Below are 218,457 nucleotides of genomic sequence, written 5' to 3'. Positions count from 1 at the left end.
TATTTTTTCACATTATAGTATTCACAGATTTATATACCGGTAGTTATGTTGTACATACTGTAGCTTTTCACAACGTTTCACTTCATCATTCATGAACTACTATTGTGCAGTACAGTTCTGCTTTTTGCTGATAAGCTGATAAAAACATCCACACAGTAATACACAGCAGCGGAAAAGTCATTTTTGGTATTTCATTTGAAAAATGAAGCCAAATTAATGACTAATGTACGGTCCGATCGTCAGTCACTACACGTGTAAAATAGACAAAAAAACAAAGCCCGTCGGCTCCTGTGGGCGTTCTGTTGACAGTTGTCATCAAAGATTTGTTTGAAAGCTACGAGGCAGGTAAAGTTTGTTTGCTAGCAGAGGTCTGTACGGGTCACAATAATGCCAACAAAGCAGAAACATGCTGCCTTGATCATCTGTGCCATCCTGTTTGTGGAAATGTCTAAAAAGAGGCGCCGCCGTATATGAACTTGCAGTTGGCAAGGTAGACGTGGACAGTATGGCTTGACCATTTTGCAGAGAGAATTGGAGGTAAGTTAGCTATGTTTTACCATCTATTGTACACTGTTATCTTGATAGCTACGCTCTGATTACTGTAAAAAAAAAGTAGAGAAAAAGTACTAACGTTGGGGAATCGGCTTGTGGCTCTGCTTCAACTGTACGAGAGCCTATGGACGGCCGACCAAAATTTCTGACATGTCAGAAATTCATCCGACTGTCCGACGGCCGGTCGGGAGGAGTTAATCGGTCCTCGGTTCCCCCTCCCCGTACACTGCGCGGCACACGACGCCCGACAAAGCTGAAATTCGGTCCGACTCTAAAATGAGTCGTGTGGCTCAAAATTCGGGCCAGAAACGGGCTAAAATCGTATAGTGTATGCCCAGCTATACAGTTTTTATCATCCATGTCTGTCCAAAATGTCATCAATTCATCATTTTATCCTGTTAGACATTTGTGTGAAATTGTCATAATTAGCATATTAATTCTTGAGTTATGGCTAAAAACACAGTGACCTTGACATTTGACCTTTGATCACCCAAATCGAATCAGTTTATCCTTGATTCCAAGTGGACATTAATGCCAAAATTCCCTCCAGGTGTTCTTGAAATATCACGTTCACGGGAACGGACGGACGGACAACCCAAAAACATAATGCCTCCGGCCACGGCTATCGCCGGCGCAGAGGCATAAAATCCTCTTCTTTATCTTGAAGGAATCTATCTGATTAACGAGAAGCTGGCTACTTCTTGGAGCTGCCCCTTGACACAGAAATATGTAAGGGATAATATACAGTGAGCCAGCCATTGTTGTGAAATAAACCCTGAAGCATTTTTGACACAAAACTGGTCCGCCAGAGTCCGACACCACAACTGCGCCCATAGCAACGTTCTGTTATACATAGCAACAGTGTGCTATAAAGAAATAGCAGACCATAAAACGCTGTGATTGACCAATCAGAATTGAGTATTCAACAAAGCCGTGTAATATAATAGACATAAAATAAATGTTGTTAAACTCTCATGTTAGAAATGAAGTGTAGGTTACTTGAGCTAGACATTCAGTTTCAACTTCTCATAAGGTTTTGTCAGAGGTGTCAGAAAAAGAAAGAAATTCTATAAGTGCGACCACACAATCACATATAAACCTGTAGTTGTAGGCTAAGTTGTTACTTTGGCTCATCATGGATTCACTTTAGACGACTTTAATTTTCTATTTCAAAAATCTGACAAACCAGCCAACCCATGTCATTTCCTGGATACTAGCAGGTGCAGAAACTCACATGTGGTGTGTAGATGAAAGAGGAAGTCTTGTCTGCACCACCCATGCCGTAATTCTGGTACTATCTATTCTATCTCACACTCACAGAGAGAAGGACTTATACTAACTGCTTTCCAGAAGACAACGAACAACACATTTTGTCAACAAATCAGCTCTGACTTTTCAAGCAGATTTCTGCCTTTTTACCTCTCATAAGCCAGATCAACCACGTAGGAAAAGAGTTGTACTAACTTCTTTCCAGAAGACAGAATGAACAACTCCTCTTGTCCTCATGTTGACTTTGACTTTACAGCCAGATTTCTGCCTCCTGTTTTCATCTTAGTCTTCATCATTGGTGTGGTAGCTAATGGATGGGGACTGAAGTCTTTGCTCCACAACTGGAAGAAGCTGGGTAACGTCAATGTGTTCATTCTCAACCTTGGACTAACAGATATTCTGTATCTGCTCACGCTCCCATTTTTGATGGTGTACTACTTTAAGGGGAGGAATTGGATCTTTGGAGATACATTCTGCAAAATAACAAGATTCTGCTTCAACCTGAATTTATATGGCAGCATCGGGTTCCTGACTTGTATAAGTGTGTACAGGTACTTGGCCATTGTCCATCCAATGAGAGTGATGGGAAGAATAACTGTCACTCACTCTGTGGGGATCTCAGTCATGGTTTGGCTGTTGGTGAGCGTTCAAAGTCTTCCAGACATGTTCTACAGCAAAACATCTGGAAACAACATTGTGCAATGTTATGATACCACCAGTAACGCCTATGTTGAGGATTACCTGAAATACAGCCTTGGATGGACACTCACTGGGTTTTGTATCCCATTCCTCATCACACTGGGCTGCTATGGACATGTGATTGTCGTTCTCTGCCGCACAAATACCACCGACAAGGTACTGAAACAGAGATGCTTGAAGTTGTTGCTCATCACGATTCTTCTCTTCTCTGTTTGCTACATCCCCTATCATGTACTGAAGAACCTCAACCTCTGGTCAAGAGTTTTGTCTAAACAGAATATATGCCGTGAATGGTCCAATGGAGTCTACATGGCTCAACAGATAAGTCGTGGCCTTGTGTGTCTGAACAGTGCTCTCAACCCTCTGGTTTACCTCCATGGAAGTGAAGATATTCCTGCTCGGCTCAGACGACTACTCCAGCGTGCTCGTCGGATGTTCAGCCATCCGCTTCCAACAAACTCTAGTAGTGTGGCCATGGCTTAGATCACATATGAAGGTGTAACACAAGAAAAATAGTAACATGTTAAACATCATACTGTATATATTAATTGCCCGTCAAGCTGTTTTATGGCTGCCTATCGCCCCTAGTTAAATTCCCCTGTTGTAAATTGTCTGATATGTCAGTGAAATTAAACAATTGTATTGCACCATCTGCCACTGTTACACATTTATTGTACCGGTTCAAGGTTTTATCTATGTGATGGTCATATTACGGTTAACAAGCTCAAAAAAGCTCAGATTAAAAAAGAAAATGCACTTAAACTATTCTGAAAATGTCACTGCTCACTTTCAGAAAGGTTTGCTGAGAGAGCATGACGACATATTGTTGTTGCAGTGGGGAGGCTCCGTGCTATGTATGATCTCTTTGGATCGAAACAGGAAGTTCAAAGTGCGAAGGTGTAAAAATAAAGAGGATGCAAATTGTATGAGCTTCACCGACTGCAACACCCCTGTATCAACTGCACATCAAAGGGATGCACAGGAAGACCATAAAAGAATAACAGCAGATTAATGTATATTGGTACTGGTACTGCATATATATATATACTGTGTCAGCATAGTTGTCCAAAAATCCTTCAACTTTAGTGATTTTACTGTGTGGAAAAATAGTAATAATTTTGATTAAGCATGGGTTGAGGAAAACAGTATTGGACAACATATTAAATGATGGAGATTACAGATCAGAAAAAGATAAAATAGCTCGGACGACTACTTCAGCGAGCTCGTCAGATGTCCAGCCGTCTGTGTATGTCAAACTCTGCTAGTGTGGCCATGGCTCAGATATCAGATGAAGCTTAACACAAGAAAAACGTGTTTAACAGTGATCTGTTAAACATTATACTGTATATGTCATAATATTCTTTTTAATATGCAGTTTAGAAGGGAGAATTACTTTTTTTTTTGTATTATTATTTTTTGGTTATTATTATTGTGTTAATTGTTTCATTTAAGTAAAGGAAACTTTAATTTATCTGACTTCCAGTTCATTATTGGGGGGGTTGTATTTATTACCTAGACATCCATCATCCATCATTTGGTTCAAATAGGCTTTTCAGATTGAATATTTTCCACATTCTTTATGATTACAAAGCTGTTATTGTATTATTAAGGAAAGGGATTTAATCAAATCTGATGCATCCTTAAATGATATTAATCTTTAAAAATAAATCTCTTGCAAAATAACTGAGTACATTTACTCAAGTACTACAGGCTACTTAAGTACAATTTGGACTTTATACTTCTACTTCATTACATCTCAGGGGCAAATATTGTAATTTTTACTGCAATACATTTATTTGGTAATGTAGTGGCTATCTTTAGTCTTCATACTTCTATCTTCGTCTTAACTTACTTTCTGTCAATAACCACACTTCAAGGACGACATCACAATGTTTTACGCGTTGAGTCGGCCCGGTAGCAACGCCAACGGTAAAACAACCGTGGGTGCGTCCCAAAGCTCTTAATTTTCGTTTCCTCGCTCCTCGATCCTCGCTTGAACCGGAAGTTGTTCTGGTGCGCCATTTTGAAGACCGTCCCAAAGCTCTTATTTGTGCATCGAGAAGCGAGGATCGAGGATCGAGGATCGAGGAGGCTTGCCGGAGGAGCTATGAGCGAGGATACACCAGTGTATCCTGCACGGAAGTCTTTTACCGACCGACACGCCCCCTTATTGGATATCGGTCACTGCTTGGACGCTGCTGCCGATCAGACTGATCTGATAACTTTACCTCTCAGCATCACTGGAGATTTATACCGGAGTGAAAACAGATCACAGATTAAACGTTTTATAGTTTCGTTGTCTTCTGATTCACCATCTAGTTAAAATCTGTGTTAACTGAAGCTCTGAGCAGCAGCAGAAGGACCTGCAGTATCTCTGCTTCACACATCGTCAGTGAAGCAGCCTGACAGTCAGAGGGGTTTATAACACCTGATGAACTGATTTAAAGTAACTTTCTGCATTTATTAGAATGATTTGTCTTTTCATGATCTGTTATTTCCTCCGTTCATTTTTGTTAATGAAACTATTTAAGTCAGAGAGAAAAGGAGAGTCTGTCTGTCAGCAACAAACACCTTTTACATCATTTATCCTCATTTCCATTCAGTCACATGAGGCTGATGATTCCTGAACGTCGGGTTTGATATGAGTTACATCATTTACATTTCCCTTTAGCCTAATAAATAATGTCCAGTGTTAAAAAACACCACAGTCATATTCTGGGTTATTAAATAATTAACTCACAATCAGAATATCAATAACTACAGACGCTAATAATGAATAAATAGTATAAAGAGCACTTGTCTTTATTAGTATTAGTACAGTTCAGACACAAACAGCTGTTAAAGCTGACTGACAGCTGATCCAGATGTGATCAGCTGCTGCTGTCATCAGAAACGGACGTCGCTTCACGTGACGCTTCAGAGGAAACGACCGTCTCATGTCGCTTAAATCGTATTTCCTCGTTTCCTCTCTCCTCGCATGGTTTCCTTGCTTCTCTCCATGCTTCCCTGGTGGGAGGGACTAAGACGCAAGGAACAGACGCAAGTGAGGGAAACAGGGATGCAATTAAGAGCTTTGGGATGCAGCCCGTGTTGCTCCGCCGGTAACTCGTTTATTTACAACTGAACCTTTTCACAATAAAAGTCATTTCACAATAAAAGTTCACTTCCTGTCCCTAAGTCACATGTGTACGGAAGCCTCACAGGATGAAACTCAAATTCACAGTGGTAAACATACAGGAAGGAATCACCATATATAGTCATAATATTCTCTCACATTTAACTGAAATATATTTCTCACTGAACTTCAGCAAATAATATTATCAAAACAATAAACATAAACGTGACACTAGTAAATGGCGCTTACAGGTAACTTAAGTTACTTACAGATTATCAATTTATACATTTTGATACATTTTGATATATAGTATATATAATTCTGAAATGAGCCATTCTGCATAATTAACACTTTTACTTTTGGTACTTTAAGAATGTTTTGATGCTAATACTTGTATTTTTAATAAATGTGGGATAACATTTTGAATGCAGGACTTTTACTTGTAACAGAGTATTTCTACACTGTGCGCTTTTACTTAAGTTAAAGATCTCAGTACTTCTTCCACCACTGATTAAAACCAGTTCATGTTAGTAATTTCAAGCAAATGTTCACTGTGAATTTATAGAAAATAGCAGCAAGCACATCTCCATGTCTTGAACAGTATCGCGTGCCAGGTAGTGGTAAGAACAGAAGAAACAAATCACCGGCACTCACAGATAAAGAGTCTTTTTTAGTTTATTTTGGGCAAACAAAGGAATGCGTTTCAGCTATAAGCCGTCATCAGCCACTGTGAATTTATAACAACAGACTGTTAAAATCATAGGCAGTAAGATAAATGTTTACTGTTGTTAAGTTAATTTAAATACAGTTGCTAAGCACATGAAAAGCCTACAAAACAAAACATAACATGGTCTGTCTTGACATTTATTTAATTAAATTGATTTATTTGTATTTATTACTTGTTGTTATAAACTTTCAACCTGATCACCTGTCATTGTAAAGGTCGAGGGGTGCAGGGCCAACTTAAGGCATAGGCCATATAGGCGGTTGCCTAAGGCGCCATCTTCCGGGGGGGCGCTGGTCACCCAGTAAATTTTTTTTATTTATTTATTTATTTTTTAAATGATGGCGGGTGCCCTTCCTCATTTTCTGCATTGAGGTAAGAAATGCGAATTTCACCCCAATTGGTTTGTTTTGCAAGATTTTGCAACTTCCGGGTTTCTGTTCTGTCTTCCATGTAATTATTACACCACCTTCTATTTCAGCTTGGCAGACTTATAGTATCACATCTCACGAAATAAACGACCAACATGTCCTGCAGAAAAGGCCTGTTGGCAGAAACAGAGAGGACAGTTAAATGAAAATGTTGTTTAACTGAGCCACGACCAGGCTACAGAATAAAATGATACTGCTAATTTAGTATTGGAAACATTTAAAAGGTCTGCACATAACAATAACGCCAAACTCATTCTTTGGAGCAGATACATTTTTACTCATCATTACTTGAATGTAGCATCTTGTTGAAATGCTCTTTTATCAGCTCTGTACTTGTGATCATATCACAGTTTGCTGCATATATCCAAAGTCTAGCCCAGTTACCTCATGTTTCAGGGTAGTGGCATGCTCTTAAACATGTCTTGTCTTATCTGCCAACCTCACAGGTCGAGTTGAACAAGTGCTCTTGTCTTTAACAAGAATACACTCAGCTTCACAGAAGGGAAAAAGGCCTCAAATGAAGCATTTTATTTAGTAAATGTATTATATGAAGACAGATGTTCAGTCTTTCTGGATAAACTTATTTCCCATATTCATCATTTAATCATTGTCTGCTACTCCTCAACTTGACAGCTGTCAGAGCATTCCTGGAGTTGTTACTATGCATCTACACTGAAGGTGTATTTGTCGCGTGATAAACATCACAAAATGACTTAACTCTACTGTGTACAAACTCTTACACAGTTGGATGTGAGATTGCGTTGTCAGCACTAATTAACTTGGGCAACTTCCTCATCTGCTGTTGTACTTGACCGATAAAACATTGCAGATTAGGTTTGTAAACTATTATTCCTCATTATTAAGCCCCATATATTTGCAGTTGATGTTTGATGACACAAGGATTGATAAGACTTTTTGGGGGGAATTTTTCATGCTACTAATATCAATACCCAAATGGTCTTGTGTACTTTCTAGTGATAGTCAGCTGACATCCACTTCCTCCTGTCTCATTCTGGTCTGCTCAGCTCTGCTGTGGTTTATGTCATGTTTTATTCAGTCATTTAGACTGATAACCAACAACAACGAGACAGCCTACAGGGAGGAGATCCAACATCTGACACAATGGTGTTCCCATAACAACCTGGATTTAAACACAACAAAAACAAAAGAAATGATAATAGACTTCAGGAGAGCAAGACGGGTGGAGCACTCTGTCCTCTGCGTACGTGGAGAGGAGGTGGAGAAGGTGGACTGCTTCACGTACCTCGGAGTCCACATTTCGTCAGACCTCACCTGGTCCAAAAACATCTCTCATCAGGTGGGGAAGGCCCAGCAGAGACTCTACTTCCTCCGGAAGCTGAAACAGGCTCACCTTCCTCAACACCTGCTGATCAACTTCTATAGGGCAACCATTGGGAGTCTCCTGACCTACTGCTGCACTGTGTGGTTTGCTAGCTGCACAGTGGAGAACAGGGGGGACCTGCAGCGGGTGGTGAGGATGGCGGAAAAAGTGATTGGGACCACATTACCCCCCCTCAGTGACCTATACACTGGTCGGCTCTGTAAAAAAGCCAGCTGTATTTCCAAAGACCCCACCCACCCTGGACATGTACTGTTTGCTCCCCTTCCCTCCCGAAGGAGATACAGGACAATTAAAACACACACAAACAGACTACGAAACAGCTTTTACCCACAGGCTGTCAAGTGTGTAGAACCCCTCCCCCCCCCCCGCAAAGGCTGAGGACACTAGCTGCTGAACCATAATTTGCACTTTATGATGATCCACTTATTTATTGTTCTATTTGTGACTGAATGTTTTAATGTTTGTTTTTCACTGCAAAGAGCTGCTAAACTGTTTTTCGTTGTTTTCAATGACAATGACAATAAAGTATATCTATCTATCTATCTAGTTGCTAAAGAGTTTGCCTTCCACTTTACATCACGTAGAAGGGTTTCTTAACTTTGCATGTACTAGATAATATATCTGAGTAATGAGAGAAATAGAAATAGTGCTAGAAGCATAGGTTACTAAACTAGTGCATGAAATTCAGTTTCCATTTCTCATAAGGTTTGTCAGAGGCGCCAGAAAAAGAGAGAAATTCTACACGAGGCCACACAATCACATATAAACCTGTATTTTACTGTAGTCAAAGCTGTTTCTTGCTCACACACTTTAATCGGCTACTCTATCAAGTAAGCACAACTACAAGCCAAGTATACTTAGACTTTCCTGTATGCTTGTCAGTATGAGCCAAGTAGACTTAGACTTTTTTGTATATTTGTCAGTCTGAGCCAAATATACTTATGTATACTTTTTTTTTAAAGTATATCTCTGATAAGTACATTAAAAGTAAACTGTAAGTATGCGCTCTTATTTAAAGTTTAAAAGAAGTATACTAATAGCACACTTGAATAAACTTCTTTTTGGTAAGGGCTTGGGCTCAGCATGGATTTAATTTAGATTACTTTAATTTTATATTTTACATTTTTTAAATAAAAAAATCTGACAAACCAGCCAATCCATGTTATTTCCTGGGTACCGCCTGGTGTAGGAACTCAAAAGTGGTATGTCTACGCTGTGGCATTAAAAAGGAAGTCTTCTCTGAACCACCCATGCTGTGATTCACTTTCTACATCCTATCTCACACTCACCAAGAGAAGGAACTAACTGCTTTTCAGAAGACAGAATGAATAAATCCTCTTGTACTCGTGTTGACTTTGAATTTGCAGGCAGATTTCTGCCTGCTGTTTACATCTTAGTCTTCATCATTGGTCTGGTAGCCAATGGATGGGGATTGAAGTCTTTGCTGCAAAACTGGAAGAAGCTACAGATCATCAATGTTTTTGTTCTCAACCTTGGACTAGCAGATATTCTGTATCTCTTAACACTCCCATTTTTGATGGTGTACTACTTTAAGGGGAGTAAATGGATCTTTGGAGATACATTCTGCAAGATAACAAGATTCTGCTTCAACCTGAATTTATATGGCAGCATCGGGTTCCTGACTTGTATAAGTGTGTACAGGTACATGGCTATTGTCCATCCAGTGAGAATGATGGGAAGATCAACTCTGACTCACTCTGTGGGGATCTCAGTCATGGTTTGGTTCTTCGTGAGTGTTCAAAGTCTTCCAGACATGTTCTACAGCAAGACATTTGGAAACAAGCCTGGGAAATGTTATGATACCACCAGTAAAATCTATGTTGAGGATTACCTGAAATACTGCCTTGGATGGACACTCACTGGGTTTTGTATCCCATTCTTCATCACACTGGGCTGCTATGGACATGTGACTGTCGTTCTCTGCCGCACAAATACCACCGACAAGGTACTGAAACAGAGAAGCTTGAAGTTGTTGCTCATCACGATTCTTCTCTTCTCTGTTTGCTACATCCCCTATCATGTACTGAAGAACCTCAGCCTGTGGTCAAGAGTTTTGTCTAAACAGAATATATGCCGTGAATGGTTCAATGGAGTCTACATTGCTAAACAGATAAGTCGTGGCCTTGTGTGTCTGAACAGTGCTCTCAACCCTCTGGTTTACCTCCATGGAAGTGAAGATATTCCTGCTCAGCTCGGACAACTACTCCAGCGAGCTCGGCGGATGTCCAGCCGTCTGTTTCCGTCAAGCTCTGCTAGTGTGGCCATGACTCAGATCACAGATGAAGCTTAACACAAGAACAACGTGTGTAACAGTAAAATATTAAACATTATACTGTATAATATCTGTATATGTATAATTGTCTTTCTAATACTAATTGCCAGATCTACAGTATATTAAGTTGCGTTATGCGGTTTCGAAGGAGGAAATACTTCTTGTTTTTGTATAAGGCTATTAGTATTGCTATGTTAATTGTTTTATATAATTGTGTTGCTACCCTTGTCTTTTGTTACAGATGGTTCTGCTTGATCATGAAACTCCATATGGAAATGTGTTTTTTTTCTTTTAGAACTGCATTTAATTGTTTGTTAGACCACCACAGGTCAGTTGTGGGTAATGTTACGTCACCATTTTAGTGTGAGTGCCAACTTTGGGTCAACTTGGGCTACTTCAGTTCTTCCTTTAATCAAAAAAGGAGGAACCACGGAGATATAGAAATATTATGCATCTGCCTGTTGTAGAAAAACACACACAATATTTTGTTAGATTTTTCACTGTGTATGAGATCCTTACTTCCTATAGCTCTTACACTTCAGTGAGTCTAACAACCTGTCTATAATTATGTGTCTTCTGCTGGTACAATCCAGCATTTCTGAAGAATCTTAAGCACTGACGCCAGAAAGTTCAACTTTGGAATTGGTTGTTGACCCTGAAGTTTATCTCTGTTGATGAAAACCCTGTTGGTGGTTGTCAGATGTGTGCGATACGCAAGTAAAACTGAATATAAATTTACTATAACCTGCTTTATATACGGTTATGGTAACTGATGAAAACTTACACAACAGACAACAATTATGAATCATCCAGGAAGAAATACAGTTGATTTTAGGATATAAAGATGCAAGTTAGCTGTGCAGTTACACTGCCATGACCTTTTGGGAATATGATACAAAACAAAAACAACACAAAATATGGTCTTATCATTATTTTATCTATTAAGATTTGCATTACTTTTATAATGAGATGGTGGCCTATATTTTAGCCCAGATACATTTAGGTGCGTAGTAAACTTTGAAGTTCAGTGGACACACCTAATGGCAACAAGTCAAACTATTTGTTGAGATCTGATTTTAAGGGGTAATCTAAACTAATTTAGACCTTTTGGGGAGTATTGTTGCAATGAACAGTGGTGACAGTTGGCCCTGTGTTTCCAGTGTAATGTGTGAAATCAATGATTAACAATTACACTATTAGATTATTATTTGTTATTTCATAAATGCTGTATTACTGCCATTATTTCAATAAATTCAGATCACTTTTATATTTGTATTTAATCATCTTGTCAACATGGGAGTGGGCAAATGTGCCTGCTTTATGCAAACATATATATAATTATTATTGGAAATCAATTTACAACACAAAACAATGACAAATATTGTCCAGAAGAGGTACTGCATTTAGCATAAAAAAATATGCTCAAATCATAACATGGCAAACTCAAGCCAAACAGGCACAACAGCTGTCAGTGTGTCAGTGTGCTGACTTGACTATGACTTGCCCCAAACTGCATGTGATTATCATAAAGTGGGCATGTCTGTAAAGGGGAGACTCGTGGGTACCCATAGAACCCATTTTCATTCACATATCTTGAGTGTGGAGTGAGCGCGCGTTCATGTCTAGAGGTGGAGCGAGCTGAGCCGTCTGAGTGAAGGAGAGCAGGCAGAGGAGGAGGGTACAGCGGCTACACGAGAACGTGCATATGCGAGCGCGCATGTGTGACGACCCGCTACATTTATGCGCGTACAAAGTTACAAATAGTCCCTTTAAACTACAAGATCATCAGCAAGATCATCTTGAACTGTTCTTCAATGCAGTCTGAAGAGCTGGACATGGTACTGTCGGCTTGGACTTCCACATTAGAGGCTGTGTGTACTTACAAGAATCCGTATTTGGATATGCATTGTGGAGATTTTCTTATTATTAGGGTTTATTTACTTCAGGCTGAATATGCCTGGTTTATAGCTTTGCTTATCTGTTCTTTTGTATAGAGCCTTACACTAACCAACAAGTGGAGTGGATTGACTGGTGTGGTGATGGCGTTCATTCGCATATCACATGTTTATAACAATATAATGCCTCGTCTCTGACCAGAAGTCTGTGACTATTCAACATAACGAGCCAAAAAATGCAAATGTTATAGTTAGTTCCTGAGACTGTCCTACAAATATGATTTCATGAATCTTGTGATATCAGTTATTAATACTTTGTATGGTCACACTACTGCTACATTTGAACTATGTGGCCACATACAACCACATTCAACTTCAAGATACCGTTTTATCATTGCATCTACCCACCTTGGGAGATGACATACATTTCCTGTTTAATCTCGTAATGATAAGTTTCTAAAAATAGTATTCAACAGGTAGCGATGTTTAAAGACAAAATTGCCTCATTTACTTCAACCATTCTCGGCACCATAGTAAACTTGCTTCACATTGTTTGCTGCTTTTAGGGAGACAGAATGAAGAACACCTCTTGTCCTCGTGTCAACTTTGACTTTACAGGCAGATTTCTGCCTCCTGTTTACATCTTAGTCTTCATCATCGGTCTGGTAGTTAGTAGATGGGGATTGAAGTCTTTGCTGCACAACTGAAAGAAGCTAAAGATCATCAATGTTTTTTTTACATTAATTTCACCACAACTGCTTAGCATCAAAAACAAACTTCGGACCTTGGCAAAGGTCCTAACAGGTCCTAACAGGTCCTAACAATATGTTGTTGTTGTTTTTTTATAATAAGCATTTCAGCTTCACACAGCAGCTAGTGTGGCTGTAGACCCTTGTCTTTGCAGTTTGCTTATTTAGATCAGAGACTTAATTTAGACTTGCTCTAAATTTAAAAACAGCCTTGCACAATATTGTTAAAAATTCTGTACAAGTCTTCAGCTTCCCAACTCTCCTGCTCTGTTTTTTTTTCTTTTTTTACGTGTATGTATAAATGTTTTTTTGATATTTTTGAAGTTTACATAGTCAATTAGCTTTAATCAATGGTATTAGTTATATTTTCTGTTAATCAATCGGCCACAAAAGACTGTTAAACATGAATAAGGTAACAAAATGATAAAAAGATATGAGTTTGCATGTAAGTATAATTCTGTGTATGTAGAAAATTATTATGGAAAAGAAGTTTACATGATTAAAGTACAATTTCACTGAATCTGTGAGTCTCAGTAATGATTGTTCAAAAAGGCTTAGCAGATCATGTTCACTGCCACATGAAAATTTTATAACAATATCTTCAACACAAAGTCTGCTTTAGACATCACCAGCCCAAGATTCAACATCCACCGTGATATGCCGGAGAGAATTTTATATAGTGCTTTTTCAATGGATAGAATAATGAGCAGTGGTTGTGCACAAGCAAGCAAATGGACACAGCGCACATGTGGAGATCTTGCACATAGATTTTGTCATCTCAAATCTGCGGTTGAGGCAGTGGACATTCAAACAGGAAGTTTGTCAAATACTAGGTCATGTTTTCTTTGACTTCTCATATCCCAGCTCAACCACGGAGAGAAAGAGTTGTACTAACTTCTTTCCAGAAGACAGAATGAATAACTCCTCTTGTCCTCGTGTCAACTTGGACTTTACAAAAAGATAAAATTAGTTAAAGCCATTAATTCATTATTAGAATGTTACATACATTTATATTTCTGTTTAAATTTGCTTCTTTCTTTCTTTATCTTTTAGTCAATAGATATAGATACAGATACAGATAAAGAAAATTTGTTAATGAGATAAAAGCATGGTTGACTTTCTCCAAATCTTTAGATTGAAGATTGGGTCTGATTCGTGTAATGTTCCTTGGTTGAAAAAAGCAGGACTGAACTAGTCATATGAAGGTCAAAATGTAGCAATTAATCCCATGATTCTTTTTACACTGGGTTAATATTTTTGGGCATGAGGACCAATTACATTTGAATAATTCTGCATTGCTGCATCTGGACCTAGAAAAATAATTTCTTGTAATTCAAATACAGTTTGTTTTTCACCTAAAAGACCTAAACTATGGACTGACGCAGTTGGCCATGATGTTGATTTGGTCATAAAAATAGTTTTAATGACATATTTACACTGATAACATAATGTCTTAAAGAGAAAATTTCAATGATTTAGAAATATGTTTGTTTGATAGAATTTATGCCACAGAATGACTCCAACCTTTGTGTTGACAGATATTGTTTTCTGACATGAGCAATGCATCTTTTATCAGTTTTTGTGTGTTTGTAGTCACGTGACATTGCACTTATTTCTTAATTTTTCAGTTTTGTTGTCAATAATTCTGGAGGGATGAAACATGTCTCAATATTTTACATTTGTACTCTCAATGATTTTTGTTTTTGATGTATATATTTTTTCATATTATAGTATTTACAGATTTATATACTGGTAGTTATGTTGTAGATACTGTAGCTTTTCCCAACGTTTCATTTCATCATTCATTAATTACTATTGTGCAGTACAGTTCTGCTTCTTGCTGATAAGCTGTTAAAAACTTCCACACAGTAATACACAGCAGCATAAAAGTCATTTTTGGTATTTCATTTGAAAAATGAAGCCAAATTAATGACTAATGTTACGATTAATGGCTTTTTTTTTGTTGATGTCTTCTTTACAGTTTTGAACATAAGAATGAACTCTATGTCAGTCAGACCAGATGACCTTATTAGACATCCTGACATTTAGTGGACAAAAGAATCTAGTGCTGAGGGCAGTGCAATACATTTCTTTTTAAGATTTTCTTACACTAAGATATTACAGGAGGATTATATTAAACAGTCCCAGTAATATTGCTGATAACATACAATACAGTATCAGAAGATTCCATTAGCTCACTGTTGAGCAGCTGCAACAGAAAGTATGTTACAGGATATGGCAAATGCCACTGTTTCTAACCCTACCAGATAGCAGATACTTTGCCTCACAGTTGTATGCCACCGCCAACCAGTCAAATTAAGTTGGGCATACACTGTATGATTTTTGAAATGTTGTTGTGTAATTCCTACTCCTAGTGTACGAGTACATCGTTTGCGATGTAAAGTCAAAGCTCCTGATTTGTGTTCACACTGTTCGGTCCGATCATCAGCCACTGTATGTGTAAAATAGAAAAAAAAAAAAACAGCCTGTCGTCTCCTGCGGGCGTTCTGTTGACAGTTGTCATTAAAGATTTGTTTGAAAGCTGCGAGGCAGGTAAAGTTTGTTTGCTAGCAGAGGTTTGTGCGGATCACTATAATGCCAACAAGGCAGAAACATGCTGCCTTGGATCATCTGTGCCATCCTGTTTGTGGAAATGTTTAAAAAAAAAAAAGAGGTGCCGGCGTATATGAACTTGCAGGTGGCAAGGTAGACGTGGACAGTATGGCTTGACCATTTTGCAGAGAGAATTGGAGGTAAGTTAGCTATGTTTTACCATCTATTGTACACTGGTATCTTGATAGCTCACTGTGATTACTGTAAAAAATAAAAGAAGTAGATAAAAAGCACTAACGTTAGGGAATGCTTGTGGCTCTGCTTCAACTGTACGAGAGCCTATGGACGGCCGAGCAAAATTTCTGACATGTCAGAAATTCGTCCGACGGCTAGTCAGGAGGAGTTAATCTGTCCTCGGTTCCCCCACTCCCTGTACACTGCGCGGCCAACGACGCCCGACAAAGCTGAAATTCGGTCCGACTCTAAAATGAGTCGTGTGGCTCAAAATTCGAGCCAGAAACGGGCTGAAATCGTATAGTGTATGCCCAGCTTTACAGTTTACATCCATGTCTGTCCAAAATGTCATCACTTCATCATTTTATCCTGTTAGACATTTGTGTGAAATTGTTATAATTAGCATATGAATTCTTGAGTTATGGCTAAAAACACAGTGACCTTGACATTTGACCTTTGATCACCCAAATCGAATCAGTTTATCCTTGATTCCAAGTGGACATTTGTGCAAAAATTCCTTCCAGGTGTTCTTGAAATATCGTATTCACGAGAACGGACGGACATCCCAAAAACACAATGCCTCCAGCCACGGCTATCGCCGGCGCAGACGCATAAAATCCTCTTCTTTATCTTGAAGGAATCTATCTGAATAATGAAAAGCTGGCTACTTCTTGGAGCTGCCCCTTGACACAGAAATATGTAAGGGATAATGTACAGTGAGACAGTCATTGTTGTGAAATAAACCCCGAAGCAATTTTAACACAAAACTGGTCCGCCAGAGTCCGACACCACAACTGCGCCCATAGCAACGTTCTGTTATACATAGCAACAGTGTGCTATAAAGAAATAGCAGACCATAAAACGCCGTGATTGACCAATCAGAATTGAGTATTCAATAAAGCCGTGTAATATAATAGGCATAACATAAATGTTGTTAAACTCTCATGTTAGAAATGAAGCGTAGGTTACTTGAGCTCAACATTCAGTTTCAGCTTCTCATAAGGTTTTGTCAGAGGTGTCAGAAAAAGAAAGAAATTCTACACGTGAGGCCACACAATCACATATAAACCTGTAATTGTAGGCTAAGTTGTTACTTTGGCTCATCATGGGTTCACTTTAGATGACTTTAATTTTCTATTTAAAAAATCAGACAAACCAGCCAACCCATGTCATTTCCTGGATGACATGGGTGACATGGCAGGTGCAGGACCTCATATGTGGTGTGTGGCTAAAAGGGGAAGTCTTGTCTTCACCACCAATTCTGGTACTATCTATTCTATCTCACACTCACAGAGAGAAGGACCTATACTAACTGCTTTCCAGAAGACAACGAACAACACATTTTGTCAAAAAATCAGCTTTGACTTTTCAAGCAGATTTCTGCCTTTTTATCATCCACCGTGATATGCCGTAGAGAATTTTATATAGTGCTTTTCAATGGATAGAATAATGAGCAGTGGTTGTGCACAAGCAAGCAAATGGACACAGCGCACATGTGGAGATCTTGCACATAGATTTTGTCATCTCAAATCTGCGGTTGAGGCAGTGGACATTCAAACAGGAAGTTTGTCAAATACTAGGTCATGTTTTCTTTGACTTCTCATAAGCCAGATCAACCACGGAGGAAAAGAGTTGTACTAACTTCTTTCCAGAAGACAGAATGAATAACTCCTCTTGTCCTCGTGTCAACATTGACTTTACAACAAGATTTCTGCCTCCTGTTTTCATCTTAGTCTTCATCATTGGTCTGGTAGCCAATGGATGTGGATTGAAGTCTTTGCTGCACAACTGGAAGAAGTTAAAGATCGTCAATGTTTTTGTTCTCAACCTTGGACTAGCAGATATTCTGTATCTGCTCACACTCCCATTTTTGATGGTGTACTACTTTAAGACAGAGAATTGGATCTTTGGAGATACATTCTGCAAGATAACAAGATTCTGCTTCAATCTGAATTTATATGGCAGCATCTGGTTCCTGACTTGTATAAGTGTGTGCAGGTACCTGGCTATTGTCCATCCAGTGAGAATGATGGGAAGATTAACTGTCACTCACTCTGTGGGGATCTCAGTCATGGTTTGGCTGTTGGTGAGCATTCAAAGTCTTCCAGACATGTTCTACAGCAAAACATCTGGAAACAACATTGTGCAATGTTATGATACCACTAGTTCCATCTATGTTGAGGATTACCTGAAATACAGCCTTGGATGGACACTCACTGGGTTTTGTATCCCATTCCTCATCACACTGGGCTGCTATGGACATGTGATTGTCGTTATCTGCCGCATAAATTCCATCGACAAGGTACTGAAACAGAGAAGCTTGAAGTTGTTGTTCATCACGATTCTTCTCTTCTCTGTTTGCTACATCCCCTATCATGTATTGAAGAACCTCAGCCTCTGGTCAAGAATTTCAAGGAAACAGAATATATGCCGTGAATGGTTCAATGGAGTCTACATTGCTAAACAGATAAGTCGTGGCCTTGTGTGTCTGAACAGTGCTCTCAACCCTCTGGTTTACCTCCATGGAAGTGAAGATATTCCTGCTCGGCTCAGACGACTACTCCAGCGAGCTACTCAGTTGTTCAGCCATCCACCTCCAACAAACTCTAGTAGTGTGGCCATGGCTCAAATCACATATGAAGGTGTAACACAAGAAAAATAGTAACATGTTAAACATTATACTGTATATATTAATTGCCCGTCAAGCCGTTTTACGGCTGCCTATCGCCCCTAGTTAAATTCCCCTGGCGTAAATTGTCTGATATGCGAGTGAAATTAAACAATTGTATTCCACCATCTGCCACTGTTACACATTTATTGTACCGGCTCAAGGTTTTATCTATGTGATTGTCATATTACTGTTAACAAGCTCAAAAAAACTCAGATTAAAAAAGAAAATTCACTCTCTTCTTTTCTATTCTGAAAATGTCGCTGTTCACTTTCAGAAAGGTTTGCTGAGAGAACATGACGACATATTGTGGTTGCAGTGGGGAGGCTCCGTGCTATGTATGATTTCTTTGGATCGAAACAGGAAGTTCATAGTGCGAAGGTGTAAAAATAAAGAGGATGCAAATTGTATGAGCTTCACCGACTGCAACACCCCTGTATCAACTGCACATCAAAGGGATGCACAGGAAGACCATAAAAGAATAACAGCAGATTAATGTATATTGGTACTGGTACTGCATATATATATATACTGTGTCAGCATAGTTGTCCAAAAATCCTTCAACTTTAGTGATTTTACTGTGTGGAAAAATAGTAATCATTTTGATTAAGCATGGGTTGAGGAAAACAGTATTGGACAACATATTAAATGATGGAGATTACAGATCAGAAAAAGATAAAATAGCTCGGACGACTACTTCAGCGAGCTCGTCAGATGTCCAGCCGTCTGTTTATGTCAAACTCTGCTAGTGTGGCCATGGCTCAGATATCAGATGAAGCTTAACACAAGAAAAACGTGTTTAACAGTGAACTGTTAAACATTATACTGTATATGTCATAATATTCTTTTTAATATGCAGTTTAGAAGGGAGAATTATTTTTTTTTTGTATTATTATTTTTTTGTTATTATTATTGTGTTAATTGTTTCATTTAAGTAAAGGAAACTTTGAATTATCTGACTTCCAGTTCATTATTGGGGGGGGTTGTATTTATTACCTAGACATACATCATCCATCATTTGGTTCAAATAGGCTTTTCAGATTGAATATTTTCCACATTCTTTATGATTACAAAGCTGTTATTGTGTTATTAAGGAAAGGGATTTAATCAAATCTGATGCATCCTTAAATTATATTAATTTTTAAAAATGTTATATTAAAACCATTGGTGCAAAATAACTGAGTACATTTACTCAAGTACTACAGGCTACTTAAGTACAATTTTTGACTTTATACTTCTACTTCATTACATCTCAGTGGCAAATATTGTAATTTTTACTGCAATACATTTATTTGGTAACTTAAGTTACTTACAGATTATCAATTTATACATTTTGATACATTTTGATATATAGTATATATAATTCTGAAATGAGCCATTCTGCATAATTAATACTTTTACTTTTGGTACTTTAAGAATGTTTTGATGCTAATACTTGTATTTTTTATAAATGTCGGATAACATTTGGATTCAGGACTTTTACTTGTAACAGAGTATTTCTACACTGTGGTGTTAGTGCTTTTACTTAAGTTAAAGATCTCAGTACTTCTTCCACCACTGATTAAAACCAGTTCATGTTAGTAATTTCAAGCAAATGTTCACTGTGAATTTATAGAAAATAGCAGTAAGCACATCTCCATGTCTTGAACAGTATCGCGTGCCAGGTAGTGGTAAGAACAGAAGAAACAAATCACCGGCACTCACAGATAAAGAGTCTTTTTTAGTTTATTTTGGGCAAACAAAGGAATGCGTTTCAGCTATAAGCCGTCATCAGCCACTGTGAATTTATAACAACAGACTGTTAAAATCATAGGCAGTAAGATAAATGTTTACTGTTGTTAAGTTAATTTAAATACAGTTGCTAAGCACATGAAAAGCCTACAAAACAAAACATAACATGGTCTGTCTTGACGTTTATTTAATTAAATTGATTTATTTGTATTTATTACTTGTTGTTATAAACTTTCAACCTGATCACCTGTCATTGTAAAGGTCGAGGGGCGCAGGGCCAACTTAAGGCATAGGCCATATAGGCGGTTGCCTAAGGCGCCATCTTCCGGGGGGCGCTGGTCACCCAGTAAATTTTTTTTATTTATTTATTTATTTTTTAAATGATGGCGGGTGCCCTTCCTCATTTTCTGCATTGAGGTAAGAAATGCGAATTTCACCCCAATTGGTTTGTTTTGCAAGATTTTGCAACTTCCGGGTTTCTGTTCTGTCTTCCATGTAATTATTACACCACCTTCTATTTCAGCTTGGCAGACTTATAGTATCACATCTCACGAAATAAACGACCAACATGTCCTGCAGAAAAGGCCTGTTGGCAGAAACAGAGAGGACAGTTAAATGAAAATGTTGTTTAACTGAGCCACGACCAGGCTACAGAATAAAATGATACTGCTAATTTAGTATTGGAAACATTTAAAAGGTCTGCACATAACAATAACGCCAAACTCATTCTTTGGAGCAGATACATTTTTACTCATCATTACTTGAATGTAGCATCTTGTTGAAATGCTCTTTTATCAGCTCTGTACTTGTGATCATATCACAGTTTGCTGCATATATCCAAAGTCTAGCCCAGTTACCTCATGTTTCAGGGTAGTGGCGTGCCCTTAAACATGTCTTGTCTTATCTGCCAACCTCACAGGTCGAGTTGAACAAGTGCTCTTGTCTTTAACAAGAATACACTCAGCTTTACAGAAGGGAAAAAGGCCTCAAATGAAGCATTTTATTTAGTAAATGTATTATATGAAGACAGATGTTCAGTCTTTCTGGATAAACTTATTTCCCATATTCATCATTTAATCATTGTCTGCTACTCCTCAACTTGGCAGCTGTCAGAGCATTCCTGGAGTTGTTACTATGCATCTACACTGAAGGTGTATTTGTCGCGTGATAAACATCACAAAATGACTTAACTCTACTGTGTACAAACTCTTACACAGTTGGATGTGAGATTGCGTTGTCAGCACTAATTAACTTGGGCAACTTCCTCATCTGCTGTTATACTTGACCGATAAAACATTGCAGATTAGGTTTGTAAACTATTATTCCTCATTATTAAGCCCCATATATTTGCAGTTGATGTTTGATGACACAAGGATTGATAAGACTTTTTGGGGGGAATTTTTCATGCTACTAATATCAATACCCAAATGGTCTTGTGTACTTTCTAGTGATAGTCAGCTGACATCCACTTCCTCCTGTCTCATTCCGGTCTGCTCAGCTCTGCTGTGGTTTATGTCATGTTGTATCCAGTCATTTAGTTGCTAAAGAGTTTGCCTTCCACTTTACATCATGTAGAAGGGTTTCTTAACTTTGCATGTACTAGATAATATATCTGAGTAATGAGAAGCTGTCTAATTCTTGAGGCTACATGACACAGAAATATAATAGGCATAACTTAAACTTTAAAAACTCTCATGTTAGAAATAGTGCTAGAAGCATAGGTTACTAAACTAGTGCATGAAATTCAGTTTCCATTTCTCATAAATGTTGCTCATAAAGGTTTGTCAGAGGCGCCAGAAAAAGAGAGAAATTCTACGCGAGGCCACACAATCACATATAAACCTGTATTTTACTGTAGTCGAAGCTGTTACTTGATCACACACTTTAATCGGCTACTCTATCAAGTAAGCACAACTACAAGCCAAGTATACCTTTCTGTAGGCCTACAAGGCAAGAATACTTAATTATATTTTTCTTAAGTATATCTTGATCAAAAGATTAAGTTAAAATGGGCCTATAATCCAAGTATACTTAGACTTTTTTGTATATTTGTCAGTGTGAGCCAAATATACTTATGTATACTTTTTTTTTAAAGTATATCTCTGATAAGTACATTAAAAGTAAACTGTAAGTATGCTCTCTTATTTAAAGTTTAAAAGAAGTATACTAATAGCACACTTGAATAAACTTCTTTTTGGTAAGGGCTTGGGCTCAGCATGGATTTAATTTAGATTACTTTAATTTTATATTTTACATTTTTTAAATAAAAAACATCTTTCTACATCCTATCTCATACTCACCAAGAGAAGGAACTAACTGCTTTCCAGAAGACAGAATGAATAAATCCTCTTGTCCTCGTGTTGACTTTGACTTTGCAGGCAGATTTCTGCCTCCTGTTTTCATTTTAGTCTTCATCATTGGTCTGGTAGCCAATGGATGGGGATTGAAGTCTTTGCTGCAAAACTGGAAGAAGCTAAAGATCATCAATGTTTTTGTTCTCAACCTTGGACTAGCAGATATTCTGTATCTCTTAACACTCCCATTTTTGATGGTGTACTACATTAAGACAGAGAATTGGATCTTTGGAGATACATTCTGCAAGATAACAAGATTCTGCTTCAATCTGAATTTATATGGCAGCATCGGGTTCCTGACTTGTATAAGTGTGTACAGGTACATGGCTATTGTCCATCCAGTGAGAATGATGGGAAGATCAACTCTGACTCACTCTGTGGGGATCTCAGTCATGGTTTGGTTCTTTGTGAGTGTTCAAAGTCTTCCAGACATGTTCTACAGCAAGACATTTGGAAACAAGCCTGGGAAATGTTATGATACCACCAGTAAAATCTATGTTGAGGATTACCTGAAATACAGCCTTGGATGGACACTCACTGGGTTTTGCATCCCATTCCTCATCACACTGGGCTGCTATGGACATGTGATTGTCGTTCTCTGCCGCACAAATGCCACTGACACGGTACTGAAACAGAGAAGCTTGAAGTTGTTGCTCATCTTGATTCTTCTCTTCTCTGTTTGCTACATCCCCTATCATGTACTGAAGAACCTCAATCTCTGGTCAAGAGTTCTGTCCAAACAGATGATATGCCTTGAATGGTCCAATGGAGTCTACATTGCTAAACAGATAAGTCGTGGCCTTGTGTGTCTGAACAGTGCTCTCAACCCTCTGGTTTACCTCCATGGAAGTGAAGATATTCCTGCTCAGCTCGGACTACTACTCCAGCGAGCTCGTCGGATGTCCAGCCGTCTGTCTCCGTCAAGCTCTGCTAGTGTGGCCATGGCTCAGATCACAGATGAAGCTTAACACAAGAACAACGTGTGTAACAGTAAAATATTAAACATTATACTGTATAATATCTGTATATGTATAATTGTCTTTCTAATACTAATTGCCAGATCTACAGTATATTAAGTTGCGTTATGCGGTTTCGAAGGAGGAAATACTTCTTGTTTTTGAATAAGGCTATTAGTATCGCTATGTTAATTGTTTTATATAATTGTGTTGCTACCCTTGTCTTTTGTTACAGATGGTTCTGCTTGATCATGAAACTCCATATGGAAATGTGTTATTTGTTTTTTAGAACTGCATTTAATTGTTTGTTAGACCACCACAGGTCAGTCGTGGGTAATGTGACGTCATCATTTTAGTGTGACCGCCAACTTTGGGTCAACTTGGGCTACTTCAGTTCTTCCTTTAATCAAAAAAGGAGGAACCACGGAGATATAGAAATATTATGCATCTGCCTGTTGTATAAAAAAACACACAATATTTTGTTAGATTTTTCACTGTGTATGAGATCCTTACTTCCTATAGCTCTTACACTTCAGTGAGTCTAACAACCTGTCTATAATTATGTGTCTTCTGCTGGTACAATCCAGCGTTTCTGAAGAATCTTAAGCACTGACGCCAGAAAGTTCAACTTTGGAATTGGTTGTTGACCCTGAAGTTTATCTCTGTTGATGAAAACCCTGTTGGTGGTTGTCAGATGTGTGTGATACGCAAGTAAAACTGAATATAAATTTACTATAACCTGCTTTATAGATGGTTATGGTAACTGATGAAAACTTACACAACAGCCAAAAATGATGAATCATCCAGGAAGAAATACAGTTGATTTTAGGATATAAAGATGCAAGTTAGCTGTGCAGTTACACTGCCATGACCTTTTGGGAATATGATACAAAACAAAAACAACACAAAATATGGTCTTATCATTATTTTATTTATTAAGATTTGTATTACTTTAATAATGAAATGGTGGCCTATATTTTAGCCCAGATAAATTTAGGTGCGTAGTAAACTTTGAAGTTCAGTGGACACACCTAATGGCAACAAGTCAAACTATTTGTTGAGATCTGATTTTGAGGGGTAATCTAAACTAATTTAGACCTTTTGGGGAGTATTGTTGCAATGAACAGTGGTGACAGTTGGCCCTGTGTTTCCAGTGTAATGTGTGAAATCAATGATTAACAATTACACTATTAGATTATTATTTGTTATTTCATAAATGCTGTATTACTGCCATTATTTCAATAAATTCAGATCACTTTTATTAATCTTTATTGTTACCTTTATTTTGTTATTTAGGCTACTACTATTTGCCTGTTATTACAATATCGATAAGGTGCCTGAAAAGTAACGTAATAGTAGACTAATTACAGTAGCAGCGTTGGGGTACTGATTGAAAACCTGATCGCTATATGGAGGAAGACATTTCATGTAAACTATATTATATTTATAGGGACAAGTAGCAGCTCTTAACAAAGTAAAATAAGCCAAAGTAATTATGGCAAATTACTTATTTATATTTCTCACAACATAGCTAAGTAATACAGTTCATGTAATGTGAGGTCTATTGATACTAGCATCTAGCAGCGATTGTAGGCTAGTATTGAGATTTTAAGTAACTGGAGACAAAACCTTTTTTTTTCCTACTCCACCTAGATCATAAACTCTTGAATCTAAAAACGACTCATTAAAATCGGTTGAGAAATGTATATGTTATAGTGCTTTTTGGCTGGACCGCAGAGGGCCAGCCCTACAAACGCAAAAGTCTGTCACTGAGTGACTGACTGAGTGATGAAGTTACAGGATTGGTCGGCCGACTCATTGGTCGTTGCTCTTTCAGAATGAAAAGGCGGGGAACAGTTCTGTGTTTATGTTTTCTGAGGAGCGTGTCAGCGGTTCAATGTATCATTACATAGTGCTGTTGTTGTACATGTGCTATTGTTTATGTTCGTTTAAGTTACGTTATGTTGTGCTTCGTATTGTTTTACCGTGCATTCACTCCAAGCGTGAAGGAAATTTTCGCCTGTCTTTCCTCCTGACTGTATCTAGCAAGCCACACATCGCTACTAAAGTAATAATAATGATAATAATAATAATAATAATAATACAATAAACGGATCAAAATATGCCGAAATAACGACATTATGATGTCGATTTGTAAAAAGACAGAATTAATGCTTTGTCAAGTCTGTCCGCAACACAGCAAGCAAACAAGTTTTAAAATGCTTGTTTTCTGAACGGAGTTCGGATCGATCAATGCCAGGCTAGGCTAACATTGTAGCAGCTCCATCAACACTCAACATAACGTCATCTAGGCATAAATACGGCAGCGACGTTGTTTTAAATGGATCAAAAGTGTGCCGAAATAACTACATAATGATGCTGATTAGTAAAAAGTCTGAATTCATGCTTTGTCAGGTCTGTCCGCAAGACGACAAGCAAACAACTTTTAAAATGCTTGTTTTCTGAATGGAGTTCGGATCGATCAGTGCCAGGCTATGCAGCTGCTCAATCAACACTCCATCTAGGAATAAATACGACAGCAACGACGTCAGTGATGACAGCGGGAGAATCTCAACGCTGAGAAACTTTATGAAGTATGTATATATTGTTAAATAACACTTATATGATGAACACTTTTCATACACATGCTTTAATAAAAAACTGAAATACTTTTAACCTTGCATACTGTATGTCATGCTAATACCTTTTCACCTTGTATAAAATGTATAATAACTAGTAAATGTTACCATTTACTATGACTGAATGTCATTTGCTTCATTATAAGTTGTCCTTCAATCAAACATAAGTCGAAAAAACTGTTCACAAAACATAATAGACATGACCACTGACTATTTGTGTAACAATTTAGCCGCAACTTCACATACTGACCATATACGTCCAGGCATATACTCGGTTTTGACCGAGTCTTTTTATCTAGAAAAACGGCAGCTCTCCCATTCACTTGTATTTGTTTACCGGCCAGTCCTGCCTTCCCCAATATGGCGGCGACGCTGACGTATCATAGCAACAGGCTGAAGCCGTTCTCTTAAGCGGCCTACAATGGGGTATGTTTACTGTTGTTTTAATAAAGTTAATTTAAACACAAACAGACATTAAATTAATTTAATTTAATTTGATTAATGAATATTTATTATTTGTTGTTATAAACTTTCAGCCTAAACCCTTGTCGTCATGGTAACGGTGGAGGGCGGGTTGTAGTGGTGAGAGGCTGCAGGGTGAAGCTGACAGCTAATCACATGCAGCCATGGAAACAAAGCTAACAAAGCTCATGTCAGCCAACTGTGTATGTCGCTAACTTCGGTCAACGCAGAGTTAAACCACCTGGCTGGGGACTAGTTGCACCGTACAGAAGGTAAATAACGTTAAGTGTGTGTGTTTTTTAATACTGTACCAATTCAATGCGGTTTGAAAAGAATTATGCTAATCTAGCGACATTAGCATAGTTGTCAGTGTGGCAGCAGCGTGTGTTACTGATGTGTGTGTGTTAGCCTGTGGTGGAAAAAATACTCTGTTACAAGTAAAAGTACTGCATTCAATATGTTACTTAAGTAAAGCTACAGTATTAAAGTATTTTCATCAAAATGCACCAAAATAGAAAAGTGCTCATTATGTAGAATTTCTCATTTCAGAATCACATATTACTGGATTATAATTATGGATGCATTAATGTCTTCATCACTTTAATGTTGCAGCTGGTAAACGTGAGGCTGATTTTTATTGTTTTATCTACTGCTTGGTAGCTTAATTTATTCTAATCAAAATGTATAAGTGATTTATGTTGTATTAATCCTCTCGTTTCAATCACACATCAAATCCGTCACTAAATCTGCATTCTACCACCTCAAAAACATTTCCCGACTCTGGCTATCACTCTCCGACTCCATGGCAGAGACCCTCATTCACGCCTTCATCACCTCCCGTCTGGACTACTGTAATGGAGTCCTGTCCGGGGTACCCAGCAAAGCCCTGGACAGGCTCCAGTATGTCTATAACTCAGCTGCCAGGGTTCTCACCCGCACTAGGCCCTGGCAGCACATCACCCCCACACTCATCCACCTTCACTGGCTTCCAATCAAGTCCTGCATCACCTATAAACTCCTCCTTCTCACATACAAATCCCTCCATGCCCCTCAGTACCTAACCGACCTTCTCCACCCCTACACTCCATCCCGGAAACTACGATCCTCCGACACTGGTCTGCTCTCCACCCACCCACACCCGGCTGATGTTGGATTTATTATGTACAAAAGTGCTTACAATGACCTGCAATAACCTGATTGTTGGATTTGTTGTGTGTGAAGTGTTTGCGAGGACAGGGAGGATGGCATGCTCTGTTCTTTTTTCAAGGCCAAAGGGAGGAAGGAGTCAGAAAGAGATAACCAAGAAGAAGACATGCAGCAGAAACATCACGTGCCATAAGCTCATGAATATTAATATTGTGTAAACCATGAATAGGCTGGATCAGGGATAGCTCGGGGTTCAGACTTCACGAACTGACCCATGCACTGTATGTTGTCAGGGACATGTAGGTTGGATCCAGATATCTGTAAACTCTTTTATTTTACTTATGCAACATTAAGTGTTCGGAATAAATTGTATTATTATGCTTTAACCCGTCTGTTTGGAAATTCTCTTTGTCACACAAGATTAACCAGCACGTAACTGGGCCTTGACCTCTCGGAGGTAGAAGGCCAGTTCCTTCAATTGGTGACCCCGACGTGATCTTCGGCATTGAGAAGCGTGTCCAAAGGACGGACAGACCGGCGAGAGAGAGAAAGGGATCCCTGAAATCTTAAAGGTGAGCAGAACCTGTTTTATCGAACTCTGCATATTGGCTTACTCTAAATTATCTCTCTTGTTGTGCTGAATCTCCTTTGTAGTGATAAATGTTGCAGAAGTAAAGACTTTCTCAATTAAAGCTGCCCTTTTGGTAAATCCAAGAGGAGGAAAGCTGAATTAAAGCTGCCCTTTTGGTAAATCCAAGAGGAGGAAAGCTGAATTAAAGCTGCCCTTTTGGTAAATCCAAGAGGAGGAAAGCTGAATTAAAGCTGCCCTTTTGGTAAATCCAAGAGGAGGAAAGCTGAATTAAAGCTGCCCTTTTGGTAAATCCAAGAGGAGGAAAGCTGAATTAAAGCTGCCCTTTTGGTAAATCCAAAAGGAGGAAAGCTGAATTAAAGCTGCCCTTTTAGTAAAGCTAAAAGGAGGAAAGCTGAATTAAAGCTGCCCTTTTAGTAAAGCTAAAAGGAGGAAAGCTGAATTAAAGCTGCCCTTTTAGTAGAACTAAAAGGAGGAAAGCTGAATTAATTTAGGGGAGCAAGCTGCCCTTTTGGTAAAGACTAAGAGGAGGAAAGCTGCCCGTTTAGTAATAAAAACTGTATGAGTGTACATTAATAACTAGTATTCAGAGGAAAATTAAAACTTACTGTTGATACTGGGCCAACATCGCTGGAACATCAAAGTGTCCAGTAGAAGCTTATGTTGGTAGGATCACAGCGAGGGGCATAGCGACCCATTTACTCTGAATCTAGTTACTGTCATAAACTGAATAAACCTGTGTGAAATAGTACTGGACAGAATGGACGGAGAATTTGACAAAGACTGTGAGGAACGGGGTGGCTGTGGGCCTCCCCGTTTATCATTTGGACAGCAATGGGCTAAAGTCAGGACCAATGTAATCTGTACATTTGATCCCAAGACTAGAAATAAAGAGACTGAAGACCTAGATGAGTGGTATAACATGACAGTGAAGGAAGGGCATTTTCCAGCCACGGGAAGTGAAGCCAAATTTATGCCAGTAATGAGAGCATTAATACAGGTGGTTCATAGAAAGCTGCTGCAAGCAAGAGAAGACAAAGAAAAGGGAAATATGTTTGTAAGGAGGAAATTGAGGAAGGAAGAAGACGAGTTGGCAAGTATATTGGTAAAATATAATGTGATACAGATGGCTGCACTATCAGCCTTAGGCAGCCAGACGAAAGCCACCCACGCAAAAACCGCTGAAGCAAAACCACTAGTGAAACCCTCACCCAGTCCTAGCGCACCCCCACCACCAAACCCACATACTAGCCAGCCGCCACATTACATGTCCCTCCATCAGCAGTACCCACCTGGCCCACATCCCAACCCCCCTCCTTATCCTCCTCCTACCCCTAGTCCGGTACCAACCCCACAGGACAGTGATTATACAAACGAAGTTATGGCACCATTGTTTCAAGTGTTAGGTGGTACTTTGGAACTTTAACCCCTACGCTACCTCCTTCGGTAATGCTATTAGACAAAAGTATCCCATACCAGCGGGCAAGCTCCACAGCTTGGTGTTTAAGATTAAGAACGGGGAGAGTGGACGCACGTTCATAGAAAGAGCAAAGACAGAGTGGGCGGGGGCTACGGGGGTGAACCCAGATAAAGAATCACAGCAGCCTCTGTTCAGAATAGCTCTGTTAAAACATGCTCCGGAAGGAGTTAAGAGAAAGATGGAAGAGAATCCAGATATGGCAGGGGCAAAATCATCAAGATGGGAAACACATTTCTGTCATCATCAGGATGCAGAAACCAAGGAGGAGGAAGAGGAAAGTGAGTCATTAAAAGAGATGGTAGCTCAGTTGACTAAATTACAGTTGGCAGACGCACGGACTCGTGCGACAGATAAAAAAAAGGGAGGGAAAGAAAAAGATACCCAGATGGCTCAAAATGTAGCACCAGCTCCAGCCCCGCCACAGAATCCTTATCCACTGCAGGGCCAGTCACAGGCTATGTATCAACCCCAGTATCATGTTCCTTACCAAGCTGCCCCATATCAGCAGCCCCCTTATCATGAAGGCCGGAATAGAGGCAGAGGGAGAGGAGGAGGCAGGGGGAGAGGGTATGCCCAACCAAGAGGAGGCAGTTGTTACATCTGCGAAAGCCCGGATCACTGGGCACGTGACTGTCCTCAGAAACAACAACAGCAGATGAGAGGGCCTCCACAGCAGTCATATCAGCCAACAATACAGACTCCACCAAACCAACAGCTAGCTCCAATGCAGGCATACAGCGGGTACTCTGCGCAGGGACCTCCACCTGGTCCATATACACCAGGAATGTTCCCATAGGGGTGCCCGACGGAGATGGAGGGGTAGGGGCTGGCAGAGCCCTGTCTCCAGTTGACAGTGAACGGAAAGCGAAGATGGTTCATGGTGGATACGGGAGCACGTTACTCCACCTTAGCTGAACCTATGTGTTCCCTTTCCTCTCACTATGTTTCCGTTTTGGGATTTTCCGGCACTGAACAAAGACTGCCTTTTACTGTTCCCCTTCCTGTCCGGCTTGGGAGACAGGTGATGGAGCACCCCTTTTTGTATGCACCTGATTGTCCACGTGATCTCCTGGGAAGAGATGTTTTGGCAGCACTGGGGGCTTCTGTACATTGTTCACCAGAAGCTGTGATAGTGAGTTTCCCCGGAGGAGAAGAAATGGTGTGCTCCTCGCCCTCCAGTGCTGATCGCATGTGCATGTTGAGTCCTGATACCTCACCTGATGCCCCACCACCCTGTGCAGACATATATTGGGCCCTGCTAGCCGACAGAAACCCTCTGATTGACTTTTACAACATGTGGCAACCATGGATTAGGGCTCTACACCCTTACCTCCCTGTTCCCGATCCTCTCCACTGCACTCTGAATTATGACAGAAATAATGATCTTATGTATCAAGATGAGTTCCAACAGAACCTGTTAGATACAACCTGGGGGATAGGAGTAAGAGATGTTTATATAGCACCAGCAGGAGTAGCAGCCGCAGTAAAATTAACCCCAGCACAAGAACAATGGTATCGCATGTCAGAAGAAGCTGTTCCCCATGTGTCCCTAGCCATAGCTCCAAAACATCAGGCTAAAGACTTAGGCCCCATGGTTAAAGCAGCAGTCACTCTGACAGACTGGGTTCCCACTTCCCTTTTGGGGGTTTCAATCTCACCATCCTCTAACATATATAGACTCTCTTTTTACAATGCAGTGTCAGGTCTTTGCAAACATGAGTTACTAACACGCCACCACGGTAGGGAGATGTTAGATGGTGAAGGAGCCACTTCCATGTTGGCAACTCTCCCTTCCTCACTGTGGTCTACGGGCCCCTTTGATGTTGGCAGGTGCAGCATGGAACCGGTAACTTTCGAGATGAAGACTTACTGCCCTATCTGGAGACCTCAGTATAAGCATAAAGTGGAAGCAGCCCAGGGTATCTCTCCTACGATTGAAGGACTGATAAAGGCGGGAGTATTAAGAAAATCTTACTCTCAGTGGAACACTCCCATTTTGCCAGTAATCAAACCCTCCGGCTCATACAGAATGGCTCATGATTTAAGAGCCATCAATGACCTGGTTTTGACTCCTGTTACACCAGTACCGAACCCCCACTCTGCTCTCTCGATGCTCACCCCAGCCCATACATCTTTCACATGTATAGATTTGGCTAACGCCTTCTTTTGCCTGCCCTTAGCAGATCATTTACAGGACATTTTCTCATTTACATATGAAGGCCAAAGGCTGACATATAATGTGTTACCTCTTGATGGGAAACAATCTGCTCAGGCAGCAGAACTTACGGCTGTAGTTTGTGCTCTGCGGTTAGCGGAAGGGAAGGCAGTGAATATTTTCACAGACTCTGCGTATGTGTGCAATGCAATTCACAGAGATATGTCTGGCTGGGTGCAAGCGGGTTTTAAGACTAGTCAGAATAAACCTATGGCTCATGAGGAGTTGATGAAAGAGTTGTTGGAAGCAATCCAGTTACCACAGAGGGTAGCTGTGATCAAAGTGAAAGGACACAGTCAGGGCACTGATTTAGAGAGTATAGGAAACGAAGCAGCTGATGCAGCCGCTAAAAAGGCGGCAGGGTATTTACCTACTATGATGGTCATGACCACAGCAGATCTCGGTTCTGAGATAACTGATTTCTCCATCATACAAGCTCAGGAATCTGCCACAGCAGCAGAACGAACCATCTGGGAAGATAAGGGAGCTATAGAACAGTTTGATGGTATATGGTATAACGGAGATCAAATAGTTATGCCCCCCTGTTGGATGTCCTCAATACTGACTCAGACTCATGGACTTGACCATAAAAGCCACAAACAGATGTTACGAGATCTCCGCCACTGGTGGATTCCCCGGAAACATGCTACTATAACTGACTTCTTGAATAAGTGTGACGTATGTAGTACATGTAACATCAGACCGACCATCACTCCTAGGGCAGGAAAACATCCTTCTCCCACTGCCCCGGGACAGGAAATCTTTATGGATTTCACAGATATGGGAGTAAGGGCTGGGGGGAAAAGATTCCTCCTAGTAATTGTGGACGCATTTTCACGTTGGGTTGAGGCCTACCCTACGGGAAAAGAGGACGCAAAATCAGTCATTAAATATCTGGTGAATGAGTACATTCCGAAACATGGGTTTCCTAAATTGATCAGGTCAGATAATGGTTCACATTTCAAAAATAAAGACCTGCAATCTGTTGAAAAGGCTCTGGGACTACACCACAAATTTGGCACTGTGTATCATCCACAATAACAGGACTCACACCATTTGAGCTTACGTGTGGCCGACCTTTCCCAGGGCCGTCCCAAAATCCCTCTCCCCTTCCTGACCTCGGTTACCGACCATACTATTTGAAGGTTAATGCTCTTGTGTCAGCTCTCTCCTATACAGGTGACAAACCTGTCACCCCTGTCACAGAGGACGTTCCAGGACCTGACTCCGGACCCCCAGAACACCTTTGGTTGAAGGTGTTAAAGAGGAAGTGGTCGGAGCCACGTTGGACAGGTCCACACAAGGTTCTGGCCAGAACTGCAACAGCTGTGCAGCTTGCAGGAAAAGGACTCAACTGGTGGCACCTAACACAGTGCTCCAGCAGCAGGACAGGACCTGAAGCAGAGGAGGCAGCCCCACAAGGAGCCCAGGCTACGTGAAAAGAGGGTCACGTATAATTTTTTATTTTTCATATACTGTATAAACTGTGACTGTGATGAGATACACATAAGGGAAAGAAGGTTACAAGGTCTTGCCTGTATTTACAGTTAAATCAGGCTAACATGGTTGTTTAGGTGGACTCATCTAGGTGGTTTTTGAAAAACATTATATATCACATTGTATTAAAAATTGTTGCTTAGAATAAATGCTAAAATAGACAAAAATAGACAAAAATAGATAAAAATAGATAAAAAAGAGAAACCAGGGGTGGGGAGAATCCACCAGAGAGAAATTTCACTTCCTTTCCCAAACCAGTATAAAATAGGATCACCCAGATAAAAGTTTTTCAGTTGCGCGCAGGAAAACAAACTAGAAGCATCATGCAGTACGACAAACTGCTAGTAGCGTTTGCTGTAGCATTTGTGTTTACCTCTCTTGTCCTCGTTCATTTCATATTACTATCTTAATGCAATTCATGTATTTTCGTGTTTTCAGTTACCATTTTAGTTATTCATGATAAAAGGATAAAGAATAACCTGGGAAAGCACAGACTGTACTAGTTTAGATACATTACTTATCATCCTCGCCTCTGCACTCTGCTAAAACTGGCTAATCACAAGTAACTCTTTAACAATAGACAATGCTTTCACTCAGAAGCAGGGTGGAAGGTGTGGGCTACAAGGGGGGGAAGGCTAAACCAAGATTATAAAGAATGATGTAGTGAGGTAGCTCCCCTAATGAATATAAACTAGCTGACCAAATAGCTGCAGGTTTTGAAAACATACCTATAATAAGTGCTCTGATCCCTATCACTCCTAACAAAAATGTTGACCGCATTAACTACATCCACTATAATGTTCTCCGTTTGACTAATCTAACCCGTGATGCAATTGCCGGACTAGCTGAACAAATGGCTCCTACGTCACTGATGGTGATCCAAAATAGAATGGCATTAGATATGCTGCTGGCAGAGAAAGGCGGTGTATGCTCAATGTTCCAAGACTCATGTTGTATTTTCATCCCTAACAATACAGCGCCGGACGGGACTGTAACTAAGGCGCTAGAGGGGCTCCGGACGCTGTCTGAATCCATGCACGATGACTCAGGTATCAACAGCCCCATTAACGACTGGTTAGACCGTACCTTTGGGAAATGGAAGTCCATGGTGGTATCTCTATTCTCCTCAATCCTTGCTGTGTGTGGATGCTTAGTACTATGTGGTTGTTGTTGTATTCCATGCATTCGCCACCTCACTGAGCGTGTGATCATTTCAGCTGTGCAACGAAAGCATCCGGATGCACCTCCTTCTTATCAGATGGCCATGTTCCAAGCGGAGAGACAGGGTCTCCTGGAAATGGTGGGGGATAGTGAAGATGTTGATCCTGAAGAGGTTGTGTGATGATGCTTATAATTAATACATCTGTACATAACATTATCTATGCTTATAATAAATATATCTGTATGTAACATTATCTGTAGGTGAACTTAGTTAAGTTCAAAAGAGGGTCTGTTGGATTTATTATGTACAAAAGTGCTTACAATGACCTGCAATAACCTGATTGTTGGATTTGTTGTGTGTGAAGTGTTTGCGAGGACAGGGAGGATGGCATGCTCTGTTCTTTTTTCAAGGCCAAAGGGAGGAAGGAGTCAGAAAGAGATAACCAAGAAGAAGACATGCAGCAGAAACATCACGTGCCATAAGCTCATGAATATTAATATTGTGTAAACCATGAATAGGCTGGATCAGGGATAGCTCGGGGTTCAGACTTCACGAACTGACCCATGCACTGTATGTTGTCAGGGACATGTAGGTTGGATCCAGATATCTGTAAACTCTTTTATTTTACTTATGCAACATTAAGTGTTCGGAATAAATTGTATTATTATGCTTTAACCCGTCTGTTTGGAAATTCTCTTTGTCACACAAGATTAACCAGCACGTAACTGGGCCTTGACCTCTCGGAGGTAGAAGGCCAGTTCCTTCACTGAGAACATTTGGCGACAGAGCCTTCAGCGTCGCGGCCCCCGCCCTCTGGAACTCTCTCCCTCCTGAAATAAGAAATGCTTCATCTCTGGACACTTTCAAAAAACACCTCAAGCACCACCTGTTCATCAAGGCCTATGATCTCAGCTGACTCTTCCTACACATCACTCTTTTAATTACTTAGCTATAGTTTCTCCTCTGTGTTATTTATTAGTATGATTTTGTGTGCCCCCTTTGTAAAGCGTCCTTGGGTTTCTGAAATGCACTATATAAGTCCAATTTATTATAATTATTATTATTAATCTAAATCTGCAAAGTACCTAAAGCTTTAATGTAGTTGGTAAGAAGTACAATATTTGCCACCAAAATGTAGTGAAGTAGAAGTATTGTTGTATAAAATGGAATTACTCAAGTAAAGAACAGTACTTGAGTAAATGTAGTTAGTTGCATTTCACCACTGGTGTTAGCTTGTGTAGATAAACCTAAAACTATCTCTGTGGTAGCAATGGTAACTGAGGAGACATTTTCATTAGACAGAAAGGACCAGGAAACTCTCCTGTCTGTGAGGAGTAGATGTCTCCCGCCTGCTGCAGCTTCGGTCTGAACTGTTGCCGCCATCCTCTCCAGCTCTGCATCTTTCCTCTGCCCATGCTTCAGGTGGCATGCAATGGATTTGTGAGTACCAACCAATATTGAATGTGTTTTATTTCGGTAGCGTGCACTAGCATGTGAAGCAGCCACTTGTCTTCAGCCCCCACGCTCCCAAGCCACGACTCAGGCCTGCAATGTATCATTTATTTTGAAGGACATTATTGTTGAGTTGCAGAGTAAGTGTGTGAGTGCGGGGCCCTTAGTTCAATAGTGACATTCGGTAAATGAGGTATTGAAAGTTATTGATTCAGAAGGAAATTTACAGGGCTGTCCCTGAATCAGGATTTTCAGAGTCGTCAGGGTCGTCTTCTGTATACTGTTCACCTACTCACTATGTAAAGGTGTTTCGACCAAAGGCAGCAGTATCCTGCAGCAGTATCCTGTAGAAGACCACCACCTAGTGGCGGCAGTTCAAGGTTAGGCATTAATGGACCTTATCAACTAAAATGTTTGCAATGCTGCCAAAGCGTTCTTCCCCACTAGACTCAACAAGAAGGCATGTAATTTATGTTAACAATTAACTTAAGGGGGTGATGTTTGATCATAAAATCTAATAATGCATATGACCCTTTGTTCCTGTCAACCAGCATATTACTCACTCTAAAAAGGAGTTGTTTGACCCATCAGGGAGATCAAGAGATCTATATCAACATTTATACAATGGTTTGGGTTTCATTTCTATTAACTCGGGCTGTCAACTGATTAAAATTATTTAATCGAGGTTAATCGCATGATTTTCCATAGTTAATCGTGATTAATAGCAAATGAATCACATATTTGTATCTGTTTGAAATGTACCTTAAAGGGAGATTTGTAGTTAATCATCTTGTCAACATGGGAGTGGGCAAATATGCTTGCTTTATGCAAACATATATATAATTATTATTGGAAATCAATTAACAACACAAAACAATGACAAATATTGTCCAGAAGAGGTACTGCATTTAGCATAAAAAAATATGCTCAAATCATAACATGGCAAACTCAAGCCAAACAGGCAACAACAGCTATCAGTGTGTCAGTGTGCTGACTTGACTATGACTTGCCCCAAACTGCATGTGATTATCACAAAGTGGGCATGTCTGTAAAGGGGAGACTCGTGGGTACCCATAGAACCCATTTTCATTCACATATTTTGAGGTCAGAGGTCAAGGGACCCCTTTGAAAATGGCCATGCCAGCTTTTCCTCGCCAAAATTTAGTGTTAGTTTGGAGCGTTATTTAACCATCCTGACGAGAAGCTGACATGGTTATATATGACATGGTTGGTACCAATGGATTCCTCAGGTTTTTCTAGTTTCATATGATAGCAGTATCTTCCCTCTAGCTTTAAAACTGAGCCCGCTACTACATCCGAAAGATCGATTGCGTTAATGCCTAAAAGAAATCAGTGGCATTAAACCGAATTTGCGTTAATGCGTTATTATCTCATTAACTTTGACAGCCCTACTTTTAATCAATTTGGAAAATATGAGAACTTTGATGACTGGGATGCAGCTGAAGAAAGAGAAATTGAAAGGAAAAGAGAGAAACGGCACAAGGAGTTAACACCAGGAAAATTAAATCAAATAGAAGATGAAAAAGATGAGATCAACGCAAAGAAAACAACGAAATGGGCAGTTAATACACTGAGAGACTTCCTTGCACAAAAACAAATGGACTCCAACTTTGAAAACTACATCGCCGATGCTTTGAATGACGGCCTGCAGGATTTTTATGCCGCTGTCCACCAAGCCTAAAGGGTCTCAGGGCCGGTATTAACCGGCATTAAACAGAATTTTCAATGTCATGACCGACTCAAGATTCAAGACCAGCAATGCTGTTTTTAAAGCCATACTGAAATGTTTCAGGAAAAGCGGCAAAGATACCAGCGTCCACCATCCCCGTATCTCTGAGTCGGACGTAATTAGAAATTCCACGGCACTGTCTCCCGATACGCCCCTCAGCCTGGTCAGAAAAGTCTGGTTTGACATCCAACTACTGTGTGTCTGGCTCACCGTGGCAGGGAGGGCAACCGGTAGCTATCCATGGTGTTTTTCATTCTCCAGAGAGACAGCGATGGGGTCAAATATGTCAGCGTGGCTCACCATCAACAAACAAAGAATCCTAAAGACCCAAATGACCCAGATAAGGAAAACCTATGAAGTTTTATGTTTGCCAGGACCAGGGATCAGCTGTGTCCGGTCGCAAGTTTCAAGAAATATATTTCTAAATGTCCATCAGATGCCACTTCTTTCTACCTGCACCCGAAGCGGGCCATGACCTCTGACGTGTGGTACAGCCGGGAGCCGATGGGTGTCCACTACCTCGGGAACATGCTGAAAAAGATCAGCAGTCTTTGTCGGGTTTACACAAACCACAGCCTCCGAAGCACCGCTGTAGGTTGGCTCTCGGACGCCGGCCTCGAGAGCCTTCAAATAATGTCAGTGGTTCTGGCCTCCACGTCATCCATTAATTCCTGATAATGGACACCTCGTTGGGCATTATCCATTACCTCTTTGACAGCAAGATCATGATTATGCAAGATATGGTTCAAGGAGAATGTGAGAGCAGTAGCCTATACAAAGCATCGTATTAGTATAGTCCCATGTTTTGTCTTTCAGAAGAGATGCTAAAGCAAAAAAAAGAGTATATCACTTCAATTGTAACCCTTAAATTCTAAATACTCAATTTGAAAATTGTTATTTTCAATATTATGCCGCTTTTTGAATAGGAAGATCATTCATATGCTGCAGATCGTGTGGAGTATTTGAAACGCAAGTGGTTTGACACACAGGCCCAAGGTGATAACCTTGGAAAAAAACTACAAAATACAAAAAGGAGGGAGAACAGGCTCAGAGTCTCTTTTAAATAGTGTCAAATAAGAGCTTCAAACAAAGAACCTCATCTTTCAAGGATTAATACATCAACTGGGATCATACTTTGGTACTATGTGCTGCTGATGGAAAAATGTAGCTTCAATGAACTTCCTTTACATTAATTTTCTGTTTTATCTGTTGATCATATTTCTATACCAGATCTTCCACTGGACCTGTTATACAAAAACACACAGGACTATACAGATGAGCAAAAATATTTTGCCTACAAATATGATTTCATGAATCTTGTGATATCAGTTATTAATACTTTGTATGATCACACTACTGCTACATTTGAACTATGTGGCCACATACAAGCACATTCAACTTCAAGATACCGTTTTATCATTGCATCTACCCACCTTGGGAGATGACATACATTTCCTGTTTAATCTCGTAATGATAAGTTTCTAAAAATAGTATTCAACAGGAAGCGATGTTTAAAGACAAAATTGCCTCATTTACTTCAACCATTCTCGGCACCATAGCAAACTTGCTTCACATTGTTTGCTGCTTTTAGGGAGACAGAATGAAGAACACCTCTTGTCCTCGTGTCAACTTTGACTTTACAGGCAGATTTCTGCCTCCTGTTTACATCTTAGTCTTCATCATCGGTCTGGTAGTTAGTAGATGGGGATTGAAGTCTTTGCTGCACAACTGAAAGAACCTAAAGATCATCAATGTTTTTTTTACATTAATTTCACCACAACTGCTAAGCATAAAAAATAAACTTGGGACCTTGGCAAAGGTCCTAACAGGTCCTAACAATATGTTGTTGTTGTTTTTTTATAATAAGCATTACAGCTTCACACAGCAGCTAGTGTGGCTGTAGACCCTTGTCTTTGTAGTTTGCTTATTTAGTTCAGAGACTTAATTTAGACTTGCTCTAAATTTAAAAACAGCCTTGCACAATATTGTTAAAAATTCTGTACAAGTCTTCAGCTTCCCAACTCTCCTGCTGTTTTTTTTTTCTTTTTTTACGTGTATTTATAACTGTTTTTTTGATATTTTTGAAGTTTACATAGTCAATTAGCTTTAATCAATGGTATTAGTTATACTTTCTGTTAATCAATGGGCCACAAAAGACTGTTAAACATGAATAAGGTAACAAAATGATAAAAATATATGAGTTTGCATGTAAGTATAATTCTGTGTATGTAGAAAATTGTTATGGAAAAGAAGTTTACATGATTAAAGTACAATTTCACTGAATCTGTGAGTCTCAGTAATGATTGTTCAAAAAGGCTTAGCAGATCATGTTCACTGCCACATGAACATTTTATAACAATATCTTCAACACAAAGTCTGCTTTAGACATCACCAGCCCAAGATTCAACATCCACCGTGATATGCCGTAGAGAATTTTATATAGTGCTTTTCAGTGGATAGAATAATGAGCAGTGGTTGTGCACAAGCAAGCAAATGGACACAGCGCACATGTGGAGATCTTGCACATAGATTTTGTCATCTCAAATCTGCGGTTGAGGCAGTGGACATTCAAACAGGAAGTTTGTCAAATACTAGGTCATGTTTTCTTTGACTTCTCATAAGCCAGATCAACCACGGAGGAAAACAGTTGTACTAACTTCTTTCCAGAAGACAGAATGAATAACTCCTCTTGTCCTCTTGTCAACTTTGACTTTACAAAAAGATTTCTGCCTCCTGCTTACATCTTAGTCTTCATCATTGGTCTGGTAGCTAATGGATGGGGATTGAAGTCTTTGCTGCACAACTGGAAGAAGTTAAATATCGTCAATGTTTTTGTTCTCAACCTTGGACTAGCAGATATTCTGTATCTGCTCACACTCCCATTTTTGATGGTGTACTACATTAAGACAGAGAATTGGATCTTTGGAGATACATTCTGCAAGATAACAAGATTCTGCTTCAATCTGAATTTATATGGCAGCATCGGGTTCCTGACTTGTATAAGTGTGTACAGGTACCTGGCTATTGTCCATCCAGTGAGAATGATGGGACGATCAACTCTGACTCACTCTGTGGGGATCTCAGTCATGGTTTGGCTGTTGGTGAGCATTCAAAGTCTTCCAGACATGTTCTACAGCAAAACATCTAGAAACAACATTGTGCAATGTTATGATACCACCAGTTCCATCTATGTTGAGGATTACCTGAAATACAGCCTTGGATGGACACTCACTGGGTTTTGTATCCCATTCCTCATCACACTGGGCTGCTACGGACATGTGATTGTCGTTCTCTGCCGCACAAATAACACCGACAAGGTACTGAAACGGAGAAGCTTGAAGTTGTTGCTCATCTTGATCCTTCTCTTCTCTGTTTGCTACATCCCCTATCATGTACTGAAGAACCTCAACCTCTGGTCAAGAATTTCAAGGAAACAGAATATATGCCGTGAATGGTCCAATGGAGTCTACATTGCTCATCAGATAAGTCGTGGCCTTGTGTGTCTGAACAGTGCTCTCAACCCTCTGGTTTACCTCCATGGAAGTGAAGATATTCCTGCTCGGCTCAGGCGACTACTCCAGCGAACTTGTCGGATGTTCAGCCATCAACCTCCAACAAACTCTAATAGTGTGGCCATGGCTCAGATCACATATGAAGGTGAAACACAAGAATAATAGTAACATGTTAAACATTATACTGTATATATTAATTGCCCTTCAAGCCGTTTTACGGCTGCCTATCGCCCCTAGTTAAATTCCCCTGGCGTAAATTGTCTGATATGCGAGTGAAATTAAACAATTGTATTCCACCATCTGCCACTGTTACACATTTATTGTACCGGCTCAAGGTTTTATCTATGTGATGGTCATATTACTGTTAACAAGCTCAAAAAAGCTCAGATTAAAAAAGAAAATTCACTCTCTTCTTTTCTATTCTGAAAATGTCGCTGTTCACTTTCAGAAAGGTTTGCTGAGAGAACATGACGACATATTGTGGTTGCAGTGGGGAGGCTCCGTGCTATGTATGATTTCTTTGGATCGAAACAGGAAGTTCATAGTGCGAAGGTGTAAAAATAAAGAGGATGCAAATTGTATGAGCTTCACCGACTGCAACACCCCTGTATCAACTGCACATTAAAGGGATGCACAGGAAGACCATAAAAGAATAACAGCAGATTAATGTATATTGGTACTGGTACTGCACATATATATATATACTGTGTCAGCATAGTTGTCCAAAAATCCTTCAACTTTAGTGATTTTACTGTGTGGAAAAATAGTAATCATTTTGATTAAGCATGGGTTGAGGAAAACAGTATTGGACAACATATTAAATGATGGAGATTACAGATCAGAAAAAGATAAAATAGCTCGGACGACTACTTCAGCGAGCTCGTCAGATGTCCAGCCGTCTGTTTATGTCAAACTCTGCTAGTGTGGCCATGGCTCAGATATCAGATGAAGCTTAACACAAGAAAAACGTGTTTAACAGTGAACTGTTAAACATTATACTGTATATGTCATAATATTCTTTTTAATATGCAGTTTAGAAGGGAGAATTACTTTTTTTTTTGTATTATTATTTTTTTGTTATTATTATTGTGTTAATTGTTTCATTTAAGTAAAGGAAACTTTGAATTATCTGACTTCCAGTTCATTATTGGGGGGGGGTTGTATTTATTACCTAGACATACATCATCCATCATTTGGTTCAAATAGGCTTTTCAGATTGAATATTTTCCACATTCTTTATGATTACAAAGCTGTTATTGTGTTATTAAGGAAAGGGATTTAATCAAATCTGATGCATCCTTAAATGATATTAATTTTTAAAAATGTTATATTAAAACCATTGGTGCAAAATAACTGAGTACATTTACTCAAGTACTACAGGCTACTTAAGTACAATTTTTGACTTTATACTTCTACTTCATTACATCTCAGGGGCAAATATTGTAATTTTTAATGCAATACATTTATTTGGTAACTTAAGTTACTTACAGATTATCAATTTATACATTTTGATACATTTTGATATATAGTATATATAATTCTGAAATGAGCCATTCTGCATAATTAACACTTTTACTTTTGGTACTTTAAGAATGTTTTGATGCTAATACTTGTATTTTTTATAAATGTGGGATAACATTTTGAATGCAGGACTTTTACTTGTAACAGAGTATTTCTACACTGTGGTGTTAGTGCTTTTACTTAAGTTAAAGATCTCAGTACTTCTTCCACCACTGATTAAAACCAGTTCATGTTAGTAATTTCAAGCAAATATTCACTGTGAATTTATAGAAAATAGCAGCGAGCACGTCTCCATGTCTTGAACAGTATCGCGTGCCAGGTAGTTGTAAGAACAGAAGAAACAAATCACCGGCACTCACAGATAAAGAGTCTTTTTTAGTTTATTTTGGGCAAACAAAGGAATGCATTTCAGCTATAAGCCGTCATCAGCCACTGTGAATTTATAACAACAGACTGTTAAAATCATAGGCAGTAAGATAAATGTTTACTGTTGTTAAGTTAATTTAAATACAGTTGCTAAGCACATGAAAAGCCTACAAAACAAAACATAACATGGTCTGTCTTGACGTTTATTTAATTAAATTGATTTATTTGTATTTATTACTTGTTGTTATAAACTTTCAACCTGATCACCTGTCATTTTAAAGGTCGAGGGGCGCAGGGCCAACTTAAGGCATAGGCCATATAGGCGGTTGCCTAAGGCGCCATCTTCCGGGGGGCGCTGGTCACCCAGTAAATTTTTTTTATTTATTTATTTATTTTTTAAATGATGGCGGGTGCCCTTCCTCATTTTCTGCATTGAGGTAAGAAATGCGAATTTCACCCCAATTGGTTTGTTTTGCAAGATTTTGCAACTTCCGGGTTTCTGTTCCGTCTTCCATGTAATTATTACACCACCTTCTATTTCAGCTTGGCAGACTTATAGTATCACATCTCACGAAATAAACGACCAACATGTCCTGCAGAAAAGGCCTGTTGGCAGAAACAGAGAGGACAGTTAAATGAAAATGTTGTTTAACTGAGCCACGACCAGGCTACAGAATAAAATGATACTGCTAATTTAGTATTGGAAACATTTAAAAGGTCTGCACATAACAATAACGCCAAACTCATTCTTTGGAGCAGATACATTTTTACTCATCATTACTTGAATGTAGCATCTTGTTGAAATGCTCTTTTATCAGCTCTGTACTTGTGATCATATCACAGTTTGCTGCATATATCCAAAGTCTAGCCCAGTTACCTCATGTTTCAGGGTAGTGGCGTGCTCTTAAACATCCATCCATCCATCCATCTTCAACCGCTTATCCGGGATCGGGTCGCGGGGGCAACAGCTCCAGCAGGGGACCCCAAACTTCCCTTTCCCGGGCCACATTAACCAGCTCTGACTGGGGGATTCCGAGGCGTTCCCAGGCCAGAGTAGAGATATAATCTCTCCACCTAGTCCTGGGTCTTCCCCGTGGTCTCCTCCCAGCTGGTCGTGCCTGGAACACCTCCCAAGGAAGGCGCCCAGGAGGCATCCGTGCTAGATGCCCGAACCACCTCAACTGGCTCCTTTCGACGCAAAGGAGCAAGGACTCTACTCCGAGTCCCTCACGGATGACTGAGCTTCTTACCCTATCTCTAAGGGAGACGCCAGCCACCCTCCTGAGGAAACCCATTTCGGCCGCTTGCACCCGCGACCTCGTTCTTTCGGTCATGACCCAACCCTCATGACCATAGGTGAGAGTAGGAACGAAGATTGAACGGTAGATCGAGAGCTTTGCCTTCTGGCTCAGCTCTCTTTTCGTCACAACGGTGCGGTAAAGCGAATGCAATACCGCCCCTGCTGCTCCGATTCTCCGACCAATCTCACGTTCCATCGTCCCCTCACTCGCGAACAAGACCCCGAGATACTTAAACTCCTTCACTTGGGGTAAGGACTCATTCCCTACCCGGAGTAGGCAATCCACCGGTTTCCTGCTGAGAACCATGGCCTCAGATTTAGAGGTGCTGATTCTCATCCCGACTGCGTCACACTCGGCTGCGAACCGATCCAGTGAGTGCTGGAGGTCGCAGACCGATGATGCCAACAGGACCACATCATCTGCAAAAAGCAGCGATGAGATCCTCAGCACACCGATCTGCAAACCCTCCTCCACCCGACTACGCCTCGATATCCTGTCCATGAATATCACGAACAGGATTGGTGACAAAGCGCAGCCCTGGCGGAGGCCAACCCCCACCGGAAACGAGTCCGACTTACTGCCGAGGATCCGAACACAGCTCTCGCTTTGGGCGTACAGGGATTGGATGGCCCTGAGAAGTGCCCCCCTCACCCCATACTCCCGCAGCACCCCCCACAGTATCTCCCGGGGGACCCGGTCATATGCCTTCTCCAAGTCCACAAAACACATGTAGACTGGATGGGCATACTCCCAGGCCCCCTCCAGGATCCTTGCGAGAGTGAAGAGCTGGTCCGTTGTTCCACGGCCAGGACGGAATCCGCATTGTTCCTCTTCGATCTGAGGTTCGACTATCGGCCGAACCCTCCTTTCCAGCACCTTGGAGTAGACTTTACCAGGGAGGCTGAGCAGTGTGATACCCCTGTAATTGGCACACACTCTCTGGTCCCCCTTTTTGAAAAGGGGAACCACCACCCCGGTCTGCCACTCCTTAGGCACTGTCACCGACTTCCACGCGGTGTTGAAGAGACGTGTCATCCAAGACAGCCCCTCCCCACCCGCTCTTAAACATGTCTTGTCTTATCTGCCAACCTCACAGGTCGAGTTGAACAAGTGCTCTTGTCTTTAACAAGAATACACTCAGCTTTACAGAAGGGAAAAAGGCCTCAAATGAAGCATTTTATTTAGTAAATGTATTATATGAAGACAGATGTTCAGTCTTTCTGGATAAACTTATTTCCCATATTCATCATTTAATCATTGTCTGCTACTCCTCAACTTGGCAGCTGTCAGAGCATTCCTGGAGTTGTTACTATGCATCTACACTGAAGGTGTATTTGTCGCGTGATAAACATCACAAAATGACTTAACTCTACTGTGTACAAACTCTTACACAGTTGGATGTGAGATTGCGTTGTCAGCACTAATTAACTTGGGCAACTTCCTCATCTGCTGTTGTACTTGACCGATAAAACATTGCAGATTAGGTTTGTAAACTATTATTCCTCATTATTAAGCCCCATATATTTGCAGTTGATGTTTGATGACACAAGGATTGATAAGACTTTTTGGGGGGAATTTTTCATGCTACTAATATCAATACCCAAATGGTCTTGTGTACTTTCTAGTGATAGTCAGCTGACATCCACTTCCTCCTGTCTCATTCCGGTCTGCTCAGCTCTGCTGTGGTTTATGTCATGTTGTATCCAGTCATTTAGTTGCTAAAGAGTTTGCCTTCCACTTTACATCATGTAGAAGGGTTTCTTAACTTTGCATGTACTAGATAATATATCTGAGTAATGAGAAGCTGGCTAATTCTTGAGGCTACATGACACAGAAATATAATAGGCATAACTTAAACTTTAAAAACTCTCATGTTAGAAATAGTGCTAGAAGCATAGGTTACTAAACTAGTGCATGAAATTCAGTTTCCATTTCTCATAAGGTTTGTCAGAGGCGCCAGAAAAAGAGAGAAATTCTACGCGAGGCCACACAATCACATATAAACCTGTATTTTACTGTAGTCAAAGCTGTTTCTTGCTCACACACTTTAATCAGCTACTCTATCAAGTAAGCACAACTACAAGCCAAGTATACCTTTCTGTAGGCCTACAAGGCAAGAATACTTAATTATATTTTTCTTGAGTATATCTTGATCAAAAGATTAAGTTAAGGTAGGCCTATAAGCCAAGTATACTTAGACTTTCCTGTATGCTTGTCAGTATGAGCCAAGTAGACTTAGACTTTTTTGTATATTTGTCAGTCTGAGCCAAATATACTTATGTATACTTTTTTTTAAAGTATATCTCTGATAAGTACATTAAAAGTAAACTGTAAGTATGCGCTCTTATTTAAAGTTTAAAAAAAGTATACTAATAGCACACTTGAATAAACTTCTTTTTGGTAAGGGCTTGGGCTCAGCATGGATTTAATTTAGATTACTTTAATTTTATATTTTACATTTTTTAAATAAAAAAATCGGACAAACCAGCCAATCCATGTTATTTCCTGGGTACCGCCTGGTGTAGGAACTCAAAAGTGGTATGTCTACGCTGTGGCATTAAAAAGGAAGTCTTCTTTTAACCACCCATGCTGTGATTCACTTTCTACATCCTATCTCACACTCACCAAGAGAAGGAACTAACTGCTTTTCAGAAGACAAAATGAATAAATCCTCTTGTCCTCGTGTTGACTTTGACTTTGCAGGCAGATTTCTGCCTCCTGTTTACATCTTAGTCTTCATCATTGGTCTGGTAGCCAATGGATGGGGATTGAAGTCTTTGCTGCAAAACTGGAAGAAGCTAAAGATCATCAATGTGTTTGTTCTCAACCTTGGACTAGCAGATATTCTGTATCTCTTAACACTCCCATTTTTGATGGTGTACTACTTTAAGGGGAGTAAATGGATCTTTGGAGATACATTCTGCAAGATAACAAGATTCTGCTTCAACCTGAATTTATATGGCAGCATCGGGTTCCTGACTTGTATAAGTGTGTACAGGTACATGGCTATTGTCCATCCAGTGAGAATGATGGGAAGATCAACTCTGACTCACTCTGTGGGGATCTCAGTCATGGTTTGGTTCTTCGTGAGTGTTCAAAGTCTTCCAGACATGTTCTACAGCAAGACATTTGGAAACAAGCCTGGGAAATGTTATGATACCACCAGTAAAATCTATGTTGAGGATTACCTGAAATACAGTCTTGGATGGACACTCACTGGGTTTTGTATCCCATTCTTCATCACACTGGGCTGCTATGGACATGTGATTGTCGTTCTGTGCCGCACAAATGCCACTGACACGGTACTGAAACAGAGAAGCTTGAAGTTGTTGCTTATCTTGATTCTTCTCTTCTCTGTTTGCTACATCCCCTATCATGTACTGAAGAACCTCAACCTCTGGTCAAGAGTTCTGTCCAAACAGATGATATGCCGTGAATGGTCCAATGGAGTCTACATTGCTCAACAGATAAGTCGTGGCCTTGTGTGTCTGAACAGTGCTCTCAACCCTCTGGTTTACCTCCATGGAAGTGAAGATATTCCTGCTCAGCTCGGACTACTACTCCAGCGAGCTCGGCGGATGTCCAGCCGTCTGTTTCCGTCAAGCTCTGCTAGTGTGGCCATGACTCAGATCACAGATGAAGCTTAACACAAGAACAACGTGTGTAACAGTAAAATATTAAACATTATACTGTATAATATCTGTATATGTATAATTGTCTTTCTAATACTAATTGCCAGATCTACAGTATATTAAGTTATGTTATGCGGTTTCGAAGGAGGAAATACTTCTTGTTTTTGAATAAGGCTATTAGTATCGCTATGTTAATTGTTTTATATAATTGTCTTGCTACCCTTGTCTTTTGTTACAGATGGTTCTGCTTGATCATGAAACTCCATATGGAAATGTGTTATTTGTTTTTTAGAACTGCATTTAATTGTTTGTTAGACCACCACAGGTCAGTCGTGGGTAATGTTATGTCACCATTTTAGTGTGAGCGCCAACTTTGGGCCAACTTGGGCTACTTCAGTTCTTCCATTAATCAAAAAAGGAGGAACCACAGAGATATAGAAATATTATATCTGCCATATTTTGTTAGATTTTTCACTGTGTATGAGATCCTTATTTCCTATAGCTCTTACACTTCAGTGAGTCTAACAACCTGTCTATATTTATGTGTCTTCTGCTGGCACAATCCAGCATTTCTGGAGAATCTTAAGCACTGACGCCAGAAAGTTCAACTTTGGAATTGGTTGTTGACCCTGAAGTTTATCTCTGTTGATGAAAACCCTGTTGGTGGTTGTCAGATGTGTGCGATACGCAAGTAAAACTGAATATAAATTTACTATAACCTGCTTTATAGATGGTTATGGTAACTGATGAAAACTTACACAACAGCCAAAAATGATGAATCATCCAGGAAGAAATACAGTTGATTTTAGGATATAAAGATGCAAGTTAGCTGTGCAGTTACACTGCCATGACCTTTTGGGAATATGATACAAAACAAAAACAACACAAAATATGGTCTTATCATTATTTTATTTATTAAGATTTGCATTACTTTTATAATGAGATGGTGGCCTATATTTTAGCCCAGATAAATTTAGGTGCGTAGTAAACTTTGAAGTTCAGTGGACACACCTAATGGCAACAAGTCAAACTATTTGTTGAGATCTGATTTTGAGGGGTAATCTAAACTAATTTAGACCTTTTGGGGAGTATTGTTGCAATGAACAGTGGTGACAGTTGGCCCTGTGTTTCCAGTGTAATGTGTGAAATCAATGATTAACAATTACACTATTAGATTATTATTTGTTATTTCATAAATGCTGTATTACTGCCATTATTTCAATAAATTCAGATCACTTTTATTAATCTTTATTGTTACCTTTATTTTGTTATTTAGGCTACTACTATTTGCCTGTTATTACAATATCGATAAGGTGCCTGAAAAGTAACGTAATAGTAGACTAATTACAGTAGCAGCGTTGGGGTACTGATTGAAAACCTGATCGCTATATGGAGGAAGACATTTCATGTAAACTATATTATATTTATAGGGACAAGTAGCAGCTCTTAACAAAGTAAAATAAGCCAAAGTAATTATGGCAAATTACTTATTTATATTTCTCACAACATAGCTAAGTAATACAGTTCATGTAATGTGAGGTCTATTGATACTAGCATCTAGCAGCGATTGTAGGCTAGTATTGAGATTTTAAGTAACTGGAGACAAAACCTTTTTTTTTCCTACTCCACCTAGATCATAAACTCTTGAATCTAAAAACGACTCATTAAAATCGGTTGAGAAATGTATATGTTATAGTGCTTTTTGGCTGGACCGCAGAGGGCCAGCCCTACAAACGCAAAAGTCTGTCACTGAGTGACTGACTGAGTGATGAAGTTACAGGATTGGTCGGCCGACTCATTGGTCGTTGCTCTTTCAGAATGAAAAGGCGGGGAACAGTTCTGTGTTTATGTTTTCTGAGGAGCGTGTCAGCGGTTCAATGTATCATTACATAGTGCTGTTGTTGTACATGTGCTATTGTTTATGTTCGTTTAAGTTACGTTATGTTGTGCTCCGTATTGTTTTACCGTGCATTCACTCCAAGCGTGAAGGAAATTTTCGCCTGTCTTTCCTCCTGACTGTATCTAGCAAGCCACACATCGCTACTAAAGTAATAATAATGATAATAATAATAATAATAATAATACAATAAACGGATCAAAATATGCCGAAATAACGACATTATGATGTCGATTTGTAAAAAGACAGAATTAATGCTTTGTCAAGTCTGTCCGCAACACAGCAAGCAAACAAGTTTTAAAATGCTTGTTTTCTGAACGGAGTTCGGATCGATCAATGCCAGGCTAGGCTAACATTGTAGCAGCTCCATCAACACTCAACATAACGTCATCTAGGCATAAATACGGCAGCGACGTTGTTTTAAATGGATCAAAAGTGTGCCGAAATAACTACATAATGATGCTGATTAGTAAAAAGTCTGAATTCATGCTTTGTCAGGTCTGTCCGCAAGACGACAAGCAAACAACTTTTAAAATGCTTGTTTTCTGAATGGAGTTCGGATCGATCAGTGCCAGGCTATGCAGCTGCTCCATCAACACTCCATCTAGGAATAAATACGACAGCAACGACGTCAGTGATGACAGCGGGAGAATCTCAACGCTGAGAAACTTTATGAAGTATGTATATATTGTTAAATAACACTTATATGATGAACACTTTTCATACACATGCTTTAATAAAAAACTGAAATACTTTTAACCTTGCATACTGTATGTCATGCTAATACCTTTTCACCTTGTATAAAATGTATAATAACTAGTAAATGTTACCATTTACTATGACTGAATGTCATTTGCTTCATTATAAGTTGTCCTTCAATCAAACATAAGTCGAAAAAACTGTTCACAAAACATAATAGACATGACCACTGACTATTTGTGTAACAATTTAGCCGCAACTTCACATACTGACCATATACGTCCAGGCATATACTCGGTTTTGACCGAGTCTTTTTATCTAGAAAAACGGCAGCTCTCCCATTCACTTGTATTTGTTTACCGGCCAGTCCTGCCTTCCCCAATATGGCGGCGACGCTGACGTATCATAGCAACAGGCTGAAGCCGTTCTCTTAAGCGGCCTACAATGGGGTATGTTTACTGTTGTTTTAATAAAGTTAATTTAAACACAAACAGACATTAAATTAATTTAATTTAATTTAATTTGATTAATGAATATTTATTATTTGTTGTTATAAACTTTCAGCCTAAACCCTTGTCGTCATGGTAACGGTGAAGGGCGGGTTGTAGTGGTGAGAGGCTGCAGGGTGAAGCTGACAGCTAATCACATGCAGCCATGGAAACAAAGCTAACAAAGCTCATGTCAGCCAACTGTGTATGTCGCTAACTTCGGTCAACGCAGAGTTAAACCACCTGGCTGGGGACTAGTTGCACCGTACAGAAGGTAAATAACTTTAAGTGTGTGTGTTTTTTAATACTGTACCAATTCAATGCGGTTTGAAAAGAATTATGCTAATCTAGCGACATTAGCATAGTTGTCAGTGTGGCAGCAGTGTGTGTTACTGATGTGTGTGTGTTAGCCTGTGGTGGAAAAAATACTCTGTTACAAGTAAAAGTACTGCATTCAATATGTTACTTAAGTAAAGCTACAGTATTAAAGTATTATCATCAAAATGCACCAAAATAGAAAAGTGCTCATTATGTAGAATTTCTCATTTCAGAATCACATATTACTGGATTATAATTATGGATGCATTAATGTCTTCATCACTTTAATGTTGCAGCTGGTAAACGTGAGGCTGATTTTTATTGTTTTATCTACTGCTTGGTAGCTTAATTTATTCTAATCAAAATGTATAAGTGATTTATGTTGTATTAATCCTCTCGTTTCAATCACACATCAAATCCGTCACTAAATCTGCATTCTACCACCTCAAAAACATTTCCCGACTCTGGCCATCACTCTCCGACTCCGTGGCAGAGACCCTCATTCACGCCTTCATCACCTCCCGTCTGGACTACTGTAATGGAGTCCTGTCCGGGGTACCCAGCAAAGCCCTGGACAGGCTCTAGTATGTCTATAACTCAGCTGCCAGGGTTCTCACCCGCACTAGGCCCTGGCAGCACATCACCCCCACACTCATCCACCTTCACTGGCTTCCAATCAAGTCCTGCATCACCTATAAACTCCTCCTTCTCACATACAAATCCCTCCATGCCCCTCAGTACCTAACCGACCTTCTCCACCCCTACACTCCATCCCGGAAACTACGATCCTCCGACACTGGTCTGCTCTCCACCCACCCACACCCGGCTGAGAACATTCGGCGACAGAGCCTTCAGCGTCGCGGCCCCCGCCCTCTGGAACTCTCTCCCTCCTGAAATAAGAAATGCTTCATCTCTGGACACTTTCAAAAAACACCTCAAGCACCACCTGTTCATCAAGGCCTATGATCTCAGCTGACTCTTCCTACACATCACTCTTTTAATTACTTAGCTATAGTTTCTCCTCTGTGTTATTTATTAGTATGATTTTGTGTGCCCCTTTTGTAAAGCGTCCTTGGGTTTCTGAAATGCGCTATATAAGTCCAATTTATTATAATTTTTATTATTAATCTAAATCTGCAAAGTACCTAAAGCTTTAATGTAGTTGGTAAGAAGTACAATATTTGCCACCAAAATGTAGTGAAGTAGAAGTATTGTTGTATAAAATGGAATTACTCAAGTAAAGAACAGTACTTGAGTAAATGTAGTTAGTTGCATTTCACCACTGGTGTTAGCTTGTGTAGATAAACCTAAAACTATCTCTGTGGTAGCAATGGTAACTGAGGAGACATTTTCATTAGACAGAAAGGACCAGGAAACTCTCCTGTCTGTGAGGAGTAGATGTCTCCCGCCTGCTGCAGCTTCGGTCTGAACTGTTGCCGCCATCCTCTCCAGCTCTGCATCTTTCCTCTGCCCATGCTTCAGGTGGCATGCAATGGATTTGTGAGTACCAACCAATATTGAATGTGTTTTATTTCAGTAGCGTGCACTAGCATGTGAAGCAGCCACTTGTCTTCAGCCCCCACGCTCCCAAGCCACGACTCAGGCCTGCAATGTATCATTTATTTTGAAGGACATTATTGTTGAGTTGCAGAGTAAGTGTGTGAGTGCGGGGCCCTTAGTTCAATAGTGACATTCGGTAAATGAGGTATTGAAAGTTATTGATTCAGAAGGAAATTTACAGGGCTGTCCCTGAATCAGGATTTTCAGAGTCGTCAGGGTCGTCTTCTGTGTACTGTTCACCTACTCACTATGTAAAGGTGTTTCGACCAAAGGCAGCAGTATCCTGCAGCAGTATCCTGTAGAAGACCACCACCTAGTGGCGGCAGTTCAAGGTTAGGCATTAATGGACCTTATCAACTAAAATGTTTGCAATGCTGCCAAAGCGTTCTTCCCCACTAGACTCAACAAGAAGGCATGTAATTTATGTTAACAATTAACTTAAGGGGGTGATGTTTGATCATAAAATCTAATAATGCATATGACCCTTTGTTCCTGTCAACCAGCATATTACTCACTCTAAAAAGGAGTTGTTTGACCCATCAGGGAGATCAAGAGATCTATATCAACATTTATACAATGGTTTGGGTTTCATTTCTATTAACTCGGGCTGTCAATTGATTAAAATTATTTAATCGAGGTTAATCGCATGATTTTCCATAGTTAATCGTGATTAATAGCAAATGAATCACATATTTGTATCTGTTTGAAATGTACCTTAAAGGGAGATTTGTAGTTAATCATCTTGTCAACATGGGAGTGGGCAAATATGCTTGCTTTATGCAAACATATATATAATTATTATTGGAAATCAATTAACAACACAAAACAATGACAAATATTGTCCAGAAGAGGTACTGCATTTAGCATAAAAAAATATGCTCAAATCATAACATGGCAAACTCAAGCCAAACAGGCAACAACAGCTATCAGTGTGTCAGTGTGCTGACTTGACTATGACTTGCCCCAAACTGCATGTGATTATCACAAAGTGGGCATGTCTGTAAAGGGGAGACTCGTGGGTACCCATAGAACCCATTTTCATTCACATATTTTGAGGTCAGAGGTCAAGGGACCCCTTTGAAAATGGCCATGCCAGCTTTTCCTCGCCAAAATTTAGTGTAAGTTTGGAGCGTTATTTAACCATCCTGACGAGAAGCTGACATGGTTATATATGACATGGTTGGTACCAATGGATTCCTCAGGTTTTTCTAGTTTCATATGATAGCAGTATCCTCTAGCTTTAAAACTGAGCCCGCTGCTACATCCGAAAGATCGATTGCGTTAATGCCTAAAAGAAATCAGTGGCATTAAACCGAATTTGCGTTAATGCGTTATTATCTCATTAACTTTGACAGCCCTACTTTTAATCAATTTGGAAAATATGAGAACTTTGATGACTGGGATGCAGCTGAAGAAAGAGAAATTGAAAGGAAAAGAGAGAAACGGCACAAGGAGTTAACACCAGGAAAATTAAATCAAATAGAAGATGAAAAAGATGAGATCAACGCAAAGAAAACAACGAAATGGGCAGTTAATACACTGAGAGACTTCCTTGCACAAAAACAAATGGACTCCAACTTTGAAAACTACATCGCCGATGCTTTGAATGACGGCCTGCAGGATTTTTATGCCGCTGTCCACCAAGCCTAAAGGGTCTCAGGGCCGGTATTAACCGGCATTAAACAGAATTTTCAATGTCATGACCGACTCAAGATTCAAGACCAGCAATGCTGTTTTTAAAGCCATACTGAAATGTTTCAGGAAAAGCGGCAAAGATACCAGCGTCCACCATCCCCGTATCTCTGAGTCGGACGTAATTAGAAATTCCACGGCACTGTCTCCCGATACGCCCCTCAGCCTGGTCAGAAAAGTCTGGTTTGACATCCAACTACTGTGTGTCTGGCTCACCGTGGCAGGGAGGGCAACCGGCAGCTATCCATGGTGTTTTTCATTCTCCAGAGAGACAGCGATGGGGTCAAATATGTCAGCGTGGCTCACCATCAACAAACAAAGAATCCTAAAGACCCAAATGACCCAGATAAGGAAAACCTATGAAGTTTTATGTTTGCCAGGACCAGGGATCAGCTGTGTCCGGTCGCAAGTTTCAAGAAATATATTTCTAAATGTCCATCAGATGCCACTTCTTTCTACCTGCACCCGAAGCGGGCCATGACCTCTGACGTGTGGTACAGCCGGGAGCCGATGGGTGTCCACTACCTCGGGAACATGCTGAAAAAGATCAGCAGTCTTTGTCGGGTTTACACAAACCACAGCCTCCGAAGCACCGCTGTAGGTTGGCTCTCGGACGCCGGCCTCGAGAGCCTTCAAATAATGTCAGTGGTTCTGGCCTCCACGTCATCCATTAATTCCTGATAATGGACACCTCGTTGGGCATTATCCATTACCTCTTTGACAGCAAGATCATGATTATGCAAGATATGGTTCAAGGAGAATGTGAGAGCAGTAGCCTATACAAAGCATCGTATTAGTATAGTCCCATGTTTTGTCTTTCAGAAGAGATGCTAAAGCAAAAAAAGAGTATATCACTTCAATTGTAACCCTTAAATTCTAAATACTCAATTTGAAAATTGTTATTTTCAATATTATGCCGCTTTTTGAATAGGAAGATCATTCATATGCTGCAGATCGTGTGGAGTATTTGAAACGCAAGTGGTTTGACACACAGGCCCAAGGTGATAACCTTGGAAAAAAACTACAAAATACAAAAAGGAGGGAGAACAGGCTCAGAGTCTCTTTTAAATAGTGTCAAATAAGAGCTTCAAACAAAGAACCTCATCTTTCAAGGATTAATACATCAACTGGGATCATACTTTGGTACTATGTGCTGCTGATGGAAAAATGTAGCTTCAATGAACTTCCTTTACATTAATTTTCTGTTTTATCTGTTGATCATATTTCTATACCAGATCTTCCACTGGACCTGTTATACAAAAACACACAGGACTATACAGATGAGCAAAAATATTTTGCCCTGACTATGCACCACTACAGCTCAAAAGCTTATGAGTACATCAGGGAGAAGCTGCGTATGTCCAGAAAACACAGGCTTATGTAATCTCCCTCAAGTGTGGAGATAAACCGCTGCATCTCACACAGAGGTAGGAAGTGGTAACTAACGGCAGAGTATTTGCAAATTACCAAAGCTGCAATATCATGTCTTTCCACAGTTTGGGGGTATCTGTTGAGTCTCATCTGCGATTTCCTAACAGACAGCAATCACTAGATGGGTAGTGAGTGAACATGGACTCCCTTCTTGCCCCACTACCTCCTCTCCTGCTAAAACAACAATAAAACTTAAACTTCAAGTTCAGCAAGATCATCTTGAACTGTTCTTCAATGCAGTCTGAAGAGCTGGACATGGTACTGTCGGCTTGGACTTCCACATTAGAGGCTGTGTGTACTTACAAGAATCCGTATTTGGATATGCATTGTGGAGATTTTTTTATTATTAGGGTTTATTTACTTTAGGCTGAATATGCCTGATTTATAGCTTTGCTTATCTGTTCTTTTGTATAGAGCCTTACACTAACCAACAAGTGGAGTGGATTGACTGGTGTTGTGATGGCGTTCATTCACATATCACATGTTTATAACAATATAATGCCTCGTCTCTGACCAGAAGTCTGTGACTATTCAACATAACGAGCCAAAAAATGCAAATGTTATAGTTAGTTCCTGAGACTGTCCTACAAATATGATTTCATGAATCTTGTGATATCAGTTATTAATACTTTGTATGGTCACACTACTGCTACATTTGAACTATGTGGCCACATACAACCACATTCAACTTCAAGATACCGTTTTATCATTGCATCTACCCGCCTTGGGAGATGACATACATTTCCTGTTTAATCTCGTAATGATAAGTTTCTAAAAATAGTATTCAACAGGTAGCAATGTTTAAAGACAAAATTGCCTCATTTACTTCAACCATTCTCGGCACCATAGCAAACTTGCTTCACATTGTTTGCTGCTTTTAGGGAAACAGAATGAAGAACTCCTCTTGTCCTCGTGTCAACTTTGACTTTACAGGCAGATTTCTGCCTCCTGTTTACATGTTAGTCTTCATCATCGGTCTGGTAGTTAGTAGATGGGGATTGAAGTCTTTGCTGCACAACTGAAAGAAGCTAAAGATCATCAATGTTTTTTTTACATTAATTTCACCACAACTGCTAAGCATAAAAAATAAACTTGGGACCTTGGCAAAGGTCCTAACAGGTCCTAACAGGTCCTAACAATATGTTGTTGTTGTTTTTTTTTATAATAAGCATTTCAGCTTCACACAGCAGCTAGTGTGGCTGTAGACCCTTGTCTTTGTAGTTTGCTTATTTAGATCAGAGACTTAATTTAGACTTGCTCTAAATTTAAAAACAGCCTTGCACAATATTGTTAAAAATTCTGTACAAGTCTTCAGCTTCCCAATTCTCCTGCTCTGTTTTTTTTTTCTTTTTTTACGTGTATGTATAAATGTTTTTTTGATATTTTTGAAGTTTACATAGTCAATTAGCTTTAATCAATGGTATTAGTTATATTTTCTGTTAATCAATGGGCCACAAAAGACTGTTAAACATGAATAAGGTAACAAAATGATAAAAAGATATGAGTTTGCATGTAAGTATAATTCTGTGTATGTAGAAAATTATTATGGAAAAGAAGTTTACATGATTAAAGTACAATTTCACTGAATCTGTGAGTCTCAGTAATGATTGTTCAAAAAGGCTTAGCAGATCATGTTCACTGCCACATGAAAATTTTATAACAATATCTTCAACACAAAGTCTGCTTTAGACATCACCAGCCCAAGATTCAACATCCACCGTGATATGCCGGAGAGAATTTTATATAGTGCTTTTTCAATGGATAGAATAATGAGCAGTGGTTGTGCACAAGCAAGCAAATGGACACAGCGCACATGTGGAGATCTTGCACATAGATTTTGTCATCTCAAATCTGCGGTTGAGGCAGTGGACATTCAAACAGGAAGTTTGTCAAATACTAGGTCATGTTTTCTTTGACTTCTCATATCCCAGCTCAACCACGGAGGAAAAGAGTTGTACTAACTTCTTTCCAGAAGACAGAATGAATAACTCCTCTTGTCCTCGTGTCAACTTGGACTTTACAAAAAGATAAAATTAGTTAAAGCCATTAATTCATTATTAGAATGTTACATACATTTATATTTCTGTTTAAATTTGCTTCTTTCTTTCTTTATCTTTTAGTCAATAGATATAGATACAGATACAGATAAAGAAAATTTGTTAATGAGATAAAAGCATGGTTGACTTTCTCCAAATCTTTAGATTGAAGATTGGGTCTGATTCGTGTAATGTTCCTTGGTTGAAAAAAGCAGGACTGAACTAATCATATGAAGGTCAAATGTAGCAATTAATCCCATGATTCTTTTTACACTGGGTTAATATTTTTGGGCATGAGGACCAATTACATTTGAATAATTCTGCATTGCTGCATCTGGACCTAGAAAAATAATTTCTTGTAATTCAAATACAGTTTGTTTTTCACCTAAAAGACCTAAACTATGGACTGACGCAGTTGGCCATGATGTTGATTTGGTCATAAAAATAGTTTTAATGACATATTTACACTGATAACATAATGTCTTAAAGAGAAAATTTCAATGATTTAGAAATATGTTTGTTTGATAGAATTTATGCCACAGAATGACTCCAACCTTTGTGTTGACAGATATTGTTTTCTGACATGAGCAATGTATCTTTTATCAGTTTTTTGTGTGTTTGTAGTCACGTGACATTGCACTTATTTCTTAATTTTTCAGTTTTGTTGTCAATAATTCTGGACAGATGAAACATGTCTCAATATTTTACATTTGTACTCTCAATGATTTTTGTTTTTGATGTATATATTTTTTCATATTATAGTATTTACAGATTTATATACTGGTAGTTATGTTGTAGATACTGTAGCTTTTCCCAACGTTTCATTTCATCATTCATTAATTACTATTGTGCAGTACAGTTCTGCTTCTTGCTGATAAGCTGTTAAAAACTTCCACACAGTAATACACAGCAGCATAAAAGTCATTTTTGGTATTTCATTTGAAAAATGAAGCCAAATTAATGACTAATGTTACGATTAATGGCTTTTTTTTGTTGATGTCTTCTTTACAGTTTTGAACATAAGGATGCACTCGATGTCAGTCAGACCAGATGACCTTATTAGACATCCTGACATCTAGTGGACAAAAGAATCTAGTGCTGAGGGCAGTGCAATACATTTCTTTTTAAGATTTTCTTACACTAAGATATTACAGGAGGATTATATTAAACAGTCCCAGTAATATTGCTGATAACATACAATACAGTATCAGAAGATTCCATCAGCTCACTGTTGAGCAGCTGCAACAGAAAGTATGTTACAGGATATGGCAAATGCCACTGTTCCTAACCCTACCAGATAGCAGATACTTTGCCTCACAGTTGTATGCCACCGCCAACCAGTCAAATTAAGTTGGGCATACACTGTATGATTTTTGAAATGTTGTTGTGTAATTCCTACTCCTAGTGTACGAGTACATCGTTTGCGATGTAAAGTCAAAGCTCCTGATTTGTGTTCACACTGTTCGGTCCGATCATCAGCCACTGTATGTGTAAAATAGAAAAAAAAAAAAACAGCCTGTCGTCTCCTGCGGGCGTTCTGTTGACAGTTGTCATTAAAGATTTGTTTGAAAGCTGCGAGGCAGGTAAAGTTTGTTTGCTAGCAGAGGTTTGTGTGGATCACAATAATGCCAACAAGGCAGAAACATGCTGCCTTGGATCATCTGTGCCATTCTGTTTGTGGAAATGTTTAAAAAAAAAAAAGAGGTGCCGGCGTATATGAACTTGCAGGTGGCAAGGTAGACGTGGACAGTATGGCTTGACCATTTTGCAGAGAGAATTGGAGGTAAGTTAGCTATGTTTTACCATCTATTGTACACTGGTATCTTGACAGCTACGCTCTGATTACTGTAAAAAATAAAAAAAGTAGATAAAAAGCACTAACTTTAGGGAATGCTTGTGGCTCTGCTTCAACTGTACGAGAGCCTATGGACGGCCGAGCAAAATCTCTGACATGTCAGAAATTCGTCCGACGGCTAGTCAGGAGGAGTTAATCTGTCCTCGGTTCCCCCACTCCCTGTACACTGCGCGGCCAACGACGCCCGACAAAGCTGAAATTCGGTCCGACTCTAAAATGAGTCGTGTGGCTCAAAATTCGAGCCAGAAACGGGCTGAAATCGTATAGTGTATGCCAAGCTTTACAGTTTACATCCATGTCTGTCCAAAATGTCATCACTTCATCATTTTATCCTGTTAGACATTTGTGTGAAATTGTTATAATTAGCATATGAATTCTTGAGTTATGGCTAAAAACACAGTGACCTTGACATTTGACCTTTGATCACCCAAATCGAATCAGTTTATCCTTGATTCCAAGTGGACATTTGTGCAAAAATTCCTTCCAGGTGTTCTTGAAATATCGCATTCACGAGAACGGACGGACATCCCAAAAACACAATGCCTCCAGCCACGGCTATCGCCGGCGCAGACGCATAAAATCCTCTTCTTTATCTTGAAGGAATCTATCTGAATAATGAAAAGCTGGCTACTTCTTGGAGCTGCCCCTTGACACAGAAATATGTAAGGGATAATGTACAGTGAGACAGTCATTGTTGTGAAATAAACCCCGAAGCAATTTTAACACAAAACTGGTCCGCCAGAGTCCGACACCACAACTGCGCCCATAGCAACGTTCTGTTATACATAGCAACAGTGTGCTATAAAGAAATAGCAGACCATAAAACGCCGTGATTGACCAATCAGAATTGAGTATTCAATAAAGCCGTGTAATATAATAGGCATAACATAAATGTTGTTAAACTCTCATGTTAGAAATGAAGTGTAGGTTACTTGAGCTAGACATTCAGTTTCAACTTCTCATAAGGTTTTGTCAGAGGTGTCAGAAAAAGAAAGAAATTCTACACGTGAGGCCACACAATCACATATAAACCTGTAATTGTAGGCTAAGTTGTTACTTTGGCTCATCATGGGTTCACTTTAGATGACTTTAATTTTCTATTTAAAAAATCAGACAAACCAGCCAACCCATGTAATTTCCTGGATGACATGGGTGACATGGCAGGTGCAGGACCTCATATGTGGTGTGTGGCTAAAAGGGGAAGTCTTGTCTTCACCACCAATTCTGGTACTATCTATTCTATCTCACACTCACAGAGAGAAGGACCTATACTAACTGCTTTCCAGAAGACAACGAACAACACATTTTGTCAAAAAATCAGCTTTGACTTTTCAAGCAGATTTCTGCCTTTTTACCTCTCATAAGCCAGATCAACCACGGAGGAAAAGAGTTGTACTAACTTCTTTCCAGAAGACAGAATGAATAACTCCTCTTGTCCTCGTGTCAACATTGACTTTACAACAAGATTTCTGCCTCCTGTTTTCATCTTAGTCTTCATCATTGGTCTGGTAGCCAATGGATGTGGATTGAAGTCTTTGCTGCACAACTGGAAGAAGTTAAAGATCGTCAATGTTTTTGTTCTCAACCTTGGACTAGCAGATATTCTGTATCTGCTCACACTCCCATTTTTGATGGTGTACTACTCTAAGGGGGGTAAATGGATCTTTGGAGATACATTCTGCAAGATAACAAGATTTTGCTTCAATCTGAATTTATATGGCAGCATCGGGTTCCTGACTTGTATAAGTGTGTACAGGTACCTGGCTATTGTCCATCCAGTGAGAATGATGGGACGATCAACTCTGACTCACTCTGTGGGGATCTCAGTCATGGTTTGGCTGTTGGTGAGCATTCAAAGTCTTCCAGACATGTTCTACAGCAAAACATCTGGAAACAACACTGAGAAATGTCATGATACCACTAGTAACGTCTATGTTGAGGATTACCTGAAATACAGCCTTGGATGGACACTCACTGGGTTTTGTATCCCATTCCTCATCACACTGGGCTGCTATGGACATGTGATTGTCGTTCTGTGCCGCACAAATACCACCAACAAGGTACTGAAACAGAGAAGTCTGAAGTTGTTGCTCATCACGATTCTTCTCTTCTCTGTTTGCTACATCCCCTATCATGTACTGAAGAACCTCAATCTCTGGTTAAGAGTTCTGTCCAAACAGAAGATATGCCGTGAATGGTTCAATGGAGTCTACATTGCTCAACAGATAAGTCGTGGCCTTGTGTGTCTGAACAGTGCTCTCAACCCTCTGGTTTACCTCCATGGAAGTGAAGATATTCCTGCTCGGCTCAGACGACTACTCCAGCGAGCTTGTCAGATGTTCAGCCATCAACCTCCAATAAACTCTAGTAGTGTGGCCATGGCTCAGATCCAATATGAAGGTGTAACACAAGAATAATAGTAACATGTTAAACATTATACTGTATATGTTAATTGCCACATCTATATTAAGTGTATATTCATTCTATTAGAGGGAAGGAAGAATCACTTATAAAACGTAATAAGAATTAGAAATATAATTTGCATTATCATGTTAATTGTTTTATATAAATGGGTTTAAAAATGTTATGCTCTGTTAAGTAAATTTAGTACAGTTTGAATTATTTCACTTCCAGTTACTTATTGAGGGGGCATTATAATGCTGTGTGGTCATGGAGTTAGATGGGACTAAACTCAATCAAAAGAAGCGAATTAGGAGGGGGGCAGAAATTATTGCTGTGATAGATTGTTGGTATATGATGAATTCAAATGTTATTGCATTGTTAAGGAAAAGGATTTAATCCAATTGGTTCAACATGTAGCCTATACTCTGAACTTTGATTTGTAGACAGAAATACAGGTATATAAGCAAATAAATAGAGATGAATAATCACTCAAATGTTTTAAAGTATTAGCTTTTCACTGTGAATTTCAAACAAGAGACTGATAAAACCATAGGCAGTTAGATAAATGTTTAATATTGTTTAATAAAGTTAAAAATATGAATAGTTTGTTCGCTTTGCATATAAAAAGCAATATGGTTATCTCAATCTTCGGTATATTATTTTGTCATGGTTGATGCTTTTTCTTATCTATGAATATTTTTAATAAACACTCAATATTATTACTGACTTATTTTTTCCAATATGTCTAAACCTACAAATATGAAAACAATTCACTAACTTAATTCACTCCCCTGTCCTGTTAGTGTCAGTTCAGTGCACCTGCAGAGCAGCCACTCCACAGTAACTCATATATCATTCTACATTAGTCCAGTTAATTTTTTCCATTTTTGTTCACCCAAAACTACACATGATGACCTTTTCTGCTTGCACCACCCTCCCAAAGAAATACGATGCTCACTGCCGCACACATCTCTTTTGTTTTTGTGCTCATAACGGGATAAACTTTCTTACATAGGTTAGTTAAAAACCTTGACTTTGACACCACCCTCTGGCCAATTGTTACACTAACTTCACCACAACTGCTAAGCATCAAAAACAAACTTGGGACATTGACTTTTATATATCTAACAATGTGTTTTTTGTTTTATAATGAGCATTACTATGGAGGGCAGAACCTGCCAAAATCAAAAATAAATAAATAAATAGATAAAGGACTCCTTAAATAAATAAATAAATATGTCATTAAATGCAGAAAAAATATATTAAAAATAAACGCCCAAATTAGTTAAAGTCATTAATTAATTATTAGAATGTTACATAAATTGATATTTCTGTTTAAATTTGCTTCTTTATTTATTTATCTTTTAGTCAATAGATATAGATACAGATACAGATACAGATACAGATAAAAAAAATTTGTTAATGAGATAAAAGCATGGTTGACTTTCTCCAAATCTTTAGACTGAAGATGGGGTCTGATTCGTGCAATGTTCCTTAGTTGAAAAAAGCAGGACTGAACTAGTCATATGAAGGTCAAAATGTAGCAATTAATCCCATGATTCTTTTTACACTGGGTTAATATTTTTGGGCATGAGGACCAATTACATTTGAATAATTCTGCATTGCTGCATCTGGACCTAGAAAAATACAGTTTTTTTTTCACCTAAAAGACCTAAACTATGGACTGACGACAGTTGACCATGATGTTGATTTGGTCATAAAGATAGATTTAAAGACATATTTACACTGATAACATAATGTCTTAAACAACAAATTTCAATGATTTAGAAATATGTTTGTTTGATAGAAATTTATGCCACAGAATGACTCCAACCTTTGTTGACAGATATTGTTTTCTGACGTGAGCAATGCAACTTTTATCAGTTTTTTTTGTGTTTGTAGTCACGTGTCTTTGCACTTATTTCTTAATTTTTCTGTTTTTTTAATTCTGGACAGATTAAACATGTCTCAATATTTTACATTTGTACTCTCAATGATTTTTGTTTTTGATGTATATTTTTTCATATTATAGTATTTACAGATTTATATACCGGTAGTTATGTTGTAGATACTGTAGCTTTTCCCAACGTTTCATTTCATCATTCATTAATTACTATTGTGCAGTACAGTTCTGCTTCTTGCTGATAAGCTGTTAAAAACTTCCACACAGTAATACACAGCAGCATAAAAGTCATTTTTGGTATTTCATTTGAAAAATGAAGCCAAATTAATGACTAATGTTACTATTAATGGCTTTTTTTTGTTGATATCTTCTTTACAGTTTTGAACATAAGGATGCACTCGATGTCAGTCAGACCAGATGACCTTATTAGACATCCTGACATTTAGTGGACAAAAGAATCTAGTGCTGAGGGCAGTGCAATACATTTCTTTTTAAGATTTTCTTACACTAAGATATTACAGGAGGATTAAATTAAACAGTCCCAGTAATATTGCTGATAACATACAATACAGTATCAGAAGATTCCATCAGCTCACTGTTGAGCAGCTGCAACAGAAAGTATGTTACAGGATGTGGCAAATGCCACTGTTTCTAACCCTACCAGATAGCAGATACTTTGCCTCACAGTTGTATGCCACCGCCAACCAGTCAAATTAAGTTGGGCATACACTGTATGATTTTTGAAATGTTGTTGTGTAATTCTTACTCCTAGTGTACGAGTACATCGTTTGCGATGTAAAGTCAAAGCTCCTGATTTATGTGTTCACACTGTGCGGTCTGATCGTCAGCCACCGTATGTGTAAAATAGAAAAAAAAAAACAGCCTGTCGTCTCCTGCGGGCCGTTCTGTTGACAGTTGTCATTAAAGATTTGTTTAAAAGCTGCGAGGCAGGTAAAGTTTGTTTGCTAGCAGAGGTCTGTACTGATCACAATAATGCCAACAAGGCAGAAACATGCTGCCTTGGATCATCTGTGCCATTCTGTTTGTGGAAATGTTTAAAAAAAAAAAAAGAGGTGCCGGCGTATATGAACTTGCAGGTGGCAAGGTAGACGTGGACAGTATGGCTTGACCATTTTGCAGAGAGAATTGGAGGTAAGTTAGCTATGTTTTACCATCTATTGTACACTGGTATCTTGATAGCTCACTGTGATTACTGTAAAAAATAAAAGAAGTAGAAAAACAGCACTAACGTTGGGGAATCGGCTTGTGGCTCTGCTTCAACTGTACGAGATTCTATGGACGGCCGAGCAAAATTTCTGACATGTCAGAAATTCGTCCGACGGCCAGTCAGGAGGAGTTAATCGGTCCTCGGTGTCCCCCCCCCCCACCCCACACACTGCGCGGCAAACGACGCCTGACAAAACTGAAATTCGGTCCGACTCTAAAATGAGTCCTGTGGCTCAAAATTCGGGCCAGAAACGGGCTGAAATCGTATAGTGTATGCCCAGCTTTACAGTTTACATCCATGTCTGTCCAAAATGTCATCAATTCATCATTTTATCCTGTTAGACATTTGTGTGAAATTGTTATAATTAGCATATGAATTCTTGAGTTATGGCTAAAAACACAGTGACCTTGACATTTGACCTTTGATCACCCAAATCGAATCAGTTTATCCTTGATTCCAAGTGGACATTTGTGCAAAAATTCCCTCCAGGTGTTCTTGAAATATCGCGTTCACGAGAACGGACGGACAACCCAAAAACATAATGCCTCCAGCCATGGCTATCGCCGGCGCAGACGCATTAAATCCTCTTCTTTATCTTGAAGGACTCTATCTGAATAATGAGAAGCTGGCTACTTTTTGGAGCTGCCCCTTGACACAGAAATATGTAAGGGATAATGTACAGTGAGCCAGTCATTGTTGTGAAATAAACCCTGAAGCGTTTTTAACACAAAACTGGTCCGCCAGAGTCCGACATCACAACTGCGCCCATAGTAACATTCTGTTATACATAGCAATAGTGTGCTATAAAGACATAGCAGACCATAAAACGCTGTGATTGACCAATCAGAATTAAGTATTCAACAAAGCTGTGTAATATAATAATTATAACATAAATGTTGTTAAACTCTCATGTTAGAAATGAAGCGTAGGTGAAGGAACTGGCCTTCTACCTCCAAGAGGTCAAGGCCCAGTTACGTGTTGGTTAATCTTGTGTGACAAAGAGAATTTCCAAACAGATGAGTTAAAGCATAATGATTCAATTTATTCCGAACAATCAATGTTGCATAAGTAAAATAAAAGAGTTTACAGATATCTGGATCCAATCAACGTGTCCCTGACAACATACAGTGCATGGGTCAGTTCACGAAGTCTGAACCCCGAGCTATCCCTGATCCAGCCTATTCATGGTTTACACAATAGTAATATTCATGAGCTTATGGCACGTGATGTTTTTGCTGCATATCTTCTTCTTTGTTATCTCCTTCTGACTCCTTTCTCTTCTTGATCTTGCAAAAAGAACAGCACCTGCCTCCTCCCTTTCCTCGCAATCACTCCATTCACAACAAATCCAACAGTCAGGTTATTTCAGGTCATTGTAAGCACTTTTGTACATAATAAATCCAACAGACCCTCTTTTGAACTTAACTAAGTTCACCTACAGATAATGTTACATACAGATGTATTTATTATAAGCATCATCACACAACCTCTTCAGGGTCGACATCTTCACTATCCTCCGCCATTTCCAGGAGACCCTGTCTCTCAGCTTGGAACATGGCCATCTGATAAGAAGGAGGTGCATCCGGATGCTTTCGTTGTACAGCAGAAATAATCACACGCTCAGTGAGGTGGCGAATACATGGAATACAGCAACAACCGCATAATACTAAGCATGCACACACAGCAAGGATTGAGGAGAATAGAGATACCACCATGGACTTCCATTTCCCAAAGGTACGGTCTAACCAGTCGTTAATGGGGCTGTTGATACCTGAGTCATCGTGCATCGATTCAGACAGCGTCCGGAGCCCCTCTAGCGCCTTAGTTACAGTCCCGTCCGGCGCTGTATTGTTAGGGATGAAAATACAACATGAGTCTTGGAACATTGAGCATACACCGCCTTTCTCTGCCAGCAGCATATCTAATGCCATTCTATTTTGGATCACCATCAGTGACGTAGGAGCCATTTGTTCAGCTAGTCCGGCAATTGCATCACGGGTTAGATTAGTCAAACGGAGAACATTATAGTGGATGTAGTTAATGCGGTCAACATTTTTGTTAGGAGTGATAGGGATCAGAGCACTTATTACAGGTATGTTTTCAAAGCCTGCAGCTATTTGGTCAGCTAGTTTATATTCATTAGGGGAGCTACCTCACTACATCATTCTTTGTAATCTTGGTTTAGCCTTCCCCCCCTTGTAGCCCACACCTTCCACCCTGCTTCTGAGTGAAAGCATTGTCTATTGTTAAAAAGAGTTACTTGTGATTAGCTAGTTTTAGCAGAGTGCAGAGGCGAGGATGATAAGTAATGTATCTAAACTAGTACAGTCTGTGCTTTCCCAGGGTATTCAGATTTATCTGAGTACACAAATTCTACACAAGGGTCATGGTATTTTCTCTCACATTCCCTCCTTTTATCATGAATAACTAAAATGGTAACTGAAAACACGAAAATACATGATGAATTGCATTAAGATAGTAATATGAAATGAAACATTAAACATATATGATATATATAATATTAAAACATTATAGCTGAAAACATTTAAAATACATGACAAATCACATTAAGAAAGTTTGTACAGAAGAACGAGGACAAGAGAGGTAAACACAAATGCTACAGCAAACGCTACTAGCAGTTTGCCGTACTGCATGATGCTTCTAGTTTGTTCTTTTTCTAACTTCGTTCGGTGTTTCACTATGGGAATCGCCTCGGCGTGACCAACTAAGGAAGCTCCAATGACACAACGTCTGTCATTGACAGACAGGTCGACCTGTGTTAGGGCTACGCCCCCTCATATTAACACAGTCGACCGCACCCTTACAAATCATTCTCGCTTTTCTTCCCGTGAAGAAACTATAGCTCCCTCAGCTCATCTAAGCTAGCTTGGTTTTCTGCTTAACAGTTCACAGACGACCCGTCAAGGAACACGTCGCCGAACGCAGTTCCCGGCTTTAGTTTGGTTTTGCTGAGTAAGTACTTCGTGAGAAGTGTACTTTGTGGTGTTACACAGGTTAATTAACCGAGCAGTGTCCGCATTAAGGCGAGCTGTTTTCTCCGGCTAACCTGTATTTGTTTATCGGCGTAGCCGATGACTGTGTAACATTATACCTTACGGCTAGCGCGTCAAGGTGAGCCTACTAGGTTCAGTTAGCATTAGCTTGTTAGGCCGAAACCGAGTACCCGGAGTTCAGCTAACGTGTCACGGCGAGCAAACTCTAACGGTGCGCTGTTAGCTCGGGCTAAACCCCGTTTGCTAACGCTACTAACCGACAGGCTAACGCGTTACGGCGCGCCTGATACGGCTGAATATTTATACTTTTCGCTCCTTTTCCAGTCGCCATGTCTTCGGCTGCTCCCCCCACCAAAGGGTCGGAGCCGAAGGTTAAAGAGGCTGCATCCCGCCTGTGCCCTGCGTCATGCGGGGCTTCCATCTCGGGCAAGGACCCTCATCCTATGTGCATAGCTTGCATGGGCGCTAAACACGCTCAAGCATCGCTGGCTAACCCCCAGTTATGTACCCACTGTGCGTCAATGCCAGAAAAGATCCTGGAAAGGAGGCTGAGAGTGGCAGTGGCCGGTAGTCAGGACCCGTGCCTGTCTGGAGCCATCTCAAAAGCCACAACCAGCACCCATCAGCCGCGAGCCTCAACCGGCTGGGCGGACTCGATGGACGCTGTTTACCCGGACATGCCTCCACTTTTCGAGGAGCTCCTCGAGGTGGAGCCGGGCTATGAGGACGCAGAGGGCGATGCCAGCTCTGACCTCCTCGACATGGACGACATGGAGGATGAGGAGGATGACTCCACATTTCCTCTTCAACAGTCCAGACCCCCCAGCGCTTCTGATGCTGTTCCCACAGTGGACAGCAACTTATACGAGGTCTGCAAACGGGCCGCGTCCAGATTGGGGATTCAATGGCCTGCAGCCCAGGATGCCACAGGGGCGGAGAGAGATCTATATGATGGTAAGAGGCTCCCACCAGCCCAACCACCATCTAAACAACTCCTGCCAGCAGTGCCTGCCTGCATGAAAGAAATGAGCAGGTACTGGTCCAGCCCATTTAAGAGTAAGCTTCCCACCAAGGGCTACTCAAAGCTGGAGATCCACGGAATGGGTGAACTGGGGCTGGCCGAACCCCCAGCGGTGGAGCCTTCAGTGGCTTATCACCTCCACCCAAAACCGTCGCTCTCTCTCAGCTTCCTCCAACATCTCTCTACCTAGTAAAATGGAGCGCCTCACGGCGTCTGTTTTCCAGAGGATGTATAAGTACGCAGCGCAGTGAGTGTGCTCTCTTAATGCAATGACACTGCTATCTGCGTACCTGGCGGAAATCCTGGAGGAGATGGGTGGACAGCTGGACTCAGGTTCACCTAACCCTGCTCTCAGGGATGAGATTTGTGTGGTGAACGACCTCATCCTGCGCTCCTCACGTGGCGCAGTGCAGGGCTGCGGTCATGTAATGGGACTTGCAGTCTCAGGTGAGAGGGCCCTGTGGCTTAATCTCTCAGGCCTGAGTGATGCTCAGAAGGCAGAGGTTATGGATGCGGCATACGACCCCACCAAAGGTCTTTTCGGTCCAGCTCTGGAGAAAATGAGAGAGACCAGCACCCTCAGAAAACAAGAGGGTGAAGCTTTTGACCTCTGCCTACCCCGACGACCCATCTCTCGCCCCCCTCAGGGACCAAGGGCTGGCTTTGCTGCCGCAGCCTCAGCAGTGAGGGAGAGACAGGGGCCGGACCGCAGACCACAGAAACAGGCAGCTGGTCAACAGACTAGCCAGCAGCCCCGGTCAGAAAAAGCTAAGCCATGGGGCAAACACTCTTTCGCTGCAGTTGCAGCAAGAAACCGCCCATCCCACCCCGGGGACGGGAAGAAGAGGCGTGCGACCTAACACCCCATGCTTCTCTCTCCCCCCCTCCCTCAAAGAAAAGAAAGGGAATGGAGGTGGAACAGAGCCCCCAAGCTCAGGCTTCAGAGGCCCTGGTGTGTTCCAGTTTTCCAGAGGTCCTCTCTCAGTTCCTCTCCCCTCAGGTTCAAGGGGAAGAGAACAGGGGGCAGGTAACACAGTGTCACCAAGCACTTGTACCCAGTTCAACACTAAAAGAAATAAAGTGTGTATTTTCACAGCCAGGCCAAGGGCCGAGGGTGAAATGCTCCCCTCAAAACAAAATAAAAACAAAACAAGGTCATGGCCTCATAATCCCAGCAGGTGGAGCTCACGCTCCTCTGAGGGGAGGCCGCTCCCTCCAGGTGATGGAGGTGACGTCACCGCAGGGCGTGCACAGTCCACTCGCTGCGTGGACAGACCAGTGGCGCGCATGCGCAGTTCACCCATGGGTTTTGTCCACTGTTACCCAGGGTTACAGGCTACAGTTCGCTATGAAACCACCCAGATTCAACGGTGTGTTAGTTTCAGTAGCCAGGGGGGATTCAGCACTTGTCCTAGAGGACGAGATAGCATCCCTGCTAAACAAACAGGCGATCAGAGCCGTCCCGAGCGAGGAAGCTCAGCGGGGTTTTTACTCCCGTTACTTCCTCATTCCCAAAAAGGGCGGCTCAGCCTTACGGCCCATTTTAGACCTCCGTATGTTAAACAGACACCTACGAAAGTACACTTTCAGGATGTTAACACACAAAGTGCTCTGTCGATCTATTCGTCCAGGAGATTGGTTTGTAACAATCGATCTCTCGGACGCGTATTTTCACATCGCCATTTATCCCGCACACAGGAAGTTTCTCAGGTTTGCGTATCAAGGCAGAGCCTACGAATACCAAGCCATCCCGTTCGGGCTGTCATTAGCACCGAGGGTGTTCACAAAAGTGTGTGGAGGCAGCTCTGTCTCCGTTACGGAACAGCGGCATCAGGATATTCTCGTACATAGACGACTACCTGATATGCTCCCACTCACGGGAGCAGGCAGTCAGGGATTCCGCTGCGGTGATAAATCACCTCAGGGATCTTGGGTTCAATATAAACTGGGCAAAGAGTCGAGTAGAACCCGCACAATGTACAGAATACTTGGGTCTCAACATAAACTCGCTCTCTTATCGAGTCACGCTTTCGGAGGGGAGAGTAGCGTCCCTCACTCAGTGTCTCTCCCGTTTCCGGGTGGGGACAGCCGTGACGTTCAGGACTCTGTCTGCGCCTACTCGGCCTCATGGCGTCAGTGATTTCTGTCGTACATTTGGGACTCCTATGGATGAGGGATTTTCAGCGCTGGGTCGCGGCGTTGCGCCTGTGCTCACGCCGTCACCTCAGCCGCAGAGTGAAAATAACGCCAGCTTGTGTGCTGGCGCTCCGCCTGTGGGAGGACCGGACGGCTCTCGCGTCAGGTGTCCCGCTAGGGGCGGTGTCATCCAGGGTAACCATGACAACGGACGTGTCCCTGTCAGGTTGGGGAGCGACCATGTTGGGCAGAACAGTGAATGGCACCTGGGACCAGAGACTGGCTCAGGCTCACATAAATCTCTTGGAGCTTTGGGCAGTGTTTTTTGCACTAAAGCATTTTCTGCAATTTCTCCAAGGTCGCCACGTCCTGGTGAAAACAGACAACACCACGGTGGTAGCATACATCAACCGCCAGGGCGGGACTCGCTCACTGCAGTTACACAGGTTAGCTCGGAAGATAATTATGTGGAGCAGCTCGAGGCTAATGTCCCTCCGAGCGACTCATGTGCCGGGCGTTTTGAACAGGGGCGCAGATCTCCTGTCCCGGGGAAACCCCCTGTACGGAGAGTGGACTCTCCACCCGCAGGTGGTGGAGCAGGTGTGGCAGAAATACGGCCGGGCAGCCATAGATCTCTTCGCCTCGCAGGAAAACGCTCACTGTCGACTGTTTTTCTCCCTGTCAGACGTAAATGCACCTCTGGGGGTGGATGCGCTGGCCCACTTATGGCCAAACGTGCTGCTCTATGCATTCCCCCCTCTCAGCCTGATCTCCCCCACTCTAGCCAGGGTGAGAGAGCAGGGCTTGTCGCTAATCCTGATAGCACCGCGGTGGTCGTCCAAGCACTGGGTAGCAGAAATAATTCAGCTTCTAGTGGGCGAACCGTGGCCTCTCCCCATACGCAGGGATCTTCTATCCCAGGCGCGCGGGGAGATCTACCACCCACACCCAGACCGCATGGCGCTCTGGGCTTGGCCCGTGAAAGGTGGAACCTGAACGCGGCAGGCCTGCCCGCACAGGTCATTGACACCATTCAGAGTGCGAGGGCCTCCTCCACTCGCTCTCTTTACAGTTGTAAGTGGCGGGTTTTTGAGGAGTGGTGCGACTCGAGGCACACCATTCCTTTTCAGTGTTCGGTGGTTGACCTGCTATGTTTCCTGCAGGAATTGGTAAATGAAGTTTATTTCACTTAAAACAGTGTTGCTCTTAGCCTTAACCACAGCAAAGCGTGTGAGTGATTTACAGGCTTTATCCATCCGCCCTTCCTGCTTACAGTTTGCCCCAGGGCTCACCAAAGTCTGCCTACGGCCCAATCCAGCTTTTGTGCCTAAGGTGGTGGAGTCAACCTACAGATGTCCCACAGTGGAGCTTTTGGCTTTTCACCCACCTCCATTCTCCTCAGTGGAGGAGCAGAGGCTTAACACATTATGCCCAGTGCGGGCTCTGCATGTGTATGTGAGTAGATCAGCAGGTTTCAGGAAAGGGGATCAGCTGTTTGTGTCCTGGGCCACTCCCCACAAGTGCAAGCCAGTTTCCCGCCAGAGGCTATCCCACTGGATTGTGGAGGCCATATCCCTGGCTTATGGCTATAGAGGTCTGCAACCTCCACAGGGGTTAAAGGCTCATTCCACTAGGAGCATGGCCACTTCATGGGCCCTGTTCAAGGGAGTGTCAGTGCAGGACATTTGTGCTGCGGCGAGCTGGGCTACGCCTCACACTTTTTTAAGGTTCTACAGGCTGGATGTCTCGGGGCCATCCTTGGTACGGGCTGTGCTAGAGGCAAACACGCCAGGGTCGGTGTGATGTTCACTGTCTGGCTTATTGTTTATGGCTTCGGGAAACGTATGCAATACGGGAGTGGTCTATATCTCCCATAGTGAAACACCGAACGAAGTTAGAAAAAGAACTTAAGGTTACTTAACGTAACCCCGGTTCTTTGATAACAGAGTGAGGTGTTTCACCAGCACGTCCCTACATGCATAGACACGGAAAGAAACCGTTCTAGAATGATTTGTAAGGGGCGGTCGACTGTGTTAATATGAGGGGGCGTAGCCCTAACACAGGTCGACCTGTCTGTCAATGACAGACGTTGTGTCATTGGAGCTTCCTTAGTTGGTCACGCCGAGGCGATTCCCATAGTGAAACACCTCACTCTGTTATCAAAGAACCGGGGTTACGTTAAGTAACCTTAAGTTTTCCTGCGCGCAACTGAAAACTTTTATCTGGGTGGTCCTATTTTATACTGGTTTGGGAAAGGAAGTGAAACTTCTCTCTGGTGGATTCTCCCCACCCCTGGTTCCTCTTTTTATCTATTTTAGCATTTATTCTAAGCAACAAGTTTTAATACAATGTGATATATAATGTTTTTTCAAAAACCACCTAGATGAGTCCACCTAAACAACCATGTTAGCCTGATTTAACTGTAAATACAGGCAAGACCTTGTAACCTTCTTTCCCTTATGTGTATCTCATCACAGTCACAGTTTATACAGTATTTGAAAAATAAAAAATTATACGTGACCCTCTTTTCACGTAGCCTGGGCTCCTTGTGGGGCTGCCTCCTCTGCTTCAGGTCCTGTCCTGCTGCTGGAGCACTGTGTTAGGTGCCACCAGTTGAGTCCTTTTCCTGCAAGCTGCACAGCTGTTGCAGTTCTGGCCAGAACCTTGTGTGGGCCTGTCCAACATGGCTCCGACCACTTCCTCTTTAACACCTTCAACCAAAGGTGTTCCGGGGGTCCAGGGTCAGGTCCTGGAACGTCCTCTGTGACAGGGGTGACAGGTTTGTCACCTGTATAGGAGAGAGCTGACACAAGAGCATTAACCTTCAAATAGTATGGTCTGTAACCGAGGTCAGGAAGGGGAGAGGGGTTTTGGGACGGCCCTGGGAAAGGTCGGCCACACGTAAGCTCAAATGGTGTGAACCCTGTGATTGTGGATGATACACAGTGCCAAATTTGTGTTGTAGTCCCAGAGCCTTTTCAACAGATTCCAGGTCTTTATTTTTGAAATGTGAACCATTATCTGACCTGATCAATTTAGGAAACCCATGTTTCGGAATGTACTCATTCACCAGACATTTAATGACTGATTTTGCGTCCTCTTTTCCCGTAGGGTAGGCCTCCACCCAACGTGAAAATGCATCCACAATTACTAGGAGGAATCTTTTCCCCCCAGCCCTTACTCCCATATCTGTGAAATCCATAAAGATTTCCTGTCCCGGGGCAGTGGGAGAAGGATGTTTTTCTGCCCTAGGAGTGATGGTAGGTCTGATGTTACATGTACTACATACTTCACACTTAGTCAAGAAGTCAGTTATAGTAGCATGTTTCCGGGGAATCCACCAGTGGCGGAGATCTCGTAACATCTGTTTGTGGCTTTTATGGTCAAGTCCATGAGTCTGAGTCAATATTGAGGACATCCAACAGGGGGACATAACTATTTGATCTCCGTTATACCATATACCATCAAACTGTTCTATAGCTCCCTTATCTTCCCAGATGGTTCGTTCTGCTGCTATGGCAGATTCCTGAGCTTGTATGATGGAGAAATCAGTTATCTCAGAACCGAGATCTGCTGTGGTCATGACCATCATAGTAGGTAAGTTCTGCTGCCTGAGCAGATTGTTTCCCATCAAGAGGACCGTGATCGAGAGTACATGGTTCCTCTTTTGCTGTATTCATAGACACCACAGCATAACCTGCTTTTAACCCTTCGGTGGGATGACGGAAACAGCAACTATCTGTAAATAAGCTAAGGTCAGTTTCCGTTAAAGGGGAGTTTTCTAAGTCCAGCCTTAGTTTTACAAAGGGCAGCGATTTTTCTGCACAGAAGTGCTTCTCGCCATCAGTCATATTGTCAGCCATATTACAGCCCTCATGTACAAAGGAGATGTGTGGTTTCGAGAGTACTTGTAAGATCTTGGTCTGTCTGAGGGGGGTGAGAGTGAAACAGGAGGATGTGACATATGTTACAGTGCTGTGAGAGGTCAGAATCTGTAGAGGATGGTGCATGACTATATGACCTACTTTGTCTACAATTTTTGCCAGAGCAGCTGCATATCTGACACAGGGGCTGGCTCTCTGTTCTTGTGTGTCTAGCAAAATGCTACAATAGTACAATACGTTCCTATCTCCTCTGTGTTTCTGATATAAGACACCATGGGCTGTACTAAGCTGCTCTGAGACATCCAGATGGAATGGTTGAGAGTAATCTGGGAGAGCGAGTGCTGCGGCCTCTGCCATTTCCTGCTTGAGGTGGATAAACACCTCCTCGGCCTCTGTAGACCATTCTAGCTCAGCGGTGAGGTTCCTCATTCCAGCCATGGTTACCATTTGTCTGAGTAATTGAGTGTCGCCTGCGTAGTTAGGGATGTATTGTCTTGAATACCCAGTCAGCCCTAAGAATGATAACATCTCTTTTACTGTCTGTGGTTTCGGATGGTGGAGTATTGAGTCACGATGAGCTGGAGACATTGCGGTGCCCTTTGGTGACACCATTCTACCTAGGAACGAAACTTGTGTGCGGCAACACTGAAGTTTTTCCTTTGAGACTTTGTAACCGTAGTTATGTAACCTCAATAACAATGCATGAGTTAGTGACAGGCATACCTCAGCCGAGGGTGCGGCCACTAACAAGTCATCTACAATATTGTACAATACAACACCCCTCAGGGAGTTCAAGGCCGGCTAAGTGAGTTCTCAAGGTTTCGTTAAAAATAGAGGGGGAGAGTATAAACCCCTGTGGTAACACATTATATGTCAGCCTTTGGCCTTCATATGTAAATGAGAAAATGTCCTGTAAATGATCTGCTAAGGGGCAGGCAAAAGAAGGCGTTAGCCAAATCTATACATGGAAAGATGTATGGGCTGGGGTGAGCTTTGAGAGAGCAGAGTGGGGGTTCGGTACTGGTGTAACAGGAATCAAAACCAGCTCATTGATGGCTCTTAAATCATGAGCCATTCTGTATGAGCCGGAGGGTTTGATTACTGGCAAAATGGGAGTGTTCCACTGAGAGTAAGATTTTCTTAATACTCCCGCCTTTATCAGTCCTTCAATCGTAGGGGAGATACCCTGGGCTGCTTCCACTTTATGCTTATACTGAGGTCTCCAGATAGGGCAGTAAGTATTCATCTCGAAAGTTACCGGTTCCATGCTGCACCTGCCAACATCAAAGGGGCCCGTAGACCACAGTGAGGAAGGGAGAGCTGCCAACATGGAAGTGGCTCCTTCACCATCTAACATCTCCCTACCGTGGTGGCGTGTTAGTAACTCATGTTTGCAAATACCTGACACTGCATTGTAAAAGGAGAGTCTATATATGTTAGAGGATGGTGAGAGTGAAACCCCCAAAAGGGAAGTGGGAACCCAGTCTGTCAGAGCGGCTGCTGCTTTAACCATGGGGCCTAAGTCTTTAGCCTGATGTTTTGGAGCTATGGCTAGGGACACATGGGGAACAGCTTCTTCTGACATGCGATACCATTGTTCTTGTGCTGGGGTTAGTTTTTACTGCGGCTGCTACTCCTGCTGGTGCTATATAACATCTCTTACTCCTATCCCCCAGGTTGTATGTAACAGGTTCTGTTGGAACTCATCTTGATACGTAAGATCATTATTTCTGTCATAATTCAGAGTGCAGTGGGGAGGATTGGGAACAGGGAGGTAAGGGTGTAGAGCCCTAATCCATGGTTGCCACATGTTGTAAAAGTCAATCAGAGGGTTTCTGTCGGCTAGCAGAGCCCAATATATGTCTGCACAGGGTGGTGGGGCATCAGGTGAGGTATCAGGACAAAACATGCACATGCGATCAGCACTGGAGGGGGAGGAGCACACCATTTCTTCTCCTCTGGGGAAACTCACTATCACAGCTTCTGGTGAACAATGTACAGAAGCCCCCAGTGCTGCCAAAACATCTCTTCCAGGAGGTCACGTGGACAATCAGGTGCATACAAAAAGGGGTGCTCCATCACCTGTCTCCCAAGCCGGACAGGAAGGGGAACAGTAAAAGGCAAGTCTTTGTTCAGTGCCGGAAAATCCCAAAACGGAAACATAGTGAGAGGAAAGGGAACACATAGGTTCAGCTAAGGTGGAGTAACGTGCTCCCGTATCCACCATGAACCATCTTCGTTTTCCGTTCACTGTCAACTGGAGACAGGGCTCTGCCAGCCCCTGCCCCTCCATCTCCGTCGGGCACCCCTATGGGAACATTCCTGGTGTATATGGACCAGGTGGAGGTCCCTGCGCAGAGTACCCGCTGTATGCCTGCATTGGAGCTAGCTGTTGGTTTGGTGGAGTCTGTATTGTTGGCTGATATGACTGCTGTGGAGGCCCTCTCATCTGCTGTTGTTGTTTCTGAGGACAGTCACGTGCCCAGTGATCCGGGCTTTCGCAGATGAAACAACTGCCTCCTCTTGGTTGGGCATACCCCCTCCCCCTGCCTCCTCCTCCTCTCCCCTCTGCCTCTATTCCGGCCTCCATGATAAGGGGGCTGCTGATATGGGGCAAGCTTGGTAAGGAACATGATACTGGGGTTGATACATAGCCTGTGGCGGGCCCTGCAGTGGATAAGGATTCTGTGGCGGGGCTGGAGCTGGTGTTACAATTTGAGCCATCTGGGTATCTTTCTCTTCCCTCCCTTTTTCTTATCTGTCGCACGAGTCCGTGCATCTGCCAACTGTAATTTAGTCAACTGAGCTACCATCTCTTTTAATGACTCATTTTCCTCTTCCTCCTCCATGGTTTCTGCATCCTGATGATGGCAGAAATGTGTTTCCCATCTTGATGATTTTGCCCCTGCCATATCTGGATTCTCTTGCATCTTTCTCTTAACTCCTTCCGGAGCATGTTTTAACAGAGCTATTCTGAACAGAGACTGCTGTGATTCTTTATCTGGGTTCACCCCCGTAGCCCCCGCCCACTCTGTCTTTGCTCTTTCTATGAACGTGCGTCCGCTCTCCCCGTTCTTAATCTTAAACACCAAGCTGTGGAGCTTACCCGCTGGTATGGGATACTTTTGTCTAACAGCATTACCGAAGGAGGTAGCGTAGGGGTTAAGGGGGCTCCTATCTAACACCTGGGCTGTTCCGGCCGCTGCTTCTAATTCTTTCAGTGCCCAGTCCGATACCGAGAAACCCAAAATAGCCCTGAGATCGCCCATAGCTAAAGTCTTCCCTCGGGTCTTGTTATACAGGCTCGTGAGCCACACTCCGCCTCCCTCTTGAATTCCTGGGAGGAGCTCACTCAGTGCTTGAATGTCACCTAAGGTGAACGGCTGATACTCGTCTCTACCGTTGCTTTTGGCCACAATGGGAAACATGCCAACGCACTGACTCCTCTGTTTGTCACCTTGTCTTCGTACTTTCCATAAACTTTATGTGACCTAGTTTTGGGGTGTATATGGTCTCGCCTCTTCGTCCCCACCCTCCCGTCTCCTATGTATCCCTCTTTTGGAGTGCGTTCTCATGGTTCCCTCTATAGTGATAGGAATGTCTTCGTCTTCATCATCATCACCCTCCTCTACTGCTCTACTAGCCTCGTCATCAGCGTCCTCATCTACCTCTCCACTAGTGTGGACATCATGATACTCTGCACGGGATCTCTCTGTGTCTCTCTCAGTTCTCTGCATCCAATCACCTATGTCCGGGACTCTCTGTATGGGTTTAGGGGTAAGATTGAGCTCTCCTTCTTACGCCTTCATTACGCAAGTCTGGTGGTAACATGGCTTGTCCTAACCTGTACTGTTCAGCCTGATCTCTCAGTTCTTCCTTAGCCTGTCTATTTCTCTGGCTACATCAGACATACTACCCATCTCTGAGGCTGAACCTGCTCCTCGTTCTTTTTCTATTTCCTCTTCTAGTTCCAAAGTACCACCTAACACTTGAAACAATGGTGCCATAACTTCGTTTGTATAATCACTGTCCTGTGGGGTTGGTACCGGACTAGGGGTAGGAGGAGGATAAGGAGGGGGGTTGGATGTGGGCCAGGTGGGTACTGCTGATGGAGGGACATGTAATGCGGCGGCTGGCTAGTATGTGGGTTTGGTGGTGGGGGTGCGCTAGGACTGGGTGAGGGTTTCACTAGTGGTTTTGCTTCAGCGGTTTTTGCGTGGGTGGCTTTCGTCTGGCTGCCTAAGGCTGATAGTGCAGCCATCTGTATCACATTATATTTTAACCAATTTACTTGCCAACTCGTCTTCTTTCTTCCTCAATTTCCTCCTTACAAACATATGTCCCTTTTCTTTGTCTTGTCTTGCTTGCAGCAGCTTTCTATGAACCACCTGTATTAATGCTCTCATCACTGGCATGAATTTGGCTTCACTTCCCGTGGCTGGAAAATGCCCTTCCTTCACTGTCATGTTATACCACTCATCTAGGTCTTGAGTCTCTTTATTTCTAGTCTTGGGATCAAATGTACAGATTACATTGGTCCTGACTTTAGCCCATTGCTGTCCAAATGATAAACGGGGAGGCCCACAGCCACCCCGTTCCTCACAGTCTGTCAAATTCTCCGTCCATTCTGTCCAGTACTATTTCACACAGGTTTATTCAGTTTATGACAGTAACTAGATTCAGAGTAAATGGGTCGCTATGCCCCTCGCTGTGATCCTACCAACATAAGCTTCTACTGGACACTTTGATGTTCCAGTGATGTTGGCCCAGTATCAACAGTAAGTTTTAATTTTCCTCTGAATACTAGTTATTAATGTACACTCATACAGGCGCTCCAAGCGCTATTTTTACTAAACTCTAACGTCCCAGACGTTACTAAAACTAGCGCTCCAAGCGCACTACTCTAGCGCTCCAAGCGCAGCGTTCCAAACGCTTTAACAGAAAGTCTTTACTTTTGCAACATTTATCCATACAAAGGAGATTCAGCACAACAAGAGAGATAATTTAGAGTAAGCCAATATGCAGAGTTCGATACAACAGGTTCTGCTTACCTTTAAGATTTCAGGGATCCCTTCTCTCTCTCGCTGGTCTGGCCGTCCTTTGGACACGCTTCTCAATGCCGAAGATCACGTCGGGGTCCCAATTGAAGGAACTGGCCTTCTACCTCCAAGAGGTCAAGGCCCAGTTACGTGTTGGTTAATCTTGTGTGACAAAGAGAATTTCCAAAACAGATGAGTTAAAGCATAATGATTCAATTTATTCCGAACAATCAATGTTGCATAAGTAAAATAAAAGAGTTTACAGATATCTGGATCCAATCAACGTGTCCCTGACAACATACAGTGCATGGGTCAGTTCGCGAAGTCTGAACCCCGAGCTATCCCTGATCCAGCCTATTCATGGTTTACACAATAGTAATATTCATGAGCTTATGGCACGTGATGTTTTTGCTGCATATCTTCTTCTTTGTTATCTCCTTCTGACTCCTTCCTCTTCTTGACCTTGCAAAAAGAACAGCACCTGCCTCCTCCCTTTCCTCGCAATCACTCCATTCACAACAAATCCAACAGTCAGGTTATTTCAGGTCATTGTAAGCACTTTTGTACATAATAAATCCAACATAGGTTACTTGAGCTCAACATTCAGTTTTCAACTTCTCATAAGGTTTTGTCAGAGGTGTCAAAACGGTGAAAAAAGAAAGAAATTCTACACGTGAGGCCACACAATCACATATAAACCTGTAGTTGTAGGCTAAGTTGTTACTTTGGTTCATCATGGGTCACTTTAGACGACTTTAATTTTCTATTTAAAAAATCAGACAACCAGCCCACCCATGTCATTTCCTGGATACTGGCAGGTGCAGGACCTCATATGTGGTGTGTGGAATAAAAGGGGAAGTCTTGTCTGCACCACCCATGCTGTAATTCTGGTACTATCTATTCTATCTCACACTCACAGAGAGAAGGACCTATACTAACTGTTTTCCAGAAGACAACGAACAACACATTTTTGTCAAAAAATCAGCTTTTGACTTTTCAAGCAGATTTCTGCCTTCCTTACCTCTCATAAGCCAGATAAACCACGGAGGAAAAGAGTTGTACTAACTTCTTTCCAGAAGGACAGAATGAATAACTCCTCTTGTTCTTGTATTTACTTTGACTTTACAGCCAGATTTCTGCCTCCTGCTTACATCTTAGTCTTCATCATTGGTCTGGTAGCTAATGGATGTGGATTGAAGTCTTTGCTGTACAACTGGAAGAAGTTAAGATCGTCAATGTTTTTTGTTCTCAACCTTGGACTAGCAGATATTCTGTATCTGCTCACACTCCCATTTTTGATGGGTACTGCTTTATGGAGAATAAATGGATATTTGGAGATACATTCTGCAAGATAACAAGATTCTGCTTCAATCTGAATTTATATGGAAGCATCGGGTTCCTGACTTGTATAAGTGTGTACAGGTAACCTGGCTATTGTCCATCCAGTGAGAATGATGGGACGATCAACTCTGACTCACTCTGTGGGGATCTCAGTCATGGTTTGGCTGTTGGTGAGCATTCAAAGTCTTCCAGACATGTTCTACAGCAAAACATCTGGAAACAACATTGTGCAATGTTATGATACCACCAGTTCCATCTATGTTGAGGATTACCTGAAATACAGCCTTGGATGGACACTCACTGGGTTTTGTATCCCATTCCTCATCACACTGGGCTGCTACGGACATGTGATTGTCGTTCTCTGCCGCACAAATAACACCGACAAGGTACTGAAACGGAGAAGCTTGAAGTTGTTGCTCATCTTCATCCTTCTCTTCTCTGTTTTGCTACATCCCCTATCATGTACTGAAGAACCTCAATCTCTGGTCAAGAGTTTCTGTCCAAACAGATGATATGCCGTGAATGGTCCAATGGAGTCTACATTGCTCAACAGATAAGTCGTAGCCTTGTGTGTCTGAACAGTGCTCTCAACCCTCTGGTTTACCTCCATGGAAGTGAAGATATTCCTGCTCGGCTCAGACGACTACTTCAGCGAGCTTGTCAGATGTTCAGCCATCAACCTCCAACAAACTCTAGTAGTGTGGCCATGGCTCAGATCCAATATGAAGGTGTAACACAAGAATAATAGTAACATGTTAAACATTATACTGTATATGTTAATTGCCACATCTATATTAAGTGTATATTCATTCTATTAGAGGAAGGAAGAATCACTTATAAAACGTAATAAGAATTAGAAATATAATTTGCATTATCATGTTAATTGTTTTATATAAATGGGTTTAAAAATGTTATGCTCTGTTAAGTAAATTTAGTACAGTTTGAATTATTTCACTTCCAGTTACTTATTGAGGGGCATTATAATGCTGTGTGGTCATGGAGTTAGATGGGACTAAACTCAATCAAAAGAAGCGAATTAGGAGGGGGGCAGAAATTATTGCTGTGATAGATTGTTGGTATATGATGAATTCAAATGTTATTGCATTGTTAAGGAAAAGGATTTAATCCAATCAGTTCAACATGTAGCCTATACTCTGAACTTTGATTTGTAGACAGAAATACAGGTATATAAGCAATAAATAGAGATGAATAATCAATCAAATGTTTTAAAGTATTAGCTTTTCACTGTGAATTTCAAAACAGAGACTGATAAAAACCATAGGCAGTTAGATAAATGTTTACTATTGTTTAATAAAGTTAAAAATATGAATAGTTTGTTCGCTTTGCATATAAAAAGCAATATGGTTATCTCAATCTTCGGTATATTATTTTGTCATGGTTGATGCTTTTTCTTATCTATGAATATTTTTAATAAACACTCAATATTATTACTGACTTATTTTTTCCAATATGTCTAAACCTACAAATATGAAAACAATTCACTGACTTAATTCACTCCCCTGTCCTGTTAGTGTCAGTTCAGTGCACCTGCAGAGCAAGCCACTCCACAGTAACTCATATATCATCCTACATTCATTTTTCACATTTTTGCTCACCCAAAACTACACATGATGACCTTTTCTGCTTGCACCACCCTCCCAAAGAAATACGATGCTCACTGCCACACACATCTCTTTTGCTTTTGTGCTCATAAACGTGATAAACTTTCTTATATAGGTTAGTTTAAAAACTTTGACTTTAACACCACCCTCTGGCCAATTTTTACACTAACTTCACCACAACTGCTAAGCATCAAAACAACACTTGGGACCTTGACTTTTATATATCTAACAATGTATTTTTTGTTTTATAATGAGCATTACTAAGGAGGGCAGAACCTGCCAAAATCAAAATAAATAGATAAAGGACTCCTTAAATAAATAATAAATAAGATATGTCATTAAATGTAGAAAAAATATATGAAAAATAAACGCCAAATTAGTTAAAGCCATTAATGAAATTATTAGAATGTTACATAAATTGATATTTCTGTTTAAATTTGCTTCTTATTTATTTATCTTTTAGTCAATAGATATAGATACAGATACAGATAAAGAAAATTTGTTAATGAGATAAAAGCATGGTTGACTTTCTCCAAATCTTTAGACTGAAGATGGGGTCTGATTCGTGCAATTTTCCTTAGTTGAAAAAAGCAGGACTGAACTAGTCATATGAAGGTCAAAATGTAGCAATTAATCCCATGATTCTTTTTACACTGGGTTAATATTTTTGGGCATGAGGACCAATTACATTTGAATAATTCTGCATTGCTGCATCTGGACCTAGAAAAATAATCTTGTAATTCAAATACAGTTATTTTTCACCTAAAAGACCTAAAACTATGGACTGACGACAGTTGACCATGATGTTGATTTGGTCATAAAGATAGTTTTTAAAGACATATTTACACTGATAACATAATGTCTTAAACAACAAATTTCAATGATTTAGAAATATGTTGTTTGATAGAAATTTATGCCACAGAATGACTCAGATATTGTTTTCTGACGTGAGCAATGCAACTTTTATCAGTTTTTTTTTGTTTTTGTAGTCACGTGACTTTGCACTTATTTATAAAAAAAAAAAAGAGGGCGCCGGCGTATATGAACTTGCAGTTGGCAAGGTAGACGTGGACAGTATGGCTCGACCATTTTGCAGAGAGGAATTGGAGGTAAGTTAGCTATGTTTTACTATCTATTGTACACTGTTATCTTGATAGCTACGCTCTGATTACTGTAAAAAAAAAAAAAAAGTAGAAAAACAGCACTAACGTTGGGGAATCGGCTTGTGGCTCTGCTTCAACTGTACGAGAGCCTATGGACGGCCGAGCAAAATTTCTGACATGTCAGAAATTCGTCCGACGGCCAGTCAGGAGGAGTTAATCTGTCCTCGGTCCCCCACACCCCCTGTACACTGCGCGGCAAACGACGCCTGACAAAGCTGAAATTCGGTCCGACTCTAAAATGAGTCATGTGGCTCAAAATTCGGGCCAGAAACGGGCTGAAATCGTATAGTGTATGCCCAGCTTTACAGTTTACATCCATGTCTGTCCAAAATGTCATCACTTAATCATTTTATCCTGTTAGACATTTGTGTGAAATCTTCATAATTAGCATATTAATTCTTGAGTTATGGCTTAAAACACAGTGACCTTGACATTTGACCTTTGATCACCCAAATCGAATCAGTTTATCCTTGATTCCAAGTGGACATTTGTGCCAAAATTCCCTCCAGGTGTTCTTGAAATATCGCGTTCACGAGAACGGACGGACAACCCAAAAACAAAATGCCTCCAGCCACGGCTATCGCCGGCGCAGACGCATACAATCCTCTTCTTTATCTTGAAGGAATCTATCTGAATAATGAGAAGCTGGCTACTTCTTGGAGCTGCCCCTTGACACAGAAATATGTAAGGGATAATGTACAGTGAGCCAGTCATTGTTGTGAAATAAACCCCGAAGCGTTTTTAACACAAAACTGGTCCGCCAGAGTCCGACACCACAACTGCGCCCATAGCAACGTTCTGTTATACATAGCAATAGTGTGCTATAAAGAAATAGCAGACCATAAAACGCTGTGATTGACCAATCAGAATTAAGTATTCAACAAAGCTGTGTAATATAATAATATAACATAAATGTTGTTGAACTCTCATGTTAGAAATGAAGCGTAGGTTACTTGAGCTCAACATTCAGTTTCAACTTCTCATAAGGTTTTGTCAGAGGTGTCAGAAAAATAAAGAAATTCTACACATGAGGCCACACAATCACATATAAACCTGTAATTGTAGGCTAAGTTGTTACTTTGGCTCATCATGGGTTCACTTTAGATGACTTTAATTTTCTATTTAAAAAATCTGACAAACCAGCCAACCCATGTCATTTCTTGGATACTGGCAGGTGCAGGACCTTATATGTGGTGTGTGGATAAAAGGGGAAGTCTTGTCTGCACCACCCATGCTGTAATTCTGGTACTATCTATTCTATCTCACACTCACAGAGAGAAGGACCTATACTAACTGCTTTCCAGAAGACAACGAACAACACATTTTGTCAAAAAATCAGCTTTGACTTTTCAAGCAGATTTCTGCCTTTTTACCTCTCATAATCCAGATCAACCACGGAGGAAAGAGTTGTACAAACTTCTTTCCAGAAGACAGAATGAATAACTCCTCTTGTCCTCTTGTCAACTTTGACTTTACAAAAAGATTTCTGCCTCCTGCTTACATCTTAGTCTTCATCATTGGTCTGGTAGCTAATGGATGGGGATTGAAGTCTTTGCTGCACAACTGGAAGAAGTTAAAGATCGTCAATGTTTTTGTTCTCAACCTTGGACTAGCAGATATTCTGTATCTGCTCACGCTACCATTTTTTGATGGTGTACTACATTTTTGACAGAAAAATGGATCTTTGGAGATACATTCTGCAAGATAACAAGATTCTGCTTCAACCTGAATTTATATGGCAGCATCTGGTTCCTGACTTGTATAAGTGTGTACAGGTACCTGGCTATTGTCCATCCAGTGAGAATGATGGAAGATCAACTCTGACTCACTCTGTGGGGATCTCAGTCATGGTTTGGCTGTTGGGTGAGCATTCAAAGTCTTCCAGACATGTTCTACAGCAAGACATCTGGAAAAAACATTGTGCAATGTTATGATACCACCAGTTCCATCTTTGTTGAGGATTACCTGAAATACAGCCTTGGATGGACACTCACTGGGTTTTGTATCCCATTCCTCATCACACTGGGCTGCTATGGACATGTGATTGTCGTTCTGTGCCGCACAAATACCACCGACAAGGTACTGAAACAGAGAAGTCTGAAGTTGTTGCTCATCTTGATTCTTCTCTTCTCTGTTTGCTACATCCCCTATCATGTACTGAAGAACCTCAACCTCTGGTCAAGAGTTTTGTTGAAACAGAAGATGTGCCGTGAATGGTCCAATGGAGTCTACATGGGCTCATCAGATAAGTCGTGGCCTGTGTGTCTGAACAGTGCTCTCAACCCTCTGGTTTACCTCCATGGAAGTGAAGATATTCCTGCTCGGCTCAGACGACTACTCCAGCGAGCTTGTCGGATGTTCAACCATCAACCTCCAACAAACTCTAGTAGTGTGGCCATGGCTCAGATCACATATGAAGGTGTAACACAAGAATAATAGTAACATGTTAAACATTATACTGTATATGTTAATTGCCACATCTATATTAAGTGTATATTCATTCTATAGAGGGAAGGAAAAATCACTTATAAAACGTAATAAGAATTATAAATATAACTTGTATTATCATGTTAATTGTTTTTAATAAATGGGTTTAAAAATGTTATGCTCTGTTAAGTAAATTAAGTACAGTTTGAATTATTTCACTTCCAGTTACTTATTGAGGGGGCATTATAATGCTGTGTGGTCATGGAGTAAGATGGGACTAAACTCAATCAAAAGAAGTGAATTAGGAGGGGGGCAGAAATTATTGCTGTGATAGATTGTTGGTATATGATGAATTCAAATGTTATTGCATTGTTAAGGAAAAGGATTTAATCCAATCAGTTCAACATGTAGCCTATACTCTGAACTTTGATTTGTAGACAGATATACAGGTATATAAGCAAATAAATAGAGATGAATAATCACTCAAATGTTTTAAAGTATTAGCTTTTCACTGTGAATTTCAAACAAGAGACTGATAAAACCATAGGTAGTTAGATAAATGTTTACTATTGTTTAATAAAGTTAAAAATATGTATAGTTTGTTCGCTTTGCACATAAAAAGCAATATGGTTATCTCTGTCTTCGGTATATTATTTTGTCATGGTTGATGCTTTTTCTTATCTATGAATATTTTTAATAAACACTCAATATTATTACTGACTTATTTTTTTTCAATATGTCTAAAACCTACAAATATGAAAACAATTCACTGACTTAATTCACTCCCCTGTCCTGTTAGTGCCAGTTCAGTGCACCTGCAGAGCAGCCACTCCACAGTAACTCAAATATCATCCTACATTATTCCAGTTAATTTTTTCACATTTTTGCTCACCCAAAACTACACATGATGACCTTTTCTGCTTGCACCACCCTCCCAAAGAAAAACGATGCTCACTGCCACACACATCTCTTTCACTTTTGTACTCATAACGTGATAAACTTTCTTATATAGGTTAGTTAAAAACCTTGACTTTGACACCACCCTCTGGCCAATTGTTACACTAACTTCACCACAACTGCTAAGCATCGAAAACAAACTTGGGACCTTGACTTTTATATATCAAACAATGTGTTTTTTGTTTATAATGAGCATTACTAAGAAGGGCAGAAACCTACCAAAATAAAAATAGATAAAGGACTCCTTAAATAAATAAATAAATAAATGTCATTAAATGCAGCAAAAACATGTTTTTTAAATTAACGGCAAATTAGTTAAAGCCATTAATTAATTGTTAGAATGTTACATACATTTATATTTTCTGTTTAAATTTGCTTCTTTCTTTATTTATCTTTGTATTTAATTCCCTTCTTTATTTATTCTTTTGTTTAATTTCCCCTTTCTTTATATATGCATTTATTTTGAAATCTATATTTATTTTTTATTTATTTTTACATTTTTGCATTTTTTGTAAATTCATTTTTGCATTATTTTTTTTAAATTTTTTTATAAATGTATCTATTTATATATGTATTCATACATTTATTTATTTTGGCATGATTTTCTCTTCGCATTTCATTCCTTATTTATTTCCCCAAACTTTTTTTTATTTCTGTATTCTTTTCTTTACTCATTTCTTTTTACTTTTCTGCTTCATTATGCAAATGATGGGGGCTGTCACCCCAAAGTGTATCATGGTGTCAGAGTGCATAGATTGACTATATGCAAGCCAGCTAGCTGCACTCCAGTCTTCATTTCCTGCTCCGTACAGCAGGTCATCGGCCTGCTGCTGCCCCCTCCCACTGCTGCATCGTACCGGTACAGATGTGCAGATCAAACCGTCTGAAGCAGAACTGTTTCACGGATCCATTGCCAGTCTCCTGGTGGCGTCTCCGATGTCAGGGTGCCATTGTCGCTGCGCTGCGTGTTTCTGGCGGCATCGGCCTGTAGGTTCCCACTCTGAACGAGCTAAACCTCGGGGAGGAGAGTGGCGGTGGCTCCGTGAAACAGTTTAGCTTCAGACGGTCGATCTGCACACCTCTACCAGTACGAGCCGGTAGCAGGCCGCCGACCCTCTGTACAGAGCTGGGAATGAATACTGCAGTTAATGAGCAAAAGCAGACACTGTTAGCTAGCTATAGTGATGCACACTGACCCCATAATGACACATGTTGAGTGACACCCCCTGCATTGCAAATGAGGAGGAAATGCATAAAGAAATATAAAAAGAAATGTGTAAAGAAAAGAATACAGAAACAAATAAGTTTGGGGAAATAAATAAGAGGTGAAATGCAAAGGGAAAGGGAAGGGCATCATATGAAACTAGAAAACCTAAGGAATCCATTGGTACCAACCATGTCATACTGTTGTTTATTGATTTTCAATAAGAAATATAGACATACATTCGCCTAAAGCAAGCATATTTGAGTATGTAATACTTGACAAATCTCCTTTTAAGGTACATTAACTATTTCAATCGATTGACAGCCCTAATGAAAATATAAATAAATAAAAGGGAAAATTAAACAGAAGAATAAATAAATATGGGATCAACACAAAGAAAAAAATAGAAAAACCTTTTAACAGAAATATCAATTTGTCACATTTAACCAAATAAGGAATAGCTACATTTATTTTAAATCTTGTTTTTGCTACATGTATTGACATATTTATTTATTTATCCAGTCATTTGTGGCTATAGATTCTTTTCCTTGCAGTTTGCTTATTTCGACTATTTAGACTTTTTTTGTGTGCATGTATAAAAGTATTTGAGGTATTCTTTTTAAGTTTGCATAGTCACTAAGCTTTTATCAATGGTATTAGTTATACTTTTGTAAATCAGTGAGCCATAAAAGATTCTTAATGAATAAAGTTACAACATCTTGATGAAATACATTTGAATGTAATTATAATTCTGGTTTGTGTTTGTAGAAAATGTTAAAATGTAAAAAATACAGTTTAGATCAATTAAAGTATAATTTCACTGAGTCTGTAAGTCTCAATATGTTATAATGATTGTTCAAAAAGGCTTAGCAGATCATGTTCACTGCCACTTGAGGAAGATTTTAAAACAGTATCTTCAACACAAAGTCTGCTATACCACACCAAGATTTTACATCCACCGTGATATGCCGTAGAGATTTTTATATAGTGCTTTTCAATTGATAAGAATAATGAGCAGTGGTTGTGCACAAGCAAGCAAATGGACACAGCGCACATGTGGAGATCTTGCACATAGATTTTGTCATCTCAAATCTGCGGCTGAGAAAGTGGGCATTCAAACAGGAAGTCTTCTTTGAACAAATACTAGGTCATGTTTTTTTTTCACCTCTCATGAGCCAGATCAACCACGGAGGAAAAGAGTTGTACTAACTTCTTTCCAGAAGACAGAATGAATAACTCCTCTTGTCCTCGTGTCAACTTGGACTTTACAAACCGATTTCTGCCTCCTGTTTACATCTTAGTCTTCATCATTGGTCTGGTAGCTAATGGATGGGGATTGAAGTCCTTGCTGCAGAAATGGAAGAAACTGGGTAACATCAACATTTTTGTTCTCAACCTTGGACTAGCAGATATTCTGTATCTGCTCACAGTTCCATTTTTGATGGTGTACTACATTAAGGGGAGTAAATGGATCTTTGGAGATACATTTTGCAAGGTAACAAGATTCTGCTTCAATCTGAATTTAAATGGCAGCATCGGGTTCCTGACTTGTATAAGTGTGTACAGGTACATGGCTATTGTCCATCCAATGAGAGTGATGGGAAGAATAACTGTCACTCACTCTGTGGGGATCTCAGTCATGGTTTGGCTGTTGGTGAGCGTTCAAAGTCTTCCAGACATGTTCTACAGCAAAACACTTGAAAACAACACTGAGAAATGTCATGATTCCACCAGTGACGTCTATGTTGAGGATTACCTGAAATACAGCCTTGGATGGACACTCACTGGGTTTTGTATCCCATTCCTCATCACACTGGGCTGCTATGGACATGTGATTGTCGTTCTCTGCCGCACAAATGCCACTGACACGGTACTGAAACAGAGAAGCTTGAAGTTGTTGCTCATCTTGATTCTTCTCTTCTCTGTTTGTTACATCCCCTATTATGTACTGAGGAACCTCACCCTCTGGTCAAGAGTTTTGTCCAAACAGAAGATATGCCATGAATGGTTCAATGGAGTCTACATTGCTCAACAGATAAGTCGTGGTCTTGTGTGTCTGAACAGTGCTCTCAACCCTCTGGTTTACCTCCATGGAAATGAAGATATTCCTGCTCAGCTCAGACAGCTTCTCCAGCGAGCTCGTCAGATGTTCAGCCGTTTGTTTATGTCAAACTCCGGCAGTGTGCCTGTGGCACAAACTGCAAATGATGTTTAACAAGTTAAGACTTTAACATTAAGTGTAAAATTACATTTAGCTCAAACGGCATGCAGCCATCCATCACAAGTAGTGGTGTGAATTTACTAAAATGTGAATTCAATTGCTAGTCGTTCTTTTATGTGTTGCTTTCTTTGCTGGAAAAACACGTTTGCTGTAAAATTACATTTTTTTTTATCTTTGTGTTTGTCATGATACCATTACAACATGCTGACTAATTTTGCAAATAAACAGGAAATTAAGATAAACCACAACTCTTGATCCGTCACTGTTTAAGAACAGGTTTTTTCCACTGATAATGATCACACTAATGATATTGGGGGTGGGGAAGTCCAGTACCATGCATGGTCTCTATTGGCTAAAACAGGAACTTGTTAGAGAAATGTAACAAGTCTATATATATAGTAATATTTCTAAAACAATTTCCTGAAACAGCTGGGCACTGTAGTTTTTATCAAATGTTACTCTAACTGGAGTAAATGGTGCATTTGTCAGGGACTTTATTTTGTCGTGGATTAATCCACATTTGGTGCTCTAGTGAGTATTTGTGGCAGCAGGACGATGTATGTGAGATTGAGTCAAAATAAACTAGTGTCTGTGTTCATGGTAATGAAGGAATATGTCATCCAGAGCAACGGTGTGGCTCATTGATGTGTTTTTAATAGTTTTTGAACTACAATGGAGTTCTATGGCACAGAGGAATAAGATATATATATATATATATATATATATATATATTTTTTTAATGGACTAAGTTGGTATTCAAAGACTTAACAGACTTGCATCTTGACTTGTAGTTTTGTAGGATTTGGTTTATTAAGACTTGACTTGCCCCCCAAAAAACTTATAACAGCTTTATAAAATACTGTTGGACGTTTAAACTAAAGCCCTGATGCTGATATGCACCCGCTGGCCTCTCACACAGTTTATTTTGTATCTATTCACACAGGAAAGAAGAAGAGTTAAGTGTCATTATAAACATGAAAACATGATTACATGCATCCTTCGTTGATGCATTTATACTTTGTTTTGTCACACTACTGCATACAGAATGGTAGGGATGATCCTAACGACTAATTTCCCTGACATAAAACTAAAGTTAAACTTAGACTAGTTTTACTAGTCTAAAAGTAATAAAACATTCAGAAAACAGTCAACATTGAGCACAATTTAATCAATATAGTTAAACATTGTGTATATTTTGATTTGTAACATTTGAAATTGTCAACCACATTTTTCAATAACTAAATCGTATTGTAAATGCCGCTGAAATCAATATGTCCTCAGTGTCTGCTCCGGTCGCCCGGGTAGGAGTGCGCCTCACAAACCAGGTGTGTGGTGTAATGTTTGATGAAACGCCAGCAAGGACTGGGGTCTAAGAGGAGTCATGGTTTGGCATCGCTTATAGGATACTATTAGTATCTTAGCGTGCAAGTTTTATTACCTTCCACCTTCTCTTCCCCCCCCCCCCCCCTCTCTCTCTCTCTCTCTCTCTCTCTCTCCTCTCTCTCTCTCTGTCTCTCTCTCTCTCACACACAGCTAGCAATGCTGCACTCAGCCCTCGTCTCTGTAACATTAGTTGTCGCAGTCCTTAGTCCGCATGTGACACAAATTGCAGATGAAGTTTAACACAAATAAATCTGTTTTACAATAATTTCTGTGAAAATAATTCAGTAAATGGCTCCTATAATAATTCCAATTGTGTACCCTGTAAGAATTATGACATAATCTCTCTAAATAGTTACATAATTGTTCCTTATGTTGTAATCATGTATGTTGTGACTTCTTAAGTAATGATAATGAATTACCAGAAAAAACAACATAACATTGTAAAACTAATTCATGATGCACTATAATCACCATACAGTATGTGAAATATGCAAAGATCACCAAAATTATAATTTTTTTTTGTTGCAAAAAAAACAGTTCAGCAGAGAATAGTGCCAATAATTTGAACATTTTAAAACTATTATAAAATTATAACAGTCCTGTGTATTGCTTCCTGTTGTCATTTCATAGTTTCTGTTCAACTGTAAATTACGGATCTGATTTATCTCATTCTTGTCAACAGTCTCCAGCTTGCTTCATCATTAGGTTATCTATTCATTCTTGGACTTGGATGTGGATTTCCGGATCCTTATCAAACGTCCAATGAGACATCTACAGGAAACCCAAACTAATGCAATGATCAGCAAACCAAATGCTACAAAGACTGCAATCACATCTAGACAGTGATAGGCATACCATGGCAACTTATATGACTCAGTGCGCAGATGTGCTGCGCCCTTGTGCCTCATGACATACTCCGTCCAGAAAACGGCACTGTCTATGGGTTTCATTGGTTTGTCACGATGAAGCTCTGACAGTTTGAGCATATTCTGTTTGTACGGCTTTTCTAGGTCTAGAATATTTTTCAGAGCACTTGTCAGAGACTCCACATCCAAGGTCGTCACTTCAACAACCTCAGCTACTCCCTTGGACTTCAGGCGCACCATGTTGTCGTACTGGTCAAAGATGAGAGGAATGCCCAGAACTGGGACACCATGGTAGAGGGCCTCGTAAATTCCATTAGTACCCCCATGTGTGACAAAAACCTTGGTTTTAGGGTGACCTAGTAGATCGTTTTGAGGCAGCCATTCAACCAGCATGGTGTTGTTTCCCAGAGTGACGGGTTTTTTCCCAACGTGTCTCCACACAACCTTCTGAGGGAGGTTGGCAAATGCTGAAGCGATGATCTCTGTTATCTCAGGGCCGAGGTCGCTCAGCAGGGTCCCCAGAGTCATGACAACCAGCCCATGTTCACCAGAACTCTGCACAAATTCCTCTAGATTGATGGAAGTGGTTTGGAGGGCTTACCCTGGAAGCCTCCAATGTAGATGACATTGGGCATGGTGGGACGAGGGAACTCGAATGTAAAATCAACTCGCATTAGCCAGAGATCAGCTCCCTGGATGAGGGACATGACGTTGACATCAGGTCCAAAATAATGATCGCACACAGTCTGGTATGGCGGATTTGAGACATAGTGGTACATGTAAACCAATATGCTATGACAGATTATATTGTAGATTCTTTGGGAAAAAGTCCATCTTGTCAGAGTTGTCGGTGAACAATTGGGGGACGTAGGACAGAGGAGAAGGAGCGATGGCAAAGTGGGGCCTCGCCATTGAAAATCCAGCGCACATTGAAAACCAAGGGAAGCTGGAGATAGTGTGCCAACAGCACTCCACCTGGAAATGCTGGGTCAGTCAGAAAAAGATCATATCCAGTTTCCTTCAGCTCCTTAATCAGTGCCTTGTTCTCAAAGATGCTGACAACCAGTTTTGCAACAACCTTCTGGTTCTCCCCTATCATGTTGAAAAGGTTCCTATAAAATTCGATAAACGCCCATAGCGAGCCTTTATTCCGACGGATCTCTATTGACCTCTTCAAGAAAGATGTCATGAAGTCTTGGCTCTCTAGGTTTTGGGTCTCTTCCTGGGTGATGGTGATGGAGGTGTAATGGGGCGAGGATTTGGAAACGTACCAGCTGGTGGAAGAACGTAGTACCACAATTTCATGGCCCTGAGAATGAAGCGCCTCCACCAGGATTTTCATGTTAAGCCAGTGGCTGCCATCTATGGGGTAAACCAGCACTTTTCCACCATTGCAACTGGAGGACAGAGTAGCTGAAAACAGCAGGGCAAACGCCAGGGCTGGATATGACCCCATTACTGTGGAAGAGACACATAACGTTAGTGAACAAATATTTGCAGTTCATACTTTGTTCAAGCTGCAGAAGAGCTCCGCACATTATCTCCCATATGATCATATTAAAAAGTTTGAATCAACGTGTCGGCAAACAATTGACCATTTATACATCCAGCAGACATGGAGCAACATCAGCATTCATTTGGAATTGTTTCTGGCCATTATAATAATATAATATAGACTCTGTTTAAAAAGCTGCACTCATCTCATTTAAGGTGTGACAGGCTGTATTCTCACATCATTTATTTCCCATAGATCGCAAAGAAAAGACCTGTAGCATACTGCTAACTCTTGCAGAAAGCACCCCCCCGCCACATTTGCATTTGATTGTAAACTGGTCAAACTACAGGCATAAATATAGCATTACAGTTATAGAATCTTGATTCATATTATATATATCTATATATGTATGTATGTATGTATGTGAATATATATACAATATATATATGACACAGAGGCACATGATGAGTCTCATGCACTACTGTCAGGATATAGTGACTGTTTTATAAAAATAACATTTTTTAATCAGATTTGCTCCAATTTTACCTACTGCTGCTTTAATATTCAATTTCTGCCAATATATCCCCCTAAATGGTACACATTGTTCCTTTAGCTGTAACTTACCTAAAATAATAATAATCTTTTTTTTTTTCCAGATTACACTAATTACATAACTAATAATGTTTTGAGGAGAAATAAGTTAATATTTTGCTATGATGGTTGTTGTCTTACAGTAATTTATTCTTGGGGACCCCAGTCAGTAGTCCTTATATGTTAAATATGTTGGTAGGATGAGGGTTAAAACAGCTTCATGCTGCTGCTGGAAACAATCCAGGAAATATGCAGGTTGTAAAAAAAAAAAAAGGCCCTGAGGAGCTGCATGTGTGCGAATGTGTGCTTGTTCAAATGCCTGATGGGGAACATGTTTCATATGTTTTGCTCTGCCAATATCTCATGGCATTCTGAAATGTTTCCAACTTATCTACATCTACAAAAAAAATGACTTAGAATCTAAATTTGGTGTTTATGTTCAGTCTTCATCTGCACAGTATATATTTTCTGAATGAACATCTGCTACATTTTGCTCTTTGTCCAGTGTCTCAGTTTTTTTTTTTTCCTGGAACTGTTAGGTAATGTTCAGCACCAATTAACCAAGTCAAAGTCCTTGTGCCCATGGTACATGAAAGTGTCATGCATCAGTGCCGTGCATCTAAGCATGAAGTCTTGCTGCAAAGTCTTTACAGTGTGCACAGCATGTTATTAATGTAAAATGATTAGACTTAAGTTAAAGCAAACAGGTGTAACATGACAAATATTGCAGTGTCCAGCGTCAAATCTATAATTCATCTGGTCTGAAAGTTTTGTTCGCGTGGTTTGTCTGCAAATAATCACTCGCTTCTTAAACTGTAATTTAGGGCACAACCACACACCGTAGCAAAATACCATACACAGGATATAGAACACTATAGCCTAGATACACTATGACTGTGCTGTACTCTAGACTGTACTCAGATGACATTTAAAGTGAAATGGGCCATGAAAGCTTTGAAAAAAAGTTCCCACTTCTCTTTCTACACAAGTGAGCATTTTCTTAGCAGCAGTAGTATTTAACAGTAAAGATGCAAAGTGTTGTTTAAAGAAACAGGATCTTCTGTGGGCCTGTCTGTGAAATGAGATTAACCGTGGTGTGCTAAAATTCCTCTGCATGATCTTAAGATAAAAAACCACATTGCACACATGCAACAACGCACAGTTTGTTCGTAAAATAACTTCTCACCTCAGGCCTCTGTGATTACTCCCTCAGACCAAGAAGAATCCAGTGTCCGGTCAATGAACAGTCATGCAAAGCTGCTGGTCAAAATGCAAGTGAATGTATAACTCTACATGCCCCTGACCGAACCATTCTGCTGCCTGTTTATCCAAACACATACAACCATGCAGAGGTCCCCTCTAAACCCTCCGCCCATTTTTTTTTTCCCTGTTTTGCTTCTCTGCACCATCTGGATATGATTTCACAAACTTCCGGAATGCAGAATTTCACAGAAATAATAAAGGGGTGCTAACAGGTCTGACGCTCTCAAAGCCAACTACAATGTAGCCTCTGCTCTTCTACAGTACCACTGCACACCAATAGTTTTTTATTCATATATGTCTTTAGTTCAGTTTTTCAGAAAAAAAGTAAAAGATATCCCTCTTCCCACTTCTCCCCTCTACACACATACACAAGGAGTATGAGGATGAGGAATATATATCTTTATATGTAGTTGATTGATTCATACTGCAGTCAAAACAATGATTCTTTATCAAAGAGTACAGAGTTGGTCTTGTAACTTAGTTTCTATAAATCAAGTAATAAATGTAATGTCCTTATGTGTCTGTAGATGACCTTTGAGTACATTAGCTTGCATGACCAGGTAACTTCACTCTATTCTGCTTTGAATCGCATTATACAGAAGTGTGGATGGTTATTGTTAAAGTCGTGTGAAAAAGTGATTCATTCACTGCCATGTTGGTTAATCAGTTGTTTATTCTCTTTCACATGTGCATAGAAGAGAAAAGGAGAAGTGTTAAAAGAGTCTTAAAGGTGCTAAATGTGAGGTGTTGGAGCTTTTTCTATTGCTTCCGCACAGCTCTCAACATGGCGACGGCCGAGCTAGTGGTGCTAACAGCGCTAACGGTGAAAACAACGGCAACAGTGCTGACAGAACTAACAGTGTTTACCTGGGGGGGACCCCAGGGTGGACGCTACGCTTCCGTCACGGCGCCGTCGGTCGGGGCGGTGTTATCAGCTGTAACCGCTGTATGAGAGCGATACAGAGCGGCGGCCGTGAGCGAGCCAGTGGGGCAAGCTCACATGCAGTAACATGCACTAAAAGGCTCGCACGGCCGGCCCGGCGATGTCAACAAAGCACGGAGAAACTGAGATTACAACGCACATAGAGGCTCTCGATATCGTGTAGAGAACCTTTAAGTCTATGGCTAAAATATTTTTTAAAGGGGAACTCCACTGATCCACATCAAAGTCTGTTTATAGGTGTTGTGGAGTATTACTACATATGTGAAGAAAGTTCTAGAAAAGCCTTTTGTGGCTTCAGAGGGAGCTGTGCAAAGTCTAATAAATTACCTCAAGTGACTGACTAATCTAAACATGTTTTTTAGTGTGTCCACACAGGAAAAGTGAGGAACTGAAGTCAGTTTGATGCACACTCTTCTCCCACAGGGCAATGCACTAAAGAAATGGGGGAGTTGTTCACAGCTGGACAAAAGATAAATGAAATTGTGGGTGGTGGTGAGTCAGCTTCTTAAAGAGGAGAATAATCTTGTAAATCTTAGGACAAACATTTTGATGTCTGTTTTAAAAATTAAACCATATTTGGTATGCATGCTGTCTGGTTTGAGTTCACTTTATTTTGTCACAATATTACAAAGTCGTCATTTGATCGACATCCAATGTCATATTATAGTATTAGCAGTATTAAATAGTAAAGTAAAGATTTGTCTTGTATACTAACTGCTTGAACAGTGTACTGTGACAAATAGTATGAAATGTAAATCATTTGTATGTAGTCACACAGTCAGTATATTTATATTAAAGCAACTAAGATGGTTCTGTATTTTGCTATAAAGAATAAATACAGCAGTGCATCACTTCAAAGTTATATCTGAACCTTTGGGATCAAAACTCAAAGTGAAGTTTCAAACTTTGAAGTGATGCACTGCCGTATTTATTCTTTATAGTAACACCCTCCCCATTTGTTGAAGAGTGCTTCAGTGACACCGCACAGCTGACAACAATAGCCTCACTGCTGGTCATTAAAGCTGCAGTTGGTAAATTTGAGCAAATATGATAAAAATAGTTATTTTTATAAAACGGTCACTACAGTGTATCCTGACAGTAGTGCATAAGAAACACAACCAATCAGAGCCGGGGAGTCTCTATAGCAGGTGTCAATCACTGCTCCTGATAAAACTGTCAAACTAGGCAGCGCTGATCAAATATGAATCAATATTCTGTTACCGTAATGCCTATTTCTTACATAAAATGTTTTCAGAAACATCTTGTAGTGTACTGTTTATCTGCAAAAGGAGAAAGTTTGTGACCCGGCAGCCATGTTGAGATCTGCTGAGGAAATACCAAGCACCACCCACCAGCCGGAGAAAATGTTCTCATTTTACTGCTAAACAGTACACTACAAGATGTTTCTGAAATCAAGAAATAAACATTGCGGTAACAGAATCTTTATTCATATCTGATCAGCGCGGCCTAGTTTAGTTTGATTGTTTGATCAGAGTTTGCGAGTTTCCTGAGCAATGGTTGACAGCTGCTTAGAGACTGCTCGGCTCTGAGTTGTTTTGGTTTGGGCACGGTGAAAACTTACAAATACCATTAGGAGTACTAGAAGAAAGCAGGGTAGCATGTTTTTTTTCAGATTGTCTGTGTCTTGCACTAGTCAGGACATAGTAATAGTTTTATAAAAATAACTTTTATCATATTTGCTCCCGACTGCAGCTTTAAACCAGACATGCACGATGAGTGATTGTGGTCTGTAAGCGTAAATGCTTTCTCCCCATGCAACGACAATCACCCTCTTATTGACCTTTGCACATGTTACGACGCACCCTCTTAGTGCAGCTTCTCCCCCGCCATGTGTGTACGTTGTGAACTCTGGCCCTGGCAAACATTAAAGGACAAGCCCAGTCTGCTGCTATCATATGTCACATGTGGCGTGAAAAGAGAGGGCTCGGAGGGGTGGGGGTGGGTTGAGAATACTCTGGCAGAGGGGTTTAGTTTCTTTAAAAAGAGCATCAGTTCCGTCGCCACAGGCTTCATAATCCGGTGTGTCGATTGTGCCAACGGTCTTTAGTTGCTCTGCTGGTTGCTTCATTGGAGTGTAACGCAGAATGGAGCTTCCCCAGCTGGAACATGTGCGGCTCCGCAATTGTGACAGCGCAGGTGAGCTCACAGATGAACTGCCTCTGCAGAGAGCATGCCAAAACAATACACTAGAAGACAGCAAGGTCTCTACTAATACGTTTGTGACATATGCAGGCCATGTTCATACTGAGTGAGTGCAACACGGATATATGAGAGTAAAAATAGACGTGTGTTGTATAATGCTAAGCTTTATGCAGCAATGAAGTAACTTCCTTGTTGAGTGAAGCAGCTGCACAAGTAGCAGGTGCTTATAAATAGTAAGAGACTTGCCGGCTATTTGATGGACTTCATTGTTGCTTTTCTACATTCCTCTCACTTGCTTTGTTTATAGGTAATAAATGCTTTGCACACTGACATGCAGGAGCCATACTGATGTGGAGTTACTTTATGAGACCGTAAAAGAGCCAGGTACTCTAACCCGGTCCTGCAACTCGCCTCAAACAAAAACACATATGAGGATATGATTCTGCAAGCTGATCACCAGAGAAATATGTCACCTCTGAGGGGGCTGCGTGCTTTGAAATATTTGGTGGAATAAGCTCATGTATTGTTTAATTTTCCTTGAAACGCTCCAATCCCCCCGGGGCTGTTGTTTGGGAGGACATGCTGAACTCCTGCCAGGGCAAACGCCCAACAGAATAACATGTACAGTACCTTCTCTTAATGGTCGAGCTCATGCCAAAACAGGAAACACTGGCCATTAGTGGCTATCGCTGCCCTGCTAATCACTGCACAAGAGCAACTGCCTGTTAGACTTTGAACACCGGCCAGAACCGGGTTCATGATGTTCCCTGATTCAAATTAATGGAATGAATGACATTAAGGTTTGACATTATGCTTTAAAGTGACCCTTTCCTTTTCGGGGTCAGGCAGGATACGTTTCATATGTATTACACCGAAAAAAAGATACAGCTGATTTTCAGTATTTATGTGGTTTGGTAGGTTGTTTGTCTGCTTAAAGAGCTCATGTCTCTGGAGACATCTGGTCTCTAAACAGCATCAAATTACATTCAGCAATAATCAAACACATTTGCTCAAGTGCTTTACTTCAAGTCACAGTTTGACATTTTGAGAAATACGCTTAATCACCATCAGGCGGAGAGTTAGATGAGAATATTAATGTTGTTCTTCCTTCAGCTGTTCCTGTTAGGGGTCACCACAGTGGGTCATCAGTTTCCATCTAGTTGGTAACCCAAGCCTCGACCGATCCGGTATGGAGATCAGATTTTTACTAGATGAGAAGATCGATACCACTCACCATCGATCCTCTCATCTAACTCTCCCACCAGAAAGCGAATGAGCAGTAATGTCAAACTATCCATTTAAAGCTTCAGTGGGCAGAATGTTTTTGGCATCATTGGGCAAAATTCCATGATAACCTTTCAGCATTTTGTAATTCAAGTGTTCTGAGAAAAAAACTAGACTTCTGCACCTCCTCATGGCTCTGTTTTCAGGCTTTAAAAAATCTAGCCCGTGACGGGAGACTTTGGCCAATCACAGGTCATTACAGAGAGAGAGAGCGTTCCTATTGGCTGTTCATTCAACGGAGGCAGCTGTCAATCACTCACGAACTACGATCAAACGATCAAACTAGACAGCGTTGATGAAATATAAATTAATATTCTCTTACTGTAATGCCTATTTCTCGCCTCAAATGTGTTCAGAAACATCTTGCAGTGTACTGTTTAGCTGTAAAAGGAGAACATTTGCTCCGGCTGGTGGGCGGTGCTTGGTATTTCCTCAACTTATCTCAACATGGCTGCCGGGTCACAAAGACTCTTGTGACGCCAATGAGCTCAACTGTATTCATGTGTGATGACGTTAGTCCCCATAGTAGCCATTTCATTGTAGTGAGTGAAATTTTACCTCACTTTATAGAATGGCCTGTGGTGACCTTTAGGATAATCACAGCCTCATGAAACTTTACAGCCACAAACTAGAGACCTAGAGCATTCAGAGGATGGAGGGCTTTACTATGTAGACAATAAGGAGGTTTCTGAGCAGTTTCCACAACAGAAGAGCTCGCTATCTAATCCTAAAAAATGCAATTCTTGCAGAAATCTCCCAAAGGTCAAAAGTTTGTGATACCAAATCAAAGCATGGCTTTTTCTATGGTGTTCCTCAGGGTCTTAGTGTCTTAATGTGGTATTTTGCAGGGATTTTTGATATTTTTTTATCAATTCTCGAGTGGAATTAAATGGTTAAATTTAGCACCAAATCTGTGTAACAAATGGTATCATCCCAAAAATTGCTGCAACAACTTATGAGACAACTTCATCCCTATCATAACATTCTAAGCCCTTATTTACTTTCACAATTTATTTTAATTAATTAATTGATGTTTATTTCTGATTCATGACTAGAACAACTTGACACACAGTGCTGAGGTGCATCTCAAATTAATCTTCAGATTCCCAGCTTTCAGATGATGTACACCACTTCTAAGTGACATATACGGTTGACTATTGTGGGTCTCAGAGGGTTAGCAGAGAAGCCCTGTTTCCACACAACATTTCAATATGTCAACAATAACTGTCACTTCTTAGTGTCCCAGATTTAAGGTGAAGGTTTAAACTGCCCTCTACTGGTAAGATAGGAGAAACACCACTCTGCACGTCACAGTTTGATAAACAAACAGCTTGTGCAGCACCGACTGTGCTCGTCTGAATTCATGAGAGGTTCCCACCTCTGTTATACTTGTCTCACATGACTCTGTTGCTCTTTCTCTAACTGAGAAACCAGCTGTGTCACCACAACAGATGTACAGGACAGTGGATTTGAATGCTTCTCTTCTGTCTGACAATCACTGCAGAGATTTTGGCAGCTCCCCTCAGGCCTGTTTTTTAAATCATGAAAACAGACTGAGAGGAGCATGGCCGCGGGTCCTCCCCCCCTCTCCTGCCTACCAAGTACTCCTTCTCCTTAGCAACAGTCAGCTGACCTGCAGTAGGTAGTGCTCAGTGAAGCACACACATGCAGATCACAGAGCTGTGCGCCTCAGCCGTTCACGCTCAATCCTCCACTTGCCGCTCGGGCCTGATGGCTCTCACCATTAATGCAGAGCAGAAAAAACTCACACAGACTCCTCTGCTCAAGATCTGGGTGCCATGGATGGGCTGCAACCTGAACCGCAGGAGAGGATGTAAGTGCAGCTTGAATAGAAGAAGAAACATAAGCTATTCTGTCTTGCTGCTGTTTTATCTGCCTCTACTTTAACTCATTCTTGTTTCAGATGAAGCTATTAGAGTTTGCTTTAACACTTCCAGCAGTCTCAGGTGTGTTTGAAACTGTTGAGTCCTCCAGGACTGAGCTCAGTCCGGTTGGAGGGGGGATGCAGGTAGGCAGGCAGCAGTCTGAGAGACAGAGGGGTCAGTCATGGGATGACAGCCAGGCTGGACCAAGTTGGCTCTCTCTGTTCAGTGTCTGACATGGGCCTTTGAGCATTTTGCTGACGCAGCATACTCCATTCATAAATCGAACAGCCTGGAGGCTCTCCCTGCTGTCCCTGCATAGACACACATAGGCCATCCGGGTACAGCTAACTGGCAAGCAACCGTGCAGGCTGCCTTATAAATTTACTGGCACTTTTTGAGACAGACAAACATGCAATAACTGGCTCATGACTGGGTAAGAAACACTTTCAAAATGATGTCGGGTTTGTGTGGAAACTTCTGGGCTGGGAATGCTGATTCATAAATAATTGTGAGTAGTGACACAGCGTGAACCAAAGCCAAAGATTTGAAGAATAATGGTGTTCTATTGGGAACATTGGTTGAGTAAAGCTGAGCTGATTTGTAACCACCTGCAGGGAGGAGGCTGACATTTTAACACACTTGGAGATTAGGAGTGTTTTGTTCTGGTGATTGCCAGCCATATGGCGCAGTACGCTGTGCTGCTCTGGTTCTTTTCTAAAGATGTGACTACCTGAGGAGAAGCATCTGGTTAGTAAATGTTCACGCCTTTAAGGGTGTTTTTGACTGTTTGCTAATGTCTTTATTTTAGTGTCTATTTGAGTTTCCTGTGCCAGGTGCTGACATGCAGATAAGCCGTGTGACTCACTTGACTCGACATTTGAGCTGCACCTCTGAGCTCTTATTCTCTCTCTTAATGAAGATTACCTTGGCAGTGACACACATTCAACACATGTCCTGTAGCAGGGACAGGCCTCAAAGAGTTGTGCCTGACTCTCATTTAACCACTTGAACATGAAGCTTAAAGCAGCAGTAGGCAGAATATTTCTGGCATCATCAGGCAAAAAATTCCATAATAACCTTTCAGCATATTGTAATTCAAGTGTTCTGACAGAAAACTAGATTTCTGCACCTCCTCATGGCTCTGTTTTCAGGCTGTCAATCACTCGTGAACTCCGATCAAACGGTCAAACTAGGCAGCGCTGATCAAATATGAATCAATATTCTGTTATTATAATGCCTATTTCTCACCTCAACTGTTTCCAGAAACATCTTGTAGTGTACTGTTCACCTGTGAAATGAGAAAGTTTGCTCCGGTTGGTGGGCGGTGCTTGATATTACCTCAGCTTATCTCAACATGGCTGCCGGGTCACAAACTTTCTCATTTTACAGCTAAACAGTTGTACGCTATTAAGATGTTTCTCAAAGAATTTGAGAAATAGGCATTATAATAACAGAATATGGATTCATATTTGATCAGCGCTGCCTAGTTTGACCGTTTATCGCATTTCGTGAGTGACTGACCGCTGCTCAGAGACGGCAGACTCCAGCTCAGCTCTGATTGAAGTCTTGCAGATGCCATTAGGAGCACCGGAGGACACTGGAGGACAAAGAGGCACATGATTTTTTCAGATTATCTGTCTCATGCACTACTGTCAGGATATAGTGACCGTTTTATAAAAATAACTTTTTTTAATAATATTTGCTCCAATTCTACCCACTGCTGCTTTAATGCTCTTCTGCTGAATGATGTGTCAAATTGGCAACAATAACCCTTAAATTTCCACGTCCACAGCATTCAGTAACTATTGCTTTTATGTTATTGTGTGTCTGTCTTCATCTCAGCCTCGGTGCCTCAGTTCTGTAACTCTCCCACGATGATTGTGATGGTGGGGCTGCCAGCCAGAGGGAAGACGTACATCTCCAAGAAGCTCACTCGCTACCTGAACTGGATCGGAGTGCCGACAAAAAGTCAGTTTTGAAAGTGAATCCTGATCATATCAGTGTATGGAAGAGACAAGGAATAGACTGTTTAAATTTAAACTACAGTATTAAATCATCACACATTGAACACCGTTAGTTTTTCTTGCCGTAAACAGGGAATCTGTATTTTTGTAACCTCTCTGTTTCCCTAATCCAACCAGTGTTTAATGTGGGCCAGTACCGCAGGGAAGCTGTCAAGATCTATAAGAACTTTGAGTTCTTTAATCCTGATAATGAGGAGGCCATGAGGATCCGCAAGTAAGAACGATGATAAATGTCAAAACAGACAGTTAGATATCAAAGGGACTGTTTGTAGGATTCAGAATTGCTTGTTAACAGCGACACCTGTGGCCGTTAAGTCAACGAATGTCAGCGTCTGGCTCGCGCTTGCTTGCTCTAAATAGACATGAACGAGCATCGCTCAAAACAGTGAGGCGACACACGTCAGCTAAAACCACAATATCACTCTATATTTCAGCTGCTTGGCAGTAATGTTAGCTGACCAGACGAAGGTCTCTCCATGAATCACTGCTGATCCTAGTGTTGGCTTCTCCTGCTTCAGCCCCGCTGCTTCAGCCTCCAGGGCTGAAGCAGCGGGGCTGAAGCAGGAAGAGAAACGTTATCGTGTCCGACCGGGTGCAGGTGTCTCCCTCCGGCACCCGGTCAGAGACGATAACGTTTCTCTCTGCGGAGCCCCGTCACTTCACAAGACACGGGAAACCTCTGTTGGTCTGGAGGAGCCACAGCATTTATTTCTGCACAAACGTCCACCGTACATTCACTAGATATTCTCAGAGCTACCAACTCTCCTGCAGTGTGGAATGTGCGCGCATGCACGTGTAGCGGTAGAGCGAGACAGCAAGAAGGCAAGCAGGCAGAGGAGCAGAGACTCCAGCCATATGCGAGCGCGCATATGCGAGAATATGCGAGCGCGCATGGGATCCCGACCCGGTAGATTTATACGTGTAAGAAGTTACAAACAGTCCCTTTAATATTACCAGTTTTATGTAGTCAGTTATGTAATCGTTTTCCTGCCACTTTCACTCATATTTTTTTCAGTTTTTTGCTCCTTTACCTATACGTGTGTAACTTCTCTCTCAGGGCCTGTGCATCAGCCGCCCTCAAAGACGTCGCTCTCTACTTCTCAAAGGAACAGGGACAAGTAGCCGTGAGTAAGAGGACAACTGAAACTGTCCCTCTAATCTCAATAAAACACACAGATTAATTATTTATTAAGTGTGCGTGTGTGTATTTTATTGATCACTTCCTCAGTCAGGTGTCACTGAGATTATAAAGGGGCACAGATTTTACAATGTTCTCTTATAATTCTGATGCTTGTTAATCAACCATTATTATTAATAATGTAAATATGCTTTATTTGCGAATATTATAAGGATGTATCGATAACGCTTGAGTCCCGTTCCATCCAGGTATTTGATGCTACCAACACCACCAGGGAGAGGAGGGCAATCATCCTTAGTTATGCAAAGGAGAGAGGCTACAAAGTGAGTATATGTGTGGAAGTTGGACATTTTGGCAAATGTGTTTATCCGACTTCTGGTCAAGAGATAGATGGGAAGATTGATATTATTAATTATCATATGGGTTTGTTCAATTTGAAGGCGATTAGCTTAGCTTAGCATAAGCTGTCCAAAGATTAAATGTGTGTCTCCCAAACTGTGAATCTATTGCTTTGAGGGTGAAATTAAAAACACATGGTCACAAGGGTAAAATAAAGGATATACAGTATGTATCACAGTCATTTAATACATACTTCTGTATGCAGGTGTTCTTTGTGGAATCAATCTGTGATGACCTAGAAATCATTACAGAGAATATTAAGGTCAGTCAAAGATATGTTTTTTTAAAATGTAAATGTTTGCAGAGGCTATAGGGATGTATTGTTCTCAATTAGTTTCCAAAACTGTCTTTCCTCTCCAGCAAGTCAAATTTGGGAGTCCTGATTACGTGGATTGTGACATAGATGAGGCCATGGAAGACTTCAGCCACCGCATCGACTGTTACAGAGCCAGCTACATTCCTATAGATGACGAGAAAGACAGGTGCAGTCCCATGATGCTTTTCTTCCTGTGAGATTAAAAAGGAAAGTGGATGGTGGACTGCATTGTCTCACGAAATGGTCTTTTTTTCCCCTTAATTTCAGACAAATTTGTTTTATAGTTGTTTTTTTCCCCCCATTGCTGACTTTGAACAGGAAACTCTCCTACATCAAGATCTTCGACGTGGGCAGTAGATACCTGGTGAACCGGGTCCAGGACCACATTCAAAGCAGGATAGTCTACTACCTCATGAACATCCATGTCACACCGAGATCCATCTACCTGAGCCGCCACGGAGAGAGCGAACTCAACCTGTTAGGTCGCATTGGTGGAGATACAGGCCTCTCCCCTAGAGGACACAAGGTGAGTAGACTACACTCTACCAGTGTAGGAAGTATTTAGATCCTTTACTTAAGTAAAAAGTACAAATACCACACTGTAAAAATACTCCATTACAAGTAAAAGTCCTGCATTGAAAGTGTTACTTAAGTAAAAGAATGTAAGTAGAATCAGGAAATGTGGTTAAAGTATTAAAATAAAGGACTCAATGCAGCAAAATGTCCTCTGTTACGACTATATACCGATCAGCCATAACATTAGGACAGCATGGGCACCCTGACCGGTCTGCGGCTACACAGCCCCATACGCAACAAACTGCGATGCACTGTGTGCTCTGACACCTTTCTATCGGAACCAGCATTCACTTTTTCAGCAATTTGAGCTACAGTAGCTCTTCTATTGGATCGGACAACACGGGCCAGCCTTCGCTTCCTACGTGCATCAATGAGTCTCGGGTCTGACCTTGTCGCCGGTTCACTGGTTTTCCTTCCATGGACCACTTTTGGTAGGTCCTGACCACTGCAGACCGGGAACATCCCACAAGAGCTGCAGTTTTAGAGATGTTCTGACCCAGTCGTCTAGCCATCACAATTTGGCCCTTGTCAAAGTCGCTCACATCTTTACGCTGGCTCAGTTTTTCTGCTTCCAACACAAAGTTCAAAGTTCAAAATGTTCACTTGCTGTCTAATATATCCCACCCACTGCCAGGTACCATTGTAACGAGATAATCAATGTTATTCACTTCACTACTCAGTGGTCTTAATGTTATGGCTGATCGGTGTATATTATAGCATTAGATTATTATTATTACTCATGCATTAATGTAAAAGCAGAATTGTAGTTGGTTGAGGTGGAGATCATTTTGAATCATTATGGATTATTCAATGGATTGTTTGGTTTGTAAAAAATAGTGAGAAATGCTGTCACAATTGGAGCCAGAGCCCAAAGCTACACCTTCACAATGTTTGTTTTTTCCAACGAATAGTCCAAACCTCAAAATAAAAAAAAAAATTACAAATAAAATTAAAAAAATATAAAATTGTAAAAAGGAAAATCAGCAAATCCTCAAATTTGCAAAGCTGGAACCATGAAATATTTTGGCAAGTAAAATTACGATTATCAAAATATTTTTCCAATTAATTTTCTGTCAGTCGATTGATTGATCAATCATTTCAGCTGTACTTGTATAAACTGTTGAGTAGTTTAATTGATAACAAAGCATCATATTTTATAAGCTCTTCATTTTATGTGCAAAAAATCTTAAATTTTAAAGTAACTAAATTTATCAAATAAATGTAGTGAAGTAAAAAGTATAATATTTCCCTCTGAAATGCATTGGACTAGAAGTATAAAGTGTCATCAAAAGAAAAGAGTACTTGAGTAAATGTACTTAATTACATTCCACCACTGCACTTTACAGATGGAGTTTATGGAGCTTTATTATTTTATGCAAACTGTAAACATTAAACACACATTTAACACGTTTTAAAGAAGTAAACGACAAATTCAAAACTGTTTGTAAATTGTATAAATTGCACTCATTGTTTCCAGTATGCCAGTGCCTTGGCGACCTTCATCAGAGGTCAGAACATCAGAGACCTGAAGGTGTGGACGAGCCACATGAAGAGAACCATCCAGACTGCAGAGGCTCTGGGAGTCCAGTATGAACAGTGGAAGGCCCTCAATGAGATAGACGCTGTGAGTTACATAATCCTTCAGATAGATAGATGATGTTTTCAAATGTTGGTTGAATGCATTAGAGATTGTGTAGATCGTGGGGGGGGGGGGGGGTGGGGGGGGGGGGGGGTTATAATAAAAAGAGTATTCACACTAAATGATGTACTTTATAGCTTTGAAGCCAGAGTATCACCTGTTGTTTTTATGGTGATGTTTTGTTCTCACTAAGGGTGTATGTGAGGAGCTAACCTACGAAGAGATTCAGGAGAATTTCCCAGAAGAGTTTGCACTGAGAGACCAGGACAAGTATCGTTATCGCTACCCAAAGGGTGAGGTAAGTGCTCCCCTGAATATACTGGGACTTTTTAAACCTTTTATTTAACCATTAAAGTATCACTGGGAGTTTTATTAGGATTGCACACATTCACACCTGGAAGCTGCCCGGTTTTACCACAGTCTGTTGGCCAGTGAGCAGCTCCACTGGTGCAGTTTTGTGATTTAAAGGAATAGTTCAACATTTTGGGAAATACACTATTCGCTTTCTTGAGGAGAGTTAGATGAGAAGATATTTGTCTGTGAGATATGAAGCTTCAGCCAGGAGACCGTCAGCTTAACTTAGCATAAAGACTGGAAGCAAGGGTAAACAGCTCGCCTGGCTCTGTCCAAACTCCAGAGATAATAATAAAACGACAACGTTATAGATTTATGAGGGGTTATGTCAGACTAGTACTTGGCTGGCAAGCTCACAGTGATGACAACACTCCAGGAAGTCAGTGCAATATACATGTATTAAACAAACAAGCAGTGGTAGAAGTAGTTCTCAGGTCTTTTACTTAAGTAAAAGTAGCAATATCACTGTGTAAAAATATGTTTAAAGTCCTGCATTAAATATTTTACTCAATTAAAAGTATGTAAGTATTAGAATAAAAACATACTTAAAGTACCAAAAGTAAAAGTAGGAATACTTGTACGACTTCTATCAATCAAAAGTCACTAAGACGCTAAAGTAGGCTCTTTACTGTGTGAGGCGTAAAACAAATCCATACTTAGTCCAATTGTGTGTTATTATGAATATTAAATAGAAAGAATCACAAGCAATATCTATACTGGAATAACTAAAGTATGTGACGTGATGTGAAGGTCAACAGAAAATGTCCAGGTCTAACTCACCCTTTTTGATAAAAAAAGAATTAGATAAATAGAAATAAAGTGAAAAACCACGCCTGTGCCAACTACCGAAAATGATAATAAACAATATATGTTAAATGCACATTTTGGCTCCTACAGTACTCATAATGCAGAATTGCCCATTTAAAAATAATATATATTATATTAATGGATTATAATTGTTAATTTTAATGTTGCAGCTGTTGCATTATAACTAATGTATATACTTCTGAGAGGCTTAATCTATAATAATACATTGTAATTTGTTTGTTGATTATATTTTGTGTTAATCTGCGTGTTATATCTATGTATAAAGAAGCATAAAATACAAAAACTCAAGTAAAGTAACAGTATTTAAGTACATTACTTGAGTAAATATACGTAGTTACATTCCATCCACGCCTACAAGATGTAATGAATTAATTACTGAACTTCAGAAGTGCTGGAAGGTGAAGGTGGATTTTTTTTGTTGCCTTTGGACAGAGCCAGCTGTTTCCCCCTGTTTACGGTCTTTGTGCTAAGCTAAGCTAAGCTAAGCTAACTGTTATTTGACTTTAGCTTCATATTTAACAGACAAATATGCCTTGCTCAAGGGGATCTTTTCACACTCAAATGTATCCGGCTGTGAGACATATTCATTATAAGAGAATCTAAATAAAGTCAGGTTGGGCCAGTTGTGCAGTACAAACGTAAAAATGGACTGAGAAAGCAAGATAGAATGAGTCTGGTGGAATAATTGATGATCTCTTCTTGTCCAGTCCTATGAGGACCTTGTCCATCGTCTAGAGCCGGTGATCATGGAGCTGGAGAGGCAGGAGAACGTTCTGGTTGTCTGCCACCAAGCTGTATTTCGCTGCCTGCTGGCTTACTTTGTAGACAAACCTGCAGGTACAGAAATCCAGCCAGGCTTGTAAATACCTTCCCACAATAGTATGTGACCACTAACACTCTTAATAATCTTATTCCCCCCTTGAAGATCAGCTGCCTTATCTAAGATGCCCCCTCCACACGGTGCTCAAACTCACACCAATAGCTTACGGTAGGTGGTAAATGCCTGAGTGTGTGACATATCCATGTCTCTGCAAATCTCTCCCTGACTGTCTGACTTTCTCCTCCTTTGTAGGCTGTAAAGTTGAGTCATTTTTCCTCAATGTTGAAGCAGTCAACACACACAGAGAGAAGCCAGTGGTAAGTTTCCACAGGCACACGTTTTGTCATAATAGATACTTTGCTTTGCCAACTATTCTGTGGTACATTACATACGTCTGATGGCAGGCAGTACTGTTTTGTAATTTGTATGTATCGATGACATGAATATGTATAATGTTGAGGAATGAGCAGATATATGGCTGAGCTGAGCTTTTTCCTCCCTTCCCTTTCTCATATTAGGAAATAAAATTAAAAGATACATTTATAAGCAATAAGGAGCACCCATGCTCCACAGCCTCACTGGTCTGGTATGACCAGTAGCTTAAGGTGGCTAGTGTTAGCTAAAGTGAGCAAACGTTAAAGTAGATGCTGTGTAACTGACATCAGTGAGTATGTTTGCTGACTTTTGCCACTTGTGTATTCATGCCACTCTTACACTACATTATAGCATGTCACAGATTAACATGAAGATGTAATTGCCACCTGTGGCCCCAGCGGTCACTGTATAGACTCCATACCGTAGACTGTATATAAGAAGTGGACGTAGTCAGAGTTTGACATTTTGGCCGTTGCCATCTTGTTTTGTTGCAAGCAGAAGTGACATGAGAGAGTGGAGCTAAGTACAACTGAAGGCTGAATAAGACATTTTTATGCGACCAAAATGTTACATTTAACTTTCAAAAACTGAAAACAAACTGTGAAAGGGTTAAAGTTTGAACAACTCCCAGACCGGACAACGGCGTGGTAGCAACCTGTCAATCACAAGGTAGCCACGCCCTAAAGCATACCCTGCTTTATGGTCTATTTGACTCTAAATGAGACCGTAATTTGCTAAATGAACATCATGCTGTATTGAAGAACACTTGAAACTAGTGATTGAGACCATAAACTCATGTTTACAATGTTTACTGAGGTAATAAATCAAGTGAGAAGTAGGGTCCACTGTTAAGTTTAATTCAAGCATCTGCAGATGGACTCGCCGCGAGAACAGTCAACTTGGTGAGCTGCAGCAAGTGAGCCCAGAAGAGAGGAGAAGTCAGTTTTTTATACACACTTGTCAATGCATGCACACACTGACATTTGCAAGGTCAGGGAAAGATAGTAAATTAATCATTATCTCTAAGCTGGTACAGAACAGCATCTTCACAGACAGCAGAGCAACAGGACATCTTATCCTGGACGGTCATGACTTGTCTCCGGACATTAAGTAAGACACTAGCAGTTTGTTATTTGCAAAGGATTAAAACATAGAGTCTCCTCACATTTGTGAGCTTACAGTCCACAGTACAGTAAATGGGGTCGTGAGATCTTTACAAGTACATGGTTAGCTGTTAGGAGCTTGCACCTGGGGGTCTGGACATTTCTACCTGCAGATATGGAAATTTCCAACACAACCTTTAAGATTGATCACTTATTTTTGTTTTCCAAAATCTTTCTTGAGCCGTTTCACCACCACCCAGAATTGATTTAATAGTTTTGTCCAGCTATGAGCGGCGTCTCCATTTCTTTTCTGCATTGCATTGTGGGAGAATAGAGCATCAACAGCACTCTACAAAAATGTACCATATTTTGCATGGTGTCTAGTTTGAGTACACTTCATTTAGTCACTTTTCCAGTGTGAACACACCATATACTAAAACCCTATAGAATGAACATGTAACATGGATTTGAGCTTAAACTGGGCTCTCTCAGTATTTGTGTTCTGTCGTTGCAGAATGTCGACGTCAACAGAAACCCTGAGGAGGCTCTGCTGACTGTTCCTGACCACGTATAAATGCTGTTTTGTGAGAAAAAGGACTACGATCACGTGAAACTGGACGTGTTGCTACTTATTAGCTTCACTAAATATTAGAGATGCACTCCAGTGAAAGGTTGATTGTGTGAAAACAGAAGACTAGGTGGTAGAAATGGGGCTATATGAAAACATCAGTACAGAAGCACACGGACCTGCTGCACTGACTGAACAGGACATGGCTGGTGCAGGAGATCATGACTGTGAAATGTTCCTGTGTCTTATGTGACTAGAGTTTGCTTTTTTGTGAAATTGTTTACAAATGATTTAGAGACAATAAATAATGCACTGTGCTTTGAGGCTGAGGGGGAAACATTTAAAAAGATGTAGTTAGGTTGTCATAGTAACACCTGTAACTGTTGCACAGATAATGTGTTGTTGATAATCTAATTTTATTACACGGCTGTGTTGAATACTCGATTCTGATTGGTCAATCCCGGAGTTCTGCGGCCTGTAATTTCTTTATAACAGACCGTTGCTATGTATAACAGACTGTTGCTATGTATAACAGACCGTTGCTATGGGCACAGTTCTGATGTCGGACTCTGGCGCACCGTTTTTGTGTCAAATTATTGATTTCTTAAGTAAGTAGCCATGTAATAAGCGGGATAATGTACAGCTAGCGGGTCATTGTTGTGACGCCTCTCACAACAATGGCCGGCTCGCTGTACATTATCCCTTACATAAAGGTGGGAATCAGCACCATGGACAGTTCCCAAACAAACAAAACATGTTGTAGATTTGGGAACTTGAATGTTTGTAATGTAGATAAACTTCAGGCGGGTTTGACTGAAATAAAGTAAGCAAAGAGTCACCTCCAACAACATGTTGCTCAGAAAGTAAATCCACTTTACAAGTCCTGTTTGTGGCAGCTTGGCAGCTGTCCTGTGTTGTTAGCAGAGACACTAAAGTTAAAGGTCCCATATTGTAAAAAGTGGTGTATAAATACTGTGAAAGTATCGAAATCCACAGAGAAATACACACAGCACATATTCAGAAATTTAAACTTTAAATGAGCCGCCAGGATTTCTGTACATTTGTGATGTCACAAATATACAATATATATAGGCTTTGTCCGAAATGGTATACTACAGTATATACTACACACCCTATATGTGTACTATGGTTCAAAATATTTTTGTGTGTATAAACAGTAGTACGTATCTTTTCGGATGCACTGAGCAGTAATTTACATTGTCACTTCCTGAGAGCCTCCTTGCCGGTTGGAGACGTGTAACCATGGTAACCCGTGCCAACCTCATGTGACCAAAACAATGGATTGTCAAAATCAAAGTCTGAACTAATTTAAAATATATATTACGCCTAGCAAAGTGGAATCTTATACTTACAATTAAATCAAAGCTTTATTGATGTTACAGAGCTTTCCGTCAACGTCTGTTATGAACGTTGTCATTGCTAGCGCATTGCATTGTGGGATATTAATGCCGCCATAGTGTCCAGCGTTGCATACTGTAATATTTCATCGTAAATAGCATGCAATTCACGTACTATTGGTTTCATACTAAAGTTTCGGACATACTAAAATATCTCATATACTGTACGTAAATAGCATGTTAGTGTGGAATTTCGGACGCAACCACGTTCTTCATTTCAGGGTTGCAGTGTATCTGAATGACATCAGCTGACAGGAAGTAAACATGGACCCAATTTGTTGCCTACCAACAGAATTCCATTGCAGTTCCAGTAAAACGGAGCGTTTCAGACAGAGGGTAAATACAGACATATTCAGGCAGGCCGTATGAGGAAAATAAAGTTGTTTTTTTAACATTACATCATGTAAACATGTTCTAGTAGAAACATAAAATACAAGTATGGACCTGAAATTGAGCACATAACGGGACCTTTAAATTGAACCAACTGGTCCCACAACAGACCAATGCACTGTTCCAGTCAGCCAATAATGGCTCTTTGTGAAAGAAACTGGCATTTGGGAGTAATTTAAAGAATAAAAGTCAGACTTGAGCATTTTGTAGGAGCCTCCTACAGAGAGGAGGAGGGGAGGTGTTTTGGTAGCTGGGTTATTTCCCCCAAATAGCCGAGCAGGGGTTAATAATCCCTCATGTCTGGTGCACCTCGGTGGCAGCAGTCCGCGAAATTTCCAGTGCGCACGAATTTAAACTGGGAGCTGCTTTCTTCAAACCCAGCACGCAAACTTTCCGACTTTAACTTCACTTGAGCTTTATCTTTTCTTTATTTCCAACAACACCTGGCGGATGTTTGACTCTTTATCAAAACACATTTCATTAGCACCGCCGTTTAAAGTGAGCCGAGGTGAGGGAGGGGAGAGAGAGAAGAACTGGTGTAAAATGTGAAGTATGTGCGTGCACAGCGTCCTGCTGCACGAGCTGCCTCAGTCCAGCTGACGGACACCGCGAGACCACTTCACCTTGGAGACTAAAACCTGAGTTATTATTATTATTATTATTATGGACATGATGAATTTAAAGCTCCAGTGCATCCTGGTGGTCTTCACTTTTTATGTGCAAGAGGGATTATCGAGGGATTATGAAGCCAACCTGGGAGCAGATATTCTTTTACAGGTATATTTTACTTTTATTTATTATTTTTTTCTAGTTTGGTGTCCAAAGTGTACTTTCTGAAACACAGTCTGTTAACCCAGTCCGAATCAAGGCAGGAGGACAGAGTAACAATAATAATAATACAGAACTTTTATTTTGTAATTGAATAATAAAACAAGAATAGCTGTCCAACCAAACCTCAGTCACAAATATATGGAATTTATGTGTCTGAAAAATGTAGTGATTTAAAGTTCCCTAAAGTGAGCTTTTGCAGCTCTAATGCAACAGTGCCTCACTTAGCCAGAACATATAATATAGTCCTATTTTTTTTTTAAAGTTCCCTAAAGTGAGCTTTTGCAGCTCTAATGCAACAGTGCCTCACTTAGCCAGAACATATAATATAGTCCTATTTTTTTTTTTATATATAAATATCAATTATTTTATTTATATGTTTCCGTATAAAGGGTTTCCACTCTTAAACCTATTTGTTTATGTTAAATTCCCAGCAATGACCGGTCCAGGGTATGTGGTAATGTATTGACACAGCAATGACTTGTGTGCAAAATTAACATTTGAGAGCAAACCGTGCAACCGGCCCTGCTTACAGTGAAAGCATTTATTTCCAGGTCCACTTCCCCTGCATTCATGAATGGCTTTGATTCAGACTATTTTGACACAAAATCTTGACCCAACCCTCACACAGGCAGATTGTGGAGATTACTTCATAAAAAAAGGAGGCATTTTGAACAAACACTGGTACTAATAAATGGTATTATGTATCATATAACAAAAGCACATTTTACCAAACTATACCCATGCACCTGATTGACTTTGTTTGTCTTGTTTCTTTTCCAGAGAGTAAGACGCCAAAGCAAAGCAACAAAACCAGTGGTAAGTTTATGCTATTACTGTTGTAAAATGTGTTACATAAAATACCAAATATTAATCTAATTGTTAGTGCAAGATTGGAGCTCCTCATGCTACAAAATATGAGATTCTCAGTTTCTTAACTCCTGTTAAACACATTTCTATTAATATATTAGACTTTTCTCTAATCTTTGATTTTTAGTGAAATATTGGATAATTTGATCTCTTTGGGATTCAAACAGTTATTCAAATGAAATCATCTGAAAAGTTAAGAGAGGAAAAGTCAACAACTCATAGACTGAATCAGAGAAATGACAATGGGGCCACAAAAAAAATTTATTTCATAAACTGCTCGTATGTTGTTTTTATGTAAAAATTGATTTGAAAAGCTGTCAAATAAATTTAGTGGAGTAAAAAGTACAATATTTCTCTCTGAATTGTAGTGGAGTAGAAGTATTAAGTAGCATAAAATGGAAATACCCAAGCACAAGTACCGCAAAACTGTACTTAAATATAGTTCTTGCCTAAAAATACTTCCCACCCGTGATACAAAGTGACTTGCAGAAAAAGCTTCAAAGACTGGGAAACAACCATCACCACCTCTGGGGATCATCAGCAGCTCCACTGTTTTCCTTCAGTGTTAACTGTGAAGCAATCCCCCTGCACACGTACAGTAATCCAGTCTGTATAGCACAAACTGCAGCCTTCCTAAATACTTGTGAGCTGCAGGGCTGATGTGGCTCTCTTCCTCCTGCCTCCTGTTGCCTCGTACTGCAGTAATGTGGCCAGCACTGACCAGATTGGTCTCAGCAGGCGCCGGCGTTACCCGAGTCAACAAGAGGAGGACAGAGACACCATGCAGGGAACTGCTTTGTGTTGTTTGGTTGACTCGTCACAGCTATGCAGGGCCAAAGCGTGATATGAAGGGGGAGAAAAGAAAACTTATGTGTGAGGTTTACAATTTGTTTTCCCTATACGTCGAGGGGTTTAAGTCAGCATCCATGGTTGTCAGACCTGATCGGTGGTCTGTGTATAAATGTGGCATGAACCCCGAGGTATGGTCTGTGAGGATGACAGTCAGACAGCCAGTGGTGGCATGTAACTAAGTACATTTACTCAATACTGTTCTTAAGTACAAATTCAAGGTACTTGTACTTTAGTATTTCCATTTTATGCAACCGTATACTTCTACTCCACTACATTTCAGAGGTAAATATTGTACTTAATGTAATTGTAAATCAGATTTTATTGTCACACATTGCATTGTACACAGCACACAGTGAAACATAATCTCTGCATTTAACCCATCCTAATATTAGCTACTATACAGCACCCAGGAAGCAATGTGGGGGGTCGGTACCTTGCTCAAGGGCACTTTGGCAGTGCCCAGGAGGTGAACTAGCACCTCTCCAGCTACCCGTCCACACTCATTACTTGGTCCATGTTGGGAATTGAACCGGCGACCACGTTCCCAAGCCAAGACTGAGCTACTGCCGCCCCAGGCAATACAGGCACTACATTTGTCCGATAGCTTTAGTTACTTTTTAGATTCCATTTTTTCATCCCTTTCCTGTCCAGTGAAAACCACGTATCTCCAAATTTGATGGTTTCTGATAAACTGAAGGATGAAGTGTTCCTTATGTGTTGAGAAAATCCTCCTGCTTCTTAAGCTAAATAAACAATTTAAAAACCCTCTTGGATCAGCTAGAAAATGTATTGTCAAAAAGCTGAATGAGTCAGTTGACTTTTTCGAGATACATGGTTCTCACAGGACAGCAACGCTACAAACATGTAAACACACTTGTAAAACTGCAGTATCGTGGGTCGCCGAGTGCAAAACCGTGGTACCACCAGCCGCCGTCTGACTTTCGTTGCATTACCACTGTTTTGCACTCGGCGGCTCACGTTACCGCAGCCCTGGCAAATGTAGGAGTGAGCGGAGGGGTAGTCAGTTGGTTTCAATCTGCAACCGCACCACTAGATGCTGCCAAATCCTACACACTGTAGCTTTAATGACTCCTTAACTTCAGTGCTTTCTCCTCCAGCCTCTGATTTATTTGATTTATTTGCTATGTCACTAGCTGAAGGTGACAGACTACCATGTGAAGTGTACGGTGGTGTCCCGCTACGCTGTCACCACAGTCCAGAGTTCAGTATGGAACCAGCTTCCCGTCACCAAGGAGGCTGCCTTTGAGGTGGACCTGCCCTCCTCTGCTTTCATCTCCAACTTCACCATGTAAGTCTTTCACGTCTACAGTTTACAGCGTTCCCACATCACTACTTCCTGTATTTGTTTATTAGTGTATTTGAGTGTCTTTCTTTTCATTTCCTTTACCTCCAATCTCTAACATCACTATGAAAACCAGGAAATGCAGCCAATCATCGTCTCATAAACTGTGTTTTGGATGACAATTCCAAAGTATTTACAGGGAAATATTATTTCTTGCCTGTAGAAATATTTCCCTGCTATATGGTGAGAAATTGAAATAAATAGAAGTAATGTTCGTGTTAAATGGGAGGAATCCAGAAATAAAACTATGAATTATGATTATAAGAATTATGTCAGGAACTAGAATTCCGGTCCGGAGGAGAGATCCATAATTTGATTACTAAGAGGGTTTGCTGACCACTCTCCTTCAAAAAAAATGCTAAATATAAACAAAACAAATAAGTCAACATTGCAGGCCAAACCTGGAGCTGGATTTGGGAGCGGAAGCAGGTCAGGAGGAGGGGGAACCTGAGGGCAGATGAATACCAAGCTTTGTAAATGCAAGTCAGAAAGTTAATAGAGAAAATGACAGGAGTTTGCCCAGTCCCCGTTTTCTCCCCCGCACAGTTTACTAAGGCAGCCTGCCAGTTTAGATACGCTACAAACACACACACACACACAGGCCTACATCTTCTGTATGTATGCATGCCTACATGGAGGTGGATGTAGCTTTTTTAAGTATGTGTGAGTCTGGAGCTTGTACAGTTTCTTTTTACAACCATAATCCTTCACTTCTGCCTTTCACAGACTTACATATTTTCACACTCGGAACCTATACAGCCGTCTGCACATGAGAGGAAAAAAAGCTGCAGCGAATGTGTTGCGTTAGTCCTCTGGCATTTCTGTGTCTGGAACTAAGAACTCTGTGTTCTGTGTGCGGGTCACTGATGTACAGCAGTTCCTTTACCCCCTCTCAGCCAGCCACACACATAAATACTCCATTTTCCACTCTCGCCATTCTGCTCTGTTTCTCAAACAAGACCCTCTTCAAGCTTGTGGGTTTATTTTAGTTAGCCCTTGATGTTTTTTCCCTTCGAATATATTTGTTCAAAGGACTTGACCTTAATTTAGCACCTCATCACGTGACATCAGCGGTTGGCGAAGTCTAGGAAGTGCACTGTGTGAATTGAATCCCGGTGGTTTTGGTTGGGATTTTGCCGGGTGTAGCGCATGGCGGCACTCCCTCGGAGCGTCATCGCCCTGCAAGATCTCTCTTCATTAACGCTGTTTTTAGAGGGAAATTACTCTTTCCCGCTCGCCCCGTTTATGACCCCACCACAACCCCCTCGAGTGGTATGAACTCTGCTCGTAAACAAGCATGATGCGTGTTTGTGAGGCAGCTTTGGAAATACAAGGAGCAAAATAAAGTAAATCACGCTCAGCAGCTCAATGCAGGCCAGGCGTGTTTCTGACTGAAATATAATCTGGCTACTGTGAGTCACACAGAGAGCTGTTTCTTCTTCCTCTTTCCTCTACCCCATCAGCACCTCCAATGGCAACGTGTACGTGGCCCAGGTGAAGGAGAGAGCTGCCGCCAGGAAGATTTACGATGCTGCTAAGAAGCAAGGAAAAACAGCCGGACTGGTTGCTACCAAGTCAGTCCCAAAGTTGTTCTTTAATCTTTTAATCGCAATTGATCGCATGATTGTTCATAGTTAATCGCGATTAATCGCAAATTAATCACACATTTTTTTATCTGTTCAAAGTGTACCTGAAAGGGAGATTTGTCAAGTATTTAATACACTTATCAACATGGGATTGGGCAAATACGCTTGCTTTATGCAACTATATGTATATATTTATTACTGGAAATCAATCAACAACACAAAACAATGACAAATATTGTCCAGAAACCCTCACAGGTACTGCATTTAGCATTGAAAATATGCTCAAATCACAACATGGCAAACTGAAGCCCAACAGCTGTCAGTGTGTCAGTGTGCTGACTTGACTATGACTTGCCCCAAACTGCTGTGATTATCATAAAGTGGGCATCTCTGCAAAGGGGAGACTCATGGTTACCCATAGAACCCATTTTCATTCACATATCTTGAGGTCAAAGGTCAAGGAACCCCTTTGAAAATGGCCATGCCAGTTTTTCCACGCCAAAATTTGGTTTAAATTTGGAGCGTTATGTAGTCTCCTTTGAGTATGACATGGTTGGTACCAATTTGTTTTTCATATGATATGGTATCTTCACTCTAGAGTTAACACAGAGCCCGCTACCACCTAAAAAGTTGCATTAATGCATTAAAGAAATTACTGTCGTTAAAACAAATTTGTGTTGTGTTGCGGTGTTCCAGAGAGAGGGAGATTGAGAAGTTTCGTGTGGCAGTAAGCGTGCCGTCAGGAGCTCGGATGTCCTTCCTCCTGTCCTACGAGGAGCTGTTGCCTCGTCGACTCGGCCGCTATGAGCTCAGTTTGGGTCTGAGGCCTGGACAGCTTGTTCAGAACCTCACGTTAGACGTCCGTATAATGGAGCGGACGGGCATCAGTTTCATCAAAGCCTTTCCTCTCAGGACGAGCCGGCTGCTCTCGAACACCGCTCAAGGTGAGTTATTACCGGTAAACATATTTGAATTGGGATAAATAACTTTCAAAGAAGAAAAAATCAACCTGGAATGCTCCTACACTGTTGTAAAGTACAGGTATACCGCCTCGTACCCACCATCGGATTGTAAGAGCAGGAAGTGTAAAAGCTTTCAGGAATATCAATAAACGTCCTTGTTTGAATCAACGAATGAATAACAATTGGTTGATTGAAATTAGCATTTAAAGGAATAGTTTGTCAATTTGGGAAATGTGCTTATTCACTGTTTTCTTGTCAGATGAGAAGATTAATACCACTCTCATGTTTATACAGTAAGTATAAGCCAGCGGCTCGTTAGCTTAACTTAGCATAAACAAAGATGCTCTGTAACAAAGATGACACATTTCAAGCTCTGCCAATGGTTTGAAATGGCATACACTTCCTGTCTCCTGGCGTGGTAATGGCATGTCCGTCCGTCCGTCCCCCCACACACACACACATACACACACACACACACCTCGTTTGGAAGTGTTATGGACGTTGTGTGGATGGATGAAAGCGGATTGGATTATATTTGCATAATGTATTTCTATTTATTTTTGCTAACATTAGATATTTAAACAGCTAACAGCCATATTAAGCATTAAGAAAATACAGGAAACCGACTCTCACTGCACCGTCTCCTTTCTGATCTGTCTGTAGTTTAAAGACTGGAAATGACGAAACAGTTAGCCTGGCTCTGTCCAGGTTGCAAAGTCCTGTTTTAACCGTGAGGTTGCCTGGAAACTCCAGGAAGTCACTGATCCCAGCCAAGAAATAGCCCAACCCATAATCCCCCGTAAAAATACAGTTTGTCATTTTTGTGATTTACATTTTTTTAACAACCGAGATATAACATTGTGTGTTACGGGTGCTGGTGGGCAAATTTTCGTACCTTTGGACAGTCCCAGGCTAGCTGTTTCCAGTTTAATGTTAAGCTACGCTAACAGGCTACTGGCTTTATCTTCCCGGTATTGATCTTCTCATCTAACTCTCGGCAAGAAAGCGAATATGGACATTTCCCAAAATATCAAACTATTCCTTTAATGGAAATGTTGTAGATGAGTACTTTAACCATTTCTGATTACTACTACATGGATTTAACCATGTTCTGCTTTCCTACAGGTGATGCAGAGGCGCCGGCCTCCACTCATGTTGAGCAGAGCGCTTGCTGTGCTCGAGTTCGGTACAGTCCTACTCTACAGCAGCAGAACAGTATCTCCTCCAAAGGTCTCAACGCAGACTTCATCATCCAGTATGACGTGGACCTCAGAGATCTCATGGGAGAAGTACAGGTCAGGAGCATCTCATTAAGATTATTGTGCATGTTTGTCACAAACAGAAATGTGTTTTGGTACCAGTAAAGGTTGTTTTCTCTGCCCTTTATTTTCATATTTTCTTTCAGGTGTATGACGGCTACTTTGTGCATTATTTTGCACCCAGAGGGCTTCCTGTGGTTCCTAAGGATGTTATATTTGTCATTGATGTCAGTGGCTCAATGATTGGCACTAAGATGAAACAGGTAAAGTGGACAAACCTCATGGACTTCATATGGCTACAGTTGAGATGAGAAAACTTGCTAAAATATAACAATATTCTATAAATATAATATGGATTTTCTGTCAGTAATTCTTATAATTTCTGTCAGTAGACAAAGCAGGCCATGAGCACCATTCTCGGGGACCTTAGAGAGGGAGACCACTTCAATATCATCACCTTCTCAGACAAGGTTCACACCTGGAAGAAAGGAAGGACAGTCCGGGCGACTCGGCAGAATGTACGAGACGCTAAAGACTTTGTGAAGAGGATTATTGCAGAAGGATGTGAGTTGAAATGTGATACTGTTTGAACTGTGGCATTGTATCCATGTATTTCTTATAGGGCTGTCAATCGATTAAAATATTTAATCGTGATTAATAACATGATAGTCCATAGTTAATTTGATTAATCTCAAATTAATCACACATTTTTTATCCGTTCAAAATGTACCTTAAAGGAATATTTGTCAAGTATTTAATACTCAAATCAACATGGGAGCAGGCAAATATTCTTGCTTTATGCAAATGTAGGTATATATTTATAATTGGAAATCAATCAACAACTCAAAACAATGACAAATATTGTACAGAAACCCTCACAGGTACTGCATTTAGCATAAAAAATATGCTCAAATCCTAACATGGCAAACTGCAGCCCAACAGGCAACAACAGCTATCAGTGTGTCAGTGCCCGTAGGTACCCATAGAACCCATAGAACCCATTTTCATATCTTGAGGTCAGAGGTCAAGGGACCCCTTTGAAAATGGCTGGGCTGTTTTTTCCTCACCAAAATTTAGCGTAAGTTTGGAGCGTTATTTAACCTCTTTCAAGACAAGCTATGACATGGATTCCTTAGATTTTTTAGTTTCAGATGATGCCAATATCTTCACTCTAGCCTTAAAACTGAGCCCGCTACAACCTAAGAATCACAACCTGCATTAATGCATTAAAAAAATGAGTGGAATTAAAACAAATTTGACATCCCTAATTTCTTATTGTTTTCTTGTTCTCTTCCTTCAACACTGATTGTTCCACTCTTCTGTATCAGGGACCAACATCAATGCAGCTCTGCTTTCAGCCGCCCAGCTCGTCAACCCTACGTCCCCTGCCTCCTCCGGCCACCTCTCATCCCGCCGTGTCCCTCTGGTCATTTTCCTCACAGATGGGGAGGCAACCATCGGAGTGACAGCTGGCGACACCATCCTTGGCAACGCCAAGAAAGCTTTGGGCTCTTCCTCTCTGTTTGGCCTTGCCTTTGGAGACGACGCCGACTTCCTCCTCCTGAAACGCCTGGCTCTGGATAACCGAGGGGTGGCCCGGATGGTGTACGAGGATGCAGACGCGGCTTTGCAGCTTAAGGGCTTCTATGACGAAGTAGCCAGCCCTTTGCTCTCAGACATCCAGCTGTCGTACCTGGACGATCAGGCGTTCGACATCACCCGCGCCCTGTTCCCGAATTACTTCCAAGGCTCGGAGCTGGTGGTGGCTGGCAGGGTCAAACCAGGGGTCAAGGATTTAAAGGTGTCAATGTCCGCCACTGATTCAAAGCAACGTGTGAAGTTGGAGAACGATGTGTTGATTTCCCACGCCAAAGGGAATGGGAGTGTAGACTCACTCGACTGTTCCGAAGGCGTGGAAGGAATATCCAGCTTCGTGCACCGTCTCTGGGCGTATTTCACCATCAAAGAGCTGCTACTGGCCAAACTGAATGCTACCGACCCTGTAACTCAAAGGTTACTGGCAGACAAGGCCACCAACCTGTCCCTCAAGTATAACTTTGTAACACCAGTCACGTCTTTAGTTGTAGTTAAGCCAGACGCAGATGACGCAGCTCAAACTCAAACCACAGCAAAACCCACCACCGCGGCCACTATAACCACGACAGCAACGACTACTGCCACCACCACCAAAATATCAGCTGCAAAGAAGCCCGGCTCCCCTTCTAACCCCAGGTCTAACAAAACAAAGCCAGACCCTCCTCAGCCACCTCCAAAGCAAACTAAAAAAATCTCATTGCCAACTTCCACAGCAAAAACAGCAGTTTCGCCATCCAAGAAAACCACAACAACCTCAAGTCCCAGCTCTGTCAAAACTGCCCCAGCACCATTCTCGGGTAAAAAGCCAACTCCTTCCCAAAATGAATCTAAAACTGCCTCTCCTCCTCCTGCCGGTAAGATACCCACCTCTGTGCTTAACGCTCTAAAAACAGCGCCACCCCCAGCACCTGGAAAAGTCTCCACCCCGCTGCCCTTGAAAACAACAACTCCCTCCACAACCACCACAATGTTAACATTCACCACCAGCACCACACCTCTGCTCAGCTTAGCCAGAACCGACCCTGCGCCCCTGCCCGGGAAACCCCTTACCCCTCAGCCCAGTACAGTGAGGACAGCCCTGCCTCTTGTCAAAGTGACTGTGCCCTCCACAGAGGCAGAAAACAGCACCACATCTGCTCCAGATGTGCCTGTAATCACCACCGCTCCGCCCGAGCTGTCGTATCCGCTCGCCTCTCCCACCCCGGCACCGGCTCCAACAGTAGACGACAACAACACGGACTTGAGCGTCGCCACCTTTGTGTCGGCCACCTTTGCTCCCATGCCTGGTGTAACAGACGGGCCGCGCCTGTGGGAGGCAGCGGGGCTTCTGGGTAGGTTCTCTGTTTTGTCTGTCTAGTCTAAGGTACAGTCATCAATCAAGTAACGAGCTGAATATTAAAGGTGCAATCGATAACATTGATAACATTCAGCCACTAGATGTCACACTCTCCCTCCCCTTCCATTGCATTCACATCACAACAAGTGGTTGCCAGTTCGTTGCACAACCTGCATATTTTATGGTCAAGTGGAGTGATGAATCTTTCGTGGAAGAGTAATGAAATCATTTTGCAACATGTAGTTATAGGCCTACATTAGGTGTGTGTGTGAGCGACGCCCCTTCCCCGTTGCCTTACAGTAGTTTCAGCTGGGAAATCAGCTGTTTTACAGCGGAGCATCGTAAAACACACTTGATTCACACTCGACAGAAACAAAATAAAACTCACCAAAACCATCTTGATGACTCTTTCCAACAAACACCAAATCTAGTTTATTCGGCCACCTTAAATCCCCTCTGATGCGCATCTTTTTTATTTATTGTTTGAGGGAACTACAATGTGAGGTAACTGGACGTCACTAATGCTAAGATGCTAACGTAGCTCCTCAGGGATTGAAGCTTTTATTTTTTTAATTTTTACAATCTAACCGTCACAACACATTAGTTAAGGTTGTAACAGGAGAGACTTCCGAGACCAGGTCCAAAGCACACTGGAGCACCCCGTTTGGACCTGGTCTCTGAAGTCTCTCCTGTTACAAGATTGCCCTAATCTGTGAGCACCGGACAGGCCTACTATTCCTTGTGAAGCGTGTTTAACCTCCTTTCTTATCATTAGTTAAGGTTGTAAGAAATGTGGCTGTTAGTAGTTGTTGTTGGTTTAGTTTGAATATGCCAAATTTTAATTTTATGGTTGTTGTTTGGACGATTAAGCTAAGATAGCTAATATGTGCTAACGTCAGTTGTCACTTGTTGCCATTGGTTGCCACGGTATTATTCTGCAGCCTGATGGAGACAGTGTCAGTGCGGTCAGGCATGGCGGAGGCAGAGGCAGCCTCCTTTTGAGCACTTAGGATTAGTACCGGAGTGAAGCCATCAAACTCAGACATTTATCAGTTTTTTTCCACACTAACTGGCAACTTGATTGTTGACGACCCAGAGATACCACATGATACCAACATTGTTATACTATTGGCACAAAAGCCTTGCTAGAAGTGGCAACCAAACTTTAGATATCCTCCACAGAGATAAACAAAACATTAATTTTGGACCCGTCGGAATTTTTAAAATGATTAATCAAGTCATAATATTTTTTTCACGAAAAGCTATACTTTTTTCTGCACCTTTCAAAGAGCTCTGTGGATGTATTATTATTATTTTGTAATTATTTGTCTTAATAAAAATGTTATCAATATAACCTTTAAGGGGTCAGACTTTTGTATATTTATTCCTAATTGAATGTTCTTCATCTCTCCACTAGATGTCTCCACTTTCATTCATAGGAAAGGTGAATATAAATTTCCTCTTTATATTACAGTGACGGATCACTTTTTTATTTTAATTAAATTTGATCTGATAAAAACAAATTCAAACATAATTAGATACCCTGACAGCTGTTTAATTATGATAGACCATGATAAGCAGCTACATGACCACATTGGTACTGAATATAAATCTGTGTTATGTTCTATCTCTTACAGATATTGACCTTGTGAAAGGTGAGTATCACTATTAATACTTCTTATCCTGTTGTTCCATGTTAAATCCAAATTCCTTTGTGAGCAGCAGAACAGGTCCTGAACTTAAGTTCTCATTGCCTCCATTTCTCAGACTATGATGCAACCTATGATTATGACTACGATCTCAACTATGATTCCTGTAAGTTTCAAACTTTCATTAGAGTTGATTCTGTTCTGTAGTTGATTTTCAGGCCTTAAAAATACATTTTCTGACTTATTTTTAGGGGATGATACCGCAGACACAGAATCATTTGGTAAGTATTTAGTGGGTGTTATTTACAGCTGCATGTCTTAAATAATATGTAATTTATTGTAGAGACACTGCTTGCAATATCTGTGTAGTCCTGCCATTGGTTTCAGTGTTTGGAAGTGAGGAGGACTGTCCTTTAGTTGACTGTCTTGTGCTTTTAGATGGTACTCCATCCAGACTGAGCACCATCCGGGTCTTCTCTTCATCAGGTCAATTTAACGTTTTAGGTTTTTAATTACGCCGTCAAATTTATTTAAATATGTTATGTACTCATGTTGTATTAATGCTCAAATGTTGTCTGTTGTAGTTGATGGAGATCCTCATTTTGTGGTCCAGCTGCCAAAGCTGCATCAGAACCTGTGTTTCACCGTAGACGGTAGAGCTAATGATGTTCTCAGACTGTTAGAGGACCCGAAGAGAGGTATGCTTAGAAATAATAGCTCTCGTTTCAGTTACGTGTTTAAATATACATGTTTTAAGATCAACTAATTTGTGTTACTAGCATTTTGAAGTGTATTACTAAATGTGTGTTCCCTTCCTCGTCAAGGCATCATTGTCGATGGCCACCTGATGGGAGCTCCCTCCAAGCACAGTGCAGGAGACCGCCCCCGGACCTACTTCGACCGCCTCACCATTTCCTCAGTCACAGCTTCTGGCGACATCATGATCACCCTCTCATTGGACGCTGTAGTGGTGGAAGGGGAAGGGCAGGATACTCTGCCCATCAATCAGGAGGCATTGGTGACGAGGCAGGGGGTGACGGTCGCTGTGGACAGACATCGGAGCTGCTGGATCGAGCTGGACAAAGATGTGCGCTTCCTGGTTATGTTCCACCACTATAAACACCCCAGCTACCTGCAGATGGCTCACCTGGGCTTTTACATCACAGATGGACGGGGGTTGTCTGCTTCAACCCAAGGCCTGCTGGGTATGTACATATTTGCTCTTAACTGTCAGCTCTCACTGATGCTTTATATGCCGCTCACTGTCCTTCAGTGGTGGAAGAAGTACTCACATCCTTTAATTAAAGGTGCAGTGTGTAGGATTTCGCAGCATCTAGTGGTGAGGTTGCAGATTGCAACCAACTGAAACTTCACCCGTGTGCCAAGCTTCTAGGAGAACTACAGTGGCCGACGCAAAAACGCTAATGGCCCTCTCTGGAGCCAGTGTTTGGTTTGTCCATTCTGGGAAGTGGGTCTTACAAAGGGAAGCCAATGCTGAAGTGCCTTAAACTTGCATTCTTTCTGATAGCCAGCAGGGGGCGACTCCTCTGGTTGCAAAAAGAAGTCTGGTTGTATAGAAGTCTATGAGAAAATGACCCTACTCCTCACTTGATTTATTACCTCAGTAAACATTGTAAACATGAGTTTATGGTCTCAATCGCTAGTTTCAAGTCTTCTTCAGTACAGCATCATTTTAAAAATTTTGGCGGGTCCAAAATGAATGTTTTGTTTATCTCTGTGTAAGATATCAGACATTCAGTTTTTCACTTCTAACAAGGCTTGTGAGCCAATAGTAAAACAATATTGGTATCAGATTGATGGTAAGTGCCTGGCAACGACTTGTTTTGAAGTAAATGTAATGGAACGGGGGAAGGGAGAATGAATTTTTTCAATGTTGTCAATAGCACCGTTAAAAAATGTGTTGTATTTTATAAGCTTATTATAGGTTTTATATGTAAAATCTTAAAAAGTAAACTTAAAAGTTACTACTAACTATAGCTGGCAGATAAATACAATATTTTCCTTTGAAATGCAGTTGAGCAGACGTATAAAGTAGTATAAAATTGAAATGTACTTAGTTATTTTCCACCTCTTCTGTCCTTTATCTGCCTACAGGCCAGTTTCAGCACACTGACATGAGTGTAACAGTGGTGAAGGATTACCTGGACGGAGGAGCTCACAATGAGGCAATTTCAGCCAGGGGGATCCTGAGGTGGGGATCAAAGCACATGGCGGTCACCTTGCAGGACAAGACGCTGAAAGACACGGTGCGGAAACGCCACATGGGCAAGTGCTGGGTGGTGCCCAAGGCGGAGATAGAGAGACTACTGGGTCATCCGTACGACAGCTACGTGGTGGATCATGTGTAATCCTAGCCGAGTCGGCTCCGCCTTGTTGCCTCTCTGCTGCACAGCTCAGGTCACAGCAGTTATCAATGGCATGGTTATCGGACAAAGGATGAGCAAGAAAGTGGGACTCCGTGAGGCTAAAATGACACGTTGCCACTCATAGTATTCAGTAAGGAGCAGTGGGACACAGGTGTGGTTACAAAAAGAGGGGGTGGCAGTTTATAAAGGAGTAATGAGGAAGTGTGGTTCGACAAATATAGTGAAGGACTGAACGATGATGTTCTCCATCAGTGAATTTGACTTGGATTCAAGCTCCCTCTGTGTGCTGTATCTGTGACAGAGACGCCGTGTTCTCCTGTTCGCATGGCAACCACAAAATGTCCATTTGTGCTGCAGCAGTTTGCGCTCGCTCCAAAATGTGTCGCACACTAACTCACGACTTTAAAGATGTTTATCAGATTATTCTTATATTCCATCGTGGAATGATTATTAGGCTAAGCCTTGTTATTATTAAAACTGTATCATTCTGTAAGTTGTATTTTTTAAGTGTATATAAAATATAATTGTATGTGTATGTATAGATAATCTTCCCACAAAACTCACCTGGATGTAGTGATTGCATCCTCAAGAAGAAACACAAAACAGAATCAGGGTCTTTCCAGGTTTGCCATGTGCTTTTTATTTTTCTATCATTTCATTCATAGTTTAATTAATTTTATTTGTTACACAAGACATTAGGCATTGCTCACATACTAGTGATCAAACAAGGACAGTAAGTTTTCTACTACTTCAGCCTGAACTATTTCTTTTTGTCAATTTTCAAGGGATAATTGTCAATAGTGGTTTCCAAATAGGCCAAAAACTGGATGGAAATTAAAACAATACAACCACACATGAGGCTTTTGTTTTCAATAAATAAAAAAAGAGAGAGGACAGTATCTGATGCTGAGGAAGGGCAGGGGAGGGAGGGCTTCAGATATGTTCAAAGAGTAAACAGTATTCCAGTTTTTATCAGGTTTCCAGGATGAAGACCACACACAATGTTGTTTGTACACACACAGCTGTATACTGTATCTTGCTGTTATCCTTCCTTCAAAACCGGTTTCTTAGGAATGCTAATATTAGATCATGATGCAACACTGGAATGATCACTGAATAAGGTGAACGCAACACATGACACGGCAAATAACAAACGAAAAACAAAGAATTTCGGTGTGCATCACTTTTTAAAAATCCATTTTTTTTATCATCAGAACGTAATCTAATAGCATAGCATATTCAGCATTTGACATAAAACCTTTTCACGATTCAAATAAATAGAGCATAACAATAAGACACGTCAACACCCCAAACACGCGATAACTTTGTTTAGAGTTGCTTAAGGGATTCGTCGTGGTGGGTATAAAGTGAGATGGAACTGCTTCAGTGGTTTAAAGAGGAAACTGTTTGTTGTTGATGTGTAACAAGCCGCAGATCAATCTGGCCGTGAGTGAGCGTGCAACTGCAGAAGAACTGCGTCCACTCAGGTGTACAATAACAGCCCTGATAGAAAACAATATCCCTACTGTAGTATTCAGTCAGATCTGCAGAGCAAACATACACTACCAAACTGCACTTTCAACATCGTCAGCAACTTTTGCCAATAACAGCAAAACCATTTTTGGCACAAGACTGACCTGCCGCTAACGGTTCATTAAAACAAAGCAGTCAACTTTTGAAAGGGCCCGAACGCTTGAATAAGACCCCAAATTAAGGCTACAACCAAATAAAAGCAACTTGGTTCGTTCTCGTGGGGCGGCACCTGCGACTGTGGCTTCACACCTTTGCTACAAAGTCTTTTAAAGTTACGGGAGTATCCAGCTTTTCCCTCTAACTACAATTTTCCATAGGATTTAGTCCCTAAGGGGAATGACTTACCTAAATGACACACACAAGGGTTGAAACAACCAAGACACAATCTGGTGCTTTCCACTATGAGCCGAAATTTCAGTCTTCACCCTCTTCACTCAAAAGTGAAACTTTCCAAAATCCAAAAACGCATACATTCTTTTCCCCCCGTGCCACACTTCCTCGCATCTCAACCATTTTTACGATTCGTTTTTCATTCCAAATCCTCCCGAATACTTCATCGAAAGCCTCGCCTTACACTAGAAAAATCCTCTCCGTGCCTCTTTTTGCTTCCCTTTTTTTTTTAAACTTGAAGACCACAGTTTCAACCTCAGATCTGTAAACTTCATAACTTCAGCCAGTGAAATGTGCACCAAATATATAGAAATAAAACTCTTCAATAATTTAAAAATGTTAGAAAGTAAACTATTCAAATTCAAAATTGACATCACACAACAGAGATAAACAAAGGAACAGTTTTTTGTTGGAGGGGGTGGGGGGGTAGGTGGGTGACAGTTAATAGCCACTGGTTAGCTTGCCTGCTAGCACAGGGAACACAACAGCATTGCAAAGTGAGCACTATCAGTTGACAGAACAGCCCATTTATATGTAATTTTTCATCACATTTTTTTTTTGCCTGACCGACAAGATTTTTGCCAAAAGGAGCGGAGTCTTTTTGACGAAACACAGGTAAAAGACCAAGTAAGAGAAAAGTGAAAGCAGGGTTGACAGGAGCGATGCGTGGAATGGTCCAGCCTTCATACCGCAGTGTCGTTTTGAGTCTATGTACAATACTACCGTGTGTAAAAGATGCATGCATGTCGACTGGAGGTGACCCTTCCAGAGGATTCTACACTAAGCCATACTACAGATCTCTCATGTCAGAGCTCGCAGTTCACACCTCTCAATGCCATCAATCTTCCATCCACCCAACCTCTGATATGAGGAGAACGACGTTACAGAAAGAATGAAATGCTTTGAAAATCGCCAACGACAAGTAATAAAGTCACCTCTAATGGTAATAGTTAAGACATGATTATACTGTAAATTCTACAATGGAATGAAAGACCATATCAACCCTGCTTTTCAGTGACAGAGATAAGGAGTGTGAGTATTTCAACAGAGTGTATGTGTGTGTGTGTTTGTGAGCATTTATGTGTTGTCAAGAGAGAGGGGGACGTAAGGAAAAGGAGGCAAACGGCTTGAGGGCAGGCAGAGCCCAGGAACACACACCCTCTCCGCCACGCTCCCACCCGTTTTTTTTTTCTAAAGGACTGCTCGGGCAGCCCCGGCCCTCTACCGCGGGCTCTGCCGCCTCTTTCGCCCCTTTTCGCCTTTTCCGCCTCCTCTCCCGGCCCCGCCCTCTCTCGGAAGCCCCCTCTACCGCTCACTGCTCGTCCTCCCCGAACACGTCGTTCTGTTTGCGCTTCATGTTCTCAAAGTCAAAGTCGCTCCCGGTCATACGTTTGTAGATGTCCTTGATGTCGTTGCAAGTGGTCTCGAAGTGAGTGGTGGCATCGTAGGTCCTTGAGGCGAAGACCTGGGGAAGATCAAATAACAGGACTGAGAATCTGCAGCCACGCTGGCGGCTTTCTGAGGCTAAAGCCGTCCACAAATGATCAGCTGTACAACCGCTCTGCAATGGCTGTGCCATTGTTTTCCTATGGGATGCAGTCCCGATACCGATAGCGATACCTGGGCTTTGGGTATCGGCCGATACCGAGTTCCGATCCGATACCAATGATTAATTAGTAAGCTGTAGTGACTAAAATCATTCTTTTATGTTTAAGGCAACATCAAGCTTGACTAAAAACATCGCCGCGCTTTGCCTCTGGCCCTACCTCGTGGCGAGTGAAACGCAAATGTCTTATCTTGTGAAAGCAGCTTTAGGTACAGCAGTGCTTTGAGCTTAATGCTAACATCAGCTTGATAACATGCTCATAGTGACGATGCTAACCTGCTGACATTTAGCAGTTAATGTTTACCATGTTCACCATCTTACTTTGGCCTGTTTGCATGCTAACTGTGTATCATAAACGTCAATCCATTACAATTCATCTTCTTGGGACCTTGAATAGCAAATTGCATGGCAATCCATCCAATAGTTACAGATATTTCACTCAAAACCAAACTGTACAAAATGTCATGGCAATCCATAATCCAATAATTGTTGAGATTTCAGTCTGGACTTAAGTGGTGACTGACCGACCGACATTGCAATCCATAGAGGTCTGCCATTAGATTTTTTCTTTTTATAGTAGTAACATTTTCCCTCTTACCTGGCTATCAGTACCATCATCTGTGGGCTCATAAAGGTCACTAATAGCCACAAACCTGTCAAAAAAACAAAAACAAACTCCATCAACGAGTATTATCACAAGGTATAGTTCAGTATTTTTCTATCACATTGTCGTCATGTTTAGTTTTATGGCCTGCTTGTTTGTTAAACCATAAATGCATGAATTGTTAAAATGCTGACTTTTGGTCGATGGGCTCCAGCAGCTCCAGGGCCGGCTCTATCTCAGCCTCGGGCTCGCTGGTTTCCACTGTGGTGCTGACGATGGCGATGTACTTCCCCTGGGCAGCCACATTGTGAGCATAGGAGATCATGCACACGTAGATGTCTGGAGAATTGACAAATAGGGTTAAAAGGAAGAGAAAGTCAAATCAGTTGACCTTTAAGGTGCGTTAACTGTCTTTGGCCACTAAGGGGCAGTAGAAACAAGCTGTACACACAACACTAACATATTATCCAGTTTAAAAGTTGATATGGTGAACTTGTTAGCAAACAGTTGCTTATTTACACACCCAGCAGACATGGAGAAACTTTATTTCTAATCATGTTTTTGGCCACATGGCGAATGTCTGGCGCTTGAGCTGTTAAATGTTCAACTATCTTTGTCGCTAACTTTGTCATGTGATGCTGGGCAGGAAGGGTACAGCAGGTTTTTAGAGCTTTTTTTCCTGAAAACAGACGACTGTGTCTGGAAACAAGCTGATGAGAGCCATGAGAGTGAACCAGAACAGTAAAGTTGTGGGTCAGAAAAACCAAAACAATGAACTGAAAGATGATAAAACACTCCGTAGAGCTGAGGGGAACTGTAGAGTTGGATGGGTTTGTTGTTATGAGTGGCCCCTTTCACATACAATGTTTATTATAGTTGCTTTAAGAGGTAATATTCAATATGTTTTAGTACTTAGGGATTATGAGCCATTTTGCAAAAATACAGAAAGCCATGGGGGGAATAAAATGGCCATGTTTCACTTAAAAGGTCAAATATAAAAACAAGTATTGCTTGATTTGTCCTCATAAGAGCACTCCTTGATATCTCCAGAGCTTAAAATCCAATCAGTTACATTTAACAGAAAGGCCATCTTTGTTATTGACCTTACTGCCCATATTTCTAAGAACTAAACACTCTACCATTTAGTCTGATTAGTTAAACAGTGACAGTGATTCATCTTTACCTGAGTTGCGGTTAACCTGATTCTGAGGAATGATGATCTGGCAGGAGTTAGCGTCATTGGTGTTTTTGATTGGGTGGCTGAGGACGCAGATCAGACGGATCACCTGACCCGCCTTGCGGACGCGGTCCGGGATGTAGCTGGGGTCGCAGATGAGCTGCTTACAGCGAGCCACCTGCAGCGGGAATGAGAGGGCAGTTAGAGTTGGGCGATCTTTACCATTTTTTTGAATGGCTAAACGGCAACAAATATGGATTGAAGCAGAATATCAATATTTTGTTTGGATCTTTTTTTCAATACATTTTGACTTATTAATGGAGCCAATTATATAGTGGAAGATGGAGCGTTGCGTCGCTCGTGATAGAGGGGAAGAGAGAAAGGAGGGTGTTATTACAGATAATGCCGTTTCTGTAAGTTATTAATAATAATAATAATTTGAATGTCAGTGTTATGAATGAAGCTTCAATGCTTCAAACTATGCGGTACAGCCCTAGTTCTGTCCATCTCGCCTCTGCTCCATTTAGTAGCGGGTACAGCGTGTGTCTGTTATATGTGGGGGGATGCCGACGTGAAACTATGATGCGGTTAATTAAATTTAATATAAAATGAATAGCCTAGTACTGATAATAATAATAATAACAATTGATTGCATTAATGGGAAAGAGCCAAATATCGTCTTGACATTGGCAAAGGCATCGGCTATCGTCGATCCCAGAGATCATCATCTATTGGTGCAACCCTAACAGCAATGTGTTTGCAGCATTTTAAAAGACTCGCTTTCTTATTCCCTCTGTGTGAATAAAATTCATGACTGATCGTTAAACCTGCATAATCGCGAACAATAAATCAGCATACCTCGCCCTCAGACTTCACTCCAATCACATGGCCGCCTTCCATCACTATCTCATCCACTGGTTTGTTCAGCATGTAGGTCCCTCCGTAGATTGCACTCAATCTAAAACGACAAGTGAATAAGAGCTGTTAAATCACGGGAGTGGGTTTGTACTCATGTATTTACTAGTAAAGACAAGCTGTAATTTATAAAGAAATAAAGAACTATGGATTGAAAATATATGAACAATGACCTGGCAAATCCCTGCGGCAGCTCTCCCAGACCGTACAGGGGGTAGAGGTAGGGGCTCTTCCCATACCGGGCCAGCGATTCACTATACAGCTTGATACGATTGATCGTCTCCAAACAGGGAACATCAAGATAGCTGAAGGAGAAGATAATGAATAGGAATACACAGAAATAATGAGATACCTCTAATTCTATGTATATTCACAGCCAAAAAGCATTCTGCATGCAGTTTTGTTAAGAAGATGCTTTATTAAACTTTATTTATTTAAAATTTGAGTATATATTCTTTAGTTATTTCATGTTAAAAGTATAAATGCAGCTGTGAAATGAATCAAAATGCAGCTTGATAATAGTTTATGTTTGACATTATGCTGTTGTTCTTACTCATCTGTCCTGTAGAGGGCCAGGGCGTGGCCAGTGAAGTCAATGACATCCTGGCCGAGGTCAAACTTCTTGTAAACATCCCTCATCGTTGTGGTTTTGGGGTCCACGCCCTCAAAGGTCTTGGGGTCGTTCTCGTCGAAATTGGCCACAAAGACTAAGAACTTCCGAAACCTTCGCTTCTCAAACATTCCCATCAGATCTGGAAATCCAAACAATGGCTTTATGATGTAGTACATGATCACTTAAATGTGACTTAAATACTCTACTTTCATGATATCTTAAACACAGACATATTCGAGCAGCTTACTTGAAGCTAGTGCCTCAGTCTCGGTCGACGGCACCTTGTAGATCTTTCCTCCTTTGTACACAAAGCTTCCCTCCACTACTTTAAAGTCCAGGTATCGTGTCACCTCTGTGTATAGCAGCATCTTCACAAGCTGACCTGCAATCACACAGACACAAGCACATGTTACATCTTATTATTTGTCTGCCTTAAGAGCATCAACACAGAGACTGCCACTTGTCCTCTAAGTAGTCTGACTGGTTAAACTTGCAGTAGGCAGAATGTTTTTGGCATCATTGGGCAAAAATTGCATAATAACCTTTCAGCATATTATAATTCAAGCGTTCTGAGAGAAAACTAGACTTCTGCACCTCCTCATGGCTCTGTTTTCAGGCTTTAAAAAATATAATCTAGGTCATTTCAGAGAGAGAGCGTTCCTGTTGGCTGTTCATTCAACAGATGCAGCTGTCAATCACTCCCAAACTCCTATCAAACGGTCAAACTATTTGACGGTCAATCAAATATGAATCAATATTCTGTTACTGTCTCATTTGAGATGAGAAATAGGCATTACAGTAACAGAATATTGATTCATATTTGATCAGCGCTGCCTAGTTTGACCGTTTGATCAGAGTTAGCGAGTGATTGACAGCTGCTCAGAGACGGCAGGCTCCAGCTCGGCTCTGATTGGTTGTTTTCCTCCAGTCTGTGAAATCTTGCAGATGCCATTAGGAGAACCGGAGGACACAGAGGCACATGATGTTTTTTTCAAATTACCTGTCTCATGCACTAATGTCAGGATATAGTGACTGTTTTATAAAATATATTTTTTAAATCATATTTGCTCCAATTCTATCTACTGCAGCTTTAATTCCTTTTTTCCTGGGCCTTATCAGTCATAATAATTATGCACTAATTGTCCATCTATGTCCTCTGTATAAAATGAGTGAGTTTATGGTGTTATATTCATCCCTTTATGAACAAAATCCGTGATGTGGGACTGACCGTTGGCCATGAGGAACTTGGGTATGAGGTCAACGTTCCAGTCCCTTCCCCTGCCCATCGACTCGGGCGGGCTATCTGGAAGACTGAAGCGCTTGTACAGCTGCGGACGGTAAAGAGAAACATTAACAACATCCTGTGAGGATGAAATCTACCAAGGGCCGATAGAAGATAAAGCATTACGGGAGGATGAGGCCGGGGAGCAAATGAAGACAATAAAAACAGCAGCTGATGCACAATGGCACCGGGAAGTAAACTGAGATGTACTGAGGGATATAAAACATATTGATTGCTTTTTACAGATCCCGGGAGACCTTTCTTTACCTCCTCCAGGGGGGTGATGGAGGAGCTCTCGCCACCATAGTAGGGGTTCCTGTCCATGTGCAGGACCTTTTTCCCGTTCACGGACATGATCCCGGACAGAATGCATTCCTGGATGAAACAAGATTGAACAATCAGCTTAACATCAGTTTTGAAAATAAATAATAAACGTGACTTCTCTCAAAAGAACACCAAATTTGAAGATACATGGTTTTCACTTGACAGGAAGGGTATGAAAAATTGTAATCTGGAAAGTAACTAAAACTGTCAGACAAATGTACTGGAGTAAAAAAGTAGTATAATATTTGCTTCTGAGATGTAGTGGAGTAGAAGTATAAATTTGCATAAATGTAAAGTCCCTTGAATTTGCACTTAAGTGCAGTACTTGAGTAAATGCAGCTTACTTAGTTACATTCCACCAACAGTTTTACCCCTACTTTGGTATTGTTCTCACACCAAGAAAATTCTGGAAAGAATATGGTGTTTGGTTTCTTCAAGAAAAAAACAACAACCAAAAAGAAGACAAATATTGTTTTAGAATAAATTTGATAATGATGTTGGCAAATTCACAGCCTATAGCCATAGCATATGTAAATTTAACAATAAATTAACAGATTTAAAAACAAGATTGAACAATCAGCTTAACATCAGTTTTGAAAATGAAATATAAACGTGATTAAGAGAGAAATTCAATAGAAGGCATGAACGCCTGTTAAGAGGTTTTTGACAGAAGGCTGCAGGGAGGACAGAAGGAGCGGTGTGCGCATGCGCGACTGGATCATCTCATCCTTATGTATCTACTGTAATAATAATAATAATAATGATAATAATGTGGTTTTCTTAACAAAAAAATATCCACATTATATCATCACACCATAAAATACATATTATTATGGCTATGCATTGACAAAAAGGATATTTGATACCTGTTATAAAACTACCAAAATGTCGACTTTAACCTGGGTTAATATCACATCAAATGTATACTTGTGCATATTTCTGCCGCATTGGGTGTGATAAGTGAAAGGAATAACATATATAATAATTTAATAAACCCCGTGCTCTGCAGGCCTGCGCCAACCTCAGCTCAGGATGGAGGCCTGTCTATGCACAGAGGACCATGACACACACACACTGGGGTTACGCCTAAAAGATGCTACTGGGTGGAACATCATACCGGCTGTGAGAACAATACAATAACTCCTGGAAGCATTGTTTGCTTCCTCTCATGCACCCCATGGGTCAAAGTACATTTAGAAGAAACATTTCTCTTATTATATATATATTTTTAATGTCACATTGCACAGGGATGCAGGAGACTTCTGGTGCTCCGATACATGAGAAGGATATTAACCATATGGAAAAGTCGCACATTCAATATGTTGTGTAAAAAGCAAAAAATGCAACTTGACTACTTACTGTGAGTCCGGTGCCCAAAACGATCACATCATATTCCTCATCCATGTTGTATCACCGCCTCTCCCGTCTCGCCCTCTTTTTTTTGCCTGGAGAAATGAAGGGTGTTTTATTTGAAGGAAAATAATTTAGCCAGTGAGTCCACCAGGAAAAAAACACTCCCTTTTCTCTTCCACGAGTGCTTTAAACGGCTCGTTTCAAAGTTAAATGTTTATCAGTGAATCATTAGGCATTAAATGGCCAATGGAATAAAGTGTCCACACTGTCACCGGCGAGGACGACCAAAGATGGCCCTGATCGTGGAGCGCTCTAGAACAATGTCAGTGCGCGTCAGGATATAGTGCGCATCCTCCTCCTCCTCCCATCTCGCCACACACACACGCACACACACACAATAGACTAGAGCCGGAAAAGCTCACTGTTAATAGGAAACCCCACTTAGAGCTGGCGTTTTGAAGCGGTTACACGCATGTTTGGTTTCGTTTTCATACTTTGACATGGAGTTTAACATGTTGTTGCTATTTTAAATACATTTTCTTTCTCTTTATCCTTCCTCTACTGTTGTAGGCGCAGCGTTGCGCGGATGCAGGCAAGGCGTATCCCTCCGCCACCACAGCTGTGTGTGTGTGGATGGATGGGAGTTGCTTTCACGCAGGCCATTTTCAATAATAATAATAAAAAAAACAAAAAAACAATTCGAAACTTTTAATTTATTTTATTTGTTTAGTTATTTATTTTGGCTTGTTTGTTTCTGTTTTACAGTGTTTTATAAATGCATAATATGTGGATGATGGGGACATGATGACACGAGGAGTGAAATGCCCAAATTTAAGAGAGAGTATATCAGCACCATGGACAGTTGTCAGGTCAGGTGTATAGGCCTACATGTCAATCATTGATGAAGCACAGTTCAACCGCATTATACACATTATCTGTGTATGTCTGTTTATGGCACATTCAGTATTATGACAGTTTACTTTTATAGCATCAAATGTTATGCTATACCCTACCTCTACTAACAAGCATAAGCCAGTGGTAGAAGAAGGATCATTTACTTAAGTAAAAGTACTAATACCACACTGCATTAATAATAATTCTATTTGTAATATCAGCAACATGTTTTACCATTATATATGATGTTTTTGTATTAATATTACTGCTATTCTATAAGATCATATGTGTGAGTATTGTTGTTTTGTGATAATCAAGTATCTCTAAAAAGTCAACGTTTCAGCTTTGTGATTATTTAATTAGTATATTTAGCAGTAGTAGGAGAAATCTCTCAAAAGAACACTTCTAAATCACCAAATTTGAAGATGCATGGTTTTCACTTGACAGGAAGGGTATGAAAGATTGTAATCTGGAAAGTAACTAAAGCTGTCAGACAAATGTACTGGAGTAAAAAAGCAGTGCAATATTTGCCTCTGAGATGTAGTGGAGTAGAAGTATACATTTGCATAAATGTAAAGTCCCTTGAATTTGCACTTAAGTGCAGTACTTGAGTAAATGCAGCTTACTTAGTTACATTCCACCAACAGTTGTACCCCTATTTTGGCATTGTTCTAACACCAAGAAAATTCTGGCAAGAATGTGGTGTTTGGTTTCTTCAAGAAAAAAACAACAACCAAAAAGAAGACAAATATTGTTTTAGAATAAATTTGATAATGATGTTGGCAAATTCATAGCCTATAGCCATAGCATATGTAAATGTAACGATAAATAAACATATTTTGTTGTTTTCCTGAAGGATGTTGACAAACAAAAAGGCTATCAAGACATTTAACATCTGTATATTTTATAATATTTTTGTCTTGTGTGATATACCCCTGGCTCTATTGTTATTGTTCTATTGTATAGCCTACTATTCCTTGTATACTGAATCTATATTTTGTTCTTTTGTTTGATTAATATAAATGAATAAATAAATAAATACATAGATAAATAAAGCTAATGTTAGATTCAAGGCCTTTATTGTCATTGTGTAGTACAACGAAATTAGATTGTGACAATCCCATAGGTGCTAATGAAAAGATAATACAATAAAAAAAGAGATATTGCAATATAAATATAAAAAATATAAAAGATCAGCAATATAAAATATAAAAATACAATATGTATATTGATGAGATGACAGTTTTGCCAGATTACAGTTTTTGCCAGATTATTGCACAAAGTGTCCGTCAGATAATTGTATATTTATTGCACAGCATTGTATAATTATTGCACAGAGTGATCAGCATGTTATTGCACATATCCGTAACAGTATATTTACAGTATTTACATTGCACAAAAGTGACACAAAAGTGACCAACGTGTTATTCCATATTACATTGCACGTGTGCCACTCAGACAGGTTTAGCTAGTTTGTGTCCAGATTGAAGTAAATTAAACTATTCTTGAGTTTTTAATGTGACCAGAACAGAGTGGGGAGAGCTGCAGCCTGTGGTGGTGTTTGGTTTCTTAAAAAAAAAAAAAAGAAGACAAATATTGTTTTAGAATACATTTGATAATGATGTTGGCAAATTCATAGCCTAACATATTTTGTTGTTTTCCTGAAGGATGTTGACAAACAAAAAGGCTATCAAGACATTTAATGTCTGTATATTTTTCTAATATTTTTCTCTTGTGTTATTTACCCCTGGCTCTATTGTCATTGTTCTATTTTATAGATAGATAGATAGATAGATAGATAGATAGTAACTTTATTGATCACGAGGGGAATTCAAGTTTCCAGCATCACAGTTCCATAGTGCAAAACATGTTAGTAAAAAGGAAGTAAAAAAGATAGTAGTGCAAAGTACAAAGTACAAAAAAATATACCAGATATAAAAATACAAGGAGATGAAGAAAACTGTTAAGACTGAATATAGAGCAGGGTAACAGCTGGTATACACTAAAGTGAATATAGTGCAAAAGAGACTGTTAAAATAGCCTACTATTCCTTGTATACTGAATCTATATTTTGTTCTTTTGTTTGATTAATATAAATAAATAAATACATAAATAAAGCTAATGTTAGCTAGCTTGTGTCCAGATTGGGGTAAATCAAACTATTGTTGAGTTTTTAATGTGACCAGAACAGAGTGGGTGAGGCTGCAGCCAGTGGTGGTGTTTGGTGGAGAGGTTGGTTGAGAAGGAGGACAGCTGTGGGCGTGGCCGGATGACGTGAGCAGGAAGTGCTGCACATGACTGTCAGCTGGTTTGCGTCACGTGAGCAGAGCTTTGCGGAAAGAGGAAAAATGTCAGGACTGAGGTGCTCGAGTGGAGTGAGATTTATGGCTTATATTGCCTTTTTCTCCACCCTTTTCACCACAGGGAGTACCGCTGCTCAAGTGCCTCTTCTAATGTGGTCCAGTGACAGGTAATATTTACTTTATATTCATCAGTCAACTAAGAAGACTCAGTTAAACAGTCAACCTGCTGTTTGTCATGCTAATGCTGCTAACACTTGTTGCTAACTGTATCCAGATCAGACTAGCTGATCCACTTAAGATAGCTAAACTTCATAGTTTTAAGGCTAAAAACTGAATATGCAACGTTTGTTTTGACTCATTATACTCACTTTATTTGGTACAATTGTTGGGGGGGAAAAAGAGTCTCAAAACTGTGAAATTCTTGGTTGAAATCCAGAGCATTCCTCACAATTTCATGCATTTATTTGTTGCTTTCATACATAATGAAATGATCCAGTGATGTAGTGAGTTAGACTCTGGCATCTAAATGGATTACACTGCTTTTTTAGTGATCTGTATTACTCTCAGATGTGTTTATCAGCATGCTCATGTCATGTTTATATATATCTATATCTATATATAGATATAGATAATATAGATATATATTTGTTGCACTCTTCCCACTTTGTATTACAGTTGCTGCATAGCAATTTCCCTCGAGATAAATACAGTTTTATCTTATGGTTTTGCCAACATAATGTTACATAAATTGTTAGTAATCTTGTAGTGTCATAAATAGAATTGATGCACCTGTAAACTAAAGTTACTAAAACACATTTCGTACAGTAGGTACCACAGTGCCCCAATGAAGCAGACAGACATTAAACAGGAACAAACAGGCTGCTCATACAGAAGGAAAATATGAAAGTAGACTACTGTATGAGGTGGTTTGGTCAGAGGAAGAGTACATCTAGTTTCATTATGCCAACATTTTTTTTTGTATTTTAAGGGCAAATATCAGAGATAAAATAGATGAAAAGCTGTGGTTAGACAGGAGCAACTGACATGACTTTGTTTGGAGACATTTGTCTTTACTGTATAATGTTATGGCAGCTTTTTTTGTTTGTATTTTACACAACTGTTAATCGATTCCAATGTGAGTATATGGTGCATACTAATAACTGTAAAATAAACCTATGAATGTAGAACTTTTACTTTGAACTAGTATTTGCATGACAACAGATTTGATGTGTACCATTCAGTTGGCTGTAGAGATAATTTGACTTCACTGTTGGATTATTGTAACTAGGGGTGTAAGAAAATATCGAATATTATAATATTATGTTTTGTGATACTGTATTGATTTTCAAAACCACTGTATAGATTTTTAATAGTTACATGCAAAGATTAACTCAGTCAGTACTTTATTGCATTTGCAAAGAGATACACCCTCTCAAAGTAGTGCTATGATGTGCTATGTTTGGATTGTGATAAATGCAGATTCCACTGTTCAGACTGCATAGAAAACATATTTTACTCAGATTTTATGCATATAGTGGTGTGTTCTTTATACTGTGAATTTCTTCCTAAAATAAGATCACAATATGTCGCCTTGCTTACTGTATTGCAATATACCACAATAGATTGAATCGTAACCCCTGTATCATGATACATATTGTATCGCCAGATTCTTGCCAATACACAGCCCTTATTGTAACTCAGTCTGAATAAGAAATTAAATTTCAGTGTTATCTGTTGTTTTGACATAATTCCCTTGATGTTTGACAGTCTTGACTTAAACATAAATGGAATTTTGGTGGCAGTGATGCACTTGTTAATGAATTGATTTACTTTTGACACACAAGTCAAATGTTACGAGTGAGTGACGGCCTTTTGCAGGACAAAGGAAGTGAAGTGATGATTGTACTGACAACTGCAGTTAAGAACAATTATATAACATATCACAATTTGTCTTTATCTTTCCTGCATGTTTAGTCTACCACCACTGGCCTCACCTGCAGCCGGCCACATCACATCCAATGACCAGCTGGCTGCCTACCTCACCTCTGCCTTTGGCTCTGGCCCCCACACTGTGCTGTTGTTCCTGCAGGACAAGGTCAGGCCCTGAGACTTGAACACTATATTCCTGCTCTGCAGCAAACATATACAGTAATTACAGTATGTCACTTAACAAGTTGGAGCTAAGGGTGAAAACTAGGGTTGAGGAGAAGAACTACTCAGAGATCTTCATATATTTCACTGTGTTCATTTACTAGAAAGGTAGTCCTTGGATATGTAAATGGTGTAAAACAGTGTAGTAATGAGTCATGTGTATTTGCACTGCAGTGCAGTCCCATGTGACACTGTGTAACAGTCTTCTCACTCTGGTGTGACAGTGAGCCTTGGCATTACTTCCCCTTTCACAGTTCCTCTCCAACACATCCTGCGGGTTTTTTCCTCTGTGGTGGATCTTCATTGCTGTGACTGATTAATGGGATTGATTGCTGTTTTAGTTGTATTTCGGTTTTGATTGTATTAAGGGTGCTTTCACAAGCCATAGTCCGTTTGGCTAGTCTGAATCAGAGTGTGAAATTGATACTTTTGGGTCATTTTCTATTTAGTCTGGTTCGGTTTCACAGTGCACGAAGCGGACTAAATAATAAAAGAAATTTGCTGAGGGGCATGTACGAAGGAGCATATTTATCTCTTTCGTCTCAAGAGCTACCACTTCTGTGCAGGGAATAACGGACTTTAAAATATTGCTGTCTAATTTTTTTTTACTTAGTCTCACAACTGATATTCTGTGCACATGAATCCCTTCTCCAGTTTATCTGTAATGATCTTCGGCCCAGATGTCAAGCAAACATCGGACTTCTGCAGAAGTCCAGGTCATTCCTCTCCCACTCATGTTTGTTAACTTGTCATTTACCTGTGCCTAGGGCTGGGCGATATGGAGAAAAATCAGATATCACAATATTTTTTGATAAAATACTTCACTATTGACATGGCAACGATATTGTAGGGTTGACTATTTGACAAAATATTTACACAATCAAATTTTTGATAAATAATCATTTATAATGTGGATGTAAAGAGTGAATGGGTAAAGGCATAATAGAACAGCTAGAAAAGTCAGATAAGTTATCACTTTTCTTTAAACTACATCCCTTTACTATAATGCTTTAAAACCAGGAAAAGACACAGAGATTTTGATATCCAAAATCTAAGACATTATCTAGTCTCATATCACAATATTGATAAAATATTGATATATTGCCCAACCTGTGTCCATCTTAACAAATGCCCACACAGGCGCCTGCGTTTTGGTTCGCTTGCAAACGGTCAGAGACCACCTCTCACAAACGATCTTGGATCTTGTTTTGGTCCATACCAGAGTATGATTACTGCATTCACAACTGCCCCAACGAACCGCACCAGGGGTTGAACCGCACCAGGGGTTGAACCGCACAAGAGTTTGATTAAAACTGTCTAAATGTTGGTTTGTGAAAGTGCCCTAAGATACATATATTTTTCCACTTGTTGAATACTTGCTGAATTGTGCTATATTTTGTCCTTTTGTGTTCAGTTAAGCAAAGATGACTTCACAGTCTTTGGTGGAGTGTTTGGAAACAAGCAGGATAGTGTATTTCCAAACCTTGAGGTAGGTTTTCATAACTTTATACACGAGTCCTAAATGAACATGATTTTGTCAGACTATTTACTAATACTGACGATTCTTTCCACTCACTCCTCCTCAGGCTGCAGTGCAGTCTTCTTCGTCATCATTGACGCTCCCTGCTTTAGAGTGGTCGGACTCCTCTGCCCTCCCGGCTCTGCTGCAAGAGAAGCTGGGCGTCTCGCCTCTGCTTGTAGACGCAGACACTCTGTCACATCTCAGCATCAACACATCTGCCAGCAATCTACTGCTCATCAATCTTCCTTATTGCACTGGGTAAGACTTGTGTTCTGCAGCTTATCAGTCAATCTAAGTATAATGTTTCTCTTGTTTTTTTTACTCTGTGAAAATAAACATTTTTTATACCCTTTTTTATAGCGTGGACAAGTCTTGCAAGGAAGTCCTGCATGACAATGGTAAGTTTTAACTGTTAAGGAATTTCATTGTGTAAAAATATCAGCATTTTTGTCACTGTATAGTTGTAATCGTTTACCATTTTGTTGACATGCACAATGTGTAACTCAAGTGTATTTTGTATTTTACAGATGAGATTATTGGGAAAGTTCTGAGTATCATGAAAGACAAAAATGTCCCATATACCGCGATATACACAGGACTCAAGCCATCTCGAGTAAGATATCCTAACTAGTACATCATGTACCAGAAATGTACAAAAAACATTTTTTTTAATGATTTTCATCCTTACCGAACAACATATACAGTTAAACGTCAAACACACATGTCACGTGAAGACATAAAGCATTATAATATACATTTTGATTACTTATCTCTGCAGGTGATTTCAGAGAGATCTATGTCTATCCAGCCTGCGGGGCGGTCCTTGCTCCAAACAGCTGCGCCCGATGTCAAAGCGCCCATCATGTTCAATGTTTCTGGTAACCCTTGCATAATGCTTTGGGCTCAGAATCTCAACATCGGCCTCTCAAAGGATTCAGCGTGGACCGACCTTTCGGCACAAACACCTTCCTTGTCAGGATCCGTGTGCAACGGCACCAACTCACTGTGAGATGGCCAGCATGTTAGCGTTTAATGTGTTTATTCTAGAGAACTTCAGTTTTATGTTATTTAATGGAAAGGAGTTGTTTTTAATGTATTCTTCTTTTCTCACTTTAGGCTTGTCCTCGTGTATAAAAACGCTACACTAAGGTAAGGCAATACATCTCTAATTTATAGGAATATTTATACATTTTAGGAACTCTTTCTTAGCAAGAGTTTGATAAGAAGATCAATACCAATACTTGATATCGTATCTCTGTCCGAAGGCGACAAAATCCTCCTCCTCCTCTAAAGCTTTCTAATTAACGCATTATATCCATACACTGTATATAAAGTTGGACGACATGTCTCCACTTTCTACCACTGTACAGAAGTGAAACCAAAATATCCCGGATACGGGAGCTGCCATCTTGAGATTTTGACGTCATTTATAGCCAGAGTCTGCGCTGTAGTGATTGGGCGGTGGAGCCGCGGTATCGAGGTCACTCGACCGAACCAATCGCGAGCCGAGCACGGCCGCAGCTTGTCAGCGAGAGATTCACACCTGCCAATCATGACATTTCACTCCCTTTTTATAGCATCAAATAACTAATTAAAACCAAACTTTTCAGAAAAATGAACATACATCCGAGTGATACGAACTACACAGCTCTGTAACATCAATAACACTTCAATTTAACTGTAAAGTAGAAGATTTCTCTTTGCTAGGGGTAATATTTTTTAAAAATTAATTCAGACTTTGATTCTCACAAATCGTTGTTTAGGTCACATGAGGTTGGAAGGGTAACCAATAGTAACCATTTGTCCCATTTCTAGAAATAAATACTAGTTAGTCTTTTACACTTATATGCTGTCGTTGAGATACTCATCAACACTTTTCTGTTGATCTCCAGGTTTGCCATGAGTCAACGTTTCTATCCTGTGTCTGCACGGAACTGGTCCTCCTTGGACTCTGTGACACTGACATCAAACGGTCTAACTGCATCTTTTATTGGGAGCCGCAACATCTACGCCCCTGCAGAGTATTCCTACCACTGCCAGTCTGTCACCAGCTTCCGAGATGCTCTGCTTGTGCCAAACAACACCAACTCCAACACCACGCAGTGGAGGCTCAATTTTATCGACTTTCAGGTAAGACTATAGTGCTGCATTTTACATCCTGCCACTCAATATTCCTGCAGGAGTGCATCAAGCACTTTTTTTAATGGAGTGTTTTTAATAATAAGGTGTCTCTTTAGTCTTCCTGTTCATTGAGGGTTTTATGCATTTTCCGATACAGATTCAGGGCTTCGGTTTGGCCAACAGAACAGATTTCTCCTATGCCAATGACTGCGCAGGCTTCTTCACCGCAGGGATTTGGATGGGGCTGCTGACCTCACTGCTCATGCTGTACATTTTTGTGTACGGTCTGCACATGATCATGCAGCTAAACACCATGGATCGATTCGACGATCCCAAAGGTCCATCGATTTCAGTGCCTCAGTCGGAGTGAAGCGTTCCCGAACACACACACACTCCTCAGCCCTTCAGTGCCTCCGAGGAGAGTCCCTCCTTGTCATGTAGCTTTTGGTTCTTTTTCTTTGAATATATTTGTCCGGCACATGGACCTCTCCTCTGATATTCTCTCATGTGTGGTTTTCTTTCCTGAATCCTTCCACAGCTGTCTTTGGGATACTGTTATCTTGCAAGGCACATTCCATTTCATCTCTACGCATTTGAAAGTGCCAAAGTGGATGCACCTTTTTATAAGAGTTGATTTTGAGTGCCATGTGCTAAAAGATGTTTTTGTGCCACTGTTGGCCAGACACTGGCTATTTTCCCTCAAATAATTAGCAATAATTTCTCGTACTAGAGAATTTCTTCTGTGCCAACATGAATGTGATTGCTGGATGCTGTAGGACCGTGTCAGACCTCAGTTCTTACTTTTTTATTTTTCCAACTCTGTAATTTAAAGACTACTGGTCAAGAATGAAGTGCCTGTATATAAAGAGCAGATTATTGTTTGTGACTGTGTTTTGGAATTGCCTTACAAAAAGTATGCTGATACTTCACCTTGGATTAGACTAATCCAACTCAAGTGCCACCACTTAAATCCAAGATTTTCTTGACAAGTAATTTATTTATATGAAAAGGACTGTCTCTGCTTACCCTTAAAGTTTACCTCTTGCTTGCTTCGGGTTCATCAAAACATGTTATAACAGTGCCTCAGTTCTGCTTATCTCAAACAAATGAATGTGCAATTGCCATGACATGTACATTGTCTTTAATTGACAATAAAGATATCTATAAATTGTGATTTTATTGGGTTGTTTTCAATGCAAAGACACAAGTAATCTTTAATACCAACCAAGGAACCTGTGGTTTATATATATATATATATATATATATATATAATTTATTTATTTATATATATATATATATTTATTTATATATTTATATTTATATTTATATATATACACACATATAGTCATTATTTCTTGATATGGTATATATACCATATCAAGAAATAATAAAAATAACAATGCCATCAATTTGTGTAATTTGCATACCAACTCGGTTGCCATCGTTACAGCAAGTGAAAACACGATGACGTCATGGAAGGGGGAGACGGAGCTAACTGCGTGGTAGCGTCACTTTGCTTTTTCCTTTAAGTTTTCACTACTTTCTTGCCCACCGGTTGTTTCCAAAATGTCAGCAACTCCTGTCCAGAGAGTGGCTTTTGGCAGCTGTCAGGAGAGGAGAGTCTTTCCCCTCCATTATGCTCCAGACCGGCTGGGAAACCAAATGGCACGACCGGAAGCGTCACACGTCGGTCCTGGCTGCTATGACAACCATGAGGTTCGTCTCCTAATTAAACATCTGACAGCAACACATCTTTCTTTTCTTTTGTAGCATCATTTGTCCTTGCTTGACACGTCTTTGATACAGAAATCAAATGTGTTATTAAACCGTAGTTTGTAGGTCGTTTTGCTTTATGATGATACATGTATAGGCCTACCTGTTATATGATTATAGAGTTCTAAATATTTCTATTTTCTTCACAGTTTGGCACCCTACTCTATGACTTACAGAGGACACCGGGGAGTAAGAAAGGATATAGTCTCTCTGCAAGGACTGCAGCACGCTTTCCGCCCTGTAGCAAGGTAGTACATGAAACACATCACCATTACTTCAAATGATTCATTTGCTCTATATCAACCATAGGCCTAGGTCAGGGGTCAGCAACCTTTACTATCAAAAGAGACATTTCAGGCAACAAAAAAACAATCTGTCTGGAGCCGCAAAACATTTGAGCATTGCGATGAAGGTAACACAGTTTATAGTCTAAGTATATAGTATATAAGTCTAATGCAGTGAGGGCCCAAGTGCAAAAGAGAAAAAAAAGTCGTAATATTACGAGAATAAAGTCATAACTTTACGAGAAAAGAAATCGTAATATTACGAGAATAAAGTCCAAACTTTACGAGAAAAAAGTCGTAATAATACGAGAGTAAAGTCATAACTTTACGAGAAAAGAAATCGTAATATTACGAGAATAAAGTCAGAACTTTACGAGAAAAAAGTCGTAATAATACGAGAGTAAAGTCATAACTTTATGAAAAAAAAGAAAAAATAACACGTAAAATTACTGCTTTATAATATTATGACTTTATTTTCATAATATTACGTCTTTTATCTCGTAAACCTATGATAGGTATTATATTTTTTTTTCCTCAATGTGGCCCTAATACTCCGTCGTACCATAGACCTACAACAATGATAAATAAAAATGAAAATGTAAACAAAAAACAGTTATTCATTTTTTCCATTTTTATAAATCCACAGGGAGCCACTGGAGAGGGGGTAAAGAGCTGCAGGTGGCTCCGGAGCCGCAGGTTGCTAAGAGACCCCTGGCCTAGGCCTACTGAGCACATAGTTGATGTTAGCTTTAAAGGGGCATTCCACCGATTTTACACAAGAGGACAGTGGTGAAATGTAACTAAGTATATTTAGTCAAATATTGTACCCTAGTACAATTTTGATGTGCTTGTACTTACTACATGTTATGCTACTTTATACCTCTACTACTCCCCTACAAGCCAATATTGTACTTTGTAGCCTACATTTATCTGATAATTTACTTACAAAGCAGATTCTGCAGATTTACTTAATTTACTTAATATTATCTTCCATTTCTGTTAATAGATCCCCCTTAATGCTACACACTGTTCCTTTAATACAAAATATAGATCAACTGATAAATTATGTATTATTACGAATTAAGCTGCCGGGTAGTAGCCTATATAAAGTAGATGAAGTTAGCCCACCTTTACCAGCTGCAACATTAAAGTGATGAACATATTAATGCATCAATAAGTAGTTCTGATGTGGGCCATTCTGCATAATGCATAATTGTACTTTCAGTACTTTAAGTAGGCGTGTATTTTGATGCTGTAATACTTTTGTACTTTTACTTGAGTATGATTTTGATTGCAGGACTTTGGACTATTGTATAAGCTCTTCATATATGTTGTGTGCAAGAAAAAAAACATTTGTAAAGTAACTAGTATCTAGTACTTGAGTAAATGTACTAAGTTTCATTCCACCACTGCTAAAAATCAGGACATATTGGCCACCTCTGCTTTGATTTCACCTTTTGTTGTAAAATCTGTCTCCTGTGAGTCCCCCGACTTTATGGAAGTGCAGTGCTAAATGGCTGGAATACCTGTGCAACATGTCAAGTTTAATTTAATTTTGTCCACTTTCTATCAGCAGAAAGCGACCCCATCCCCACAGCAGTACCAGCATGATCAAAGCCGGTCCAGAGTCCCCCCTCCGGGCAAAACACCTTTCGACTCAACCACACAGAGGTTCAAAAGCGTGTCATGTACAACTCAGGACAGCCCAGGGTGAGACTGAGACACACACACACACACACACATACACACACACAGACACACAGCGGTGCTGAACTGAGCTGACACATGTTTTTTTTTCTATCACATTGATACATTGATATTGATACATCACTTTTCCAAAATGGTTTGGTTATATCTTTCAAGTCTCAAGTCTCCCTCGAGACATCATCCCCCCGTTCACCCATATACCAACCCATGAACTCCGAGTTCTCGGTGTAGATAACAACAAAAATTATAATTCACAAAATTATAATAATAATAATGAAAATAAATGAAATTACTTGTATATATATATTTATATAAATTCCCACATGTTGAAATGCATACATTCCAGCCTGCTTGACAAAAAGGGGGTACAGTCTCATTGGTAAATGTTAAATTCAAGTTTACGGTCTTGATTGGTCTTGATTCCAAAAATGTTAGGTATAAATCCCAGATTTTATGAGAGATATGACTTTTTTGTGTGATTGTGTATGTAAGCTTTTCAATCGCTATACAGGAAAAAAGCGTATTAATCCAAAGGTTCAAAGATGGACAACAAGCAGTTTGACAATGTCTAGTAATTAGGGCTGCACGATTATGGCCAAATGCTAATCACGATTATTTTGATCAATATTTAGACCACGATGATTATCATGATTATTCATAGATATTAGAGACAAAATATTTTTATTGCTATTTCACATTTAAATAAACAGAGCGCTGCTTTCACTTCCATGTTATGCTGCAACTGTCCAACCATCAAAAATTCGAAATGTTATCCTTATGTTATACTAATGTCATATTTTGTGGTTATTTGCATAAAAACAAATTTCAAATGATTAGGAAATAAATTATTGTATTTTATTTAAATATTTGCTTTCATTAAAACAAATATTGGCATTAGTAGTTATAATTATATATCATAAGTTGCTAGTGTTAGGAAGTTAAACGGGTCATATTTATCTCTCTAATATCTATTTTATATCCCTGTGAAAACATCTCCTTCAAACAACTGGATTTATTCAAGTTTCTTGCCAAAAACTACATTTTATAAGATTACATTTGAACGCATCATGAAAGCGCTATAATTTACCATCGCCCGATACTCATTTTTACTGAGTAGAGCTTGAACGCACCACAATGTACACCATGCTGTCGGCAGATGAGCCAGTCACTATGATTACTCTGAGCAGCATCATGGGCACGAATTCCAATACAATAAAAGTCTAATTGTTAGTTGTTCCCCTGCGGCTTATTTTGGACTTGCAGTTGTTACAAATTGCAGCTTTGTCTTCTTCTCTCACGCTGAAGAACTTCCACACCGACATGTTGTGTGTGTGTGTGTGTGTGACGTTACTGACTGTGCCGCTGTGTGCCGACATAAAACCATCGCTTGACAACTGCACATGAAAAAAAATTATATATGACACTTCTGAAAACCTGACAACTCTTCAATGGTGCTTAACTGAATTTTAGAGCAAATGAAACTCTGTATTTGGAAATATTTGAACAAATGAGCTTGAGGGATCCCAAATTTTCTTTAAGATTTTCAAAGAACGAGCTGACAGATATTAATTTTGTGATATAGGCCTGGGACCTACGATCATAATGAAGTGACAAACAGGAAAGTGAGCTGGCCGAAGTGCTTCGGGAGCCCAGACTGGTCCAGAATGCCTCAGATCGAGAAGAAGTCACTCCGGGTGAAGGTAAGGTTTTAACTCCAAAATGTAAAACAAATTGAAAGGGGTTCATACATGCAAATACAGCTTGAGGATATTTTCTATTTTATTATTTATTATTTATGAACTTTTTTTCCACATACTATTCTATCACTTTTTAAAAATTCTATGCTATGACTATTTTATCACTTTATTCATAATACTGTACTATGACTTTTTTCGATATACTATATTATGACTTTTTTATCACTTTTTTCAACATACTATGCTATGACTTTTTTATCGCTTTTTTCCCACATACTATTCTATCACTTTTTTAAAAATACTATGCTATGACTATTTTATCACTTTATTCATCATACTGTACTATGACTTTTTTCGGCATACTGTACTATGACTTTATCACTTTTTTTGCCCATACTATACTATGACTTTTTTATCACTTTTTTCGGCGTACTATACTATGACTTTTTAATCACTTTTCTCGACACACTATACTATGACTTTCTGATAACTTTTTTCGATGTAATATACTATGACTTTTTTATCACTTTTTTCGATGTAATATACTATGACTTTTTTATCACTTTTTTCCGACATACTATACTATGGCTTGTTTTTCGACATACTATACTGACTTTTTTTTTCGACATACTATAGTTTGACTTTTTTTCGACATACTATACTACAACTTTTTGCATCTTGTCATAGTATAGAATGTTGAAATAAGTAATAAAAAAGTCATAGTATGTTAAAAAAAAGTTATAGGATGTCGTAAGGTTGATAAAAAAAGTAATGGTATAGTATGTCGAAAAAAGTCATAGTATAGCATGTTGAAAAGAGTAATAAAAAGTCAGTCATTTTAGTGACAAACATGACTTTTTCAACATACTATTCTGACTACTTTGAGTATTTTTAAGGCATACTATGACTTATTTTCAACATACTGTGACTTTTTATGAAATTTGCGCTTTTTTTAAAATGAAAAACAAAGCACAGAGAAGCTCTGATTACAACACACACAGGGAGAGCAACTTCATTCTCTGCTCAGGTAGACATTACTCCACTATATCAATGCTCTGAATCCCATATATACAAACTTTAATCCACAGAGATTCGAGTGGTAAATCTCATCTATGTCTCGGCAAGAACGCGAATAAGTGCTTTTCCCTAAATGTCAAACTGTTCCTTTAGAGTTTGCTGTGCCGAACAAAAAACATGTTTTGAGAATTGTAACCGATCCTGAATCCTATACAAAATGACATACAGCTGCTAAAAAGTGCATGATTTTCTCATAGGAATTCTATGTGGCGGATATTCATAATGTATCTTGCAATAATGCTGTTTTGTTTTCTTTCAGATGAGCAGTGAAAAGGAGTTCCTGAAGCACAGGAGCAGAGTAGCCTACCTGAGTTTATACTATTAATTCTAAAGCTGATGGATGTAAACCCATTGTGGCACTGATGTAAGATGGTGCATTTGCCACATTATTTACCTGAACTTTTACTGTCAATTTACTGGAATGAAACTGTTGCCAAGATAGTTGGAGATCTCAAGAGTTATAAAAAAAAAGAAAATTGTTTTTTTTATTCACAAAATGACTGGATTCCTATATGGTTTGTATATTACATCATAATGTTGCTTACAAAGGGAGTGCTTGCTGAAAAGATTACAGTTAACACAAAAGAAAGTTTTCTCTCTCAATAGAAGTCAGTCAGTATACAAAAAGCCAACAGCAGTACTGGTCCCAGCTCACACTCTGAAAGCACCAACCACTGTGGCAAATGTGAGTCTGTTGCTTCAAGGTGGGTCCCACTCATTTCTTCCTCCTCACTTTGGGTTTTTTGACCGGCCGAAGGTACGGGTTGTCGATCACGTTGTCCTCAGCGGCCTTTGCGGAAGGAACAACTCCACCGGGAGGAAGCATGGAGTTTTCTTTGTCAGCTCCTGGATCATCCTGAGTGAGGGAAACGGAAAAAAGATGGAAGTGATCATTGTTGAACACTTCTATACTCGCACATCACATTTAGTATGAATAGTTTGACATTTTAGGAAATTAGTTTATACGCTTTGTTGCAGAGAGTAAGATGAGCAGATTGTTACTATTCATGGATAACACAGTGGTATGAATCTTATCAACAAACTCTGCAATAAAGTGAATAAGCGTATTTCCCAAAATGTTGAATTATTGCTTTAATTTCAAATTCAATCGAGTATCAATGACCATATAGACCCTTTTACTGTAGATGTCACCAAAAAAATGCGCTTGCATGTTGGCAACGGAAGTGGTGTTTTGCCCCAAACATCCAGACGAGTTAGCAAGCTTTAAACCATAACGAGCATGAAAATGTCTGGTTGTTACGTGTTTGATTGTCAGAATCGATATTCCGACAGGATCACGACCATTCAGAGCAACAGGTGTTTCGGTTTAACGAGTGACCATGGTTACATTCAGCCGAATGCGTCATGGTTGCTCGTAGTGACGACAGCTGTTGAAAACACGAACAGAACATGTAGGTGTCCTCGTAAAAGCCTTCAATCAATTTTAAATACATACTTGTGTGTTTATTATCTACAAATATTCACGCAAGTTACCCCGAGCAACCACGGACGGAGAGTTCCCGGTTAACTGTCACTCATCGAAACACTGGAGGTGTCTATGGCTGCAAGTTATTAAACGTGTTGACTATCACGACCGAAAAAATGCCTGTGTTTGTAGCACCCGTTTTAAAACTCGAACTCTGAGTCTATGCCATGGTATTTGACATTCTGTATATGACCACAGATAACGGAGTGATAATGTAAGCATCTAGTGACATGTATGCTCGTAATTTCTCGCTGGTGTAAAGTTACGCTAAAGGTTTCTCCAAGAAATATGTGTATATATCTGGTCACTGAATATTGGGCCATTTGCTAATGTCATCTACCCACTAACGAATAGCACGCGGATCAGGAAAGTCGATTGTTTAGGCTGCATTCGTGATTTTTGGTGGTTAATGCCCTTGCGTAGTTTGACAAGCTATTGAACTCCACCGTTCTTCCGTCCGTCATCATTGTTTAGAAACTATAAAAGGGTCTATAAAAGCCACTCAGAAGAGCATATAAATGGCTGACCTTGTGCACTTAAGCGATAGCTTACGACAGGGCGTGGTAGGTTATATGTTGCCAATCATCAACAATGTCAATATGAAGGTTATAGACCCATTTCAATTTAAATAGTCCTGCTCAATCTACTCCTCCATAGAAGTTATAATTAAATGTTTCCATTTTGTAGCTTTGTTACTTTATATCTGTAACCTGTACCGATCCCCACCGTGACCCTGTCGCTAAGCAACATTGATAACACATTAGTCTAAGGTTTTTTTTCTCAGATGCAGAGTGATACTGAAAGTGCAGAAGAATTTGACGTCATAGCCTTGGTACGTGGTTATTATATCATAGCTATGAACCAATCAGATTGCTTGATTTGAGCTCCCCATTTTATAATCTGAAATTACCTCTCAATAGTATAAGCATGTTTATTTGAAAAGGCAAATTGGATTCTTTAAAGTCAGATTTACTCTATTAGTTTTTGAGGTTTTTATATCATTCTGTAGCTTCACAGTGATGTTCCTCATGTATTCAAATTCCAACTTTCAAATTTTGGTCAATGTATGCATGTTTTAGTGTCAAAATGCTATTTTCCCAAGCCCTTCTAAAAACGTTTTCCTATGTGACCTGACGTAGGTGTCTGCATGATGACGCTGCTACATGTACCGTATACTGTATATACATCCTTATAGTCAGTGTAGTAACGTTACATACAGCAACTTAGATGGCGATCGGATGATACCACTTTGGGGAAGCAGACATTTTTATATCTGTAATTTTATGATAGAATATCCCCAGTCCTCTGAACAAAACAGCAATCCACATCCCTGGCGCTCAACCCTACAGTAGATGTTCATAATAGAGCTTCTGTATATTCTACATCGAAAAATAACTAGTGCTCCTGGAGGCCCTACATGAAATTAAAGAGATAGATTTGATACTTGGTACCGGTAAGTAAATCTGACATTAATGAATTTGCCTTTTCTAATAAATATGCTCAAATGTGTGGAAATAGTGGCATATTCCCAGGAAGTTATCATTTTAAAATCTCTGGGAACTCAGAGAGACCATGATGATGATGAAAACACAGACATTGGGTATGTTCCAGAAGTAAAGACTTACATTGAGGATGTTTCCTGCTGTGTTCTCGCTGTCTGTCTGGTCGTCCTGCTCAGAGGAGTCTGTCTCCTCCAGAGTCTGCAATTCCAGCTCCGAGGGCAGGAGGGCGCTTAGATATGGGATGGTGCTTGGTTGTGCTGCGATCACTGAAAACACATTCACAGAGATTAGTAGTAGGGACGATAACGATTAATCGACGATTGATTAATTAGTCGTTAAGAATTTGAATGAGCACATGAAATTCAATCAATGTATCAAATAAAGATCTGAAATATAAAAAAAACGTGTAGTCTCCTATTATATTCTAGATATCAGTAGATTGGTGTATTTACAAAGCATGTTTCAATGTCTCGCATTCGCAACCAGGCGATGCACGGAGAGGCGGCGGAGGTGGCCACGCCGAACCCACAGGCTGAAGTTGATGCGCCCGAAAAGTCCAAATTTATTGAAAAAAGACGTAATCATTTCCAATTTTCACAACATGTTTTTATCAAACAAAATATCCTGCTTCAATCCATATTTAGTGCCATTTAGCCTTTCAAAAACATTTTCACTGTGGTCAAAAACTGTTCACTCTCCCACATGCATCTATTAACGGGGCGGTCTAGCAGCAATCTAACAGCACCATAAATTACATTCATATAACCACAATAGCACAAAATCACATTTTCCCATCTTGTTATGGTGATAACTTCTTGAAAATAAGATGATAGACATCTATTCTCTCATTGCAGCATTACATTTTGTTGTTTTTGATCATCTTTCTTATAAAACTAAGCGGAGATCATTTTTTATGAGCATGTAATCCGATATTCAATGTGTTTAATAAATCTAAGCCTCTACATCTTTATATGTTTCATAAGCTATGCAATGCTGTCAGAGAATAAGCAATATGTTGTTGTGGAATTAAAGCTTTGATTGAGGAAAAAAATGCATTTGGTATAAGCAAAATGTTTATTTTTTAAATTATGATTAATCGATTGATTGATCGTTAATGTGATCAATTATCGATTCAATTTGCAACCCTAATTAGAACCCATGTAACAGAAAAATTACAGACATGCTGGCTTACAGAGAACAAGACAGACTTGAATGCGTAAACAACATATTGCAACCGATTTTTGAAATACAGGTGGAATCACTCACATGGGAAGGCAGTGATGTCGTCTTTGAAGAGGCTCTGAGTTTCTCCGGTCTTGGCCATGAAGCGTGTGAGCGCTCGCTCCACGTCTCTCCTCTGACTTGCTGCCTTCTCTCTCACCACTTGGTAGTCTGACACAGGCTCTCTGAACGTCTGAGTGCAGAAAGGAAAACACATCTCACACATAACTCACTTTCTGAATTTCATCTGTTACACATAATAAAGGGTTTGCTGATTGCTGCCCTGATGGCAGTGTTGAAACTGAAGGGTGTTTTCATGTTATTCAGGGGGAGTAAATAGTATACCTGATTTAATGTTCATATGTATTATTAGGGCTGTCGATCGATTAAAATATTGAATCGCAATTAATCACATGATTGTCCATAGTTAATCGCAAATTAATGGCATCATTTTTTATCTGTTCAAAATGTACCTTAAAGGGAGATTTGTTAAGTATTTAATACTCTTATCAACGTGGAGTGGGAAATATGCTGCTTTATGCAAACATATGTATATATTTATTATTGGAAATCAATTAACAACACAAAACAATGATAAATATTGTCCAGAAACCCTCAAGGGTACTGCATTTAGCATAACAAATATGCTCAAATCATAACATGGCAAACTGAAGCCCAACAGGCAACAACAGCTGTCAGTGTGTCAGTGTGCTGACTTGACTATGACTTGCCCCAAACTGCATGTGATTATCATAAAGTGGGCATGTCTGTAAAGGGGAGACTCGTGGGTACCCAATAGATCGCATTTTCATTCACATATCTTGAGGTCAGAGGTCAAGGGACCCCTTTGGAAATGGCCATGCCAGTTTTTCCTTACCAAATTTTAGCCTAAGTTTGGAGCGTTGTTTAGCCTCTTTCACAACAAGCTAGAATGACATGGTTTTCTAGTTCCTTAGGTTTTCTAGTTTCATATGATGCCAGTGTCTTCACTCTAGCTTTAAAACTGAGCCCGATACAACCTATAAATGGCAAGTTGCATTAATGCGTTAAAGAAATTAGTAGCGTTAAAACGGATTTGCGTTAATGCAATATTATCGCGTTAACTTTGACAGCCCTAAATATCACCAAAGGAAAATGACATTAGTTCAGAGTTTGTTTAAGGATCTCTATAACAACCAAGAAAAGTTGACTCACGGGTGTTTTGATGTAGGTGTGAGGGTCAGGGAACTCTGGGAAGTGGCTGGGGATGTGAGCCGGATGTGTGCGTTTCTGTCCGGCTGACAGAGCTTTGGGAGTCACAGGTGAGTTGGTCACTGGAGCTGAAATTAAAAATCCAAACACCAAGAAAAAAAATTAAGTTCACACATCTATGTTAATTTTTTTAGTGATCATATTAGAATCAATGTAGAAAGTGAGACTACGATTACCAGTCAATTTCATAATCTATACTAGCACTGGAAGGTAGAGTGGCTACTTACGGGCAGTTATAACCATCCTCTGTGATCTCTTGGCATACACAGGCAGGGTGTCTGCTTTGAAACCTGCAGTGTCACAAACAGATTAAATCTGTGTTACCTTGTGTTAGCAATGCATACTTTGGTATTGTCCTGTTGGTGTCCTCCAGTACCTACCCATTTCAATGAGCGTGACCACTGCATCTGACAGGGTTGGGATGCTTCTGGCTGTGTGTTCACAATAAGCTTTAGCACACCGACCTATTTCAGTTATGTCTGGAAAAGGGACAAAAAAAACCCATTGGTGCTTAGAAAAGCATTTTGCAGATATAACAACTGGATGGGTCATTGAAAAAATTTGATTTAATTTCTGTTTGCAGGAATCATCAACAAATGCATTTAGTCATTTTGGACATATTTTTCAGAATCAGTATACATCATTCAAATAATAAGTGCACACTGCTGCTGAACTCAGAGTATCATGCAGTGTAAAATGCCATAGGCATTCAGGAAGTGCCCTGTCTTATGTTGCGTTCACAACAACTTTACTCGCACGAGTTGAACCGCCCGGATCATTTGTGTTCATTCGCGTCATTCGCATTAGACACGCTAGAGAGAAGGAGCTTGTCTCCATAGATACCAACAACTTTTCTTTCCGCCATCAACCATGGAAGAAATAACCACCGTTGCTGGTTTGTAAATGTTGTGGAAGTCCCAGATATGTCGGAAAACCAAACACCATCGTGTCTAGGTTCATAACATCACCCCGAGGGCGCTCTGAATTTCACAGAGCTGTATTCAAGTACAGTTCCATTGCAAGCCGCATTTCGCTACTGTGGTATGAACCCAAAGTAAACAGATTGTGCTGTAATTTAATTGCAATAAATGGATCAAAATGATGCCAAAATAACTCAATAATGATGTTGATTTGTAAAAAGTCTGAATTCATGCTTTGTAAGGGCCGGCCGCAAGATTACAAGCAGACTACTTTTAAAATGCTTGTTTTCTGAATGGGGTTTGGATCGATCAGTGCCAGGCTGTCCTAACATTGCAGCTGCTCCATCAATACTCAAGATAACATCATCTAGGCATAAATATGACCGCAACGTTGTTGTTAACGGATCAAAAGTATGCCGAAATACTTTTTTTTTTTAAATGTCTGAATTCATGCTTTGTCAGGTCTGTCCGCGAGCCGACAAGCAAACAACTTTTAAAATGAAAAAAATCGCAGCTCTGGGCGTCTGCAAACGGCCACAATAAGTTTGTCCTCCATCTATGACAACGTCAGGATGTCAGTGACGAGAATCTCAGGAGAATCTCAATGCTGATGGGTTTTCACAACACAGTATCACATGAATTTCTCACTCCAGTGGGAAAATTTCATCTCGGGCAAATAGACGCCCGAAGCGAATTCGCGGATACTCTGAACTTCTCTGTGCTGTGTTTATATTGCCGGGCCAGCCGTACGTGTCTTTTAATGCGTGTGGGCGTGCCCCTGGATAGCTAATCGCCACCGCTCTGAATATCAAATTTAGCATCTTCAAGAAGGGTCAGTACATTCAATTTATGCATTTACTTGATCATGATTTGAAGTGCCTTGACCGAGGATGCTGGGATTGTTGATGTAGTGCATTGTTATAGGTTTATAATAAGGTTTTCTAAACTTAACTAAAGGCTAAACTGATGAGGGCAAGTTGGTCTAAAACATTTGGTGAATAAAGCACGGTGCCCTGGAGAAGAGTTGTGCGCTGTGTTTTAATTTTAATACACACAAATATTAAAATAGGCAGCTCTGAGGAAAGAGAACATGGACACATCTACTTTAGGATTCATACTTACAGCTCTGCATCATCTCAGTGAGTGTCTCCACTGCTGCCTTCTCCGCGCTCTCAAAGCCGCTCTCTGTCAGGAGGGCACTGACAACAACCTGCAGGGTTCGACGTCGGGCCAGGTGGTAGTTCTCTGCAGGGCTGGTAGCTGCTTTACCACCACTCCCACGCTGAAAAACAGACATCAACCAAATTATTGAGAATATAAAAACATTACCACAGTATTATCATTTTATATATATGGCTTGTATCTCCTATTTGGCTGAGTTAACTTAGGAGAAACTCCTAAAAATAAGGGGGTGTCAGTCCTACCTTCAGGACTCCTAAGTCTTTGATCTGGAGACATTCCCAAAGTATTTTAGCTCTACAAGGTCCTCAGTCTAAGTAGAGAAGTTAAAGTCAGACCAGAGGACTCCTAGTCACCGAGACCTGCTCACAATCAGCCAAATGCTGCAGTTAATGTGTCTCATTGTGTCAGCATTTACTAGTTGACAGTGGTGGAAGAAATACTCACGTCCATTACTTGAGTAAAAGTTAGAAGTACCATGGTCTAAAAGTACTCCATTACAAGTAAAAGTCCTGATTCAAATTGTTATTTAAGTAAAAGTACACAAGTACTTTTTTGAAGTATCAAAACTACAATAACTCATTATGCAGTAAAATGTTCCCTTGCCCATGTTCCCCAGTGTTGTACTATTATATATGATGTTTTGGATTAATATTAAATGGTAAATGGACTGCATTTCTATAGAGCTTTTTCTAGTCCACCGACCATTTAAAGCGCTTTACAACACATGTCTACAATATTTGTCTCTGAGATGTAGTGGAGTAGAAGTAGTTGCACAAAAGGGAAATACTCAACTAAAGTACAAGTACCTTGAATTTGTACTTAATGACAGAACTTGAGTAAATGTACTTAGTTACATTCCACCTTTCATGCTGTTTTTTTTATTATAGAAAATTATATTATTCATTTTTTATCACAAACGAATACATGCTAGTGCATTATGATGTTGCAGTTCGTCAAATTGGAGCCAATTTTGCATTAGACTTTTATAATATTGAGTAGATTAGTATATGTTTATATGAAAAAGCCTATAAGTGTTAAATAAAGGTAATAGTGTAAAAAGTACAACATTTCCCTCTGAAATGTAGAGGACTAGAAGTTTAAAGTAGCATAATATGGAGGTAAGTGCAAGTAAAGTACAAGTATGTAAACATTTTAAAGTACTTGAGTAAATATACTTAGTTACATTCCACCTTTCATGCTGTTTTTTTATTATAGAAAATGATATTATTTAGTTTTTATCACAAAGGAATACATGCTAGTGCATTATGATGTTGCAGTTCGTCAAATGGAAGCCAATTTTTACATTCGACTTTTTTATAATATAATATTGAGTAGTATATGTTTTTATGAAAAAGCCTATACGTGTTAAATAAAGGTAATAGATAGATAGATATATAGATAGATAGATAGTAACTTTATTGATCCCTAGGGAAATTCAAGTTTCCAGCATCACAGTTCCATAGTGCAAAAACATGTTAGTAAAAAGGCAGTAAAAAAGTTAGTAGTGCAAAGTACAAAAAAAAATATACCAAATATAAAAATACAAGGAGATGAAGAAAACTGTTCAAACTGAATATAGTGCAGGGTAACAGCTGAGAGACTGTTAAACATGAGTATAGTGCATTATTATCTATCCTGCAGACCGTCCTCCAGAGTGTAAAAAGTACAACATTTACCCCTGAAATGTAGAGGACTAGAAGTTTAAAGTAGCATAAAATGGAAGTAAGTGCAAGTAAAGTACAAGTATGTAAAGATTGTAAAGTACTTGAGTAAATGCACTGCTGCTGGTTGGCAGGGTTGACCTGCAGGAGCACATGTAGCTACTCATTAGCAGGTGTGACGTTAAAGGATAACAAACACAAACAAATGAACCCAGACTAACAAACCTACTATACATATCGTGCTATTGACACTGTTAGCGTGTAAAGGCGGCTATACAGTCTGTACAGAAACATGCCCACAACGTGCAAAATGCAGCCAACACATGCAGACATGTGTCCAGACAGACAGACAGACAGACAGACAGACAGGGAGGTGTTCAGTCATTCTCTCTAACATTTACAGACACATTAACTCTATAAACGGGGACACAGCTAACCTTGTCGTCTGTGCTGAAGTACAGCAGGTTCATTGTGGATTCAACACCAGGTATTTTAAGTTATTAGTCCTTGTTGAGAGAGACACACTCAACACAGACGAGTCTCTTCCAAATGGCTGCTGACTGCTAACAGCTAGCTAAACATTAGCCACCTAGCATCACAGCTAGCTCAGTTAGCTTCATCCTGCTAGTTAGCTACAGCCTCTTACCGCTCCTGCGTTCAGTGAACCTCCCGATGCCACCGCAGGATCCGCCATCTGTAGTTTGTTTGTGCTCTGCTCGTCGGATTAAACTTATTTTGCTTTATAGAGACAGAAGGTTTGTGTTTGTCTGACGGCCGTTTTAGCCTAGCAGCCGGTAGTAAACACTGTGTGAGTTTATGTCGTCATTTCCGTCACGCCGACGGAAGTTGTAATAAACCCGGACCATATTTACTACCGCCCCCTCGTGGCTGTATGTTAGTGATGGGAATTTCGGCTCTTTTTAGTGATCCAGATCATTTGGCTCAGCTCACCAAGAAGAGCCGGCTCTTTCAGCTCCCAAACGGCTCTTCACTGTGCCACTTCTGCCTTTTATAATTCAACCAAATTTAGCGCTGTTTTGACCTATGATTAGTATGTGTGCAGATATATCACTTAAATTATTCAATATAATTATACTAAACCTTATAATTTCCAGAATATCATCATTTTATATGCTGCTTCGGTTCCGACTGTCACTCATCTTGTCTGCTATCCACGCACCGCACTCCTCTCTCTCTTTCTCTCCTCCTCTCCCTCTTGCTCTGTACCTGTAGACCGTCAGCACGGCGTGCACCCCCGCCCCTCCCTGCTAGATCGTATGATCCTTGTCTGTCATCACCTGATTGGTCGCACGGATGTCAATAACACAACATTCAGTCACAGTCAGTGCATGGAGTGCATGGAGTACCCGTTGTGCGGAGAAGATCGTCCTGTCATTCTATCTAGAATTAATTAAAGAAAAAGAGCCGGCTCTTGGAACCGGCTCGTTCGTGACCGACACATCACTAGTGTATGTAGAATTACACCTGCTACATTTTCAATGTGTCAATCACATATCCAGGTTTAATTAATTTTCCTCACTAAATATAGACTTGTGGGCAGCGGTGGAGTGTAACTAAGTACTTTTACTCATGTAATGCACTTTTAAATTTTAGGTACTTTGCTTGAGTTGTCTATTTCCATTTTATGCAACTTCATACTTCTACTCCACTACATCTCTTAGGCAAATATTGTACTTTTTACTCCACTACATTCGTCTGACAGCTTTAGTGAGGCCTACTACTTACTTTTCAGATTACATTTGCACTGCTGTAGATTAAACTACCCAATATAAAGTAGTTCTATCATAAACAACCATCACATTTAATAGTAAAACACTGGCAGGGACCTTTTTTTCTGCAGAATGAGTAGGGTACTTTTACTTTTGATTAAAAGCAAATTTTGCTGATGATCTTTTTTATTTGAGTAAAGTTCTGAATGCAGGACATTTACTTGTAATTGAGTATTTTCACAGTGTGGTATTACTACTTTTACTGAATACTTCCCAACACTGCTTGAGAGAGATGCTGGTGCTAAGATACAGCTTACAGCAGGAACAATGAAAATACATCTATTTGATCTTTTTGCAACATGTAAGGGCTACATAACTCTAAAATGAGACCTGAATCAGTTGCTACCTGAAAATAGTTTTATTAGAGTGTAAAATTAATTAAATCACACACATTACACATTTTCCCCAACACATTCATCAAGTCACATCCACAAATATCTGCTGCCCAGCAGCCAGACATCACTGCACCATACAGTTTTCAGTGTATCCACTCATTTTTTGCCAGACACCAGGGACAAATTGCATATTTAACAAAATCTGACACAATAAAATGAGAGCAAAGAGACAAGTTCAAAGTGGTGATTTAATTTACCACCATTACCATCAACATTGCCATTGTCGTGTCCATTTACATCAGGGGGGCAGGGTTTCTTTAAGACGCATGTAAGCGGTAGGAGCTTCTCCGCCTAGCCAACACATGTTTGGCCTTGGCCTCGATCACTTCCGTCTCCAGCACGTCCTCAACTTCAGGGCTAACCGACTCCAACACCTCCTCCTCCTTTTCCTTCTTCTTCTCCATGATCAGCTCTGCTGGTGCGTCCTCGACAGTATCCTGTTCCATAAACGGCAGGAACACAGTTTCCACCAGTCCACCGACGAGTCCGAGCATTGCCAGAGTGGAGCCAAGTATGTAGATCTTCAGCATGCTCCGGCTCGGCCTCTGGTTTAGCATCTCCTTAGCGAACGGGATGATCTCGCCAATGGTTTCCATAGTGAGCTGTTTGATTAGTCTGTTGAAGGAAAACACAGAACTCTTTTGATTTAGTGTTGATAACAAAGCACTTTGGAAACTTAAATCAATCTTTCTATACATAAAATGCTGATACTGACAGGCTGATACTCACTCAGAAACAAACTCTGAATCCTTCTCAGTGTTCGGCCCAGTCAGGGATTGGCAGGCAAAGACGAGAGCAGATCCTGCAATTTAAACACAAGTGGAGCCAGGTTAACTCCCACAGTGGCTACAGAATGCATATTCATGAGGCTATTGCAATTGCTTTTTGGAGATCTGGGCTTGTTTGGGTAAAAGGGCATGGGTTTTCAAGGACAAGAAGTGAAGTAAATATTCCCTGTAGGTGAAACTGTGCATGAGGTTTGTATGTGTTGCAGCAGATACAGATACATATCTCAAAAAGACCTCCAACCATGCAGCGATCCTGAAACAGAATGATGAATAAATCATATAAGCATTCAAATACTTCCCATATTATTGAACATTGAACAACATGAGGGGTTCATGTGCTTCATTGTTACCATCAACATTGATCCTCGTCAGGAGAGGTGAATAGTGTCCAATCATAGCATGTGAATGTGTAAAGCCAGTCCCATTTATTGGCTGGAAGGCATTGTTTGACATCTATGGTTACTTAAGGAATATCCATTATTGAACACTGAAAGATAACGTTCATTAGAAGAAATGGTTCAATAGAATCCCTCCCAATCATGCCGTCCTGAGCTGCTCTGGCTCATGTTTGCTGTCTGACCATGGAGCTGACCATGGAGCTGACCGTGAAGCGGTGAGAGATTGCAGGGGGTTAACATGCGTGTGTCTTCTTCTGAAACTGTCTGCCCTTTGACCTTGTCCCCTCACTGCAGGAGAGGAGGGAGTGAAGTCAGGCAAGTTAGTTGTGAAATGTGTCTGATCTTTGTCACAGAGAGACAAAGATGTGTGATCAGCTCTGAAAATGGCAACCGGCCAGCGTCACGAGACGTCTGCATGTCGTTTCAACGTCTGCACGTCATTTCAAAGTCTGCACACCAGATGATAGACGCTTGGCATCATAACGTATAATCCAGTTTGATTTAAGCCATGCCAGTGTTGTGGCTCTAGGGATGGCAGTGTCGATTGGTCGGTCAGTTTGGTCCAGACTGAAATACATCAACAACTATTAGATGGATTGCCATTTTATACACACATTCATGGCAGATGATGTATCCCACTGACTTTCCTCATGCACCAACATGAGGTTGACATTTTATTTTTTATTGAAATATCTCAACAACCATTGGATGGATTACTATGATATTTGTTACACAAATTCATGGTTCCCCTCAGGACCAAATATTATAACTTTTGTGATCCCTTTACCTTTCGTCTATTGCCATCATCAGGTCAAAATTTCAATTTGTCCAGCACTTCCGTTTATGACCAAATACCTGCCTCAGCTTTACTTTGTGTTTAGTGCTAATTAGCGAATGTTAGCATGCCAACATGCTAAACTAACAAGGTGAACATGGTAAACATCATAGGCCTACCTGCTAACATCAACCAAGGCCTATGGAAGGAGGCTTGGTCACTGGTCTTGGGATGTGCAGTATGACACATGCACAGCGTAACTGAAGCTGCGTTCGTGCGTTGCGATTGGCTCAATTTTGGCGATTGCAGACCAGAATTTACTGCATGTGTGGTACCCCAAAGATATGACGTGTTCATGACGCGTGACCCAGCCTCCTTCCATAGGCCTTGACATCAACATGCGCATGTTAGCATACTGATGTGAGCATTTAGCTCAACTACAGCCTCACAGAGCTGCTAGCATGGCTGTAGACTCTTAGTCAATGTCCATCTGTGACCAGTGTTGTTTTACTAACTCATAGGCAATGCCTTGAAGAGAGGACAGGGCCACAAAGGTTAAAAAACATATGAATAATACAAAAAAATATGAACATTATGTCCTCATTTTCTTGTAAATATCCATTCTTTCGTAACAAATTCTATTACAAAATACCCATAATTGCAAAACATGCACAAAAAAAGAACACAGAAAAGAAAAGAAAAGAAAAGAGAAGGAAAGGAAAGAAAAGAAAAGACAGCTTATGGTGCACTTCCATTTATTGATCAGCATTTGAACTATTGCTCAGCAGTGATGAAATGGGGCAAAATTCAAGAACAACCTTTCCCCCATTAATCAGTTTTGGATGACAGACTTTCTACAACCGCTGCTGGTAATATCACTATGATTACACTGTCAATAATGTTCCTCTTTGAGCAGCTCAGTTTTGATTCTGCTGGGAAAAGGTTCAGACTGTTTGGAGACCTTTGCCCCATATTTCTGGTTTCTTAAGCTTGAATGGACAGTCTGTCTCTACACTGGACTTCCCCAAGTCAACAATGTTGTGGTCCTAAGGGGTAAGGGGGTTACGGTGCGCGTATATGTGAAAACTCTCTCAACAGGAGCTCAGGGGGAGAAAAGGTTACCTGATGATTTTTGATGATTGCAGACATTTAAAAGCTGAATCTTACAGTGTAGAATCTGTTATGTTTTTAATATTTTATTTGAAATTAAGCTCTTCCTATTGTTTCCATCTTCGCAAAGGCTGGTGATTCCAGTTCAGGGCTTACAGTAAAATGCAGGACAAGCAAAAGTGAATATTATAGGGCTATTAATGTAACATACATTTCAAAACATCGGTGGTTTCCCACCTTCTGATCAAGATTCATATGTTTTGATAAAAGCTGAAACTTTCAGTTTGAACTTGGTTGTAAGGACACGTTGGGTAACTGCTGGCTTACTGTAATTAACCCTGCTGTTGCTCTGAAGACATCACTCTTGGTAATCCTGGCTGTGCTTGAAGAGATAATGTGTCATCTAATCTATACTGACAAATTAAGCCTGATAATTGGTTTGGAGGTTAGTTTAATTAGGGATACCAGGTCAGGTCACAGAACCAGGTAAAATTTGCTATTTTTCCTCTTTACTTTTTTTAAATTAGTGAAAACTAGAATTACCATCTTGCGGTTATCTGACTCCGCCAACCAGTCATGTTGCAGTTTATATCCATGATAATTAGCATACAAATTCTTGAGTTATGGTCAAAAACATGTTTTTTGTGAGTTCACAGTGACCTTGACCTTTGACCACCAAAATCTAATCAGTTCATCCTTGAGTTCAAGTCGATGTTTGTGCCAAATCTGAAGAAATTCCCTCAAGTCGTTCCTGAGATACTGCGTTCACAAGAATGGTACGGACATACAGTATGTACAGACGGACGGACGGATGGACGGACGACATAACCCGAAGGCATAAAAAGACAAATGTAGTTGCAGGAGAGAACAGCAAAAAAAAAAGAAAAAATGGAGTTAATGATGAGTAGATTATTAATAATAATTCAATTGCATTATGACTCAACATAAACATTCACAATTCAGTTCCTTTGCAAGGAAAATCTCCAAAAATGATTTACAGTAAGAAAAACCTCAGTCCAAAGGTTCGTCAGCCTGGGACATGATGTAAATACTTTTAGTTGCGGTTTTTGTTTTGGGGTTAAAAAAGATCTGTTGATAATTTTCCATTTATCTTTCCAAGTATTTGCATGAGTAATGGTACATGTATGGATATTTATATATGTTTTAATTTGTAAAATACCATCATGTGCCATAGTGGCAATAGCTTGATATAATTTTACTATAAATTTACTATAATTATTCCATTCTATGTATTAGTTATATATTTTCAATGGTTGGTGTGGAGTTATTTTTTCTAAGAAGAAAGAGAGAGAATTAAGATAAATAAAATGACAGCGAAACCACTGCAGATTCTGTACAGGCTTTATTTATGAGCATACAGGGATCCCATCATAATACATGGACTAGATCAATATCCGTTGAATGCATCAACACAAAGCCACATTGAATGAACCACTTACAGTAAGTGGAGAAACATCCATTACAGTGAATATAGATGACATTTTATATTCTAGCAGGTTGATGACGTGAGAGCTTTGAGTTGGCAAGTTATGGATATACTTGTGGCATTTACACTGTTGATGATTGGTTTGTTTGTTTGAACATATATTATGTTTTTTTTGTCTGTATAGCTCTTTTTTATCATTATCATTTATTTTTTTTAAAAAGGAAGAAAATACTTTATAAATAAAAAAATAAAACAGAACAACAAACAATTAACACAAAGAAGGTAAGAAACAATTTACCAGAATAGATTATACCAGTATGGCTTATTTGAAGCAGTAAGCATGCAGGTTTTCCATGTATTCTATTGCGCTTACAAATGTAGGTTTGCTAAAGAATCATATTTTACACGTGAAGTAAAATAATATTGTATTGTGTGTAATTTCTTAAACAACATGTAACCACAGTGCTAATAAACGAGGACACTAAAACCAGGAAATGGGATGTAAAGCCTTCATGACATCAGAGGTCAGAGGTCAGGGGCGGCTTCACCATCAATGAGCTGGACATTCAGCGCAGGTGAGTGAGCCCATCCCTTGAATACTGTCTGAGCTGTCCTGTTTAACTGACGTCTATCCTGTGTATCTGAGTTAAAGTGAGTCTTGTGCATCTGTGTGTGCGTTTGTGTGTTTCTGTGTGTTTGTTAGGAAGCTTCAGAGGCACTCTTTCCAAAAACATAAATGTCCCCACTGACTGCGTGGACCTCGCAGACCGTTTGGGTCCGTCAGAGGATCAACCACTTCTCGTTCACAGCACCGGGGGACCCGCTGACACAAAACAGCTGCATGCTGAGTCAGCACGGCAACACTGACCTGCAGAGGGCACAAACACACATTCGCCTTTAATGAGCTGAAAATGACACAAAACATGCACAGCACACTCACAGTCAAATATAGATTGACTTATTGTCAACCAGCATGTGATTAAAGGACACCCACGCAGGTGTTTTGAGTTACTCGGGCTGAAGTTGGGAACTATGTGACATCACCAAACTCCATGTAATGATTGAATAGGCTTTTTCGTGGAAGACATTTTGACATGTCACAGTAGGAAAAGTTGTTTATTTCTAAGTGTTTATTAATGTACAGTATTGGTCAATGATTATAACTTCTTCTATGAAGACATATTTTATATTATTACAACTATACTGTAATAGTAACAACTGTTTATATAACAGGAGGAGTTATAGTTGTTGACTAATACATTAATAAACACTTATATCTGCTTAAAGATACATTATAGTGTGTTATAACCCATTTATTAAATGTTTAAATAGTGCTTATACATGATAAATAGGGGGACTTGAATTGTTGCCACTTATTTATATATGTCAAATCTCTGGATTTTTTTTTGGGATAATGACACTTTAATAATGATGTAATTCAGATACAATTATAACTTGTACGAAAATATATTTGTATTTTGTGCAAATGTGCCACTTGAACCTACCAAGTAAAATGCATGTTTCCATGTAAACATCATGCAGCCTTCACATGACAGAGCAAACTCCGGTCTGTAAAGTCTTGCCGTTGCGGTTTTTAGCGTACCTGAAAGTAGAAGAGAAAAGTGTCATCATGCGTCAGTCCTGCTGTGGTATCACAAATTAAAAATTCCGATGAAACTGTTACGTACCCGTTGAGGTTGGCGGGCTCTGAGTGGTAGACATTCTTGCCCTGCTCAGCCATAGTGGGCGCGTGTTGTGGGCCGGCGTGACTCTGAGTGGCTTTCAGTGTGTGAAAATGGCTCTTTAGTTCAATGGGGCTCGTGGGCAGGGACATGTGAATCGTCCCGTTTACTTTCCCGTTGGTCTCTTTCAACTTGGGGTCAAATTTGTCTGGATCAAGACGTTTGTGGCTTTTCTTTGGGGAGGACATGTCGACCACCTTGATGTCTGGGATGTTGGCCTGCCTCAGGGCCAGCTCTGAGTGGGCCAGCTGCAGTTTCTTCATGTGGTTGATGGCTACTGTAGCATTGTAGGCTTGCTGTGAAGTAAACATAGACGAGAAGCTCAAAAAGAGATCTGAGAGCCATATAGGCTACACATAGCTTCACTTTAACTGTTTATCAATGATGATGTGTGGAAGATAGAGACTGAGACAATGCTTCTGCAACACCAAATTGGAGCATACACTAGACTGTCCAGACAATTGATTCATGTTTTAGAATCATTTTTTCAAGTGGATCCCCTGACAGTAAAAGCCCTACATCATCCATCAGTTATATAAGGCCTATCTTATTAAACTGACCTTAATCAGGAAGGACTTAGGTAAGCATCCGATTAATCTACTATAAACTGCAGGTCCTCAATGAGGTTACCACATCAAAGCCAAGAAATCAGCAAGGACTAACCTTCCACTTGGACTTGGCAAAGTTCTTTTGGATCTGAACGCTGACGGAATAGTAAATGTCCTGACTCCGGGCCGTCTTCCCGATAATCCTGGAAAACAGATGACGCAACGGAACACTTAAATATATTTCAAGGTAGATGTTAATCCCAACTCATTTGGGTGACCTAACACACTCCTGTACGTCATACCTGTTTCTTTAGCTTGTTGTGTCATGACAATTTGATAAATATAAGGATTATAATACAATTTCTTTCACTGTCCCTTGTCCCAGGAGAGATATAACTGCAATTTGGGATTACAAATGCACAGTTCAAAGCAGTACTAACTCATAATGAAATCTTTTAGATTCATATAACTTTCAAGACATGAAAATAAATATTGCTTCGTTTGTGCCAAATTTGAAGAAATTCCCTCCAGGCCGGCAACATGTTTTTTTTAACTATGGTACAGTAGCCTGCCTATAGACATTTTACTGTGAAAAGAACAGTCTAACTGCTCAAGAAATGCAACTATACTTGATGATTTTAAGGGTAAAAAGATGAGACAACTGAACACTGTTAAGTGTTTAATTTAAAGCATTATAACCAATATTAGTTTTAAAATCCACCCAGGCTGACGACTGACACTCACCAGGGATGTCTGAGCGCGAGGTCAGTAGAGTAGCGCATGCTGGGATTCTTCTGCATCATGTTACGGATGAAATCTTTAGCTGCAGATCAAAAGGTGACACACACACACACACATGTTAGGGCTGGGGCTGTATGGAGGAATAAAGCAGCTGCAGCAGGCTGTGTATATTATGTCTCAGTGTAATTACCAGATTCAGAAATGTCATCCCAGAAGGGCGAGTCAAACTCATACTGCGCCTTCATGATCTTGGAGAACAGTCTTGTCTCACTTTCTTCATAAAAAGGGGGATATCCACAGAGTCTGAAACAGGAGCATTTATTAGTGTTGGAAAAAAAAGAAGCACTAATGAAATGTTCGACACACATTTACATACTAAGTTGTGCAGGTAAACAGTATGCATAGTAGATGCTCAGTAGGTGGTGCTATGGCTCAACCACTGCAACATTAGTCTGTATTTAGGTAACTGTGTCATGCCACTGATGAGTCACATACTGTACATGACAAGCAGAGGGCTTTTAATCTGAAAATCCACTTAAGAAAGGAAAAACCTGGAGCTGATTTACAATCTTAAGAGACTATATTTTGCTTCCCTCTCTCTGTCGGAGCCTACTGATGCGTGCACACAATCACCGTGGCTTTTATACTTACAAGATGTAGGTGATAACTCCAATAGACCAGCAGTCCACTGCCTTGCTGTAGGGCTTCTGTGCCAAAACTTCAGGAGCTGAAAGTGAGGAGAAAATGTCCAAGTTATGCCAATGATTGCTTTAAATAGGCCTGTATGTAGAGAAACACAGGTATAAATATTACATATTGTCTGTCTTAGTGTGACACACCCTGTGTGTCTTATATTTATCTGACCTACTTAAGCCCCCCAACTTAGTAAGTGTCCATACATCATTCATTAGACAGACATGTCTCCTTACCTACGTATCCCGGGGTGCCACAAGCTGTTGACATGATGTCATCGTCTACCATCTTAGAGAGGCCAAAGTCGCTGATCATGATCTTGGAGTCCTCATCGGGGCTGTAGTACAGGATGTTCTCTGGCTGAACAGGGACAAAACACACAAGAGAGCTCTTCACACACTGATGTCCTCAATGAAGAACATCTCAGAGTGTTTCTTCGCCTGTGGTGGAACAAATTCTTAATGGGGACATATCACGCTCATCTTTAGGTTCATACTTGTATTTTAGGTTTCTACTGGAACATGTTTACATGCTGTATGAGGAAAATAATGTGTTTTTTTAACATTATATCACAAGGCGAGTAAAATCTGAATGGGTTGTTGACTGGGTTGTCTTATTTCCCAGTTTGTGGGTTGGTAGCATATAGACTGTATATATAGATGGACGACGCGTCTCCACTTCCTCTCACTGCACAAAAGTGAAGCCAAAATAACCCGGATACGGGAGCTGCCATCCTAAGATTGGCAGCTAAGAAGCTAATTTGCTTTCTTGCCGAGTTTGATGAGATGAACAATACCACTCTCATGTCTATGCGGTAAATATGAAGCTACAGAGAAAGACATAATCCAGCATATAACCCTGTTGAACTATTTCTTTAAGCATTAAAAGTAAAAGTTATCATTCTCAAGAACTTTTGTATTAAAATATCTTTTCATCAAGTGTTTTAATAGCCCCAGCATTACTGAAAAGGATAATCAAGTATAGAAGTATTGATGGATGGATTGTGATAGGTGGTTTGTAGATGGTTAAGCTACTCCATAAATCAGGTTATCTAAACTCTGAGGATGCATAAAATTGTTTATACTTTGTAAATTATTCTAAAGCAGCAACTTAAGCATACTACAGTATATCAGATAAATAAAAAGTAATCAAATGTAATATAAATACTTGACCATTTAAGATAAGATCCTGTAATGTGGCTTGATCCCAAAAGTGTACTAAAGTAAAAACACTAACATTCCACCTTTATGCTTCAGCCTATGTAAATGTGTGACCTAGTTATATAATCTGATTCATACCTTGAGGTCACGATGCACAATGCCGTTTTCGTGCAGATAGCTAACGGCCTGCAGCACCTGCTGGATCACGCTGCTGGCATCCTTCTCCGAGTACACCCCCCGGTCCAGTATCCGGTCAAAGAGCTCGCCGCCTGAAACACTGAAAAGAACACACCACTGCCATCACAATGTGATCAGAAATCCCAGTTTAATTAGCTAACCTGCTCATTAGATAATAATAATATAAAAATGTAAAAAAAACAACTCACAGCTCCATGATGAGATAGTAATGGGTACAACTTTCATAGAAATCTTCCATCCCGACCACATTGTCATGTTTGATTCTGTTTAGGAAAACAACATAACACAATCACAATTATTTTCACCATAAACAGCCGAAAAAGAAAGCTGATCAATTTGATTCCAGCCTTCACGGACTGCTTAGAGAATATGAAATAAAAGTTGAGGGCTGATGAAAATGTTAATTACCTTCTCAACACGGCGATCTCATTCTCCAGATTGAGGTCGATTTTCTGTTTCTTCTTCACGCACTTCATGGCATTCAACTTCCCCGTCTTCTTCTCCCTCACCATGAACACCTCCGAGAACGCCCCCCTGTTCATTAACACACATTGAAATGCACACATTAATGATGCAGTCGCTGATTGCTTTGAAACATCACAGAAAGAGATAACAAGTCTCCCCCACTTAGAGGAAATGAGTATTCCCTCTTATTAGAATTGCTAATAACATATGGGGACCTGAACAGCAGAATATTGGCCTCTTGGTGGGTCTACCAATTTTCTCAGCCAGTCAGGGATCATATTTACTTGCTTCCATTTCTCTATTTTGTTGATAGGTCAAATGTCACTTTCTTTCAGCAGAGATAGGCTAATTTATTTGGAAATACATGAAAGTCTTATTGATTTAGAGTGCCGTAGTGTGAGTCCCATTTGTCTGATCAATGCGTGGGTGTGTTCACATAATTTCCGTCTTAGTAATAGCAAGTATGTTATGTTTGCTTTTGTTTAACCTGGTGTAGGCGTAGGTCCCGCCCACAAGATTCAGCTCAACAGCAAGCAAAACTTTTGGAATCGCAAACAAAACTTTCAGATTTACATTTTTAATCTCAATTTTATTTTACTTGCAATAAAACGATAGTTTTAGTTTTGCTCTTAAGTTTATTTTTTGGTTGCAGAGTGGAAAGTTTTGCTTTCAAACCTATTCTGTTTGATTACATAATGAAGACACAAAAGTAACTCCGTATATACAAAAACCAAAAGTGTAAAAACCAGAATAGTGTGGCACTATTTCCCCAGTGAAAACCACAAATTATGAGCTTTTTTAAGGTGCTGCTAGATGGATTTTGTTTCCTTCGGACAGAAACAAGCAACATTTAATCCACTCAAAGTGTTAAAAATGTCTCCTGTTTTCTATGGCTTTTACAGTTTCATTCTGTTAGCTCTCTTTGCCTACTTGCGTCACACGGATGGAAACGGCATTAAGATTCTTGGAGCTCGTCAGAATTAAAATAAACACACGGCAGGAATAGCAATATCAAGGGGTTCAATTAGGGTCTACTGAAGATCTCTGTGGCTTAACTATTCACATGTCGGAGGCTTATTTATCTGCTCTGTGCTGCCCGGGCTATCTTCAGCGCTGTCTAGGAATAGTTGTTCCTCCAGGTGGATTAGGCGCTTTATCCCTGATGCAATAGAGACAGTGGCGGGCCAAGAGCTCTAGGCGCAAAGAGCATGTGCGGCGGGGATCCTTGGGAACAGCAAGCTCCCTGCTGAGACAATACAGGCCAGGTCACAGACAGATGTCAAGGGCTGTGGGCATACAGGTGTCAGCCGACTCTGTCTATGAAGTGACCCTGAAGGACGAAGAAATGCACTCTAATGAGGATCGACACACCAGGATCTAAGTGAATCATAACGGTTTTCAGTTTTATGTCCCATTTTGCATGTTTTCTAATAAGCGTATTATGTCACATGTAGAGGGCAAACACACACTCATACACGCTGCCTAATGGCGGTGGCTCAGGGAGGCAGACAGGAACAAGCTGCCCCCAAAGCATCATCACAGCCCTTCACATTCCATTGCTCAATTGATTTCTCCTTGGTTACCACAGCTCATTTTCTTCCTTCCTCAGATCTCCTCGAAGCTTATTGTGTCTCTCAAGAGAAATCATCAATCAAGCCCTGAACATGAATGCCAGACAGCATCTTATTTTATTTATTTATTTTTTTACAAAAAGACAAAAGGGCAATCAGAAATCACTGGCACGCTAACTTGAGTGTGTAAATTTGGGGACTTGAAATTCAAAGATGATGACGCTAATGAAATTGCTTTGTGCTTTTTGAGAGTTGCGTTTGCCCCTGAAGAGACTGCGTCCTGATTGCGAGGAAACCATTAGGATGTTGTTTACACTGCGTGGGATGATGAGGCCCAATGGGAAAGGATGTATCTGGTGTGCTACGCAATCTCCTGTCCCTTCTGGATTCTCTTCCTTTTATTGTGATGGAAGACAAAAATATATATACCGGAGAATGGGCAAAACAGCACCGAGTTCACTCAGTGGCTCAAACAGGAACAGTAATGCTTCAACGTGCTTTTGTGTGCCTCTTTAAGCTTATTGCAAACTATAAAGCATCATTTTGTCTTGAAATTGATTGTTAATACTTTAGATGAGGTGTTACAGAAATAAACTTATCACATCTACGCATCTTTGCCCACTTTTCCATAAAACTCCCAGAAGTGTTTGGGGAAATAAATGTAATTGCTGCAAACTAATTGGGCCACATATTATTACATCATGTCCTATACTCAGGAGGGCCTCGCCTCCCTCACAGTCCAATCACCGCTGAAAACCCTTCGGCAGCCTCCTTGACCCTCAGCACGGATCCGTTCTGTTTTTCCCGAAACACGCTGATGACGGCAGCAGTCGCTCGATCGCACCTTTATTTACTGTTGGCCTCTGATGTGCTGTCCTCCATGGAGGACAGCACATCAGAGAGCTGCAGCCACTAGCTAAATACTCTAGAGTGCTAGAAGACCTGCTGATGATCAGTGTTGACCTCATAGAAATTAGGTCAAGACTATTAGCCGAGTGTGTGCACAGAATACAGTAAAACATTATCTTCGTGGTTGTTATTTAAAATGACTGCAGGTGAACTCTGAGGTCAATATCATTGTCTTAGCTTTTTGAGCTGCAACTAAACATAAATGTCATTATCGATTAATCAGTTCATTATTTTATTGATTCATCGATTATTTGTTATGTCTATAAAATGTCAGAAAATAGTGAAAAAATGTCCATCACACTTTCCTAAAGCTAAATGTGATGTTATTAAATGTTTTGTTTTGTCAAAAAACAAAGACATTCAGTTTATTATCAAAGAAGAGAAGCAGCAAAGACTTACCAGAAAATATTATGCATAAAATTACCTAAATAATTATTAGAGATGCACTGATACCAATAGCGGATCGTATATCGGGCCGATACTGACTCTAATAGCTGGATCGAGTATCAGGGACAATGGGGCCGATCTATTCAATTCAATTTTTTGTTTATATACTATATACATTATATTCGGTCATTTTAACGGATCGGTACTCGTTATTGGCCGATACCCAAAGCCCAGGTATCACTATCGGTATTGGGACTGAAAAAATTCTGATCGGTGCATCCCTAATAATTATTAAGTTATCGAAATAGGTTTTGATTATTTTTTTACTGAATGTTGCAGCTCTACTTGTTTTCTAACCAGATTTTAAAATTGTTTTTAATATATATTTCTTCTTTTTTTTAAGTAGAGTTCAATGAGACTTCAGAAAAAATAATATAGTTATTTGTGTGGGATATTTGTGAATGATCTGCTAAGATGACTCTCAGCCAGTCACCATCAGGAAAGCCAGACTGACTAACCCGCTCTAACAGCCATAGCGTCTTGTTGTCTAAGACCTCAGTAAAGTAGGCCTCCCCTCGTCAATCCTATCAAACCAGTAATCTGTCTATAGCCTATAATCACGCCATGTGCCAGTCAAGACAAGTTTTTACTGTATAGTTGCCCTCAATATGACTAAAGTTTATACGGTTATATACAGTTTATACAAAAACTAGGGATGCACCGATCAGACTTTTTCCAGTCCCGATAGCGATACCTGGGCTTTGGGTATCGACTGATACAGAGTACCGATCTGATACCAGTGTTTAATTAATAAACTGTTTGCCTCACTCTGTGGACGTGACTGGGATCATTCTTTTATGTGTAAGGCAACATCAGGCTTGACTTTAACATTACTTTCCTAACTTTGTAAAACAAAATGTATCAAATAAATACAGAGATATACATTTACTGAATTATTATTTATTATTGAAATAATAAATCGTACACCAGCAACTTGGAAAAAATCTTCAAAATTAACAGGAATTGCAATTCCTTTTTAAACCTTTTTAATACAGCAAAAAAATGGTCAAAACTTAGACAGGAATTAAAATTCCAGTATATAATGTATATAGTATTCAAACATAGAAGTGAATTAGATAGATCGGCCCCATTGTCACCGATACCCGATCCAACTGTTTGAGTCAGTATCAGCCAGATATCCAATCCGGTATCAGTGCATCCCTAACAAAAACTGAACAGGAAATTTAAAGCTGTAGCTCAATAAATATTAGGATTTCTTTGATCTTTTCTTTGTTTGTACTGTATGTAAAGAAACAGTGCTATCTCACATTGAGTAGAATGTACTTACGATCCCAACTCCTCCATGAAGTCAAAAACATCCTGGATGTTTTCAGTGACCTTCTTCCATACGGGTTCGGCCTCGTGACGACCCATGTCTGCAGACGCTTCAACAGGGATTTCTTTCAGAAAGAGAAGAAAAGGAAAGATGTGTCAACACTGAAGTGCCACCGTGACCCCGTTTCCTCCAGGTGAGTAACTTCTGTTATAATCCCGATTTACTGTCCAGACTCACTCATGTTCATAATCATAATCATAAACAGGAAAGCCCTCTGGGATTATTGAGGAGTCATGATATAGCAGGTGTGAAGGTTGTCTGCCGCGCTGCTCAGACTGTCTGCAGGACAACGAGACGAACAAATGAGATCGACATGTGTCTTTGTCTGGCTGACAAGAGGTTAGAGCAACTAATCTGTGCCGAAACTAGCACACAGGAAGGCCTGAAGCAGTGCCAAGCCTGGCCCAGACTGGACCAGGGCCAAATGATACTGTAAATAATCTGTCAGATATGTCAAACAAGGAGAAAAGTAACAGGAATCTGTTGCCTCGATTTTTTTTCTGCACTATCAAAAGATGTGTATAATAAAATAATTATCAAATGCTGTTGCCAAAAAAAAAGTTTGTGCAAAATTCTGATCACCATACAGTGATATTCATTTCTTATGTTGAGCAATATACTATATAATTTTTGCTTAAATCATTATTAATTTGTGAGGGAAATGTCTTGCTGGAAAAAAAATTATAAATAATTCCTGACATTAACTGTTTATATTTGACTTCAGGACATCTCTGACTACATACATGCTGAAAATCAAACATTTTTACTGTATTAATTTATATATTTTCCAACGTAAAGTCCCTAGAAGTGTATGATTCAACTGTTTCCCATGGTCTAGTGTTAAAAAAGTTAACAAAAATCGCAATATCGAATTGCAATACTTAAAAATCGCAATACATATCGAATCAGCACCCAAGTATGGAATTGGGGGATAGGCGTATCGTCCCAGCCCTAACAATTAACATTTATTTTTTTTGCCATTAGGAAGAATGACTTATCCAATAAAACTGAAGTTACTGAGAAGGATTAGGAGCACTTTATATGAGCAGGTTACCCAGTTTGCGTTCCCGCCCTCTTTTCTCTTATATAAGGGATTAACTCTTGATCTGGAGACCTGACCTTGTCACAGCTATAAATATATACCAGAGTACAGCCTCAAACAACTTAACTTTAAATGCACTTAACTACAGCCAGTGGTGGAGGAAGTATTCAGATCCTTTACGTCAGCAAAAGTACTAATACCACACGGTAGAAATACTCTGTTACAAGTAAAAGACCTGCATTGACAATGTTACTTCAGTAAAAGTATGTAAGTACAAACAGGGGAATGTATTAGTAAGTAAAAATACTCAAAGCACTCAATGTATTGTAGAAAAATGCCCCCTGTTCATTTTGGATTATTAACTAATAATTATTTTCATTATGGATTAATCTGCTGATTATTTTCTCCACTAATCGATTGTTTGGTTTGTAAAAATTCTGAAAATAGTGAGAAATGTGTTTGTGTTCTGCTTATGAATTATTTCTCATGCATCCTCATACGCATCAACATACATTTGCATTAACACAAGTAGGACACTAGAAATTAGGAAATACCCCAAAACCGACATTTTTCATTATACAATGTGAACTTCCGTACATGAATTATGCTTCATGCATGGACGGAAATGCCACAAAAAAACCTTAATTTGTAAAGTAGCTGCCAAATACTTGTAGTTAAGTAAAAAAGTACAATATTTCCCTCTGAGATGTATAGTGGAGTAGAAGTATAAAAGTGGCATGAAAGGAAAAAGTACAAGTACCTCAAATTTGTACTTAAGTACAGCAGTTGAGTAAAATGTACTTATAGCTACATTCCACCACTGACCACAGCAGAAGGTATTTATTGAAAATACAGTATAAACACATAAGAATCTATGAGCAACAGATGAGGGGAAAATGATATTTAAATCCCACTTTCATATCCTTCTGTCCTCACATGAACTCAAATGTTGCAGCAAAATGCATACTAATGTATAGATTATATTCAGAGTATCCCTATTGAGTCAAACAATGTCTATATACACAGCTGAGCTCTGAGGGTCTGGTGTTTCCCAGCACACAGCAGCTTTTTCTCCCCCATTGTTCTCATGGCTCTCCCCCCACACAGTGTTGTTATTTAGCAGAGTAGCTCATGCAGAGGACCCAGCTGGATCTGACACATGCAGAGAAACCCACTGGATGCTGGAGAATATGTTCAAAACAAACAAGCAGCATGCACAACGCATTTGCACGATCAAACCCTGCAGCAGTGATCCACATATTTCAATGCGGGTACTGTGTTGTTGTTTTTTAATCGTGCAAAAATCCTTCCACATTATGGATTTATTATGATTTTATTCTACAGATGTGTCTTATACTCTTCCCTTCTGCAGGTTTACAGTTTTTTGTTTGCTTTACGCAAAAACACCAATCAATGAAAGGATGATAACCGGATAATAACAAAGAAAACAAAGAGATGTGATAGTAACTGATGGTGTTATTACGCAGCCTCTCTTCTCTACTCTACCATGCAAGTTGGCTGCGGCATCTGTGGACGGACGGACGGAGAGAGAGAGAAATCACTCTGCGGCAAAACAGGCGACTGATCAGATATTCAGATCAAGCTTGAAGCACGCAGGAAAGCTCTCCAGTCTGAGCAACAGCAGCGCTGTCAAACACAAGCAACTTTGGACTCATGGTGCTGAATGTTAAAACACAGAAAACTCAAAACTAACCCAAAAATTACGCACAGAATACAAATAAACCAACACTGGCAACACTCTACCTGGTTCTGAGCTGAGAAACTATACAGCTGTTTAAAATGAAACAACATCCAAAATGCAAGTGATTCACTTGATAAAAGAAGAGCTTCATTCATTCATTCATTGAGCAGGACTTACTTACCTAGAGACAGTGCGATGTGGGAGCTCTGCTCTGACTCTCCTGCCAAATGCTTGCCGAGGTCTGGACAGCTTACTTCGTCTGGGACCTCACAAATACCTGTTGTCAAGTCAGAGATTACATCCATGGAGAGAGCCGAGGGGAGGGGCTGCTGAGAGAGTCACAGGTGCTCATAGAGACTTCACTGCTGCTGATGCTGATGTTGTTGCTGCTGCTGTTGTTGCTGTTGCTGCTGCTGCTGTTGTTGCTGCTGCTGCGCATCTTTCCTTGCAGCCACAGGTTTTACACAGAGATCGACGCGTTTTTTTTTCCAAAACTGAACACGATTAATTCAAAACAGCAACACGTGCACGCGCATGCGCAGCTACGCGCACGCGCACACCAGTGTGGCAGGCTTTCTCAGCATAGGAAGTGGACCTCCCATTTTGAAATGAATGGTCAGTGTGATTATTGCTTTAACAACAACAGGTTCCACTTTGCAATGGTGCACCCTTTATAATAAAGGGTTTATAGATGATGGGATCTGATAATACGTTGAATTTGTATTAATGCATTATATAACAACATTTATATAAACACCATCAAAATGGATTTTTTTAACAACCGTTATTGATTGATCTATACATTATTATTTATTACAGTTTCTATAAAAGTATTACATATGAATTAAACTGAAAGTTTTTGCTTCACTTTTTAAAGGGACTGTTTGTAAGATTCAAAATTGCTTGTTAACAGTGACACCTGTGGCCGTTAAGTCAACGAAAGTCAGCGTCGGACTCGCGCTTGTGCTCGCTCTACATAGACATGAACGAGCATCGCTCAAAACAGTGAGGCGACACACGTCAGCTAAAACCACAATATCACTCTATATTTCACCTGCTTGGCAGTAATGTTAGCTGACCAGACGAAGGTCTCTCCATGAATCAATGCTGATCCTAGTGTTGGCTTTTCCTGCTTCAGCCTCCCGACCGCGGCTGGAGGGAACAGGGAAGACACCGGCAGCCGGTCGGAGACAATAACGTTTCTCGCTGCGGAGCCCCGTCACTTCACAAGACATGGAGAACCTCTGTTGATCTGGAGGAGCTGCAGCAGTTATTTCTGCACAAACGTCCACTGTACATTCACTAGATATTCTCAGAGCTATGAAGTCTTCTGCAGTGTGTAGTGTGCGCGCATGCACGTGAGGTGGAGCGAGTAACGAGCGCAGTGTGGGAGTGAAGTCAAGCAGGCAGAGGAGCAGAGGAGCAGAGACTCCGGCCCTGGAGACCAAAGCTACGGTCTCCCCCGTGTCCTCCGACCGCGGCCAACACTGTTTTGCAAGACGGGCTTCACTAGATATAACTTTGTGGTTTTGGTGCTTCCGTGTAGTTTGTGTTGGAGTCTTGTCTGAACAACGTAGCCACACGCGAGTGCGCATATGCGAGCGCGCATGGGAAACCGACCCGGTAGATTTATAAGTGTAAAAAGTTACAAACAGTCCCTTTAACAATCAAAGTAGATTCAATGTGCCTTTTGTGACATTGATAACAGAAAAAGACCCTTTAATGACTTGTATTTACCCCCTCAGGTCAGTATTTGGTAAAGCCTTCAGTTCTATTAAAAGAGGACATATTATGCTTTTGTGCTTTTCCCACTTTTCATTAGTGTGTTATATACTGTAGTTTTTTTTCTGCATGTAAAAGGTCGGCAAAGTTACAAAGCCCAAAGTCCACGCCAAAGGGGGTTCCTCTCCCCCACAGAAACACTGCTCCTGAACTGCCTGAAACGCCTCGCTTGAAGTCCTGCCTTTTCCTTCGTAATGTGATGTCACCAAAGTAACACATTTTGCCTAGCAGCTAGTTTGGCACGCCTTCAAACAAAGCTGGTTAGAGTGGAGCTGGAGCGGAGTCTGAAGAAATTGGTTCGGTTGACCAATCATAACAGTGGGCCAGCTGACCATTCAGAGCAAACTGGGCTTTTCAGGTATGCACGCCAGATGCTACACACTGCTCCTTTAAAGGGGCTGAATACTTCTGCAAACAAGTATTTTGTATTTTATGTGAAAGTAGGCTACATTGGAGATCTGTTTTAACTTTGACATTAAAAGGTCTTTTTCTGTTGATTAGTGTATAAAAAGCCACATTTTGATTGAACGTTGTCAAAGAAAAAAACTTCCAATGTAATTCAAATGTAATACTTACTAGACATCCCTTTCCTTCTCCTTTCCGACGGGAAACTGAACTGAAAGTGAAACTTATCAATGCTCTCTCCAAAACCAGCAGAATCCAACGAAATGGATACATTTCACTTCAAGTTCAATTCCCCATTGGAAAATATTCTAAATATAGCGTACACATAAATGGTTATTGTTGTTTTTTTAGATTAGCTTTTTTTTTAGGTGGCTAAAATACGTTTTTGCTGCTGGCCCGGTCAACAGCACTATATTGCTATGCTATAGTGTGGGTGCTCCTGTCTGTTTCTCAACGCTGGGGGCGTGTCGACCGTCATCTACTGTAAGTAATGCACATACTATGGATAAGAATACAACCCCACAACAAAACACTAATGACTTATAGATCAATCAATAAGGTTGTATAATAAGGTATTGATGGTGTTTCTCCTTTCTATTTGGAAATAATGCAGTTACTAAGCTTGTAATACATTAATAAACATTCACAGTTTTTTTTCTTTTTGAGCAATAAGCCATTATGTCCATAGGTGTAAGGTAAAATTGGTTGAACAGTCGTAGGAAATGTATTTGGAAACTTGTGTTCACATGTCAGTACATGTGGGCCGCAGACAGGGATGACTGCAGCATTAAGCTCTAAGCATGTCGCAGTCTACAACGTGGTCTTCTGTGGCAACATTTAACAGGCTTATGGATTAATCTGCATCTGGTTCTCATTTCACTTGCTGCACATGGAGCCGTACAGTAAGTGACAGTGACAGAAGACAGTTGGGCGTCTCAGCCCGTGTGTTTACTGCACACAAAGGACAAGGACACTAAACAAGTTTGCTTGTGCCATGCAAAATAAATTATCCATAAATATTTCTAAACAAAAAGGAACAGCTATTGACGCAGGCACGTTTTAATGACAAAATAAACACAGCCTCTCATGATTTTATCTGCCATCAAAAAGGCTGCAATGTTGATCACGTGTGACTATCTGCCAGGTTCAGTTTTATAGCTTCAAATGCAGCCTACCTGAGTTTTAGGCACGTGCTGTAAATAGAGAGACAGAATCTCAATAGCTCGACCGGCTCATCATGTTGTCTTGGATACTGGGTCAAGAGGTTGTCATGGTCATCCTCCGTTTCAGGTACCAGAATGAGGTCAAGTGTTTTTCAATCAGGAGGGACGGCGTCGGGCCTGCAGGAAACAGCAGCGTCTAGAATGACAGTGTCAGGTTTGATGTTGAATCACAGGATGCAGTTAGAGAGCAGCACTAAAGGACAGTTACAAAGAGCAGGAAGTAGTTGCTCAAAGGAATGCACTTACTCTGCATGATAGCACAGATTATCAAAAATATTCCAAAATATTAAATCAAAACACATAAACTTCTATACTGTTATACCCCTAGTGGTGGAGGAAGTATTCAGATCCTTTACTTAAGTAAAGTACTAATACCACACTGCAAAAGTACTCTGTTACAAGTCCTGAATTGAAAATGTTACTCGAGCACAAGTGTAAGTATTATGACTTGTGTATTAAAGGGACTGTTTGTAAGAATCAGAAATTGGTTGTAACAGCGACACCTGCGGCTGTTAAGTCAACGAAAGTCAGCGTCCTGTTGCTCGCGCTCGCCCGTGTACACGCGCTAACTGAATGTGAGCGAGCATCCGTCAAAACAGTGAGGTGACACACGTCAGCTAAAACCAAAATATCACTCTATATTTCACCTGCTTGGCAGTAATGTTAGCTGACCAGATAAAGGTCTCTCCATGAATCACTGCTGATCCTAGTGTTGGTTTTTCCTCCTTCAGCCTCCCGACCGCAGCCGCAGGGAACAGTGAAGACACCGGAGCTTTGGTCGGAGACGATAACGTTTCTCGCTGCAGCGCCCTGTTACTTCATAAGACACGGGAAACCTCTGTTGGTCTGGAGGAGCTGCATCATTTATTTCTGCACGAACGTGCACTGTACATTCACTAGATATTCTCAGAGCTACGAAGTCTTCTGCAGTGTGTAGTGTGCGCTCATGCACGTGAGGTGGAGCGAGCTGTGAGTGAAGGCAAGCAGGCAGAGGAGCAGAGTACAGCAGAGACTCCGGCCCTGGAGACCAAAGCTATGGTCTCCACCGCGTCCTCCAACTGCGGCCAACACTGTTTAACAAGACGGGCTTCACTAGATATAACTTTGAGGTTTTGGTGCTTCCGTGTAGTTTGTGTTGGAGTCTTGTCTGAACAGCGTAGCCACGCACGAGCGCGCATGAGACACCGACCCGGATTGATTTATACATGGAAGAAGTTACAAACAGTCCCTTTGATTTTATTGTTGTAGTTGGTTGAGGTGGTGCTCATTTTGAACTATTAACTAATGATTATTTTCATTACGGATTCATTTGCCGGTTATTTTCTCCAATGATCGATTGATTGTTTGGTTTGTAAAAATTCTGAAAATAGTGAGAAATGCCCAAAAACTCTGGGTTTGTAAAGTAGCATACACTGTAGTAGGCCTACTGATACTTTTACTGAAGGATCTGAGAACTTCTTCAATGTCATGTCTATTCAGATTGATAAAACACCAACACCAGGCCTGACTCGTGTAGCCTTTACATCACCAACAAGCTTACAAGAGAAACAACAGGATCAGTATGAAATTTTTAACCTTTTGCTGGTGAGATTAACATTGACTTTAGCTACAGTAGCTCAGTCTTTGCGGACTTGGATTGTCCAGTTCAAGTCCAGCACGGACCAAGTAGTTCTACAGAGTGCGGACTGGAAGCTGGAGAGGTGCCAGTTCCCATCCTGGGTATTTCAGGCCTGTATGTGTGTGGGGGGGTTAATACAGTATTACTTCTTCAATTATGTCATTAAAGTGATGTAAAACAAAGCTGCCCATTCCCACTGTGAGAGAAAACAAAACAATAAACACCGTCTCAGGCTCTTAAGATCCATTGCGACTAAACGAACGTGCAATGGGATTACACTAACAGGATCAGGTAAATGGTCAATACCTTATATAGCCTGATCTGTCACTGAAAATAGTTCAGAGTGAAAGTGAAGCTGCTCTAACATGAAGAAGTCAAATAGAAGACATTTAAACTCATCACATCTACAAACCTTCAAAAATAAAAAATAATCAGGATTTAAATCCACTGAACAAAAATGAGTTATTTTGAGGGAGTTATAAAGTGTTACATAAGTTAATTGACTTAGTGCTAAACTGTTCACTGCTCACATAACATGAGATTAAAGTGAAGTTAGTGCTTGCATGAAAGCAGTGACCCACGTGTGTGATATCTGCACACAATCAAGGTTATATAAAGTCATCAATCACTGGTCCAAAACAAGATGTTTTTGTCTTTTCTCTGTGAAAAGTGTGTTACACAATAAACATTATTTATTATTATGTGGGCAGTCTCGCTCGAATCATCTACTGCAATTATTCGCCTTTAGGTTTCATTTCAGAACATCCAGAAATATCATCCTCCACTCAGGCTTCCTCTCCGAGATCATAAGATCTGATAAATATTTACAGTTAGTCAACAGACGCGCATAATGAAGCGATTTCTGAGGTTAAAGCAATAAACACTTTGCTATTTGGCTGCCTTTACAGTGCCCACACATACGCACACAACTTTTCCCCCCAATATAGCCCTTTTGTAACTCACTCAAGTTTAGTATCCAAGGTCTACAAAATGAGTCAAGGTAACCAGTTATTTAGCATCGTATTCTTAATATAGTCCGGTGCTAAAAACAAACATATAAGGATATCTTCTCTAAATGTATATCCTTAAACATGAATGTGACTCTTAATATATTTTTTTGTCTGATTCATTATTTTGAATCAATTAGATTGTGCGTCTGATAAAGAAGTTGAATGACAGACCGACAGTGAGGTGCTCTAAACATCTTGTACCCGTTTCTTTAAATTACAGCAGCTATTGACTGTACTAACTAACAGCCTAAGTAGAGTAAAAAACAACAACTGGGCCTCGCAAACATTCAAATGTGTAGTATAAGCTGCATTGGTGGAATGTAACTAACTGCATTTGATCTGATGCTGTACTTCAGTACAATTTTGAGGTATTTATTCAAGTATTTCTATTTAATGCTACTTTATACTTCACTATATTTCAGAGGGAAATATTGTACTTTTTACTCCACTACATCTATTTGACAGTTACTTTGCAATTAAGATTTCACATGTAAAACACATTATCTAATTAAATATATGTTTTAATAGATTAAACTACTAGTGTGTAAAATAGTTAACCTTCTCAAGTAGCTACAACATTAAAATTCTGCTCGCACATCAGTAAGTAAATTATATATGTACATACATACAGTACATACATACATACACACATTCTGCTTAATGAGTAGTTTTACTTTTGATACTTTAAGGGAGGGTTGGTGATCTTGAGAAACGAAGAGTACACTAGATTTAAAATAAAAAAAAGATCCAACCTAAAAACCCAGCTCAGTGTTGCCAACTCTTCTCAAATTAAAGTAGCTAGCAGCATTTGCTCCAAAAGTCCCTAAATCTAGAGAGAAAGTCGCCAAGCTGGCAACACTGACAGTCTGTTCCTTCAGGCCTCCATCCAAAGCCACTTCCCCCAAATTATCATTATGAACATAAACACATCATAATGAACGTTAACAATGAACATGTCTATTGTTAGTACTCACAGCTTGTGGAAGACTCTGGTGAAGCGCAATGGGCCCTTCTTAGTAACCATTTTTACATGTAGAGTAAACACAGGTGTGTAATTGATCAAATTAATTATGGTCCCGTTCTATTTAGTGTCACAGTCAATCCAGTAAGCCAGCATGCAATATCAGGGCCCTGGCCCACCTAAATGGAACAGGGCCATAATTAAGGTTATTATCTACACCTGTGTTTAACCTGCAATGACATGTCAAGATTGCTGGCAGACAGGCAGGTACTGTAGGCAGACAGGCAGGTACTGTAGGCAGACAGGCAGGTACTGTAGGCAGACAGGCAGGTGCTGTAGGCAGACAGGCAGGTACTGTAGGTAGGCAGGCAGGCAGGTAGCCTGTCCCAATCATTACATTCGGGCCAAATGACATGATTGGACGGATTTATTACAGTCCTGTGACAGCCACAGATACAATTTGTTTTCCTTTTTTTGTCAGAGCATTTGAGTTATTGATGTAATGAGAATTTAAACTAACACATTTTTTTTCTAAAAACTTTACCAACCCTACCTTTGAGTACATTTTGCTGACAACACTTCTGTACTTTTACTTAAACACCATTTTGAAAGCGGGATTTTGACTTGTAGCGGAGTATTTCAACATTGTTGTGTTGCTACTTTTTTAGTTTTAAATAAAGGATCTGAATACTTCTTCCATCTCTGGTAAACTGAGATGTCCCTCAAGTGTTGCTGTCTCATTAAGTTTACTGGCAATGTAGAGGGACAAGTGTGCCCCCTAGAGGTTAGAAGTTAGAATAGCACTGGCAGCTAAACCCTTTATGTAAGTATTGTATAAAGTACTGTAGTTATATAAAAGGGCCAAGGTTATGGCAAACAAAACACCCGAGAGGACCGGGCATACATTAGTCCCTCCACTGAAGACCTCGGTGTATCATCAAAAACATCAAACTAATACATCAAAGTGCATGATCTTTATTTGATATACTGTGAAGTGCCGTCCAGGCGGCACAAAATGGCAGCAGGACAATGAATGTATAAGGCTCCTTTTCACTAACAACAAACTGGTCTTTGTCTCCATTTTGTCTATTCTGCCAGCACATGAATAGGAACACCTGCAAATAATGAAAGATAGCATTTATAAATAGATGATCCAGTCCGTTAGGTCTGTCTTTCATTCTCCCCGAAATCCCCCCCCCGTGTCCATATAATACACTATCACACAAAGAGCAGCCGACTGTCGAAGGCCATCGGTGAAAACCCCAACTCTGATCCAACCCCTGAGATCAACTAGCCAACATGCTAACGGGAAAAGGACTGGGTGAACAGCAGGAAGCGCTACAAAATTCATTAAGGAAAACTAAACAGTGTAATAAAAATTGGATCATAAATACTAGTAACGGAATTTATTAATGCTAATACTTTATCTACCTCTTTGTTTTTTCCTCCACCATCGTATTTATTCAGTATACAAATACTAAACATAGAATTATATGTATATTATGTCATTGTGTACAGTAGCACTTATTCATTTCAAAAACACCATCCATCCTGTGCTTTCGACCTAGATCTCTCAAAGGCTCCAGAGCCAGCTACTGCAGGTTTCCCCACCGCTGTAATTTTATGCTGCTTAGTCTTGGCTTTGCGCGTGAGTCACATGTTTCTGACACCAAAACCAGGCCAAGTCCCAGGCTGGGTATTGATTGGTGGTTGCTCAATAGTGCAGCAGACATTAGGGGTCCTTTTTCACATGTGGTCTGTTGCCACTATAAACGGCAGGCAGGGCTTAGCCGGAGTTATTGGCCGCATCGGCCCAAAGCCTCAGATCCCCTGGCTTATGTCTCCCTCTAGGGGGCAGATTGCAACAGATATTCACTCAGCCTCTGGCCCATAAGCCTCAACTCTTGAGGGACCGCTTGTGGTGGGTTTCCCTCCGCAACTATTCTATCATCTTTGGCTTTGCAAAAGTTAAGTCTCAAGTCTCACATACGGTCGATGCGAGGCCATCTACTGCACAGTACATACAGGTTCATGCTGAGTATGTGTGTGCGTGAGAGCCTTATTCCCAGTGGACCTGAGCTCCTGCCTTCGAGTGCCTTTTGGCCTCCATGATGCAGAAGGCCTCTTGCTCCTCGCTTATCTCCTTCAGCCTCTTCTCCTCCAGGAACAACACCAGGGAGTCCCTCATGTCCACCACGTCAATCATCTCTTGAAGGACCCGATCTTCTTCTTTCTGCAGCTCTGGTGTCTTGTCTGCAAGGCAAACCCATACGCACACTTTAAGGTGGCTATAATCAATACTTTTATAATACCAATGTATCAATGACAATGTGAAAATAATGTGAAAGGGTTTGCTTGTAATGATGAACCTACAGAGAATTATCACTTGAAGCTGCAGCTCCATTTGGCTTTTCAGAGCTTTAGTATTAGTTTCAGCTCATTGTTTTGATTCACTCTCATAGTGTCGTTCTCGTCTATAGCAGGCAGTCGTTTTCAGTGAAAAAGATCTAAAAACCCCACTGTATACTACCTGCTCAGCACCAAATGGTCAGACACAGTTAGCGACTAGCTGGTGAACATAGTGGAACATTTAGCAGCTAAAGAGACAGATATTTTTGTCATGAATGTTAGAGACCAAAAACAGAGCTGGAAGAGAGTGAATATTGGACTTGAATTCATCAGGTGGACACAAGCACGACTCCAAACGAATAATAATGTTGCTCTGTAGCTGTTTGCAACACGTTAGCCATATCAACTTAAAAGGTGATATGTCAGTGTTATGTTCATGACTTGTTTCTGCTGCCGCCAAGTGGCAAAAAAAATCAGTTATTACAAGTTTAAATTAATAATGAAATTACAATCATCCACTTATACAACACAGATGTAGACTTAAGACAGAGGCACCTGCATTAAGTCTAAATGTCATCCTGTAAGCCAACTCTGACCCACCTCCCCCCAAAGAGGGAAGAGGTCTAACTTGAGGAAGGATGGGTGCGTAATACCGCATTGGTCCGAATATAAGATGACCCTTATTATAAGATAACCCTTCCTTTTCCAGCACTCTTTGTTTGTTTGTTTTGCAAAAATACTTTTTGAAGATACAAAGCATCTTCAGACTAGTCCTGTTCCCATAGATACTTGTTTTTACTTGTCAGGAATGTATTCCCTCCATTGCAGCAATACTCGTTAAAAGAACTATCAGAAACTCATTAGGTTAAACTGGGCTTCCTAAACATTTTAAAGGAAAAGTTCAAATTTTTTCAATTGTATCTTAAAACAATACTCAGATATACTTTAAAAGCACTGCTGTTCCTCCTGTCCATATTGGTTGTGGAGAGATCACTCCTGAGAACAATTTCAATGTAAATTATGGAGGATCAAATTCACAGTCCTCTTTCTGTGCAAAAATGCATTTCAAAGTTTCAGCCAAAGCTAATAATAGCTTATAATAATATAGCTATTATGAGTCTTCAGCAGTCTGAGTTAGTCAAATCAAGTGGTCTTTTTTCAACAAAATTCTGTATTATCAGTCTGTGGAGTCACAAAGACCACCTTTGCACCCGGCATTAAAATGTATCTCGTATCCAGATTGTATCTGGAGATGATTTAACCTGATTACATTTGCACCTGGTATTAATGTGTCTCCAGTGTCCACATTGAGATCTAATCACTGTGTCTGAAAGGGGTGAGAAGAAGGCTGCATATAAACGGACTTGCAGCTGAGAGTGTGTAATGGTGTAGTGTGTAAATGTAATTACAGTGTGTAATGCGCGGACACATGAGCCTAAAAACGCCATTGCTTATGGGGAGAGGGCCTGCAAACGTGACTTAGAGAGGTACGACTACACTCGCACACACACAGAGTGATGATGAGAGGAGACGCTGAGCACAGACAGAGCGGTGGCGGTGATGTCCTCCCTTGTCACGGCGGTCCAGTGACCGGAGAAGCGCTGGGAACGCGTTTCACACGCGGCTGAAGCTTTAAATATTCGTTGTTAATTACTACCGAAGCTCCAGAGTACAAAAAAAACGGTATTCTGGGCAGCCCCATTACGTATTTCCGCCCACGTAGTTGTTGTATGTGGATTGAAAAGGCATTTGCATTTACATTTGTGTCTAATGTGGTCACAATACGTCCCTGACCACCTCCGGAGGTGGTTTGGCCGATCGGATCACAATACGTCCTCAATGCATTTTGGGTGCATTTACACCTGTACTTTCATGTGGTCAAGCATTATCCGACTGCAATCCGATCACCCAAAACACATGCCAGGTGTAAAGGGGGTCATAGAGGGAATTTGGTACTAAACAGACAGAAACTTTGGAAAATACCAACTTGATGTTACTAACTCAGACTGCTGAGCCTCATATTAGCTTCAGCTGAAATTAAGAGTGTATTTGTACACAGGACAACAGTTTGAACAGAAGGAACAATTCCATTGACCAATGATGCTTTCAATGTACTTATGGGCATGCGAGTATTGTTTTAAGACAGAGTTGATAAGCGTCTGTATCTGCCCTTTAAAAGATGATTAACTCTACAAGACACACTATAAATGGACTTGAAGAGACTTGCCGGCCTAGCAGCATGAAGGCTACAAACACCCATAATGCAACACTCTCTGCAGGAGCTGGTGTTGAAATGGTACTCCCTGCCTTCCAGAAGAATATCGGATGTTGGGAATACATAAATGTTTAGTCCTTGAATATAATACCACCTCCACTTTTTCTGATGTAATTTCGATAAACAATATTGTCTTATATTTGGGCCAATAGGATTATTACAAAATGCACTGATTGTTTACAGGACTGGGTGAATAATGTTCTCATTAGAAGAGGACACATGCAATGATTATCTCAACAGCCTTGGCTAAACACAACTGGTGCTTGTTTCGAAGTTGGCTTGCTCTCTTCTGACTGCTTCCTAATCAATAGGCCTATTCAAGAAGCTTCAGCAACAAATGTGCCTATGTGTGCACACCAAAGTACACACCATCCAGCTCCATGTATTTCCTGAGCTCCGACTCCAACATGCTCTGCTTGTCTTCCAGTTCCAGCTGTCGTGACCTGCGAGAAAAACAAACTCAGTCATGTCGACATCCTGCTGTAGCTGCAGGTTTTCATAAGGCCATATGACAAATAGAGGCTGACTGTAAAGAAGATTGGTTGCAGCTTAAGGTGAGAACAAACAAACACAGTGTTTCGATGTGGACATCTGCTGTTATGTGGCTACTTTGTCACTTGTACTTTGCACAAGAGCTGCGTTGTGTTCCCATCATGACTAGGCAGGCTTTTCATGTGCCACAATGTTTGAATTTGCGAGATCAACACTCACGCCACCATGAGGTCAGATTCCTCAGACACCAACGCGTTCTTCTCGTGGACGAGTTGGATCCAATGCTCGATCATATTAGGAGAGCCGCTGCTGCCTGGATGTGGAAAAACAACAGTGTTTGGGTATCTGCGTGTGACGTTTGTTTGTAAAGCTGGGAAAAAAAGAGGAAGACAGGTTTTTATGGAAATTCTAGATATACTTACAGTATGTGCTGCATGTGACACACATCCATGTAAGTAAGTGTGTCTAGAGGTTTCTGGAGGGTGATCCACGTGAATACAGCTGACTTATATAATTCAACGTTTTTAACCCCATCAATATTTAGTTTTTAAGGTAACAGCTGGTGTTTATTTATAATTAACTAAAGTATATTTACTATTTGCAGAGCAGCCACTCTCTAGTTTAGTTTTGTACTTTTAAATCAACAGCAGCTCGTTTGTGTTTTCTCTCCACTTTCTGTTACCAGAAGAGAGAGGACTTAATTTACTCCAAATTACAAGTCAGCACCTTCTTCCAGCATAAAACAACAACTTTTGTTTCCATGGGAACATCAAATCTGTGTGAAAATCATTTAAAACTATTCTGCTCTTAAAAAATATGTGCATTTTTTTAATTAGAAATCTCAAAACACAGAAGCCTGCTGTTAGCACGTGGGTCTTACCGGCCTCTCCTCGCAGAGTTCGCTCCAGCACTACACCTTTGTCCTCCAACTCCTTGAAGGTCACCTCAATCTCCTCCAGTCTCCTCTGGATGGACTGCGGACCACAGAAACAAAGAAGAGTAAGGAAGGTGGGTCAGCAAATTTTGACAAATACATTACCTCATTTATGATGCTATTTATGGTCGCCATTTTTCATATTAAATATAATTACATTCCATAATAATTTATCTATATATATAGTAGTTTTCATTGTTAGTGGCGGAGTTCCCATGCTGGGTTCAAATTGCTTGTCTATCCACGAGGGATTCACAGGAAACGATGTACTGTATGTTTTTTTACTTTCATCTCATGGATATCAGTGTTTACTGTTTAAACAGTAAACAGTTTGCTGCTACTTCACATTAAAAGTGTTTAACTGGTGTAATAAGAGGTGACTTTTATTGTGAAGAAGCCACAGGAAACGTATTTGCCCCAGTGAACGTTCATTAAAAATGTGTCTACAAAACAAGACGTGGTCATTGTCAGCGTTTCTTTTTTACAGTGGATCGTTTTAAATATTGAAGGGAGTAATGGGATGAGAAGGAGCAACCACAGTGAGCTTTTAGATGAAGAGTTGCAGCCAACATGCTTTTACTGTACCCTGCTGTTGTGTGGAAAACTACTCGTGCAGAGTGCAGCATGAAATGAGACCATGGTTGCTCATGACATGATGGAAAAAGACAGATTATTGACTGACTTCTTTATTAGAACAACTTGAGTTTGTTTGCGCTGTAAGCTTCTCCACCAGGTGTTCTTCTGTTGTATGTCTAACAAAGTAGCTGCTCAAGGAGTGTTTGCTGTAGTATTAAACCACACCTTGTTACCACAAGTAACCATGGTGGTCACCAAATCAACCAGGAATGAAATATTAAAGAGTACAACTTTAACATACAAAAAATATTCTGATAACAGAAAAAAAATTGCTACACTTAACCTCAATGTGTTGTAGGGCTGTACCAAAAAATGGGAAAAACATGATTTTATATTATTGGGGTTATATAAATGTAATTTTTGGTGCTGTTAGATTGCTGCTAGACCATCCTGTTAATACAGGTGCGGGCCTCTCTTTATGTGCGGCAAGCCGGAGAGCAAACAGTTTTTTGACCTCAGTGAAAATGTTGCTTTTGAAAGGCTTAACGCCAACAAATATGGATTGAAGCAGAATATTTTGCTAGATAAAAACATGTTGTGAATTTTGAAAATGATTGCATCTTTTTTCAAGAAATTTTGACTTTTGGACAGAGATAAGGACTGAGTGCTGTCTCACTCGTTATGTGTGTGTGTGTGAGAGAGAGAAGGTGGAGGTGAACGTTTCAGTAAGTTATTAATTATAATAATTTAAATGTCAACATCATGAATGAAGCTTCAAACTATTTGATATAGCTCTAATGTGTTGAAAAGTTATGAGCAATAAAATTGTGTATTCATATAGAAGTTTATTGCTTTAGTGAGTGAACTGGGAGAATTCACTGACCAATAAAACATAGATGAGCTGTGAGTATTGTAACGCTGTGAGACACACTGACCTGGGCTTTACGCAATCGTTGTAATTCGCTCATCTTGGCTCGCCGCTCCAGTGTCCTCATCTTCATCAGCTCCATCTTCTCAGCTTCAACAGGGTCTGATGGCATTGTCTGAAACTAGAGGAAAAGTATTGGAAGTTAACCACTGGTTAAAATGTAGCAGCTCACTATCGCTTATAATGAAAACATCAGCTCCATTCCTCTTCTTACTTTCTCATCAAATAAGTCCACATCATCACGCCCAAACATCTCATCATCGTCGTCGTCGTCATCGTCGTCATCTCCATCGGCACCCTCTTCTGACGTGCTGTGAGCATGTCTGAATGTTGTTTCTGTGGTACAAATGCAAGAAAGATGTTGTAACAAGTGTTACGCAAGTGTTTTTCCCTGCAACGATTTTCTACACCAAAGATCAAAGAGGAGACGAGTCCTTGCTTACCCACTCTCCCTGGTTGATTAATGAGGACACTGAGCCGGGTGTCTCTGCTGATCCTCGGGGAAGAGAGATTCCAGGGGGAAAACTTGGATCGTACCTTGGTCTGCCCGCTTGGCATCTCTTTTCTCCTGAAGCAGCGACGATTCCTCTTCTCCCGGACGTGACTAGCGGTGCTCCCACTCCAGTAGCCCTCCTCTTCTTGCCCATCCAGGCCCTCTGGTTTGGGAGGGCTCGGCACTCCTGCAGTCGCAGAGGAAGAGGAGCAGGAGGAGGATCCACCAGGGGTCTCTGAGTCAGAGTCCACGCTGAGGCTCTGAAGGTTCACTAGCTGGCTTTTCTCCTCGTCGGTCAGCTGAAGCTTTCGGAGCGACTGCTTCGGACGGGAATCTGGTGCAGTCTTGGAGATCTCTTTAGTAGGAGTTGGAGATTTTTCTGGGGTCGAGGGATTAAAAAGGTGAACTGTGCGAGGTTTTGCTCTTGGAGGGGAGGGCTGAGGGCTGGGTGTGGTCTGCTGAGAGAGGCGGGGTTTGGGGATAGGATAGGGCACGGCCTCCTCGTCCTCGCTGGGTGCAGTTTTAGATGGAGGATCTGTGGGAGTTTTGGATGTATGTGGTTCTCGGGACTCCTCTTTGGATTCAAGTATATGGTGGTCCTGTCCTTCAGGTTTATGTGACTGTGAGTGAGCAGAGGGGCCACAGTCCAGAGTGTGCTCATACTCCTCATCTGATGGAGATGGTGTATAATCATCACTGGAAAGCATGTTGTCTTCAGTTGTTCCTTGGTGATCCTGAATACAGAAATACCATTGCAAAAAGGCAAAGAAAGAGCACAAATCCCTGTTTATTATGTTTTGGTCCTCAGACTGCATATGCTTTGACACAAACACTCTCATTAGTTGTGCGTAACTGCTGCGAGCAAGTCCGCCCTGCAGGCTGATGACATCGGACCAGGCACCAGAAGGATGATATATCATGCAACAGCAAATTGTGTAACAGTTCGCATTACGAGCACAAGAACTCAACATGGGTTCTGGAGCAGCAGAATGGTTACATCTGCTCCGCTCAGTGACCCACCTTACACGATGTTTCAGCCCCGTTTTCCAGCTCCAGTTCTTCAGAGTGCAGCTCACAGTAAAATCTCCCTGAGGGGACATCACAGACGAAAACAATAAAAGGAGTTGAAAAGTCGGAGACAAGTGAATGTTGACGTGCTAAAAGAAGAAAAAAGCCTGCTGTTTTTCGTAAATGATTAATGCCCTTTCGGTCTAAATGAAAGCCCCTTTAGAAAGGGGTCTGGGTGCAAATTATTAATCAGACAAATAAATTAATAAATGATGCTACACTTAGCTGTTAACATAGCTGTTGAAATCAGAAAAACAAATACTTTATACTCAGCAATAGAGCATTAAGTGCTTAAAATCGAGGATTAAAGTGAGGGTAGGCAGAGTGTTTTTGGCATCATTGGGCAAAAATTCCATAATAACCTTTCAGCATATTGTAATTCAAGTGTTCTGAGAGAAAACTAGACTTCTGCACCTCCTCATGGCTCTGTTTACAGACTTTAAAAAACGACTTTGGCCAATCACAGGTCATTTCAGAGAGAGAGCGTTCCTATTGGCTGTTCATTCAACGAGGGCAGCTGTCAATCACCCGCAAACTCTGATCAAACTAGACAGCGCTGATCAAATATGTATTAATATTCTGTTATTGTAATGCCTACTTCTCCCATAAAATGTTTTCAGAAACATCTTGTAGCATACTGTTGTAAAATGAGAGTGTGCTCCGGCTGGTGGGCGGTGCTTGGTATTTCCTCAACTGATCTCAACATGGCTGCCGGTTCACAAACTTTCTCATTTCACAGCTAAAAAAGGCATTACAGTAACAGAATACTGATTCATATTTGATCAGCGCTGCCTAGTTTGACCGTTTATCAGAGTTCGTGAGTGATTGACATTGGCTCTGATTGGTTGTTTTCCTCCGGTCTGTGAAATCTTGCAGATGCCTTTAGGAGCACCGGAGGACACAAAGGCACATGATTTTTTTCAGATTACCTGTCTCATGCACTGCTGTCAGGATATAGTGACCGTTTCATAAAAATAACTTCTTTTAATCATTTGTTCACATCCTACCACTGCTGCTTTAAGCAAACAAGAGGCTGATAAAAAGGGATAACAAAAGACCAGATATTACATCAAACATGGACAGATACTCTGAGTGGGTGTTTGAGTCCCATTAGTTACTGTAAACATATGGAAGTCTTCCTTTTATTCTTTTGACAAAAGGAGGACAGCAAGTACTCACCTGTAGTCTGGTCAAATGTGTATCCTCCCAGTCTGAGTGTGATGCCGCACCGATGGCAGGTGAAGCAGCTCCGATGGAAGAACTTGCCCTCAGCGCTGATGCGCTCCAGCACATAGACCCTCTTAGCACAGAAGTAACACTCCTCGCTGTTAGTCATTGACACAACTGCACCGGTAGGTTCAGGCTCAGGTTCAGGTGTAGGACTGAGCTCGGCGGTCAAGGGGGACACAGGGGACACGGGGGACACGGGGGACACGGGGGACACGGGGGACACGGGGGACACGGGGGACATAGGAGGCACCACCGTCTGAAGGAAAAGACAAAGTTCAATTCAGTGAAGCGACATTGGCAAAAAAAGAAGAAACAGTACAGAAAGCTTCCAACACAACTCACACTGTCCTCATCTCCCATTCTTGGCTCTCTTTTTCTTTTCTCAGTAGCCAGCTTTTCCTGCAGAGAAGATGAGAAAAATCATATGACCTAATTATGTGGAGAACATTCAAAAAAATGACTAACTGAAAACCACTTCCCTTGAAATAACATCCAACAATTTGTCCCTAAATAACAGAAATGAATGGATACAACGGGCGTGAGTCACGGACGGCACGAGAACACAGACTGAGGGCCCAGACGTGAACTCCAGCCAACAAGCCAGCGTGTTTGAAAATATCTTTATCAAACATTTCTCTGTGCTGTGTAAACAGTGAACTCGCAGCCACAGTGGGCGTACCTTGCGTCTTTGCAGTGAGTTGTGCTTCAGCTTGGTCAGGAAAAAGACAGCTGACTGTGTCTGGGAGAGAGTCAGAGGCTTGGACGACGGCAGGAAGGCTGCAGGGTCTGCAGCCAGCAGAAAATGGAAAGAAAGGAAAATGTCAGAGAGGGACAAAGTCAGTTTATCTTACTGTAACACTAGGCTGCAAATCTAAAGACACCTGAACGTTACTGTTGGCCTACTTGCAGGGTTGTATACAGCATCTTAAAATATTCTGATTGTGCCCTTTTTAATATCTTCACCCTTCTATGCTGGATACTCTGTCATAAATATAAATAATCCCTCTTGCATGTATTTTCTGTGGCACCACAGCAGCTGAATTTAACTTGTCAATCCATATAAAAACTCCTCAGCTCCTGCTCTGACTACCACTCCCACCCTTTCATCATTCAGATAAGGTTACCGAAGAGTGACAGCTCCCTCCTGCCTGCACATCAGTCGGCGGATCCCAAGCAGAGCAGCACAGCATCACAGACATAGGGAGCGTTTATCACACCCACTTCAGCTCAATCAGTGCCTCCAAATGCTGGGGCTCACATTTACGCTGCACAAAACTCCTCATGCTACTAAGACTGTAAAAATACCTCTGCTGCAAAACAGCTGGGGAAAAAATCCTCCTTCAGTGCAGAAATAGTAGATCCCCTTCAGGAGATGCTAGTCCCTCCAGACCCTGATAAGCCAGGTCCACACGGTGACTGTTTGCTCTGTCTGCTGCTGCTGCTGCTGCTGCTGCTCGGCTGGCTTAGTGCAGGAGAGCAGCCCAACCAGTAGAGGCTGGCTCAGAGCACAGCACTAGCCACTTAAGCCAAATGAATTCTGGGTAACAGGCTCTTAAAGAGACAGCAGCAATTTGATGGCCTCTCAACACCAAACAGATTTCAGTGGGAAGGCACCTGACCCTTTTAAGGTGATGCTAATGCTGTGCAGTGTCTAAGCAACCAAGTTACGTAAGATTGATGCTGCTGTCGCCAATAGCTATCTTCAGAAATATATCAGAGCATAAATAGCATTAAAAACGACATTAATAATGAAATGTGGTTAATTGCAAAGTGTTTTTTTGGCTTTCCAATTATGCCATGACATTGTTTTTACCCTTGCAAACAATACTCACCCAAACTTTTACCTTTTACTGACACAGTAAAAGCACTTTGGACCTGGGCGAGGTAGAGGACCATGGATAACTTGTCTATCTGACCGCTGTTGGCTAAGTCGCTGGCAGACATGACAGGTGGGATGCCCAGCTCCTTCTCCAAGATGCTGAAGGCCAGTTGGTTGTTGTGAACAGCATTGGACTCATCCAGGGAGGACATGTCACTGTGGAGGAATCAGAAAAGCTGGGGTTACTCTACAGTATTAATTATAGAGCAGCAAAGATGACCATCATATGTAATGTATTTAAGGGAGACACCACAGGCAAAAAACATTTTCTTTAAGATTTTGCGTTATTTTGCTTCCATAACATGTCTTCTTTCAGACTAGTGGAATGAAAACTTCCAAAATACACATTTAGGTGTTTATTTTACTACTTTGTCTATTTGCGTCAGTAGATTTCTCCTAAATTCACCAAAAGTTACTATTACATAATGTCTCATTTGCATATTTAAACATAACATTTCAGAAAACTTGTAATACAAACAAATAGTTGTCCTAATGTAAGTAATCAACTGGGGAAGTGTCATAGTGATATCTATTAGTTAAACATGTTTTCCCTATTCACCTGAAGTGTCTTGCAAAATGTAAAATACTGTTTTATCAAAATGAGTTTGTCTTCATACTCTGAGCCAGAAATCTCCACTTCAGTGGCACTACCATACACCAAACTGTCCAGTTTCATTCCTATCTATATTCTGAGGGGTTATAAATAGGGGTTTGTTCATATATCATCCATAGCCTGATTTATTGAACATTTTATTCCTAAAAACATGGCGAAAATCGATTTATTTATGGCTGTTGTTGAAAGTATTTTCTGATTTATGGAGTGATAAAAAACAAAACTTTTGACTCTAATATGTAAAAAAATGCCAAGAATTTTGAACCTGGCTTTATCCAATGTTCAGATTTCTGTTCTGGAAATATATGCAAAGTACATATTCATAAAACTTGTAATACCAAAAATAATTCCCTTAATGTAAAAAAATATTTTTTGCCCTATTCACCTGGGGGGTCTCCCCTTAAATGTAAATACCTGATGCAAATTTCTTTCAAAGAACTGTATCAAATTAACACAAATTAAACCAATACATAAATATAGAGCATCCTGCAATCAGATGAAAACCAAGCTAATGCCGGGGGAGTGACTCACATGAGTTGAGGTCTGAAGTAGTGGATCAGCGCACACAGAGCCAGCCCGGAACTCCAGGATTGGGTAAAATCTTTTACATTCACATTCTTATAACCCGCGGTGTGTCTCTGACACCACTTCAACAACTCTTCAGAACCGCTGACTGAGTCTGAGGAGACAAACAAAGACAAATCATCAGACAATGCTCTCCAACCACAGTGGTGTGGTTTCACACTCCTACACACATAAAAATGCCCCTCTGTGATGTGTCAATATGGTGTGAGTCAATGGTATTTTTTGTTTTTTTATGATATATCAATGTTGACCACAAAGTGTTTCCTCCTTTATTCAACACAGCTGAATATAACCACCATACAGGCCTTGAGAGCCTGCACACTGAAGAGCAGCTGACCTTGATGCATGTAAGAAAACCTGTTCTTCTGTTTCTTGCTCGCTGTATTGGATTTATCAACATCATGAAGGTGCTGCACCTAAATAAAGAAACAGGTAGATTAGTCAATACATTCTGAGATCACAGACTAAATTAAGCCGTAACCAGTTAATCAAACAGGAACACAGCAGGATTTGTAAAGCATATAAATTATATTAATTCATGCAATCGATAATTTATGCAATAAATAATAATAAAAACTTGTGTGGAAATCAAAACATATATCTAGCCCCAGAAATTACTTTAAAAGAGGACCTAGACTGTTTTTAATTAAAATGACTGGAAGGAGCCCGAGTCAGTGTCCCTGTGGATGTGACGTCATGCACGTTTGCGTGTGCTTTCTCTCTGGAGTCCGCTAATCGGGAGGCCGATGCAAGAAAAGTTAACACTATTATGAACAGCGGCCGGGCCTTCGATTCATGGAGAGACCTTCGTTTGGTCAGCTAACATTACTGCCACGCATGTGAAATATACAGTATAGTGATATTGTGATTTTAGCTGTCAATCGCCTCACTGTTTTGACCGATGCTCGTTCGTGTCTATGTAGTGCGAGCAACAGGACTCTGACTGTCATTGACTTAACGGCCACAGGTGTCGCTGTTAACAATTTCTGATTCTTACATTGAGTCCCTTTAATGTTCAAAAATGCTTTATTTTTCTCATACCGGCTGTGCTGCAGCACCTCTTTTCACCCTCTGTCTGAAACGCTCCGCTTGAGCTCCTGCCCCGCCCCCCTCCTGAAAAGCCCAGTCTGCTCTGATTGGTCAGCTGGCCCACTGTTGTGATTGATCAACCGAACTAGCTTTGTTTGAGGGCGTGCCAAACTAGCCGCTAGGCAGGTATTACGCAAATGTGTTACTTGGTGATATCACCATGTTATGGAAGAAAAGGTGGGACTTCAAGCAAGGCTTTTCAGACGGTTCAGGAGCAGTGTTTATGTGGGGGATAGTAACTCCCTTTGGTGTGGACTCTAGGCTTTGTAACATTGCAGAGCTTTTACATGCACAAAAAACTATATATGCACTAAAGGAAACAAAAGCATAATAGGTCCTCTTTAATGACAACAAATATATAAAACACGTTATAATGAAGAACAGAGCTATGGAGCGGTTACTCACGCCAATACTTATTTCCGCAGTATTAGAACAGAATGTAAAGTTTATTTTGTTAACATTGCTTTAAATTTATAAGCCTGTGGGGCAAATTCACAAAGAATGGATTGCGACCGCTGATAGCACCAATTTATAGCAGCAATTTGCCTTTCTTTTGAATCTAATTGATAATTATCTATGTGGCAGTATACTGTACATGCGCTTGAGGCCAATGCATCGGTTGTGAGGGGTCAGCCTGAGCCAGAGGTCTGTCTGGAGGGGCCTGCCAGAGTGCCACTTCCATCCAAACCTCCCGAAGGCAATTAAGAGAGGAAAAGGAGTTGGGAGGGGGAAGAAATTAATTTGTTTATTTGTTTTTGTCTTACTTCGCAGGTTTAGCAGCCGCAAAAGCAGAGCAATCCTTTTGTGAATTTGGATTCACCCCCCCCGAGTGTACTAGACTGTAATCTGCAGCCTTGACCTCCATGATGATTAAAGAGACTGATTTAAATGTCTGTTGGGTAAATAAAGGATAACAGTGCTGACCTGGCTGCTCTGGATGGAGGAGAGGTTGACTCTCTTGTACCGCGTTTTGGGGTCAATGCTGTAGCCAGCGTAGTTTTTGCTGGTGTTTTCTGGTGTGGTCTGGGACAGGGCCTGGTAGATGCTTTCTCTGTACATTTGTGAAGAAAAGATAAACAGAGTCATTTAGAGCCAAGCGCAGAGAGGCATTGCAATGTAACGGGAAAAGGGAACTAACATGAATAAAAGAAGAGTGTGGTGATGAAACTGGGTGTGTTTATAGATCATACAACCGTACACATTTTTGACTTCCCGCTACATGAACAGAAACAGAACTCTTCAAAATAACTTTAATATGTAAAAAATGTTAGGAATTATCTGGTATTAAATGAATCTGCATGCACAGTCTTTTATTTTGAACCAAATGAATAAATGACCATTTGTGTGGTTGACACCGGGGAGGGTCAACACTTTATTCTGTAATCTCATCAGGTTTACCACAATAAGATTTTGCAGTTTTATTCTTGTCACATAAAGGAATCATGCTGAAATAAGTTGCAATCAAAACAGCTATCCATCATACTCATTATCTCAGGATGGGAAGTGTTGCTGATGAGGAGATCCACAGGCGTACTAATGAACGTTGGCACTATATTTTTAAACTTAATTTTCAACACTTTCGGCACATTCATTCATTTTATAAACATTTAAATCCTTATTTTAGTTTCCCTAAAACCAAATATGGTACTAATAGTAGAACCTATGGTTTTCACTGTGTGTCTGAGAGACAGAAAGTAATGCTTCGCTGAGGCAAACATGGGAAGTAGTGAAGTAGTGAAGTAACAGGAAGCAGCTGCATCATTGCTAATGATGTGAAGATGAAATGCGATTGTATTGTGTGCTGCTTAGTGGTTTTATGAAGTCGACTCACCGCTCAGCCAGGACCTTAAGATGTGGGACCCCCATGCCCCAGCTCCTCACCATCCACGCGGTGTCAAAAGAGGCTAGAAACCCACGGGCAATACCTGTGCCTAGAGGCCAGAAAGGCTGCAGAGAACAGAGCATAAGAACTAATTTCAGCATTAACATAAAATGACAATTGACGGCATGTCACTTATTAACACTTATAGGACAGAAAAACAAACAGCTGCCCGGCTTTTCATGCAAACTCTGCAGAAGAACTTAACAAACAGTCATCCTCTTTATGTAAACAACACTAAGAGTCCACGGCTACACTAGTGGCTGTGTTAGGCTGTAGGCACAGTGGTGCCTTAAGCTAAATACTCAGAATGCAAACATGTTCACAATGACAATGCTAACATGCTGATGTTCAGCAAATACAATGTTTACCATGTTCACCATCTTAGTTTAGCATATTAGCATGCTAACATTTGCTAATTAGCACTAAACGTGCAGCTGAGGCTGATGGGAATGTCATTAGTTTTGCAGGTATTTGGTCATAAACCAAAGTATTGAACAAATGAAAATCTTGACTTGATGAATAGCGCTAGTCAATAACGTGAATCACCAAAGTTATTACAATGTATCTTGAGGGGGACATGAATGTCTGTACTAGGGCTGTCAATGGATTAAAATAGTTAATCGGGATTAATCGCAAATTAATCACATTTTTTTCCCGTTCAAAATTTACCTAAAAGGAAGATTTGTCAAGTATTTAATACTGTTATCAACATGGGAGTGGGCAAATATGTTTGTTTTATACAAATGTATGTATATATTTATTATTTGAAATCAATTAACAACACAAAACAATGACAAATATTGTCCAGAAACCCTCACAGGTACTGCATTTAGCCTACAAATATGCTCAAATCATAACATGACAAACTCAAGGCCAACAGGCAACAACAGCTGTCAGTGTGTCAGTGTGCTGACTTGACTATGAGTTACCCCCAAACTGCATGTGATTATCATGAAGTGGGCATGTCTGTAAAGGGGAGACTTGTGGGTACCCATAGAACCCATTTTCATTCACATATCTTGAGGTCAGAGGTCAAGGGACTGCTTTGAAAATACTGTAGCCATGCCAGTTTTTCCTCGTCAAACTTTAGCGCAAGTTTGGAGCGTTATTCAGCCTCCTTCTTGACAGGCTAGTATGACATGGTTGGAATCAATGGATTCCTTAGGTTTTGTAGTTTCATATGATGCCAGCATCTTCACTCTAGCTTTAAAAGCTTTAAAAGCCAGCTACAACCTAAAAATCGCATTAATGCCTTAAAGAATTTAGTGGCGTTTAAACAAATTTGCTTTAATGCACTATTATAGCGTTAACTTTGACAGCCCTAGTCTGTACCAAATTTCATGGTAATCTTTTCACTCAAAACCACAAATGTGAGCCTCATGGTGCTGCTAGAAAAGTCGGTGGATCACTATTTGGGGGGTTGGATTCGCCATCATTTATGGGGGGAATTTATTATTATCATTATAAGTAATAATTTTATTATTCTTATTTTATTTATTTATTATTATATTATTTCTTTTTTTCAAATCATGTTTTGATTATATAATATAATGTAATAATAATTTCCAATGCATATCTTTAAAACCAATACAATTTATCACAAAGTGATCAACCGACATCCCCATACTGCTAGTGTGGCTATAAATGTGAACAAAGGGAAATTTGTACCAGATCACTAGAAATGTTGCCGCCCTACCTCCACCAGGCAATCTCCAACAAGACCCATCAACAGTTTCTTCCCCTTCCTCTCCCTGACCAGAGAGGCGTTCTCAGCACGGTGCATGCAGGTGAAGTCGAACATGGCCACGTCTGGCTTGCCGGCGTGGTTCTTAGCAAACTCAAGGTCAGGCAGATTGCCACCTGTGGAGAAGTGGGCAGCATCATGGGCGTAGTGGCACAGAGCCTCCTGATCCACGTTGTCAGGAGCTAGTAGCTCCTCTGCATTGCTGTAGTCCTGTAGAGACAGAGTGAGAGGTGATGAGTCATGGCACCTTTTTCTCATTCTGAGTGACATGTCTTATACTTGCTTTAGCTAATAGGCCAGGCTGCAGAGAAAGATTGACAGTTCATCTCTTCACACTGGAGCACCTGCACGGCTGCTTCATCCGTCTGGTTTGTTTCTTTTTCTTTACCGGCCATAGATGCAGCCGGTGCCAATAAGAATCACACTTTTTCTTGGTAATGGATGTGTTGTTCTCACCTGTTTAATGACCCCCTTCTTCAGCAAGCTCTTCTTCTTGGCAGTCATGACAAAGTAGTGGGTGTCGTCTTTGTAGTAGACAATATTCTCCAAATCAATACCTGGAATGGAAAATGGAGAGGGAGCATGGTGGGCATATAGGGAGAGAAAAAACAGTGTAGGAGAGTGGCTGACTTCAAGAACATTTGTTATTTGAGAGTGACATTTTCTATATCATTAGCTTTTGCTTATGTTTTTCTAATGGTTTTACTGGAGGGTGGGGAAGCAGATGGAGACAAACGGAGATCAGAGTGAATTAAAAAGTCATAGAACTGGGTGCGATCAGGGTTAGAAAGGCAACACACATAATTCCTTGTTCAAAACTCAAGGTGCATAGTGAGTCAGAAAGGAAGGGTAGATTTCATCTGGGTTAACGCTGTCACAGGAAATTAACTGAAGATTGGAACACAGATTAACAGCCTCGCTAACCTTTTCACACTTCACATTGAACCCAACCTGACAGTGTGAACATTCATTTCATGCCTTGAGGGTTGCGTTCAGTGAGGCACAACAGGAGAACAATATGATGAAAATAAGAGCGCTGATATTCTTTATTAGAAATGTAATGGTTCAGTGACTCTACTTCACAATTCTTGTTCTCACATAGTGCAAGCCGTGGTATAAAAGTTCATCTGAAGCAATTTATATCCTCTTTTCTTGCTTGAATTTTTAAACACTTTATTGAAATGGAGCACACGGTTGCTTCAAAACAAGTTGCCCTCTGTGTTCCACCCAGCTGAACATGTCATATGGACTCCTACCCGTCTCAGTGAGCAGCTCTTGGAAGAACTTCTGGTTGTAGATGCGGGCCACACCGCTGATCTCCGCCACCTGGGCCTCTGCAGCCGTGTGTCTGTTGATGAAGTTGGTCGTGATGCCGATAGCCAGCTTGCCTCTCAGCTCCTTGTGCTTAAAACCTGATCATTTGGGAAAGAAGATAAAAGAGGAAATTGGGCTGATGAATGCTCACTCATTGAATACGGCTGCCGGAGGAAGTTTGTGACATTGTGTAACCGCCAGGCCTTGCAACATTTCTAACTACGCCTGTTTGTGCCCCCAATTGCGACACAGTGGGAACAGAAGTGATGTGTGTTTGTCTCACCATCAGGGACAAACCTCCCTCCTCCAGCAGAGATGAAAACGTCAAACTGGAAGGCTGCAGCAGGATGTGACGCAGGCTGCAGCTTGGCCATCCAACCTGTCAGAAACACGTCAAACTTTACTGCTTTACATACTGCTGATTCATTAAAAAAAAAAACAGTTGATGATGGTGTACTGAGCAAAACAAGCAGGGAGAGTGATTGCTGGTTAGTACCGTTTTCTCCTGAGGGCTCAATCAGGCCCTGAAACTCCACTCCGGTGTGCACCTCCACCCCGAGGAGCAGTGACACTTTCAATAGAATCAACTGCAGCTGACGGATGCCTGAAAACACACATTTATGTTTAATTGGAAATGTGTGTGTGAGATATTTAAGATACTGAATACACAGTCAGTCAGTCAGTCAAACAAAAAGTTAATGGGAGCCAGAGCTGCCTGCAACTCATAATTATTATCATTACTGATTGATTAAGTAAGTAATGAACAGATGAATCTATTAATTGTTTGATTGGCCGTTTCTCTTTCAAAGTGTTATGCAAATGAGCCCGTCCAGCTCGACGCATCCGGCTCACGAAACTTGGGCCAAGCTGTCAAACTAGGCCATCTAGTTCTAAAATGAAACAAGTTTCAGCAGTGGCATAGCCTATTTAAAATGTTTTCAGAAGTAGTTTTGGTGGATTGTTCAGACAGAATAACAGAAAGTTGACGAGCAGCCCGTCATGTTGTTTCCTGTTTGAAACGGCAAGCAGAAAACCAGGAATCAATCACGTGCATTCCACGATCGGATACGTCACCGCTTGAACGGCTAGAAGAGTGGAGCAGCGCGTCCCTAGTGTCCTCGCCGGACCAAGTTACATGTTCCGCTGGATTGAACATTATAAACATGACCACTGACTATTTGTATAACAATTTAGCCACAAACTCACCGACTGACCATACACGGTCCAGACATAGACTTGGTTTTGACTGAGTCTTGTTTTCACATATGCAGCAGTACTCCAAGACGAAGGCTCTTTGATGTGTAAAATCTGAAGTTATAATCTGAAGTTCCACTTCAAGTGTATGACAATTAATACAATTAATAAAACCCATGGATTCAACTTGAAATGGAGCAAATTACATAGAGCCCTTTAATGGCCCTGTTAATGTAAATAAGTTTATTCAATCCACCTCATACTCTCAAATTATTTACATGCCATATAATCACATACTCTAATAAAACTATAAGTTTATTATACATTTTTTTCTGTTGATCACTGAATTAACTAATAAGCACTAATGGAGCATTGCAAAACAACACCAGACCTGATTCACAGTAAAGGACAGTCCTTTATGTCATTAGTTACTCACAGATGTGATCCAGAGACCCAGTGCAGAATTTGCCGTAGAACTTCTTGGCTCCGAGCCCACGGAGGTCATAAATGGTGAAGGGCCACAGGTGGAGAACATTGTTCCTGGAGAACGACTCTCTCTTCTCCAACACCACCACCTGAGCTCCCAGCAGGGACAGCTCGATGGCCGTTCTCAGCCCACATGGTCCAGCACCCAAGACGAGACACTGAGAGAGAGAGAGAGAGAGAGAAAGAATGAGAAAGTCAGGTGAAAGTCCTGCAGGGAAATCAGTGCAAAGTCAAACATTAAACCATGTGATGGATCAGGTTTCATTAAAGACCTCGACCGCGATTAATTTATCTGTTCAAAATGTACCTTAAAGGGAGATCTATCAAGTATTTAATACTCTTATCAACATGGGAGTGGGCAGATATTCTTGCTTTATGCAAATGTATGTATATATTCATTATTAGAAATCAATTAACAACACAAAACAATTACAAATATTGTCCAGAAACCCTCACAGGTACTGCATTTAGCATAGCAAATATGCTCAAATCATAACATGTCAAACTGCAGCCCAACAGGCAACAACAGCCGTCAGTGTGTCAGTGTGCTGACTTAACTATGACTTGCCCCAGACTGCATGTGATTATCATAAAATGGGCTTGTCTGTAAAGGGGAGACTCGTGGGTATCCATAGAACCCATTTTCATTCACACATCTTGAGGTCAGAGGTCAAGGGACCCCTTTGAAAATGGCCATGATTTTTCGTTGCCAAAATTTAGCGCAAGTTTGATAACATTAACTTTGACAGTCTTAACTTATAGTTGTGAGGGCTGACATTTTTAACCAATATTTATATAATATAAATAATATTAAATATTAAAACAGATAATTATCTAATATTAGGGGTACTCAGTGGCTTCTCTAAAAACGCCTAAAAAAAACAGCAGTTCGATCATGGTTCACATCACCACTGTATCCGTTTAGTGTTTATGTAGTACATTAACATTTTGAAGAAATGAATCATTAATTCATACAATTGAAAGTAAAACAAAACAAAAAGAAAGGAAAAGAAACTGTGTAGTGAATGTCTACTCAGAATGGAAATAAAAAGAATCATCAATATAAAATAATATTCTACATCCACATCCTTTTAAAATACAGAAAGAGAAAGAAAGTCACTAGTTGCCACTACCTTGTTTTTGACGCAGGCTTTTCCTTGCTTGTAATCCGGGTGAGATGCCCTTTTGTCCAGCTTGGTCCAAAGGGCTTTGGCCTTCCAGTAGTTCAGTCTTTCCTTTAACTTAACGATATTCCTGAAATCCTTAGGATTGATATCCAGCTGCTTGCAGAGCGCAGCAAAGTGGTGCTTCACCTCCTTGCAAGTCTGGGCCTGGATGAAGAGGTCAAATGTCGCATGTGAAGGGTTGACAGGGTCCTGGCTCGCCATAGTGGAGGATGATGGCCGACCCGGTCCTTTGGTCACTGGGTTTGTTGGTTGAAAAGACTGTGAAAGAGGAGATTATATCATGGTTTTAGAACTTCGTACCTGGGGCTGTGGGGATGGGATTACTGGAAATGATCAAAGGGTTTCAAAGTCCTTGTTGCCCTTGTTGTTAACATTAGGTGGTCCAGTCTTCCTCCTTCTTTGCTTTGAGAAGTCTCCTCCTGTTCTCCTAATTATAGCCAAGAGGTTTAAATATGTAGGACTTCCTCGTCACCTAGTCCACTGACTCAATATTAACTTCCTCAATGTGGTTTCTGCGGCTCACGCTAGCTTTTCTTCTTTACGACTGCTCTGCAGTCGAACAGCCCTCCCACAGCTGCTGCGTCATTCTCACACACTGCCTCAGGAGGTGTGCCTGTCATTAGTGTCAATACGCACGAGTACACAATTTAAGGGAAACATATGGCAAAAACACATTGTGAGAATGTAACTTTTTCCATATGTCTGGGCTGGAATAACTGTTGTGTATCACCTCAACCAAACAAGATGTTACCTAGGGCTGCAACTAACTATTATTTTCATTGTCGATTAATCTGTTGATTATTTTCTTGATTAATCGATTAGTTGTTTGGTCTATAAAATGTCAGAAAATGGTGAAAAACGTCAATTAGTGTTTCCCAAAGCCCAAGATGACATCCTCAAATGTCTTGTTTTGGCCACAACTCAAAGATATTCAGTTTTCTGTCATAGAGGAGTAAAGTAGGGATGCACCGATACCGGATCGGATATCGGGCCGATACTGACTCAAAAAGCAGGATCGGGTATCGGTGACAATGGGGCCAATCTATTCAATTCAATTCTATGTTTATATACCATATACAATGTACTGGCATTTTAATTATTGTTTGTTTTGAGCAAGTTGTTGCTGCATTAAAAAGGTTTACACTTGAAAATTCCTGTTAATTTTGAAGATTTTTTACCAAGTTGCTGGTGTACAATATATTATTTTAATAATATATATCAATTCAGTAAATTTAAATCTATGTATTTATTTGTTGATGCGATACCAGTGTTTAATTAATAAGTTGTTTGCCTCACTGTGTGGACGTGACTGGGATCATTCTTGTATGTGTAAGGCAACATCAGGCTTGACTTAAACATTGCTTCCCTAACTTTGTAAAACAAAATGTAACAAATAAATGGAACCCGGAACAAACAATGAATTGATTACTAGAATAGCTGCAGATTAAATTCCTGTCTATTGACTAATTGTTGCAGCTCTAAACACCAGTGTTGAATAAAAAGTAATTTAGTTAGTTTTTAATTACAATTTGCCTGGAATTATCAAGGTGGAGCGACAGAATTTTGTAAACTGGTAACATCGATGGTACAGTTTTCTAGTTTCCTCTAAAACTTTAGAAACGAATATATCAGAATTATTTTCATGTAATTATATGAGACATTTCTCATCAATGTGTCCACAATTGGTATACAATACATGCTCACATACAAGCTCACAATCAACTTGTCAACATTTACTTAAGGTGGGTTATTTTCAAATCCACCACTGCACCACAGGCAGTATGATAATCTTTTAAATAAATATCATACTGAAACAATGAAAGCACTGTTTAAAGTGATGTTCCTACAGTACACATCTACCACATCTTAATGCTTTTCTAGCAGCAACATAAAATGCAGAAACATGCACACAGTACAGTATTTGTTGCGGCTGACATTTCCTGTAACTAACACTTCCTGATGAGAACATTAACCTCACAGCAACTCCCCTCTGCTGCTTTATCTGCAGCCCCGGCCCTCCACCTGAGACGCACAGTCTATAATTACAGTTACAGACGATGACTGCATGACTGTGCTTGTGTGAACATGATGGAAACTGCATTTAAGCTGTTATTAAGACAAATATTCCTCTCTCACATTTTTTTAACTACTGGTTGTCTGTAGATACAGTATTCACTGAAAAGGAGCGTCACATGATGACAGCTTCTGAAGAAACATGACTAGAAGCTAAAACTCTTCCTGCTTGTTGCATGACTGCCTTTCACTCTTTTGCATATGGCTTCAATTACTGAAACAAGTTACAAGACAAACAATACTGTGGCCTCCATGGAGACCCAAATGATACTAAACTAACACAGAGGCGTCAACATGAAATTATAGCTCAGGGGAACATTATCAAGCTTTGATGCAATCAGTATTTCTCATTAAAGGGACTGTATGTAAGTTTTTACACGTATAAACGTGTATAAACAGGTTGTAACCAAACCTAAAAAATTAGACCAGACATTATGCGTTTCCTCCATCACCCTGTAGACAACCTAAACATGGCAAGTTGCATTATTGTGTTAAAGAAATTAGTGACGTTAAAACAAATTTGCATTAATGCACTGTTATCGCATTAACTTTGACAGCCCTAATAGAGTGATATTGTGGTTTTAGCTGGTTAATGTTGCTAATGTTAATCAACATGATGCCTGTTAATCACATTCAGTATCGTGTGTGTCGCCTCATTGTTTTGACCGATGCTAGCTGGCATTTATGTAGTTCGAGCACAAGCTCGAGCAACAGGACACCGACTGTCGTTGACTTAGCGGCCGCAATTTCTGATTCTTACATCTAGCCCGTTTAACATTTAACGTTTAACATCCAGAGGCATTTTAAACGTTAGACTTTTGATTTAAAAAATCATTGAATGTCCCATCTTCTATTTCCCTACCCATTAATTGCAACATGGTCACTACAAAAGCAAGTGAATAAGCTTTGTGACATGTACAGCGTAGAGTTACCTTTGGTCTGAAATGATTAATCAAGATTGCATCGAGGTGAAAGTCTCCTAACGGGCTGCAAATAGTGCCAGTGTTCTGCCAGAGCAAAAAACATTTAGCAAGAATGAAATGGCCTGTGAAGACAAGACAACCTGTCAAAACTAAAAATAACTCGGAAAAGATTGTCTTTTATCTAATTCTCAAGGAGGCTGCTGTATTTATACTCCGCTCTGATGCTACTGTACTACTTTTAACAGAAAATATAGCACACACATAAAAGCATAAACTAGTTCCCCTGTGGGTTAAAGTCACATTTTGTGACACTGATAAATATAGTTTGCGGGTGGTCATGCTGAATGAAGTGTCATCCGAGGCAAAGGTGGAAACTCACACCTACACAAACACAAACACACACACACACACACACACACACACACACACACACACACACACACACAGTCATCATCATCTGACTTGTGTTAAGCAATTCTAGGGAAGAGACGAGTTTTAGCAGGAATGCTGTGGACAAGATGAGACAGAAGCAAGCAGGAGATTTAAAAGGTGAATTGACCTAATTTTCCCCATAGCAACTGCACTGGATTGGATTGGATTGACCCACCTTATTACATGTGTAAGCTCTGCTCAGTGTGTCTGGCAACGCTGTGTGTTATCAGGATGTTGGATCAAACACTGATCTCCAGCCTGGCAGGTTTTGGAGGAGAGAGGACACAGAGAGGAAAATAAAACAGACAGGAGAATGAGAGGGATAAAGAGAGGAGATGAAAGAAAATAAAAAACATGTAATTTCCTGTATTAATCTGGCTCCAACAGATTTGTTGTGAGACATTTAAACACCCTTTAAAATGTAAGACCTCATAATGATAGGAAGCTGATAAATGAACAGGAAGGTGTGGCTCTGAATGTGAGCAGGTTGCAGTCACAACATGTTACAGTGATAGCAGCCAAATTCAGAAGAATGTCTAATGAGAGCTGACATATGTGTGGACAGAAAATATGCTTTACATTGAGTTATATAACGAATGCATTCATTCATTCATGTGTTTGACTGTGGAAGTGAACCAGAAAGCACCAGCACATCATTCAACTACAACCCCCACCAGCAAACTTTTAAACTTAAGATAGCTAACCTTAAAATATAACAAAAGAAAAAGTCTCCCCTCACAGTGAAAACAAGAAAACACACACAATATTTCCTCACAAGTCAAATATGAGCATTGTCGAGGTATTAAACGCGTCGTGAAGTTACATTACCGGTTCTGAAGTCGTGCTGTAACCGGGTATCCGTCCACCTGTATCCTGCCTGTCGATTCCATGTTTGCTTTTGTCTTTGTTTACAGATACAGAGCGCGCGCCTCTGTGCTCACCTGCGCCTCGCGCTCTCACTGCGCGAGAGCGGAGCCTCTTCCGGGACTTTCTGGTTCAACGCTGCTGGCACGTGACGACAGGGTGGGTGGGTAGGTGTTTAAGGTGATAAGGATACCCTGAGGACATCATGTATGAAGCAGTGATACACACATGATCTCTTCTTCAAATCTAATAATGTGAACAATTATAATAATTTACATGTGTACACCAATGGTGGAAAAGTAACTTATTGTACTTGTCAAAACACTATGTTTTGTTGACAGTTACTTTCTCATTGTTTGGGGTCCACACAGACCTCACTGCCGTATGCAGAGAATGAAATTAGCACCTGCCACCTGCCAACTACAGGGTACATGTTGGTTGTGGCAGGTAAAACTTTCAGGTCACCTGCCACCATGGCAAATTTTCAGGTTTTCCTTATATTAAGAAATATTATTATTTTTTAAAAGCAACGCCTAAATTAAAATTGTCAGGGATTAAGGTTACATGATATATTCCATATTTTTTACTGTCTGGTACCACTGACTCATTGTTTACAGTACTAAAGCCAGATAGATTTCAAAAGTGGCCGGTAGAAATGTTCAGTGACCTGCCACAGTGGCAGG

The 218,457-nt window shown here is 40.4% G+C and overlaps 17 protein-coding genes, 1 long non-coding RNA gene and 3 pseudogenes across 37 annotated transcripts; 14 read left to right on the top strand and 7 right to left on the bottom strand.

The window, feature by feature from the left end:
• Positions 1–1,680: 1,680 nt before the first annotated feature.
• On the top strand, positions 1,681–3,172 carry LOC119489298 (P2Y purinoceptor 1-like). Of its 2 annotated transcripts, XM_037771536.1 has the most exons (2): positions 1,681–2,941; positions 3,069–3,172. In XM_037771536.1, the coding sequence occupies exons 1-2, from the start codon at positions 2,035–2,037 to the stop codon at positions 3,110–3,112; spliced, it is 951 nt and encodes a 316-aa protein (XP_037627464.1). In that variant the 5' UTR covers positions 1,681–2,034; the 3' UTR covers positions 3,113–3,172. The 2 variants fall into 2 exon arrangements, with proteins under 2 accessions (XP_037627464.1, XP_037627462.1); XM_037771534.1 differs by lacking the exon at positions 3,069–3,172 and having other exon boundaries at positions 1,681–3,050.
• A 6,001-nt stretch (positions 3,173–9,173) lies between these two features.
• LOC119489346 (P2Y purinoceptor 1-like) lies at positions 9,174–11,713 on the top strand. Its single transcript, XM_037771651.1, has one exon. The coding sequence runs from the start codon at positions 9,478–9,480 to the stop codon at positions 10,462–10,464; it is 987 nt and encodes a 328-aa protein (XP_037627579.1). The 5' UTR covers positions 9,174–9,477; the 3' UTR covers positions 10,465–11,713.
• Positions 11,714–17,498: 5,785 nt separating this feature from the next.
• LOC119490103 (P2Y purinoceptor 1-like) lies at positions 17,499–19,409 on the top strand. The gene has a single exon (XM_037773314.1). It carries the CDS (start codon positions 17,538–17,540, stop codon positions 18,537–18,539), a length of 1,002 nt encoding a protein of 333 aa, XP_037629242.1. The 5' UTR covers positions 17,499–17,537; the 3' UTR covers positions 18,540–19,409.
• Positions 19,410–22,583: 3,174 nt separating this feature from the next.
• On the top strand, positions 22,584–24,285 carry LOC119489357 (P2Y purinoceptor 1-like). Its single transcript, XM_037771666.1, has one exon. The coding sequence runs from the start codon at positions 22,612–22,614 to the stop codon at positions 23,596–23,598; it is 987 nt and encodes a 328-aa protein (XP_037627594.1). The 5' UTR covers positions 22,584–22,611; the 3' UTR covers positions 23,599–24,285.
• Positions 24,286–36,082: 11,797 nt separating this feature from the next.
• On the top strand, positions 36,083–114,300 carry LOC119489447 (6-phosphofructo-2-kinase/fructose-2,6-bisphosphatase-like). Of its 6 annotated transcripts, none has more exons than XM_037771905.1 (15): positions 36,083–36,216; positions 53,071–53,212; positions 105,566–105,691; positions 105,865–105,961; positions 106,805–106,871; positions 107,134–107,208; positions 107,490–107,546; positions 107,645–107,766; positions 107,919–108,126; positions 109,654–109,800; positions 110,009–110,113; positions 111,705–111,834; positions 111,923–111,985; positions 112,070–112,134; positions 113,810–114,300. In XM_037771905.1, exons 2-15 carry the CDS (start codon positions 53,200–53,202, stop codon positions 113,867–113,869), a joined length of 1,335 nt encoding a protein of 444 aa, XP_037627833.1. In that variant the 5' UTR covers positions 36,083–36,216; positions 53,071–53,199; the 3' UTR covers positions 113,870–114,300. The 6 variants fall into 6 exon arrangements, with proteins under 6 accessions (XP_037627833.1, XP_037627834.1, XP_037627832.1 ...); XM_037771906.1 differs by having other exon boundaries at positions 36,089–36,216; positions 53,075–53,212; XM_037771904.1 differs by lacking the exon at positions 36,083–36,216 and adding an exon at positions 51,509–51,668 and having other exon boundaries at positions 53,075–53,212.
• LOC119489458 (P2Y purinoceptor 1-like) lies at positions 40,598–42,106 on the top strand. Its single transcript, XM_037771933.1, has one exon. It carries the CDS (start codon positions 40,654–40,656, stop codon positions 41,650–41,652), a length of 999 nt encoding a protein of 332 aa, XP_037627861.1. The 5' UTR covers positions 40,598–40,653; the 3' UTR covers positions 41,653–42,106.
• LOC119489459 (P2Y purinoceptor 1-like) lies at positions 47,103–49,551 on the top strand. The gene has a single exon (XM_037771934.1). The coding sequence runs from the start codon at positions 47,339–47,341 to the stop codon at positions 48,323–48,325; it is 987 nt and encodes a 328-aa protein (XP_037627862.1). The 5' UTR covers positions 47,103–47,338; the 3' UTR covers positions 48,326–49,551.
• Positions 61,750–62,339, bottom strand: LOC119489476. Its single transcript, XR_005207185.1, has 3 exons — positions 62,262–62,339; positions 62,098–62,173; positions 61,750–61,832 (listed from the first exon to the last, which is right to left on the bottom strand). It is a non-coding gene; the product is annotated as an uncharacterized LOC119489476 (long non-coding RNA).
• Positions 71,737–73,164, top strand: LOC119489456. Its single transcript, XM_037771932.1, has 2 exons — positions 71,737–71,860; positions 71,907–73,164. The coding sequence occupies exon 2, from the start codon at positions 71,983–71,985 to the stop codon at positions 72,985–72,987; it is 1,005 nt and encodes a 334-aa protein (XP_037627860.1). The 5' UTR covers positions 71,737–71,860; positions 71,907–71,982; the 3' UTR covers positions 72,988–73,164.
• LOC119489469 lies at positions 81,997–83,068 on the top strand (annotated as a pseudogene).
• Positions 86,448–88,092, top strand: LOC119489457 (annotated as a pseudogene).
• On the top strand, positions 90,666–92,071 carry LOC119489460 (P2Y purinoceptor 1-like). Its single transcript, XM_037771936.1, has one exon. It carries the CDS (start codon positions 90,857–90,859, stop codon positions 91,841–91,843), a length of 987 nt encoding a protein of 328 aa, XP_037627864.1. The 5' UTR covers positions 90,666–90,856; the 3' UTR covers positions 91,844–92,071.
• Positions 92,997–97,649, bottom strand: LOC119489444 (annotated as a pseudogene).
• Positions 114,301–115,984: 1,684 nt separating the features above from the next.
• itih6 (inter-alpha-trypsin inhibitor heavy chain family member 6) lies at positions 115,985–131,248 on the top strand. The gene is made up of 17 exons (XM_037771834.1): positions 115,985–116,448; positions 117,283–117,318; positions 119,376–119,530; positions 121,048–121,158; positions 121,867–122,114; positions 123,258–123,427; positions 123,538–123,654; positions 123,784–123,955; positions 124,720–126,318; positions 127,741–127,767; positions 127,961–127,978; positions 128,091–128,138; positions 128,224–128,253; positions 128,411–128,458; positions 128,557–128,670; positions 128,797–129,177; positions 130,088–131,248. The coding sequence occupies exons 1-17, from the start codon at positions 116,335–116,337 to the stop codon at positions 130,339–130,341; spliced, it is 3,642 nt and encodes a 1,213-aa protein (XP_037627762.1). The 5' UTR covers positions 115,985–116,334; the 3' UTR covers positions 130,342–131,248.
• A 33-nt stretch (positions 131,249–131,281) lies between these two features.
• On the bottom strand, positions 131,282–140,466 carry gdi1 (GDP dissociation inhibitor 1). Its single transcript, XM_037771916.1, has 11 exons — positions 140,163–140,466; positions 138,747–138,854; positions 138,426–138,525; positions 137,445–137,579; positions 137,138–137,336; positions 136,758–136,889; positions 136,528–136,627; positions 135,676–135,847; positions 134,687–134,831; positions 134,487–134,541; positions 131,282–133,747 (listed from the first exon to the last, which is right to left on the bottom strand). Exons 1-11 carry the CDS (start codon positions 140,205–140,207, stop codon positions 133,595–133,597), a joined length of 1,344 nt encoding a protein of 447 aa, XP_037627844.1. The 5' UTR covers positions 140,208–140,466; the 3' UTR covers positions 131,282–133,594.
• A 2,863-nt stretch (positions 140,467–143,329) lies between these two features.
• On the top strand, positions 143,330–150,321 carry LOC119489449 (V-type proton ATPase subunit S1-like). The gene is made up of 10 exons (XM_037771915.1): positions 143,330–143,520; positions 145,328–145,448; positions 146,919–146,993; positions 147,091–147,284; positions 147,387–147,424; positions 147,554–147,639; positions 147,805–148,031; positions 148,143–148,175; positions 148,919–149,156; positions 149,305–150,321. The coding sequence occupies exons 1-10, from the start codon at positions 143,345–143,347 to the stop codon at positions 149,515–149,517; spliced, it is 1,401 nt and encodes a 466-aa protein (XP_037627843.1). The 5' UTR covers positions 143,330–143,344; the 3' UTR covers positions 149,518–150,321.
• Positions 150,322–150,619: 298 nt separating this feature from the next.
• Positions 150,620–156,182, top strand: LOC119489467 (protein pitchfork-like). 2 transcript variants are annotated; one of them, XM_037771947.1, is made up of 5 exons: positions 150,620–150,863; positions 151,070–151,168; positions 152,781–152,914; positions 154,494–154,611; positions 155,945–156,182. In XM_037771947.1, the coding sequence occupies exons 1-5, from the start codon at positions 150,714–150,716 to the stop codon at positions 156,008–156,010; spliced, it is 567 nt and encodes a 188-aa protein (XP_037627875.1). In that variant the 5' UTR covers positions 150,620–150,713; the 3' UTR covers positions 156,011–156,182. The 2 variants fall into 2 exon arrangements, with proteins under 2 accessions (XP_037627875.1, XP_037627874.1); XM_037771946.1 differs by having other exon boundaries at positions 152,778–152,914.
• Positions 156,148–165,747, bottom strand: taf8 (TAF8 RNA polymerase II, TATA box binding protein (TBP)-associated factor). 2 transcript variants are annotated; one of them, XM_037771939.1, is made up of 8 exons: positions 165,555–165,747; positions 163,188–163,347; positions 161,526–161,624; positions 161,373–161,435; positions 161,089–161,213; positions 159,940–160,087; positions 158,797–158,939; positions 156,148–156,541 (listed from the first exon to the last, which is right to left on the bottom strand). In XM_037771939.1, exons 1-8 carry the CDS (start codon positions 165,600–165,602, stop codon positions 156,401–156,403), a joined length of 927 nt encoding a protein of 308 aa, XP_037627867.1. In that variant the 5' UTR covers positions 165,603–165,747; the 3' UTR covers positions 156,148–156,400. The 2 variants fall into 2 exon arrangements, with proteins under 2 accessions (XP_037627867.1, XP_037627868.1); XM_037771940.1 differs by lacking the exon at positions 165,555–165,747 and adding an exon at positions 165,346–165,498.
• A 1,294-nt stretch (positions 165,748–167,041) lies between these two features.
• g0s2 (G0/G1 switch 2) lies at positions 167,042–167,952 on the bottom strand. 2 transcript variants are annotated; one of them, XM_037771949.1, is made up of 2 exons: positions 167,823–167,952; positions 167,042–167,708 (listed from the first exon to the last, which is right to left on the bottom strand). In XM_037771949.1, the coding sequence occupies exon 2, from the start codon at positions 167,687–167,689 to the stop codon at positions 167,351–167,353; it is 339 nt and encodes a 112-aa protein (XP_037627877.1). In that variant the 5' UTR covers positions 167,690–167,708; positions 167,823–167,952; the 3' UTR covers positions 167,042–167,350. The 2 variants fall into 2 exon arrangements, with proteins under 2 accessions (XP_037627877.1, XP_037627879.1); XM_037771951.1 differs by having other exon boundaries at positions 167,809–167,883.
• A 3,556-nt stretch (positions 167,953–171,508) lies between these two features.
• Positions 171,509–191,327, bottom strand: camk1gb (calcium/calmodulin-dependent protein kinase IGb). Of its 6 annotated transcripts, none has more exons than XM_037771912.1 (16): positions 191,178–191,327; positions 187,647–187,711; positions 187,528–187,545; positions 184,347–184,494; positions 181,374–181,485; positions 177,102–177,227; positions 176,882–176,956; positions 176,634–176,772; positions 175,572–175,695; positions 175,294–175,369; positions 174,833–174,945; positions 174,646–174,724; positions 174,017–174,104; positions 173,300–173,649; positions 173,117–173,214; positions 171,509–172,479 (listed from the first exon to the last, which is right to left on the bottom strand). In XM_037771912.1, exons 4-15 carry the CDS (start codon positions 184,468–184,470, stop codon positions 173,157–173,159), a joined length of 1,464 nt encoding a protein of 487 aa, XP_037627840.1. In that variant the 5' UTR covers positions 184,471–184,494; positions 187,528–187,545; positions 187,647–187,711; positions 191,178–191,327; the 3' UTR covers positions 171,509–172,479; positions 173,117–173,156. The 6 variants fall into 6 exon arrangements, with proteins under 6 accessions (XP_037627840.1, XP_037627841.1, XP_037627837.1 ...); XM_037771913.1 differs by having other exon boundaries at positions 184,347–184,491; XM_037771909.1 differs by having other exon boundaries at positions 187,528–187,711.
• A 796-nt stretch (positions 191,328–192,123) lies between these two features.
• On the bottom strand, positions 192,124–217,905 carry mical1 (microtubule associated monooxygenase, calponin and LIM domain containing 1). 6 transcript variants are annotated; one of them, XM_037771829.1, is made up of 26 exons: positions 217,739–217,894; positions 217,086–217,168; positions 216,488–216,600; positions 213,429–213,740; positions 212,246–212,453; positions 211,112–211,219; positions 210,899–210,994; positions 210,558–210,713; positions 209,758–209,858; positions 209,254–209,511; positions 207,507–207,622; positions 206,600–206,726; positions 204,924–205,002; positions 204,533–204,680; positions 203,342–203,544; positions 202,189–202,295; positions 201,852–201,908; positions 201,459–201,765; positions 200,232–200,299; positions 199,162–199,945; positions 198,933–199,054; positions 198,726–198,839; positions 197,161–197,254; positions 196,500–196,593; positions 196,158–196,231; positions 192,124–193,417 (listed from the first exon to the last, which is right to left on the bottom strand). In XM_037771829.1, exons 4-26 carry the CDS (start codon positions 213,681–213,683, stop codon positions 193,224–193,226), a joined length of 3,870 nt encoding a protein of 1,289 aa, XP_037627757.1. In that variant the 5' UTR covers positions 213,684–213,740; positions 216,488–216,600; positions 217,086–217,168; positions 217,739–217,894; the 3' UTR covers positions 192,124–193,223. The 6 variants fall into 6 exon arrangements, with proteins under 6 accessions (XP_037627757.1, XP_037627756.1, XP_037627759.1 ...); XM_037771828.1 differs by having other exon boundaries at positions 216,488–216,562; XM_037771831.1 differs by lacking the exon at positions 216,488–216,600 and having other exon boundaries at positions 201,459–201,687; positions 201,724–201,765.
• Between the last annotated feature and the right edge of the window lie 552 nt (positions 217,906–218,457).

This window comes from Sebastes umbrosus, chromosome 6 (genome assembly GCF_015220745.1).
Source record: "Sebastes umbrosus isolate fSebUmb1 chromosome 6, fSebUmb1.pri, whole genome shotgun sequence".
Classification (NCBI taxonomy): domain Eukaryota; kingdom Metazoa; phylum Chordata; class Actinopteri; order Perciformes; family Sebastidae; genus Sebastes; species Sebastes umbrosus.
Note: the sequence above shows the minus strand (reverse complement) of the source record. Positions and strands in the feature narration are given on the sequence as shown.

What these genes read in the sequence shown, in the direction of transcription:
- LOC119489298 (XM_037771534.1), top strand. Translation starts at nt 2,035, where the DNA reads ATGAACAACTCCTCTTGTCCTCATGTTGACTTTGACTTTACAGCCAGA.
- LOC119489346 (XM_037771651.1), top strand. Translation starts at nt 9,478, where the DNA reads ATGAATAAATCCTCTTGTACTCGTGTTGACTTTGAATTTGCAGGCAGA.
- LOC119490103 (XM_037773314.1), top strand. Translation starts at nt 17,538, where the DNA reads ATGAATAACTCCTCTTGTCCTCGTGTCAACATTGACTTTACAACAAGA.
- LOC119489357 (XM_037771666.1), top strand. Translation starts at nt 22,612, where the DNA reads ATGAATAAATCCTCTTGTCCTCGTGTTGACTTTGACTTTGCAGGCAGA.
- LOC119489458 (XM_037771933.1), top strand. Translation starts at nt 40,654, where the DNA reads ATGAATAACTCCTCTTGTCCTCTTGTCAACTTTGACTTTACAAAAAGA.
- LOC119489459 (XM_037771934.1), top strand. Translation starts at nt 47,339, where the DNA reads ATGAATAAATCCTCTTGTCCTCGTGTTGACTTTGACTTTGCAGGCAGA.
- LOC119489456 (XM_037771932.1), top strand. Translation starts at nt 71,983, where the DNA reads ATGGCGTCAGTGATTTCTGTCGTACATTTGGGACTCCTATGGATGAGG.
- LOC119489460 (XM_037771936.1), top strand. Translation starts at nt 90,857, where the DNA reads ATGAATAACTCCTCTTGTCCTCGTGTCAACTTGGACTTTACAAACCGA.
- LOC119489447 (XM_037771901.1), top strand. Translation starts at nt 103,503, where the DNA reads ATGCAGATCACAGAGCTGTGCGCCTCAGCCGTTCACGCTCAATCCTCC. An exon ending in ATAGATGACGAGAAAGACAG is followed by an intron (nt 107,767 to 107,918) that starts GTGCAGTCCCAT and finishes GACTTTGAACAG; the next exon opens with GAAACTCTCCTACATCAAGA. An exon ending in ATCGCTACCCAAAGGGTGAG is followed by an intron (nt 110,114 to 111,704) that starts GTAAGTGCTCCC and finishes CTTCTTGTCCAG; the next exon opens with TCCTATGAGGACCTTGTCCA.
- itih6 (XM_037771834.1), top strand. Translation starts at nt 116,335, where the DNA reads ATGGACATGATGAATTTAAAGCTCCAGTGCATCCTGGTGGTCTTCACT. An exon ending in GGAGGCAGCGGGGCTTCTGG is followed by an intron (nt 126,319 to 127,740) that starts GTAGGTTCTCTG and finishes TCTCTCCACTAG; the next exon opens with ATGTCTCCACTTTCATTCAT. An exon ending in TTCAACCCAAGGCCTGCTGG is followed by an intron (nt 129,178 to 130,087) that starts GTATGTACATAT and finishes ATCTGCCTACAG; the next exon opens with GCCAGTTTCAGCACACTGAC.
- gdi1 (XM_037771916.1), bottom strand. Translation starts at nt 140,207, where the DNA reads ATGGATGAGGAATATGATGTGATCGTTTTGGGCACCGGACTCACA. An exon ending in GCCCTCTACAGGACAGATGA is followed by an intron (nt 136,890 to 137,137) that starts GTAAGAACAACA and finishes CTTCTCCTTCAG; the next exon opens with CTATCTTGATGTTCCCTGTT. An exon ending in TCAGGTTAACCGCAACTCAG is followed by an intron (nt 134,832 to 135,675) that starts GTAAAGATGAAT and finishes TCAATTCTCCAG; the next exon opens with ACATCTACGTGTGCATGATC.
- LOC119489449 (XM_037771915.1), top strand. Translation starts at nt 143,345, where the DNA reads ATGACTGTCAGCTGGTTTGCGTCACGTGAGCAGAGCTTTGCGGAAAGA. An exon ending in TGTTGTTCCTGCAGGACAAG is followed by an intron (nt 145,449 to 146,918) that starts GTCAGGCCCTGA and finishes TTTTGTGTTCAG; the next exon opens with TTAAGCAAAGATGACTTCAC. An exon ending in GGAAGTCCTGCATGACAATG is followed by an intron (nt 147,425 to 147,553) that starts GTAAGTTTTAAC and finishes TGTATTTTACAG; the next exon opens with ATGAGATTATTGGGAAAGTT.
- LOC119489467 (XM_037771946.1), top strand. Translation starts at nt 150,714, where the DNA reads ATGTCAGCAACTCCTGTCCAGAGAGTGGCTTTTGGCAGCTGTCAGGAG. An exon ending in GCTGCTATGACAACCATGAG is followed by an intron (nt 150,864 to 151,069) that starts GTTCGTCTCCTA and finishes TTTTCTTCACAG; the next exon opens with TTTGGCACCCTACTCTATGA. An exon ending in ACAACTCAGGACAGCCCAGG is followed by an intron (nt 152,915 to 154,493) that starts GTGAGACTGAGA and finishes TTTGTGATATAG; the next exon opens with GCCTGGGACCTACGATCATA.
- taf8 (XM_037771939.1), bottom strand. Translation starts at nt 165,602, where the DNA reads ATGGCGGATCCTGCGGTGGCATCGGGAGGTTCACTGAACGCAGGAGCG. An exon ending in GGTCACGCTCATTGAAATGG is followed by an intron (nt 161,436 to 161,525) that starts GTAGGTACTGGA and finishes GTGACACTGCAG; the next exon opens with GTTTCAAAGCAGACACCCTG. An exon ending in GAGGATGGTTATAACTGCCC is followed by an intron (nt 161,214 to 161,372) that starts GTAAGTAGCCAC and finishes TTTTAATTTCAG; the next exon opens with CTCCAGTGACCAACTCACCT.
- g0s2 (XM_037771949.1), bottom strand. Translation starts at nt 167,689, where the DNA reads ATGGAAACCATTGGCGAGATCATCCCGTTCGCTAAGGAGATGCTAAAC.
- camk1gb (XM_037771909.1), bottom strand. Translation starts at nt 184,470, where the DNA reads ATGGATGTAATCTCTGACTTGACAACAGGTATTTGTGAGGTCCCAGAC. An exon ending in TACTATCTCATCATGGAGCT is followed by an intron (nt 176,773 to 176,881) that starts GTGAGTTGTTTT and finishes TGTTCTTTTCAG; the next exon opens with TGTTTCAGGCGGCGAGCTCT. An exon ending in TTGTGCATCGTGACCTCAAG is followed by an intron (nt 175,696 to 176,633) that starts GTATGAATCAGA and finishes GTCCCTGTTCAG; the next exon opens with CCAGAGAACATCCTGTACTA.
- mical1 (XM_037771833.1), bottom strand. Translation starts at nt 213,683, where the DNA reads ATGGCGAGCCAGGACCCTGTCAACCCTTCACATGCGACATTTGACCTC. An exon ending in TGGGTCTCTGGATCACATCT is followed by an intron (nt 211,220 to 212,245) that starts GTGAGTAACTAA and finishes GTGTGTTTTCAG; the next exon opens with GCATCCGTCAGCTGCAGTTG. An exon ending in CCTCCATCCAGAGCAGCCAG is followed by an intron (nt 205,003 to 206,599) that starts GTCAGCACTGTT and finishes TTCTTTATTTAG; the next exon opens with GTGCAGCACCTTCATGATGT.